Genomic DNA, 252,717 nt, shown 5'->3' with positions numbered 1-252,717 from the left:
CAACCGAACCCCGCACAGGTGGGTTATTTCCCTCTCCAGCCCCAAATACAACAGACCCTGAAGGGCTGGCTCTTTTGCAGCTCCTGGCCAGGGCACCACTTCACTGCAGCCCAGACAGGCTGTACTCACTGATGAAGATGGCAAAGTGATTGTCTCGGGAAGGCTTCACCAAGGGGCTGTCGACCACATGCAGCGTGTAGCGAGGCTTCCTGCTCTCTTTGTCACACAGATCCAAGGAAACCTGTTCCCTGCAGGGGGTTTTGCTTATCTGGCTGCAGAGCAGGGCATAATGCTGCCTGTCCTTCACTGCTGCCACCAGCTGCTCCACACACTCCATCCGCATCGGCTTGTCCTGCTCCTCAGGACAGATCTCCAGGATCTGTGGTGCTGAGCCAGGGATCTTCCTGAATTTTGTCATGACATACACAAAGACCGGTAGGACAAACTGCTGCTTGTCCCCACTGCTGGCCACCTGATGGACACGCACGACCCAGCCTTCCTGGGAGAAGTATTCCACGGCTTTCTTCAGCACGTGGGCTTGAGCCAAGGAGACACAGAGGTAGCGACCTCCTACTTGCAGGACCCGGCTGATCTCAGCAAACATCTGGTCCACCTTGGCTATAGTGGCCTCCTCTTCATCAGTGAGGAGGGCATCCAGTGTGCCTTTGTCCAGGACCACTTGGAAATGGGCGTCAGGGAAGTCCATCTGGAGCATATCCATCAGCAGGTAGCTCATCTTTGGCCTTGTGCTCCCACTGCGCTCCTGCATCTGGCGGATCACGGCATCGCTGATGTCGATGTTGATGATGTCGTCGCACATTCCCACATCGTACATCTGCTCGCTCAGCTCCGAGTTCCCACAGCCCACCACGAGGACCTGGGGAGTGGCACAAGAGCAGTGTGATGGTGAGAACACCCTGGAAACACCCCCCAAAGCATTTTATGAGTAAATACCAGACATGTCTAGGAGCCCTCTGTGAAAACTATACCCACAGGGCCTGCAAACACAGTCTCTGGGGCCCAAGACAACACCTCCATAGAGGTAAGTCCCATGGACACAGAAGTGATGTATCTGCTGCATGTCTTTTGGGGATGAACTGGGTGTTTTAACCCCCAGAGGTCCCCAACCTGTGGGTCTCTCCTGTCCTCTTGCTATGGCACACTGCTATGACTCACATTGTGTCTGCATGGTGGCAGCTTATAGTGGGACACAGCAGCACAGAATTCACACACAGAATCACACTGAATCAATTTGGTTGGAAAAGATCTCTGAGATCATTGAGTCAAACTTATGACCAAACACCTTGTGAATCACACCATGGCACTAAGTGCTACATCCAGTCTTTCCTTAAACACTTCCAGGGACGGTGCCTCCACCACCTCTCCAGGCAGTCCATTCCAATGTCTAAGCACCCTTACTGTGAAAAAATTCTTTCTACTGTGCAACCTAAACTTCCCCTAACGTAGCTTAAGACTGTGTTCTCTCATCCTGCCGCTGGTCGCCTGGGAGATGAGGCCGACCCCCACCTGGCTACAACCTCCGTTCAGGTAGCTGTAGACAGCGATAAGGTCACCCGAGAGCTCGAAGCGCAGAAGGAGCCCAGAGGCAACGCGTCCCAGGCACACAGCGCTGGCTACCAGCCGGGGCTCACCTTGTCGCGGGGTCGCACATACTTGTGCAGGACGGGGCAGAGCTCCGCGAAGGCCCCGTACCACTCGAAGGGGCGCTGCCCGCGCTGGCGGAAGAAGCGATCCCAGTAGCGGGCGGAGCCGAACTCGCCGGGGCTGCGGGGCAGCAGCTCCATGGCCGGGCGGGCCGGGCCCCGCTCCCGCTCCCGCTCCCGCCCCACGTGTCCTCCGCGCTGACCGCTTCCGGCTGCGCGGCGCGCGCGGGGCGGTGCACCCGCCTCCATTGGCTGCCGCTCCCCATTGGCTGCCTCTGCCCCGGCCGCTCCCCATTGGCTGTCTCTGCCCCGGCCACTCCCCATTGGCTGTCTCTGCCCCGGCCGCTCCCCATTGGCTGTCTCTGCCCCGGCCGCTCCCCATTGGCCGGCGGCTCCGAGCGCCCCCGCCCGGTCGCGGTGCCCCGGAGCAGCCGGCACTCGGCTCTAGGACTTCTGGCAGGAAGGGTGGCAGGGACTGCCCGGGCCGGAACCGCCCCTGAGGCACAAACGCACAGCTTCAACAGCCCAGACTGGCTGGGCTCTGCGGCACTACCGAAGCAACAAAAAGAGCGGTGAACGAGGTAGCGGTGGGTTCAAAAGGAGCAGCTTTAATGGCATCCCGCAGCGGAGCGAAGCTGTGCCGGGCCTGCGTGTGACATGGACAATGCCTGCCTTGGCAGGGGGGTTGGACTAGGTGATCTCCAGAGGTCCTTTCCAACCCCAGTAATTCGGTGGTTGTGAGAACAAGGCGTGTCCACAGCTGGGGCGCTAGCTGGGGCCGGGGCGGGGCTCTGTCGAGTCGCTCTGAAGAAAGAAGGCGGAGAGCTTGCTCAGCGCCCTGTACCGGTGTGAGATGGAGTTCTTCACTGCCTTAGGCAGTTCAGCGTAGCTGCAGGGGAGAGAAACCACAAGTCTCAGTAGCAGAGACACTACAGCACATCCCCCGAGCAGCAAGAGCTCCCGCTCTGCCCCCCCTGCTTGGCTCAGCAGGGCACCTGCAGTGACACAATGGCACAGCCAACAGCCCCCATCCCAGTCCAGGCGCTCCCTGTAACACACTCCACTCAGATCCAGGAGGATGTTTCTCCCTGATGCCCTTCCTCATAAGCAAGTTCCTCTTGACACCCTTGACCAAGGTTTGCCTTACATAAAGAGCTGTAGGTAAAACACCACTTACGTCTGGTTGTAGCCATCCGGCTGAAAGCAGGGATCCCAGCCAAAATCCCGAGGGCCTCTGGGCTCCACTATCAGCCCCTGCCATGAGAAAGTAAAAAAGACCCTTAAGCTGTGGTTTCACAGCACTTCCCTTGCAGTCACATTTCAAGCATGGACTGAGGAGACCGAGACATGCAGCCATAGCTCACACTGCAGCCACTACAGGCTCTGCATGGTGCTGTCCCCCTTCCCAGCTCCTCCCCAGGATGTGACCAAAATTAGCAGCTCCAAATTCACACTGCCCTATGTTGACAGTGCTTTGACCTCTCCAAATAACAGAGCTAACAACAGTACTTGAATACAGTCCTGTCAGAGGGAGATGGGGGCTGAAGAGACCGAGGTAACATGCAGAGTTCAGTAAGTACCACTGCGCAAGGGGCTGCACCCTCAGCACCCACCTCCCACCAGCTGCACTCTCCCTAAGCCTATTCCCAACACAGAGAAGCTCCAAGGGCATCCAGCGACCCAGAGGCCACCAAAATTGTCCTCAGCAGAGCCAGTGCTGCTATGAAATTCACATCACAGCCCTCCTCCCTCAGCACGTTGCTTCCCCAGGCACATAACACCTACATGGGTCTGGCCTTTGAAGAGCCTCACTGGCTCCTCCGGGTTCCCGCTACTGAAGGCGAAGGTGCAGAGTGCGTAGGCAGACTTGTCTTCAAAGCCAGCCAGCAGCTTGTACAGGCCTGAGGGACACAGAAGGGATCCTGGAGTTATTACTGCTCCCTGGGAATGCAACACACCCACCTAGGCACGGATGGTTGGAGAGAGCACTCCACATTGCATTCCCAACCACCACAGGAGGTGACAAAGCTCAGGCACCAGGATGTTCTTGGCAGATTCCCTGCTGTGACTGAAGCCAGAGCCTCAGATCTCATCTCACAGCGGGAGCTGTAGAGCCCTGGGAGAGGAAACAACCGAGCATGTAGCACCAGGGAAGACTAAAGCCCACAGTGATTTAATGTGATTAATGCTCATGTTAATGCGATCGGCACAGGATTTGCAGTCACACTCTGAACTGCGGGATCAAAGCAGTCACTGCACATCAGGGGAGGGGAGCATTAGTGGAGAGCAGCTAACAATGAAGCCACAGGGAGCAGGAGGTCTTCCAGGTCCCACTGAGGACAAACAAGATGCTCCCATGAGCCCTGCCAGCAGCCTGTAGAGGCAGGAGCCTGGGAATCCAGGGATGAAGCTGCTGAGTAAAACAACATCCTGGGAAGGAGGGCATAGAACAGGCTCAAGGAACCTGTTGGTTCCCCCAGCATGGGCAGGGAGCCACTTCAGGGGCAAAGGAGTGCGTTACACACAGAGCAGTAACACGAGGGCAGTACCTTCTGGCTTGAGTTTCTCCAGGAACCATTTTCTGAAAAGGAAGGAGAGAGGGAAGATTAATTTTTGCTATTATCTCTCAGAAATACAGGCATCTTTGAGACAATTTTGCCTATATTTTCATAGGTCTTTAAATCCCTCTTCAATGTGCGGTCAGATCACCTTGTTCTGAACTATGTACAAGAAAGGACAGACTTAGTTAGCTCTTAAGCTGAAGGGGACACTGGGGTATTTAACTTACTGCAGTCCTGGGGCCCATATAAATAACACAGTTCTCACTCCTGAAAACTGACTTGCCAAAATACATCTCTCAACACAAATTGTTTGCTTTTTACACTGAGTTGTGGTGCTGACTTGGTCACAGCCCCATGCCTGCCAGAGTTCAAGAAGTGTTTGGACAACACTCTCAGGCACTCTCAGGACTCTTGGGGCTGTCCTGGGCAAGGCCAGGATTTGGACTTGATGATCCCTGTGGCTGCTTCCAGCTCAGGATATTCCATGATTCTATTCTGTAATATAAAGCTTTTATGTCTGCTTAGTGCAGCAGAGATAGTTTGGAAGAATTAATCACACTTGAAGTTAATTCCAGGAGCTGAGGCAATATTTTACCAGAGGAGTTCCACTGTAATGTAATAACTTAGTTATCTTCTGGATTAAAGATGGCCCCATGAGAACCTATGGGGCACTCATCCCAGAGTCCTGCTGAAAGCCTTTTATTACACAGAGCGTGCTGTGTAGACAAGTTCCCAAGCTGCCAGAACAGGCACCATAGATTGGGAGTCAGACCCAACAATCTAGGTCTGTCTCTTCCATCCTGCTCTGTGACTTACATCAGGACTCAAGGAGTTCAGTGCAGCCGCTGGGGTGCAGGATGAAGATCAGGGCACAGACCAGCAATCACTTCCCTGAGCCTACTGCTCCTGGAGTGTGGAGCCCACCCTGCCTGCCTGTGCTCTTAACTGGCACACGAAAGGGGAAACAACTTCCCTCCTACTTACATGTAGGGTCCTGGCAGGCCTCCCAGGGCATTGAAGCACAAGCAGGTGTCCTCTACTATAACAGGTCCCTGAACCTACAGTGAAAGCCCAAGAGAAGGAAAACATTAGACCTAAAGGAAGGTACTGCCTCCAAACCCATCCCCTTGCTCTATCCTGTCCTCACGTTTCCACTTAACCTCAAGTGCAATCTTCACCTCAAAGGCAACCCACACCAGACAGACACAATAAAACCCAAGCTCTCCCCAGGCAGGCCAGAGAGGCTGAACAACAGTAGGGAAGGTTTCATATGGAGGAAAACGAGCAGCGCTGAACACTCTCTGCCCTCCTGGAGGACAGGACCGGCAGGACAAAGAGAGGGAAAGCTTGTGTCCCGGAGGCACGCCTGCATTTTTCTCGAAAAAGAACTTGGTACTTTTAGGACACCCATCCCAGAGACAGCTCTGGAACGTTCAGTAGACAGAAAATTCTTTGTCCTGCAGCCACGGGGGCTGAACTGAAGGATCTTCCACGACTTCCTATTGCTCGAGGGACACAGCAGCAGGACCACCAAAGCTCGGTGTCATCACCGAGAATTCACCATCATCCGGCATAAACCAGAACAGCCGGATGATGGAAATGCAGCGAGGCCAGGTCAGGCTGGATGTGTCCCTGGCTTTCCTCGGCTTCGGTCTGGATGCCTCAGTGTCCCTGTCTGGGTCCCTCCACACCCATCCCGCCGGGAAAAGGGAGAGAGTGAATGACCTGCCGGGCGGCTTCACGGCACTTCTGCACGGAGATCTCATCTGGCTCCCCCTGGTACTCGGGCACTGCGGACAGAGGGATCGGTGCTGAGCAGACGGCCGGGACGGGAGGAGCCGCCGCATCCCCCCGGACCCCGCCAATAACTTACGGTCAATTTTCTTCGCCACCAGCGTGTAGGGAGAGGAGTCCCCGAGGATCTGCGTGACCTGCGCAGGGAGAAGGGAGTGAAGAGTGAGGGAGAAGCAAGGGAGGGAGGGAGGCAAACCCGCTTGTCAGGTCCCGATCCCGCCGCCCTCACCTCCTCCAGCTTCTTGGCGTTGCCTGTCACGAACACGACGCTCCGCCGGGCCGGCGCCGCCATACTGTCCGCGCTCGCGGCCCCTGCCCGCCCAGTCGCCAATCAGGGCACGCGGCGACACCGCGCCCCCCACCGCTCGACCAATGGGGAGCGCGCCCGCCCCGCAGCGTCCAGCCAATGGGGAGGGCGTCCGCCTGCGCCAGAGAGGCGGGAACTGCCAGCCCTCGCCGGACGGTCTCGCGGGAGGCGAGAGGCGCGCGGAGGGAGGGTCGGGTCGCCTGCGCTCCTCATGGCCCTGGCCCTTGTTTGCAGCCCCGGCCTTTGGGTCCTGCTCTGTTTTCCCTGAAGTAGAAGCAGACGTAGTTGGGGAATCAGGCAGGTGATTATGCTCCAAGCTCTACTGCTGTTCACCCCCCGACCTCTGGCGCATCTCTGCGCTGTCATCAGGTTTCCTGTGTTGGAGCGTTCAAATTCCATCGTTGTTGGTTTGCTGCTGGTGCTCCTCTCACAGCCAGAGCTGTCCCTTGGGAAGGTCTGCGCTCAGGATAACCGCAGCACTGAATGACTCAAGCCCCAAACTGATCAACACCTAATTCTAGCACCTCAGGGGACCGCACTGATGGCTGTGGTTGTGGCAGCTTTCCCTGCCCTGAATCTCGGGTAAATGCAGGACCAGCTGGCGGCTGTAGCAAAAACTCTAGACCTCGAGTCAAGAGTTCTGTCCGCGGGGCCGGTGTGGATCCCTAGAGGAACAGGTCAGTGCAGTCCAGGGCTGGTGGGGAGCAGAACCCTCTGAAGGAGCAGCAGCAGGGTTCCAAGAGCTCTCCCACCATGGTACCTAGGCCCCTCCTTACTGCCAGACCCTGCCAAAGCTCCTGCTTTGCAAGGGGACTCCTCAGGAGGGACTTCTTTCCCTCTGGGCTGCCCAGCTGACAGAGCCAGGAGGCCTCTACCCACCTGTGCCGCATCTCTGCATCCCCCCCTCCCTCAGGCATGGGGACCACGGGGTCACACCATGGTCACACCAGCAATCCCAGGAGGAGGAATGATCCACTATAGCCAGAAGATGCCATTCCCTGTACAAAAGCAATCATGTGGAAAACAGTAGCTGATGGTCTGTCCTCTGCACAATGCAGGAATGGGTAAAACAGACCCAAAGCTTGGGTGAATGAGTTGTTTTTGTTGTAGAATCTCCTTCATAACATCTCTTAAGTGAAAACCAATCCCCAAGCATGCAGACACTGCTGGAAACAACACTCCTTTCTGCTGACTGCAGTTCTCCCTGCCACCAGTCCAGGGTGGGACAGCACAGGCTGCAATATGAAGCCACAGTATCAATGGACGAGTGCTCTCTACCATCCCAAGACCAGACACTCCTAATGGTCTTTCCAGCCTTGGGGAGAGAAAAAAAAAAATCTATAAAAGTTGCTTAGTAAATCCTTTTACTGCAAAGTTTCTGACCAGGACTGTTGGTTTGCTGCCGGTGCTGCCTCTCACAAGCCAGAGCTGTCCCTTGGGAAAGTCTGTGCTCAGGACAGCCCCAGCATTGAATGACTCGAACCTAAAACTGACAAACACCCAATTCTGGCAACTCGGGGCAGTGCACTGATGGCTGTGGTTGTGGAAGCTTTCCCTGCCCTGCATCCTGGGTACAACCATTTCCACCCCAACCTCATGGGAATGCTGCAGAATCCCTCCATCAAAGTTGAGGAATTCCAGCTTTCCCAGGGTAAGAGCTTGCTGCCTGTGCTCAGCTACCTGGGGTGGGCTTGGCCCAGACTTTGTCCTGCCAGCACCCACTTGCCAAGACCCTCAGCCCAGCATTAAAGCCTGGCTTTGCCTCCAGCAAGCAACTTCAAAACTGCTTCTCTTGCTCAGACCTGGTGCTGGCAGGGATCTGAGGTCCTCACATACTCCTGTGGCACCAAGGTCCTGCTGCGGGTGGCAGCAGCAGCAGCAAAGGCAAGACTGGGCTGGGAGAGAAAGGCAGAGGCACTGGCAGGGCTCTCCAGCACCAGGAGTGAATTAACTCACTTTCCAATTGGCAGGACACAGTACCAAACAGCTCAGTGAGACCTGCAGCCCCCGAGACAGACACAGTCCCTCTTCATCCACCTTCTTGATCCCTTGCAGGTAGAGGGTAGCCAAAGGCACAGGCAGGATGACTTTTGTCCCTTCCACTGAGTGTATGATGTTAAAAACAGCCTATACTTGAAGAGGAAAGATCCAGCTTGGCTTTCTGATTCCCACCTGGAGAGATCAGGTCTCCAGAGGCGAAAAGCCCTATTTATATTCCAGCTGGGCAAGAGAGCTTGTAATCACATCCAGCCCTCCAGCCTGCTGTGCTCACTCCTAATCCCCTTCTCTGCATGGGGCAGCACTCAGGTGGAAACAAGGTCCTGGGGACAGGGTCAGAAGAGGAAGCTGGGAATTCTCCGGGGCACCATTTCCCCTCTCCAGTATTGTTTTGAACATGTGCTTAGCAGGACAACGCTTCTCTCATCAGAAAAGACCAAGAAGAGAACCAGAAGAGCTTGGCTCAGCTAAAGCACCAGGCTCAGGGCTGGAAAGAAGAAGGGTCCCAAAAATAAAAGGCTGACAGAAATGCCACCAGCACTTGAGAGCAAGGCTGGAAACAGCCAAAACACTGCAGTCCCACTGATGGACAGAGGAGCTCAGTTCCCGTTCATGCCAGCACAGGGGTCCCTACAGCTGCCCGAGCACCCCAGCAACCGTGTCTGGGAATAATCCTCACCCCACTGCATCACAAGGTAGCAAAATTGGCTGGCACTCAGGACCACAATCACCACATCATGGTGAAGGGCTCTAAATATGAAGTGGGCTTGTTCACTGTGGATGGGTCTCAGGAGAACTGTTTTCCTGCTGTGTCTTTATATAATCATGCTACTTACTGGGTTTTATACACACTTCTTACTTTTGGTTAAGAAAACACAGAAACGGGGACTCCCAGCCTTGGAGAGCCCTGAATGTCCTGAAAACTTTATGAAGACGTGAAGAAACTCCACATGTACAGTCAAAAATAGGTTTACTGGAATGTCTTTAGTCACAGCTGTAAGCAGCAATACTGAAAACACTGAGCTTGTGCATTCCCATGGCAAGACCAGAAAGTCTTCTGGATTGTAAAAACCTAATTTCATTTTTTCTCTTTTCTTTTTTTTTTTTTTTTGAACAAGAGAAAAACAACACCCTTGCAGTTGTCCTCAAAATAATCAGTTCCCTATAATATATTGGTATGTATCCCCTCCTTTTCTCTGATTCAAGGACAGAGTCCACTCTGCCTTCCACAGCAGGCAGTAGAGAGCTGCTCAGACCATATTATTATTATTATTAATATTACAACTCAACCATATATACATATAGACTGTAGGGGCAAGTAGCCAGCTCCAAACCAAAGACCCAGAATTCCACAAAACAGGCAGTTTGGGATCTGAATCTTGTGTTATAAAAAAATATGTCTGACAGCAGGAACAGGTACTCAACTGGAAAAGGGCTGTTTGGTAGTTCTTAAAACGCTCCGTTAGAACTGGCTGCTTGCCACCACCTCCTGCTCCCAGGAAAAAAAACAACTTCAAAGCTATATACAGATATCTCACTTAAATTACACAGCAGTTTGGTTATCCCAGAGGCAGCTCCACCGAAGCCTCCAGCTGCCCCATCAGGAATGGTACTTCAGGACTATGGGGACTGGAAAACACAAAGAAAGAAGCTCTCACCACAAACCCATCCCTGCCAGGGAGTCCCCCCCATTTCTGTAGTGACAAACACCCTGCAGCTGCAAGCGTGTTCCCAGCCTCAAGCTAAAGCAATCTGTCTGCACACATGCTAGACAACATATCCTGCTACCTTAATCTCCCTTCCAGCTCCCCAAAACTAAACCAGATGAGATTTTCCATCAGTCTCTCTCTCTGAACTCTGCTGCCAGCTCTGCCTCTCCCACTGCAGGCTGTGTGTTAGAAGGACAACAGGCTACAAGGGCTTTGCTGAATGAACAAGAACAGTTACAGAACTGCCCCTGGACACTTCAGTGGGAGGAAAACCCTCCAGACCCAGTGACACAGAAGAGCTGCCCTGCCATGCTGGGCTGCCTGGATCCCTGGAGCATGTCATTCTGCAGGCAGAGGGATCAATTATTTCTGCCTGGAAGAAACATGCTCTGGTCATTATGAGCTGTTTGGTAGGAAAGGCAGTGACAACTCTGCTCTGGGGAGCTCCAGGAAATGCAGAGGGCATGGGAAGGGACCAATTGCAAAGCCACAACAGCTACTTGATGGAAATGAAGCAGCCCATCAACTTTGGGGAAGAGTATTTGTAGACCATGGGTCAATACAGGGTTGGCAGGGCACTGCTGGCTTTCTTTGGTCACAGTCCACAGGACTTGGTTTGAGCCTGCTCCTGTGTATGCACCTTTAAGCCTTGCAGAAAAGGAGCACAGAATGCTCTACAGGCACCCCTTATGATGACTTAAGGCAGAGTGGAGTCCATGGAGTGGCTCAGGTGCTCTCTCCCAGGGAGAACAGCACTACAGTGTCACTCACAGCATGGAGAGCCACAAATATGTCCATGCCAGACATGGCTGGGGTGATGTGGAGCTACTCACCGATGATCACGAGCAGGAGGATGACCACCACCATCGCTATGATCGCCTTCATCTGCAAGAGGAGCACACAGGCACATTACACAGGGTGCCAGGGATAACTGCTTTGACCTGAAAGGAGGCCTTTGCCTCCCAGCATCTTTTCAGCCAGGAAGCAGAGCTTCTCCATCTCCTCCCAGGGCAGGCGGGTAACCACCCTTCCACAAACCCAGCTCTGCCTGTTCCCCTTCTTGCTCACCTTACAGTCTCGCCACCACATCTGTCTTCGGAGATGCTTGGCTCTTTTGCTAAAAGCTGCTGCATTGTCTGATAAACTGTCTGTTAAAGGAAAGAAGAGAGTCAATTCAGTGGTGCACACACTGTCAGAGCACCCACTCACTTGTTCTAACTCCACTGAGTTTTATCCAATGAAAGACCCAACCACAGCATGATTCATCAAAGCCACAGCAGGGTCAATGTGACACCCTTTACCAGAGCACACAGACAAGTCCCACTGTGGTCCCTTTGTACTGGCTGCCCTCTGAAGACAGGAACTTGCTCTGCAAGCCAGCGGACAGTGCAAGAAGACAGACCCATCTACCTTCGCATGAAGAACCAACTAGATCCCAGAAAAGACACCTCCAAACTAATGCCTCTGCACAGAGCAGCAGGTAAAGGTGGAGAGAGAGTCAGCAGAAAGTCAGATCTGCAGCCCAAGGCTGAGCAACACTACTCCCAGGAAGGACAGAAATGTAAGCCCAGTCTGTCATTAGGTGCCTTCTGAACTGAACCAGGTTAACCTGGCCCAGCAGCCAGGAAGAGCTGAGGGGACTGGGCCAGCAGAGCTGTGTTTCACATCACACCTGATTTATCCTGCAGATCATCCAGCCGCTCGCCTCTTTCGATCACCTTGGTGATGTTCTCCTGCATAACATCGATGACTTCATCCACTTGGTTCTGGACACTGGGGCAGAGCAAAGGCAGCATGAGAGGCAGAATTGAGCACCAGAGCTGCACAGCCTGGTGGGATCTGAGAGCTCATCCACAAAAATGAAAGGGCACAACAGTGGAAAGAGGTTGATGGGGATGCAGAGAAAGCCAGAGGCATGGCATTGCATGGGTGGATCTCCAGCAATGCCAGCAAGAGCACGGGAACTCAAGGGGCTCAGAGAGAGCACCGGGAAGTCAGCAGAAGTGGGACACGCTCTCTAACACCTTTAACACACAAATGCAGTATGAAAAAGCATGAATTGCTGTTGGTGGGCACCTCTGCTACAGAAGAGCTCACAAAGGGGGAAAAAAGAAGTATAAAACCCATACTTTATCTTTCTGCATTTCAGAGAATCCCACACCACACTTTGCTCAGTAACTTGGGGTGAAATTAAATCAGTTCCCTCCTCCAGGAACTGAGTTGCTAAATTAAACCCACTCTGCCAGGGGCATAAAGAGGATAGCAAAGAAAGGACTGAGCTGAACTAAAACAAGATATAATTCATCTTCTCGTAGGTTACGCAACTCTGTGGGTAGTCTTCAGTGAACAGTAGCCTAAATCACACCCGTAGGGTTATTAAAAATGCATTTATTCACTCCAGAAAAAAAAACTACACTGGCAAGAGAGAAAAATTTTCCTGGTGGAAAAGTACTGCTCCGTTCTGGTTTGTATTTTGGAGCTAATACATGTTTATCTTCCTGGAGATAGAAGTAAGAATTTTCTTGAGGCCCAGGGGATAGCAGTATATTGTTTGAGACATACTGTTCCCAGAAAGTCAATGGCAACAGCAGGATCTTGGAGGCAACAAAACAGAAATAGCTCCAAAGAGAAACAGTGTATCCTCCCCCATGGCCCACGAAACTGGGGCCAAGACAGACTCAAGGCCAGTCAATGGGGCACTGCAGAACCAGAAATAGGGCTCTGTCCCAACCACCATGTCTCTAATTAATTGATTTATTAGAGATATAATCTCTAATAATTGATTAATTAGAGATATAATCAATCTATTTAATTGATTAAATAGAGATATCTATTTTTCCTGCCAGCTACATGCCTCTTACCCAGCAGAAACCTATCCTGATGAGGAGCAGCTGCAAGCAGCAATAGTGGTCACATCACTTGCTCACATTTACTTACTGTTCCAAATACAGGTGAGAATAGTCATTAAAAAGGCATTTTTCTCCCCAGAAAGCTCTAGGAAGAGTTCCACATCTCTAAATATGAAGGGGTTTCTCATCTTAGCCTTTCAGGTCAAGCTCTGTAGCCATGGCACTGTGGCTTCCAGAGCTGGAAGAGCCAGGCAACTCCTCTGAAACCAGCTTCTGAGTCAACAGCTGTGATATGGCACATGCTGGACTCCAGCAGCACATGTAAAAATTTGCTTTATTTAGGACATCATAAGAAAGGAACCCGCCTTCTCTGCTGCATCGCAGAGTCTGTGGGAGCAGCATCTCTCTGAACCCACCTACACCATGTGGTGGCAGTTCCTGCCTTCCACGCTGATGGGAGCCATCTGCCAGGAGCTCCCTATCTGGAGGGGAAGGGCACAGACAACCCCCAAAGACCTCTCAGCAGGAATGTGTCCCATGCCCAGGAGCCTGTTCTGATCCACTGTTTGTTTTACGAAGTATGAGGCGAGTGGCAGAGCTGCTGCTGTTGGGAAAGCTCAGAAGGTGGCACTGAGGATGCAGACAGATGCTGCCCAGGAAACACCTGGCAGTGCCCTGTGGAGCAAAGTGTCCACCCCACGCAGGACACACAGCCCCATGGCCCATCCCTGGGGCAGTGGGTGAGAAGCAGGCACGTTCTGCAAAGGGGGTTCCTTACCTTGGCACAACAAGTCCCAGCTTGGAGCTGCCAGCAGTGCAGCTACAGCTTGGGGCAAGAGGAAAAGCACAAACATCTGCTACTCCAGATGAGCCAATCTGGCAAAACTTCTGAGCCCATAAACATCAGCTTCACATGCAGAAGTCTACATTTGCAGTATGTAAATGTTTCTAAAATAATTTTCTGTGTTGCAAATAGAGAGATTTCCTCCCACAACAGATTTGTAACCAAGTTATCCTGGTACAACTAACAAGTGGGAGCATGCAAGGTTACAGTGCATCTAGGAACTTGCAGAGCAATGCAACACCACCTGTATCCCTGCCAGTGCAGGTCAGAGCCTTGAGGGGTGCTGCTGCAGTCCTGGGACACCCCAAAGTGTTGGAGGCAAAATGGGCTGGTAACTCCAAGCTGCTGCGGTGGATAACAGCATTTGGGGGAGACCTATGGAGCACAGACCCTTACTGCCCAAGCTGCTTCTCAGCATCCTTTCTCTTCTCACTTGAGCTGCTGGCAAAATGCTGAGGGCCCTTGCTACCTGCCCAAACTCTGGGCAAGCTGTCAGCTGTCCCCAAGAGAACAAAACATTTCACAGATGGAGAATGGAGGCACAAAGAAACCAAGGCTTATAAACTCCCACAGATGTTGAGGTGTTGACTCCCATGGAACACAGATGCATTTGGGTAGCACAATCAGTACCATTTGGCATCTGATGTAAAAGAGAACCCTGAGAAAGAAACCCAACAAAACAACAAAGCAAAAAACAGGAAGGAAGAGGCCAAGCCAGGGAAATTCAGACCTCCACAGAGCGCCTTAACCAGACCTTAAGCCAGCCCTTGCTTTCTGCTTTCTCCCACTCTTCATTGCTGCACCGGTGCCTCTCCAGGAGGGGGCTGAAAAACGCCCAGCCTATGTATTAGCCCACCAGCTTCAGAACAAATTCAAAAATTCCCACTAGTTTGGTATGCTCGAGGTAGGAAACTCAAGTCACATCAAGAAGAAAATATTTTCTTGTTTTATTTGGCGAGAGGGAATGAGTCCTCTAATATGAAGTATATTTCCTGTTCGGGAGCTACGGGCTTTTGACACATACACTTCATGTGCTTTACTCCTGCCAGATTTCCAAGAGAAATAAAGCGGAATAAATACCCGCCAGGAAAGGGAGCAAGGCAAAAGTATGAAATATGTCTCCCATGACCTTCTTTCTTCCTAATTACTGCAAGTCTAATGCTTTTAACAAGAACAGCAAGCGTACACCATCAAAGCAACGCGATCCAATGGCACTCAGCTTGCTTTAGACTCCTCTTTTCTTGTGCTTTGCTGTTCCAGAGCGGGAGGAATAAGCCTTTCCAGTTTGGCCACACTGGGTTAGGTACTGAAAACCTGCTTGGGCTGGTCAGGGTGCTACATTCTCCAGACACTGTAAACAGGCATGCATACACCATGGGATGTGCTGCCCAAGGCTACTGCTTGTCTCCAAAGCTGGCTGTTTATAGCCAGCATGACACACTCCAGTTTTCCACCCCAGTGATATGAATAGTGTGTATTATGGTGCAAATTACACCCAAACACCCCTCATTGTGGCAGTCACCCAGGGAAGAGGGAACAGGAAGGAGTGCCAAGGCAGATGGAGGGTACAGAGGCAGAAGGCCAGCGCTGCACAGCACTCCCCAAGGCACAGCTCTCTGCAGAGAGCCCTGCTGTTCTCAACAACGGGGTAACAGTGCTGAACCATGCCACAAATCCCTGGATTTAAGTTGCTGCTTAGTCACAGCTGTGAGGAAAACAGCAGTCTGTGCCTCCCTGAAGCCTTTCAGTCATTGAAAGGATTATATCCAACAATCATGCCTGTCAACATGGTCTTGGTATCACCCTCATATGGAAGCCTGGACTCTGGTTGGGGTTCACTGCACAACCAGCCACCTGCAATGAGCCCTGGGAAGCTGCAGTCCGCTCTTGCCTCAAGAGTTCAAACCATTCCCCAAACCTTCCCCCTGCTCAGGGCCTGCAGCCAGACAGAGCCACCAGGGCCAAGTCCCGGGGGCTGGGAATGCTGACCACCCTAAGCAGCACAATGGGGGATTCACAGCGACCAAGAGGCTCCCAGGGAACCCCAGTACTGTGCTGAGCCTCAGCAGCAGCATGAACAAGAAGCCAATGGCACAGTTCCCTGAAAGCACGAACATCAGCACTAAAGTGAGTCAAGCAGCACAGAAAAGGGGCTGATTTTAGCAGAATTTTTGAAAAGATGGTCTGTGATGAGCAGCTCTTTTTCCAAATAAAAGAAATCCAGGTGGAAGGTGAACATCTCACCTTCCCTTGAAAAGGCTCTCGTGCACACATTCAGCACTTCTTCCAAAGCCTCCATGCAAAGGCAGAGAAAGGAGATCTCTTACCTGTTCTTTGTACCTTTGGGGAAAAGGATAAAAGCCCTTTTAAGAGGTGCCTTTCAGCTCCAGCCCACCCTGCGAATGGGAGGTCTCAAAGGGAGCCAGAGGGATCCCATGTAGCCTCTCAACTACCAGAGGAGAGTCTACCCCAGCCAAGCAGCTTCCAGACACATCAGGACAAAGCACAGCTTGAAAGGGACTGACACTTCCTCCTGTCACTGTTGCTGACTGTAACTCACCTGTTTCCCCAACAAGGTTTGCAGTGTTCCCCACGGCTAAGCTGGCCTTGAGGGTCTCTGCTGCCAAACTCCACCCTGACCCAATCCATCCCACTTTCCTGCCAAGGACAACTAGGAAAACTTTCCAGTCTTGCCCCTCACGTTTAACATGTTCCACACCCTTGCTCCCATAATCCCATCATTTTTTCCTCTACCCAATCCTCCAGCCAGTTTCCTTTTACGCCTGTCTTCACACCTCGTTCCTCCAGCCCCTACTGCCATGGCCTCTCTAGCTTTGCCCAGCTATGCCTTGGCTCTCCAAATGCTCAAATTCCACCTTAAAATGTCTTTTTCTTACAGTTTTTCAGCAGCAACCCAACCCTTTCTTTGTTGATACAGAGAAAACTGACTCACTGTGAGACCAGGCATTGACCCTCCAGCACAAGGGTTGAACTGATCAGAAACTTCATAATGATCTCCATGACAAGGAGTGATGACTGCATGGTGAAAGTGCTTATTAAACAAAACAATCAACACTGATGAGAGCAGAAAATAAATTCTGTTTTGCAATAGATGCTCTAGATACTACATAGATGTAGCCACTTGGTACCCTAAGGGACATATTCCATGCCACATCTACTATACCCAGGCAATCTCTGGCAACAGGCAAGCCTCATGTGTGGGGGGCATTAGTCACATCACACCTATGGACCCACCAGCTCCTGGCTAAATGCTTGTTTCACTTTTCTTCCTTTTCAAAGATGCAGTGTCATCCTCTACCTAAGCCACTGGTACCTTCTGCCAGGCCAAGACAGAGGTAAGAGAAGAGCTCCTGTTTTCTCCCACCAACAGGGAACACAGAGGACACTGTAGTTGCTGTCCAGCAGAGGAAGACGAAGGGACAGACACTACCCTGTCTCTACCTTTTCATGGAGGTGAGACCCCACTCATAAACCCAATTCTCAGCTTTCTCATTTACTCCAGATCAGCCTGGCCATGCCCTAGAAGGAAGGCTCTATCCACACTGGCTTACTCCAAGGAGCAGTTCATCTCTACCAACAGCATCCTCACACTCTGGAGGAAACAGAGATACCCTGAAAAATCAGGGCAAAATCACCTGCCCTCTGCCTCTTGTGCAATTCAAGTGCCCTTCACTCCTCAAGATAATGTGGCAAGCACAGCCTAATGCTGATGGTGGCAATGAGTCATCCCAGACCTGTGCTGGCTTCTTCATGGCATGGAAAAAAAAACCCTAACCAAGAGCCACACTCAGGCTGCAAACAAGACCCAGTCTGGATAATGCCCAGGCATCAGTCCTCACACAGATCTCTGTCCTGGCTCCACAGAGATCAGCAAAGGAAACCAGGCAACACAGACCAGGAGTCTGTGAGTATCCCCAAACTTTTGATTAAGTACCACATTAAGTACCACCACCACCACATCCCTCACAGGAAAGGACAGGAAAAACTGGAGCCCTGAACAAGCATCATCCAGGAAATGACTCGATGGGAGAAGGATCCAGGGTGTTCACTCCTTCCTTCTTGCCCTACTCCTCCTCCAGCTGTAATGGTTTCCTGTTTTCCAGCTGCATTGACCCCACTGAGTCACTGCTCATCTTCAGGTCACCTATATCAAGTTTTTATCTGGAGGAAGCCAGAGGACCAGCTGCTGCCCAAAATTCATGGTCCTGGTGTGTTCCTGACAACTTACTTTCTTGAAACTTTAAGGAGCATATTACAGGATGAGGTTAAAAAGCCTCAAAACAATAAAAAATGGTGCTAGGAAAGGTTAAAATCCAGGGTTAATGCTCTAGAGGAAGTGCCTCACAAAAGCACGGAATAGGTCACCACCAGAACCCAGCAAGGGCTTCAGAAACTCCAATAAGCTACGGTGATGTAATCTCATCCCTTTGCCTCTGTCAAGACACAATTTCTTGATAGGCTGCATCAAAGCTGAGATTTCTTTTAGCTGGGGACACGTGGGGTAGGACATGTCAGTTAGAAGAACACAGGCACAAGGAATGTTCATATGATGAGTTACACAGAAATACTCTGATAAGACAGCAGCAGGAGCTCACAGTGCCAGAATAAATTATTATCTCTGTGAGACTAACGAACAACAACTTACTGCCTGATCTTGTCATTCCTGGGTCCAAATCTGGGTCCAGAAGGCCCCCTCCTGCAGGCAGAAAAGAGCAATCAGGACAGAAGGTACAATGAAATCATGTTTTTAAACCAGACCCAAGAGATACACAGGAGAGAACCAACGCCTCGTGCATGGAGGATTGTTTTCATACCTCCCATCAGTCCCTCCCTTAGGAGTCTTAGGATATGTGGGACATCTCACTCTTACAAAAGATCACACCTGTTAATTCACACTCAAGGCCAAGGCTCTGGAAAATCATCCCAAAGGGAATCAAAGGTTTTCATTCTCAAGTCCCCGGTCTCAGAGCTGCAGGCGGGTATGACACTGCATTCCAACTCACAAGAAAAAGTCTTCCTCTTCATCCGAGTCTTCCTCCAACAGGTTCCTCTGCAAACACAGAAAAACCACCACATCAATAAGCAACCACCATTTCACGCACACATTTCCAGCTCTTAGGATGCAATCAGCATCCTCTGACTGCAGGAAGGCCCTCTCTGCTCAAGGGAAGATCCCAGCCCTGCACCCAAAACCATCAGCATCACCCACAGCCACCTTGGGCTGTCCCATCCACCCTGGAAATCAGATCCACTCTGGATTTGGAGGACGTGGTTTCTCCACCATGTGATGGCAGCAGGTGTAAGAGGGATGACCACCTGGGCGGGAGGGCAGAGTGGTCTGGCAGCTCCTCTGCTTCATCCCAAAGGGCTTCTTGGGGCTCCCCTTTGCTGATCCACTACACTCCATGAGATGATCCAAAAACTGATTTTTAAAAGCAACCCCACTGAAGCCTGAATGTTTCGGATGAAAACATTTCTGCTTAGGGTCAAAAACAATCAAGAGGGGGAGGTGGCACACTAAAGGTGTGGGACTCAGCAGATGGTCCTTGGGGTACCAACAGTTGCTGCTTTCCTGTGTGTAGATCTGGGCTCCCACCTGCAAGCCTGATGCTCTGATGTTGAAGCTCACCTACATTTCCATCCTCTCACATTTCCTCAATCAACTCAAGCAAACCTGCCAGATCATGCAATACTTCCAGCCACTGCTTCCCTCAAAAGAGGAGCAAACTGCCTTGGCAGCACGGGCTCCTCATCTCGCTGACAGCTGTCATGAGCTGCAGCAGCATTTCTGACCACAGCCTAAACTGAGTTTTAGCACAGCCTGACCCCAGCAGGTTAAATCCACTTTGTCCAAATCAGGCAACTGCTGTGACCTGTATTCAAAACCTAAAGTGTGGGGGGACCGTGGTGACAGGAGAAAAAAATCAGCTGTAAAGCACAGGGTGACTTCATTCAAGTCCTTCAGCCAACGTGGGCAGGAGAGCCAGGATGTGTCCCTGCCAGGCTCTGCGGAAGTGCAGGAGACTGAAGCACACCGGGATCTCATGGCCATGGATGCAGGCTAAGGGAGCCACAACAGGCTCCCAAAACAGCCGTAACGAGGCTGGTTTGACACACACGGGTCAGGGCTGGCGCTCGGACAGCCCCTCACTGACTGAATGTCGCTGTCACAGCGCTCCGGGCTCCTGGGCCCCGTGGCTGAAGGCTGTGGCAGCACAAGGAGACCCGGCCAAGGGACCCCTACGGTGGGCATCGACCCGGCCACCCTACGGTCAGCACCTGCCCGCTGCGCCCCGGAGGAGAGGCACTCACCCGCTCGCTCTTCACCGAGCCCGTCACCTCGTCGTCGTTCAGGTGCCGCTTGAATTTGGGAGGCATGGCCGGTCTGTGCCGCGGGGCTCCGTGCCCGGGGGGGAGAAGCCTAGAGGGGAGAGCAGGAAGCGTCCGGCAGGCCCAGCACAGGACCCCGCAGCCCCCGCGCTCACCGGGCAGGGCAGGGCCGGGCCGGCGGGAAATGGCCGGTACCGCGGAGAGTCCGCCGTCACAGCGACCGCTCGGCGCTCCGCCCGCCGCGCCGAGCGCCGAGCTACCGATGGTGGGGCAGGCAGAGGGCGGAGACACGAACGGGGCGGGGGCGGGGCCGGCGGGTTCGGCTCCGGTCGCGGCCCCGAGCAGCCCCCGCGGGGTTCGGCCCCGAGTTCGCCCGCCCCGGCCCCCGGCATCACCCCTGGCACACGGCCCCGGCCGCCCAGCCCGGCCAGCGGCCCCGGGGAGGCAGCAGGGCAGTGCCGGTGCCCCCGCAGGCATCTGGAAGGTTCCTGCTCGCCCGCCCCCCGCCGCCCCGACCCTCTTCCCCTATAAATGCGGGCGCCGGTGCCCGGCGCGCTCAGAGGGGCGGTGCCGGCGCCATGCTGGGGGTCTGGTTGCTGATTTGGGGGTCCGTGGCCCTGGGCGGCCGGGCGGACACCGCCTTCCTCCATCGCGCCCATGACAGCTCCGGGCACTGCACCTACTCCTTCACGGTCGCCAGTCCCGTCGAGGCTGCCTGCCCCGAGGCTGCCGGCGGCGTGCCCGAGCTGCGCGCCGAGCTGGCCGCCCTCGCCGCCCGTCTGAGTCGGCTGGAAAGCCGGGAGCGAGGAATGGGGGGCTCGGGGCCTCGGGGATCCGAGCCGGGGGGATCACGGGACCCCCAGCAAGTTGCCTTGACCGCCCGCCTGGAGGCTGCGTACGGCGAGCTGCTGCGGGCCAAGTCCCGGCTGGAGGAGGAGAAGGGGCGGCTGGAGCGGGAGAAAGAGGAGCTGGGCAGGCGGCTGGAGAGCAGCGCCCAGGAGATCACCCGGCTGCGGGCCGCCCGCTGCCCCCCCGGCAGAGAGGGGCCCGGCCGGGACACGCTGCGCGCCCCCGCCAAGGGTAAGTGCCGGGGCCGGGACCCCTGTGCGTCCCCGCCACCGGCTCCCCGATAGTGCCGCCGGCTCCTCCGCTCTGGCCAAGTCCCTGTGCGGCCTCCATACTCTGCACCCACTGCTGCCCCTCACTCTTGGGGACCCTGGTGGGCTCAACCTTGCTGGGGGGTCGCAGCCCATTGCCCCATACCTGAGTTGCCGTCCCATTGCCTGCCCCGCAGCAGAGGGGGGATGAAGGGTACCGTGCAAATCTGGGGTATTAAGAGTTTCCCCCGAAGAGAATTAAACACCTGGGGGGGCAAGAGCGTCAGCGGAGCAGGGTCCCTCTCAGCAGGTCACAGATGTGCCCTGCTGCAGTGGGAGGGGGTACCGGGCTCCTGACCAAGGCATCGGCATTTTGGGGGGCAGCGGCCCGGCACGGAGCCCCCCGAAGGCGGCAGGAGCAGGCAGGGCAGTGAGGGGGGCTGGCTCAGCCCTCGCTCACGCTGTGCCTCACCTCGCTGCAGCGCCGCGCTGGGAGCCGCAGCCCCTCGCCTACCAGGAGCTGCAGTCGGAGAGGACGGAGGTTCCCGTGTCCCGGCTGCTGGAGGAGACGGCGCTCGGCCGCCCGGGGAAGGAGGACTCAGGTACGGGCACGCCGGGCCGGCCCCACGTCCCGCTGCTCTCAAGTGCCGCTGGCCCTCCCGAGGGGCTGGCCGTGACCACTCTCTCTCCCGTCCTGTCCCCGAGCAGGCTGCGGCCAGCTGGTGTGGGTGGGAGAGCCCGTGGTCTTCGGCCGGGCCGACTCCATCGCGGGCAAGTACGGCGTGTGGATGAAGGACCCCGAGCCCGTGCCCCCCTTCACGCGGGACAACACCTGGCGTGTGGACACCGTGGGCACCGAGGTGCGCCAGCTCTTCCAGTACGAGGAGGCCGAGCAGCTGGCCCGGGGCTACCCGGCCAAGGTGCACATCCTGCCGCGGCCCCTGGAAAGCACGGGGGCCGTCATCTATCGCGGCGGGCTCTTCTTCCAGCCCCGCCATTCCCGCTCCGTGGCCCGCTACGATCTGCGGGGAGAGACCATCACGGCCGAAAGGGAGATCCCCGGCGCCGGCTACCACGGGCAGTACCCCTACTCCTGGGGGGGCTACACCGACATCGACCTGGCGGTGGATGAGACGGGACTCTGGGTCATCTACAGCACTGAGAAGGCGCGGGGAGCCATCGTCCTCTCCAAGCTGGATCCCGAGACGCTGGAGATTCGTCGGACCTGGGACACCAACATTCGCAAGCGGGGGGTGGCCAACTCCTTCCTCATCTGCGGCACCCTCTACACCGTCAGCAGCTACTCGGCGCCCAACGCCACCATCAACTTTGCCTACGACACTGCCACCGGCACCAGCCGGGCCCTCAGCATCCCCTTCGAGAACCGCTTCCGCTACCTCAGCATGCTGGACTACAACCCTGCCGAGCGGCAGCTCTTTGCCTGGGACAGCTTCAACATGGTCACCTACCCCGTCCGCCTCTCCCGGGCGTGAGCCGAGGCTGGCAATGCGCTGGCTCGGCCCCCGGGACCCTTATGCGTGCCTTGGCACCCTGCTTCCCGCCCCATTTCCCCCGGCACGGCCAGGAGCGCCACCTCGGGTGATGCTGGGGGCCACACGCTGCCCAGCCACACCCCTTTGTGCTCAAGTGCAGCAGAGAGAGATGAAGCGCTGCTCCAGAGCCTGGCAGAGCCAGGGAAATGCCTCTCATCAGCCTCGGTGGGTTTCGGATGGGTCACAGCAGTACACAGGCCTGAGCTGCTCCAGCACCCTCCACGAGCACCCAGCCTGGCCACCCCGAATTTGGAGCAGGGAGGACTCAGGCATGGTGAAGGTTGGGCAGAGAAAGTAGAAGCGCTGTCCAGAAGGGCCCTGCCTTAAAATAAACATTTTTCCCTAGTTGTGAGCACTGATCCCCTCTGTGGGGTCGGGGTTTGTTGTTTCCAGGCTGTGCAGAGCTCCCTTGCAGAGATCCCACACTCCCAGTGCCCAGGGGCATCCTGGAGCTCAGCCACCTCCAAGAATCATCAAGTAGGCTCAAAAGCAGCAGGGAATACAGACACTCATTGCACAAGCCTTGTTTTATTGGGGAAAAAAATAAAGCAGCCAGGAGAACAGGGGTGAGGAGTGCTGGCAGAGCATCCTGCAGCTGGGTGGCCTCTCAGTACCCTTCCCAGCCATGTGCTTCAGCTTTACAGGCCGTTCCAGGCCAGCAACTCTCCCCCCACCAGTTCAAAATGCTGTTTTATCTATTTATTGTAGGAAGCTTGGAGGAGGAGGCTTCTTTCCCCATCTCTGGCATTCGGGTCAGCAGCAACCACATTCCCCAGGGGTTGCGTAGGGTCCTGGCCCAATAAACATTGCCCAGCACCGCTGCTGCCTTGCACCGTGTCTTTCCAAGCCTGTTTTCCAAGGAGTGTGGTGGGCTGGTGCCCCTCTTGATGCACCTACAGGCTGAAGCTGCTGGTGGGGGGAGCTGTAAAGCCTTGAGCAGGAAAATGCCACATTTGAAAGGCAGCTTCTGACAGAAATACACCATGTATTGGAGCAGTGGAAAAGGACAGAGAACACAGTGGCACACTTGTGATGATCACCTACAGCCACAGGAATTTTCAGTAAGATGCTTCACCCCACTGCTGTCCTCCTGGCACTAACACTGTTGTCTTAAGTGTAGCACCGTATATTTGCATATCATAATGAAGCATTTGGCTTATTCATCATCTCCACGCTTTATTTTGGAAAAATACGTGATGGTTGTAAAAAGCGAGATGGTATGTGTAAGACTGGGGTGTTTGGTGATCTGCAGGGCAGGCAGCAGGTGAGACCCCAGCATGTGGAGGGAGGAGGCTGAAATACCCATTCCTGCTTCCAGGCAGGCCCAGAACCAGGCTGGGATTCTCACCTGAGCCAGGGCCAGTGAAAGCGTCCCTCTGGCCAGTGAAAGCGTCCCTCTGGCCAGTGATGTCCCAGCAGCCCCAGGATGTGCATCAGGGCTCTGCCAGCCCCCACTGCTCAGCCCAAGGGGATCAAGAACACGTCACCCCTGTCATTGTCAGACACAGAGCTGGGGAGCCCTGGGGCCAGGGCAGGATCTGGGTGAGGGAAGCAGCGGGGGTCACCCAGGGGCTGTCAGGTCAGGTGCCCATCAGGGCTGGGGAGAGTGAAGCAGGCCAGAGCCAGCAATGCACAGCAAACCTGCTACCAAGGATGGGAGAAAGGTATTTCTGTCCCAAAACAGGATGGGAGGCGAGGCTGGAGCCCCTCTTCACCCCACAGCTCCCTGGGGGTGTGAGCCAAGCCCCAGGATGAAAGGCAGGGTTTGTGCAGAGCCAGCACCTCGGTGAGCCCAGACACCGAGGGCAGACAGCTCCTGCCCCTCCCCACGCTGGGGCCTGAGATGGGGCCTTCTCAGGCCGGCAAGTCCATCTCTTAATTGACTAAGAAAACAAAGGAAGACAAGCCAATGTACACAGGATTTCCAGAAAGCTGGGCTGGAGCTGAACAGCGCTGAATACACAGTTTTACTTAACAGGCTTTGGGAAAACAAGCCTTCCCTGCCCACAGCCCAGCAAGAAGCCAGCCTGAGCCCAGGGGGTTGCTGGATCTGGCCCCAGTCCCATTTAACCCCCTTCTGGCTCTTGCCCTTGAGAAAAGTTACAACCTTTTCAGAGCCTCAACATTATTAAGGAAAAAGAAATTGAATTCCCCAAACAAAATTGTTCCCTAATGTCTGGGAGGTTCAGCACAATTATTTCTGATGACCAGAAAAGAGATTACACACCCAATCCCACTCAAATTAAAAAAGCAAGAGCTACTCCAGTGTAAATAGCCAGGAGCAAGTTATCTGATTAAATGTCATAAAAATATTCAGCGAACTGGGGTCAATGACTGAAAGCTCCACTTGGCCTCAAAGGCAGCTGGGGTGGGTTGAGGTTTTGGAAAGGCACACATCAAACCTGGGTTATTTGGAAGCACACAATGCCCAAGCATTTACTTTTAATTAAACTTCTGCAGAAATACTCCCCTTGTTCTGCTCTGTGCACAATAGTCCAAAGCCTGTGGGAAATTCCTCTGACTTCCCAATAGCTTTATTACTACAGAATTTAACATTCATCCTTTCAGCAGCATTTCCTTAAAAATAGAACAGTCTGGTGAATGAGTTCCCATTTTTAGAGTGTCCTTTCAAGACAAAACAGGCCAAAGGCGACCTCAAAGCAGGGAAAACATCACCACAACTCAGTTACTTTTATAGCACATTTATAGATGGAAGCAGCATCTCCATTCACTCAGTCCTTCCATGTCCACCCTCCTTTCCAAGCATTTACTGCCGCTGTGCTCACACAAATCCTTGTGAAAAAGGTGATTTACCCACAGTGTTACCTACTCAGAGGTTCCTTCTGCCCACAGCTACATTCGTGGATTCCAGCACCTTTTATTTACTCCACACTGCTGCAGTTTTACCCTGAACAAAACCAGCCTGGGCAGGAAAGGACCCCAGCCCCTCTGGTGGCCCCAAGCTGCCATTTCCCAACCTACCATGGAGTTGTCAGCAACACCTCTGACCAAAGGTCAACCTGTCCAGCTCCTGGTGGTGCTTGCAGAGCCACCCCAACACTCCTGGCTGGATCCTCCCTTTCCTCAGAGGTGCAGAGCAGGCAGCAATTACTTCTCAGAGACCAAGACACCAAAGGTTCCTGGTGTTTGTGGGAAGCAAATTCCCTCTGGTGGCCAGCTGATCATGTACTGCCTGTCCCAAATCCCACAGCCCAGGTCAGGGCCCCAGGGAGGGGGGCAGGGAAGGCTCAGGCCAGGGCTCCCTGAACTCGGTGCTGCCCGGGTGTTGTCACTCACCAGCTGATGGGACAACCGGTGTCACCCTGGCTCCAGTTAACAACTGCCAGCTCCAACAGCTGGAGCTGGAACTCCTGGCAAACACCCCCTGGCTCCTTCCAGGGCGAGGGGTGGCAGTCACATCCTGCAAGGCCTTTGCTGGAGAAGGGCTGTGGAAATGCCAGGATACACACAAAGGAGCTTCTGGGAGCACTTTGTGTTGGGAGCCTTTCCCTGGAAACACGGCACCAGGCGCTCTGCTCGCCTCCTGCAGCACGGCACCAATCACGAGAGCAGCCGGGGGCTTTATTTAGAGAATACTTTATTAGTTTCTGTAATCAAACCCATGTAAATAAGACCGTACATATTTCATACAGTGCGTTACCCCTGTACAAATGGAAAAAAATTAAGTTTAACATTTCTAGACCAATATGGCTGTTAATTTCTGTACAATGCCAACTCACACTACAAGTGGGATACTTTTTTCCAAAGTTGACATCACAGCTAGTTTCCAAAAATTCAAATTATATATATATTTATATAAAAAGATAACCAATAGCGATTCACTAGGCATCAATAGCAGCAACAGCCTTTCCAGCTTCTGCAGTCATTTGAACAAAATTATACACATTAGACTTTCAACTCTTCCTTCCAAAAATGTAAAAAAAAAAAATCCCAGAAAAAACCAGCAAATTCTGCTACTGATGTGGTACCTGGTGCTTTTTATTAGCTTTTTCAATCATTGTCTGGAAAAAAACCTCTAGAATAACATTATTAAAAACAGCTCCAGTATAGCACAGTCACTACTACATATCATAAGCAGGTACAGGATATCTTACATTCACAGAAGTATCATACAGTACTGTCCTACAGCTAGAATACTAGAGGATACAATTAAAAAGGCATTTATTTGACTTGATTCTACTTTCCAGCACACTGTGGGCAAGGAGGTGGTGCAATGCAGCTCTGATATAAAGAATGCACCTTTGAGATAAAACTCTAGTTCATCTGATAAGGTTTCTTTTATTCTTGTGGCACAGTTTAAGTGCTCGTTGCTGTGTTACAGACAGAAACTGGAAACCGTTTAGGGACCACTCGCATCATATAAAGACAGCTGGACAGGGGTGAACAGAACAAATCTGACTATTGATGCAACGAACCTTCAACTCCAGGGGTGAGAGCCACTGAGGGGGCAGCGGGTGGAGAGGGCGCAGGTGGCCAAGTAGCTTTTTCATATGGTGATCTAAATGCAGTAAATTGTCATCCAAGCAGCAGCAGCCAGCAAAGCACTGCCTTCAGAAGGAAATCCAACACTGCCAGCATTACTCTGTGTTAGGTTAAACCTTGCATGGCAAATACATAGAGCCCTCTGTTTATACAAGATAGAAGCTTCTTAAGTCACTAAGAACTTAACACACATTACTTGGCCCAGCACCATCTTCAGATCTGCCTGTTCTCATACTCATGGGCTTGTAAAAAGATAAAATAGCAGCTGAAGATCAGAGCCTGAAGAAAATAAGAGAAGTCACCGTGTCAGCTAGGAAATGCCTCCCCACCTTCTTCTCTGCCGTTGCTACTTCTCCGTGTTGAGGCTTTGGGAAGTGGGCAGGTGCGAGCCAAACCAGGTGCACACGTGTGGGACGTGCACACCCCAAAAGCAGCCTTCATGCTGTTAGAGCAGATGCGAGCCCTGAGAGCCCAGGGGCTCACAGCTGGACACACAGCAGCTGGCACCACAACTGCTGCTGCTTCTGTGCCCCTTGGGGCTGCTCAGAGCCTGGCATGGAGAGCAGGCTGCTCTTCATCCTTCGGGCTACCAACTGACGCTGCTGACACCTCGCCCACCCCCTCCCCTCCCCTCCATGGGAACACAGCCTCTAAGATTTTGTTTCCTCGGTTTTGATTGCCTGAGGTTTGATTGGTCCAGTTCTAACAGGTTTTGGTGTGGCAGCAGGTGCAGGGGTGGGCTTTTCCTCGGCTTTGTCCTGGCAGACTCCTGAAGAGTCAGCAATTGCCTCAGTGGGTTTGCTTCCATTCTCCTCCACTTTTGGGGCTTTGCCTCCTATGGGTTTGTTCTGCTGCTGCTGCTGCTCGGAAAAGAACCTCTGGGTGGACTGAAGGACCTCTGCTCTTTGCTTTGCCTTAAGAGAGGGAAAAAATAAATTTACTGAAGAGAAGGCATAGGAATTGGAGTGACTTCACAAGTATTTCCCATATGAAAGGGGAAGGACTGACCGCAGTGGCCAGACTTTCCTAGAAGGGCAATGTCCGTCCTGCTGCTTCCCTGATGTCACCACGTCTGGGTGCTCGGATCCTCAGCAGCAGCTTAACACCATACCTAGGCTTTCCTTGCTCTTCCTAATCCTTCCCCAAAAACAAGAATCAGGGACAACAGTTTGAAGTATTACCTAACATCTTTTTACGTCACTAATACTGCAGTTATGCAGTTACCAGTATGAGCACTGCTGACAGCAGGCTCAAACTGTAGCCTCCTCCTGAGCACAGGTCAGACACCAGCAGAGGCAGGTGTGCCTGCACGACACTGCTGTGGGCCCCGAGGGCCACTCCTGCTTGTGTGCTGTCCCTCCAGAGCACACAGCCTCTCTCAGCAGCACAATCTGAGCACCCCGTTTCCGCCCCATGGCTCTTGACACAGACTGTGGAGTCTGCAGCTGGGATGTAACTGAACCAGGGTCAATACTGTGTTGTGTGTAAACTGCAAGCTCATCTGCTTCCCGCTCCAAGCAGGCTCTCATCCCAGGCAGCACAAACTACTGCCTGCCTTCCCCTTCCTTCCCTCCTCTGAATCCTACCAGTAACCCTGACTTGCACCTGTGGAATTCAGCCTCTGTAACATGTTCCAGTTACAGTTTTCATACTGTGCAGATCAGACACTTCAGAGCAAGCACTTGGCTTTCCTGCCCAGACTGCAGAGACTCCATTAAGAGTTTGATCTTTTGGAAGCTGAACAATAAAGCCTAGTGCAAACACCTTTTTATTTTACATTAAAAAGGACTATCTTAACACAAGGAACCCCACATACAGGCACTAAGCCTCCATGTACCTCTCTGAGTATTTTCTGCTTTTTTACAAAAATCTGGGTTGGGATACACACACAAAACAACAGAGGACAAAACAGCAAAAGTCTGGAACAAGAGGCCTTGGCTCTCACACTGCGTAGTTGCTCCAAGTAACTCAAGCAGCAACAGAACAGAAAACAAACCTGTGAACTCTGGTGTGCAGGACTGCAGCAACAGCCTGATTTTACTGAAACCTTTTGCCCAAATTTCAGCCATCCCCTGAGTTTAAGGCTGGATGACTTGATCACCAGTAACCAAGCATGACAGAGCAACTCTCATTCCTCTCAGCAGTGTTTGCAGGAGATTAAGGACACCAGAACTGCATGTTAGTATTTGCTCTGACTGGCTACATTCGATCCACAGTGCACACTCAGGACAATGTATTAAGCATCACCTGGTAAATCTACAGGCTGCATAAACTGGTGGTAGAAAATGGACCAACCAGCTAGAATTTATGGGGCAATTAGTTCTCCCGCAGCCATGCATAACCAGAACAACACACTCTCTTGCTCTGACACCTCAGTGGATGGGTTACAGGAATGGCAGCAGATGAAGGAGCTCCTAAGTACCATCTATTCAAACAACTTCTTTTCTGCAGCAAATGGGCTCAGTGTCCAAAGGTGTCCCACACAGATGTCCCACACTGCAGTCCTGCCTTGGAAGAAGAGTGCCTCAAACTGAAGGGTCCCAAAGTGCTGTAACAAGTTAGGTGACTGTCATCACCTGCTACTGAAATGCAGCCCTCTCTTCTGCGGAGTGCACCATGTACTTGCATTCTACCACTGAGAATTCACCACAGGCACTTCAAACCACTGGGAAATGACTCTCCAGAGTCACCAAGGAGTGAGGCTAACTGGAACAGGAGGAGCTGAGGATGAAATGACAGCTAACAGGCAGGTGTGCAGCTTCAGTGCTCATTCAAAAATAACCAGGCTCCTGACACCTCAGTTTGCCTTGGACAGCAGTGGCAGCTCCACAACTGCTGACCACAAGACCACTTGAGACAGGAAGCTCCCTACAAATATTTTAATCTAAAATTCTTATTAAAAAACATCAGGGCTTAGAGAAGGTCTGTGTTCAGCTGTTAAAGGCCTGGCTACTAGCTTGGGGCCCAGAGGCCCTTTACGAAGCCATGACTTGCAGACACATCCCTGCCCTAGGAGCTGTCAGACTGAACTGCTGCTAACAGCACTGCTGTTCACATACTGACCTTCATGTCTCGTTCAGCCTTCAGCGCAGCCTGGGCCTGAGTGCCTCTGGCTCCAGGTACTGATCCACAAGGACCTCTGGCCACACGTGGTAACTGAGGGTGGCTCATAAGGCCTGTGGTCATCTGAGACGGCATCTGACTATGCAGAACTACTGGCAGCCTCTGAACAGGCGCTGGGAAGGTGTTAGTAAATGGGGCTCTTACCAATGGAGGGAGCAGGTTAGGCTGAGAGAGGATCTAAGTGGGGGAAAAACAACAAAAAGAGACATTTCTCAATTAGAAAATTGCCAACTTGATTGCATGTTGGCATTATCTTAAAGGGGAAAAAGTTGCTACTCTGCTACGAAATGAATGTCAAGAAAACAGGCTTGAACTGCAAGAGCAAACCAGCCCTGCAGTGCTGCTGTGCCTGAAAGCAGCACTAACAACTTCAAGCCAGCTTGGAACCAGGGAGAAGACCCTCACAAGGCAGTGGAGCAGTCACTGGTGAAAGGCAGCCCCAGGAAGGTGAGGCAGTTTCTGCCAGTGACAATTCAGACATCAAATCTCAAGTCCTGCAGTCAAACACTCCAAATGCTAAAAGGAAGACAGAAATATCCTACACTTTTAGAGAGGCTACATTTCCCTAGCAGCCTGGCTCCAGTCACCTGCAACAGAGATGCATGACCCTTGTAAGCTGTACTCCCTGGAATGCCAAAGCAAATCAAACACTCTGCCATTGGCCCTGCCTTGTATGGACTGTGTGACCTCACAGATTCTTTCCAACCTGAACTGCTCCTTTGATACTTCAGAGCTGCAAATCTGCTTTGTCTTTACATATGTAAAATATGCACTGGGACCCTTGTGAGACACGAAGCTTCTCCCATTCCCCAAGCAAATGACCTGTTTTTGCAGGACAAGGTGCATTACAGCTGCCTGGGGAAGCCAGAATGCTGTCTGTTCTACATCATTCACAACTCTTATTAAATCCCTCAGCGTGCACAGAACTCAAAACAGAACACCACAAAATCAGCACCACTTGCAAGCAAGATCAGAGAGGTAATTTTTTGCTTTGACCTTGAAATCGGGTTTCTTACGCCATTTGATTTTAAGGATTCCATTTTGTATCTCCCCATAATAAAGCCTGAGGAAACACAGTTGAGTCAGAGCCACCAGGTCATACAGACGAAAAAATCTGTTTTGTAGGAAGCCACCAATCACCTACCTGTGGTGCAAATTGTGCAGGAAAGGGCTGTGTCATTCTCACAGCTGCAGCTGCTGACTGGAACTGCTTCTGGTAGACAATGCTGTTCATTTTATTGGATTGATTGTTAGGACTTGTAGAACTGGCCCTAGAGGAAAGAACTCCAGTTAAAATCAAACTGCTTTCATTCAGAGGATGTTTCTGCCCTTTTACAACTTAACTAGAAATTCAGCATTGGAGGGGGGAAGAATAAATCTCCTGGAAAAGCTGCTGTGAAACTTTTTCTATATAGAAGCTTCTTCTATCTACAAAAAAAACCTCAGAACTTCAGAATTCAAAGAGAAAGCATTATCAGAAATATTTAGGCTATGAAGAGATTCCAGGGTATGTCTGTATCAAAGAACCCTTCCCCCAAGTACTCATGACAGAAACACTGATGTTAGATGTGTATTCCACTTCCCATCCCTGCTATCTTATGTTCAGTCCTGCTCCTTTACAGTCTCTCTTTATCATGGAAGGTTCAGAGCTTGTCACAACAGGCAGTGAACATGCAGCTGCTTCTACTCTGACCTGTTGTCAGATGTTTCAAAATGCACTTGAATGGTTTTCTAGAATTCACTGTTTTATATGGCTAAGAACATGACCCTCCATTAAAACTTCCAATGTGTTGAATCACCACTAATTACATGAAGCTTGACTGATTATCTGGGGGAAGGGCAGCAAACAGGCCTCAAAGAGAAAAGAGTGAACAGCCTTCTTTAGGAAACGAAGCTGGACTTGCAGAGAGTTCTTGTTCAGAGGGTGTGGCTGATACACTCCAGGCAAAATGAGGAGAGGGGCACCAGTGGCAGGGATACCAGCTAAGCTCCACACACCAGTATTTTCTCAGCTTCAAAGAGTCTGTTTTGTTTACTAATTTCACTTGGGAGCAGCTTACAGACCTTGCAACAACACACACTCCTCTAACAGAACTGTTGCCACAACTGCTGTTTAAGCCTTTAAGTGTTTCTACTTGCGTTTCTACACAATTCAGATAAACTGTCTTAAGAGTTTTATCCCAAAGTACATCTTCCCTGCCACTTCTGTGCCTTACTGGTACAACCCCAGGTCATTTCACATGACTTGTTTAGTATTATTTACCCAAAAAAATATTTTTCACATTTTATTTCAGAGCTATTTACTTCTGTTTAACAACAGCAGATGTGATGACCTACTGGAATGCTGCTCATAAGCTCAGATGAAGCACTGTATCTTGTATCAGTGGCCTCTCACCTCATACCTTCCAGAATAGGTGGCTCATGCATGACTAGGTACATTTTCTAGCCCTGGTTTTAAGGAATTTTGAACTTAAGGGAGGTTTACCGGAAGGGACTGGAGGTTGGGGTAGTACTTCTGCCAGTAACTGGTGGTGTTCCAGGTTTAACATCAATGCCACCTCCAAAGGCCTTCAGGTCCATTTCTGATATCTGAAAAACACAACAATTGACACGTTAATTCTAATTAAAAAAATTACTTTTGCTAAGCAGCTGTTAGCTTACCTCAATGAAAAGAGGTCACTTAAGTGGAGATGAAAGCCTGACTGCAGAACAGCCTCTTATAATTAGGACAGGCCCAGCACCACAAGCACCTCTGTGTACAATTTTCCTGCCCTATCTGGCACTTGCACCAATGGTATTGGGTTTCTAACTTGGTCCTCCTGCATAATGACAGGGGGTTTGAGAGTCATTTCATCTATCTGGCCCTAAAAAAAAGAAAAAAGGTACGTTTTGGAGTTGAAATCTCCTTATCCAAGACTCCCATCTCAGGTACCACATGAAAATATTTAGAAATATTTTCATACATTTTATGAATATATTCATATATTCAGATGATATTCTGAATATTCATATATTCAGAAATATCTCAGCATCCTGAAAAATGCTGAGAAAAAGAATACCATAAAATAGTCTAGGTCTATAAAAATAAACAAGCCCAAAGCACAGCAAAAATGGAGCTGTCATTCATGCAAAACAGCCTCCAGACTAACTGGAGCAATGACTCCTGAATGCTGTTTTGCAGATACACTCAACAGAATAAATTAGTTTTTGGAACAGTGTATTTCCACACATGGCCATGAAGCTTAACAGTAACAATAAATCAGTTAAAAATGAGAGGCTGTTTTCAGTTGACTTTCTTTAGCAGCAACACGATGGGAATCTTAGAGCAGGGCAGGAAAGTCATCTAAGGCCACCATCCCACTGCAGCTCTTCCCTTATTTTTTGTTGAAATGAGTGATCATTTTCCACTGACAACTGCAGCAAGAAACATGCTGCTGCTTGCAAAGTGGGCTCATAACAACTACAAGGCTGAAAAGATTTGGCCAGATCCCATGAAGCTGGAAAATTGCATGGTGCTAAGATCACCATACACACTCTGGGGATGTGGAGATGTAAACTTCATCGAGGTGGTCTGAAATTCTGACTCCCATTACTGCCCAAGACATGGAATTAACAGCCAAGATTTTTCTTATCACAGCTGTAAATCACTGGGACTGAGGGGTGATTTTATATTCAAAAGCACCCTAAAATCTAGGCCAGAAGGTGCAGGGATTTCAGGTGCAGCTGCAGAGGTAGATCAGTCCCTGAGGTGGGAAGACCTTGCTGTTCCTGCCAGTCAGCTGAGCTGTGTCCATGTCCAGGGGTATCACCCACTGCTCACCTGGAAGCGGACTGCAACTGCCGAGTGCTGCACACTATCCGAAAATCCCCGGTGCCTGTAAAGCTGGGATTCCATCTAAGACAAGAGACCTTGTGATTGGAAGCCAGCTCCACACATCCCCTTATTAGCAATTACCTTAGCAGCTTCACATAAAGGAGAGGAGAGAATTCCCCCCTAGTTTCTTGCACTGTTTTAGTGTTATTTCCTTACTGGACCTGTCACTCAGTTTTCCTGAGCTGCAGGACCAGCCTTTTCTTTTTTCATTACAGAAAGATCCTGTATTGCATACAATGCTACATTCTTAATATGCACCATTCTGTGCTATTCAGAAAGGCAGACCCCCAGCAATAATAGTAGAGTTTAATTCTGGCTTAAGGTCATGGCTGATACAGAGTCCACTGAAGCCCCTAAAACTCCCCTTTGTTGCACTGGAAACCCTTGAACCCAAACAACTTGCTCTGGGTTTGAGTCCAGAAGCAAAGTAACAAACACAAGCAGGCCCAGAAATCTGCCACCAGCCCTGACAGAGTCATGCTGGTCCCCTGCTGCTCTAACAACAGCTCAGTACTATTTTACATATGGCTTCTATATGAAATCCCCTACTAGTCCATGATGTCACTATCAAACCAGATATTCCTGCAGTGCAAATGGACCAGCACCAAATTAGCTACTAAACCTCAGCTAAATGCACAGACCCAGTCACTAACACACTAACCTTGACTGGCTTTTTTATCTTTTAAAGCTAGGGCAGATTTTTGAGATGCAAGAAGTCAACGTGAGTTGCTGTGCTGGTTATATAAACCAGCAAACAGCTGTGCTTCAAATTAATTTCTGTCCTGTAGATGTGGCAATGTTGTTACCTTTCCAGTTGCAGCAATCATGCTGTGCTGAGTTCCTGCTGGGATCAATCCTCTGAAAGGCTGGGTCACTTGTGCAGGTCTGCTCAGGTTTTGAGCCTGAGCTTGTGGTGGGGTGTGCTGTAGTGGTGGTTGTAAGGACTGGGGTAGGGCAATCAGTGGCTGTGCTGTGGATCCAAAGTTGGGCAAAGAAATCTGGGATCCTGGCAAAGGTACCGTCACCTGGAGACAGAGTACAACATCACCAGTAACAGAGACACAAAGGCCATTATGTACCTTTCATTACAAGCTCTATTTCAGCTTTATTCCAGGCAAATGGCTTAATGAGTTATTTATTTAATCAGAGAGCTGCAAGCAAATAAGTGAATTTATTGCTCGGTTTGCCCTTATAATCAGGTCTAATGGCATTTGGGCCTGTGCTTTGCAGAAACAAAGTTGTGTGAGATCTCCTATCTCTGACATCATTAATGTGATTTCACTGTGTGACAGGTGAAGGTTAATTCAACTCAGAAAACAAAAGTAGAAGAAAATAACCATTTTGGGGGTAGGCGGACAGCACAGGACCAGACTGGATTATTTGTTCACTTCCAATAATTTTAGTCATCAAAAGACACTGGGATGAAAATTAGGTTCTACTTTCCAGGAGTTCCAACAACCATCAGTTTGAGCTTAAAAACAATGCCAAAAATACACAGCCTGTTCCTTGCTTGCGTTTACCATGAGTGCTGTGGGCTGAAAACACCAGAGTGGTAGTGATAAACATGGAATACCACAGCAGTGACCTCACTGGCAGGAGTTACTGCATGTCTTGGTCTGACAATCTACTACCTGCAAAATTATATTCTGAGTGTGACTAGGAGAATGATACGAGATTCCAAATGCTAAAGGCTTACTTGGATTCTGCTATGAAGGGTAAGAGATTAAAATTATAGAGACAGCCAGAACTGAACACATTAAAAGCGCCAGCTCTTCTAAAAGGTCCTTAAAACTCTGTGCTAGATTTCCAACAGACAACGTCCAATCTTTCTTCTAGATTTCTGTCTTGGCATTTTCCTGCATATGAGGTAGGCTATTATAATAAATCAATCCATCACAAGCTTTTTTTTGAAGCCATTTCAATAAAAAAGCCAAACCAGAAGATGGAAACCACTAGACAGTATCCCGTAAATATGACAGAATGCTTGCACAGAGCAATTTAGCAGTTCTTTCACAAAAGAATTAAAAACCCTTCAAATCAGTAGAGGTATTTTACTGACCTGGCTGTCCTGCATGATCACCTATCTGACTTCCCAGTTATTTTCTATGTACTGGCTATCACTGGCACATGGAGCACTCCTGGGTCCCAGCTCATTGAGAACTGGTGTCAACAATCAGGCTTCACTAAGCACCTGGAGTTTTCCCCCCTCTCTCTCCACCACTCCCAGTATCTGCTTCCATAAAGGCATCATGTACCTCAATCAATGAGCAACAGCACTGTGTCAATTAAATCTTTGCCCATCACTGACAAATGAACTATTCAAGAGAAGAATGCCAGGGACAAATGACCAACATGAACGTCACGTCACCTAACTTCTCAGCCATGCAGTTTGTTTAGTGCTGCTGCCGTAGCCCTCCTTCACTATTAATAGTCAATTTTTATTTTCGAAGAACTAAAGGTTGTCTCAGCCCTCCCCTCTATTCCCACCCCACAGACATCATCAACCACAACATGCTCTTAGAAAGAATACAATGTAGGAAATTTACCATGCCATAGTTTACCTGCTGGAGAGCACTGGGAGACTGTGCAGTGTTGTAGAAATTGCTCTGGCCAGGCTGCTGAACTTGTCCAGAGTAGAGATTTGAAGCCTGAGTGAGCGTAGCTCTGGCCTAGGAAGAGCAAGAGACACCATCCCATTAAGAGCATTTAGAGAACAGTTCAGTTCTGTGGTGCACTAGCCAGTGCAGGAGAAACCACAGCATGGGAAGCTGACAAACCTGAAGGTTTCACTCTGTGATAAAGCTCTCATTCACAGGTGGTGGAACAGCCCTTTACCATCATTAACAAAAACTAAACCTGAAGCTCTAATTAATGATAGAGCACAAGGAGCCCTGTAATTTGGGGAACATGCCTCAATTCAGAGATTATGCTAATGTACACTTATTAAATTAGAAGGACATTCTCTTCCAAGTGTCTTAAGTTTCCTGCCACCCAAGTTGAGCAAGACTTGATTTCCTCTATCAGTCCACTGCAGAAGTTTTGCATTTGGAGCACTTCCTACCTGCAGAATGTGTGTATCAATCAGCTGAGAGCCTCCCAGTCCTGAAGCCTGCCCAAGCTGATGCTCGTATAAGATAGGAATAGGCTGAGTATTGGAAGTCTGTTGGAATGCCAGGCTGGACTGTGCCTTAGCCAGCTCTTGGTGTTGCACTGCTGGGAAGTTGTGTAAGGCTGTGCCAGACAGAACCACTGGTGATGGCTGAGACAAACCACTCTGCATAAAAGCTTGCTGGGATCTGCAAAAGATTGAAGTGTCCTTCATAAAAATTCTGACAGAGCTCAACAATGAGCCACCAAAAATGAAGACCACGGCTTATATTCTTTAAGCAGAATTAGGATACTTAGCTCTATTGAACAAATTTTCACCTGAAAAAGTTATATTTTTTTCCAACTTACTCTGCACATAACAAAATAATAGCTGCTACTAAAGCCACTGGAAGAAACGTTGAGGCTTTTTACTAAAATCTTAGATCACAGTTACCTATTTTGATGTTCATGCTGAAATAGTTCTTGGGTAACTTAACTGCAACATAGAAAAGCTGCCAGTTCTTAGTTCCTGTGCTACAAGGTAGATAGGAAAGCACATGTGAGTAGCCCCACTTAGTCACTGAATGAACTGCTTTGTTCTCTTGACTCCACAGTACAGCTTCTAATACTTACAGCTTAAATCACTGTATGTTGACAATAGTAGCTTCCAAATTAATGTTTTGGTTTCAAAAGACCTCACACCCTTTAATTTTGACTAGATATTCAATTCTTTTGTCACCAGCATAGGGAAGTTGCAGTTTGTTTAAAGAAGACCAAAGCTAGTACAGCAAAGCACCACAAACAGGTTTGGTCTGAAGTATTTATCCAAACATTCTCATTAAGAACTCTGTGAGTAGCCACCTTCAGACTGAAGAATCAAGAGGTTTTTAAATAAATGCCCTTCTCAATGCTTTTGAGATCAGAGGATGAGTGTTTTTGATGTGAAAACACACTTTACTCTGTGCTGGATATGTCTGAGCACACCACTGGTCCTGTTAATCTACTGGTGTGGTGGGGTTTGCTTGTGACCACACCTGGGTGAGCTTTGTTCTGCACCCTTCCTTCACTGCAAAACACTCTTACAGTCATACTCTGAGCACTGGAAAAAACTTTTCCCAGACTGTATGCAGAGGATTGTCTTCAATTGAGCCAAAATATTTTTCACAAATTTTCTCTAAGTTCACTTCTAACTTTTGGTTGTATTGTTTTAAACCAACAACTTGTACATCTCCAAGCTTATCCTCCTGTGCACATTTAGTATGTGGGAGAAGTACTCATACTGTTAGAACTCCATTAATGCCATGTTTGTGAGTGATCAGATTTATTTAATCTGGACCACATGCCAGCCTGATTATGTTTCTGCAGTTAGCCAACCGTTTGCAACAGCTTTTGTCAGCTGTAGCAGGATAAGCAATATCTGGTCCCACAAACTCAGCCAAGCACAAAGTCAGGATACAAATTATTAGTTAATTAAACCTTCTGCGGCCTTAGCCTTCTACATGGTAACAAGCAAGGTTAACTACAGCCCATGCAAAACCCTAATTGAATTTCCAAAGAAGCTTTCTCAAAGTGGAACTAACAACATTTGTCAGAATTATACTGCTGTGAACCAATTTTGATAGGAAGTGCAAGGAAGCTTTGGAAAGGCTTACAGGGGAAGTTTGTCTGGCTATCAGTGCCATTTGAGAGATACTGGTCTTAGTGTTATCTTTTGTAGGAAACAGAAAACATTCCAAAGCATACCCTGCTGCCCCTCGCACATCTGAAACAAAGTTTTTACCACCTATGAGTTCAAACTGGAACTTCAAAGTGTTTCAAGACTTCAGCGTTGGTTTGATTGCTGAACTAAAGGGACAGACATTTTTTGTTCTCTTAGTATGACTGATGTTTTCAGCTCTTTAGCCTGAGTTCCTAAAGATACAACTATCATGCATAATTTTTGAACCCACAATTTCACAACTACTCTCTACAAGGCAGACAATCTGCACACACAGTTCTCAGACAAAAGAGATTTCGGGGAAGACAGAAAGATTAGGCAGCTATGGAGCACAGAACACAAGTCTGCAGGGAACAATGTTCAATAATTCTGACACTAAAACCCCAAAGAAATCTGCATATGCTACCTACCTGTAAGGTTGTAAGGAGGAATTAAATAACTCTTGGGCTTGTGAAACAGCTGGTGCTGCTCCTAAACTCAGCTGAGCTTGATGCTGTCCTTGCAGAGGTGCATAGATGGGGATGGGGATCTGCTGAACTGAAGCAGGCTGCATAAAATTGAAAAAACATTAAGTTAGAAAACTTACAGTTAAACATGTGCCACAATATGTCAAATCCCAAGGCTGCATGCAGAGCTAGTATTGCTCCCCTTAAGAAAATTACTTTCTAGTTGAATCTCATACTTCTTCTCACAAATAACCAGCAGAAACGGAGTGAAATATTCAGATCTGCATACATAACAACAACTGCATGAGATTGCATATCATTTTGTACTACAAAAGTTGAGTAAGCCTACACAAACATGGCCACAGAAACACCTCCCAGGAATATGAACTTTCATATGTATTTGTGAGTGGAAGCTTATTCTCTCAGCTTTCATGACAAATAATCAAACACTGCCTGCGTGCACCGGAACGGAACAGCAAGGGCAGCCATAACCTCATTTTTTGCAGTCTTTAATCTCACTCTCCCCTGCCCCCATCAGATCATTAGTAAAACTTTAAAGGCAATATGGATAGTGAGGGGAAAAAAAGAGAATGAGGAATCCCCAAATACCTGAGAAAGGCCTGGCTGAAAGCCTTGCTGCTGGGCCAGAGAAGGTGGTGCCAAACGCGCATGCTGGGTATTGAACAGATGACTTGTATCCATATAAAATGCTGGGATTTGAGCTGTAGTACCTCAGGAAGAGCAATACAATTAGTACATGATTCCCAACATCTCCCTGCTAGAAAGATTTTTATCAAGTTAGAGATGCAGCTACTGTCAGTACTTCCCACTGTAACAGCTGACATAGAGCCTGGGAGAATGAACAGCACTGGAGAGCTGGGTGCCTCACCAGCTTTGGTATCTTTTCCAATTCACCCCCAGAATCTACCAGTCTTGCACAGGTATCATTAACCCCACACAATTTTGGAGGGATTAACAACATATTCTTGCCAAAAAAGGCATGTGGGTGAAGGGTAAGACTTTTATACTGTCATGTAATTTAACTAGATTATTAACTAGATGTAGGATTTTCCTTGAAGAAGAAAATGTCTCAACTCTCAAATACTGAAGCATTTTAAGAAAGAAATTAAGACTAAATCATTCCTGGTCTTAAACAGCAGTTCACAATTCTGCAACGGAATTTGAGACTCAAACTTACTTTCCTCAACAAACTAACACACCTTTGTACTCCCTGCTAAAACACTGCAGATTTAGAGTAAGACAATTAGTATTTGCTTACAGAACACTCTTTATCATTCCATCTTTACTGCAGAGAAAAACCAGAACCAAATTCAACCTTCCAGCTTCAAAATTCAAAAAAAGCAGATGTGTGGCTTCTCAGCCACAAACACCATTACCTGCTGCAGACTGAGACACATAGACCTGGGGACTTTGCTGCTGCTGGGCAATGAGGGATGGCATGCAGCTCAGCTGGGAAAAGTGGCTGGCAGAAGCCAGGCTGCTTGTCTGCAACTGTTGGGGTTTCACTTTACAGATATTAGGAGGGTCTGAGGTGCTTGCAGTCTTTGTACTCAGTGAAGAGGTTGTGTATGTTCCAGCTCCTAGGAGGAGAGAAGCAAGGGATGCATCAATCAAAGACATTTCATTCTCATCATTCAGAGGTCAAAGTTTTGGGACAGCTCTGTAAGCACAGCCACAACTGGTAAAGAACTCTGAAACCTAATGCAGCTGTTTCCACCAATACAAGAAAACATGGGGACAATTCTGTTGAGTTCACTATGGGAAGTGCTGCAACCCTGATACATCTCCCTTTTCAGGCAGAGGAGCACACAGAAGTAGTGAACGAGGCAGCTTGGTTAGTTATGCAACAACACATTGCAAGACAGAGTGGTTGTGCCTCTCATGGAGATATATTTTAATATTCCAAGGCACGAAGACGTAACCAGATACAGCACCTTTTGTTTGCTGCGAAGAACCAAGGTGGCAACCGGCACTATTTGCAAAGAGCAGCTGGACATTTGCTCTGCCTTTTGCAAATAGGTTGAGGTATGAGTTCTTGAAGCTTTAACTTAAAAAGCAAGAGCACAACTGGACGTAAGACTGCAATTAGCTAGACATCAGAACTATCCTCTGCTCCAAAATCTACGTGCTTGCCTCCATTTGGCTGAACAAAATGAAACCAATAAGGTGGACAAGAGAAGTTTACCTTCTCTTTCAAGTCCATATAAGTGGCTTAGGCAGAGAGACATCTTAGGACTATTTTCAGCTGACTGAAGTGAAACAGGTGAAGTCAGTTAACAGATTATTTGGGAAGTTGCTGTTCAGATCTGACATTCTATTTCTAGTATAAACCTTTTGTTAGCTTTGCACTAAACAATTCCAAAGGGAATCCAATCCCTTGAAAAATATAAGCAAGGAACAACACAATGGGACACTACAGCTTTGACATGTGGTACCTGAGAGGGAAGTTGTGGGGGTAACTGAGGCCACAGGAATAGGAGGCATTGATGCACTTGAGAAAGAGCTGTAAGTGCCACTGCTTGGCCCAGTGTTGCTGCTGCTGCTGCTGCTGCCACCAGCAATGGGAGACGCTGCCGAGGTGACCGGCGAACTCTTCTCCCCCATATTTGGGGAATTCTCCCATGCTTTGCGTGCAGACTCCATCTATTTAAAAGAAAAGATATTTCCTCATCTATTAGGAAGTTTCAACCAGTCATCCTTCCTCTTTTAACAGTTCTTTTTAGTCAAAAGGCAATCTGGGCTTCATGCGAGCCTCTTTTTGAAGTCACTGTAATCGTGCAACTCTGTTCATGCAAAAAGCATACAGCCTGAAGTTGGAGCTGGTCATCTGTTCCAACTGCACACGTGCACAGTTCATCATCTTAGCATCCAATGCTCAAAAGAGAATTTACTCACATTAATTTGGCTTGGTTTTGTTTGACATGAAGAGCAAAGACACAGTGAGCAAAAGAAAGGTAAAACCCCCCTCTACATATTTCTACCAAGTCCTTTACTTCCAAGTTACTCGGGCTGTTTAAATGAAGCAGCCCCTTGCTTTCTTGGTAAATCATACACTATGAGTGACCAACAAACATATCTACTTCACACTTCAGTCAACTTGACAGCAGTCAAGTTTAGATTTCCAAAGCAACGGCTGCTCAAAAAGCAACCACAAGCTGACATGTGTGCGCTGCTTTATGTTAAAGCTAGAAGTGCTTCACGCTCCTCTATTTCTATAATAATTATGAGCGTATGTCTTGCACAGCAAGGGAGATGAAACTTTAAATATTATAGACACAGTTGTCTTCCACCAGAAGTGGAAACGACATCATTTTACTGCAGCCAATAAAATCCAATTATTGCTACATTAGACAGGCAATGCGAAATCTAAACTGAGACACTTCTGAGGGTCCACTGAACAGGAAATATTAATGCTCAGTCTGCACTCACTAATTTAAAAGCTCAGACATGGTCCATGAACTTCAGCACAACCTTCAGCTGTCTCCAATGGAAACACAAGTTTTGCTAGCAGAGCTGAAATTGCTCACTCTAAGTTCCTCGAGGCCAGGTGCTGTCTTTAGTGGTGGATATTAAGGGGCAAATATATACTCACCACAGTCTGCCCTCACTGCCTGCATCAAGAGAGCCGCCCTAACTGGGACCTGAAGTCTCTCAAAGCCACACTTGTCAACCTACCCTGCTTTACATGAGTTAGGCAGTCTGGACAGACTAAACATGGCTTAGGTTGCCTAGATGCTTCAGGAGTGATAAAAAAGCAGAGCAATATCAAAAGAAGTGGGTCACAGGTGATCAATACACACCCATGTGGAAAACGGAGTTCTGGATTTCCTAAGACAATAAAGGGGGAGGAGGGGAACTTAGTTACACATTAAATCCTTTGGGGGCAAGTCACCTATTTTCATTTTTGAGATCATCTTCCCCAGCAATCATTCTCTGTTTCCTCTCCACAACATTTTCTTCCAAATTGGTCCTGATTCTTACAGACAAGGCAAACTTTATTAGTCACTAACATGCTGGAAATGATTTTGTTTAGGTGTATTGCACTGGCATTAAGAGAAAGCGAGTAAGTACCTGTGATTGTCAGAACAGAGAAGGTGTAGAATGTTCTACTATGTTCACTGGATGTCCTGGAGAAACCACTGATAGCAAAAGCTACATACTGCATTTTGTCACATATAGGGCATGTAATAGAGTCCTGAAGTTATCTAACAGCTTTGCTTTTAGAGAGCTTAACAACCTCTAACTTTGATAAGCTGGAAAAAAAGATGCAAGAGAGATTGGTACTCTAGGAATGCCTGTGCAGCACCATCTACAGACAAGATATGGAGGAATAAGAGGCTCTAAAATAAATGAGACTGTGGACACTGTTGTAGTTTCACTGCTCACTTAGGGGGAAAGGAGGGCACAAGGAGGAGATCGTGGCTGCTTGAGGCTTCTCTTCATCATTGATCCATTGGGCCTTCACATTGGAATAACAGTCCTGTACGTATTACCCAAAACCTCCACTGGAGACAAACCCCAATATTCCTTTCTTTAAATACACCAAAGTCTAAATGGTTAGAAAAAGAAAGTCCAAACGCGTCAGATTCTGGACCAGATGCCAAGAAAAAATTTTAGATGAAACCTTAGACATGAAGAAGGCCAAAGCAGCTCAGTTTGAGACTGCTTTGTACTTCCTTCTGCTCAGCTCCTTACCTACCAACAGGCCTACGAGCCAAGTCCTGAAGAGGATGCCTTAGTAAAGGTGTCTTTAGCAAAGACTCCTACTCCAAGGAAATGAGATCTCAACAAGGCTTCCCATATGAGCCCCTTATACCTCCACCAAAGAATGATGCCAAGTAGTGGGAACAGTTGTGGCTAAGTTCCCCACAAGTCTCTTCACAGACAGCTTTCTGTGACAGGGGATGGAGGAAAAAGGAGGTGCAAGGATTAATCCTTTATGGAGGCAGAACCTGGACATCTTGTTCTTTTAAGAAAATTAAGGAAATGCTTTCCTCTCTCCTGCTCCGAAAGTTATCTTTTGAAAGAAGCAAGGATTCTCCTGAAGAGGATGACAAAGAGCAGAGCTGTGTCTGGACCAGAGGCCTGCTGTGAAAGTGACAGTCTCAGAGTGTGCTCCAGAACAAGACTGTTGCCTTCAGCATTTGTGAAAAGGAGGTAGAGCTCCAGTGCCTGGAATAAAGACATAAGGGACAAAGCTGCTTCCAAACAGCTTTCCACTCAGATTTTGGTCAAAAGGCTCTTCAAAGCAGCCTCAAAACATGGATCTTTGACCTATTTTGTTACCACACATCCAAAATCTATCATCCACTGAGAAATCATTGACACTACAAGAGCAGGAAAAGAAACTGCACGATGAATGACAGACACCACAGCTTGCTCTGTAACTGGGCAGTGTCCCATGCTTTGCCAGTAACACCCCTACCTGTATGACACGGGATGCAATCTCCAGCTGCAAAACAGTCAGAGACTATTTCAAAACAACACTTTCAGACGCCAGAAAGTCACATTAGGATAACTTATTACACAAGAATGTAACAGAAAACCAGGTTTTTTTTAAACTGCTTGTCCCTCCAGTGCTATCCCCATTTCTGCAGGTCTGTTGTTTTAAAGAGATGTTATACTTTTTTTAAGAAATGAAGTGTTAACAGAAGAAAAGCAAAGATTCAACAAGAGAACATGAGTATTTCTCATCTGTAGAGAACACAAGCAAGCAGCTGTCAAACCATGCCAGTGAGACAAGTCTCACTGGGATTGACAAGCAAGTTCCTCCAAAGCATTAGTTCTGCATCCAATCTCAAGTTTCATTTCTTCTAAAAATTTAAAGAAACCAAGGTCAAACGTCACTATTCCTCAATACCAAAAGCGGCAACAATACTTCTACTGGCTCAGTCACCTGCAGTCACAGTAACAAAGCAGATCTAAGACACCAAAATAAGAAAAAAAAAACCCAACAACTTCTAAAAATTCAGTAGCAAAGCTAGAGGCCAACTCTGTGTTAGTGAGTTATACAATGCACACAGTACAAAATCCAACAAAATGGGAAAACACCACTCAAAATATTCTACACACTTGCTCTGCACTGGAGAGCAGGAAACAACAGAACATTTATAATACGACAAAACACGTTCTGACTCGCCAATCTAACTGCCCTTCAGAGACACCAACACACCATCTACATGTCACTAACTGGAACTTCAGCCATCCAACTCAAGACCACACTATCACTGCACCAAAGTCTTACATCTAAGAAGAAATCAAGCTTGGCTTATCAAGCAAATCCTTAAAGTCTTTACACTAAACCAGGCAACTTATTTTAAGCTCAACACTCAAAAAAATCTCAGTCAGATTCTGACGGTTTGCCATGAGCACCATGGTCCAATGCTAAAACTCTAGGATCTTGGTTTTTCAGGGCAGTGGGAGCCAAGATTGTTTGAGATGCCAAGTGTTAATGCAAAACTGGGTTAGAAATTTATGGTTTAAATGCATCCTTCGATAGCCTCGTGTTTCAGCCATCCATTTATATGCAAAAGCAGTTCAGCAGAGGAAACAAAGGAAGGCTCTAAAAAAAGGTTCACCAGCAAGTTCTCCAATAACTTTTTTCCCCTGCATGCAAGAAAACGACCCTTAGAGGGATGTGGTACATACCTTGAGGGTGAGGTCGACGGTAGCGGGAGAAACTGGAGTTAGGCTGGAGCTCTGTTGTAAAGTCTCCCTCCTAGGGAGGGGAAGGGTGTGGGGCAGGGGCACCTGAAAGGCAGGCAACACATATCACATTCTAACTACGTCTACTAGAAAAGCCCCAGAAAGCAAAGCTCAAGCTTTATCAAGTGAGCTACAATTTCTTCAAGGCTTGAGCATTTGGCAGGGAGACTGATAAAATAAGGTGAAAATCTGGTAGGCAAGGAAAGGCCACTCAGCAGGTGCCAAGATGCTTCTTATCTCTCTAAGAGGCTGAAGATTAAGGCTTTAAGGTGTCCATGTCCTCTGCATACACCAATTGTCTGTTTGGGGATTTAATTTTAAGTACCATTTCAGTTTACTGATATGCAAAAATTCTTCCCAAGCCAAGTCTGTCCCTTTTTGTACCAATACAGTACATGGGGCTTCATGACCTTGAGTTCTGAGATGCAGTTTCTGAAAAGAGGAAGCTTTTATAGACCTGCAAAATCACAGGACCATGAAACAAACGACAACAGATTTGCCATCCAATAATTGAATTCAGTTATTTTCTCTTTCAAAAGATGAAAGATGTGATACTTGGGGAAATAAACCTGATATAATGCTATTGCTATCTTTGCCTATGAAAACTCCAATGGATTTCCTAGAAGTTTTAAAGGAAATGAATCAAAAATACTGCAGTGGCCAGTCTATTACTCCTAACCATTCCTTTCTCTACTCATAGCACAGCTAATGGACTTTCACTGGATGAGATAGGGCTAATCCAAAAGACAGATACTGAAGCTTTGAAGCAGGGGATGGCACAGATCCTTTGTGGCCAGGAACCCCTAATTCCTGTGTTAGAAATTCAACTCCAACATCCACAAGGACTGGACATCATTAACACAAAAGAATTCCGTCTTCGACACTAACCACCAAAGCAAAAACCACAACACTACCAGAAAAGCCAGCAGAAGAGTAAGAAGTTCAATCAGTACTGCTTCAAAATGACGCTGCAGTAAGCTGAAAAGCATTTTTAGATGAAATTCACAAGACATCTTCATAAAAAACCAGAGATCCTACTGTATGATTCTTCCTTCTCCCATCAACAAGTGACTCAACCCTGAGCTAATTCTGTTACCCACACAACAAGAATCACAAGATCCAAGCTCCCTGATGCCCCAACACACTCAAGACTTGATTTTTCTACAAGACACAACCCAGCTGGTTCTCTCAATCACTATGCCACGCTCACAAGTCAGGATCACTGCACTGGCTTTGAGGGCTGCCAAAATCCCAGCTCCATAGCAACTGAACACCTGGAAGCCTGTTGTCTGCTTTCACAACCATTCAGCTATTCCCTTTACACACAGTTGCTGTGATTTCAGGCTACAGTTCAAAACTCCTTTGTTTGTAAGAGCCTTTCTTCAAACTCAGCCTACAGAGCTTTGCTACTGGTACCAGGCTCAAGTCCCAACTGCTGCCAAGAACACACTCCCTCATTGTGCCTATCTTTGCTGTTTTTTAGTATTGTCCCTCTAAACATCTCCACTTTCTGTGCTCTTTAGCTCACTGTGATTGTTCAAAAGACAAGAAAATACCTGAAGAATTCCAGAGCAGATACTAATCAAACCAAATGTCCTTCAGAGTAAGATTACTGGAAAAAGCCCAGCCAGTTCACATGAAAGGAACCCTGTGGACTTGTTCACTGAAGGCACTATTTGGTGCTTTAAAGAAGTGTGAAAATACTTTCTTGTCTTCAAAGTCAAGATGATCACTGCAATAGACTTACGTTCGTCACCAAAGTCTCCTCCATTTTTGTACTGCTAGTAGCCACTGTGTTAGGATGAGAAGAAGGTGTAGTGTAGTCTGTTACAGACTCCTGTGAAGAAAAACAATTCCATTAAATTATCTCCCTTACCTAAATTCAATTTCAATTTCTTGGACAGATGTCAGCCTTTCTATAGGAGGAGTTCACCAAGCAACAGAAGATTAGAATGTCACACCATTTTTTTTCTTACAAGTCATGTCTAGCAATCCTTATTGCTGAATTGCTACTGAGGTCAGGAGGATCCTTAGAAGATTACAATTTGCCTCGTGACCTCACAGTGTACATCTGCAGAAAAGTCAAAATACAGTCTGTAAGGCAAGAACATAGAAAGCAATGTACTGCCTAGGCACTGTAAAACTGGACTGTGGTGGTGCAACCAATTATCATTTGTCACCCAAGATGCTTTAGCCACCTGAAGACACTTTCAGCCTACTTAAGAAGTAAAATATCTTGGCTGAAAGCTTTCTGTAGCTTTAAATACAGAAATTGCTTACTATGACAAGAAAGGCCCTCCAGATTAAAAAGAACACAAAAGGATGGTTACAATTTGCAAAACTATTTTCTTTCCTGTAAGTTTTGTCTCTGAAAGTCACAAGACTCAGATTCTCTGGATGCTGCAGGCTACCTCCTGATTTCTGCACTGGGTAATGACTTCAAGGAAGAAAAGGAGTGAGGTTTCCAGTCTACCCAGAGGCTTTCCTTGAAGCTAATTTGTCACAGTTAAGTGGACCTTAATGTGCTCAGCAAACAAGGTCCACTTTCACAGCCCTGGCTGTAGGCAGTGACTGCTGCAGTTGTAGATACAAATGATGTGAGCAAACTGGCTCCCTGAACACTGCCAGCCCACAGAGAACATCCTACAGTGAACAAAGAGGGCTCTGGCACTTCTGTGAGGCCTGTTCAGTGCTGCTTTTTAGTTCTCATCACTGGTTATCTACTGAGCACATTATGGGCAGGCAGAAGGGTGTTACCAGAACCTGACCCAGAGACTTTGCTGGAGAAATGGTGTGACCCTGAAACAGCCAAGAGCCGCTCTGTAGCCAGCACTGCCAGCTCCAAAGTTTTATATGTCTGAAGTCCAGGAAAGGCTCTATCATCTTTATAGAACCTAACACCACAAAGGAACTGAAGGACAAATCAGCAGCAGAACTGTTACTGAGTGTCTGGACTTGCGAACCCATAATGATTTTGAAGGCACAAACCATACAACCAGTATGATGATAAGCTATTAAATAAGTGCATACTCATTTTATTCCTCAGGCCTGTGGCAGTATCTCTAAAAAAGCAATTAAAGCACTGAGATACTAACTGACAAATGACAAAGAATCCTCCTTAAAAGGATGAGCTCATTTTGGTAGAAGACTAGAACAAGCTAAACCGTAATGGGGTGAGAGAGGACAACGTGCACAGTGATTAATTTTTATAACTTATGAAGAAAAGAGAGAACTCTTTTCTCCAATTATTTCCTTTACTTGTTAAACTGGTGAAATACAAGATATATGGTGCTTCCCTGAGTCCCAACCATCAAACTGCAAGTTGCACATCTGCACTGGATTCCAACAGGCAGACTTAATCTGGGTAAAACAAGGCAAGCACACAAGGCTGCTTTAATCACAAAGGCCTTCTAATGAAGTGATTAAATGGCTCTGTATTTTTTTAGGATGCATTACTGCATAAGAAAGAGGAAGCTTTTTTATTAAAATTCCTTTGAGGTCTGGATGCAATTTTTACAGTGTTTCAGCAATTAAATTCCGTATGAAACAAGACAGATCAAGACTACTGCTAACTTTCTCACTTTGCACACTCGCAGCAAAAAAAATTTCAAAAAATTTTCACTACAATTAAACCAAACCATTGTATCAGCTCTGGTGCCCTTAGAAGTGTATGTGCAATGCTGAAGCACAAGGGTGGTTTACATGCTGAGTATGCAGACAAGACAATGCTGTAACCACATGAACACCATCCCATAAACTGTAGGTTAATCTCCCTCCTTCATTTCCTGGCACATTAAGTCCAGGATTCTGTTAGATATGGCTTATCAGCATCAGTTTTTGCAATTCAGTTAAAGTGATTCTCTTGTACAACTGACTGAAGAAACCAACTGATTACTTTATTATGAACTAGTAACAGCTAGAGCAAAAAGCTCATGTTTATGCTTTTTTTGGAGTTCTCTACAAATTGTTTATACCTGAAGAAAAAGAACTGGCAGTCTTCTTGTAACTACCTCCTTTGCTCAAAAAGAAGAGATCACAAAATCTCAAGTGACTTGATGAACAAAGGACAAGGCAGACCTCAGAGCTGTCCTTGCTGTAAAGGATCAGGGTACTTTTCATGGGATGAATTAGCTATTTGATTTGTTCCTGATTTACATAAATCACTCAAATTAGAGACTGAAAGATACTCACAATTTTCTGAAAAATAGCCTGTGTCCTTTTAAACATGATCTGTAAGACACAGCTGTTACTACCTGCACAAATACTTCACTGGTGTCCATAACCAGGTATTGATCTTCCTGGGATTTGAGAGGTTCAAATGGAAGGGTGGGAAAGGCAAGGGGTAAGATGTTTTACCCAATTCAGAAACTTACACATCAGATTGCCTTCACTACAAAAATACTGCAAAATCCAAGATGCAATGGCTTCTGAGCATCATACTTATGTAGTAAACTTAAACATCTCACTGTATGAGTTAATTTATATTTATACAGTTTCTAAGCAGTCTTGTATGATTAAACGCACATGCTCTTATCATGATGTTTGTTTTGGAATAGATGGGGTACTCTTACAAAGCTGCTGAATGAGGACAGCTGGCTTTTACAGGCATTTAAATAATCAAATACACCACAAGTGTGCCTTCCTGGAAGCTGAGCAGTTATCTCTGAGAGGGATGTTTTCAAAAGAAAAGCCATTTAGGTTTGCCAAAACTTCAACATTTGACATTGAAACAACGGGTTAAAGATGTCAACACCTCTTCCCTCATGAATGAGTACCAAGACAAGAAAAAGCAATTGCAATATCCGTCAGGACAAGAACTCCCAAGGCTGGAGCAGTATTTGAACCCCTTTTAAAAGCCTTTTTAAAAAGTAGCAATGTTTATTGCAGGTTTATTCCTGCAAAATCTAGATGAAGCTTATCTTATCCAATAAATTTGCAGGTTGTTGGTTTAACTCCCAGAGATGTAAAATATGACCACTTCTTTCCTAGAAAGAAACAACTTACTAGTGCCTCAGAAACTATTCATAACAAAGGAATTTAAAAGCAAACCTGGGGCTGTTAAGACAGGAACATTTAGGCCTTTTATTAAAGACTTCTTTAAGCAATCACTCAATGAGGAAATTATTGGGAATTTTCATATGCAGCACAAAATGGAAAGCTTCTTTCCACTCTGGTCTTCCTTCCAGAAGACAGAATCTTGGTGCTTTAATACTGTGGTAATTCAAAGAACCTTGGCAACCATGTTAAACTAAGCCTAGACCAGCACAAAGTCCAGACTGCCCTTTTGAAAAACTCATACTTCAAAAATACAATTGCAGAGAGGAAAATCTGCTGATTTTAGCAGAGCTACTTGACTACACTGAGCCAGCCTGCAGTAATCAAAGCTATGCTTCATATTCTGTTTGTGGCTTAGAAGAAGCCTCTCCTATTTTGAGCTCTTGTCACAGGAGTTTGTAGGACCGTGGGAAAGCACAGGATACAGACAAACAGCCTTCTCACCAAATATCTGAGCAAGCTGGTGTTTACTGCTCTACACTTCTGGTTCTCATACAAGGACACTTTATCAATTTCTGGTATGAACATAAACCACTCACATCTACCCACAAGATGGAAAATGTCAGGAGGGATGAGAAATTCCTGCACTGAGTTTTCTTAAGTATTTGCCATTCCACTCAGAAACCAAGCCTGCAGCTTCCATGTTGGACACAAATATCCTCCCACACTCTGCAGCAACACTTCACTGAGACAGTTCTGCTGGCATGGCACCTTGGCAAAAAGCTGCCAAAGCTGTCCTTTGTTTTGGGCTTTTTCTTCCTAGCTGTGGGTGACAAAGATCAATTGCGAGTGATCCACATTTCATATTCTTCAACTATTAATGTAACTCTTAAAGAGGATCAGTTTTCCTAAATGGCATCAGAAGACTTCTGCTTAAGACCAGGATGGCTGAGACAGCAGGCAACCAACTTGAGTCTTAGAAAACTGCTTTTCAAACCTACAAGAAGCATTTTTCCTTTACCAAAGCAGGTGTAACTATTAAGTAGTAGCTATTCAAACTGCATGGCTTCTTTACATTTGAGAGATGACAACCAGAGTTCTTGCTCAAGACACAGCATTGCTGGACTGAGGGCAGTCCCCACACAGGCAGAAAGGAGATGCCTCTGGACATGTTTTTCAGCCACAGCTAAGAAATGAGCTGCAGAACAATGAATCCCAACACCAGGTCACCATCCCGCTGCTAAGCGGGATTAAGAAGTCAGGGGACTCATCCAGCTATCAGGAGTCCTAAATTTTGTGAAGGAGTTCTGCAAGGAATAGCTAGACAATATCCAAGCCAAGAGGATATACATGACCATTTAGGGAAATAGAACAAGCCTTATCCAAAGTTTTAGCACATTCCTAGTTTAGAGATTTTCTTTTTTCACAAAACAGCACTTAATTCACAGCTTCAGGTCATCCATACACTCAACCAGCAATCATGCACCCAACTTCACCTCTCTGCTGGAAGTCATCTTGCATACAGCACACTGATCTGAGTTTACAGACTCTGCCTACACCAGGCTCCAGTGCCACTCTCCACAGCAGTGCTCAATACTGAGTTTTCATATTCAGCAGAACAGACTTCCAAGGTGATCTGTGCTTGGGGGTGTGACAAACAGTGCAACTCTTTAGCACTTCTGCAGAACTGTTTAACTCACGCAGTACCAATGTTTCCTATCTGCTACTCAGTCGGCTCTGCACCATGTCCAAGCACCACCAGCAAGCAACTAAGTGTCAATTACCTCACTGTAATTGCATTTTACAATTAGTGCTCAGAAATCTGTTATTATTTTTCTTACCTTTGTGTTTGTTCCAAACTCTGGAGCAGACACAGATATCATCGTTCCTATCTCCGTGCTCAGTTCACTCGCTGCTTTGGTCTCCTTTGTAGTGACAGGTTCTGGGCTTCTCACAGAGGTGGGAGATGGCTTCTCCTGTCCCTCAGGCTCTCCCTGCTGTGCATCCTTCACCTTCCTGTTCTTTAAAGAACGCTCTTTCCCAATAGGACCAGGTTTATACTCTTTGTTTTCTACTGGACTCAAGTCTGGAAGCTAAGTTAGTGTTAACTTGTCAGTCATGCCTTCCCCTCTATGTCATATCCAACAAGAACACTTTAACATGCTAAAAGTCATTGTTTCAACATAACAAAGTTTTCCAAGGGTAAGCATTTTCTATCAGGTAAAGAATTTGAGACTACGTTAGTGATAGGTACATGAAACGCATTGATTTTGAACATTAGGAACCTAAACCATTGTTTTCAAGAAATATGTGAAGTGGTAGAATTCAAATAAAATACAAAATAATGTCATTTTTACTGTCCTTACAAGAAAAGCAGAAAAAAATACAGAAATCACAAGACTTTGTATACCTACAGGTTATTTTAATTTTCAGAGAATCAAGATTTTACAGGGCCCCAGGAAACTAAAACAGAAGACTCTACCTTCATTTGAAGTTATCTTGACAGACGGATGTTGGCATCATTTTTCCCTGGAAACTGATCACTAAGGATCCAGAAAAAATAGAACACCTACGCACAAGTGTTGCCTTATATTGCAGACACCATGGCTGGGATCACTGCTGCAATTCAGCAGTTTCCTTTTGTGCAGCTGAATTACAGCAGAATGAAGGGCCCTAGGGAACCTGAATGCTCTGCTGTTTCAACAGCCATGTCCTTTCTGGCTGAGACTCTCAGCCCACTCCACTACTGAGGCAGCACAAAAATCCCTTCAAAGCAGTGCTTAAAATCCTATTCCTTAAGTTTTGAGAGTGGAAAGACAGAAGTTGCTGGTAATTGTCTTTCTCAATACCAACCAGCTATTTCAGGAGTAGATGAAGACTCTACAATATGATGGTTTTGGGGAGGGTGGAGTTTCCCAAAGGCATTTGGTACCCTCAGGAGGCCAGCAGACTGGCTTTCAGAGGGAAGGAAGAAAAAAGTAGAAACAAATGCCTGAGCTCTGAAATGCTGCAATCAGGAACATCAGGCCCACCTCACACCAAATAATATTTTCCCTAATAGTTTACAGAGGCTGAAATTCCTCTAGACACTTTAAGGTCCCACTTGGAAAGGTAAATTGCTTTATTTCAAGTATGGTCCTCTTATGTTGCCCATAATAATTCAACAATACCAACCTCCAATCCTTAACATAAGCTTGTATTTAGACTTCAGAGCAAACATCACCACAGGGGTGGGTGGGTGTGTAAGGATCGTTTGTTTGTTGGAATTTTTTTTTGTCATCAAGACAGTTAAAAGGATTTACAGCCCCCTCAAAGGAGTGTAAAAAAATGTTACCCTCCAATGCATTTACTATTTAGTCACATATGTGTCTTTCAACAAAATCTGCAGGAGTCTTGATAGCTATAAACAAGCAGAAAAAAGGAACTTTCTACAGTGTCAAGTAGACTCTCTATGTATATTTAACTTTGGAGTTCAGTATATGTAAGTGATTTTATGCGGGCAGTTTTAGGCATGCTGCAGTGTATCTGAGACATGGGTTACTGCAATTCACCAGCAGATTCTTCTGTTTCAGTTTCTGCATATTTCTCTGCTGTACAGGTTTTATATTCTGCAATGAAAGCCATGAACTGAAACATATCTACTCAGTGTCTCATACAATAAAAGCTACACTCATTCTGTGTGTGGCTGCACTTTTAAGATTTCAGCTCTTTTTTTGGAGGGGGGGAAAAAACCCAACAAACAACCAAAACCAAAACAACCAATACAAAGAAACACCCAGTCTTCTAGAAAGACAAAAGGGCTTTAATTACATCAGGACTGCTGCCAAATCTCAGACATCAAGAGGGACTGGAATAGCTGATGCTCTAAGTCACCAGACAAGTTTATCTGCTGTAACCTTCTCTTTCTGAGAATCAGAAGCTGGTGCTGAGTGCTAGTGATACACAGTTTAGTGTGAACTGGAGGTGGAAATAACAAAAAATCTCTGGAAGGTGAGCAACACACTTATTTTTAAAACTGATATAAGTCTGATTACCTATTTAGAATTAGCTGTAAAAAAATTAATTATTCAGACATCTATGCATTCAAATTGGAGACCTCAAACCAATGTCTCTAACACTCCTCCCTCTCCTCAAAACACTTATTTTTCTGCAACTTCATGTATTTATCAGTTGATAACCTGGCTACAAAACTAAGCAGGACACCATTCATCACTTAGAGGGGGTAAGGCAGGCACAGTGGCTGGAGGAACCACTGCACCTGGAGACACAGCCAGGGCAGCACTGGAATGCTGCTTCCAAACAGCTCTCAAGGCCTGAGTGAAGCAAGCTCAAGAGAAAAACAGAAAACCCAAAGTACAGAATAAAAACAAAGCACTCCACCACATCCACAGTTTCCCAACAAAGCTATCACAAATCCGGACTCCTATCCCTGGCTCCAAACACAGAACCAATGTGCAGCCTCCGCTGGGCTAGGATGCTGTTTAATTACACTGCACATCTGCTCTGCAAGAACCACCTTGTAGATTGTTTAAGGAAATATAAAAAGGGAATGCAATTTTTATGGGTCTAGTCCTAACTCAATGAGTATTCTATTCTGCTATTTGTAACCTTTTTTTGCCTGAATTTCCTTAAGTTTACAAGTTTGTACTGAAATTATAACCTTTTACCTTCTGTGCTTTGATGGGTCCAGCCCGAGGCTGTTTCTGTCTCTGCTCTTTGGGTTCTGGTAATTTGTCAGTGGACTTCTCAGAAAGCACAGGGCCAACTTCATTGTCACTGCCACTGGAAGCTGGGGCTCCAAACTGAATAGTTTCTATACCAAGATCGACTCCACTTTCTTGTCCAGGCTTTGTCCCCTAGTTAAAAGGCAAACATTTAATCCATTCTGAAAAATTTCTGTACCAGTACAATGACAATGGTTCAGAAAAGAGCACAAAATAGGCTCAGCTGAAAACCACTAGAAAGGTACTTTTATCTTCTGCCAGAAGTACCATTTGTGACTGCAACAGATTTGCAAGAAAAAACAATATCTGAATGTACATTTCCTCCTCCTCAAGTTTCTGTTGTTAAACGAGCTCAAGAAAAAAGCAGTGAAGAAATATGTAAACATCATCAAGATCAAGAGGAATAAGTGTAATTCAGATTCAGGTTCACAACATTCTCTGGAAAGTTCAAAACAACGTTCAATTCAAGAGGAACAGTAAGAAATATAAAAATATTTCCAGATCTCTTATGCAGTTAAAATAGTCTCCAATGACTGCTGTCTCACATTCTTGCAGTTTAAAAGAATTAAGACCAAAAAAGTACCAAGAAAGTAAAACCACAGCACTTCAAATGTAAAATTTAGGCCTATGCAAACTCCACGGGAATATCTACAGATAATACAGTTATAAAGCACTGACTGCTTTTTGTATCTCCAATTTAAGGAATTAAAAACCCTTTAGTTCCTTGGAGACATCCTGTTTCTGTCTGTATCACTGAACCTTACATAAACAGGCAAACTGGGCAATATTTTTCCTTTAAAAATGCAGTGAATAGCAGCTATCAATGAAATCTGTGAATGGCTGAGTTATTATCAAGAGAACAGGTTTTTCATGCTGCAATTATAAAATCACCAGGCTGTATCCCATGTTTCTGTACTATCTCCCGACTTCATGGAATTTTACACATATTAGCTTAAGTATCTGCACGCCTGGATAAATGGATAATCTGTACCCAACCCAAATGAGATATAATTTGGGTAAACTTCACACACAGCTACTCTTCCTCCCTTCATTCTTACCTCTGGAGATGTAGCTGAACCAAAAGATGTCAGAGGCTTGTTCCAGGCACTGACTGAAGGTGGCTGAGGTGGGCTAATGGGTCCCACTAACAATGAAGAAAAGAGAGTTAAAAAACTCCTCTATGTTGCTAGAGGCATTCAAATCAATGTATTGACTGAGTGAGAATTAAATTACAGATGTCTTGATTAATTAAGCTTTAATTAACCTATTCAGCAGTTAAAAATATGCTACCTATTCAGCTGCTTTCAAGTGAGGCAATTATCATGTCTGGAAGAATGACCAAGTCTGACAAAACAGACTCCTCAAGGGAGTGACAGTTGCTCATTGCTTGTGAATGAAGAACATGGCAGAATGAAATACTGACTAACATTATACTGCAAAACCCTCTTTCTGGAGGTTACTATGCTGCACTTGGGTATGCTGCCCTGTGCAGAATCCTCCATCCGCAGCTAAAAAAGACAACCAGAGAGCCAGCTGGCAATTAGCTTTCTCTAATACAATGCTTGCTTGCCCCCACCTCAAATCCAAAAGCCACCACTTACATTTTTTGGAGATGTCATTCAGAACTGCTGTAGGAGGCACTTTGTTGTCCCATAGCTCAGCTCCCAGGCCATTGTGAGCCTGGGTGTTCTGCAGGACTTTGCCTGACACGGTGTAGTCAGTGCTGGCTGTCCCTCCTGCAGCCTGGCCTTGTGTTGGAACAGGAGGCTGTGGCTGAGCTGGAGACTGTGCTGGACATGGAGGCTGTGCCTGTGCCTGAGCCTGTGCCTGCTGTGCAGCTGCAGCTGCTGCCTGCTGCTGCTGCTTTTTGGCAAATCGGGGGGGCAGCTTGGAGTTCTGACCTCGGCCTTTTTCGCTGGATCCTTTTTTGGTCCAAACCTGTAAGAAGAAGCCAATTTTATTCTTCTGGTGACAGTCTGTACAGACAGCAACTGTACAGTGCAAAAAGCAAACTGATTAGCCCAGCCTTAAAAGAAATTTATTTTTTCGTGGGTATTTAACCACAGGGACAATGATTTCTCATCTGTTTTCTTCTTGGAATCAACTGATATACAAGCAATAGGATAAATCTTTATCACAGTATAAAAAATGGTGGTTTTTTCAGTTTGCCAATTCCACCTGCCTGACAGTGCCCAATTGGGAAGTACAGAATCCCAAGATGACTAAATAAAAATTAATTATATTTACTAAATATTAACAACTTTAATATAAAATATAACTGAATAGTTTTATTTAGAAGGAGAAAATACAGCCTTTTTGAAAGGAAGATTCTGCACCCTTGACAACATTCCCAGTACTGCAATCCCCACTATAAATGCTGGTCTTGTACCTGCACTGTTTGTTCTTCCTTCTTTCTGCGCTCTTCATCTTGCAAGCGTTTTTGCTGCTTCTTAGACACCACTTCTGTGAAACCATCATCATTCAAGTTAGATTGGGAGTCTTCAACTACTGTCACTTCAGGGTGATCATCAATGATCACAACACCTATAGGAAAAGGAAAGGTATAGATGCTGCTGTTTCAACAGCTTCAGGGTGCAATGCACCAAGCCAAAATTGGCTTTGGAGTGGAAGTTACTTCCCCACAGACACAGACGGGGGCCCTGATTAATGGCAAGCTTCTGCTTGCCAAGTGCTTTGCTGCTGAGCTCGAAGACAAGGAGTTAATATTTAAGAACTTTAGAACTGGAGCTTCCTGTACCAGATTCTCCAGGAAATATGAACTAAAACACAGTAATGAATAATGAGCAGCCCTCCCACGTATCAGCTCTAAGCTCATCAGTGATAACCACTGCCTTTACTTTTGAAAATTAACTGAATTATGAGAATGTGATGGAGAATGTTATGAATGAAAGTTTATGATTGTACAAAACTGTTCTCCTCTGTACATACCACACAATTAGGTTTGCCACCTTTTAGAGGCACACATACAATTAGGTATCACAAAGATAGTCATGCTCAAGTGTATAATTATTCTGGTGTTTTAAAAAAATCACCTTTGTTCAAGTTTCCAAACATCTAGCTCTATATGCAACAAAACTAGCAGAACTATCAAAAATTGTTAGGATATTATCAATACATACTTGCATAATTATTAAGATCAAATTGAGACAAGGCATCCACTTTTTCCTTAGGCTTCTTTGGACCAGCCTTTGGTTCTTCTCTCTTTTTGCCACTTGCATCCTTGGTGGTCTTCTGTCCTGCAGCAGCGACACCTCCATCCTCCTGATGTGAAGAGTTGCCGTTGGCAGGATCAACACCAGGCAGAGGTGCTGCCTGCTCTTCAAATGGCCTGTGTTAGAAAAAAACATTTGAAAATTAAGCCACAGAGAACACTCAGGAGGGAGCCAACAACCTAATTGAGATCCCACTGTAGGGCTGGAAGTTTTACTGACTTCTTAGTAGGGTCCAGACTTTTTACTTTCAGCTCCTCAATGAGAAGTTCAACAGCAAAAGCTGATTTGGGGAAGTAACAAATACCCTGCTAACCTTTCCATCAAATTAAGCATATGGAAAAATAAAGTTTAGTCTAAATGGTAAGCATTTCTCAACCTGCTTGTCTGTGTTAGGTGATTGATCTAAAATGCAATGCAGCAAAATTTATATATTAACTGCAAAACTGCTCACATGAACATTTCTGCTTGCATCCAAATCTTGAGAAACACAGCTCAACTCAGAAACAGCACTGCTTTTTTTTTAATTAGGCATTTTTAGCACTGTACATACAAGAATACTCCACTCTCAGCTTCAGGTTCCAGGTGTCTGTATACAAACAGAAAAAGTAGAACGTACAGAGCCACGGGTGCATGCATTAGTGTCTTTTCTACCACTCCACAGATCTAAACTAACTGCTTATGGTCTCAAACCAAAAGAGGACAACAGAAGACCATGATGCTGTGTGCTTCCTCACAGGTGCTGGTTACTCACCCTCTTTTTCCACTTCTGGGAGGAGGACCACTCCGCCTTTCACTCCGGGGCCCTGAGAAATTCCTCCCTGGCTTAGCTGGCCCATTGTTGCCACGTCGGTTCTGACGGTCTATTCCAGGCCGCTGACTAGAGAAGCTTCTCTTGGCTATTTCCCTTTTTGGAACTCCAGCGTTTTCTCCTGCCTTTGCAGCTACCTGTGCTGCTGCATCTGCTGTTTTCTTCTCATCCCTTTCTCGCCTCTCATTGAAGTCGCTGCTTTCCGAGGCTGTCTCCCACTCTTCATTTGCCTGGTCTGAAGAATTCTGGTTGGACAAGTCTGGTGTCTTACTTCCCGACACATCCAGAGCAGGGTTGGAGGGCTCATTAACTGCATTACTAACTGTGGCACTTGTTGTGGAGCTGGTCACCACCTCACTCATCTTGGATGCAGCCTCTCTCTCTTTTAGGCGCCTGAAGCGTGGTGGCTTATCTTGCCTTGGAGGCCGGGCAGGCCTTTGTCTTCGTGGCCTCTCTCTGTTTGGATCAAACTTTCTCTCAAATTTTGGAGGTCTTTTATCAATTGGTATAGGACCATAATGCTCATTTCTTCTTGGAGGCTCCCCATCTTCTGGTTTAATGATCTCTGTTTGCCTAGGATTCCACTGATTGTCTCTGTAGGCTGGTCTCCTTATTGTGGATGGACGTGGAGGACGTCCCCCAGGATCCCTACCACCACGTCTATACATTCCCCCTCTGCCTCGTCTAGAAGGCTCTCCTTTAGGAAGAAATCCTGGTTTGGGCTTGTTCTCATCATCTCTTATGTATGTTTTTTCTAGGGATCTGTTGTCTACTCTGATATTGTTCTCATGTTTGAATGACAGGGGCTTCGGAGGCTTCTTGCCATCAGCTCTTTCTTCTCGTTTCGGGTGCTTGCCCTTAATGATGCTGTCTTTATCTGAAAGCAGGGTGTCACTTGCGCTCTCGTGCACTTCACTGTCAGAATCTGTCTCTGAGCCATGCTGGCGCCGCCGTTTCGGGATTACTTCAAAGTCAGAACTCTCACTACGAGTTTCACTCTCTTCTCTTTGCCTAACAGGCCCTGAAGGCACATGCTCTGATCTAGGCTTAGGATCTCTGTAGTGTGGATACTCTCTATTATGGCCTCTACTGCCCCGACCACGTCCTCCATAAGAACCCCTGTAGCTACGGCCCCTTGAATAATACTCGCCACGACCTCTGCCTCTGTATCCCTGATCTGGGAACCAGTCCCTATCCCTGGCCTCTTTCCAGTATGTCCTAGGTGGTAAGCCAGGCTCTCTTTTTACTGGTCTGGTTTCTAAGCGTGGTTTCTCTACCACCTCCTTGCTCACCACCTTCTCAGCCTGCTTCTCCTCCTTGCTGGCTGGAGCTGGGGGCTGCGCGTGGGGCGGGGGCTGCACTGCCGGCTGGGTGGCTGGAGCCTGTGGGATAGCTGGGGGAAGCTGGACAGCAGCTGGCTGGGCAGCTGGGAGCTGCTGCTGGACTGCAGGGGCAGGGGGCTGCACCACAGCTTTAGCTGCAGCCTCGGGCTGACTGCTCTCCTGGCTTGCTGGTGCTGGAGCAGCATCCTGGGTTATCTTCTTAGCCAGAGGAGCGCTGCTGGAGGTGGATCTCTCAGGCTCAGCCTGAGGCAGTGGCACTTGAGGTGCTTCCTTTTTGTCAATTTTTTCAGGTTTGCCTGGTTTTTCACTAGCTGTCTTTTCTCCTTCTTTCTCCTTTCTCTGCTCACGCTCTTCTCGCTGTTCCCGCTCTTCCTTCATATCCCTAAGCACAGGTTTCTTAATAGGACCTGATCTTCTTACTGGTCTATCACCACCTTCGTCTCTCCTGCCATAACCTGGCCTAGGACCCCATCTTGTTTCAGACTTAGGTTTGAAAGTTTTTTCAGGTTTTGGTCCTTCTGATGTTCTATTAGTGATCAAAATTTCTTTTTTCGGTTTAATCTCAAGTCTCTCAATTGTCTCCTTTGTCTCAATAGGCCTGTTACTTAATTTAGGGATATTTGCTGCTGTTTCACTCCTCTGGTCTTCTGATTTTAGAGAGTGACTTGAACCATGGGAAATGCTTCTCTTTAATGAAGAGTGACTTTCCCCCACAGGCACCAGCTCTTCTGGTGAGCTACGTGAAACCTTCTCATTCACTGCTTCAAAATTAACTGCTGTGTTAGGTGTGTCAGTTTGAAGAGGCTGTACATCTTCCAAAGGCCTGCTTGGGAACTTCTGTACCTCTACCTCTCCTGATTCTCTGAAAAACTCTGTCTTTGGATGAGAGTCCAACTGGTTGTGTTCTACAGGATAAGCACTGGCAGGGACAGCAACTCGTTCTTGCTCCAAGTGTGCCTCAGACCTAAGCAGAAAGCAATTATTAGTGTGTGGGGGAAAAAATTATTCATACATAATTACTCAAATCAAATAATTTTCTATTAAGGATCCATGTCAGCTCTAGGAAGTAATTTTTAAGAACAGGAAATAATTTTTAATGGAGCCATCACCTATTACCCAGATGGCAGCAGAGCAAAAAGAGTTTCTGAATACTTTCAAGATGCAGAGGAAAAAGCCTGAGTGTTCATCATGACACAAAGGCCAAAAGGGACTGTTTTGTTTTATACCACTTGTACTTAACACACCACTTAAGAAACAAATATACACTGGACAAAAGTTCTCTAAAATGAGGAGAACAGAGAGCAAACGGAGAACAGAGAACACTGTAGGAATATTCTACAAAACTGAAAATACAGAATATTCTGGCAATCACCATTCATCTAGGCTAAGGATCCTAAACAAGGGGTAAATTGTCTTTCTACACCCTGCTACAGAATAGGCATGTTTTGTACAACAGCACCAAGCACACTGCATCCCCCAGTCACAGCTCGTCCTTTCAAGTTTTGTATGAAGAGCAGTTACAACCCAGTCAGTTGACACTGCAACCTAAGTTACATAGCTAGGTGAGCAAGTATGTGTGACTTGGAGAGGTGACAGGCACTGGCACAGCTCAGGCTTACCTCAGATCATCAGGCTCTTCTAACACCTTGGGAGGAGAACTGGACTGCTGAGATTCTGTGTGGGGGTAGGGGTCTGAGCCCCACATCATGCGTGGCTCTGACAGAGGCACAGTGTGCTCCCTTGCAGAGCGAGCCATGTGCTCAAATGAATCTGAACCAGCTGCTGAGCCCTCCAGCTGCTCCCTTCTCATCAGTGGTTTGGGAGGCATAATTCCTGTGGCAGAGGGAAGTTCAACAATTGAAACAAATTTAACATTAGCAAAGAAACCGACCTCAATACAAACAAAGCCTATCAGGAGGTACCAAGGAACATTATTCTCTCTCCTTCAATCTCCTTCCCTTTGACCCTCCATGTTGAAATTAAATGTCTATTCCCTGCCAGCTGATCTCAGAATGACTAAATCATACTCAACACTTGTATCCCATGTCCCAACAAAACGAAAAAGTTGTCTGCTTTCACTATAATGGGAAGAACCAGGCCTATAGACCTGTAAACTCATGGACAAAGTTTCTGCTGTAACATCTGAATGGCAAAAGGCAAGACGAGTGTACACACAGGTAGTTTTTTATACTCTATTATTCCAGCTTTTTTCTTTGTACCATTTCAAAGAATTTCTGTAGTTTCACTGTCTTTGCTTAGCCTGCCATTTCTTCCACTCATTCCTTGCATTCACTGAGGATACCCTTTTCCCCTGCTCATTAGCTGGGCAGGTATCTCCATTACATTACATGACAGACTTCTATTATTTATGCCCAACAGCTTTCCTAACTGCAAATCAGATGGCCACTCCGCAAATTAAGAAGGACTTTTTAGAGTAAAGAATTTGAAACCACAGATTTATTAAGACTCTGGAGTTGTTAGTATGTAATGTAAAAATAGCCAAGTTTCATGGGTTTTTTCAGGAAGCATTGTAGTGCCAAGTGCTAACACGTAATGAAACACAAATGGTAAATACACTTTTTCTCAGTTCAACCTAACTCTTGCCAGCTCTAACAAAGGCTTCTGCTGACATTCTCAATCATCTTAACTGTCACTCACATGCCTGCAGTGTGACAGCTGGGACTTTACTTCATAGTCAAAAGTATACATTCTCATAGGGCTACAATTTTTGTCACATATGACTACAATCTATTTTGTCTTAAACAATAAAATAATGTAAGCTTCTTCATAAAAACTCACCCATTCACTGAAAAGAGTGTGGTTAGGAAAAGACTTCTATTCCAAAACTAAGTAAGTTCAACAGCCGAAAAATGTTCCCAGGTTTACCTGGATGAATAGGAGGCATATCCATTGCAGGTCTTCCTGACATCATCCGTGGGTCCATGTAGGACTGCATCATGAGCCACCGGGGGTCAAAGCCCATTGAAGCCAAATGCTGGGGATGAGGCTGCATGGGCTGGTAAAGGGGTCTGTGCTGGGGTGGAGGGACAGGGCCACTCGAAGGCTGGGAGGGAGCAGACTGTGGAAGGACACCTTGCTGCTGCTGCTGCCACTGCTGCTGTTTCATTTGCTCCTGCAGGTCAAAAAACAGTATTACAGGAGTTCTTGGTAAGATGAAGACTTGAGCACAGCCCTAATAACCCTTGGAAACAACAAGTACAATTATCTCCAGGACAGCAAGCATTCTGAAAGTTACCTGCAAACATGCATCAGGATGCCAAGAGAAAAGGGAGAAAACCAGACTGCACAATTTACAATAGCTACAGCTTAACTGGTGTGCAGCTGAGACACAGAGCAACCTATACTCCATGCATGTCACTAATGCAAAGTGCACCTCTGACCACAGGGCCCAAGTTCAACTCAAATCTGTGAGTGTCACACCCTTTTAGGAAAAGCTGCAGAAATAATCAATCATGAGACTTCTGGTTCCATAGGCAAGCCCAGGGAAATGTCAGCGTGGACCAGTTTTAAAGCCTCCCTTGCCTTCTGCTCACTTATAGACCATGCAAGTGACAAGAAGTACTTTAGGCAGAGCAATTCCTGCCAATACCATTTTCTAGAAGCTGGAAACCAAAAACTCAGGATTTCTAGAACTCCTATGGTCACCTTCTCATTCAGAATGAGGCAGAATACATCATTCTTTAAATAAGCCTCCTTTTAATGAACTGGTTCATTACCTGCTGCCTCTGAAATCTTGGTGGTAATGATTTCTGGAACTGCTTAGAATAGCCCGAGGAAACAGCAGGACGAGGTTGAGATCCTGAGTCTGGCTCATTCTCATGAGTCACCTGTGAAACCTCTTTCTCATTCCGACCACTGTCTTGTCGAGTAAAGACTGCTTGATCTTCTGGAAAAAAACAACAAAAACCCCACCCATGGGAGGACAACAGTCAATCTTAAAACTGACAATTTCATCAGAATGTCACCCAAAGAATGTTCTAAAATGTCTGCCTTCTCTAACTTCACAGTCTCAGTTTTCCAAAACCATTAAAGGCAACAAAAAGTCAAGGACAACCTCTCAAAACAGAACGACTGTTGTTTATACACCTCTGTCTCTTTTAAACTCAAATACCCTGGGAAATTAACCACTGGCATTAAGGCTGCAGCCATTATGTGATTTAAGAAGTGTTGTATCAATGACACCATATTGCATTTGTATCAACTTTTTTTTTAATGAACTAAGGTTTGGTTTTACAATCAATTTTATCCATTTAAAGATAATATAACCTTAGCAAGCATAGTCTAACAATTTGCTCATGGCATTCAAGTTTCACTACAAAAAAATGCACCACATTTAAATAAGTGCCCTTTGTGTCTGCTTCTCTAGGCTTGCTGAAAGAACAGAATAGCTGAAATAATTTGCACTGCTTTTTAAGCAACATGGGTGGCTGACCCTTCTTTAGGAAGAGAAGAAAGCCTGCCTTTCTTTCCATATTCCTCAAAGTCCAGACTAAATCACAGAAGCCATTTTATTCCCTAATCTTTTGATGAGCTGGGCAAACAGGCATAGCTCAAAGGAGAGTTATCAGCTGTAACACGCCAGGAAAATAATTGGTCTAGATGCACTAGGTTAATTAGGTATGCAAATGAGACTTCTAGACAACAACTATGCTGTGTGACTCAGCTTTAAGATGGACAACTCCTACTTATGTGCAAGCATACCTTTTTCTTCCTTGTTCTTGGTTTCACTTTCTTGTTTTTCTACTACAGGTGTTGCCACAGGTTCTACAGGTTCAGGGACCTCATGTGCTGGTTTCTCCTCTTCTTTCTCCTTCTCATTCTCCTTTTCTTCTTTTTCTACCTCTTTTTCTTTCTCCACTTCTTGTTCTTTTGCCTTCTCCAGTTTTTCTTTTTCTTCTTTTTCCTTCTCCCTTTCCCTCTCTTTCTCCTTTTCCTTCTCCCTCTCTTTTTCTCGCTCCCTTTCCCGCTCCCTCTCCTTCTCCCTCTCCCGCTCCCGTTCTCTCTCCCTCTCCCTTTCTCTTTCCCTTTCCCTCTCCCTCTCTTTCAGAGGGTCTTCCCGAGAGGGTTTTGTCACACAGCCGAATTTCTCATTTAACCGTTTGAGCTTTTCAGCACAAGCTGCTTTTCGCTGCTCTTCCATTCTCCTCTCTTCCTCTTCTCGCCGCTTACGGGCTCGCTCCACTGCAGCTGATATTTCTGACTGCTGCCTTCTCCTCTGCTTCCAAATTTCATCATCATCTGGTACTGGTTTAGGGGGAAAGGGTCCCTGCCTTCCCATCTGGCGATCAGGGGGAGGAGGGTGCTGTGAGAAGAAAATCAGTCAAGTTGAACACGTGTTACATAAACAGCCAGCTGAAATACAACATTTTAACTATTTGTCAGCACATGTCTATCTGCACGGCATTTTTAAAAAGCAAAACTTGAAAGCAAAAGCCAGCCCCGACCCTTCCTGACCCAGTTCAGACTCTCAGAAAGGAGAGTAAAGTAAAGAATCACTTGGGCTCATGTCAACTCTCCATCACCATCAAGGCAAAGTGACAGCAAAGACCACAAACATATTTTAGATTTGGTTACAGGCTGCTCTGAATTTCAGAGACTCAGGGCAGATCTCAGACCTAAGTCCCTCAGGAAGCCAAGAAATTTCAAGGTAGCTCACGATAAGAGAGATTTTAGTTCACATTTCATTAGGGACTTCATCTCCACATCTGTCTTGGCAGCCAGCCCCCCAGCACTGTTCCTCTCCAGTTCCAAAGTGGAGCTGGATAACGAAAAGCTCTTGAAATTCTTGTGCATTTCACATGGCACTTACAAGATGGGTCTGTTTTACACAACTGGCAGCATGGCTGTGTTGGGGTTCCATTCCTACCAGCCCCAGGCACTACGATAATTTTACTTGTTAAAGGAAAGGTTTATTATTGTGTGAAGCATATTTTTACTTCTCTTAGTCTAAATTCCTTCACCACAGCATTAAAGAATTAAAACTCAAGGAAATAAGGACAATTCTAATCTTTCTTACCGGTGGTAGAATAGATTTTGGAGGAAGAGCAGGGCCACCTCTTTCATGTATAGAAGGCTGTGGTGGACCTCGATCCTGCTGGATCAAACACAGTACTAGGGTAAAGCAAGCTCATAACTACAGCCAAGCTGAACTATGAATTTTTGATTTACTGTTTTCTACTGCATTAAGATACTACACCTAATAAGGCATCTGCATTCAACACAAATCTGCATGCAAAACAAGGGCAAAAAACCATTTTCACTTTTATGTACTGAGAGCTGAACAATTTAAAAATTCACACATCCAAATTTCAGAGTCTATGTTACTGCACCATTTTTCTTTAGATTCAATGTAGCACCAAACCTTAAAGAACAAAGTGATCTTTAATACAGAAAGAAAGTTAAGTAAAATCAATCCCAGATCCCCCATCTTCATTATTACTGGTGTCAAGAGAAAATATTTCTGGGAAATTTTCAAAACCAACAGTAGCTTTTCCTGGGGGAGAAAAAAAAACCAAACCAAAAATAGGGCTGTATCAGGCATAAATTGAAGTGGATAGCAATATTCCTCTACTAGAAGAAACAAAAAATGGCTGAGCTGATGAATTCTACATGCTCTGTATAAAATCCATTAGAGTGAGAAGTGAACTCACATTACAGCTAAGCTGCACTGCAGAAAGTGGACCATGATACTAAAAAAATCCCCACACCCATGAAAAATGTGTGGGCTATTTATCCACTGGAAAACCTGATAAACACCAGAATGGCTTCATTCAGTTCCAGGGGTGGACAGACAACAGTACTGAGCCAGTCAGCCAAGCCACAGTGCCTGACACAAGAGCTCTCACCACTCACAAGTGTGGGGCAGAACACACTACATAAAGTCATGCTATTTTTGTGTTGCAACCAGAGGCAGCTAAGTTGCATGCGTAGCACCTGATCAGTTAGCACAGCTCAGATAATGCCTTCAGTAGCTAATGCCTTCCCTCACGTTCATAACCTTAATTGACCTGACAGTTTAGAAAGACACCTCAGTCGGAGGTCTCCTGACGAGGCTGTTGCCACAGGAGCCGAAGAGAAGAGCACACAAACCTGATCAAGCTGAGAGCTTTTGCTGTAAGACCCTTTGGCTGCTGCTGCGGAAACCTGGGTGGCTGACTTGGCATTTGTCTGTTCTTCTGTTTCCTTCTGGCCATCAGGACTCTGGGAATCTTTTGATGGTGTTTGTTCATCACTATGTGCAAAGAAATAAGAAAAACAGAATGCATACTCCACACAGGTATTTGGTGATTTATCTTCAAGCCTCAGTGTTTCTTAGCCAGGACAATTTCTACTCCACACCCAGCTGACTAGAGTCTGCAGGCAGTTATGCAACTGAATACAGTATTAAATTACTGGAATTAGTGTTATTGGAATGAGTACTTGCACTCATTTCATTCAGTCTTTCCAACATCTAGTTAAGTGACATCTCACATCTAATTGGCAACATCAACTCACCCACTTTCCTTCTCTTTTTGACTGCTTCCTTGCTCATCATCATCACTGAAATTTAACTGCTCAGTGTAATCCACTTCACTCTGAGCACCTGATGCATAAACAAATATTCAATTAATCTTTCAGAAATATTCAGCATACAAATAACAGACCATTAATCTGATGTTCTTACCTGCCCAGCCTTCATCGGCCTCAGCATCTAGATTATCAAATTTATCAAGCTCTTTGAGTTCACTAGCACTAAGAATGGATGGGCGCTCAATAGGTTCTGAGCACCACGAGGGTGGCCCTCTTCCCCTTGGGCCTCTAAAAAAATGAGAGAAACAAAAACCACTGTCTTTACTTATCCACAAATGACAGATAAAAAGTCAACTTGTATGACAATTATTTGAAATATACAGCACTGTTGTTTCAAGCACAGTATAAATGTGAGCACGCATGCACATGTGTGACTACCAGAATTTAAATAATTACTCTTGCATGTGCACAGCTATCCTCCGCTATGGAGAAATGCACAAAGTGGAAAACTAATTTTGTAATACCAGGAATTGACTTTCACTATAACAATGGAAAAGTCCTTTTATGGGTAAATACTGGTTTAAGTTTCAAAAGTGTTCCCACAAGTGACTCCTGCTCTTCACTATCAAAAGCCCTGTATTGTGCAGAATTGCCTCAAGTTTTGTAGGTGAGCTCTCAAACTTCAGACACTCCATGGCACTGCTCCACACAAGCAAAACTTGGGAGACTGACCAGTGTCAGTTCTTATGCAGTGTATAATCACCATCAAGATACTCAGTGCAAATTATTTCTTTTTTTAAATTAAGTCACAGAATTCATACCCACACAAAACACCACCACTTGTAGGTTTCTTACCTGCCTGGCTCAGAATTGGGAAATCTTGTTGGACCTTGCATGGAGGGAGGATATGCCATTCTAGGATACTGATTAAACATCTAAAAAGGGTTTAAAAACAGGAGCCATTCATTTAAAAGTATCACTGCATTAAGCATACTGAGACCATCAAGGGAAGTAACGGAAGTAAAGCAAGACTCTTCACTCAAGAAAGTTTGCTTAATATCACAAGTGTGTGACACCAAGTCCCCAGGTTAGAGTGATTAGAAGTGTTAATCAACTCCTGACAAGTTCAAACTCCACGTGGCAACAGGTAGCCAACATCCTCTGAGGTGCTGGTTTCAATCATGCCCTTCCAGGAGAACTGATAAGAATTCCATGGAGGGGAGAGGAAGAGACATAAGAAAATCACACTAGCCAAAAATCAGTCCCCGCAGCTTAAAAACCGTTCATGCAACCATCACTCACGTAAGGAGGCATCATTGCTCTGTACTGGGATGAGATGGGTGGCTGCTGCTGGCCATTCAGCTTGGGCTGAGGGACCTGGGGCAACCGCACATCCCTCTTGTCTCCTGCCTTCTGGCCATCATTTTGTTCTGCTGGTGTAGCACTGGCATCTTCTTGTCCCAGAGCCTTAGGGTCTTGATCTGTTGGAGAAGCAGGAGAGTTGTTCTTTTTACCCCCACCCCTCCAACCAGTACATCTGCATGGACAGAATCAGCACAAGAAAAGCCAGGAATAGACTTTATACTGGAGATTTACAGCCAGGGATGGTGAAGAACACACTGCTCCCACACAGCCCTCGGTGACACAGCAATCTGTGCACACACGTTTTTATCTGCTGAAACAAGCAGTAACCACTTGAGAATCAACAGAAGGTGCTTCCTGATCCTCTTCAGTCCTAGGTCCAGCTGTGTTCCTGAAGGGCCAGAGATAAATTTATGGACTGCTCTAGCTGTCCCATTCTACCTTCCAAAACACAGTGCAATTTAGGAAGGATACTGATTATAGCACAAGAAAGAAAACAGATTTAGCTGTGCTAACTGGGCCACTGCTGACTCATTGTGAAGATGCTGTCAAGGCAAAGATCAAGCTTCCTAAGTAGCAAAGGCCTACCAGGTAACTCTCAAGCAGCTCAAAAAGAAGGGTAATGCACAGGTATGTGTCAAAGTGAAAACAGGTATGCAGAGTCTGGTTTGCATCTCTGCCTGGTAAGGATGGAATAGAAGTGATAAGGGCTGGACTTCGGGGTGTGAATGTCTAGCAAATCATCCAGGAAAAGTCAGGGATTTTAATGACTTGTTATTTGTGCTAGGCAGTCCATTCTTTTAGGAGTTTCTGCCTGCAGAGCATGGGTTACGACAAAAAAAAAAAACCCAGAGTAAACTTAGCAGCAGTGCTCAGATCAATGGAGACCAACAATATCACAAACACGCACTGTAAATAATGTTCCTTTAGGGGCACAAACCCTTTAAGCAGTGTTAAAACTGTGCTCCTAAGTATCCATTACAGTTCTTGCTCTTATCTTTGCTGGGAAGCACAGCTGCTAAACAGGGAGTACTTGCCAAGTTCATTTAGCTTTCTGCTGTCAGACATGAAAGAAGGGCTTAATATAGCATGTACAGTGCTGACCAAAACTGTAACTGCCTGCAGGAGGCTGAACAGACACATAGCTGCTCTCATTTGGTGTTGAACATCTCTCCCATTTCCTGACAATTTCTTCTTTAGATCAAAATCAAGAGAGGACATGAACAGGCACATGGCCTTGGTCTGCAGGACCTGACAAACAAATCAAGGAAAACCAAGGCCTGTAACAAGGAAAGGAGTTAAGGATTCCCTGAGAGCCTAAGCCCTCTAAAGTGCCTATCACTGGCACAAGACAGTGCCAGCCACAGCGCAGGACAGGCCCATCAAACCTCATCAAAACCAAACTTTTGAGGGAGAAAGGAATCTTGTTTTCCACTGGTAACAAGCACAATCCCAAATACCTTCCCATTAAAGGGATTTGGGGAAGAAATACACATTTCTTTCCTGAGAGATGTAAACCCGGCACTGTTATGGTTGCTTTCACTAGATCTGCTGAAACAGATCCAGCTGGTCAGAACACTGCATCCAGGAGCTAAAGATGCCAAGGCACAATCCAGTCTTTCGGCATCCTGTAGAGTGAACTTCCTCTTCAGGAATTTTCAGGCTCCACTCTTATGAGTACTAACCACTTGAGGCCTGCCCTGATCATGATTTGTGTAATTAGCTAATATTAGAAGAATTCTTTAAAGATGTATCTTACCTGCTGTGACATCAGCAGCTGGAAGTAACAAAATGCCAGTATTGTGCAACTAACAAATGTTCCTCAGAGCACAACTACAGTCCTAACTAGGCTGGGAAAATGGGAAGTGATAGGATTAAACACGCTATTTTCCACACACCAGGAACACAGTGAAGCAGAATAAAGCCCCAAATATCCATTTCTTCAGTGTAGGAGTATTCTGATTAAAACAACATATTCATCAATTTATTTTGTACAGGGTACAAAAATAAGTTCCACACAAGCCAATGCAATTTCACAATAATCTGTAGCACACACTTACTCTGCGGTCGCAGGTTGGGTCCTGAGCCATCTTCAGGTGCATCCTTATCTTTGCCTGACTTTTCCTGATCCCCAGCTGCTGGCAGACTAGGGAATTCTTGCTGGAAATAACTATTGATTGGAATAGGTGGACCTACACAGGAAGATATTCACAGTCACAACTTTCTGTAAGCAAAAAGTTCAGGAAGTAATAGAAGCCTGATCATCCTTTAGAATTGAACATTAAAGCTTTAAAAGAAAAAAGTTAAACATTTCAATGTTAAAGGCACAGTAATTTACTGGTAATATAAAGGGTTCACATTCATACCAAAGTTGTTAAATTTACTAGACCAACTATCCCAGCTGTTGAGGCTGAGAAAAATTCAGAAGCATTAGAGAGCAACAGCAGAACAATACTTAACCCAGGGAGTACCTGGAGTTCCTCAGCTCTGTAAACACTTTTCCCCACTCCTTCCAGACAAAGATTTCCTTCTTTTCACTTTTAAACTATAGTCCACCCAAGAATGGGAAACTTTGTAATTGCAAACACATTTATGATTAATTACTGTTCTAATAATAAATCTCCAGAACTTTAAAATGCCACAGCTTTTACATTATGAGAAAAGTATCAGAACAACTGTAACATTCTTTGATATCTAAAACCCTTGACATCCTAATTCAAGACTAGAATTTAAGACTTCTGTTGTACATGGTATGGAAGCCAAACACATAGGTTGTCTTCCTCATCAGAAGGTTTTGTTGGCATCTGCTTTGCATCAATTTCCTCCCCTCCCCATATGCATAATGTATAGTGACCTATTAGATCAGCAGCATTCTAGTGCCAAATCACCAATAATCTTACTGAGTAGGGATTTCTATTCCAACAGCCTGAAAAACACACTGTTCCTGTACCTGTCTTTATTACTGACTATTGTAAGGGACATTGTATTAGGCTACATGGATTATGTGAGAGGGCAAACTCACAAAAAAGGCTCTGAATATATGGTGTCCAAAACCCCCAATCCCAACGATGGATGGGCTTTTTTAACAACAAGGAAAACTTCTGTTCTCTCCAATCTCTGAAAGAATCATTCATAAAGAAAAAATGCAGGGATCCCAGTGGGATTTTATTTGGTTGGGTTTTTTTTAAAGAGTTAAACACAGAATCAAGTCCTCACTCTGTGCTTTGTAAGGGCATGACAGCAAATACCAGTACTCAATCCCTGTGTCTATAAATTTCCTTGAAATCTTTCAACTCTCGTTCTGACTTCACATACTACAGATCACATTATTATTTTTTCTTAATGGACACCGGACTGTTGTTGCTGTTCCCTACATCCAGTGACTTGCTCAATGGGACAGAAAACCAGTCCCACTAACCAGATGACCTGTCAGGCAAGGGAGCCCCTTCTGAAATCCTGTGGCATGCAACACTCATGAGTTTTATGAATCTTGAAAAATGCTGTCTGCTCAGGGCTACACAGTGAACAACATTTTAACTGCAAAGTAATAGCATCAGTGATCTGCTTGTGTTTAAGCTACAAACCCAAAACAGCCAGACTGGCAGCCAGCAGGTCAGAAAGAAGTTAAAAAAATTCTAAGATATTTTGGTAGTAATCTACTCCAACTTTTAGCTGAAGCATGAGCTGAAAAATACACATTTTTACATGTTACATTTCCTAAGCTTTTCCTTTCTCCATGGCCACCAAGAGGATCAGAGAAAGGTTTAGCCTTGTCTCACTCAAGTTTTACAAGAGCACGAGGCAGCCACTGAGTGACTGCTGGAACGCTCACAAAGCAGCTGGAAAAAGTACAAGTTCTAAGAGCCAACTGCAGCTCAGGAAAGCACAACAGGTGTACCCTGAGTTTCAAACCCAGGACAGCAAGCAGCTGGTGCCAATTCACATTCAATGCTTCTTCTTGAAACAGCAAACCCAGTGCTGCATTAATTGAATTAAATGAGGGTGCCATCTGGGCTTGGCACACGAGCTGCCATGGTAACTATGAAATAATTAGCTAAATGCATATGGAAGCCACTGAGCCGAATCACTATTTCCTGTGTCATGGAGATGATCTTATCAGCTTCTGCAGGAAGGCTGCTATGCAGATCACTTTGCATCAGTGTTAATTCATTTTTTTTATTCTACAGAAATCCTGTAAAAGCTTAAAGGAGAAAAGTTTCTACACTTAACAATGAAGCACTGAACATTATTGAGGAGAGCAAGGAATGGAGAATCTAGGATTGCAATTTCTAATATTCAGCGCAAAAAAAGCCAAAATCATTAGATATGTGATTTAACAAACTCCGTATAATGCCTAAGAAATTACCTCTGTGCAATTAATATTTTAAGATGCCTATTCAGAAGAGAACGCAATTCTTCACCTGGAAAGGCTAAACTCCATTTTATGCCAGGGAAAGCTTGCAAGTCTCAAAACTCAAGGACTACAACATGCTGCAGGTTATTTATCATAATGGAGACAGGAATTTTAACTAACCTCTCACTAAATCTGCTGAAGATTTAGTTCTGATCTTACCTCTGTAATGAAAACACTCAAGCTAAGATTCACACTGATGGGAAACAATTTTCCATCTTTTCATCTAATTATGTTAAATAACCCTCAAAACACACCTTTAATGTTTTTCCCAGAAAGAATACTACTTAAACACTGTCACTTTGATACTAAAATAACCAAGGAATCTATAAAATTAAGGGAAAAGTACTGCTGTTTCACATGTTTAAACAGAAGCAAATCTACACACACTTTGCACAAAATGATCCAAAATTATGATCAGAACGACCACCAACTGTTTATAGCTCTCCTTCCCATGCCAAAATTGTTTGTACTGTAAGTACTGTGATTTTCCCTTTTCACCACAGCTGTGTTCAAGATTTTACATTGCCACCACCACTTCCCTGTCAATTCACAAGAGGTGACTACACCAACCTTCTACAAGTCAGTCAGACCTGCTGATAAATCCAGCTGCAGCTAATCTGAGTGACTGGGGACAGGCTCACTTTCCAGCCTGGAATGTTGCTTCCACAACTTTCCACAGTCCCAGCTGGCCTGGCCAAGCCTCAAGGGATTGCTGAGTGTGGGGGTCTCTCCCAGCACAGTCTCAGCCTGATATCCAGCGTAGAACCCCTCCACCCTGAGCAGCACTCACCTTCTTGTCCCCCTGGTTTGGTGTTGGCCCAGGATTTGGCAACAGGAGCTGCTTCTGGAGGAGCAGGAACAGCAGGTTTTGGCTGTGTCTGCGGCACGTCTGGCTGTCTGGAATTAGAGGAAAAGCACTTGTGAATACAAGAGGGTGAGCACAGAATAAGATTGTCAGGATGGCTATTGCAAACAAGGGAATAAAATAAGGGAGTTGTGCAGCTGAAGAACCAAAAATTACTTTTCCTCAGAAAAAGTATTTTCTTACATAAAAGGAGTTGTTATAGTAACAGTTAAAAAATTGGAATAAATTAGCTAATTATTTCAAGATTCCATTTCCCAAAGAGGAGAGGAATGAATGAAAATGGCTGGGCAGAAAATGCAGCCAGGCACGAATTTAATTACAGTTTTTAAAGAAGTATATTGCACAACCAAAAAAACAATCCATCTACAACCATCGAAGGGAGTAACTTGGATTAATGTTCTCCTGCCTCGGGAGTTAATAGAGGAAAGCACTTCAAGACCACCATGAACGGAGAGTAAGAAGGCAAATACATGTCAGAAATTACTAAGTAAAAGGAACTGATAACAAAAAATTGTATGGGTACCATGAACTCGAGCCCAGAACCTAGTCTTAAGAAATGGTCTCAGTCTCACCATCTTAACAATGAAGAGACGTAAGTGCTCTTTTAGTCCAGTGTAAAAAACCCCAGACATAAGACCTTTCTGGTCTGCAGATTCAGTCATATTGTTTAACTTCTTTCAATAAAGGCTATTTCTGAAATCTGCATATTCAGATAACTTAAGACCCAAAGCATTAGTGTCTAAAATCAACTAAGCCTAACCCTCCAGCTCTTCAGTAGGAACTTTTGATAAAACAGGAACTATGGAGCAAGTTCTGTATTCCAGAATCACTTTATTATACCAGTGAAGAGAGAAGTAGTGCAGTATCATACCAGTTAACTTACAAGAAACAACTGTAAATGCTTGAAGTAGATCCTAAAGTGATCCTAAAATTCTGAAGACTACCACTGAGAAATCAGTTCGATTTGGGTTATGCTGCAATCAACCCAAAGCACTACAGAGGACTCTCAGAACTGACAGAGAAGTAAACATCAGTAAAAAGATCATTTCTGGGGAGAAACACACAGGCTTGTCATAAGAATAACTAAATGGAATTTTCATGTTTCCAGAGAGAATTGCAATCTAAAAAAATAAAAACCAGTTCTCATTTTTTTCTGTTTTTCACTTGCATTTTCTTACAGCTGCACATTTTCTAAGCATGCTTTGGGGAATTTGTGACTTACATGACACACAAGTGAAACAAGGAACAAGACTGTTAAAGAAACTATTCCTTGCATTTCTCCTGTTCCAAAGACAAACCCATTTAGAATTTTAGTTATCCAAGCACTGCCCTGCAAGTATGGATGAGGTAAAGAACTCAGCTGCATTAATCAAATCAATACACAACAGCCTGCACTATCCAGGAAAGAGACTGAAGCAATACCCACAAAATGAGTGACAACTCAAGAAAGTAGTAGAGTAATTAATTTTCCTAATTACAGGGAACAACACATTCATGTGAACTCCAATGCAATGATACAAGAGAAAAGCCATTAAACTAAAGCAAGCTGTTATCAAGATGTAACCTTTATCTGCAACACTTTTGAGAGGAACAATAAAACACTTCACATGTAAACTGCAGCATTTCAAGCACATTGAAATATCACAGAAACACCTCAGTAGTCAAACAAACGGTCTTAATATTTGAGCAAACACATCAGATGGTCGAAATTTAGGAGAATTTACTCATGGCCTGGGCATACATACCAATTCCTGGGAACTTATCTCTCCCCCACTAGTTTTACTTGCATGCGAACTCCAAGGCCTTTATCAGAGTAAAATATATGAAAATACAAAGGCAAACAACCTCCAATTGAAGATAAGGGACAGCTTCTTACTTGTTTTTAAACATAAAATCAACTACTGGTATGTTCTTCTAACCCATGGCCATGGAGGGCTTGTTTTAGTCAAACAAGCTACCACAGCTAACACAGATTTAACAGGGCAAAGTGTAAGTGACCTTGACGTACAGGGAGATGTTGTTAAAGTACCAAACAAAACACAGGGCAGAAAACTGTAAATCTGTAGCTTCAAAAGCTTAAAATAAAAGGCTAAACACAACACTTTATTCCTGAAGTCTAACAGCTTTTTAGAGATGTCAAAACTTGATATTTAAATGCAGGAATGTATACAAAGAGAAATAAAGGGATAGAAAGATGGCAAAGGAAACTCTTAGACCTCATCTTTTGCTTTCACAAGCACTAGCAAACATACAACCACTGGCTGTACATTCCAGTGTTTTTCAGAACAAGTTGTATGGAAAGAATTAACACTTAAACCTTGCTTCTACTTATGCAGTGAGAATCACATCCAATTTTAAGCTTACATGGCAAAAAAACCTGCTTTAAAATACTTCCCAATTAGAAACTGAAAAGTTTCAGTTTTTATTTAGTTTCTTTCGCTGCAGGGCCATGAGTTGGACTCGATGATCCTGATGGGTCTCTTCCAACTCAGCATATTCTATGATCCTTTCATTCTACTTTCTTTAGCTGTACAAATGTGAAACAAATCTAGCACATGAAACTGCACTGAGCATGGGAAAAGTTATATCATACAAGGTATACAGCAATGCATCAACACTGCCACCACTTCTGTCTTGTTCACAGCACATACTGAAGGAGAGTGAAATAACTGTGTAGAGTCTAAGATAAAAAAATTTTGAAAGTCTGTAGAATTTATGGCATTCTAGCCAAAAAAAATAAAGTGCAAATATTAAGAACCATTAGGAAAACAAAGCAGAGATTTAAACAGATGTTTACAAACCAAGAATTTTTGAGTTTTCTCTGCTACACATCACAACAATTACAATTAAGTAGATTTTTGCATACTCTCACAAACTTGCAAGCCATTATCTAATTTTCCTGCTGTGTTCCTTGGGGTTTCAAGAGAATTTCCATGTACCTAGAATTTCAAGAGCATTTTATTTAAGGTGATGACACTGATCTTACAAAAACATGTTGCAGTATTTCCCTTCAACAGACATCAAAACTTACATGTCCACAGGAATATTCTTCCCCTCATATAGAATTTATAAGCAGAACATTTTCAACTTAAATGTGAGGGGCTTTTTTCTGCAAGGTTTTTTTTTTTACTAGCCCTCTACTGGCAAGATTCTTCCTCACGGAACTTAACAGTGGTGCTATTTCCTCTCTGGTAACTACCCTGAGGATAGTCCAGTGTAGCCAATTTCTTCCCAGGCCCTGCCAACCCCTAGTGTAGGCAAACCTGAGAGAAATGGCACAGCAAATCAAGCTACAGCTCAGTGGTCACTTACTTCTCTTCTTCATGCTGTTCTTGTTTTGAAGCCCATCCTGTGCCGTCTTTAGGCACAATGTTCACATTGGGGTCGTTGCCTTTGTTCTCTGCTTTGAGGCTGGGCAGATTAGCTGGGGGAGGCATCCTCCTGGAAATAGCAACTTTTCCAAGACTCTGCAATCCATGGCGTGCGGCAACTGCGTACCAGAACAGGAAGTGCAAGTTAACAGTGCTATTTAGCAGACAGTGTTTAAGCAGAGCTACATAACATTTTGTAAGTCAGAAAAATTTAAGAGTGTAAGAATTAAGAATTTAAAATGCTTCAGAATATGATTTTTAAAAAAGGGAATTGCAAGCACTTGGTTTGGGAAAACTGGAGTACTTTTTGAACAGTGAGTCATTATGGTTAGCCTGTTCGAGAGATTAAAAAGGATATATGGCCCCACCTTTATACACAACATTCAGCGACAGAAAGCTAAAGAAGCCATTTAAAATGTGGTGTTATTGTCTTAATACCCTCCAAGATTTTGTCAAGCATTATTCTCTTGCTCTTCTGTGAGCTTAATGTACATTGATGAGTACAGGAATACCCCTATGGATCCAGCACATTTCTTTTTTGCTGCAAATTTAGCTGGCAGATGCTGACCTTGCAAAAACACTCCTACAAATTTTATTTACTCCAGACCACAAGTACGAAGCTAATGCACCCCACAGGATATTCAACCTACCAAGTAACCAACTGAGGGAACAAGTACAAGATACTGCCCTGGGTAAGCTGTATCACAACAAACAGCCCAGTTTCAACCTTTAAAAAGAATAGTGTGGCAAACTTTAACAAGCTTGGGCACTTTTTCTCTTTTACACATGATTTAGACAGTTATGTCAAGTCAAGTTCAAAACCTTCAGAACATCATTTCCCACTCCTTCTCCATTCAATGACTCATGAAAAAGCAGGCTCACTATCACCTTGAGATAGTGCTGTAATTTTTACCCAGTGTTTGTCCAAAAATCAAAGCCCCTGAGCTGAAGTGAGCCTTGCCTTCTCCTTAATCAAACACTTCCAGTATGGCAAATGTTAATGCAGTAAAATGCACAGCTGGGGAATGGCATGTCTTTATTTATCCACATTCTACTTCCTACTAGACTGCAAACACTGTCTCTCTGAACTGATACGCTTGTTTACAGCTAACCAGAAACTACAAGGAATGCTGCCTTCAACAATCCTTCCACTTCACTGCTATACCAAGCAGTTATGAAAAACCATGCTGTGGTTAAGTGCTCATATACTCTGCACTCTTAGTTAGCACTGCAGGAATGATGAAACTGAAAGAACGCTACTCTAAAGAGAGCTTACTCACCTGTGGTTTTCTGAGTTTCCAGTGACTTTCCCTTGTAAGTATTAAACAGACTGAGTGTTGCATACTTTGTTTTTCCATCCTTTGCTTTTGTACTCTGGCCTGACTTTTCCGACATTTCGCTGGAAACTCATCGAGTCTGGTACCTCCCGTTCACTCCTCAAAATCTGCCTGTAACGAAAAACAACAGAAAAGTAAAGCAATTTGAATATGAGCCAACACTTAAGTCAAGAGTTCACAGGGCAGAAGTGGACAGCATATTTAACACCATTAGCACTGTTTCATTTAAACATACTGCAGGATGCCAAGGAATGCATTAACTCCAGAAACCTTATCCTTACGTAACACCAGGAATTTTCAAGTATTTCTATCTCTTTAATTTGAATGTGACAAAATCAGGAGGGTCAGCACTTAATTAACATCACTGTTAAAGTAGTAAATACCATCCATGACTTCACTAGAAAATGAATAATAAAAACCCAGTCCCAAACCCCACAAACACACAGAATTTCCACCAGCAGCTCTTTCCCCACTGGGGAAGCTCAATGACTTCACCTACTGCTGAAGCCAAGTACTGAGACCCAATTAACAGTTACTGCAGTACAGTATTTCTGGAATTTGCTCCCCCCCCCCCCCCCCAAATCATCACGAACACAGCAGCCAGAGAAACTAAATAACAGAGTGAGAATTTTTTGTTTGTCAAAACCAGAACACAGTATGCTTAGAGAGGGAGAGTGACAATTCCTTAAACCAATTCTTCCTGCAGCAGCAAATTACAGGGCTGTTAGAGCAGGTCATCCATCTCCTCCCTCCTTCCCCCAGAATAACAGGCCTTGAGAAAAAGAATCCAGTAATTAACAGTGATACTTCGCTAGAAGTTCTTGGAAGGAACTTGCAGCACTGCTGCTCATCACCAGGCAGGAACACAAGTGAGCATTCACTCAAACAGAACATTATTATACAGTTGATTTATCTTAACAGTCAAAAATCCTGCTACCCTCTTTACAACAACAATTTTTTTATATATTTCCATTTGAATTCCAGAATAGTTATATATGCTCAAAACTTGCGTTTCATTCTAAAAGCAGGCAGCCAAGAATCAAGACATCCTGCTCAAACTCTTCAGTGATCAAACTCCCATGTCAAACTCAGAGCTGCAGATCTTCAAAGGGAACCTGATTCACATGTGAGGTGCTCATGGATTAAAGAAGAGTCTGCAATGACAAGCAGTCTAAAGAACAAAGCACTTACTTGGTCATGATAGAGATTAAGCAATGTCAAAAGACCATGGAAATTTCATTTATATAGGTATGATAACGTTCTCATCCTCCTCTGCCTTCTACTTCAATTTACAAACCATGATTGAAAAGAAATTAAGATGGCAAATAACCTTGGGATGGTTCAGCTTCAGCGTAACTTGGGCCAGAAGCTATTCTATTACAATCCATGCAGACTGCTGCAAAGGGGACAATCTCCAGCCTTGTATGGGGCCACCACATACATAGCTAAGAAAATACATTCTCCCCTCACATAAAGACAGCAACTCCCAGATTCTTCTTCCAGATTAGTCAGCATTTGGCTATTTCAACAGCAAGTGTTACACCAACAGTTACTCTTCGTATCATCCAAAAATATGAAATATGGGATGGGAGCAGGGTGAACCCAGCCCACCAAGCAGATCACAGACTTGGGCTGAAAATTAAAACTCTGTATGAGTTGTTTGCACTTGAAAGAACATGTGAGCATAGTGATTGTAGTGTATGACTTGGTACAGTTATACGCTCACCTGAAACCTGGTTTGCCACCCTGTGCTCCTGGCAGTTATCTAGACTCAGCTTGATAAACGTGTCTGCCTGGATTCAGGTCTCCAGACAGGCTGAAAGCAGTAGTCTGGCCATGAATAATACCGATGGCCAAAGCTTGCCATGTTGAATTGCAAATAAGTATCACGGCAGCTTGGAAAGTGAATGGTTGTTTCAAATCTGCTCAGCTGATAACTCCAAAGATAAGCTTGCCTAAATTCATGCATTAGACTGGGTGGGTTTTTTCCTGTAAAGATACTTGAGTAGTGAGCTTTGGTTCCCAGTGAAACCTCGCAGCCTCAGTGTAGTTTTTTTTTGGATAGATGAGGCATGGCCTAACAGCCACATCTGTGGCTAGAGTCTAGATCAGACATGAGGGTCTGCATCAGCCTTTTCTTCTATAAGGAGACTCAGTTTACCATAAGGTGTTCAGTAAAATGCCTGTGAAAGAACCTGGCAGACTCTGTCCCTTTGACTCCTGTTACTCTCTGCTCCCAGCCTCAGTATTTATCATAAAGAGTCCACCACAATCATTCAGGAGCATCGAAGAAGGCGCTGGGCAGATAACTGCCAGGAGCACAGGGAGGCAAACCAAGTTTCAGGTGAGCGTATAACTGTACCAAGTCATACACTACAATCACTATGCTCACACGTTCTTTCAAGTGCAAACAACTCATATAGAGTTCTAATTTTCAGCCCAAGACTCATCCCAGCCAAAAAGTTTGTAAACAAGAAGTAGCTTCACAATGGTGAAAAGTCTAAAAGCTGGCAAACAAAACAAAAAAAAAAAAAGACAACTTGGGTCATTTTTTTAACCAAAAAATTCTTAACAGCAGCAAAGCCCTAACAATGCAGACAGAGCAGAAAGCAATTTGAGGTGGTTTAAGATAATCTTTGATCATATTTTCCAAAGCCTGCCCCTCTGGTAGAGATGAAACACGGAAAATCTTAATCATAACACTCTTCTTTACAGAGCAAGACAGACGTCATACTTGGGCAGATCTTAACTGTAACAACCGTTCTTTCTAAAACGTTTGACCGCTTCAAGAACAGAAGACAGCGAACACATTCCCCAAAATACCTTTTTATGTTAAATTTACAAAAATTACTCTGCTCATTACTATTGAGCTCTATGCTTTTTATACTATTAAAACTCATAGTTTGACAAGTTTTTCCAAACTTGTACTACACAGAAAAATAAACTGAGTATTTTACAATGATTAAAACTGCACGTTCCTTGGTAATCTGATTTGCACAAAATAAATAATTTCAATTAGGCAGGTCAATATATTCAATAATATAATATATATATATTTAACTACATTTACACCTGATACTGGTTGCCAAAGAAGATATTCTTGCAAAATTGGACTTTAGACCAGGTACTCAAGCCAGGGATGACAAATCCTCCCTATGAAAAGCCCATGTGGCCTTCTACGAACACCTGCCAAGTCACACATTAAACAAGCACTCAGTGCCATCTAACAACACACATGAAGAGACAGTTGCATGATTTTGAGCCATGTAAAACTATCCAGCTCCAAACCTCTGCCTTTTCATTCAAGCTTTAGTTGTATATGCTGCATTCCCATACCTGAGCATTGCAATCACTCCCTCAGTAGAACCACCTACAAGGTGTTTCAACACAGGACACATTTAACTTGTGCATACAATACACTGGCAAGTACTTTCCTCCCCAAGTGATTCTCAATTTGCCCAACATTTATACATTTTGTTATTATTAGTCAATTTTTTAGAAGTGAAGTGCTGCTGTGGACTAGGTTTAGGCTCTGTGCTGTGAATAACACAGGCAGCTGTGTGCACCTCTGAAAACACACAAAAGATGTCAGAAGCACTTACCCAAACTAAGTAAGCACAGTGACAGCCAACAGAAGGACAGGGAACAGTACAAGCCATAATGGCACTCGGGAGGGTTCACTGCACTATTAAGAAATTTAAGCAAGTCAGCTGCTCATTCTGACTGAGTACAGTTACTATTACGCACCATTACAGAAAGCATAATGCTCCCAGAATTCTGGAGCAAACATTTACCTTTTAGCTGCCCTGCAATGTTATCAAATAAGTTAACTGACCTTCACCATGGCCTTAAGATTTTAGGGTTAAAATTATTACTGTAATTTCTGTACCAGACTATTTTTTCAGACTCCAACTGGTTAACTTATTTAGATTCTGCAAGGAATTCAAAAGCTTGTGTACAGAAAATAGCACACAAAGTAGCTGCCACAAATTCTAGATATCCTGGTCTCCCTTTGTACCCTCTTGGACATTTAGAGCTGGCACAAGAACAAACTGAATGCAGTATATCCCAGACTGCAAAAACATGTTTTTAAAGTAATAGTAAAACCCCCACACACCTCACACAGGCCTTTTCCATTAAGTTCCTAGCTCTCCTGATAATTTCAGAACTCATCTAAATGACTTGTTTAGAATTCAATGATACAATTTATTATGTCTGTAAACTTTGCACAGTGTTCCATTAGAGCCAATTACAGACTCAAAAAGGTGTCACCTCTGCTTCAGAAAAAAGTCTTACATGATTAAACAAGGTAAAATATTACATGTTTTGAGGTCACTTTTGAGGACTGAAGGGTAAGAAGAATAAAACATTTAACAACTTAACTCAGAAACTCTTGTCTGACCAGATGACAAACTCTCTCAATCCATATTTTTACACACTGCATTTTTAAACCCCTACCTAGACAAAAAAGTCTGAGTTTTTTTACACAAGTCTAACATGTCAAGAGACTTCACCAGCAGTGTTACAGTTAGCTTTAATACAGTCCTTTCATCTTAAACCCCCACCCCTATTTAGCCTACAAGCACACAATCAGAACAGGTAGCCTGTACAGGAGTTTCCCAGGGCTTTGAAGTCTTAAAAGCACTAAGCAAATACTGGAATAATTCTCACAATTCCTATTCAATGCAGCAAGGATATCTAGTCCCTGTCACCTCTATCCCAAGGACTGTACTTTGGCCAAACATGGAGAAAAATGAACTGGAATGACTTAAGGCAAAGAGCACCACCACTCAAGACTCAAACCAGCTGAAGATATCCTAGAACCCTGAACTCTCAGTGCCTCGAATGCCCATCTGTGAAGTGGGAAACATCACAAAAAATACTACATGGAAGTTTACTCATAACTGGGACACATTAGCACCTCTCTTAAACAGAGACCAAGAGACCAATCCACAATGAATTTTTGTACACTATTTTAAGCACACTGAAAGTGGTAAAAGGATAAAAACCATCACATACAAATCTGTTATTTGTATCCAGCCATAACTTCACTTTTCTAAGAATAGCTTTGTTTCTGGGATACTGAACAATGTGGTTCTGGTAAATCCTGGAACCAAATACAACTAAAAAAAACCCCAAATCAACAACCCCCCACCCCCGCCCCCCCAAACAAACACAAAACCAAAAAAACTCCAAACAACAAAATTAAACGGTTTTTACCACTTATTCAATTGGTGTTGGAGGCAGATGCTCCCAAATCAATGTTAGTAATTTCAAAAAAATTTCACTGCATGCAAAAACGTGGCATTAAAAATTTCAGACAGAAAGATTTAATTTCAACTGTAAGTCTAGCAGATTTAGATTCTAGAACTGAAGTTGCCTGCTACTGAAAAACCTGGGCATAATCTCCAGCTAGATACTAATTTTTGAAAAACAACAGTGTGATCTTCAGAAAAGATACCAGTTTAAATCAATTACAGAAATATAATGCAAATTTAAAACAAAAAAACCAGAAGATACTGTAGTCAAAGTACTTGGAACCCAGGAAAGCCTTCTTCATGCTTTTTGTAACCCATTATCAAGGAACTCTATTATTTTAAAATCACATTCCACAATACTGTGCAATTACTGAATATATGGGTTTTGGATGTGGTTTTGCATGGAGAAGGCTGCACACAAATAAATAATGGAGTTACAATTAAACATACTGACTTCACTTCTCTGACATGGATGTTTATAGACAATACACATCAACAACCTCTTATTGATGACCTTACACTTTCAACTTTGTGTGCCCAAAGTACCACTCTGGGACCAACACTTTCAGCCAAATTTTTATTTACAAAAATGTAACAACAAAACAAATGAACATTTTGGCCACTTAGCCCACTATTAAGAATTCTTAAGAACTTCAGCACTAGTCAAGTTAATATGACGTGAAAATAAGCTTGGAGAACCTCAAGGAATGCTTGGGTAGCAAAGAAGTCTCTGTCAAATCTAAGAATCTAATAAAGCCTCTCAAGTCAGGATTTCCCTTCCCTCCAAGTGCCATTCGTAGCAAGGTTCATTATCAAGCAGATTCCTGCTAAGCAGGCTGAAAATTGCAGGAAAACTTTGGGAACTTCAAGCTTGTTTCTCATGTACCTCCATCACGGCTCTTCAAATCTTGAAAGAGTTCTGGATAGATCTCACTACAATTCATTCTTGAACAAAATCTACACCAAGTTTTGTTTCCTTAGAAAGCATCACTAACACACTTTTCCATCTCCAGATTTTGGGCTCACTGGTTTCTCAGCGGAGCTTGAAAGAGGGTACACAATGCACTGATTGCACTGACTCTATAGAATCCATGGAGACTGGAAGCAGAGTAGGAAAACTCTTTAATCACTACCTTCTTTGCACCCATCACCTCAGTGGGAGAAATGTAGGACGGGCACAATCTACAGAGGAGTTAATAGCCCCCAAATGGTAAAAAAAATCAAAATTAGTTCTGCTCAATAGAACCAAGACAATCCACCCTGAGACAAAGCTGTGGCAAAGCAGGCTTTGCTAGTTCAATCATTCTTCAAATAACTCCTCTTTAAAGCCTAAGAAAGTAATTCCAAAACAGTACTAAGACTAAGTATGTCAGGTAGAAAACAGACCATGTCACAAGACAGCCATTTTAGGGCATTATCCCACGGATGCATCTTTTAAAAATGGAGTTTGTGGATGCCAGAAATGAGCATCCACAAATATGTCTGCATCCATTCTAACAGACATCCAACAACAGTCTAAATAGAGCTACTAAGCTAAGCAATGAAAAACAACCCAAATTAGCCACCCACGAAAAAAGTCTACACAGAAACTAACTTCACCACAAAGCATGTATTACTTTCAACCAGCAATCTATGGAGCAAGCTAATCTGCTGCCTTAGAAAGCCTGCAAGGCAACTTGCTGAACTGATTTTTTTGGGAGAAATACTGATCACCTAAAACCTGGCTTGCCAACAGGAAAACCAGCAATGAACCACAACAGCTCAGGGGATTTTTGTTAGGAGCATTTTAAGACTAACATGGCACTAATCAAACTTTTAGGACACATACTGCAGGGAAAAAAAAATCTCTCAGTTCTATTCATTTTTTTCCCAGTGCTTTCTTGAGAAGAAAAAATAATTAAAAACCCCACAGATCCAACTACAGCAAACCTCAAATTTGTCTCTCCATAGATTTTAATATATATTTAACTATATGTGCATGAATATTTCACTGGACATGCACAGAAACCATAATCCTGTGTAACAGCCCTGCCAGAAGAAGCCTGGTCAGTAGAATCAATCAGAATCAGCATGACTTAAATGTGTCCATATAACAAGGGATTAAAAAGCCACAGACAGGTTAAACTCACACTGGCAATAAAACTGTCAAAAAGGCACGGAATATTTTCATGTGTCACACAGCTGCTTTCTTTCAGCTAAGATCATTTCTGATACTTGTACTGCTTATGAAATCTTCTCCTTTTTAAGCAGCCTCAGGTAACTGAGAGATTACAGTTCCCTCCCCTCACAGGCAGGATGATGCCAGTGCAGCTATTTAAGAACTCTGGGGGGATACAGGGCAGTTTTCATTTAATTTAGTCTAATATTTCTGCATATTTATATTCAGAGCATCAAATAAAGGTGTTCAATATTCTGACAGGTACTATCTAAATATCACCTACAACAATGCAGTTACCCAGGAATTCAATGCTTTCAATGTTTGTCACTTTCTTCCATGTTTTACACCAATGGCCCACATTTTGGTCTCCAGCTTTCTAGTGGATAAGGGAAGCTGTTCACCAACACAGCTAACATTTACTTCTGCCTTTTACAAGGAAGTAAGGAGATAATGCAGAGATGCACTCAAGCATAAATACAGCTATTCTTAAAACCTTGAAATTAGTAAGCTCCTCCCTAAAAATATTCAGTTCTCAACTACTGCACATGCAGAAGATGTAATACCTCTGTCTGCTTTAGCTGTATAATTACTTTACTTTATAATTACTGTTATTTGTATTTTAATGATAACTACAATTAAAATAAAAATTGATTTTAAAAAGTATCAATTATCAAAGTGGAGTATCAAACTAGGTCAAATAAAGTCCCTTCAGTGAATTTTGTGTCTGGTAATTCTTTGAATTTGCAGAGGTTAGATAATAAATAAAAATGGTACAAGTATCACCAGAGAGTTTTAACAAAAGCTCTTCTACTATTCTGAACTGAAAACCCAACACCTGCCACCTCAAGCAGCAGCACTTTTAAGCAACTAAGACTCCTACAGAAATCCTCTCCCATACTTACTCTGGTAGTCAAGTACCTTGAAGAAGTGAAACACATGATGTCCACACACAGCCTTGAGGATCAAATCCTTAGCCAAAAAAAAATTGATGACTGGCTTAAAACAGTAGATAGAAGTGATTTGAATTTGGCTTCTGAGTAAAGAAAACGTACTTTGGTAATTTTTCTCAAACTTCTTTGTAACATGAGGAGTAGCTCTTTAGGCTAACAGACGGATGGAACTGGCATACAATCAAATACTAAAGAGAATGGACTTAAAGGTTGAAGCTGTGAACCTGATTGCACAGGCATCACAAAATCAGGAGAATCAGAAATCCTGGATGTGCCACTAGACCAAATGCACACTTGGGTTCAGCATTCCTGTCTACTGGAATGGTCCACCGATCCTGGTAGAAGCACACCAGCCTCAACACTCATCCAACATATCTTATTCTGTATTTACAGTCACCGTTTTGTAAGGCTGCCTTTGTCCCAGAGAGCTTCCCATTGATGATGATGTGGAACCATGCTTAATGAAATAGTTCTCCACATGTCTGCTTACAGACTCCAAGAGAAACGACCATCAGACTTGTCCAACAAGTTTCCAGTTCTTTTCAGAGCAATTCCCAGTTTGGGTTGAGGCACAGCAAGGCAGCAATGCAAAACAAATCTTATTTCTCACTGACACATGAATAAAAAGCTCCCAGAGGCCGAAAAGACTACAAACTGTAAGCTATGAGAACACCACACCGTGGAATATACTGACCAGGTAAATACAGCACAGCCTCCACTGGTACTGCAAGTGTCCAGTTCATTTACTCGTTCATTCTATATTAACCAGACCAGTGGAGAGAAACTTAATACCACAACCACAGCTCAAGTGCAAATGAGGAGTAACTACCAGCAACTGTATTAGAAGCATTCCTTCAAGTGCCAGGCCATTTTCAAATTATCCAACTTTCTTTGCCAGAAAGGATTTTTCAAGACATTCCAGTAAAGAGACTGACAGTGAATGTCCCATCTAAGTCAGAACCAGCACTGCACAAAGCTGATGCACTAACCTAACACAGCTATTCTGGCCATGTGCTGATAATCCTTAGACACAGATTACAGTTTAGATGTTTCACTAGATTATCAAACATTTCAACTAAAAATGTATTCTTTTCTGAAAACCTAACATCCCAGATTTCTTTGCAGGTCACTCCTAGAGCAGGCTATTTTATTTCTTCTTAGCCTGACAATGTCTTTACAAGTCTTTTCTGACTTCTTTGTCACTAAGCGTTAAGCAAATTTTTTGCAAGACAGATTTCTGATTTTCTGGTTTCATGCAGTTGGTTAAGAAACTTCTACAAATTGTGAATTTTTAATTGAGGCAGGAATTTTGAAGCTCTGGAAGGAAGCCAGGACCAGAAAAAACCCCAAAACCAGTTTCTCTAGAATTAAAGAGAGCATCGTAATGATATGCGTTCTCATTATTTCTGGGAACAGAACAATGTAAGTGCTTTCGCCCAATTAGCTTTTCAACTTGCAGATGCCAAATGAGACTTATTTTTAAGATTTGCAAAACCATTTATTAAAGAAATTTCCATTATTTGGAAGAATGAGAAAACTTCAAAGCTCACAAAATTGAATCGCTGCCTATTTGAGCACAAGATAAGGGAATAAATTAGAGCAAAATCTTGCAGAAACAAGCTGTGTACCTGCTATCAAAGTACAGGATTCAAACAGCAGGTTGGTAGGTAGCACGCTTCTCTGAATACAGAAGGTTAACATGACCTGTCTTACCTGTCAGAAGTCTTTTTAACCAAAAAAATTATAGCTATTCACCAGGCTTCTTAACAGCTAATTTAGATCAGCTTATCCAGACCAGAGCAGCTCTCTGTAAAGGCATCTATTAATGGTTAGGAACACAAACAGTCCCTTAAAGAATTACAAACACACTTAGCATACTGTCACAAGCACCACTGTTTCTTGCTCAACTGAACCACACTATCCAGCAGAAGCCTGAAAAGACAAAAATATCAGCAAACCCCTTCTTCCCACACCCAGACAAAGTGACATGGGGAGTGGCCTCCTTGGTGGCATCCTGAGTAGGGGCTGCTGTGTCAGGCTGAGAAAAGGAGGGCAAAAGACAAATCCACGGTGGGGCTACAGAAGCAGCCTGACAACTGCTGACACATCTGACTCCAGTGCAGGCTGAGCAGGGCTCAGAATCTGCTCCTCTGCAGGTGCTGTCTGGGGGAAGCTACCAGAAACAGCTGAGGTGAACTGGAGCTGACTCCTGAAGTCAGTCCCAGTGATAAGTTGGTGCAAAATGCTTCCTCTTTTAGGAAGCTGATGAAAGAAAATCAATAAGTACATGAAAACAGACCAGATTCCCGACAGATGAGCAGAAGTTGCAGCTATTTACAGCCAATACCCATCTTTTCACTATCTAATTTTTCCCTTTCACTTTAATACTTACTCCAAAAGCCCCTGCACTTTATTACAAAACCTCATTGAACTGGTGGCATATTTTCAACCCTTCCCACCCACCCCATGCACACTTGGACAGTGGAAGAGAGCAGGACAGATTAAGAAAAAAAAGTTAAACCACTCCTTGCTGTGAATAATTCAAGGAATCTCAAAACTTCCATTTCCTGCTCCTTTACCACAATTTCCAAGCCCTACTGAAATAATTAATATTTCTTCACAGAGGAAGTAACACTTTTTTTCAGCATTCTTCCCAAGGAACCACAACTTTGAGCAGTGGATTTCCCTCCACCTCATACTTTTTTGCATCTTTAAACTGCAAATAAGTAAAAATTCTTATACATAACTTGTTTTTCCAAAGCCTTATTCCTAAGTTAATCCTTAAATAACAATAATTACATCTAAGGTGTTTTATTTTGGAAATTTGTTAGAAGTTGCTTTGAAATAATGTTCAGGCAAGCTCCTCTGTTCATGAGCTGCTTGAGAATATTTTGACAGTGCACAAGACCCACTCTAGGGCTACATCCTTAACAATTTCCACTCTTCTTTAGAACACGTGTGCCAAAACTAATCCCCTCATTCCTAGCTTTTTTTCCCCAATTCTTTTCTGTTCATCTTCTCAACATTTTTTTGTTGTTGAAGGGTCCAACCTGAAGATGGAAGCACTCAACAGCAGAAACCTGCAGAATAAACAGTTTTGTACAGTCTTGTACAACTCCACCATTATTAAAAAAAAAGTTCAGAACAGTTACTCTAATCAGTTATGTAATGAATTGTACGTAAGTTATTTGTCACCATGTTCAAAACTTCCCACCTTGCCTGAATTCTCTGCTGCCTGTTACTCCTACCATATTCCTAACCTGACTCAAGTGCATCAAAAATAAACATAATTTCTTCTCTGTATTAAAGAGATGTTACAGCATATTTTGAAGGCTTTTAAGATACTCCCACCATGATAGTGAGAGCCAGGGCTGCCAAATGCACCAGCTTGTAACACACTGACAGCACCAGTAAAAAAATTTCACTCCATGCATACAAAGGTGGTGGAATTTCCTCCTCGGTCAGCTTGGAGAGAGCTCAGAGCTGCTCACAGTCTCTTCTACCTGCTGCCCATTATCCTCTGGATCTCTGGCTACATGCTTTTCTCTGTGACTCACTAATTTCTTGGAACAGACACATCTCCTTGTTCACTAAAGAATGCTCAGCATGTAAGAGATGCAGCTGCCAACACCACACCGACAACAGCTCTGGACCACAGTGGTTTATTATAGTAAGGGTTGACTTCAGCCCTCTGCTTTAGACTGGATTTGACCACGCCTTGTTACAAAAAAGGGAAAAAAAAAAGATGAGAAGCTAAATTAGAAAAGCCTTATCAGCATACTGAGATTTATGCATCTGTCTTTCAGCACTACAGAATCCATTTTCCATGGAAGTTAACTTGCATCTGCCAAATGGCTGCAGACGAAGTTTAACATCTTCACTTGCTCTTGATTCTCTGTTTATTCTGCTTAGGAAAAAAAAAATCCCACACATCCCTTGACACTTTGCTTTCAAGATGCAGTAAATAACTCAGGCTCAATACATTATCAAAATACTTATCAAGGAACTGTTTGTTATCCAAAGCTATGTGTCCTACAAAGCTCTGTCCATGCTGATAGCTTCATCTGTGGCATGAAAAATATCTCCTAACCAAGGTGACTCCAGCAAAGTAACCACTCAGAAATGCCACAAGCCAAAGGCAAGCTTTTTTTCACGAAAATACATCTTTCTTATTTACAAACACTGGCAAGAGAAAATGTTCTTGTTCCTTTTCATTAGAGGACTTCTGCTGTGCACCTATATACAAAGCACAGACTATCCTAAACACAACTAAAAACAAGCCCTGTAAACACAATATATATTCTTTTTCAAAATGAAAGCACCAATTCATTGATATTAAGACAGAGGTCCTCCAGAGGAATATCTAGTGAGTCTGAAACAGAAGTCCTGAAGGAATATCAAGTCTTTAACTGGAGGAAATTGCTGGCTTCTCAAACAAAAAAATGTTGCTGCACTTCCACCTTAGCTGAAGGTTCAAATCAGTTAAAGTACATCCTAAATCATTACTCCTGCAAACATTCCTTAAAATTATGACCGTAGATATAAACTGTAAGTTAAAATTTATAAACAATAAAATCTAGGAACAGTCACATGCTTAAGAAATATGAATTTTAAACCAAGGTATAGTCTTTTACATTATTTCATCAGGACAGCCTGAAAAGGGCTGCTTTTCTAAGCAGAGGAAGTTTGATTTGCTAACTTAAGCAAGACGTTCAGCAAAACATGGGCAGCCTAGTCATTGCTAAACTACAATTTTATAGCCAAACTAAGTAAAATCGAGTAAGGCTGCCATTTCACTTAGGAATCAGCTGTACATTGATTTAAATTGGTATTTAAGAGACCCCTCTTCTCTCAGTTACCCAGGACTGGGTGATGCCCCAGTTCTTCAGGCAATACTTGTGCCTTTGTTGTACCTGAATATAAAGTGCAGTCATTCCTGTCTCTGATGCTGGAAGACCCTGAAAATTAAGCCCATGTTATTTTCAAATACATATCAGTTAAAATTTATCACTATCATACTTCAGACTGAAGACATGTGATGTTGATTCTGCACTCCAATTTTACTGTTAATCAAGACAGTGTCAGATAATTTAAACCATAAACAATGCGAATGTTAAACAGTTTCTCCCTTTAGTATGTGTTTGCAATCTGTAACAGACGAGCTCGTTAGCATTTACTTAGAATGTTATGTAATGGCTGAGGTATTTGTAATAAAAACAGTCTATTTCTGTTAGCCTGTTCTTCATAGACATAAAAGCTGTCTTCATCTGATTTTTATTAGGACTTCATCTTCCTCTGCTCTTGATGCATTTTTTTAGACTTCTGTGCACTCCATTTTCATTTCACTGATACTCAGAGTATTATTTTCTCCCACCTCCTCACACTAATTTCAGCTTTTATTTTTACACTGCTTTCATCCGTAAGCTTCTACTAGGTTTTGTAAAACCCAGACCCAAAAACCAATGAGAGCATGAAGCTGAGCAAAGGAAAAATTTCCTACAGAAGATGAACTGGTTCTACCAGTAAATCACCACTGGCAGTCCCGTCATTACAAGCCCAACATCCATCCTCAACTAGTGGGAAGGTGGTGCCTTTTCAGGGCGGAGTTTCTCCCCCTCAAACCCTCTACTACTCTATGAGCCTTTGAAGATGTCCAACTCCTCCTGCAGCAGAGGGAAGAGGAGCATTTTTCCTTCTCTCACATCCCCAATCCACTACACAAGGGTTTGTTCCTCTGCAAGAGCACACTGTGCAAGGCTTTAATTCTTCTGCAAGATTTTTATCTCATCATTTTATCCACACCACCCCTTATATGGTATTTAGTCGACACTTTCTACCCTCTCTCCACTCTCACATCCCTTCCATTCCTTAGCCTGGAAAACAATCTGGAACAGAGGGCTTGTACTCCCAGTACCGTAGGACACATGGCTGAAGCAAACCCCATACAACAATCGCTGCTTTGACTTGCATTCTTTCTCTTAATTGCCACCCAGCATTCATTCAGACAGCCCCAAACTCACACAGGAGTTCCCTTCTGAATTGCATCATCTTTCCCTTGCTCACTGGGGCCTGTTTCACTTTCCCTAGCACACTCCAGGATGTGGGGAAACAGGACCTATGGAAGATGCATCCCATAAATCTGTAGCTTTGGACCAGGAGTCCAAGCTAAAACTGGAAACTGATGTAACTGTTCTGCTCTACAAAAAACTAGGGTTCCGATTATGGAAAGTCTAAATGAGAGCAAAGTTATTATAAATTACTACTAAACTACAAAGACAGAGAATATTTATATTAGCAAGACTCACAGAAGCAACTGTATATTGATTTATACATATTTCATGGGCTATTATTTACAAAAGCCAAGAACTTCATACAAGGAACATATCCACACACCAAGGCAGAGTTTTAGGTGGCAGAAAGCCTCAATCCTGGTCTCCAAGCAGTGGCCTAGGAGAGAACCAAGCTTTCACTTCAGTTTAAAGAGCCACCTCTCAAGCACACATCACCAAACCACCTTTCCACGGAACATTGATCCAGTTCAAGTAACTCCCAAATCTTTGAGATTCTTTAGTCCCAAGAAAACGGCTGCAGAATTACATCGAAACACCACAAAATTAATGAAGAAAAATTCTTTAGACTACATAATTAAAAAAAAACTTGACAGCCACATACAGCTCCTGGCAGCCAGTATTTAAGGTCAATCCTTTTGTTTCTCATACATGGACAAATGAGATCATGTCCTGTTTCCTGCCCCTTCGAAAGCAGTTTCTTGTCTGAGCAGAGCTCTTTAAGATGAGACACCAAGCAGGCCTGGTGCCTTATTGCACAATAAATAAAACTATTAAAAATGATAGCCCTGTTCCTTCAGTTTGAAATACCGCTAATTTCCAGTAATGTAGCTATCTAACCCCAGCAATCAGGGCAACAAGGAAAAACGGTCCTTCCTCGAACATACAGACTTCAAGACCTTCCACCAAAGAACATATTTATAGAACACCCACGTGAAACACAAAAAGGAAAGAAAAATTGCAATGTTCATTCAATGCCCAGCACTATGCTCTCATGCATGGGCCCAGAAAGAAGGCCCGAACTGGAAATTAAATGGGCCTCTTTTAGCCTCAAAATTTTCAATCCCTGCATCCCTGGGTGAGGGCTCCCATCACCCACTGCATTGTGCCCACTGCAGACCAAGTGCCTGAATTTCAGCCGTGTCATCTCACCATCCTTTAAGCGCTATTAATGAGAACACCCCTGGCTCTGACCACCCCACCCTTACAAATCCTGGGCCTGGGAGCACAAACAATGCCTTCCTTTACTCAGTCCTACATCAAACCACCCAAGAACCGCCTTTTACCGTAGGCCAAGAGTGAAAGAGCCGCGGATGCGTATTCCAGACTTGGAAACCAAGGCGCCTTGCTTCCAGCACCCCGCAAGAAAAGGCTGCTCTTCCCCCGCGTTTCTGCAGGCAGAATCACAGCCACAAAGTAAGCGCAAATGCACGCAGGAGTCGGCGGGTTTGTCGAGGAATCTCCACAGGAGCAAAAAAGGGAGGGAGAGAAAAAGAGATGAAAAAAGGAGAGGAAGACCGCGAGCCCTTAGATAAAGGGGGAAAACGGGGGGCAAAAAGGAGGGAGGAAGACGGAAGCAGCACCCCCGCAGGAGCAGTCCCAGCACAGCCGCCCCTCCCGCCGCCCCCGGGCGCGGCCCGGGCTGTGCCTGGCGGGGCGCGGCCGGCGCCGGGCACCGATGCGGGGCGGCCCAACGCACCCCAGCCCAGCCGCCCAGGAGCCGCTGCCCGCCCAGCTCCGGAGTGCCGGCCCGGGGCGCCCCTCACCCGCCGGCCGCGGGCCCGCCCGGACGGAAGCCGCCCCCGCCCGGGGCCATGCGGCGCAGGCCGCCCGCCCGCTTCTGCCGGCGCCGTATCGCGACGCGGGCCCGCACTCCGCCGAGGTGAAGCGGAGGAGCCCCGCCGCTTACCGGGCGCGCAGCGCGGCGCTCGGCTGCCCGCGGGTCCCGGTGCCAGCGGGGCCGCTGCCTCTCCCGGCGCCGCCGCCTCGGCCGCTTCCACACAGGGGCCAAGATGGCGGGCGGCCAAGCCGGGCGCCAACGACGTATGACGTCACCACGCACATCGCGCGCCGCCGGCCCCGCCCCCACGCCTCCGGTCACGTGCCCAGGCCGTGCCGCAGTCGCGCGGGCGCATGGGGGCAGGTGCGCCCCCTGGCGGCGCGGGGCGAAGGGCGGGGCGCGCGGGCCCCGTTCCCATCCCGGCCCCGTCCGGCTTCCTGTCCCGGTTCCCATCCCGATCCCCGCTTGGGTCCACTCCCCCATGCCCTTCCGCGTCTCCATCCCCTTTTGGATCCCCATCCCCGTCCCCACGGCTCTTGCGGTGGGATGAGGGACGGACGGCTCGGAAGGAATTGGCTGTCCCGCAGGGAATCGGCTGCAGCTCGTCCGCCGGATTTGTAGCGAAATCCCTCGATGAAGGCAGACAAGGAGGGGTGGAGAGGCTTTGAATCGGTGGGATTCAGGGTTTCCTGTAAGCCTGAGGCTGCTCGGGCAATGGCAGGGATACTTGCTTGCTTGCATTTGTCACTGTACGTATAATTTATTATATATCTGTATATTAGCCTATATAGCATTTCGTCCATACATTATATAGATTATATATAAAATATGTATTTTATATATACATAAGGGCAAGACTCTCCCCTCTGCCACAACTTGGGGTCCACTTCACACAACCTGATAATAAGCTATTAATAAAACCATTAGCAAAGACCAAGTCTGTGAGGTTTATTTGTGGCTCCCTCCTTCATGTCCCAAAAGTTACCAGACACATAAATAGCTCTCAACAGTTCATGTTTCATAGAATCTCAAGCTACTGTGGGTCTTGCCAAAATTTTAGGGAGGAAGGTCTGGCTGAGCAGAGGGGAGGGAGGCTGGCCTCATGTTCACTAGTTCATCCCCAAACGGTTTGGAGTGAACATTCCGTATCACCCTTGGTGAAACAGAAGCAGGAGGTGCATGGGCACCAGACAGCCCCAGGGTCCGGGCTCCTGCTGGTGCTGGGCCAGCTCCAGCCCTCTGACAGCACCTGGTGGTGGCACAGCTTTGCAGTCCCCAGCTCACCTGGCACTGGGGCTCTCCAGGTTTCTTCTACAGCTGGGGACCTGCCGAGGGGCTCCAGCCTGGCTGGGGGTATTTAGAAAAGAGAAAACCTGCTGTGAGAGCTGCTGGCAGAGCCAGGAGGCACATCCAGTGCCAGCCAGATGAGCTGTCGGAATTGTCATCCACCACCCGACTTCTCAAGGGCTTCAGTGTGCGCTGCCACTGAGTCAGGATGGCAGCTCTGGCCCCACTCCATTTGCCCCGTCCCACCAGCCGGAACTGGTAGGGTGAGCAGGGCCCAAAAAAGACGGCCAGGGCCAGCTGGGGGTCTGTCAGGAGCAGCCTCAACATGCTGGGCTTTACACCAGCACATGCAGCGATTTCATCTGTGTAGCTGATAAAACTCATCTTCAGGTTTTCCCTCTCGGATGGATTCCTTTGATGGGACATAAGAAATGAAAGTCAGATAGCATCATCCTGTCTCAGTCCCCAGCTCCATGGAAAGCAAAAGCATCAGGCTCAGACATCAGGTGAGCCCCAGTCTCTGGGGTAGAGCTCTTTCAGCCCCAAATAAAGCTAAAGGCACTGAAAGAGCCTCTGTGGGTTGGTCCCAGCAGTTACCCAGGGCAGGGGATAAGGAGTAGCTTGTTTTGTCTCTGCAGCATAGTTGTGGCTCCAAAACCAATTCTAACTTAACAGTACCGTCCTTGTAATGCCCCAAGTACCCCTGCTATGTCCTTCCCTGAGGTTCAGGGATTTGGCTGATTTTGAGAAGTAGAGCTGTAGACTTTCAGAGATAGGAATGCCAAGGGGACTGGGAAAATCTGGGAGATGCAGAAAGCTTCCCATGCTGGGAGGGACCTCCAGGATTTTTTTGCTTGAAGCCTTATCTCCCTCACAGGAGGGAGGACATGCTGAATCTGCTTCAGGAAACTTGAAACAGGCTCAAGATTGTTTCCCTTGCACCTCAGGCTTCCATATTTCTGCATAACAGTATTGTGGTGCGGTCACTGGGGCTCCTGGTCATCATCCCCGTGACTCTGTTATGTCCCAGTTTTGCACCAGTGTCCCATGAGCCAGCTCTGCTCTGCTGGCAGACCTAACCCAGCCTGCAACCCGAGGTCCCTTCCTTGCTCCTGCAAGGCAGCACATCCAGCATCACCCACCCCACGTCCTCACGGACACATCTTGACCTCCTGTAAAATCCCAGTGCCGACGAGGCAGGCTGTTAGCTCCCACACACACAGCGGCCTTGTGGAATACTGCCAAAAACTGACGCAAACTGTCCCCCACCCACACTGCCCGGCTCCAAGGGGGGTTCTGGATGGGGCTTGGCCCTGAACCCAGCGGTCTCCGACTGCCTGGATTTGGGAGGGAGAAGCCACGAGATGGCACCCTTAGTCTGGAGGAAACCAAACCTCCATCTTGACATACTGGGGATAAGGACATGGCTTGGAGGCCTGCCAGAGGGGGATCTCCAGAGAAGGAGAGAGAAAGGGAGGGAGAAAAGGAGATGGGAAGAGAGGGAAGGTGAGCTGCAGGTCCTGGGTCTTGTCATAAACCGCTCCAGAGCAACTTACGGTGTCTTGTTCCATAAAGGAGCCACAAGAGCATTTCCCCACCTTACTACAGGTGGTGAGGTAATAAATGCAGTTGGGGTGTCCTAAGCATGACTGCCATCGGGCCCCCCTTCTCTGAAGATATCCTGACACACAGCACCCATTTCATCCCGAGTGCAGGAGCATCACACACCTTTTGACTGGTGGCTTCCTCTTCAAAACATCAGCCATCATCCTGCTGGGGGGAGGCAGCTTATTCCAGCCTGAGAACAGAGAAACCAGCAACCTCCAGCAGCACCTTAAGAGGAAATGTTCAGTCCCTTCCCAAGGTCCCAGCACCTTTACTGAGGTGTGGTGAGCAGGTGTGGAGCAGCAGGGATACAGGGATGCAGCTGGTGTACAGAGTCTGCCATGCTACTGGTTCCCATGGCCACCATGGAGCTGAAATATGCCCTAAGCTCTGTGGGCAGCAGGTCAGGCTGCCCCAAACCTCCCACCCCAGCAGATCCCCCCATCTCCTACCTGCAAAGACCCCCGTCACCCAGCGAGCCTGCATTTCTGATCCCACCATAATTGAGCCGGTCAGCTGGATCAAGCCAATGATGGCCAGCGTGGGCTTTTCCAGCTGGGGAGGGAAGACGCACTTGTAGAGGGAACGGTTATCGTCGATGATGCTGCGAACAGACTCTTCGAGGAAGGGAAATGAAAAGTTGTAACCCGTGGCAAAGAGCACCACGTCGATGTTTTCTTCGGTTGTCCCATCTTCAAAAACAGCAGAGTTTTCAGTGAACTCCTTCACGTTTGGCTTCAACACCACAGTCCCAGAGAGGAGACAGAATGGCAGCTCTTCATTGATAATTATCTTAAATTTGGAGCTTGGAGGGGGAAAAGAGGGCAGCAGTGTTAGCATCTGGGAGGGACCCAAAATGACTTTCGTGGTGAGAGTTCCCCTTCTATAGTTTGCTATTCCACAAATATTCCCCAGAACTGAAAATTGAGCACTTCATGCCGTAAAGACTGCCTGATCACTCAAAAAACAATCAGAAAAAATACCTTTTGCTGGAAGCCAAGCCATAGTTTGTGTGGTTGAACCATGAATTGAACTTTCGAAACCTGATCCTCCTTGTGAGGGCTGATGGAAGAAGCCAGTCCAGGAAGTGGTTGAAGCGGGTGGTGCCGACCATGTCACAGGGGAAGCCATGGTCCGAGACCCGGCTGATGACCCACGTGTTGCTCCTGGTGCTGAGGAACACCTGGGGAGGAAGTCAGGTCTCAGCCAGTTGGTTTTTCCCTGAATGGCAAATCCCATCTCCTGCACTTGAGCCAACACAGAGTTATCCCAAGGGAAGGAGATGGCATCCAGATGAACAAAACAGCTCATAGTGGCTTCTATAAAGTTTCCACAGCTGCTCAATTGCCAGTCCTCAGGTGGCCCAAACTTCAGGAGTTGCAAAGCTTCTTCAATTGGCCTCAATTGGAAGTGGAATTTATTGAAAAACCTGAGGGCAAAGCTCCCTGTGGTACCCTGAAGCCCTGTCTCTTATGGTCCCTGTCTGGACCACCATGGAGCTGTACCTTGGCAGCCACACGGCTCAGCTCCACAGAGAGGTCACCACCAGTGTTGCCAATGCCGACCACGAGGACCCTTTTTCCTCGGAAAGCCTCCACATCTCTGTATTCCCGGCTGTGGAGGTGCTGGCCTTTGAAGCGACTTTCAATGCCTAGGCAGAGAGCAGGGTGCATCTCCTACTGCCAGATACATTCCCTTGCCCCAGCCTTGTGCCCAGATCCTCTGCAACCCCCAACTCTCCCCCTCCCACCTCTGCTTGCAGCTGAGAAGCCCATGGAAGTCTTGGCTTCCTGGGTGATGCCACCCTCCTGTACTTCCTCAGCTCAGTCTTGCTCTGCAAATCCTAATGGAAAAGCCTGGATGCATCTTTACAAGGTGTTTTTCCCATTTCCCATTCCCATTTCCATGGGGTCAGGGTCCTGCCTGCTCCAGTGGGGGGCTTCATGGAACAGGCAGGCTTGTAGAGGAAAATACAACCAGGGGACCCATGGGTGCTGGGGGAAACCGTGTGGGGCAATCCCAGCACACCCCACTGCTGGGACAAGGCTTACCTGGGAAAGAAGCCAATGGCAAGTAGGGCTCCTGGTAATGGCCGGTGCAAACCATGATGGCATCGAAGATGTGGGACTGACGGACACAGCCGGTCTCGGTGACCACCTCCCACTGGCCTGAGGTGGTGAAATCTGGGCACTTGCTCACACTGAGAACCGTTGTCTTGCACCAAAGCCCAACAAAACACCATGTGTCAGTGATCACACCATGTTTCGGAGATGTGCCTGTGAAAGGCTGGGGCTGCCGGGGGCAGGCTGTGTCCCTGGGAAGCTGCATGTCACCTTTGAAGCTGTTAAATCCCACCCTGTACCTTTTTCCCAGTGATGGCATTGGGGGGCAAGCCCATGTTCAAGCAGCCTTATTTAAAACACGGGGCCTAAAGGCTGTGTGCAGGATGCAAAAGGCACATGGTCCTTGTGGCCTGGCAGCTGACATTGTCCTGTCCCACCTGGAATCTGCAGCTACTGATGGCTCCTCTCCCCATGGGGTTTGGGATCCCTGCTCACCTGGAAGCGTATGTGCCGCAGGAGGTTGAAGTGCTGGGCATACATCCTGAAGTATTCCAGGACGAGGCTGTGAGGCAGGTAACTGGGAAAATCCTCCGGGTAGGGGAAGTCGCTGAAGCAGGACATCTCCTTAGAGGTGTTGGTGATGATTGAGCGGTACACACTGACTCTGCTATCATCCGTGGAGTCCTGTGTGAAGCCAGTGGTGTTGTTTCCAGGTGTATAGGGAAGGACTTTCTCCCCATAAAGTATATGAGTATTTTTCTTCCTTATATTTTGGTACAAATAATAAACCAGGACTAGCACCTAGTGACAATCATTTCTGCTCCCTCAATTTCCTTCTCCATCTTGGAGTCAGGAGGAGCCCCATAAGTGGGATCAGGAAAGCCCCTGAGGGCATGGCCACCCTTTCGTCTTTGCTGTAGTCGAAGGGAATCCAAGGGAGGGGACAAACCTGGGGGCAAACCCAGAACACACTGACCGTGTAGCGCCAGATGCCGCCGATGTCCTGGCTGCTCTCGAAGCAGATGGGCTCCAGCCCCTCATCCAGGCAGCACTTGACAGAAACCAAGCCCCCGACCCCGGCCCCAATCACGGCCACACGCTGGACCATGCTGGCCTGCAGCAGGCAGTGGGCTGGTGTGAGAGCAACTGGAAACACAACAGCCCAGGGATCAGTAGAAATTCCAGTCCCTTCTTCCCATCCCCAGCAAAAAACCCCTGGTCTTCTCTGGCTGCAGGTGAAGGAGAAGTTTTTCATGAAGGCAAACTGTTCTTGGAGAAAGGCATGGCCAGCTCCTGATTCAAGTGCTGTGGACAGATCCTGCTCATTTTCCTTCCTGCTGTGCTAAGCCCACAGTGGGGGTCCAGGAATTCTCCTCCTTCATGGGGGAAAAAAGGAGGCACTTTTAAACCTCACTGTTTCACTGCTTAAATTTATTCCCTTTTCCAGTCCAAACCAGGGCATGCAAAGAAGTTGCAGCTATCTTCTGCCTGCACAAGGTGATCCTCCTGAAACCTTTGTAAGAAACAACTCCAGCTAAGCTAGCTCGTTTTCACGCTTTCCTTTTTAATTTCCCATTAAAAAGCAATCTCTTGAAAACAAAAAGGGTTTAAAAACAGAAAAAAAGCAAAGCAATGCCTGACTGAGCAGGAGCACAGCACAGCCATTCAGAAGTTAGACAGCTCTGTAAAAGTACGGCTGGGATTACAGGATATACAAAAGGTAAGAAACCCGGGAAACACTGGGTATAAATGGGAGGAACTCAAAGCTGGGGAGTGTAAACTGAGCTGCACAGAGCTTGACTGGAAAGCAAAGAAACTAGGAAAAAATGAACCCACGTGAACTTTGATTAGATAATAAACACTCCTACTACAGAGTCTGCAGAAAGAGTAATTCCTAACTTTTTTCTATCAGTTTTTTGTCAAAAAGTAAGTTAACATAAATAGGAACTGGCGGAAACTGAAGAAAGTCAGGGAAAAATGAGGGAGGTGCAAAAAACCCTTTGGCATCTTAAAGCCTAGCCTGGGCCACTCCTTGATCTGCAGGAACAGGGCACGACATGCCCAGAGTCGCCTGCCTCATTTCTGAAGCCTTCTTTGGCTTCAGGAGAGGGTAGACAAGCTCAGGGTGCTCAAGTCACCCCCCTTTTCCAGCACCGCCTGCAGGTAGTTTTACTCCAGAGGGTCCTTGCAACACCCCTCCCCCCCCCCCCCCACCAGCAGTGAATGCCAAAACCCTGGAGAGCTGTCTGCCCACTTTTAAACCCTGCAAAACCCATCCAAGAGAAGCGAGGAGCAAACCTTGCAGGGCAGTGCTGTGCCTTCGCTGCTCAGATCTCGGCCGAATTTCCCTTGAGTTTCTCTTGCTGTGGATTGGAAGGGAAGGCTGAAGTCCAGGCAGCTCGCCACGGCTCTTGCACCACTGACCTTTACACCTGCATTCCCCCGCCCTGTGTGCCTAAATGCACTGGAAGAAAGTTCTCAACCTCCCTGCGGCAATGCCAAGTGAAAATTCAGATGATAATCCCAAAGGGAACATGCTTGCAAGGACTCCCATGCTGTAACTCGTCATTGCTCCAGCCCAGGCAGCAGCATGGGGTTGTCCTGATCAATCCCCTTTTGTGGCGCCTGTGCTGGGCATGTGTTCACTTGTCATCCCCAGGAAATCAGCAAAACATACTCCTTTTGCCAGCAGACAGCATGGAGCACCATGCAGCCTAATTTGGGCGGGGTCAATTAAAGTCCTTTAACCCCAGTCTTGTGAGTTGCCCACAGCAATTGGTGGCACAGCCCCAACTCAGACAGGGGTTCCCCCCTCCCAGCTCTTCCCATGCACACAACAAGAGGACGGGGAGGCACCTGTAGCACACTCCTGCCATAACCACTGAGATTTTATTCATTTACAGTCTCTCCGCGCACAAAACAAAGCCTCAGGATTATCCAGTGGTAGGGCATGCAGGGAAGCAAAGCCAGGAGTGCTCAGCCCCACACGGTACCCACCCCAGACTCAGGTGTGACAAACCACCACAACCAACTAGTGCCCTTTCACTGGAAAGATGCACCAATTCAACCCAAACTGGGGTTTTGGGGTCACAGTGTTTAGGTTTGGAGAAAGGGACAGCCTGACCCGTATACACAGCCCAGATAATTCCTGGGCACCTTTGCTCCTTTCCACCTGTGACACACAAGGCCACTTTTGCTAGTCCTGTCCTCACTGTATCCTGTCTTGTGTGATTCAGGCACAATTATGCCACAAATCCCTGCTCTGCTCCTGGCAGCAGGCAAGGGAGCAGAGGGGCAACAGACACTTGGGCGAGGCTGCCATCCCTGGCTAATGGGGTCTGCAAAGCTGTGCTTGGGGTTAAGCTGGAGCAGAGAGAGGTTTGTGCTGCAGGTTGCAGGTTAAAGTTTGTTGCCATCTACTGAAATCCTTTTCCCCAGTCCCGTGGCACACCTGAGATAACATCCCCCAGGACAAAAAAACCTCAAACAACAATGAACAAACAGGCTCTAAAAGCTACTGGAAAGCAAAAATCACAGCAGCCAGGAGCAGGAGGAATCCCACCACAGTCAGAAGAGAAGGGAAAGAGCTGGAGGAGGCAGCAGGGACTCTCGTTCTTGTGGGCTTCAGGACGCGGTCCCACTGGGTGAGGATGGCCTGCCGTGCCCCCTCCCAGCGCCCAGGACCCCCCAGTCGGTACTGGTAGGGGGAGCAGGGGCCAAAGAAAATGGTGAGGGCCAGCCGAGGGTCTGTGCAGAGCAGCCCCAGCACACTGGGCTTGGCACCGATGAAGGAGGCGAGCGTGTCCAGATAGACCAGCCACTCGGTTTTGAGGACTTCATCAAAGGTCAGACCAAACCTTAATGAATGAGAGAAGAAAAAGAGGCAGGAGAAAGATTGGTGTCAGCAGGGCTTAGAGGAACTGGAGTGCAGGTCCTCTGCATCCTTGTTGTTATTGTATCTGGGTTCCTTTTAGGAAAGGAGTGGATGCACATGCAGTGGGAACCAGATCCTGTCCATGACACAGCACCTGTAAAGTGATGCTGGCTCATGTCAAGCACTCAGTCTTTCACTTCGTTATTCGCAAGTTCCACCTCTTTCCCCCCTTCACCTTGGAGTCTTTGTTAACAGACTTCGGCAAACCAGTTTTGAGTTTTTTTTCAAAACAAACAAACAAAAAGCCTAAATCCAACCCCCTTTGCTTTCTGCAGAGAAGTAATGTGCAGCATGAGAAAGGTGGCACACTTTGATATTCCTCATATACATTTCCACCAAGTATTGCACAAATACACAGTGACCTGGAGAATTGCTTCCAGTTCACCTTTTCTGCAGAATTCACAGCTTCATGTCCCACCTTCAGTGGGCTGAAAAAAGCCCACATCCATTTAGCCTTGTATTGTACAGCCTCTGTTCTGTGCGATTCTGTATTTCACTCTTCTATACATTGTCTCCTTTAGCTATTTAAGTGAAGCATCCAGTTTCCTGGGATTATCTCATTCATTCCCTAATCCTTCTTAGCCTTTTGCCAGCCTGTGAACCATGCAGCAGTGTGCTCAGATACCTGTTCACACTGAGTCAGGTCTCCCTGCTGAGAGATGAGACAATCTGTGTTATCCTCATTGGTTGTGGGTTGGCTTTTTTCCCCCCCCAGCTGAATTACTTTGCATCTATTACCATTAATTTCTCTGCTATCTTGTCTCTCAGTCCCTGGGGATCCTGGCACTCTTCCCCAACTCCCAAGCAAGCTTTAGCCTTGGGTACCCTGAACTCATTTCTTCCTGTCACCAATACGCAAAATATCAGTGTAAAATCAAAGGTTACATTGGCTCGATGCAAGTGAGTAAAGGGGAAGCTGGATCTGGGAATCCTCCTCTCTCCTCTGTCATATGTACAGGGAACAGGCACGGAGGGAGAGCCTGCGTGTTGCTGCCCCAAAAACTCCAGGGATTTTTTAACCCACCAAGAATCCTTTGGGGCTCTGGGGAATGACGTACCATCGGACTTGGTTTTTCTTCTGCTCATTTACTTCCTTCTCCATGACAGACTGGGAAGGCAACTGACACAAGCCTGGAAGAGAGAGGAGAGCGTCCTGATGAGTTTACCTCCTGAGGGGGAACTGTGAACTCTTTCAGTGATGCAAAATGTGGGAATCCCTTGCCTGGGAGGGCAGGAAAGTCTCGTTGCTTGCAATTTGTTCAGCAGTGTCAATCCTGCCAGAAGCCAGCCCTCCATAATGTTCCAAATTCACCCACACCTTTTCCTGCTCTCACAGATGTGTGAGGGCACAGGCAGCTGATGTGGGTTCAGATGGGCTGTGCAAGCCCCAGAGAGGATCATCCCAAAGAGAAACCCCAGAGCTTCTCATCTCTGTGGAGTAGTCCTGACCCAGCCCTCCATGAGGTTATTCTTATTATTTTTATTAAAAAACCCCAAACAAAATACCAGCAGGTTTCTTTCCTCACTTATGTTGCTGTAGCTTAGCTGAAGTGAAATAACTTGGGAAGTCTGAGCCTTGAAAATGCTCCCTTGTCTGCTCTGAAGTGAACTTCTTAGCTGTGGGATCTCCCTTGTGGGAGGGACCATACATGTCCAGTCTGAGCTGCATTTTGGGACGCAGGAGGGCTCACATTTGCTCCCCTACCTTTGAAGACACGGCTCACCCAGCGTGCCTGCATCTCTGCCACGGGCATGATGCCTCCTAAGGGCTTAATCAGCCCAAGGACAGCCAGGGTGGGCTTCTGCAGGTGGGTTGGGAACACGTATTTGTAGAGGGATGCGTGCTTGTTTTCCACCCTGACGACGGATTCCTCTAGGAATGGGAAGGAGACATTGTAGCCCGTGCAGAAGACAACAATGTCAACGGGCTCCTCCTCAGGACAGTTGTGGAAAACAACGGAGTTGTCCTTGATCTCCTTCACGCCCGGCTTGATGGTGATCCTGCCTGTCAGGATGAAGCTTGGGAGGTCGTCGTTCAGCACGGGCTCACGCACCAGGCAGCTGTGGAGAGCCAGGGGAATGGGAGTCTCTGAGAATGGGAGACCACAGACAAGCCCTGCCAGGGCCCCTGCTCCTCTCCCCCCCGGGGCCCACCAGCTCACACTTCCTGGTGTCATTTACTCTGAGCAAACAGCCCTGCCCCCACCTCCAAACAATAACATGTTTCCCCAATGTCACCCTGCCCCACAGCATGAGTGATTCGTGGACATCTCCTGCCGCCTTCTTCCCTTCACCCAGTTACTCCTTGAATCATCTCTTTTCAGAACTGAACCGTGCTTTAAGCCTTCCTTCTCTTTTCCCAGGGACCCTCACGAGGAAAACTCCTCTGGGCCTTCCTGGGCTTTTCCAGCATGCCCAAACTCTCACCACTTAAGGGAGCTACAGCTTATCTTCTCCTGCTGGGCTACAAACTCCCCATTGGAGATCACTCCAGTCTGGGCATTGGTGGATGTTAGTTGCTGAATATCTTCTCCTGCCCACACCACAAGCCCATCTGCATGGGATAGGAGCCACCAAGAAGTACCTCTTCTCTGGTTGAAGGCCATAGTTTTCATGGTTGAACCTTTGGTTCAGCTTGTAATTAAGCAACCACCATGGAAGGGGTCTGGGGAGGTTGGTTTTGATCAGGCTCATAAGGCGAGTGTTTAAAACCATATCCCATGGGTAGCCATGCTCAAACACACGGCTGAGCAGCCAGGATCCTCGAGTGGTGCTGATGGTCACCTGGAAGAGAAGAGTCAATGGTTCAGGTGATGAATTTGCTGCTTTTCCTTTATAAGGTAACTCAGAGGGGCACGGGGCAGACAGCTGTGCAACAGAAAAACAGCAACAGCATCTTTAAGACCTCCTGGCTGCTGGTGGTGGTGATGAAACAAGAGACAAGAAAAAAACCAGCTTGCTTTCAAGGTAAGTTTTTGACCAAGAAATTCAGGCTCAGAAAGGCTATTCGTACACCATGTCCTTGCGGTGACAGTACACTGAGCCGTTGTCTCCAGTGTCCCCCTCCCCACACCCCGGGGGTAGCTGGGTGGTGGCACCTTTGCAGCTACACGACTGGCCTCCACTGCGATGTCCACTCCTGAATTGCCCATGCCCACCACGAGGACACGCTTGCCCTGGAACACGTCAGGATGCTTGTACTGCCGGCTGTGGAAGTACTGCCCTCGAAACCTCTCGATGCCTTGGGAAAGAAGAAATGAACTTTTAAGTACTTGAGCATTTGTGGGGTTTGTTGGGAGAACTGGTATAAAAACCCAGTCCAGATGGCAAGAGCAAGGAAGTGCAATCACTGGCCACCAGGGACTTGGGGAGGTCCAGCCCTCTGTCCCATGCAGATAGAATTGATGCTTCCTCTCAAAAATGGGTTCTCAGAGACAAAGCCTCTGAAGCATGAGAATGTATTCATGCCAGCAGGTTTGGAAAGCAGAAGCAAGAAAAGGAAGGGAGGATTTTCCCCAAGGAACCCCTAAAACTTCTCTCCCCAGCCCCTGGAAGCAGGTAACTACAGGCAGCCTTATACTGTACCAGGAAAACAGTGCAGGGGGAGGGATGGCTCGGAGAAATTGCCACTGCAAACCATAACAGCATCAAAGACATGCAATGTCTGCTTTCCACCCGCCTCTGTGACGACATTCCACTGGCCCGTGGTGGCAAAGTCAGCGTGTTTACGGATACTGACAACGGTGGTCTAAAACATGGAAGTGAAGCAAAGTCACCACCGGCACCCAGCACGGGTGGGGAGCAGGGCCGTGCAGGGCACCCATCACTCACCCCTAATTTGATGTGCTCCCGGAGGCTGAAGTGCTCAGCGTAGCGCTGGAGGTAGTCCAGGAGCAGGGCATTGGGCAGGAACACGGGGAAGTCCTCAGGGAAGGGGAAGTCGGAGAAGGCAGACATCTCCTTGGAGCTGTTGCTGATGACTGATGGATAAAGGCTTGGCCGGCCGGCCTCAATGTGCTCCTGCCATGGCACCCTGGGGTGCATCAGCCCAGGCTCCCCTGGACTCAGGGAGTGCAGCTGGGACAGGTCAGCACCCAGCAAACTCTCATAGCCCTTCCACACCCACTGGAGCCCAACTCAACCCTCTCCCCAGCCTGCAAAGCTGCAGCTCCCGAAGGGAGGAGGACAGGAACCGCTGGCTCACCGTGTAGCGCCAGAGCCCCCCGATATCCTGGCTCTGCTCAAAGCAGGTGGGCTCCAGCCCCTCATCCAGGCAGCACTTGGTGGCTGTCAGCCCGCTGACACCTGCACCCACCACGGCCACTCTCATCCCTCTGGTCTCTACTGGGATCCTGGGCTGCGAACAGGGTTTAACCTGGGAGAAACCTCACAGACGATCATCACACTCTCAGGGGGCAGCTCCTGGCATGCCCTCTGTATTTTTTTTGATTTCTCTATATGCTACCCCCAAACTTCATTCTATTTACCAGCACTCTGGGCTCTTCATTTACAAGTTAGATTGAATGTCTAAAATACTTTTTTTCTTTATTTTAAAAATCTATCCCCTTTTACAGTGCACCCCCATGGCTGCTTCCAAACCCCTGCAGCTGCCCTGGAAGCTGGCTTTGAAAGAATGTAGTTGAGCCACAATTCACCGCCAGTTTTTGTTTACAAGCTGTGTTTAAACTATCCTGCCTTATAAGACTTGCAAATATTTGTATTTTATCTTTGGGTATCTGCCTCTCTCAGAAAAAAAAAAAAAATGCACTGGGACTGTTCAGTCTCTGCATCACTGACAGGGTCCCATCACCCATCCCCAGGGAAGACGATGCTGACTTTGACGTGGCTATTGAGGCTGATAGAGGGGCTACAGGTGTGGCACACCTTTGATTTAGGATACTTTTGTTTCCCTTGCAGGGCTGAAAGTTGGAAAGGCAACAGCCCCTGGATTGACGTCCAGCCCTACAAAGCTCCCAGGGCTGCAGTCAGGATGATGGATCCAAATCCTTCTTGGTAGCACCAGGCAATAAAACAAGGGGTGATGGCCAGGCTCCGTGGCTTGGCTGGACAATGCCAGAGCAGGGACCCCCACACAGGTGCCCTGGGGGTGCTGCTGCAATCTGTGGTTTAACCCCAGGGCTGGAGGGAGCACCCTGCTCAGCTGAGTTACTAATTCAGCATATCAGGATGTCACTACGGGTGGTACTGGTTCCTCTGCCCTGAGAAGTGCTTTCAGCTTCCACCAGACACCACCAGAGGAAGGTGTATTCACCAGGAAAAAGAAAAAAGGTCTTCAGTAAAAAAATGGGATTGGACACAGTATTTTCTAAAACCCACCTAATTCTCCAGAACTATTTCAACTTTCAGTCATAAAGCAACACCTAATGAATACTCTGTTTTCCCATGTTGGAATAAAACCTGGGCTTTTTCCTTTGTAAATGAAGAAAGCACTAGCTAAACTAGCTCACTGTTTATGGTCTTGGGGGAGGCCTTTTTTTACATGGTGGGAGCTAACTTAAATCACAGACACCTCCCAGCTACATATGCTATTTGATTCCCTACCCTCTTGCAGAGAAGCTACAACTAATATACAAAAAATATTGATTCTGCCACCCTGTGCCTGTTTGTGCCACACTTTCCACACTATCCCTGCAAGTATCCAACCTCAGAAGTGCCAAGGTGTGGGGTAGGAAGAGAAGGAAAGGCTTCTCAGCCCCCCCAGGAGCACTTACCTCCAGCTCCAGCCACCTGTGCTCTGTGTCACCTCTGCTGTGGGCAGAGAGCCCCTCTCGCTCCAGATTTATAGGCGAGATGTGGTGCTTTGGCAGAGGCAGGGAGGGCAGGCAGCCACCCCCCTCCCACAGCCGTTGCACAACCCATGTTGTGGGAGGAGTGGCTGGAGTCTTCTGCTGTCCTGCAGAGCTGGATAGCCCAGCTTGTGATCCCTGAAAGGGTGGCAGAGAATGGAGTGCTCCAACTGTGTCCTGCAGTCATGCCAGGGGACCCATGGGTTAGAGGGCAGCTCCAGCTGTGGGATCTTTTCACTTGCCCCATGGCCACTTTCCAAAAGGGGGCTGAAGCTGCAGACAAACAGCAGGTGTTTGTCAGGACTTTGCACCCAGGGCATCTTTGAGGAAAGAGAGCTGCTTTTGTGGTCACTGCTCATGGGGCACAGAGGCTGCATCGTACCATCAGCCACACAAACAGTGCCAGTGCCTGGCCGGAGGCAGCCCATGCAAACTGGGAGAGTGTGAAACGGCCACAAACACCAGTGTACCAAGGTCCCAGGCACAAAGAAAGGGGAACTGTTGGCTGAAACATCAGTGTAGGACATAGAGCCTACCCAGGTATCTCCCAGGAGTGAATGATCATGGAAATGAAGGGGATAAGGGTGGCTTTGGATGGGGCTTTGCCCTCAGATACTTGATATATTTAGGGATGACTGGTGAGGAAGTATGAAATCCCTGCAAATGAATACAGCTGGGCATGGAGATTGTAGAAACCGTGGAGAGACAGTTGATAGAGGACTGGGGCTTTAGGAAAACCAGTGTTTAGAAAAAGATAAAGGTATTTGTGCCATGGGGATGACAGCAAAAGTCACTGGGCTCTGCAGAATGAGTGCAGGGGACACAGTCAAAGCTGCCAGCCCGCCAAGACCTCACCTTGTCACTGATAAAGACAGTCCCAGGGCAATGGCCCCAGATTTGATATCAGCTCTTTCAGCAGTTTGAATAACCAAGGAGTCCACAAGGGAGGGGGAGAAAAACCCATCCAAGCTCTGCAGAACAGAGAGTGATAAATAAAGTGTCCTACACAGATGTCTGCTCTGGCCCTGTATTTTGATTTGCAGAGGCCAGTGGGACATGTTTACCAAGGCAAATGGGCAACAAGGCTTGCACATCTTTGACATTGTTGGGATTTGCACAAGCTCTGTCTCCCAGCTCTCCCTCACACTGGACCCTTCTCCAGACACACAAAACCTTGCTCCTGCAAAGATGCTTGCCAGCACTCAGTGAAAAAGAGTAGGGAATCCACTAAGGCAAATATTTTATTCTTTATTTGCTTCTGCTTTTTTTGAGTTTCCCAGCAGGCATTCAAGAGACTTGCCCTTAAAGGGATGCTGTGGCAGCATTCCAGGAGTGGTGTTAGTGCTTTTAGGAGGGCAGTTCAGGGAAGCTTTCTAAAAGAACAAGTTGTTTTTGGCAAAGATGAGCTGCTGGTATAGAAATTGGATGAGATGCCTTTTCTGCAGCAGCTGCCAGTAAGGCTAGCCCCAATTCTGGTGAGGAATCCAGTTCAGAGGTACAGAACTAGATGCAGTGAGTGATACCACATGAGTATAGGGTAAAAACACCTCCAAAGCCTCACTGCCTTAGGGCTGTAGTGTTCCCCTCCACAAACAGCCCTGGCAAGGGTCTGGGCCAGGTGTGCAGAACAAAGTATTAGTGGAGAGATGAATGTGAGATAGCAGGGAGGCAATTACTGTAATTATGCACATGCATGCCAAGGGTGCTGAAAAGCCCTTTTCAGGAAAACACAGAAAAATTCTTGTTGCTGTACTCACCTCTGCTGCTGGCATGGCAGGGGATGCACCCTGCCATGCCTTAGGACCCTTTTCTCCAGGGACAGCCTGTGCAAAGCAGAGTAGAGAACAGAACAGACAACGCATTATTGGGGTTTAGGTGTGGTCTCAGGGCTTGGAAAGCCTTCATGGCCTGGTGTTCAAGCACAGCCTCCCTTGGTATCCTTGGGCCAGTCCCCCTGAATTTCTGTTGCTGCAAAGACAAGAGCAGACAGAGCCACAGAGATCCCTGTTTCTGATGGGGGGGGGGACAGGCTGTCACCCCATCGAGTGGGACCCTGCCACTACCATTACACAGAGAAACTTCTGGGGAAAATGGACTTTCCCCAAGGAATAGAGTGAGGGCAAGTGAGAGCACAAGATTTGAGGAACTGTTTTTCCACTTTCCCTCTACCCAGGCTGGGTCACCAAACAGTTCCATTTGTCCATGTCCTCACATGCTGGGGGCACAAGCCCCATTAGATGCCAGGGGTGTATCTGTCATAGAAGATCATAGGAAGATCCAGGACCAGTGAATACCCAGTGGTGGCTGAGGATGAGAACCAGGAATGGCATTCTCATGTGCCTGTCCGTTGGTAAGCTCCTTGTCCCCTTGAGAAGCAAAGCTCCCCAGCACTGTGGCGCAAGCCTGGGCTCTGCAACAGACTATTTAATCCTTAAAGCAGAAGGAAGGAGGAACTAAATATATCCATTTAGTCTTAATCAGATGGGAATTCACCTTCTCTCTTATGCAGAATTCAGTTTCTGCAAAACTCTTGCACCAGTTTTACAATTGCTGTTTAAAATAACACTTTAGGCCAAGGAGGGGCAAATCTCTGCACAAACAAGTCTCAGCACAGCCCACTTTGCTGTTTTCTAGGTTTGTGTCAGCAGCTTTTGGCATGTGCCATGGTGAAGGGGGAAAAGAAAAAGGGAAACGAAAGTGGAGTTTCTTGTTCAGCCAGTCTCCAAGCAAAGCAGGGAACTCAGCACACCCAGCAGCTGCTGCTGCCACACACACTCAGGACTAGATGGGATGTAAGGTTTGGGCTCATCAGTGAAACACACAATTTTCCCCTCTACAGTATTATCACTGCCTCCCCTTGCTGTCCAGAGGCTTTAATTGACTTTTCTTTACTGTCCCAAAGGTAGCTGCTGCCTCCCGCTGCTTCCTGCAGAGCTGCAGGATAGGGCCATCCATGGAGTGAGTGAAGGCTGCAAGCAGCTGCTGGTGGAAAACTGTATTTCCCCCCCCCCCCATTTCTTAGAGCCTGGATTTTGGTCTTAAAAACAAAAACAAAAAAAAAAAAAAGCTTTTTGCTTCCAAGTCCAAAAAGGCATTTTCCTGCTCAAAACCAAAGACAAAACCCCTCCCCAAGCAGGCTGTTGTCCTGTTTCCTTTACTACTCCCAGCACATAGAGGGTAATCCCAGTGACAAACACTGGCAGAGTACTTCTGTTTCTGCTTAAACTGAGCTAGATATGTTCAATATCCTGAACTCTTCCTGAAACATCTTAAAAAAAAACACTATTAAGGAGACCCAGAGGATGTACTGGAGCAGACATGGGCTGTAGAGTGGCTGTGAGAGACGGATTTACTTGTTAAGCAAGGAGGTCTCTGCATGGAGAGGAAAAGTGTTTACTCCAACATTTTGGGCAAAATTTAACCTGGTTTAATAAGTCACTGTGTTTTCCAGGCATGTAACCTGGGGAATTTGTCAAGAGAAGACTGGTGCTGTTGTTAAACCTGTTGTGTTAATAAATCCTGGAGAGCTGCAGTTTTTAACTCCTTGGGTTTGGAGGTTTTCAAATGTACATTTTACAGCTTCCCAATCCTGATGGACATTTACACAGTCCCCTTTATCACCACATCCTTGTGCCAGGACTCAAAGTGAATAAACACACACGTTCCCTGGGAGATGCACCCAAATGTAACACAGCACTAAGGAAGGATTTCAGACCCTCCTCTCTTCTGAGCCATTCCTCAGTGTTAAGAGGTCTGTGCCTGTCATGTCACAGGCAATAAAACACAACTACTGGAGAGACTGTCAGAACAAATAGGACTTATGGTTAAGGTAACGTGTAAGCAAAATAACCCCAAGGAGGAGCTGTCTGGAGAGCACGTGGTGAAGGCATGACCAGCCTGACCAGGAGGTGCCCTCCCACCACCAGCAGGTGAAGTTATCCATCAGCCTTTGAGTGCTTTCAAAAATTTGCTCAGTGCAGCTGACCCTTTCCATAAATATTGACCAAGCTCTCAGGCCAGGCACTTTGAATGCTCCAATTCCTGCTGCCTTTCTGAGAGCATCTCCAGCTGAGGTGCTGCCTGTGGCTGGGCATTCCCATCCCCCAGCACAGGGGCACTGCAGAACTGCTACTTCAGGCAGAGATGTGCCCCTGTACCACCCCAGCATTGTTGGGGTCTCCTCCCCCTGCCATGTAGCCCTGGGAGAGGGGCCCTGAGGGAGGCACGGGGTTTCCCTGCCCCTGCTCAGCCTCGTTCCCCATGGGTTGGTTTGTGTTCCCCTGCGCGGGCAAGGACCCTCGGTCCTGTGACTGTGGGAGTTCCTCGGCAGAGCCCCGGCCACGCGGCTGGGAAATAAACATCTCTGAAACCTCTACCAAGAATCTGTCCACATATATATTTCTTTTCCACGGGACTCCTGGTTTGATATAGGCATGTTGCAGTATCTCCGCTGTAACAAGATGGTGGAGAATTGAGAGCAGAACGATCCCCGATCCCTAAGCGACTGATTTGTGTGAGTAAACCCTGGAAACTTTGGATTCCTCTTCTTGGTTTTGTTTTGCTATTCTATATCTAAACTATGGAGGAACCGTGGGAAGACTCTTGGCTTTCAGAGCCGCATATGGACATTTATCTTAAACTTAAAGATTCTTGAACAACGATTTGTAAATTTTAGCTTGATTCAAGCTCAAAAAGAACTGAAACACTTCCTGGCATGGTTGTTTAAGAACTTTTTCTATGTTTCTTGGGATTTAATTCTTACCAAGGAATTTTGGAACACCGCTTGGACGCAGTCAATTTTTGAGTCAAAATACATGCCGATGGAAGGATATTTTCGTGAATATTATTTAATTACTGAGACTGTTGAGCAATGTCAGCTGTGTCCTGGTGAAGGGAAGCCTGGCTCAGGGACCATGCGGCCTCGGCCACGTGCACCGAGCGCTCTGCGAGCAGCAGCGAGGCAGTTCCCACGCGCGGGCGGAGCCACGCGGGCCGCAGTGTCGGTGACGGAGTGAGGCGCGGCAGGAGCGGCGCGGCCCGGCAGTGCCCGCCCGGCCCCGCGCAGCGCGTGGTGGAGCGAGCCCCGTGAGCGCCCGAACGAGAGGGGCAGCACACGGGCAGCGGCTGGCGGCGGTGGAGCGGAGCCGTGCCCAGCCGAGACGCGCACTGGAGCAGGGCGTGGGGGAGTCATCTCTCAGGGGCCCAGCCGAGATGCAGCGCCTGGCAGTGGCAGCGAAGCTGAGACCAGAGGAGGCAACGCACGGAGGACTGAGTAGCACGGCCTGGCCCACGCAGCCCCGAACGTGATCCCGGGAAGAGCACGCAGGCACCAGCAGCCCCGACAATTCCAACATGGGAGCGACTGAAAGAGAGAGCAAAGACACAGCGAGACAGAAAACAGCAGCCACTCGGAAAAAGGAAAAGACCATAGTAGCTATGATCTTAGGGATAGTAAAATGGTATAATGTTAAGCAAAATTATGGTTTTATAACAAGGTGTGACAACCAGCAAGACATATTCGTGCATAGAACTGCTATTAAAACGAATAACCCTGAAAAATGCATCCCAAGCTTGGGAGATGGAGAGGTGGTGGAATTCAAAATTATACAAGGTAGAAAAGGGTTACAAGCATCGCAGGTCACTGGGCCTGATGGTGTTCCTGTAAAAGGCAGTATATATGCAAAAAATCGTAGTCATGTTAGACAATATCTCCATTGTAAGTCCCCCCTACAGTCTCCCTTTCCTAATCCCACCTTTCCCTTTTACCCTATGTCCTATTACCCCCAGTGTATTTCCAATTTCCATCCATGGTTTCCCTCACAAAACCATACCTTTGCCAAATGTTTCCCCAAAAATCCCTTTCCAATGCCGAGTGGGGGATGAAAAGGGGGAGGGAAGAAATTAAACCCTCTCCTGCCTCAGTTTCCCCACAAAGCATGCTCAGAGAGTTCTGTCTCCCTTCTGTCAGCCCTAAGATGTTCCAGAGAATCTGTTTGGATATTTAAAGACTCAGGAGGGTGGCTTATTTTGTTTTGAAACTGTTCTTGTTATGTTTATCCAGTTGTTTTCAATGTTAAGTTTTGCATCTCTTTTGTTAAAAATAAACGGGTGAAATGTCGGAGTCTCCTCCCCCCCCCATGTAGCCCTGGGAGAGGGGCCCTGAGGGCACAGACACACGGGGCTTCCCTGCCCCTGGTCAGCCTCATTCCCCATTGGTTGGTTTGCGTTTCCCCGCGCGGGCAAGGAGCCTGAGTCCAGACTGTGAGGGCTCCTCGGCAGAGCCCCGGCCATGCGGCTGGGAAAATAAACATCTCTGAAACATCTACCAAGCATCTGTCCATATATATTTCTTTTCCACGGGCCTCCTGGTTTGATATATGCGTGTTACAGTAATCCCTGCTGTAACACAGCATCCCACCTAGGAGCACTTTTGTGTGTTTATTCCCCAAAATTAGGGGTTTTAAGAGAACAGTCCCCCAACACTAAGCAAGGCACTGCTCTCAGACCCCTCAGGGGTACCTGGCTGAGAGCCAGCACAGGCACTGTGGAGCTGCATTAGCTCACATCAGCTGGCAGACCTTTCACATCCAATAGCTTCACCAGTCCCTGGGAGACAGGATGGGAAGGGACCTTAGGAATGTTGGACCCATCTCCTCCAAAAGCAGCTCTAACTGACCTGGACCACCTTGCTTCCTTCACCTGTTTTAAACACTTCCGGTTGTGGAGACTCCAGCACCTCCCATACAACTCCAGGCTTGCTTTTGGTGTGGCCATCGAGTCTTCTTTTCTCTCCACATCCAAGCCAGGCTGACATTTGGGATAATTGAGAACATTTTGCAGTGTCACCCCTCCATCAATTTCAATGAGAACTTGATTAATGGGATAGAGGAGCTCTAACTGGCTCATGCCTTGTTAATTGATATGTGAAGCTGCTGAGCATTCACAGGTGATCCTGGGTTCTTGGGGATGCTCAGCACTACTGAAGATGACCTCCACTGGCTGATGTTTCCTATTTCTAACCTGGAGGAGGACTTCTACGAAATAGAAGATTTGTCAGAAAACAATACTCAGGAGTGATGCCCAGCACTTGAGAGCATGCCTGCTCCTGGCCCTGGCGTGGGGATAGGAAAGGTCATCCCAGGGCAGAAGGAGGGGAGTAAAGGTTCAGGAAGAGTTAATAATTTACTTGGATTGACACAGATATCAAGCAACTGAAACACGAAAAGGCCATGGACCTCTTGCCTCATCATTTCCCAGCTGCAGTTTTCCTCAAAAGAGAAAAAAACCTGTATTTTGGATATTCTTCTCTCCTCTCTAAGAAGGAGAAACAAAGGAAAGAAGAACTGCAGGTGTGGGAAGGCAGAGAAAAGAAGAAAAGTTCAGGTGGTCAAAAATTCCCAGAGGGAGAGAAAAAAATCAAAGGCTTCAACATTTCTAATGGCAGTAAAAGTAGCTCTGCTCAACATCTGCACACTTTTGATGGAATTTTTGTCATATGCTAAAAGAAAACAAGAAGAGAGGGCTCCCAGAATCCAAAAGAGCATGAACCGTTGGGAAAAAGCACTGAAAGTCTCACCTACAAAATCCTGCCATCTTCCAGCCCGAAGCTGACTCGGCACGGCTGAGGCTGGAGGTGGCTCCCTGAGATGCTCAGAGAGCGTCTCAACAGGACAGTGGGAATCCTGCTGGGGACAACCTGCAGCGGCAGGAGCTATAGGAGGTCAATGGCACAGTCTGCCTTGGCGTGTGCCATGACCCCGGCGCCACGCACAGCTAGCGTGATTGCCCCTCTGTGTGTCCTGGCTGCCAGCAAGGCTGATGGCTGCCGCACCGGGACACGTCATTCCTGAACAGAGGGCAGATGGGGGATAAGGCTGGCCACCACAGCCAGTCCCGGTGCAGCCATTCCCAACCTTTCCACTGGGAGCAGCAGCAAAGCAGAGAGGAAAAATCCTCCAGTTTTGATCCCTTTGCTGCCTGCAAAGGCTCTCTGAGGCAGGAGCTGGAGGGATGCTCAGCCCACCGCCTGGCTGCAGGGCTGGGCAGCAGCTTGCCCACGTGCTGTGCTGCTCATGCCTCGGCTGGATGTGGCACAACACCCACAGCAAGAGCCAGATGCTTCCCCAAGGAGCATTCCAGCTGAAACAGCTGGAAACAGGATTCCTCACTGCGCCAAAAAGGAATAAACCTCAGCACAGCGCTTTGACCGTAGAGCTGCAGCTGGGCTCCCGACTGCTGGCAGCCAGGGATGAACCAAACTCGCCAGAGACGCCGCTGGCCCAGCTGGGAGCACTGGGACCCCGCGCCCCACAGACGCCCACAGCTCCCGTGGGGCCAGGGATCGTCCTCTCCTCCCACATCCCTCCGGCTCCACTCGGCCCTTTGATGTGCAGCTGCATTGTTCCACCATCTCTGAAGTCTGAAATGAGAAACACCCTGTGCGGAGGCTGGGCAGAGCCCTTGGGAGCTGCCAGCAGTGCCATGGCAGCCAAGGCTGCTTGGGGGACAATAAATCTGCAGCTGGAGCAACACAAAGCGAGGCACAAGAACATTCCCCTCGCGTTGGTTCTGCTCTAATTGCATCCCCAGCCAGCTCTTGTTTTTCTTGAACGCAGCTTAAGATCCATTTTTCATTTGCTTTTCCACACCCTTCTCCCCCATTTTTGTTTGTGAGCAAAAATCCTTCCAAGAAAGGGCTGCAGGACTGTTCCAAATAGGTTTAGGGTTGATGAATGGAGCATCCTAAGGGGAAGCTAACACCTTGTGATAGGGAAGAAAATGTAAAGGTGTCTCTTCACCCTCCTTAAGCTTCCATCTGCCCTGAAGGTTGGTTTTGCCATTCCCTAGGGAGCTGTTCTGATCCACACCCTTTCAGTGGAGACAGGAGTTCTGAGGGCATCATTCACCCTCAGCTTCACAGCTCACCAGTCACCTTCCCAGACAAGGACAAATCAAACAAAAAACCCACCTTGCCTCTCATGAAATCACTTTTAGGCACAGCAGTTGCAACAGAATAACACATCTCACTGCATCTATCTCAAAGACATCTCTCCTCTTAAGCCTTTCCCCCTACACTGCCACCCAGCCTTGGAGCTTGGTGGCCTGCAGACCTCCAGTCCATTTCCACACCTTCTCTGGGATCTGTCCTTAGGCAGATCCTCTATCCTCTTTTTTTCTTGTTCCTGCCTATGTGTTGTTTTCTAGAGGTGCTACCTGGATTCAGGCAGGACTACTCTTAGAGCACCAGAAACTGCTGAGAGCATTGGGTGAAACCTCACAGGAAGCCACAACCACCCTGTCACAGCATAAGCTGCTTTAGGGTACCTGGCTTTCAGGACACCACACAAAATAATCCTTTCCTTGGACAGTCACCAGGCACGAAGGTGCCCAGTGTTCACCTGGCTTTGGCTCTGCTCCAAGCCTTACATAACCCAGCTGGGAGGAGCAGAGACCACAAGGACTCGTGTCTGGAATGCCTTTGCTGTAGCCCTGGTGAAGCACAGCTCTGTCCAGCAATACATGTGCCATGCAGGGGGCTGCTTGCAGCTATTGCTGTTGAATTTCTACTGGAGCCAGAGGGGCTGCAGACATGGAGAACCCATGGGATCTGCTCCTAAATACAGGAAATCATCCCAAGGGTTATTCTTCCTTCAATAAAACACTTTTCCCCTGGTTGCCTCTCCTACCCATGTCCTGCCAGGATTTTGTCAGTGACCTCCCTAGGGAAAGGGCTGTCCTCTGTCACCAGTGTGCAAGCCTTGCTTTGAGCCCCAAGTCTTGGTGAGGTCCCAGGCTGGGATTTCAAGGTTTGACCTGTTTTTCTGCATAAGGAACAAACATAGCCTTTGTTCAGCAAAAGGACACCAGCAGCTCAAGTTTTAGCACAAAACTGCTCCAGGATACTTTGTGACCGCACCTGCCTGAACAGGCTTTGTGGGTTTAACAATCACATATTTCCTGATAACTATCCATGCTTTCTCTTTGGTCCTTGGGAGAGGGGTACCCAGCAGAAGGTATCTGGTTCAACCCCCCTGGAACAGGAAGGCTTCAGTGAATAACCCCTGTGAATAACCCCAGAGCAAACCTCTCACCCTCACCTCCTGCCTTCCAGCCCCAGTGGCACAGACGAGTTGCAAGTTGCCGTCCGTGGGCTGAACCACTGCATTTTACTCGTGTACCTTGCAGAAAGGCAAGGATCCCCTCCTTGCTTCAGCAGAGGAATTTTCCAGAGGTTTAGGCCATTCAGTGGGATAAGGGCTGCAAAAGAAGGCAGGCTGATCAAGCCCAGCACCTCCAGGGCTGTGTTTCCATGTGGGCAGCTCTTGTCCCATCTCCTTCAGTGGAGCTGAGAGCCAGAGTGCAGGCTGGTGCACACCCAGAATGTCCAAGCCCTCCCCATTATGCCATAATCACTGAAGGCTGGCAGGGTGATGTGCTCCTCAGGAGCCAGAGATGGGCTCTTGCAAGCTGGATATCTTCAATGCTTTCCTGGCTGCTTCCTCCAAGGCAGAGCAGGAGCACGATGTCCAGCCAGGTCCTCACAGTCTGGGGGAAAAGCTGTTACTTTACCCTGGAGATTTCTGGCCTATTTGCCCGCTGTAAAGGGGAAAAAAGTTAGACTTTAAAAAAAAGCCTGACGTTCATCTCGAGCTCCCTCTTGTGACTTCTGTGTCAAGGCTCCTCTAATCCGTACTTGGATAAAGCTATCCTACAGTCACTCTGGGAATATTTATAGCTCCCAGTCATCTATTAGAATTACTTAACACACAATTACAGCAAAATGTGTCCAGATGCTTAAACAGGCATTGACATCACACACATGATCCAGTTCATCCTACTCCTGTGCCAGGGAACCTGGGAGAAATGCTGAATCAACAGGTGAAATACTACTGCCTTTTCCATTCAAAGCCTGGATCTTATCATACAAAGGTACACCTTGCATTCGGGTTTTCATATCCACACTCTCATTCCAGCTGAGTCTGTCCTTTCAGGATGCTAAATCATTGCTGCCCTAGGGAAGGCAGCCCAAAGGAGCTTCCCTAGCACCCTACATTTTATTTGCCCTGTAGATTGCTTTCTCCAAGTTGTATTTGGTCATGTACCCCATAACTCTGTGAGCTGGTTTATGTATTTATATATTTTATCATCTCCCTTTATCACATACTCAAAAGCAATATCCCTACTGCTAGGATGTTTTTATGTTGTATTATTTATTCTACTACCTCTACACCCACAGCCTGTTTATACTTCCCATTTCCAGACAGTCCTAATGATCAGATAGGTACTGAGACAAAAGCACCAAATTCCTGATGGTACAAAGCCAAACACTTTGACCAGCAGTGGGTGCAACACAGGTCTCTTGAGTTTGGGACTTGCACTTCCACACACCTACATAATTCTGCCCTTTTTTGTGTCCACTGCACATCTACTGAATAGAAGCTGGCAGCTTTTGGGTGGGGAGGACTCGTGGCTGTCACTTCTCCTTCAGTGCCTTCTCACAAGCAGATCCCTGCTCCATGAACGTATCAGCCCCTTGCAGCCCAGGAAGCTGGAGAGAACTATCTCTGCATGGCAAACCACTGCTGGGGCTGTTCCCCTGTGGTTTGTTGCCCCAAGAGCTCTCCTGTGCTGGGATGGATGAGCAATTCTGTTAGCTGAGCCCATCCCAAGCAACAGATGATCAGGACTGATTTCTTTCCATGCCAGTGCCCTTTCCCATTGTCTTCTTGCCGTTGCTCTGCCTGTTGTGCAAAGCTTGCAGAAATAACCTCAGAACAGTTCCTGGCCTTTTTGCTGTAGGGATATTGCTAAATCATATTATTCTTGCTGTCATGCTAGGAAAAAAAATTATCCACTTCAGTACAACCATTAACCATAATTAGTGCTCAGTTGCACACACAATCTGGAATGAAGGGATCTGATCTTCTGCTACCAGTCAATAAATCTCTCCTAGTGTGCAGGGAGCAGACAGCAAAGTGAGCAATCACTCATTTTTGCTCCTGTAACTACTTTTAAATGCCCTGCCAACAAGCTCACAAAAATATTTTTCCCCGTTTTCTGTACCAGCAGTTTCTCTTCACAGCCAGTGTCTCCTGCTGTTGGATTTCCCTGGGTCACCAGCCTGGGAGACTAAGAGCCAGGCACTTCAGGAGCCTTGACAGATGAAGCCTTGAAATACTTGGGTATCTAAAGTAGAAAATCCCCCCGTCTCATGGCAGAATGCTCCTGACCCATGCCCTGCTTACTTGGTGTGTCTGGGAGCCACTTTGTGCTGGGACTCACAGGGCTGCTACAGCATCTTCTGCTGCTGAGGCTGCTGCCTTCCAGCAGATCCTTTACATCTCTCGCTGCTCAACAGCCACTGAAATAAAAACAAAAAAAATAAAACCAAAAAATTACACGCACACACACCTCTAAGACCTCCCATGGAATTATGAGACATTTTTCAAGCTGTTTGCACTTGGCTAAGTGACACCACTATCTGGCCCACACAGTGCTGGGTTTTTCCTCTGCTGGGGTTTTAAGGAGCTGATGGAAGATGTTGCCTCAAGGTTTGAGTTCATTTGCATTAAAATACCAATTCACTCACCTTTTGAATTTTTAAGTCTGCCTCTGTCCTCAGAAAGAGCCTGGAGCCCTCCATGAGCGGTGCAGAAGTTGCTCTTCTCACACTGCCTCTGCATGGGGCAGTCCAGGGACATGTAAAAGGACAGCAGAGTCTGCTGGTGGCTTTCCAGGTTAGCACAGCTCTGTGCTGAGTCTGCAGGCACTCAGACTTGGCCAGGACAGCCATGGAGCACACACTCCACTCCAAGCAGGAGCCTTAGAGGAGCCATCCAGTTGGAAATTGCTCAAAATCCCAGTTCACTTACCCTGGCTTGGGGAGGCCCCCTATCCTTGAGAAAAAATCAAAACCCCAAGCAGTAGAAAGTTTGTCAAATAGAACCCTTCTACTCAAAATTAAGTGCAGAATTGAATCTGGGCTTGAGAAAATGCTCAGGAAAGGGATCAATGTCTGAGCCTCAACTCAAATAGGGCTCCCAGCCCCAGCAGTGAATGTAATTTGGGGGGTCCCAGGTGAATCTGCTTGGGGCAATTAAAGCCCAGCAGTCCCTCAGGACTGCAACACTGGGCTGATTTCAGCAGCCCTTCCCTTAGGCTTAATCACAGTGCAGGTTGAAGAGCAGGTGAGAAGCATTTTGGTGAAATAACCTGGCTCCTGTCCAAAATGGTCCAGATGCAGCAAGGGATGGATGTGGCACAAGGTTAACAGCCCCAGACTCATTTCAGCCTGGATGCAGCCACCTCTCTTTCCCCAGCTCCAGGCTCATGGGGCACAGGGATCCAGGGCATGTCCACAGTGCCCACAGCTGTGATGCTGAGTCAACCCAGAGCTATGGGATTTGGACTATGGGGAAACCTGCTAGTTCTGCCCCAAATCCCACCCCATGCACAGCCCAGGCACCAAACATGGGGAAGTGGAAAGCACATGGAGCAGACACCCACCATTCATTCCTTCCTTCAGCTGCAGGCTCCATGCACCAGGCACTGTTTGTGTACCAGCTATTCCAACAGCACCCACAACTAGACCCACACCTCAGCACCCCCACAACCCATGTGGGGAGATGTGATGGCACCTAGTTCACTTCAGTTTGCTCTCCTGCCCCTTGCTCCAAACCCCGCCTGGGTCTGAGGTTTTTAATGAGCTGATTGTGGTCCAGCATGGAGCTGATGTGCCTGGTCTTGTGCCAAGGTGGGAGGAATGGGATGAGACACTGTCTCACTCCCACACTGGCTGAGCACCTGAACCCACCACCCCATAAACTGTGGGACAACCCCACGTCTCCCTGGGTGACAGCATCACCCCTATCCCACCATTTCTGGGAAGTCAAGGCTCATCACCCTCAGGGCTGCTTGGAAGTGCCCCAGCACTAAGGTGGGGGAAGAAATCTCAAAGAGATGTTTCTGGGCTGATTAAAGTTAATTAGCTCAAATGATGCCTCTAAAGGGAAATGTTTTTTATTTTGTGTTCCTGCCGACTTGGGCCCAAGCCTGGTTTTCATAAGGCCGGTAAGTGCAAACAGATAGGGCCCTTTCATTGGAAACAGGCAGTGCAGGATATAATTAAAGAAGTATGCACTGGCATGGCAGAGACCCGTTTTCAATTACTGCTATTTCAAGGGAATTAAGGGGAAATATTTTAAACAAGACTGCTGCAAAAATAGATTTTGTTTGTCATTAGCTTCCAAATAATATTTGACTTTAGGGCTGAAATTTCCATGTGCCAGGCCTGCCCCTGGTGGCACATTCCCCCCAAGGACTGGGAAGAGGGTGATTCATAGCAGCATGGAACCTGGGAGCAGGGCTCCCTGTGTATGGCCCTATTTCCATATGGGAAGTACCCTCCTTTTCTCCTGGCCAATTTTCTCTCTGTACCAGCCTAGAAGTGCACAGGGCAGCCTCAGAAGTAAGGAACACACTGCAAGGGACTTGTTTGGTTACGGACTGCGCTTGGGGTGCTCTGGGAGCACATTACCACTGCCTTTGGAAGGGAATGAATGCCCTCCTGCAGAGGGAGTGATGGCTCCATCGGTCCCTGTGCTTTCCTTGGCCAGGCCAACTGTACCTCTGACCCTGATCTGCTGCTGTATCTCTGCACAGCACAAGCTCATGGGTGTGAATTTGGGATGGTCTGTTCTGCCAGTGGCCACACAGGTGGCCTGGAAGATGTTGTCACTGTCACAACAGTAGTGCAGCCCAGCCTCCGTCCATCTCTGCCTCTCCCAGATTGGGCTGTACCTTCAGAAAAGGGATGAAACTGGAGCTAATCACAGGAGTGAGGCAGCATCCGTGATCCTTGCTGGGAGCCCTTCTTGGGGTGCATGTGTAGAGCTCTGTAGAAATGGGCACAGAAAGGGTAAGATGGGCTTGCTCTGCTTTCCTTCCCCACCTTTCCCAGCCCGTGGACAGGACATGTGCCTGGGGTGTGTGGAACCCATGGCCACATGGAGCTGCAGAGAGGCAGCCACACTCCAAGTGCTGTCATGTCCCCAGGTGGGACAGGGACCACCTCACCCTACCACAGAGATCAGTGGCAGCACTTGTTGAACACCTCCTGAGACACCTGTCGTGGGACAGACAGTCAGTTACTAGCCATGTAAAAGAATCCCAGAGTCATTCCTGCAAATTCACCACCTAATTATCCAGCAGCTTGAGTTTAATGAGGGCTCCAAGATTCATCTAGCATGTACAAAACGGGCACATTCATCCTCCCTCTGCCTTCCCAGAGGAAAGGGCTGTTTCTCACAGCACCTGGGCCAGTCAGGCTCCTGGCTCCCCAGGGGCTCCTAAAGGCCTGTGTGAAGCCAGCAGCATGGGAAGGGCCTGGCCGTAGAGTGGTGAGAAGGGCTCTCTGCTGACATTTGCCCAGGGAGCTTATGAGGCTCAAGCAGCAGAAACACTGGCCCTAGCAGGATCATGAGAAACCATTCCTCTGTGCTATTTACAGCACCCAAGGACATATTTTTCATTTTGGAAACACCGCAAGGAGGATGTTTCTCATGGCTGTTGAGAAAGAGGGGTCCCACCTCAGGGAATAGCATGGGTTGGGGTGCGTAGGCTTGGGGCAGTGAGGCAGCACATCAAAGGGAGCCAGGGACACCAAAAACGGAGTTTGGCCACTTCCATGTCAGAGGGCAGAGCTGCTGGCACCAGCTCAGGCTCTTGGATGTGAGAGAAGCATCAACAGCCTGCAGAGATGTCGAACAAGCAGAGGCACCAAAAGACAGCTCCTCTCCAGAGGCATTTCCAAACACATGGCCCAGAGCACACCACAGCTGCACTGTCACATAAGGCAGCTGATGGGCAGTGAAAGGCTGGAAGGGGTGGGCTTCCTGCCATGCCAGTGGAGCTAAATAACCCAAAGGGGAACCCAAACTGCTTCACATCTCCAGAGCTGCAGGCTTCCCACAGCACAAGAGGCTCAGAGGGCTCCATCTGATCCACAAAGCCTTCAAGCACGCTGCAAGAATGGGTGGAAGTGAGAAAAGTCCACACCACTCCAGACTGGGTCAAATAAGCCTGGACACATGGGGATTTCACACTCTTGGGCTAAAAGCACCTGGGATGAAAACACGGAGTCCTGGGAAGCAGGGACCAGGAGATGCACCTTCTGCTGTGAGGTCAGAGCTACAGAGACCTGCAAAAATAATGTCAGCCAGGAGCTGACAGACAGCAGGGACAGGAGGGCAGAGTTAGGAGGCCACGCCTACAAAAATGGGGAAAGGAAATAGATAGCTCAAGCATAGGCTGAGGGCTGAGAAAGGACTCCTTTCCACATGCAGCATCCCACTCCCTGTAAAGTCCAAGGGGATTTCATCAATAGTGCAATCAATTCTCCTGTAGGTAATTCAGCATCTTTTCATGGAGACCCTGGTGACACTGCCAGGGACTTCAGGTGAGCCCTGTCCTCATGCCAGCAAGCAGCAGAGCCCAGAGAGGGGGACACAGCTGACATCCTCCCACACACATGTTCCCCCGCGCTGCTGGGTGCCACCCCACACCATCAATCCCTCCTGATCACCAGTTTCCAGCACAGCAACCAGCTTCAAGTGACAGTTTCATGGTTCCCACTTCTGCTGCCCCCTCCCAGACAGGCAGCCTCATCCCTGTCCCCATTTCCTCATTCCCATCCTCAACCCATTCCCCATATTCTCTCCAAAGAGCTGTTGTTTGATCCCTCTCCTTCCAGCCCTCACATGCATCTCCAGCCATCCCCACTGCCCCTGTCCAGTCCTTCACCACCCTTCTTGGGGCAAGGCAGAGCTAGGACTGCAACAGCTAGGACCAACCTTGAGCACCCCAGGTCCAGGCATTGACCCATGATTCTGCATCAAATCTCAGGGGGTCAACCACTGGCAAGGGAGAGGATGACACAGCTGGGCAGGAGACACATTGTTCTCCCTCACCCCTCTTGCACCACAGCTCCTCTGGTCCTTTTGCATCACTGTGAGGCATCAGCCAAGGGATGTGCTATCCCTGGCAAGGGCTCTGTCAGTTCTAGTGCTTGCCAACCACTTACAGGACAACAAAGCATCACCACAACCCCTGCCAGCATCAATTTCTCCTGCCGCAGGGTCAGGCGGCCTCTCTCAAGACTCCTATGAGCCCTCCAGGAAATATCCCGTGGAGAACAAAATTAGATGTCAAAGAGCAGAAGGATTTGAGCTCTGGCAGGTCCCCAAATCTGGGAAGGAGAAAAGCATTATGAAAACACTCATCAGAAGGTGGTGAGAAATTAGATATAGGTCACTTGAACCCCGGCCCTGAGGAAAGGGGTCAAGCCCACAGGGTAAAGCCCAGCTGGATGGGAGGAAGCCAGCAGAGTTTTTTGGAGGAGGAACCACTCAGTTTGTTAATTTGATTACATCCTCCAGGCTGGGCTTTTCCTTTGCTTGGGATAACAGATCTGGACCTAGTGCTTGATCCCGCTCAGTGGGTGCTGCTGTACCTCTCCTTCCAACCCCACAGAAGAGCTCAGGCCTGGATGTGATGCTCATATTTTGGGTACAGACCACCCAGCTGGCAGCACTGTCAGGGGCTTTTACCAGACAGAGCACAAGAGCTGCTTGCCCAGAGGATGCAAACAGGTTGGGCACTAAGGACATGGTGCAGTCCTGGCACTGTGGGTCTGCTCTGAGCAAGGGGCAGTATGACGTGAGCCTCCTTTCAACACATATTCTCAGGATTGGGGGGCGGCTTTCTGCCTGTTACTTGACAGCCTGTTGCACACACCCAACTTCCACTTTCAAAACCAATTTGTCTCAAAGGGACCTTGTCTCCCAAGAGAAACTTCCTTTTGAAATCGGTCTCCTGGAGCTCTTGGGCATTTGCAAGATGTTTCACTTTTATACCACAATCTTTAAAGAGCCTTTAGAAAAGGATGTGAGGCAATGGATAGGACCCCATGTGCAAATTAAGTTATCAGCATTCCTTATGTTTAACTGTGGAATAAAAGTCCTTTTTTGCTTTCAGGATTTGGGAGTGGCTGCATGCACCGAGCTCACAAAATGTTTTGATTACCTGGTCCTGTGTATTTTGGACATGCTGCTGAGCAGGTTAACTGATGGGTTGACCTCTTGAGATCTTCCAATAATGTTGCAAACGTTTTTTGAAAGAAGCACATCATCTCTGAAGATGAAAAAGAAGCATTTATTCGTTTTGATGGCTTACATGTGTGAGTGTTCACTTTGAAAGTATGGGATGGGATAGGTTGACTCCTAATAGGATTCTGCTTTCTACCCTGAGATATCCTGAGTGGGTTATTGTACCAGTCCCGAATCCAGCCCTGGAGACTCTCCAAAGACAGCATCTCCTTGTACATCCCCCTGGAGGTCGCTCCATCCAGGTCCGTACAGCACAGACTAGCAGGTGACTTTATTCTCCCCCTATTTCCAGCTCCAGCTTACTTTGGACAGATCAGCATCCTCGGGAGAGCTGCTTGGGACATTTACAGCCTGGCTGGGCGGCAGCTTACAGTTCAGAGTTTACACAAACCCGGGCACGGTCCCAGCACTGGGTGCTGATTCAGGCGCCCGCCCATGCGGTGCTCCCGCGTCACCGGATCACACGGACCCTGCAGAGCAACTGTGCTGACATTTCACACTGTCACACAGAGCAGCAGCCGCTGCAGCAGCCAAATCGTGGGGCCTCGAGTCCTGAAGGGAAGGGGGTTTAAACCTTCTCCTCTCCTGACCCCAAGCAAACACAACGCAGTAAGGTTGTCCCAGCTGGCGACGGGTTTGATTCATTTTCCTGAAGGGAGACCTCTCCGGATCGCTGCACAAAGAGGCTCTGCAGCCCTGGCTCAGCTTCCAGTGCCTGCAGAAGGATCAGCTCCCAGGAGTCCCCCACGACAGCCTGTAAGCACCCGCCAGGCACCACCAGCACCCAAGACTCTGGTGGGTCAAAGAGCTGATGTGGAATAACAATGCCTCCTGTGCTTCTGCAGAGAAAAAGCCATCCTCCACTGCAAGCAAAAGCAAAGTGTGAGAAGCAAGGGAGACTCCCAAGGGGAAAAGGCACCCTGCTGCAGCTGCTGAAGGAGAGAGTAACAGGAAGGAGATGCTGTAAATCCTTGCCCTTGGCTCTGTGGGTAGATTAATGACTGTTCCAGCTCAAGACAAGGATTCATTTGCAGCCCGGGATGGTAAAACATTGGCACAGAAAGGCTTTTATTTCTTTTTTTCCTACCCAGGCTGTCAAAAAGCTCCATTATTTGTTACTTCACCATATCACTACATGGTTTTTCATCCTGTACCTCACTGGGTTTTCAGAGCTGCTGGCTTCTCACCATCCCAGCCCCCTTCCCAAGCATATGTATCTGTACTCCCCTCCTGGGAAGCCCTCTCTTCCCTGAGAAGTGGAAGCTGCAAATGCCACAGCACCACCTGCCTGCAGCAGAAAAATGGTCCTTTCTGCTGCAATTAGGCTGATGCCCCAACTCCTCCCCCAGCACCTGAACAGATGCTCCTATGTCTGCTCTTCCTGGCCGTGTGTCCATTTCTGGGAATTAAAAGGCACAGCCAAAAGCCATAGACCTGTTTATGACTTGTACAAATGTGATAAATGACTGCTGAGAAAATATCTCTGAGCTGCTCCTCGCCTGCATCTTAATAGGCTGATGCTTGGGAACAGTTAAGTAGCTGTCTTGACTTGTTTAGCTTGATAGTCCCAGACATTTCCCTAAGGTGATGGGGGATTTATGGCTCCATAATGCAATAATGTTTGGTAAGTATCACAGTTTGGGGTAGATTTATGTCCCCTCAGCAGTCAGACAGGGATTTATAGGGCCTGCCAGAGGTAGAGTTACAGGAGGTGCCATCAGGGACACAGAGATCACTGCTCCTTCCTGCTCAAGGACAATCCCTTGGAGAGGCCAAGTCCTGGAGTGTTGTAGCCTGCTGCCATATTGCCCTGCTAATGTTTTTCATTAATAAACCTAAACATGAGGGCTAAGGGAGCTGCCTGATGATGGAAAGCATTTTGGAATGTGCTTCCCTCCTTCCTGCTCTGTGACAGGCAAGGAAGGGCGGTGTGGGACCCACCATGGCTCAGCCCCAGGAAAGAGCCCATCCCCATCACCCACCTCATGCACTCTCTGGGAAGATGCCAGTGGGGACTGTGCTGCTTCCTTGCAAAGGATCCCAACCAGCCATCAGTGAGAGCCTGAAAGTAACAGCAGGATGCCTGGAGCAAGGATGAAACCCAGGAAGTAGCAGTACATGGGTACAGGACATCCACTTCCAAGAGATGGAGAAGGACGATATATCCCAAAAGCACTCCAAACATTTCACAGCTCTGCTGTTTAAGTGCAAACTATAGGAGTTTGGGACAAGCTGCATCACAAACAAACATAAAGTCAGTGTTGGAGGTGGCTTTTCAGAGCAGTCCTGGTCTGACAGGTCTGCTGTATCTGGCCTTTCCCAGGGGAGGCTGGCTACGAACAAATCTCCATGTCCAGCAAGTTCAGGAGAACTTTCTCGCCACTGGGAGAGCTCTGGAGCATTGCTTTTCTTTGAACTTCAACAGAAAATGTCCTAAGACAAACCTCTTTGGGTTGAAATTGTTCCCTCCTGGATCTCAGCCTAGACATACATCACAAAGAAGATTCATGTGATTAAAATAACTGTATTAAAGTGATTCATATTCCAAGAAGCAGGTGCTGGAGGGAGAAACAAGGCTCCAGAGCACAGCATTGGAACTGCTGACCTGAAGAACCAGTGCTGGGAGCTGCATCACCTTTGCTTTCCAGCTGTCATAGAGACTGAATAAAATGGGGCAAGTTTGATGAGAATCAAATTAGCTTTAGATGTTTCACTCCTGGCAGTTATCTGGATGAGTTTGGTCTTTATTTGTGCTAACAATAGCACAGGTTTTTCTGTAAGGAAGAAGCACCATGATCAATTCAGCCTCATCAAGAGGAGACCAGGACATGCTCTGGCTAATCTATTCAAAAACCCTTTGCCTTGAGAGTAGCATTCACTAGTTACAGAATTTTTCAGATACTCAGATACCCTTCGCTCAGATGTCAGAGCTCACCTGGGAGGAAAAAACTCTGTTGTGTGACTGAGTACATCCACACCACATCAGGATGGATGCACGCATTCCTGAAATGATGAGAGATGGAATAGAGCAATGCTCATCTCCTATGAATGACCAAAAAAACCAGTGATAGGGTATAAAAAAGTTAAAAATCTCTCTCCCTGCTGCCCAGTTCTTGGATCAGCTGCTCTGAGCAGGCTCTAGCAGCAGGAGGAGCAGGTGCTCTCTGGGATCACAAGTGACACACTCTGACACTCAGCTCCATCCAGCTCATCATTTACATGGGAATTGCTATTAATAACCAAGGGTGTACTCCTGTGCTACTCATTCATAACAAGACACAGACAACCCTGCTGCCATCCTGGCCAGTACACCAGCATGTTCAAGCTTTGCTTTTTTAATGACCCATACCTTGACAATATCCCAGGAAAAACAAGCACAGGCAGCATCACACAGCATCAAATAAACTGTGAGTGTTAGAACTCACTGAAATAGTAACATCTGAGTGCATAAGAGTTTTGGAGGGGTTTTCACATGCTCAGTCTTCCCTTGAAAGATGTTGGATGTATTTATTCAGTGTATTTTTTGGCCAGGAAAAACAATTTTTTTTCTTCTCTTAACAATTCACTCCAGTTCATTTTTTTAATGAAGAAAGGTGGACAAAAAACAGAGAGAAAGCAGCATTATTGTTCAGCACCTTCTCCCTGTTAGTTTCAATAAATCCAGCACATGCAACAAAATTCACTTTAGGTTGCACACATGCAGCAATGCCACCTCCTGGAAGGAAGAGCTGTTCTGTGGGACTCACCTTTGCATGAACAGCTTCCTCGGGTTGTGTGCAGGGGTATCCACACCCTCCCTGTGCCACCTCAGTCCCTGCACTGGGACATCAGGGGCTGAAGATTGACCACAGCATGAAGGCTGTGCCAGGGTTCCCATGCAGGGCAAGGAGAGCACCCCTCCTGCCACCATTAGTGGCCTACAATGTGTTTTTTTTAATTAGGAAAGTAATAACTTTGCTGATTTTTCTATTCTAATGCTCTTTCATTCTTGATAACCACTCTTACTCTAATAAACAGCATCGCAGCCCAGGCTCCAAGGCTAATAACTGTTGATGGGAAATGTTTTATTTCATAACAGCAGCTGCAGCCAGCAGAGCACATGAGAACACTTTTTTTTTTCCAGGAACATTGGAAGATGCTATTTTTAACTGTTCTCCCCCATATTCCTGGTGCTTGGATACAAGATGCACCAGTTGGAACACATTGCAACAACATGGAATGTTTAACTCCATCTATGCCACGGGAGGATGAGCAGGAGCCCCAGTATGGTGGGGGGTAGTGGGATGACCATGCCCATTGTAGACCAACTTCTTTGCTGTCCATCCATCTACAGCTTCACTGCACCAAGACCATCATCATCATCAGGACATGACATGACACTCTCTGTGCCCCAAAATACACTTTTTGGTGCTGGTGTGGGCCAGCAGTGGGAGAAGAGCAGGATTTTGTTGTGCTGAGCACTGCAGACATCCAGAAAAGGACATGAGAGCTTGGGCACAGAAAGAGGTGTCCAGTTAGGATGGCCACCAGGTGGATGCGAGTTGCCCAGGTGTCACCCAATGCATCCCCCCCATTTGCTGCTGTCCTTCTGCCCCACTGGGAGGGTCCTTCCCCTGGAACAAGGAGCAGACCTCATATCCACCATCTTTTCTACCTTGTCCCCTTTGGGATGGTAAAGCCCTGTTCAGTGTCATGGCTTCTATTCCTTAGTGCAGCACAGATCTACCAAAAAACCATACCTGGCAAGGCTGGAGGGGCTCTAACAGAAGGGTTGGGTTAAGAGCTCCCAACACAGGCACCAGAGACACTGCAAACTCAACAGCATTAACACAGACAGAAAGTGGCATTTAAGTGCATAATTGGTTGAAATCGTGTTCTTCAGTGTCCAACAAAAATAAGTTCTTAATAGGCGGGGAGCTAAGTGGAGTCACCCAGAGTTATGATTTCCTTTCAGCAGATACTTCGTCTTCAGGCTGTCACTTTCACTCAGGCCATGATTAAAACAATAAACCCTGGAGAAACCACCCTGCCCCCCGTCAGCAGCTGCTTCTCCTCCATGTGCTGTGATGGAAGCCATTCATCACTAAAAAAAGGGAGGTGAAATCAAAGACAGATTATTACTATTTATTATTCCAAGATGACATGTTTGGCCAGCAAGCTGTCCTTGGTAAAGTGAGGCTGGCCACAGCTGCCCCACACCAGATGCAGACTGAGGAGGGAGAAGTCACCCTGTGGTGTTGGAGATGCATCAGTGCTGCATCAGGACCTTCACCTCTGGCCTCTTGTGACAGGCAAGCCATTGTATTGGAAGGATTCTCCCATTTACCTCTGAAAATCTTCTTGGACATTTGCATTCAATCCATGAAACCCAACCTTGACAAACGGTTTGCAAAGGGAAAGAAAAAAATACTATTATGCATTGCCAAAATAAGCAGTTAGCACATCACCATGACTCCCAGCCCAGGTTCCTCTGCTATTGGGCAGCCCAGTCTCCTGGGTTTCTGCTCTTCCTGCCCTGAGTCTCAGTCTGGATAGCACTGTGAGGTCATCATGGCCTTAAAAGAGCTGGGTGATGGGCATGGAGCAGGGACATGGGTTGTCCTTGAATTTGCAAAGCTGTTTTGTCTGTGCACACAATCCCTGTGAAGATCCACCTTCTGGGCTGACCCCAGTCTGCAGTCAGAGGAGACACCTAGAACTGGCCCAAAACACAGAAAACAGCCTAGGTCCTGCCAAGCTCAGGATGTGGAGCATCCCACTTGGACACTTCACTTGGGGCACAAAGACAGACATTGCTGAAATGCAACAGTCTTCTTGGAGTGTGTTTTCCCAAAGCTCAACATGTTCCACTTCAGCAAGGCTGGAAAATCTATCGTGTCAGCTCTCCTACCATGCCTGCACATATTTGCATTTTCCTTGCAGTATTTTTAGAGATTTCCACTCCTTGGCCTGATTTGGGACAAAGTCAAATATGTAAATCTTGGAAGCTGCCACAGGAAAAGAAACTCCATTTTTCAACAAGCTTTAGATACAGCCTTCAGCCATGGCAACAAATCTTCGGCCAGCCTGGAAAGCTGTACTTGCCTCTCAGATAAGGACTTAAGATGGTCCAGAAGGTCTTTGTCCTGCAGCCAGTTCAGGGAGGTGCTGCTGTCCCACCCCTCCAAGGATGGGCTGGAGATTCCCACAAGATACTGGTTTGCTGGTGGGAGGCAACAGTAAGAGGGGACACATGGCAGAGTTCCCTGGCTTCTTGTCCCATCCAGTCCTCATGAGCCAGATGAGCAAAGAGCTCAGCTCTCCTCCAAGATATCCCAGTTCCCTGAGGGTCCTGTATCTACATGACTCCCATCTTTTTGCTGAGGCAAGGGAGGAAATGATGGGGCTGACTTGAAAATAGTTCAGTTCCCAGGTCAGAAGTAGGACCAGCCTCAGCTCAGCCACGTCAACCCACATGTCTGCTGAAGACTCCCCAGAACAGCCGCTCCAGAAACCATTTCTGCCTGCACTGCTACAACAGTTGGGCAGTTCTGTGGGGTGCAGTCACACCAGCTGTGGGAGTCACCTCCTTCCAGTGTGGAATGGACCTGGCTCATCCCCTGGTTGAACATGCTGGTCTGTGCTGAGCCTTCCCAGGCAGGACAGCTCTCACCTGAGCTCCTCCTCTGGGGAGTGAGAAACCCGCCTGGTCCCATTCTCACCTTGAGGAAAGCTCACCACCTCCTCTGCTCCTTGGGGGTGGCCATGGAGAACGCTCATCTCCTTCACACAGCAGCTTTTTGGGCAAGTGGGACCAAGCCCACCACTTGGCCACTGAAATGTGGTGCTTGGTGGGGTCCCAAGACAGGTTTATAGCCTGGCTAGTTTTAGTACCTCCCATTCGAAAGGAGGGCTCCACCTGGCCCTGCTCTGAACCCACCTCTGGGCTGGAAAACAGTGGCTGTGAGACAACCTCTGGCATCGCTTGGACAGGCAGAGACAGCAAGAATAGGAAAACAGTGTCTGTCCAAGCCTGCTGAGGGACTCCAGCTAGACAGAGAGCAAAATTTGGCTAAGACGCTGGAAAGAGTAACTGATCTTAAAAAAGTTATTAAAAAAAAAAAGGATGAGACATTGTAAGGTGCCGGCTGCCATTTGTCATCCTTCAGCCTGCTGTTAACTCCCACAGCACTTTTCCCTGCCATGACATGGAGCTGTCAATCCCCCTGCCCCACCAAAGTCACTTGAGCTTTATTTTCACAGCTAGAGACCTTGGGGCCCCATCCCAGTACTGCCCTCAGGACTCCCAATGTGTGGACTAGGAGACTACAGGGAAGGACAAGGCACAACCCAGCCCCACCTTGGAAGGAGACACTCCCTTACCTTTCAATGTTATTTCAGGATCAACACCTGGCTCTTGGATGACACCACAGCCTTCCAGAGTTCCCCCATGCAGGGTGATCTGATCCCAGCAGCCCCAGAGATGCCCTCCTACCCCACAACAGCCATCAGGGGCATGGAAGGAGGTTTGGACACAGCATATGATCCTCTCCAGCACCCCAAAAGTGACTGCTGGCCTGCCTGCCTTCCCTCCCAGAGACTTTTTTTGCAAGACCTGATTTCTGAACCCCCTTGAGTGCACACTGCATATGTTGACCATCTGCTGGTAGAAGACACAGGTCCTCCTGGCTTGTGAAAGGAGATGGGGTGTCTCCATTCCTTCTGTTCTCCTGAATTTTGCTGCTTCATGTGATTTCATCACATCTGCTGAACAGGCAGAGACACAGAATAACCCACTTGAGCCACAGCTGGCTGAAAGGCATTGTTAGGATAAGAAGATGACAAAGTAAGAGGTGTTTTAGGCAGCTGAAGGGCAGAAAAACAACTGGTGGGAAAGCTGCAAAGGACAAGAAGGTGAATCCAGAAGCAGTGCTGAGCCCCAAATCCAGGCTGCAGAGACCCAACCAAGCTGCTCGGCATCTGCCCCTGCTCACCTGGGATCTCACTGGAGGGGCACAAGGGGGAAGGGTGAGCAGTAAAGCCCCCATGGGCAAACCCTCAGGCATGGAGATACCCAGGGGCTTTCCTGTCACTGAGACATGAGCAGGAGATGTGGCTTTCCTATAAAGCAGAAGCCCCAGTCCATTAGGTGTCTGCTCCCAAGGTGAGAACACTACAGGTGCTCAGTGTATGGTCAGGAGATACCTGCAGAAGCTGGGTGAGGGGGAGGCTGCCACACCCTGCTTGTGCCCTAGTTTTTTAGTGATCCTGCTGGACAATCCAAGCCAAACTGAGAGCTGGAGCCATCAGGTGAGGAGTTACAGCACAGCAGTGCCAGGCCAGGAGATGGACACCTGCCCAAATGTAGCTCAGAGGAGCTGGCTGCAGGTCTGGATGGACATCCAAGGCTTTTCTGAACTCACTCTAAACCACTCTAGTCTCAAAATCAACTTGAAAGTGATGCTATTTACAAGCCTACTTCTTTTGGCAACCAAGAAATAATAAGCAAGAGGGTGATATTATTATTATTTCAGCTTCAGAGGAGTGAATAATCAGCTTTGCAAGGAATGCAAGCTTGGCTAACTGCTGAGGGCCTTGCAGATATACCCATCTCCCCTTAGCAGGGTCTTTCTAGGGACTGCCCTGCTGAAATTTAACTGCCCATGGAGGGTCAGAAGCCAGATCAGCAGGGAAACAGGATGCCAACTCAGACACACTCCAGATTCCCAACAGTTGGCTCTAATCTGAATTAATGACTTAGTGACAAAGAAAGGAAGTTGCAGAAGCCCACCAGCCCCAGACCCCCAGCATCTCCCCCCACCCAGCTGCAGCTCTGAGCAGAGACCCAAGCACTGAGCACAACTCACCAATTCCAGCCCAGCTCCATATCGCCAGGAGGCAAAAACAGCCCCGCAGCATTACTGCCACCCCTACTTTAACAGCCTTCACTAATTAGTCCTGAAGACCCTCTGAGCTCCTTCAGACCTTGCTTTGCAGTGGAGGGATTTTCCTGCTGAGCCCAGCTCTGTTCACTCCTGCACAGGTGATGGGACTCAACCCTTTACCTCTTGTCATTCCTTGCTTTCCCTCCTTACCTGCTGGTCACCCACCCCCAGCACCCACATGGGGATGTCTATCCCTCCCTCACCTTCCTTCTCTGAAGGGAGACCCCTCTGCTCCCCTTCTGCCCCACATTCAGGCCCACCTGGTGTCTCACCAGCCTGGTGGGGTATAGGGAGCTTCAGACAAAGCCATGGGTGTGCCTTGATTCTTCCTGAACATCATCTCTTCTAGGAGAAGGCTTTGTGGATGTTTCCTGCCTTACATTGCTGTTGAACTTGCAGCTGCATCTGCTGGCAGAAGGATCCTGTGGTTCAGGCAGGGGTCTGGACCATCTTTGACTCTATGGCTTGTACATGCTGCAGAGGGGTCCCCATCTCTGCAAGGGTCTCTCTGTGGTCCCCCTGATCAGCTGCACGGCAGCCCCAAGCCCTGCTCCACTGGCTCCAGTCCCCCTATTTTCCCCCTACTCTCCAGAGAGTTCCCAGCCCCAGCCAACAGTGTAGGACACCTCAGGGCAGCAACACGTGACACAGGTGTGGCAGCTTATAGAAAGGATTGGGGAGTCTCTTCCCCCTTTTATTGAAAATGATCATTTCTATTCTAGTGCAAACACTGTACATTTTACATCACAAAGCAAGAGATAATTTATAGGATACACTTCCATCTGGAAATCCCGTGGCTTCACGCGTCAAGCTCTAACAGCCTCGTCAATCATCCATCCCTGTCATGCTCAAAATTCCCACTTTGAGGGAACCAGTCACCTACTTCTCTATTGAAAAAGGGGGAGCCTGAGAAAACAGTGTTTGTACAGAGCAGGCAAGAGGAAAATGCCTTAAGATACATCTTCTGCCCTGAATGGTACCCAAACTTAATGATAACTGTGGTAACCATGGCAACTCCCTAGCACTTCAACTGAAAATAAACTGAAACCCTGGAGAACTCCATGCTTTGAGGATAAGGCCCTTGATTTGCACATATATTTACATGGTTTAATAAAATACAGACTAAACATACACAATCATAAAATTTCACTTTGGCTTGATCGACAACAAGTTGCTATCTTTTGGCTGAGGTCATCAGCAATTAAGAAACAAACACCAAAAGCTGTTGGTTCATCCAGCTGGACTCTGTTAAGTAAATCCATGTAAACAAAGCAACATTGGGTGACCCATCACCCAGCTCAAAGGGGATGTAAAGGTCTTCTCTGAACTGACTGAAGGCAGCAGTCAGCTGTGGTGGCATCCCTAACCAAGCAGCCCGACCCAAGGCAAGACCCAACTCAAACTGGAAGTGCAAAAGCTTCCACATTCTTCCTGCAGGAGCAGCCCTGTGCCAGACAATTCAATTCCTCACACAAATAAAGTGAGGAGGCTGAACAGGGGCTTGCACAGGTGTTTATGTGAGCCCCTTCCTGTAAACCTCATCGTGTGGGGATGGAGATCTTGGTCCACAGATGGATAGCGGGGCACCAGGAGCTCCATGCTCCCCAAACTGCCTCCTTGCTAACCTCAGAAAGAGGTGTCCCTACACAGACAACAAAAAATGCTGCTCAAGGTGCTTCTTCTACTGCAGAAAAGGTGAGCAAAGACTGGGGGAAAGCCACAGGCCAGCAAGACACTGAAGGAAAGAGCTGAAACTCCAGGGTGAGCACTCAGGCCACCACAGGGGAATTCGTCCAGGCTGCTGTCACTGCTGGAATGTTGGTGGATTGTGGAGGAGGACAGCAGGGCAAGGAGAGTGGAGAGCACCAGCTTTAGGTACTCAACAACCAGTTCAACCTTTGAGTAATGTTACATGGCACCGGGTCCTTTCTGACCACATTCTTCAATAGTTTGTGTGTTTGTGTAGGCACAGGAAGCAGGAGTGAGTTTCTAAGTGCAGGCTGAGATTTCCAACATGATCACTTGGCTCTAGGAGCTGGACCCATGCTACTCATGATATATTTTGATTTATACACGTTAGGTTCTCTAGACTGCAGGTGGCCAAGAAAAGGGATCGAACAGAACATGATGTATTTCTTAAAACACAATGCTTGCCCAGCTTCCCTTTCCCTGGTGTTCTGCCTGTGACTTTCAGCTTTTTGTCCTGATCACAATTAGGGCTTTTTCCCTCCAAAATACCAATGCAGGGAGGAAAAAAATCCAGCAGCAATGCATACAATCACAGGCACAACTTACTCCAGTTTGGGTTTGGGGCTTTTTTCCTAGTGCTAGCTCAAATATTTTGGCTGGATTTCCATTCACCCTCTGCCAGTTTAATTTTCACCTACATTTTGAAGAGGTTTAATTCTCATTTCCCGCAACATGCTGTTTTAGACTATCAAAGCCCACTGTCAGACTTCAACATATGCCCAGTGTGTCTGCGGCAAACACCAGGATGAAGATCTAAGCCACTCTACCAGAAGTATTTCTCATGACTGAGCTTCATTTTCCTTCCCCTATGGTCCAACCTGGACCATGGACTAGTTCTGCTGCCTTCAGTGCGACTGTTCCATGCCAAAGTCCATCTCAGTTTGGACACAAGTGCTATTTGTCATAAATAAACCCCTTCCTCCCACAAATGTGAGAGGCAGGTATCACCAGCAACAAGAAAAATCCTTATTTCCTCAGGATGTTTGTGTGGAAGAAATTCCTTTTGGGCTGCATCTCCTCTACTCTTCATGGACGTAAATAAATTAGGGCCTAATTAGGTCTCCAGAGCCCAAAGGGAGGACAGCAGGTAGGGAAAATGGTTAAGGTTATAGGGCAAGCCTTACTGAGCAGTGTTATGGGAACTAGGATCTTTGGTGGGATGCTCTTGCATGTTCCCAAGAGCCACTTGAACCTGTCTGACTGGAGAGGAGATCTTTGTTGTATTCTGTGAAGCTGCCCATGGGGAAAATCTGCAAAGGAGTATGGCTCCCTCCCGCACCACTTCTTTGGGGTTTCTCATGGGAGGACATGAGCTGCCTTTTCAGTGCTGCCCAAGGCTGCAGGGAGGAGCTCTGACAAGGGTGAGAGAGGCTGTGGCTGGAATTTCAATGCACAGCTCCACCTGGATGCAGCACAAACATCCTGAACGTTTTCAATGGATTTTATTTTGTTTAATAAAAAAACACCAACCAAGCTTGCATGTATTATCTTATATATATAAATATATACAGTATATATAAAACAAATGCATCTGGACAACGCCTTTCCCTGTGGCACAAACTGTAAGGCATAGAAAGGAGTGTCCTGACAGTCCTATTCTTGGCACTACAGAGAGATCCCCCTGCTACACTCTCCCTGCTCACACACCCACATAGGCTTTTCTCTCTTCTTTGGCTTTTCGAGGCAGCGGTGCTGGGAATACTCAACAAAATAATGGAGCTCTGTGGAGCCCAAGGAGGTTTTCCAGGCAACTCAAACAGAATGAATCCATCTCGTTGCATTAATGGACTTCTCACAGACTAATAGGAATGTGCTGGCTCTGTGGCACAAGGGACTGGAGGGATGAGGGTTGGGTGGATATAATGCAAAGTGGTGACCAAACATATTCTTCTTCTAGGGTGAGCTGGGGCAGCGGGCAGAGGAGCAAGCTTTGCATCTCAGCATGGTGGTGGTGGGACTTGTTCATGGGCTGAGACTGGTAGACGTTTCTTTTTGCAGTCCCGTACAAAAATGGACACCAGCAAGGGTGAGACTGTCCTTTACTGAAGAAGCTCGTAGTATATTGAGCAGAAGCAATAAACCCGACAATAACAAAAAAAAAAATGGTGGCATTATCCCAAAAGGAAGGAGGAACCTTGTCACTCACAGGTTCGGTTTGCTCCCTATGTTCAGTTCTAGATGAGGGTTGGCTTTTTTGGCTTTTTTTTCTTCTTTTTTTTTTTTGTTTTTTTTTTTTTTTTTTTTTTCTTTTCTTTTTATGTTTTTTTTTCTCTTTTCCTTTTTTTTCTTTCAGCACAGACGAGTTGCGAAGCAGGACGGGTGCTGTTGTGTTTTCTCCTTCTGCAAGGCAGCTGCCTCCAGTCGTTAATTGACTGTGGGCACCTGATTCCTCTGTAAACTATATTCCTTTGCCTTCAGTCTCAGGTTGGCAATACTGTTGGCCATGTTCATGCCCTGCGCCGGGCTGGTGTTGGTACACGTGGCAGAGTAGGTCGCCATGGCACTGAGGGGTGGAAAGAGAAACATCACATCAGATGTGGCCTCCACACCACAGCAGACACTCACCACCAGAGCCTAAACCCTGGCTTTTCCATACCTGTGGGATGCATTCCTGGTGTCAGCAGGGAATTACCACTCCCCTTTATTTAACACCCTGGTAAATCTTTCCGCTGCAGTTCACACTCACGCAGCGCCAAAGCTGGTTGAAGTCAACAGGAAAATTTCTACTTCCTATTTTCTAACCCAAAAAAGTTTACAATGAAGTCAGCCTGTCAGTTAGACCATTGTCCTTAGAAGTATTCCCACTGAAAGCAATGTTTTTTTGATGAGACCAATTGCTGGTTTTACAGCCTGTGAAATCACGTCACTTCTGAAACACGTTACATTAAAGAAACATTCTGGGAAAAACCCGTTTCAACAATTGTGATGTTTTTTGGTTTCAGCCTTTGGAATGAAAATTTCCACATTTTTTTCCCCTCAAAACTTCAGCTCATTATAAAGAGCATGTCCTAAAGGCTGAAGGAAAAAACCCAAAACATAAACCACTTTTTCTCCCTTCAAACCACGACTTTATTCATGAAAAACATCACTTCTGAGAGCAGAGGCTGAACAAAGATCTCCAGCTCCTTTCTTATCCTACCAAAAAATCTGCAAATCTGCTTCCCAGACCACTAGTAAACTTGTTTAATCCATGTGTCCCATGGGTTTCTGTGAAAAGCAACTCCCCCTGTAACTCCCTAAAACTCAGCAAAGTGTTTGACCTGCTGCATTTCCTGTACATGGGTCCACAGATCAAAACCAGTTGAAAAGCACCACATGATCTAGAGGTGACCATTTAACACAGAGTGTTCAGAAGGAACCCCCAAATGCTCTGCTGGAGGTGAGCTTGGCTCTGGTGCTAACCTTTTCCATCTGCCTACCCAGGTGGCTCACAGCTGAGGCTCTGGGAAATGCTCTGCTCCATGCACAGCCCAAAAAACCAAGATGGGTTGGGTTGTTTTCCTTTTTGTCTTTTCCTTTTTCTGTCTTAAAAAAAAAATCTTCCAGCACTGACCTCCACAACTGGACGAGCCTTTGCAACAGCAAATCTCCCTGGAGGGACATGGGCACCTGCTGCACAGATCCAGGCTGGAGCTGTGCCTGCTCACCCTAGAGTACTGGTGGCATCTCTGACCTCCCAGGAGTTTATTTGCCACCCAGTGCTGTGTGAATCCTCAGCCTCCAGAAGATCTACACCAGGGAATATCTGCGTTTCACCAGCATCCAGGACACATAGATGTGTGTTTCTGGAGCTCTTCTCAGCCAGCTGCATCCCCTCAGTTCGCTCTCCATGGCTGGGCTGGTCACCCTCCTCACACCTAAGTCAGCAGCAATGGGAGAAGCTCAGTGCTGCCTGCAGGAGTGTGCAAAGTCTCACAAGGTGTAAAGCTGGTGGCTACTTAAGCCCCCATTCCCACCTGCTTCCACAAGGTGCATCTCTCCCATGTTTTTGAGCTGGAAGAAATTTGGAGAGCTTCAGGGGTACTCTAAACTAGGTAAAATAGGAGTTTTCAGTCAGGGGTGTAAACCGTCCCCATTCAAAACCAGGTTGCCGGCCAAATATGGGCTGAAACTGCAGGTCCCCAGAGGTGTGGGGAAGATGATCTCACTGATGCCAAGTGAAATCCCTGCTAAACCAAAAATCTCCAGAAGTGCTCTCTTTCAACAAGTTATTCCATCAGGAGCAGTGCACAAGAAGGCTGTCTCCAAACATCAGAATAGCTTGAGGGTTGCTCCAGACACTCTCCAGGGTCTAATAAGGGTTGAAGTCACCCTGTTGCCCCCTCCCTCCCACCCCATTCAGGCAGAGAAAAATCTACTTCCTCCACTCAGCTGTCTGCTTTCATGAAACACAGAGGAGCATCATGTTTCTGAGGCCTAAAATCCTTCTTTCAAATAAGGCTTTCAATGGCCCATGGAGTCAAAGGTTGCTGGAGTGGGAAGTGCAGGCTGACAGCACGACTGCCAGTCTTGTTTTCTTAGGAATCTATGCTAAAAAATGCCTAAGCAAAACAGTTCTCAACTTCAAAAAAATAATAGTATCTACTTGGCTGTCTATGTGACACAGATCTGCAAATAGCTTTGGTTGACCTGTGGCTGAATGTGTTTGGAGAATAAACACACAGATTGAAAACTTTTCCCAGATCTAAGAGTAAAAACAGCCCTGGCCACGCAGCTTTGGGCCCTGCTCTCAGCCCTCTCCAGGAGTGGCTGTTAATCAATCAGGGACTGGTACAGCACTGCTGGGAAGATGGGGAGGGGGCAGAGGGCCATGCAAACACTCCACATGGCTGGAGTGTTCCAGTATTATTTCACCAAGGGTCCAATATTTTAATAACCTTACTCACTGCAAAGCTTTAATGAGGCTGCAACAACCCGGCCCTTTAAGGTGAATGGGATTGGCAAGAGATGATCAGCAGGATTAGAAAACCTGGGGAGCATGGGGTGTCTGAGGGTCCTGAGCATCCCACATGGATGTGGAAACCAGCTGCTGTGTTCCTCTGCCAGTGCAGGGCAGTGGGAGGGTGGCAGTCCAGCCTGCTTTGATGTGTAAGCTGCAAATGTCTTTGCTGAAACATCGTGGCTTCAGACAAGGGCAAGATGTGTCTTTGCATCATGGATAGGCACAGCCTGGACCTGAGGGGCTGAAAAACCATCCCTTCTCCCTTGTTCTCCTCATTAGCACATCCCAGGCACTCCAAGTGACCTCAGACAGCCCTTCCCAGTGTGCCCTTGTAAGTTACCTTTGCAGGATCTTCTGGAAGTGATTATGAAGCTCCCTGTGTAAACAATATCTCGGGAGGGACAATCTATTTTTAGAAGTGTGAGAGGTAGAAATAAGCCATGAGCATTCAATAGGGATCTGGTACTGAGACCAGTGCAGTCTCACTGGGGTGGGGAAGGAACTTGCTTCCCTTCCCTGATCATCTCCCTAGGATGCTACACCAAGGAACACTTCACAGGGAGAAAACCTTAACCCTAAAAAGAAGGATTTTGATAGACAGCAGTCCTCAGATAAAATCCAAAGGATAAGGGCCATCTCTAAGACCAAGCTGGTGGCCATCAAAAGCATCCTTTTCCATATCTGGAGTGGGTGGATCTATGACTTGCTCTTCTGGAGATACAGGGTGGATGAGGAGGACCCCATGGAACTGAAGCAACAAACAGGAAGACCATGTGTTTGCAGATCTTACTGTGCAAACAATGCTTGGAGCAAAAAGAGGGTCAAAGCGACCAAGCAAGAGAGGTCCTGTGTGTGGTGTGGCTCCTGGAAGGCAGTGGGAAGCTGGCTGTGTCCAGGCCAGATGAACAGGAAGAAATCCAGCCAAAGGCTTCACGGTCCTGACCAACAATGAAGCCACTGTGCTAAAAAACACCCGCCAACCTCATTTTTAACTGCCTGTGAGCCAACTGGCTCCCCACAAACCAACACATCCTGTGGATCTTGCGTCCACACCCAGTTCCTGCAGAGCCGGGAATCGCACAGAAAGGACAGGGAGGCCTGTGATGTGCACGGACATCCCAGATCCTTTGAGACTGGGGTTGCCACATCCACGCTCCTTTCCTGTCATCCCTTAAGCAGCACTGACCACAGGAGGTGGGCACTGAACACCAGCCCGTCACCTGGCCCGTAACGCAGGCAAACCACAGCACAACATTCACACACACACTTGTGCTCAGGCAGTAGAAAGAAACTGCTCACCAGCTCAGTGCTGAGCGCTGCTCCACATGGATGAAGTAAGTTCCCAGCCCTTCCTTGCATCCCAAGCAGTGACTGCCATGGGACAGCCACAGAACTCCCTCTTCTGGCCATTGTGTGGTGGCTGAGCCTCCCCAAGTGCTCTGACCTCCCCTCCCCTGCATCTGTGTCCTGTGGAAAGGTTTCTTCCTTGCTATAAACCAGATGCTCTAGGGCAATCCTTCCGTTTCCATGTATTTCTACCTGAGTCTCTTTCAAAACTTCCTGAATTGCAGAGAGAGACCACCAGAAAAGAAGCTGCCAGAAAGTCACAATGATACCGAGCCAGGACCACATTGCAAAACTGGCAATGAGATGGGGTGGGGTGGGAACAGGTAAGGAAAACCAGTGGGATGGTCAGACTGCTGTATCCTCCAGATGTCCCATGTGAGTACACCAGAGCTGTCTGAGGGCCACTTTTGGGACGATCCAGTGGAGTTATTCACTCACCTGTAGGGTGAGGTGGTCCCCCAGGAGAGATAGTCAGTGGGTCTCGGAGCGGGGCGAGGTACTATGGGCTGCTCCACGGCTGTCACATCCCCTGAGTAGGATTTGAGCAGAGAGGCGTTCTTGCTGGCCAGCATGGCCCTCTCATTCCGGCGGAACTTGGCTCTCCGGTTCTGGAACCACACCTGGAGGGGGAAGAGCAGAGACTCACCAACCATCACAACCAGCTCTGCTGTGACACTTGCCCCATCCCCACACCACTGTGTCCCGCAGGCTCTGCAAAAGCTGGCTGCTTGGGCAGCCTGTCCCTGGGAACCCTAAGGACAAGACAATCCTCATGCCTGCTCTGATAAAGCCCTCATGTGAGGGACTGGCTGAGAGGCACGGGTCTGTCCTGTGCTGATGGCAGCAAGGCCTGGGAGTGCTGTACAACTCATGTTCCATGATCTGCTTTGACCTTCAGAAGATGCAGGCTTGCAAGCTAAGAGCTCAAGATAACATGAGCAGCCTGAGCATCCAGCATCTTGGCCTTGAACGAGCCATATGGACACATCTGACTGGGCAGGTGGCAAATGGTGGGGGCAGATCAGGCCTGGCAGTCTTCCTCAAGGCATGGTGCACTTGGGGCTGCAGTACAGCATGACCCAGGAGCTTGGTGACCCTAGTGTGCCACACAGCCCTCAAGGACTCCTGCTGCCATACTGGAGTGGCCTGATGATCCTCCAGGTGAGGTGTGCCTCGGTATAAACTGTGGGATTACCTGAACTCTGGCTTCAGTGAGGTTGACTCTGCGTGCAAGGTCTTCCCGTACAAAGGCATCGGGGTAGTGTGTCCTCTCAAAGACCCTCTCTAGTGCCTGGAGCTGGCTGCTGTTGAAGGTAGTCCTGTTCCTCCTCTGCTTTCTTTTCTTCTTCTCTTCTGAGTTCAGCTGATCATCTGGAGAGACAATTGGAGATGTGAAAAGTGAGAAAGCTATGAGCCCAGAGCCACGGGGTGAACAACCTCAATGGCTGCAGGACAGAAAGGGCTTGGGAAGGGGCTTGTACAATTTCAACACGACACATTAACCACACTGTGTTAGTCCCCATGTAAAGAGGAGGGGGAAAGTGCACTCATCCCAAGCATTTATTTTCCAACTCAACTGTGTAAGACTTGTACCAGCTCTCTCACATTACCCCAGGTCTCAGCTTCCTTATCTCTGAAAAGCAACAAAAAAAGCCCAAAATGCATCTCCCCATTCTCAATAATCCTGGAAATCTTTTCTCACACCAAAGAATCACAAAGCCCTGTTCTCTTGGCTTCAAGTTTCCAAGGATTGCTCTTACTGTGATGTAATACAGATCTCTGGGGTAACAGCATGTTGGATACCATTACTGAGGAACAGTTGTGCCCTCTGCAGCATCCTCCTTGCCTCACCCAGCCCAGCAAGGTGTTAAACAACCACCTGCGCATCCCATAAGAGCATGTATTGTTTTGTACCTGGTTTGCATTTACTCAGCAATAAATCAATACATCTGGATCACACCACTACTGTCTGTGCTTACAGTCACTGGAGCAACATAGTGCTGAGCTAACCATGAAATGGCTTTTCTGAACAAGTGTGTGCTCTGCACCAGCTCTCCTTTTCCCAGTGCTGTTGCAGAGCAACATCTCCTATTCCAGAGTATGCTCACCCACCACACCAATCCCAGCCCAGCAAACCCTTCAGTTACCATGGGATGCCACACCAAAGAAAGGGGAGAGCAAGGCACCAGCCTGCAGAGGCAGGAGGCCACTGCTGGCACTGTGAAAGAGCCCCACACAGGCTGCAGGATGGGCATGTCACTGCCTTGCACTCATCCCTCTTCAGCTGCTCCATGTGTGTAGGGTGCCACCAAAACCACCCAGATTAACCCGGGGGGATCTGAGCCAATATTCGTGTCAGCATTAAAGTATTCTGATCCCTGAATCTATAAAAATGCACATGCTAGTGAATCATATTCTAAGTTCACCACCACATACCTTGGCTCAGGCAACAGTCTCACCTGGAGAGTCCTAGGGCTTGACCTACTATGTACAGTTGGAGAACCCCCCCTCAACAGTCACTCCTTTTGCCATGTACAAATATGACAGCTCCCCCTATCCTCCTCCTCTCCAGAGGGTATGTAAGGCACAGGGAGGGGCTGACAAGGAAATTAAAGTCTACAGTTGTTGTCCTCACCACCTGTTTGTGCTGCTTTTCACAGACCATATGGTACCAGTTACTGCACCTGAAGGCCTTTGGAGCAAGGCCCATCCATTTGGGAACAAAAAAGGACATTCCTCTTAAATTAAAGTAGGGTTTTCAAATTCCTGCAGGTTTACAGTGCCTCCATCCCTAATCCTTATCCAACAGCCTGATGATCCCCAGAAGACTTCTTCCCAGCCTGGGGATTCCTGGGTGCAAAAATACGCCCTTGGTTTTCCCATATCCAAGAGGAAATATTTGGAGACCAGTTTTTAACAGGCACACTGAGTCGTAAAGCTGAGCTGGGAAGGGACTGGCAGAGGCAGGAATGTGCAAGAAAAACAAACGCACGTAGGAATGCCAGGGAATTAAAGCAAGACTTCAGGTGAATCTATCAGCTTGGGTGGTGGGAAGTAAAGCAGTGGAGCAGAGGGATGGGATTTAACTGCTGCTTGTGCAGAACCCCCTGCACACATTTCTCCCTGCTGGGGGGTTTAATGCTGTCACAGGGTCACTGCCCTATAAAGAAGGAGAAAAATCCTGCATGTCCTTCCCTTGACTCATCATCAAACCCTTCTCAACAAGGGTCAGTTATTTCCCCCTGGCTCAGCTGGTGAGTTTCGACACAGCTGTGCTGCTGTGCACCACACAACATAGCAAATGAGCCTCAGGGCACAAACGTCCCTCCGAACGCCACAAACATTGCAAGACCAGCTGCTGAAGAGGCCAATGTCAACATGGCCTCCTTCAGAGTTATTCATTTCATGCTATTTTCCAATCTAAACTCTGCCTATGCAGAGTGTATGAACAAATCAATAAAAGCCTTTGGAACCCCTTCAGAATCCCATCCAGGCCTCTGAAGCATCAGTTTCTGCACAGAAGACAACACCCGGCTGGAGGGAACACGAGCCTGAGGCCGTCTGGCCGTTGCTCAATCCTGCGTGACAGCTACACATGAGGAAGGGTGAGCACATCCCTCTGGGGAGCGAGAAGAAGGGCCAAATCTGTAAAACACTGGAGAAAAAAGAATTCTCCCTGCCAAGCACGTTAGCACAATTTGCCTGGTTTCCTCCCAGCGTAAAGCGAGACGCCGGTGATTCACAGCTCACCTCGTAATTACTGCGCCCAAAAATAGCCGGGCGGAGGAACGGAAAGTGTCCGCGCTGAGTGACTCACGGCCGGGTCACCGCTGGCTGAAGCACCCCCAGCCTCGGCTGGCACGGAGCAGGGCTGTGAGTCACCCCCCTTTTCCAGGGACAGAGCTGGATGGAGGTGACAGCAAAGCACAACCTGTGACAGGGAGGTTCAGAACTTTGGGGCCTCCTTTCACCGCACCTCTGGAACAGCGCAAGATCCAAAGGTCTACAGGAGCGACTCGGGTAGCGGGGAAAAGAATAATAACAGAATAACCCAGTCCAGAGCAGCACTGGGTTGATTGCTCCTTGTGTCTTGCCATGCAGGCATCTGCCACACGCTGGTTACAAACTGCTAACGAGAGACTGCACACACCTAAACCCCAGCTGCCTGCACACGTCACCTTGGTCACAGCACTCCCCCGGCTGCCTTCAGCATGTCAGCAGGGTACTTCTTTTTCTCTGCCATTATTTCTTTATCAGGAAACAACGCTGAACACTGAAAAATGGTATTCCTGAACAGTGTTGACAGCACTAGTGACTGGAGTCAGCAGAAATGGAGAGGAGAGGAAAACAGCTCTAAAGCTTTTTAGATAGGTCAGAAGTGTTTCATCAACATTCTTTTAATCAGAAAAATTTTATTACAAGCAGTGTTCTCAAAAGCTGAGCAGCTTGCAAATGTGCCTCGCAGAGAAATCGAAATGCGCGCTCTCCTCTCAGGAGCCCAACGCTGGAACATCTGGGAATTTCATTTCCAAATCCCAACCTTTCATGCTGGGCTGGGGGACTTTGTTTCCTGTTTCCACATTTGCATTTTCCTGCGTTATTTCTACATTCTCCCATAACGTGCAAGTCCTGGTGTCATACACAAGTGCACCAAAGCATTTTAAAGTGTTCCTAAATGATACAGCATGAAAAATCCCATTCTTTTTTCCTCTTGCAGCGAGGCAGATTCACACTTGAAGACACTCCAGTCTATTCTCCTCACTGCACAGTGTCTGTCCCAGTGTCTGTAACTATCACTGGGGCACCATCAGGCAGCTCCTCTTGGGCTGCCACATTGAAAATGCAGTGCATTAAAAAAACAAAACAGAGCTGAGAACTAAATGCCTATGTAGAAGTTTCAAGATTGGTATTTTTTCCATCAATACTTACAACCGCAACATATTTTAGATTTCCAGTTTGCAGGAATGCTTGTGCATACTTGCATTCATTCCAGGTCAGAAGAAAAGCTAATTTCCAGATGGGATTTACATTCTGTGGGCAGTTTGGAAAAGTTTTGACCAGTCCTATTAAGTCCAGAACCAGCTATTATAGTACATTAATTGGATCCAAATCGAAAGTAAACAATTTGATTTAATTAAGGGAGGGATGGAGACACTCAACCACAGTATAATGTACGGTAAGACAGGAAAGAATTGTCACATCAGTTACAGAAACTCTAAACCGAGAAAGGATTCCAGAAAGAAAATAAGGAATCTCACTCTCATCACAGCCTTCAAAATAAGAAGCTAACGTTTGAGCAGAGATTTAAGAACAAGCAAGAAAAATTATTTCACAGTGAAAAAAATAATAAACTATAAACTAATAAGGCAGCAACTAAAAACTCTTAAAATACAAAAAATACTGCAATCCAGAGAAAATTTTATTCAGATTGGCGGAGAAAGAAAGGAAAAGGGAGAATAGAAAGGAAAGGAACAGGGCTTTTTATTGGGTTTAAACTTAAATTTAATGAAGCTTGAATAGAAATATTTCTGTGTGCTCTCCCAGCCCTCGGCAGACTCCTCTCCCCAACATCAGCCATCCAGTTTAAAGCCTGTCACAGACTCCCAGTCCAGTTTTACTCACGCTCTGCTTTGCTTTCGATTCAGTACATCCCTCCAAAATATTGCAACGCTGTGGGTGCAGGCAGTTTTGTCAAGTGCGGGAATGGGAAGCAGGGATGGGGACATACAAAATCCACACGGTGACAAAGCCCTGCCCCACTGATTTGAGACAAGTCTCACATGATTTTCCAGCCCGCTCCTCTGGGCACTGGGAGCCCATCATCCAGCAGCAGCATCCGGTGTCTTTGCCAGATGTGAGCAGGGACAGAAGACGGGCAGGGGGACATACATGGGTAAGATTTCATGCTCAGAGTTGCCTGAAGTAGCTTTCTAAGACCTCCCAGGAGAGAACGAACTCCAGCTCACACATATTTCTGTGCACAAGAGAAGTATTTTCAAATGGAAATAAGGTTTAACTTCAGGGCACACAAATGCTACACGGATAAGGTGTAAGTACCCCACAGCAGCCATCACAAATGTAGGCAATATGGAATGAAAGATAACATTTAAAAGCAAAGTAAATATGTTAAGGTAGGAGATGCCTATTAAGTCATGTACTGAAGCTAGCCCTGACGAGCCCAGCTGTACAACAGTGATAACAGCAGATTTTTATTTGTGATTACAGGTCAGACTACAGAGATTTTTGAACTATCATTTTCCTCTCATAACACAACACCAGCTGAGCTTTTTTCCTAACCTCTGCTGTTTATTTGGTTTTTTCTGCACTATCTTAATGTTTAAATTATTTCAATTACACAGAAAATTCAAGTATCCAAAGTTCAAATCTAGTTAAGAGCACCAGGAACACAGAAAAAACTAACAAAGAAACAGATGCTCTATTTCCTTTAAAAGCCATCTCTTGTGATTATCTCACAGTCCGGTTCAAGTTTTGCACATAAATAATAAGTTGTTCTGTGCATGAGCATGAAGCTTCAGAAAGGCAATACTGAATTTTTCATACCAAACCTGAGTTTTAATATTAAATGGAAAAATGTGCATATTTTCAGTGTTACCCGTGGGGCTATGGCAGTTCCTCTCCAAAGTGTCTCCAATGTGGAACCTATCAGGGTGATTTTCAGCTGACTGCATACAAACAATTACAGATCATTATGGAGCTGTGAATGGCTGCTGCATGGGTAGCAAGGAGAGAGCACTGCCCTCCCTCTACTGTTGCACTTGGCTCTGCCTGCCAGACCTGCTGAGGTCCTGTATAGCCACAGCCTCACCAACATCAAGGATGAAACCCTCGCTGTCCTCCCTCAGGACAGGTGCTCAAGCAGAGGGACCTCCTGCCTGCACCGTGGCCAAAAGAGACATTCTCATGTGGGATCCGAGGCACAGTACAGTCAATGACGCTCGCCACCAGGAATGAGGTCTTGGGGTTGTCACCTTCCAGGTGGAGAGTCTGTAGACACCTCCAAGCTCCTGAAAATAGTTTCCAGCATGCAAACAAATCTTCACCCAAACTTACCAGGCACTGGAGACTTGAGTGCAGAGGCTTTCCGCTCTGCTCTGCACTTTTGTGGGTGTGCAGGGATCAGGTCCCATTAAAATCCCAACCTGCCCTGTTCTTGACCCACAGACAGGGCAGCACCAGAAGCCAAGAGCCCTATTCTAAGGCAAATGTAAGCCAGAGCTTCTTTTCAGGGTGGTTTCAGCTCTGGTGCTCTGCCTCTCATCTGGTGGCAACCTGCAGAGCACATGGGCAGTTACAACAGCTAAGATGTGAGCCCTCCCTAACCATGTCGGTGTTCCCACTTGCTGGAGCTGACAGAAGAAATTATATTTGGGGAAAAAAATAGTAATCATGATCCCACAGAAATCCAGAGAGTCTCCCTGGGAAACGTAATGTTAAGTGTTAATTATTGGGAGAACAACATTTGCAGGGGCAGACATATACATCCTCCTCCAGGAATTGGTACAAAGCCATGGAAAGTCCCCCTACATCCCACAGATCGGTCTGAGTTCTGCTGTAACAGCTCTGCTTTTATATTCACTAGGGTTTTCCTTCTGTGCATCCTACAGCTCACAAGGCACATGGCTTAGTCCTGCTCTTCTAACAAGCCTTTCCGACGGGTCTTGGGGTCAGAGTGTTCCCATAATACAATAAGCGCTGTATGGATCTCATAAGCTCCAAGGCACAGTATGTTATGTGTTTGGAATTCCTTGTATGCTTTTATACTTTGTTTTACATATTGTAATTTTTACATGCATTACCACATTGATCCTTGGAAAATTAATTTTAAAAAAACCCCACATAATCAAAAGCAAACACATATTTTAAAAGCCTGCCAGCGGCAAATCATGTTCTGTGAGACTGCACTTTGTAACTGACAAAGAGACCAAACCACCAGACCGTGGCAGAGATCCAGCAGCATGGATTCACCAGGCTTGGGAGGGGACAGGATCCAAGGGGGCTGTGTTCCCCCGAGTCCCTCATTAGATCAACCCAATGCTGCAGAGACACTGGACCCATGACAGAGGAGAAGGAACGCAATTGCAGAGCTGCGCCAGCCAAACCCCACCATCACACCCGGAGGTGTCACACCCCAAATGTCCCAGCACAGCACTCGGCTGCCAGCGTGACCTCCAGACCTTCCTGGAGAGCTGGAGCCCCTCAGCCTCTACAGCCCCTCCCTCAGTCCTGGTTAAGACCCTCGATCAGTGTTTGGCAGAGTGGAACATGTGTGAGCTCACGGCTTTGCAAGGTCAGGGGTTTGACTTCCAACACCCACGTCCTCTTCCCATCAGCTCCCCTTCTCGTGCCATGTGTCCTGATGTTTCATCCTAGGAATGGCATTTACTCAGCACAGACCAAACTTCCCAACCTCCACCCTGCTCTATCAGTTTCTTCGCACTTCCAAAGATGCCTCTCTACGTTCTTGATCCCCTCCCTGCCCTGGTTCATTCCAGAAGACAAAAAAAAAAAAAAATTCTCGTCTCCTGTCCAGCACCCTTTTCCTTCCTTTCTCTGCAGACTTGAAAAGCCAAGCTGTGGGACACTGCCCCCTTTAATGCACACATGGTGTATTCCAAACCAGCACATCAGCTCCAAGTGTCCTTCAGAGCCACCACTGCTCTTAACTTGACTGTGCAATTAAAACTTTCCATGCAGGAGCAGACTGAAGTGTCAGGACAGCCAATATCAATATCCACGTCCACCTGGATATACACCATGAGCTGCCTCCAAGACAGAGGCAGCAAGCACCACTGCAATTAGGACAGGACAGGTTACTAATCTATTTTCCATACTCATATCCCCCTGGAGTGAGCTCCATAGGGTTATAGGTTATGCAAAAGGCACACGGTATTATTTCTACCCGCTTCCCTGCTGGATTTTCCTAGTGTCCCCTTCTCTTTATGTACAGAGGTGACCCCCTCCCCAGACCTATCGCTTGCCATGAATCATGAAGAGATGGAAGCCATGAAGTGGAGACCTGGCACTGCATGCCCACCTGGACTCTGGGCAACACTGCTTTTAATACACGTCCTCTTGCATTTAGAAAAAGTGGCAAAAAATTCTCATGAACTTCAGCTAGAAAAACTTTCAAATAAGGAAAATTAGATATTTTTGCAACAAGCTGACAAGTGCAAAAATAAAAAGGGGGGTGGGGAAAGAAAAACAAAAGGGTTTTTGTCAAGACAGAAAAGAGCTGCCTTGGGGGGGATTTTTTTTCTGTCCATATATACACTGCAGACGAACCAATTGGCATTTCAACTGGCTCATTTCCAAACACTGTGGCAGCCACGAGAGTCTGCAAATGTTCCCCAGCAAGCTCCTGCCCGCACGGGGAACGACTGACTCAAGCTGACTGGCTCCATTAATGTCTCTTCTTGTCCAGGTCCCCATTGTGCTGCTGAGAAGTACCATTATTCAGCAGCCATCCCAACTGGATCTGGAAATTCACTTGGATGGGTTTTTTTGGTACGTGGGACCTGCACAAACAGACTGACAATGACCAGTGGGATGCACACGCCAGCTGGCTCCTCTGGTAGGCAGGAAAACTGCTCTCAATGGGTATTTCATCTGTGTATTCCTGGAATATCCAGGACTGCAAACTGCATGGCATGGAACAGCCATGCCAGGACCACAGGGCGCCATGGGCCAGGAGAATGGGAGGTGCAAACGGCGACGAGAACATGGGAATGAGCTCTCCAAGGGCTGTGCTCCCTTTCATTAGCATCCAAGAACAAATGTGTTTCAAGGAAATTGGACCACCACCACCCCTTCCCAAGCAAACTGGACTGGAGCTGCTGCAAAGCTTCACTTAGAAACCCATTTTTTTTACCGCTAATGGATTTTATGGGTCCCTCTTGATCACAACTGGAAAAACTATATCATCCAAGGTCCAGAAATAACATAACTTGAGCCTGGCACTCAGCATCCAGCCCACCTGCCTTTTCCAAGGGCTGAGCATCCCGACTGGGATCACACTCCTTGGGTGGGGGATAAAGGCCCTTAACAGTTGCTACAGGAGGCAAAGGGATCAGAGCGTGTAGGGCCATTTAAAAACAACTTTCTCCTTCCCATGTCCACAGTTAAAACATACTCTTCCAAGGAGAAAGGACAAGGAGATAGGACAAGGCTGCTGCTGGTGTCTGGGAGATTTCTGTTGGACAGAGGGACATCCAGCAAAACAGGAAGGCAGATGGGACAGATCATGGGCTCCAGGATGCTCCACACCCCAGCTCTGCAGGATGCAAAAAGAAATCAGGCTCAGACCCACCTCCATCATTTGCCTCTTCTGGACAGTGAATGCATTTCACATTAGCTAATAAATTGCTACATCTTATGTTTCTTAGTCTGCTGGAATGATGAATATTTTGGAATGTATTTTGAATGGTTCCTTGCCAGAGTTGAACAATCATCCAGAAATCTGAAATCAAAAAGCTGAAGAATGGAAACCCCTGTCTTTCCAGAGTTCACCGCAGTTTGAAAAGCGCAACTCCCAGCAGCGGAGGCAAAATAATGAGAGTGCCTGTGAATTGAGGCACACAAGGGATATGCTGGAAATGACAATCCTTAATATGGAGTAATAAGTTTTGCCTCCAGGTGATGAATATATTATAGGATATCTGTTTATTCCTGCCCTTGATCTGTCTGAAATGTCAGATACTCTAACCTGGAGGATCAGACAATTTAAGGGACCTGTGCAGGAAGGTGGGACATCTCAGCCACAAAACACTGCTTTTGGTCTGGTGCAGGGTTAGCAGACAAATGCTGCGGTTCTAGCAAAATTTAACAGAATTTAAACCTTTTAAAGGGCTCTAGCTAATGAATCACATCCACTGCCAGACCAGCCATATCCTCACCTAGCACAGGAGTATCTCAAAACCAGCATAAGACTGGATGGCTTGCCTGAATCAGTTCATGTGGATCACCAGCCACCAGGCAGCGAGGGCTGAGCCAGCTCAGCATAAACCCCAAGCCTGGATGGAAAGTCTCCATGGATAAAGGAGACCATAAGTGGTCTGGTCTCATTGGAACAGCTCCAAGGAATAAGCTTTTCTCTCCCCCATAGAGATGGGCTGTCTAGACACATTGGCAAGGCTGTGCTGCCGAATTTGCAGTGCTGCATCCTTCTCATATCCACCCTGTCAAATACAGCAAATTCCTGTCCCTCAGCCTCTTAGCCTGGGCATTTTTTCAAACTTCCTAGTGTCACTCATGTCCAGAAATGTCAATTATGTTTAATGAGACATTTTTAAACAGCCTTCTCCACACACGCAGGAAAACATCTTATTTTCTCTATCAACCCTCTGGCAAAATAATTTATTATTTCATTATTTCATTAAATATTTTTTGCTAACAATTAAAGTAAAAATAAAGTAAATCAAGTACAAGGTATTTTTAAGCCAAGAAACACTGATATATGAATATTAATTGCAATGGAAATGCAGGAAAAAATTTTCTCCAAATAATAACAATACTACTCAGCAAACCCTCTGGGAGTTAGGTGATGTTTTTCACTGGAAAAACAATGTTTGAGAATATTTAGAGAGAACATGCCTAGCCTCAGGACCACATTCAATACAGTACGGAAGTGCAGATTTAAACCCATCCACATCAAAGCTGTCCTGAAAGAAGCAAATTACCTTCCACCAGATTAAAGATTGCAGGGGTGATTAGTGTGTATTAGACAGATTTCTCCATCATCAGAGGTCCTCAAAGCAGGCTAGAGGAATGTGTGCCAGGGCTAGCATAGATCAAACAGCACGTGAAAATTCCATCTGGCCCTGGAGTAGAGGTGGACTGTGGACACAGCTTCATCAGTTCACTGCCAGACTCACATCCCTGGAGCCCACACCACTCTCCCAGCTCTCAGTGAAGCTCTATTTGGGGAAGAGCTTTAGTAGATGGCAACAAAACCAGCAAAAATCAAAACTGGGGACACCAGACAGCAAAGCAGGGTTGGATTTGGCAGCCTGGGACACTCCCTGCCTTTCTGAAGGACTGTGGGCAGGACAGGCTGCTCCTCTGAGCCTCTGCTCCCTTCCCTGCTTTGCCTCACCCATCTGCTCAGACCTCCCCCTCTCTGAGGATGTGCTGTGCCACTCTCTTTGCTCATAATACATCCAGCAGCCCCATGCTTAGAAAGGTGCAGACAAAAAGCAAATCACTTCCAAATAAATCAGAAGTGGGATACACTGGCATTACAACATTCACGCTGTTGATCTTCACAGCACAGAAAATAAAATAACAGCAAGTAACAAAAACACTTTCAGTGTGTGGTATAAAGGTACATAGCAGCTATTTCATTTCAGGTGCATACACAAATGATGGCTGGTGTATTTGTGAGTCCTGCAGTCCCATTTCCCAGCCATTGTCAGTGCTAGCAGGGCACAGAGCCCCAGATCATCCCACTGCTGCACTGCAGGCCCTCCCTCAGCGTTGCTGACCTACTGAACCACAAATCCAGACCTGGATGTCTGGGTCGATTGAGACAGAAAGATCCATGGGATGGGCTCTCTCTCTGCTTCCCTCAAGGGGACTTCTGAAATCACCTCATCCCTAGGAAAGGAAGCTCACCTGCTCCTGGCTGCTCACAGAAACCTCAAGAGCCTTCATCTTCACTTAGGAGATCTCTGCCAACCTCTCTGGTCACGTGAGCAAGTATGCAAGTGGTTCTCTGTCAGAGGTGGCCTCCTCCCTCTCCCTCTTCCTCATGCAGCTCTCCACACATCTTCCAGAAAGGGGTACCAGGGATGGCCAGCACAGCTCAGGTTGAACACCCTCTCTGGCCAGCCCCAGGGCCCAGCCAGGTGCTGGACATGCTGAGCTGGAAGCAGTGAGCACCTGTGAGCAACCAGACACAACCAGAGGCTCCTGGCCATGGGCCACCACCAGCCTGGATGCCTGTGGGCACGTCCTCCAACTGGCCCCACATCCCGGCCCACTCACACCAACTCTCCAGGCTCCCCTGTAGTCACACAAATTGAATTCAATTCATGCATGGGAATCCAGTGTCCTGATATGCCAACAACTGTACCTGCAACCTGGACAGGGCCTGGATTTTCTGGTACAGGTCAGCTGCAATTATGCTTCCATCCTGGGCACAAGGGACACTAGAGTGGTGCTGGGTGGACTGAAATATCCCCCATGCAGGTCCTGGAACACGCAAATGGCTACACAAAGACCACTGCCACGCAGCGAGGTGTAACAAAGAACCCCAAACCAGCTGGGAGAGAACTAAAGCACAACGGTCTGGTCCTGAAATAGGCCCTCTTTTTCTTTTAAGCACAGCTCATTATATGTTTGCTGGAAAAACAGAAAAGCATTTTCCACAGAGAGGAGGACATCCAAGAAAAGCCCTTTTGGACATAAATTGGCAGGAGACTCCCAAGCATTTATCTTCAGCATAGAATGTGCTCTGTCAGGAGGGCTGTAACTAACAATACACTGAAAAACATGCCACAGACTTCCACTGTATTTTATTTGGCACTAAGGGGTTATTCCTCAACACAAAGTATTTGCAACTGGCATCGGTTAAATGAGAAATTACAACCTTCAAAAGACCTATTTAGCGTCAGCTGCAGAAAGTACGGAATTTGCCATGGGCCTTGATGACAACAGATTATGCCCCATAAAATGCTGCAAACATGCTCGGCTACAATGCTCAGCACGAGCTGCTAGTTCAGTGGGGAGATTGGGAATTCAGTCCTTCCTGACCCTTCTCAGGAGGCTGCTGCCTGGTTTAGGACTGGTGATATCCCTCTCCCCAGCTCTCCAGCTCACTACCACAGGGCCTGGGACTCAGCAGGCTGGCTTCTGCAAGGGCCTTGCTAAGCACTAACCAGGCTACAAAGGTACCCCGAGCTCATTAGCCCCACAGCTCATTAGCGCTAAGGAGGAGTATGACGGAAGCATCCCATTCCTCCAGGCTGGATGGTCAGCTGGGATAGACTGTGGTCAACAGCGTGGAAAGTGGGTTACCTGGCTCGGCTTCCACCATGGAGGTCTGGGAGCTGCATCACCTCCTGACTTGGCACAACTCAGCCACAAGCCAGGACAAAAGGCAGCCTCCCTTCCCTGTCCCTGGATTATTCCCACCTCCCCAGGAGGAGGAAAGAGCTCTGCCACCAAACTCCCCAGGCCCTCAAACTTTTTTCCACTCTGGCTCTGAGTGCTCCAGAAAAGGAAAGCTCAGAACTGGGGATCCTTGCTGGTGTTTGCTCGGGATGAATGCCACGTCCATACGGGAGAGCGTGCACGCTTGGAGAAGGGAAAGGCCAGCACTTGGCTGCCTGCACTGCACCAGGGCTATTTGTAGTTAACCTGTACAAAGTGACAGGGATTCTCACAGTCCAGAAATGATCTCCGCCCCAGCTCTGAAAGGGGGCTCCACGGAGGTCAGCCTGAGCCACGTTTTCCTGCCACAAACCTGGAGCCTGCTCGATGAGCTGTAAAATGTTCCCGTCCCTCTGCTCAGCGAGAGCTTTGCTGTTTCCTTCCCCAGCACAAGTTAGGGACACGCAGCACCAGCAGACCTACAGAGACAGGGGTTTGTTGGGCAGAGACCCTTTGTCTACCTTGTCCTGGAAGGATATTTAACCATTCACAGGACTTGTGCAGCACCAACAGAGGAGAAAGGGGAAAACGAGCCCCCTTGCAGGCAGCTGCAGCCCGTGGCATGCAGCCTGCCCGCGTGGGCATTGCTGCTCAGCACTTGTAAAACCCAGACTGCACAAGTTGACCCCTGCTCCTGCAAGCCCAGGAATTGTCACCTGGCTTGAAATTAAGTGTGTCTGTGAGTCTTTACTGGGCTGGGGAGAGGAGAGAGCTTTGCCACGGTTACGACACTCAGCATTGTTCTGCACAGCAGGAGCAGCCAAAGCAGGACCAACCTAAATATTCATGGGTCCTAAGCTGGATCCTCTGAGAACTGTGCTACTGCCCCCGCTGGAGATCAGCATTGACACAGCCTCCATCCAGACTGGCTGTGCCTTCTCTCGGTTCATTCTCTGCTCTTTTTTAACCTTAAAGCTGGCTGAGTCTCATCCTTCTGCTGTACACACATTGACAAAGTTGTGCTTTTTTCATCCCAGGTTTTAACATGACTCCAGAATCTGAAGCCTAAAATAAAAATAAAATAGATAATTAAAAGCCGCAGTCCTTCAAGGAGTCACAGCAACGCTGAGACTGGGCTTTGGTCTTGCTGTGCTGGCATGGCACCTTCAGGCAGTAAGTGACAGTCTTCCCATAAAGGCTCTGGGCACTCTTGGCATCCTGGTAGGAATGGCCTGTCGTTAGTCAGTTTTTCTGTTTTAAAAGCTGAAGTGTGACTGCTAAACCCACCTGCAGAGCCTTTGTTGCTCTAGCCACTTGCAGTCAGGTACCAAACTAGAGGCTGAAATGCCCAGCTTGAGGCAACGCACAGGAAAATTTCAGCCATTTCCCAGTCCACAAGTCAGATGGCAATTTCTACAGGGCACAGCCTGGAAGGCAGACCCTGGAGTCCTCTAGGGCAAAAAAAGCCTCTTAAATTTACTCTCCTTACACGGAGACTCACAGGGAGACCAAGCCAACATCGTCAAATGAGTGTCCCGGAATCCTGTTTTATTTCCCAACATCTGACGGGAAGGAGTGCATCAAACTGCTGTCATCCACTGCCATGGGCTCGTTCCTGCCCAATTCACAGCGGATGCACGGACCACTCCCAGCTTAGACACTGCTTTTACTCAGCAGAGAGTTTAAGTGCCCCTTGATGAATAGAGACACTTTCCTGAATCAAAACCAACAGGAAGAAAACCCCAGATCTCCACACAAAGTAAACCCAAGTAATATTTCAACCAAATCAGTTCCCAGCATTAGAAGCATTACAGGAGCTGGAGATGAAAATCTCCTTTTAAGCTGGAAAACTCATCCCCAATGAAGGATGGATGAGTTACTAAAACAAATATTACATTTCGTTCTGGCCAACAGGACTCTGCTCAGGGGAGCTAAAGTACTCCCAAAGATTATTATTTATGCACAGCTGACTTCAAGTCCTCTTGCCTGCTGAGCCCAGGCTGTGATACAACATGCAGATTTTGCCCGCAAACCTCTTCTGTTGGTCAGGCATTTGTTTCACAGTTGCTCTGGAAGTTTTATAGAATCTATTACATGGTCACAGAGGTGATAAAACACTAAAACTCTCAGTCCTGGGCATGGATTATACCCCTTCCTGCTTACCTGCCAGCCTATGGCCAAAATCAGGAGTCCCATCCTCACTGCCAGCCTTGGGAGACCTGCTGCTGCACTCATCCAGAGCCATGCCCAGAGAGAAGGGTGCCCATGTCCACCCTAATCACACATCTGCCCCATAGCTCCACCAGCAGCTCCCACCAGCACTGGCTGAAACAGGCCAGGCTGTCCCAAAACAACACCAAAACCCTGCAACTGCCCAGATGGCTTTGGGGTATCCTCTCCCACCTGGCAGCCCTCGGTTACTGAGGACCAGCCTTTTTCACTTTCACCTACTCCCCATGCTTCCAGTTTTCACACAGAAAGGGCTTAAACTTTTCTCAAATCATTTGAGGAAATAAGCCTGGGAAATGTCAAAGGCTTGAAACCCAAACACTTCAAAAGTTACTATGGATAGTAACCAAAGGGGTTACAGGAGGGGAAATACCTCCTGTTTGCTAGAGCAGAGATGCTGCTCCTGAGCCATTAGGTCTCCCACTGTGTGTCTTGCCTTTAAACTGCAAAATAAAAAAAGAGGGAAAAGCTGTTGGAAAACCCCATCAAAGATCTCTTCCTCTCTCCCAGCTTCCCATCCTCCTTGCTCCCCGTGCTGGCTAATCAAGGCTGGCTGTGCCTTGCTCAAAGCCTGGCTTGCCATGTTAGAGCAAAGCGAGTTGAGGATGGGCCTCGGCCCTTTGAAGCAGCCACAACAGAGAGGACATCCTCTCCTCAGGGACATGCCACACGGGCCTGGCCCAGCCACCAGGAGGGCAAAGCCAGCATGGAATGTGTGGCAGGCAGGAGAGAGGCAGTGATGGAGAAGAAGCCATGGGACAGAGCTCACAGCAGCCTCCCACAGGAGCTGGACGTTCAGAGGGGAGACTGTGTCCTCAGACGGGTTGCTCTGGGCACCAAATCCCTGCAGGTGCCTTCCAGAAGGGCAGCCCAGCTTTCCCAGCTGGCTTCAAGTGGCTTACCACAGGAAATGCTTACAATGCAACGTGCTCTTTGCCTCTGATCTCCTGGCAGTTTTTGAGCAACTGGCCAATTTCAGCCACATTTTGACCATTTGAACAGAAATTGTGAAGGTAATTCAGCTCCTATTAGTTTTTTGAAAACCTGGTGGCTTGGTAAAAGGAAAGAGGATTATTAACGCCAGCAGCAAAGACCAAGCAGCTGGGTGAGCCCAAGCTTTTACAAGACATAAGAACCCAGAGTATCACATTGCTGCTCTAACAAAACAGAGGAAAATCCCAGCAGAGCTCAGCCCAGACTGCCCCACAGACATCCCTGCAGGTGCACAGTGGCAGGAGCAGCATTGCCACCCGCTGCCACCTTCACATAACCCCACCTCACCTTCATGGTAAGACCAGAGCTGGAAGAGCCCAGGGCTCTGACTGAGCAGACCAAGCTCCAGATTTTGGTCTTTTTAACTATTAATCGTGGAGAAAGCAGAGATGAAGACGATGGGGAGTGCAGCACCAACTGCATCTGTGTGCCCTGCAGGGAGGGAGCACAGCCCCCGCTCCTTCGGGGACACTGGCCATCAATGTTCCACTCCCATTCCCCGCTTCCACAGACCTTCCTGTGGGCTCGGACCAGTAGATGGCAGCAGAATAACAGAAAAGCCCCTTTGCATCTCCCCAAATCGTCCCGCAGCACTATCCCCCTCCTCCCCCCCAAACAGACAAGGCACAGGGCACTGGCACCAAGCGATGGCTTTTAGCTCTATTTTAAAAGCCTGAGCTGACCTCTTCGGGGCTTCTACCACACAAACTCGGGGAGAAAAAAAGACATGTCAAACTAAGAGATACCCTTCCTTTTTGAGGCTTATAAATGTCTTTTGTTTTTTTTCTCCTGCAACAGAGATGCTGCTTTTAAATGAAACACAGAAGCAAAGTATTTACCCAAAGCATCTGCCTTCTCCATAATTGCTTTAATTTGGAGAAGGTTTTCCCTGTCCAGCCAGAACTGACAGAAGTTCTCTGCCTGCTGAATTTGAACAGGATCTGCATTTCTTGATGTAGAAGCAATTCACTTGAGAAGTGCCAGGCTACATTTCTAGGTAGGAAGGTGCCCTTCTCTTTGGCTGTTGTGACTGTCAACACTGTTAGAGTAAAAACCAGTGCTGCTTCTCCAGCAGCTTCTGCTGTTAGCTAATGACAACATCCCTGACTCCAGCGGGTTGAGCATTTGTCTCAACTCTCTCAAGCAACAGACTGGCTCAGCTCAGGGTGGGCATTTTCCCCAGGGGGTACCCACCTCTCTCTTGCACACCAGATGTGCAAGAATTTTTCTCCTTACAAAGAAGCTGCCCTAAAACAGAATTAACAGCCAGTGCACATCCTACAGCAAAATCCATCCACATCAGAGAGTTAAGGATGATCCTATTCCCACTCCTGCCTTGTGGTAGGATTCCCATTCCTAATCATCAAGGTGAATAACCATGTTTTCAGAAGGACCTGGGCAGAGGTGATGGTGATCTCCAGGGATGGTGTCTGCAGCACAGACAAGATCCTCCCAGTCCCTGTCTCAGCTGTGACACATAACAAGATGGATGTGAGCACAATGCAGTGACACCAAACACCCCGGAGACACGGCCATGGCTCTGCCTGGGGCAGGTTTAATGTGCTCAGGGAGGCACCAGGATTGACTCAGAAGCTTGAATCCTGCCTGGAGTCAATCTGGGACAAATTCACAGACCTTCTGACTTTCACACCCAGACTGAGTTCTGAACATGGCTCAGCCCAGCAAAGTTTTAAAAGCAGTTTGATTATTTTGATCTTTTCCCCACATCCCCATTATTAATCATACTGAAGGAAAGCATAATTTCTCCAAACCAAACCGCTTACCAAACCATTTCTCGGCAAATTTTTTATTCAATGTCCCTTCTAGGAACAGAGCACATTTGGAAACCTCCAGGACTCCATACGCCTTGGCCAGCAGCACATCCATGACCACATGTCTGCAAACACTGAGCATCGGTGCTGGAAAAGGATCACACCAGTGAGGTGGAGAAAGGCTCCCATTGCCATGGGCTCAGTGGTGGAGCAGAGAACCAGCCATAAGGGCTTTGTTTTACAAACCTTCCTGGAAGAGCTGCCCTTCTCCAGCTCTTTCCTCGCTGGCAACAACTGAATGCACAGCAGAGTGCGCACACAGGGGATGGATGGTGGCTCTGATCATCCCAACCCTGCAAACCGTTCTGCTCCCTTCCCTTGGTACCAGCCCTGCACAGCCACCTCTGACTTCCCTAGGGAGCTCACCCTACCAGTTCAGAGATGCTCTGTCCCACAAGGATGCTGAGCACATTTATCCCTCTTCCCACCACTGATTAGATTTGCAGCTCTCCCTGTTTTCCTCATTTTACCTGACGCTGGCAGGGCTGCAGTTACAGGAGACACTGCTCACACAGAGCCTCAACCCGGCCAGAAATACCAGAAATCACATGCAACAGCCTGTTGTCTTCAGAGCTGCAGTAAACTCCGAAGAGGTCCTGAAATACAAGAGAAGGTTGGGCTATTCCCATGGCTGATGTTTGCCCTTCACAGCTCTGCAGAGGCTTTCCTATCTCTGTTATTCCTAACAGTGGGATTTTGAAGAGGGGATTGTCCTATAAATGTGTGGCAGCTGGTTCACATAAGGGCCTGAGTTATGATCCGATATGAGGACATTGCTTTCCTTTTGTGTTTCTCGCTATGTTTTGGTTCAAACCTGTAAACAGACTTATACCAAGTGGATCTGTGTTCTCCATCTGGTCCTGTGTTCTGATTTCCTGGCAGGAATATCCATGACATCGGATTGCGCAGGAATGCTGCAGCACATCTCCGTCCCTCGGCCAGAGCCGAGCTCTTCAGTTTCTGTGTGAGACTCAGCCACAGCATTTCACCCAGCTATCCCACTAGTGAGACCAATAATTCACAGCTGACAAAAGCTACTCTTCCAAAAGGGCTTCCAGACATTCATGGATGGAGCAGCCAGCACTCTCCTTTGGAGTTATTTCTAGTGATTACACAGCATCTCACAGTTAAAAAATGCGTTTCCTACCTCCTTTGAATGCATGTCTGGCTTTTGCTCCCAGCCACTGGCTCTCATTCCACCTTTCTCTGATGGATTAAAGGCACGGGGAGAAAGACTTCTACCTAGAAAGTCACAGAAATGTGGATTCAAATCCATCACCACAAGTGTCTGGAAGAACCCTTGCCACTGCGTGGCCCAAAAGAGACAGCGATACATCACAGAATTTAAAGTGCTCCCACTCAGCGTGGAGATCAGGGAAGCAGAGCGGAGAGCAAAGTCCTTCTGAGGATTCCTGGAGAGAAGCACCATGGGTATAGCAAGACAGGCAGGGAGAATGGGGAGCCTGGCATCAAAAAGCAAGAAAACCAGGATTCAGCACCCAGCTCCACACAGAGTGCTTCAACCCTCCCAGAACAAGGCATCCCCTTCACTTGCTGGCTGTAACCTCCTCCAGACGTTGACTCTCTCTGGTCAGAGGAACACACAAAATACATAAAGGCAAACATGAACCTGCCCAGAGTGATGAAAGGCAGCTTTCTGGGGTGACTTTCCTGCTAATCACATCCTAGTTTTTCTTTTCCATCATTCCGTCTAGTGACTATGACCCTTCCCCATCCACACGCTTTCCGTCAGCTAGATGGGTGCCTCTTGCCCCACAGGCATCCCAGTCAAAGACACAGAGCAACTTGCCTGGAATGTGGGGGAAAATCGGAGACAGAACCATTGTGCTGGCCAGAATAGATGAAACTCAGGATTAAACAAGTTCCCACTAAAGTCACGCAGCCACTGAAACTTGGGAGAAGGATTCCCTTCCCAAGGTAGGATGAGCTCTACACTGTTTATTCCTTCACATGTTTGTCTCCATCAGATCTGTGAAGTCTCCACAAATTTTTGCACCACCTCTTCCAAGGTTTCCTTATCCTCTCTAGACCTGGGAGCATTTCCCTACTGCCTCACATCTGCAACGGCAGTAGGTGGGCTTGGAAATCAATTTATACTTGAGCCTGAGCACCCTCTTCTTTCCTTCTAAACTGGAGCTGGAGCTCTCTTTTCCTCTTCTCTGGACTCTTTTTGACTTAGTTTACACCTTCCTTGACACAGGTTGCCCAAACAGAGCCCAGCTGGAGCCCTCCCCACGGCTGAGCAGCACAGGGAGAGGATGCCCCACAAACAAGGCAAAACTGTAGGACACGCTGGGGGTGAAAAACATCTGCCTCTCAAAGCATCAAAAAGATGTGGTGTTTTGCACTGAGCAGGAGAGTTGGTCCAAGGCCAGGCAAGCAGATTTGCAAAAGGCATGGAGCCACAGTGCTCCAACAGAGGCTCTTTGCTCCCAGTTCAGCCCCCTCAGCACTTGAAACCAGCAGATCCCGTGCTGCCCTCCTTTACAGGGCACCACACAAAAACACTGCACTGTGATGTGGGGAAATCTCTGTCATCTCACCAGAGGAGCAAGGGCAGCCTCTTCCCTCAGCAAGCCAAATTTCTCTACTGGGAATCACTGGTGGAGACGAGACGGGTCCATCCCGCCAGGCCCCTGTGATCAGGGCTCCCATGGGGGAGCAGCTCTCCTGCAGCTGGAGGGCTTGGCTGGTGGCAGGGCATTGAGCAGGAGGGTTAGCACCAAAATAGGTCATTAGTGAGCGACGTGGGGTTCTGCATTCTTCTCCGGGCCCCGCATTTTCCTAACGGGAATGCCTCAGAAAACCCAGTGGGGGGGAAAAAGGAATTTACAGTTCTCTTCCAAAAACCAGTCTTTGTTTGTTTGATCATTTTTTTAAATGATCGAGTAACTTGTGAATACATTTTCTGATGATTCCCACATCCTCCCAGCTGGAGAACGGTTCATGAACAGACTCCAAGCTCTGTAAATGAGCTTGTTAGTCATAAGTCTTCAAACAGGCTTGATAAACAACTTTCAGCCTGCAGGATATTCATCAACCATTCTGTCTGCCTGGTCTCCTGACACTAATTTATTATTTACAATGAGAGATCCCTCTCCTAAATCACAGGTGATTGTTTCTTTTTACTGATTAGTTGATTCTTTAAAAAAATTTTAAGGAGAAACAATGAAAAACAAATCACAAACAAGCATAGTGCTGCAAGCATTTATTCCTGAGCAGTCCTCCTAGTTTCCATGACACGTATCAGAAGTTTTCCAAATGAAACAAACTGTAAGTAACGATCTTTTTTGGCCAAACATTTAAGACCAGGCTATAGCCAAGAAAAAGAGTGTGACCATCCCAACCAGCCTCTGGGAATTTCACTGCCTGCCGCCAAACGCTCCACAGACCTTCCAGCTGATCGGCACGTGCTGCTCCTTGCATCCTTTGGGCTTGTGGAGAGCCCAGCATCTCAAGATGTTCAGGAGATTCACATCCACATGCAAAAATATATCCCTGAAAACTGTTTCAGCTCACAGATGGGTTCACACAGCAAACAACTCTCGCCCCAAGGGCATGGGGTACACTCAGGAGCACACGAGCATTAGGTGGGTTCCCTGCAGGAACACTCCTTGCTGAAGTTGCTCCAGATCATGGAAGGGGATTTCTCAATGCTAACTCCACAGACAAGCAGATGGAGTAGCAGTTTGCTAGGGATGGTGCACAAGGAGTACAATCTTCCTAAACTGCTCTTTAAGCCAAGCTTTTACATAACACATACACCCATAAAATTCCAAAGCCCCTAATTAGGGCCCAGGGTTGTACCCAGTTATATGAGCAGGAAAACTGAGGCATGGCAAGGTGATCCTGGTCAAGTCATAGCAGTGAAGATACAGAAAAACAGACCTCAAGATTCTTGTTGAGCAACAAAAGAGGCTGGGTCATCTGGTCTGATGTTTGGAGGAAGAAAAGCCCTACTGTTCCAACTGAGATTTTGGGTGCAAGCCTTTTCTGGGTAGGCTGCTCCCAGCACCAGCACATACCTTACCCTAAAAACCTGCCCTGCAGTTCTCCCAGGTGGAGTGACCCTCATTGCTGAGGAACACACAGAGCAAATGCCCTCCTCAATGGGCTGCCTTGTGCGTGTGCATAAAATCCACACTGTGATTCCACCACCACCTCAGCTCCCCATCCCTGACCCGTGGAGAGACACGGACAGAGTCCCATCAGCATTTGCAGTAAAGGCAGCAGGATGCAGAGCTTGGCTCTGGGCTGGTCTTGAGAGCTTTCTACCTCTCATTCAGTGTGAAATCAACACATTTGCTCTGAGAAACTCAGGTACTCATGACTGGACAGGCAGCGCTACCAGCTTGTGCCTACAGCCAGCCTTCCCAGTGCCTAATGGGAGCACACGTGCTCAGGGAGGGGACACAGCCCCGTCTCCAGCTCTCTCAAGCACTGTCAGCACAGGAACCATCCACCCCAAGCAGGAACTCTGTGCTGGGTTCACAAACCTCTGCTCTGTGCCTTCCATCCAGGGGTAAATGCAAGGCTGCGGCAGGATAATCAGCATGAAGTGCTACCGGCATTTCAGGCCACAAGGTAGGGAGAGTGCTGTAAAGCTTTATGGGAAACCAGCCCAGACTTCGTGGGGACAGGAGCTGCCTGCAGAGCCACCGACAAGGGCGGCCCTTTGCAGCACCAGGCCCAGAGCATTAACACTTTGTTTTCACTGTTACAGCTCGGGCACTTTTCCCTTTTAAGTCAAATCCATCCCCACAGAGCCCTGACGTGGCTAAGCTGACACAGGGAGAAGTGACAGCTCTTTGAAAGCAGCAAACTTTTTTTTTTTTTTTTTTTAAACAAATGTGGATTGTATTAGTGACACTTCCAAAAAAGAATATGATTTCCAGAGGCACTGAGCAGGTCTCGAGGGCCTCGCTGGCACACTGGCTGCAGCTCAGCCCAGCTCTCCCACCAGTCATTCAGCCACCACAAACAACAAACCCCAGAGCAAACAGCAGACTACTCAAGGTCCTCATGGGTTCAAAACCTACTCCATCTTCACTGGTCCAGCACCTACACTGAGAGGGCTGGAAGCTACTTAGATGCTGCTTTCTGCAGCCACCCACCCTGCTCCATCACCGCCAGGCACCCTGCTTTGATCCCAGTGCTCTGCGACTGCTCGTCCCTTCGGAGCCGGATGCCATTTGCCTTTTCCAAGCCTGCCCACTCTGCAGCTGCTGTTGGCAATTTTGTCTTACCCCAGACAGGCAGGACCAAGGGTAACTTTGATTTTACTTTGGTCAAGGAGGCCACAGGAGAAGCTCATCCACTGGTGGGCTCGGAGCAGGAAGCAGTGTCCCCAAGCTCCTGATGAGTTCCAGCTCTCGGTGCAAAAGCAGTTTTGCTGCCTGAGCAGCTCATCAAGACATGGAGAGGGTCCCAGCCAGATTCTGAGTGTCTTCTTTGGACGTTTGCCCTGCCCAGCGGTCTTGCTGACTGGCTGGAGTTTCTCCTGTAGGAAAATTTCTCAAGCCAGAATGGGGGAAAATTTGGGTGGAATATGAACTGGATGCTGCAACAGGATGTAGTGACTTGCTAAGAGCACAGCTGGCTCCCTTTGCCTCTCACCTAACCTTCCCTTCCAGGAACACAAGGCACCAGGATGTCCTGGGCTGCCACCCCAAGGCAAACGTTCACTTCATAAGGGCATGTATGAAATCCAGACTGTCTGGGACAGTGCTTTAAACAGTGGTGCAACCTTTTCTCGGCCTCTGGAGGTGAGAGAGGAGCCCAGAATGCTCTGTAAGCTGAAATAGATGCTCCCTGGCTTGCTCATCAGGCCTCTCTTCTCTCTTGGCCTTCAGAGACTCATTCCTGTAGATGCCAGGCTTTCCACTGCAGGAGGTGGCCCTCAGCTTTGGCACCACTGCTCCCTTCCCTTCACAACCAGAATCCTCCAGACATTCTCACTTGAAAGAAACTTCTCTTTAAATGATGCCCCCACAGACCCAGTAGACAGGCAGTGCAGCTCTGCTGAGCTCCCATCCCCACCTCACAGCATCTTCCAGGGCTACACACAGAGACCAGCTGGGTCCAGCAGGAAGAGCGCAGGAAAGGAAACACAGGTTAGGAACATTTACAGTGCAAACGTACATTTATAATGCAAAGGTGAACAGGGCCAGCAAATGAACTGCTGGACTACCCTGAGGGACCCTTGGACCCCTGGCTCTAAGGGTGCTGCTGTCACAATACAAGGTGACAAAGGACAAATCCTTACATGCCTGCATTGTAGGGCTGGTGGCACCTACATCTACATGTGTGAGTTTCCACTGACGCAGCCTGTAATACAGAGCCTCTGTAGAGATTTCCAGCGGGCAGTGAGAGGTTGGATTTGTGCTGCATCTCCCCCTCAGGAGGCGGCACTGCTACCATCCTTCTCCATACCCTGCCAGACTGCCATAAAACATACTGGGATTTCACCCCTCCTTTGAGCTGTCTGCTCTCCCACCAGAGCAGCCAGTGGGTTCTGAAGATATTTCCCACATGTGGCAACCAAACAACAGGTTTTTCTTGGGGGAACCAGACTAAAAACCTGCTCCACCACCCAAGCACAAGCTGAAACCTTTCTGTACCCTGCACGTAAAGCCATGAGGACAGTTCAAACATCAGAGCCCTGGACAATGGCTCCTCCAGCCAGACTGTGATGATTCTCACTTTAAATCTTCATAATCCACCCCAAAATCCAAGCCTCCTTTAAGAAAGGCGAGCAGGGTGGGGAACCAGCAGTGCAGTGATTCATCCTCCCCAGAAACAGTCTGGAATACTGTGACACTTGGTAAATATTCGTGATGTACTTCATTATGCAAGAGAGGCCCAGCAGGAACACAGCTCCCTCAGGGCTACTTAATATGGGTTTCAAAAACGATTAAATATATCATAAACAACTTGCAACCAAGAATAAACACCTATAATCCCATCAAGTCATTCCTGTGATGTCAAAAACCATGGGAGTCAACTCAGTTACCAGGGGGAAAAATAGAATATATCCTTGAAGGAATTACAGTCCTGTAATTCTGTATCATCTGTCTTGTCAAATTCTCCAACCCTCCCAGCCCCTCCTGCTTATGCCCTGTCCGTGCTCTTGCTCTTTTCCTTTCACATCATAGATTTAGATGCATTCTGCACTTCTGCCGAGAGGCAAAAGGATCATGCTCCTGACTGCAGACAGCAAAACCATTCCATGCCCGCACAAAAATACTCCACTGGCCGAAAAAAAGACGTTTTTTGTATGACTCAAGGCTGCTGGTCAAGTCTCCAAACACTAATACTCATCAACTGGCACACACATAAGTGGCCCATTGAATTGCATGCAATGACTCGTGTGAGCAAGGCCTGCACAAATTAACCCTGAGATAATATTTTCCCATGCAATCACTGCTTTATACATCATCAAAAAGATGGAAAATAGACCGGCTAGCAGTGGAAACTCGGTGCAGATGACAGAAAGCTGATGTTCATTAAAAGCGTTCGAGCAGTTTAGACCAAACCTTTAAGTTTTATGAGAGATTTCAAAATCTAATTTTCATGGAAATGTTTTCATTACATTAAGGGGGGAAGGAGGGAAAGTAAAAACCTTCAGCAAAATCTTTTTCAAATTAAAAAGCTGGAAGCTCTGTGTGGATGGATTGAAAACACAAATACCACCAGCAAATTATGAGACCATGAGAACCAGGAAGCAAAGCTGATTATGATAAAAAAAAAGTGAAATTCACAAACAAATAGAAGTTTCTTTTCACCCATCAAAAGGAAAAGCACTCACAAACAGAGCCAGCTCCCTCCTCCAAATTCACATGGCTCTTTTTAGTTTGTTAATAACAGTACCTTGACCACTTTTGTTTATTTCTTTGTGCCTTTATTTTTTTTTTCTAAGACTCCAAGTATGTGGCAGAGCCACATTTCCATCTTCTTTGTCCAGGAGCTGTAGAAATTTACATAAAAAACACAAAAGTTTTTCCACTTCAAACTGTAGGATCAGGGACATAAGAAAAATATCTGACACTGCGATACTTGCCGCGATAACCACGCACCAGCCACCCTGAGACCAAAATTAAATAGATATGCCCAAGGAACATAAATGGAAAGAAATTAATCCAACTTCCAACAACGGCTTAGTGTTAGGTATCTGTTACTCAACCTTTGCTCAAGTGAACGCTCCTCAAAGCCTTGAGGACACGCGCAGTACAACTGGCACACGCAAAGATTATTCCAACAAAGAGCTGCATTTTTCATGCAGATAATATACAGCGAGCGCCTTAAAAATAATAATGATCTGATCCTCGCTTTTCCTACATCGGTCTGGAAGAGGAGAATTCTGGAGAGTCTACCTTGGCTGCATCCTGTGAGGAGGATTTGCCGCTGTCCGCGGGGATCGAGGCACCGGCCGGTTTCCCTGGCTCACCCGGGTGTGACCTGTGGCCACCAGCACGAGTTGCTGCCTGCAGACTCTTTGCCAATCAGCAAAGAAAGAAGACAGACAGGAAGAAAACTCCTAGGTTTAACCGATTTACCCTACACTTTTCCCTCCTCTATCTGTTGGTTGTACATCCCTTGCCTACAGACTCAGCATCTTCTGGGAATAAGGGCTGTGATTTACTAACAAAACAGAGACTTAATACTCCAAGATAAAGCAGAAGTTTGCAAAGATAACCCTGCAGTTGTCCCAGGCACTTCTTCTCACATTCATCCTCAGCAACTCAGCAGCCCAAGGAATTGCTTTTCACATTTCCAAGCAGTGGCAGAGCTTTTTCACCTCTTTTTACAAAGGCGCATTTTTTTTGTGAAGGATGGGGAGGCACAGGAGCACAGACAGTTCAGTACTTACACACACTCTTTTACTCCTGCAGCAACTTCACTTGTTCTGATTAAAAAGAGGCAATTAAGGCAAAATGAACAGCCATGTGGGAGCAGACCCAAAGTCCTCCAGCTCAGGATCCTGTTTCAGACCACCAGTAACAGCAGTCAGAGGGTTTAAGCCCAGGCAGCAAGAGAGACATCTCTGCCCCAGATCATCCTTCCAGTCTGTGACTCGCGGCTCCTTGAGCCGGACACTGCCTCCAAACCCTGCTGCAGTGAGCAGCCATCCTCAGCTCTCCCTGAATTTGTCAGACCTTTCCAGAAATAACGCCTATTTCTGATCTGTGCAAAATCCTGGACTGACAAGCCCCATCACCAAACAATGTGCAGGCTGAAAAAGCCCTTCCTTGTGCTCTTAACCCGCTGCCAGAGAAGAGGGGCTGAAGCCACACAGATGCTCTGCTTGACCTGCCTGAGCAGAGGAACTCACCTCGTCCCGGCTGTCCCAGTAGGGTTTCTGGGATTTCCTTGGGAAGAAGCAGCAGTGTTGAGGGGTCACGATGCTCGCCGAGACAGAAAAAAAACTCATGGGGGGACGCAGGCAGCCTGTGCCCAGCTTTAATTGTGAACCAGCTCGATATAATCTGTCAGCCCCCTGAGTGCCATCACTTTTATACTGAAGAAAGATTAAAGGACAGCAATAACCCCAAAACACAGAACTTGAGCATGTAATGGACTGAAGCATGGTTTACTCACTCTTTACAAAAGAAATCCCAGCATAACAATTTTTCTTTTGCTGTTCATGCTTTCTCCACACCATTTTATGAGCCATCAACAGTGAGACTCAAACAAACCAACCAAAAAAAAAAAAAAAAAAAAGCAGTAGAAGTCAAAAATGCCATCTGAAAAAAACAAACAACAATTGGAGAATTATCCCTGCCCAGAGCCACAAGCTCTGGGAACCCACAGGCAACTGACAGGTTTTTGTCACCCTCAAAGGGCACAAAAGCAATAGGAGCTCATTGCCTTTTCTAGGAAGCTTGGAGGATCCCCTTAGCTGAGCTGGGACCTGCGTTTTCATCCCAGTTTTTAGCCGGCGTTAGCGAAAGCTCTGCTACCAGAACAACAGTTGGTTGTACCTTAACAGGTTATTTTGTGACAAAGTGGAACTTGGATTGCAAAGCCTTCCCAGCTAAGCAGCAGAGGCAGGGAGGTTTGCCCTGATGTGTATCAGCTTTTAGGGTAAGGTGTTCAGAGCTACAAGTTGGACTGAAGTTGGTAAGAGTGACAGCTCCACAGCACGGCTGAAAACTCAGCTCCTTAAGACACTGACAGCTCTCCCTGTAAATGTTACAATCACAGCTACTCCTTTCTTTTTAATAAGAGAAACATTTTATCCTGAACCTCTTTCAAATAAAATAGTGGCAAAATATTTCCTTCAGTCTCAAATGTCCAAATAAAACCTTCTGTCATTTCTGCATCAGACTTCTCTTAATTTTTGTTCACAAAAAAAGCAGCAAAAATTTGGTTTTTCACTTCCGTTTGGGACAGAAATCAGTAGCAGACCAGCTAATTTTCCTTCAGGTTCGAAGACCATTTTTAGTAGTCTTGAGAAATCTGACTCAAACGGCTTATACCGTTTCTCCAAACGGCTTATACCTTTTCTCACTTAGAAACATGGAGAATAACTGAGCCCTGTGTTTGCTTTTCCACTGAACCAGTTCTCATTTTTCACCGAGAAAAGCTCATACCTCTGTTGCACTTCCTAGCTCCAGCACAGTTCTTTTCCTGCACGGATTGCATAACATTTCACAGAACACATGCAATAGGTAGGGAAACTGAGGCACAGAGACTCACAGGATGTGCTAAATGCATCCATGAGAGAGCCAGAAAGCCCAGATGACAGCTCTGCCCAATAAACCTGGGAGAATTTATTCCTCCCCCTCTTTTTTTGTTGCTTACTTTAGAATACTTCTAAAACTTTCTAATTCACCGCAACAGCATTAAAACTTTTACAGCATTCAGAGAATTTATAAATTATTTGAAGCTGTAGTTTGGTCCCTGCTCAACAATTCTGGCTAAAAAACAAGCCCTTGGACTGTTTTTTGGGGTTCTTTTCACGTTCTAAGAGCAAGGTGAGTATTGGTGAAACACAGTCCCCCTTTTCCACACTGACTGAGCTTGCTCCAGAGAGCGCAGCAGTTGGCAAGGGGCAAAATCAGGAATAAACTGGAGTAAATCAGGAGTAAATCCAAATAAAATATGATAAACTAAATTGGGTACAAAGTAGAAGTAAAAAAAACGTTGCCTACGTAACTTGTTGGTTGGTATCTCAGGGATTCTCCAGCGGCACAAGGAGCTGAATTGGGGGCAGCCGCAATCACTGTTTTCCCCACTAAAATACACACCTTTAGAGACAGAAATTGCAGATTTTCGGGTGCTGGGAAGTGAAATATTTTTAAGGCATCTCCCAGCGGCGGTCGGTCCGATTCTCGGGGGGAGAGGAGCCGCTCCGGCCGCCGCGTAGCACTCGCTCCGCTCCTGACTGCGCTCCCGGGAGGATGCTCCCCGCCGGGAACGCGTCCGGCCGGGACGAGCTCGGGGATGCCACGAGCGCTGCTGCAAGAAGCGGCTGCTTTTGGGAAGGCTTTCTGCTCCCCCAGCTCGGTTTTCTTCGGAATACCGAGAAAACCACGTCGGATCCACGGGGAAAAAGAGGGTCGGAGGCAGCTCCCGAGGAAAAAAATAAAAACAAAAACAAATCAAAAAATCGAAAAGCGAACAAAAATTGCAATTGATATTTTCGTCCACTTTCCGTTTCGTTTTGTTGTTTTTTTTCCCCAATTTTTCGCCGGGAGGCTCCCTCGGAAGCGAGCCCGTGCCCGCAGCCGCGGCCCCTGCCCACCCCACGGGAGGCACGGCAGAGGCGGCCGCGGCCAGCCCGGACCCCCACGGAACTCCCGGCCAGTCCCTGCGGCCGGGGACGTAATTATTGTAACAGAGTAGAGGGAGGGTAAAGGGGGTTACTGACCCTGCACACCCCCCTCAGCCTTTCTGACAGCGCTGCCCCTGGAAAACAACACGCGGCGCTTGGAAAACGCCGCGCCAGCCGGCGCCCATGCCGCTGCCCCCCGGTTAACGACTACTTGAGTTCCTGAGCCCGGACACTTTAGGACGGGCAGTTCAGAGACAGGTCTGCTACCCTGTCCTGCCCTGCTCGCCGGGCCTGGATCAGGGAGAACCGGGGCTCACGGGAGAGGGAATCTGCGGCTCCATTTCGGAGCCGCGCACGCACCCTCGGGCTGTTTGCGAGCCGCGACGCTCCTGGCAGGGCATCGGACAATCGTCCGGATCCCATCCAGATCCCCGAGCAGCATCGCGGTGTCCGCAAACCAGGGCGCCGGTGCCCGCTCCGACGGGCCGAAGGGACGGGCGGATGGATGGGATGGATGGTGGGATGGATGGAGGGCGGCTCAGAGCCTACCGCGCCTCGCCCCGTCCAGCCAAGCGCAGTTCTCAGCCCACCCCAGCAAGGAATGGACGAGGGGGATGAGCCCGCGGGCCCGATCCTGCCTGCTTCTGCTCCCCGGGATGTTCTCCGGTTCCCCAGTGAGTGCAGGAGCCACGGCGCGGGACCCGACGGGCGCGGCGGCGAAAGGGAGGTCGTCCTTTCCCGTGACGCGGCTGGGAGAAAACAAGGGTTTTCGCACGCGGACGGGTGCCGACCCCGCCGGGTCTCCCTGCACGGCAGGGAAGGGCGGATCGGGAAGCGGGGGAAGCCGGGCTAAGCACCGGCCGGCGGCCGCTTCCCCAGGGGAGCCCCCTCGGAGCCGGCACCGACCGCCGCGGCTGCCCCAGTGAGAGATGGAAGGGGGGGATGTCCCCGCACTTACTGTCCTGCTGCGGGGTGTCGCTGCCGCTGGTCAGCCCGGGGGACTCCAACAAGCTCCGGCCGGGCTCGCCGCCGCCCTCCTCCGCCTGGGCGGCCACCATGTCGCCCGCCTCCTCCAGGTCCAGCAGGTGACTCACGGAGAAGTTCTTCTTGGCTTGTAAATTGTCCAGGCCGGCGGGGCCGTCGAGGCGGGCGGGCAGCAGGGCCTGCCTCTCCATGGCGTGGGCATAGCTGGACGCCATGGTGCCGAGCGGGGCTTTTCTGCCCTCGCCCCCCGCGGGCGCCCACCGGCCCCGCGCCCCCCCAGCCGCCGGCCCTTCGAGGGGGAGATGCGCAAGGACCGAAGCGGGGGGAACGGAACGGGACCCGACGGCGGCGGGTAGGGAAGCCCGAAGGGGAGCGGGCAGGGCCGGGCTTAAAACATGCCGGAGGGGAGAGGCGGCGGCCGGCTCGGGGCGCCGGGGCGGCGGCGCGGGGAGCTGCCGCCGGCCGAGAGGCGCAGGGTGGCTGTGGGGCCGCTGGGGCGGGTGCGCCCCGTCCCTCCGCCCCCGCTGCCGGCGGCTCCGCTCCCTCCGCCCCTGCGCTGCCCTCCCCTCCCCTGCGCTGCCCTCCCCTCCCCTCCGCCCCACACTTCAAACGGCGGGGGCGGCTCCGCGCCGCTTCGGGCACCTGGGGGAGGGCGGCCCGCGGGGCTCCGCCGGGACGTGGCACCGGGACGGGGGTGGCAGCGCCGGCCCCGCCGCGCTCATTAGGGACCCGTGGGGGGCGGCCAGGGGCGAAAGGGGGGTGCTGGGCAGTCCCCCCTTGTCAGCCGGCGCTGCACCTGGAGAGGAGGGTGGACGCGCCCCTGGAGTTGAGGAGAGAAATATCGAAAATGAGAAATGCAGATGAAAATATGACCAAGGGTAATGGAAGAGAAAGTGTGAACAGGAGAGAGGAAAGGAAGAGGAAAAACAGCAAAAGAGGAAGAAAAAGTGCAGTAGAGAACTGAGAGAAACAGACCTATAGGGGAGTAAAATGAAAAGAACAGAAGGGAAGGCAAAAAAAAAAAAAAAAAAGAGGACGCAGTCGGAGCTCCTCAGGCCAGCAAGCAAAGAGGTCCCCGCAGTGTGTCCTGGCCTGGGTGGCCCCCGTGGCCAGGGACAGGTAAAGGCGCTGGGAGGTGCCCCCGGCCCCTGCCGCAGAAGGGCCCCAGGACAGCGGGGCTGGCGGCGAGGGGCTGGAGCCGCGGGCCAGGAAAGGCCGCTGCTTCCCGGTGGCTGGAGCCGGGGCTCCAAGCTGCCACAGCCAGCCCAGAATTTCCATCCCCCCTGATCTGGGGAAAGAACATTTGATGCCATCAAAGGGCTCCAGATTGAAAACAGATGTGCTTCCCCGAGCCTCTCCATGCATTTAATTAAGGCACAGGCATGGAGGAGACATTTTCATCATTAGTTTGCTTTCAGGCCGCCCCCCCCCCCCCCCCCTCTGGTCCCAGTTTACCCTTTCCAGTCTCAAAGACCCAAATGAGCAGAGCAGGGCTGCCGGGCTCTGCTGTCCCCAATTTGGGGGGGAAGAAGGGTGGTAAACAAAGCTGGTGGGCACTGGGTGGAAAGGCCAAAAAAAACTTTGGGGCAAGTTGTGCATGTGCACAGAAATGTGTCGGTGTACATACACCCAAAAATGCTGTGTGTGCATCTATGTATGCAGCATGGAGTGCCTTAGAGCATGCTTTTCCTGCTTCTGAAGGAGGATTTGTGTGTTATGTCCTGGGGTACACATCCACACATTGGATGGGGAAGGAATTGTGTCTTCACATGGGTGTGTGAGGCTGTCTCTGGCTGGCTTTTGTATACTGGCATCTTGTACCCTGGATCTCCAGGTTCAGGCAAGGCAGGGTGGGTGGTTACCTGTACACACCCTGATCATGAAATGCGCTTTTCTCTGCCTTTTCCAGATATCTGGCTGCTGCCTCCTTTCTTGGTGAGCTGGCCTTTACCCTCTTTCTCCTTGATCTCTTCAAATGGATGTAGCAACTGGCTTTCCTGCATGGGTGCTGCAGAGGCCCAGCCATAAACATCCCTTTCCACTGGCAGCAGGGTCTGCTCTTAGCCCCAGGCAACCCCTGCCATAGAGGGTAACAGCAGAAACCACAGAAACCATACCGAGAGGTCTCTGTGCCACCTTTAGCAATGCCCTCACTGACATCCCTGATAAGATCTCCCCATGTCTAAGTGCATCCTTCAGACAACACTCCTTCCCAGCCCTGGGTTTGGGAATGCAGCCCAAATTTCCCCTGGAAAGAGAATGGGTGAAAGAATGATGGTGCTGTGGGTGACCAAATCAACATGAGTGCATCTGCTACAAGGGGAGAGTGTCACCTTCAAGGCAATAAAGGGGCCCAGCTCCAAGACTGAGGCTTTACCCTGAAGTGAGTCCTGGGCGCTCCCTACACATGCAGCACCCACAGGCTTAATTCCAAGGTCACATTCTGAACGTGACCTAAACCCCTCCTATCCCAGGTGCCTCCTGCAACACAACTGGCTTTCTGTCACTGGGTGGGAGGGACAAGCTGAATCCAAGGGAAAGTCTGACAACTCTGTCTCAGAAGGAAGGAGACCGGAAGCAGTGGGAGGCCTTCAAGACTGCACAGAGCACTACAGGGCTGCAGTTCATCTCTCAGCTTGTTATGACCAGACAGGCCCTATGCCAAGGCACACCTATGATGTGGAAATGAATGTAATAGGAACCTCCTGGGCTCTGACAGGGATAGGGCCTATGCTGCCACCTCAAATTATGATGCTTGTCCTTACCATCAAACCCCAAGCAGAGGTGATAGGATACCCCAGTTCTCACAATCCTGAGGCTGGGAAGGACTCCCATGCCACAGATAGCCCATGGCAGCAAAGGCAGGTACCCATTTAACATCCCACAGGCCGTCAAGTAGTTGATTAGACATTTATTTCCCACCTCACCACTGCTCTGGTGTCAAGCTGAACAGGTAGCTCCCCTTTCCCCCATCCCACTTTTCCTCTCCAGTGTGCACCTGCCTGGAGGCTGCTAACAGCCCCATTCCTCCTTTTCCCAGCTGTCCAGCAAATGGTTGCCTTCTGCTCACACTCCCAGCAGGACAGGAGCCTCTGAGTCACTTCTACCAAGGGAGAAGAAGAAAAAGCCCAAAAATCCCAAAACAGTCAGAAATCTGCCAGGTAAAGCACCCACAGCTGAAAGGCCCAGCCTCACACCACAGCCAGACACTAGTGTGGCACTTCCTGCTCCCCAGAGTGGTTATCATTTTGAAGGACATCAGTGAGGCTCACCAGCTGGAGCCTTGCCTCAAAACCTATCTCTCCTATGCTGTGATCATGTCCAACGCTCAGAGAAAGTGAAGCAGAAACCACAAACTCCCCCATTTTCCCTTCCCTAGGTGCATATCAAGGAGGGGAAAACCAAATATCTGCATCTCTGCAGATGAGCAGCAGATTTTGCTTCCGTTTTCTTTTCTCATAGAAAATTACAAGCACCACACAGTGTCAATGAGAAAGTCCCTAACTTGAGTATATTTTTGATTCTTCAAGTTTCCCATGAAACCCAGCACTGGCAGCTGCTGTGACTCCCAGCTCCAATATATGGGCTGCCCAAGTATGATATAAGCCCTCAGAAACATTCCCCTCACCTTCACATCTGCCTGAACAGCAGCTTCATAGCACCACAGCCTTGGTGACAGTTTTCAGGTACAACAAACAGGACCTGACAAGCCTCCCAAGGGTCTGGGAACCAACAAGAAACACCCAGAGCAGATAAGCAGCTGTAACATCCCCAAGGCATCTCACACTCCTTGGGGTTGGCAGTAGTGGGATGCAGGAGAAAGCCAAGCCTTCCCCTGCTCTGCCCTCATATCAAACTCATCTGCACTAACCACCACACAATGTGCCTTTACCAGTGTGGATTGCCCCCTTCTTTCAGGTGCCCTAAATATATTTTCATCCACCTGGATTTAAATAAAAGCAATCAGGCAGAAGAAGCTGTGATACCCAGGTGTGTGTGTTCAGCTGAGTGATCATATCACGGCTCTCAGGTGAAGCATTTTTCTCAGTGAGGGAAAGTACTTTGGGTCTCCCCTACTTCATTTTCATGAAACTTATCAGCTTGTAAAGTCTTAGAGCCCTTTTTCAATCTGCCAAATTTGTTTCCTCCTAGAAATAAAAGAAAAAACAATGCAGGAGGGCAGTGAGGAGCAGGAGCTGACAGCCAGAACCACTGCACAAGCTTGTGCCTGTAGGAAACCTGACCAAAATGCACACACCATCTATTCCTGCTCTGTGCAAGGCACTCGGCTATTTGAAGACATGCTGAATGCCCTTCAGCTTTGCTCTCTTGAGGGCCTGGATGGGGTGCAAGTAGTTTAAATTGGCAATTCAGAGGGCAGAAGGGCACAAATTATGTTTATTCCTCTCCTAGACCCATAGCAGCTTTGGAGAGGGAGTGCTCCAACAAAGACCTCCACCCCTTTGCACTCCAAAACATCAGCCACAGCTGCTTAGGGGAAACTGATGAGAAGCATTGATTCAGAGCATCTTTGTCTCTGGCTCTCCTCAACCTGCATCCATAATGCCCCATGGCCTGCCCAGCCCAGTGATACCCCACTGCCGAACTCCTTGATGCTGTAGTGCTGTCGAGCCAAACCAGAATTCTTTTACCCTGGAAAGTTTTCCCCCGGAAAGTTTTCCCCCAGTCATCCCATCATGCTGGTTCACTTTAATGCCTGGCCTCAAGCCCTTCTGCTCCAGTCAGGGCTGGATAAGATCTGTGTGGAGCTGGAGACAGGGAGCACCTGCAGGAACACGGGTGTGCCTCTCACATCCCTTTACAGGTGTGGGTGACAGTTTGGGTATGTGTGCACATATCGGGGTCTGCAGCCAGACCTCTCCCCCCCAGACTCCTGCTCCACACTTGGACCAAACCTCCCTTTTTTCTTTCCTCCCCACATAGAGGTGCATTATTAGATCTGTGGGGATCAGGTAGTCTACAGTCATTCCAAGCTGTAAACTCAACATCAGGGTTTCTTTTAATCCCAAACATCTTGATATCATCTGGAAATGCCATGAGCAGTTTATAATTAGGGTTTAGCATTCAGATTAATACCAGCAGCTCCAGGGTGAACAGACCATCAGAGTCTAATCAAAGCTTAAATGGGGCAGCAATTTAGTACTGAGATTTATTACTCCTCTGCACAATATTTTGAACCAGAGGCTGAGTTCACATCACACACAATCATTCCTGGAAGTGCTATCACATCTCCAGTCAGAGCAAGGTGGCTTGTTACTGGTTCATGGGGGTGATAAATACTTGGCTTCGGGAACTTATTTAGGAATATCGCAGCATTGACACCGTACAAGATTTAGAACCTGAGGCAGGAGAGCACTTGCACATGTGCTCCAGCCCCATGTGGATGGTGGGGCAAGGCCATGCACTTAAATTTTTTTTTGCTGTGCACCAGGTGTAATAAGGGAGGTGCCCTGGATAGCAGCTGAGGAGTTCTGTTTGCCATCTCCCCTGGCCATGTGTACGGGAGGAAGGATGGAAAGTTTTGTGTTACCCAAGGTGGGGATGAAGCCACCTCACAGCAACAGAACCATCAGGGGAACTGGCACCATGTAGCAGGTTCAGCTAAGGGCTGGGGAGGGAGTTCTGGGCCAAATGCAACCAGGGACAACTCCTCCTGAATGGTATTTCTGCCAAGTCCCATCTGGATGGCTCCTGGGAGTACCCCCAAGTCTCAGAGGTTTGATTTTCATGGCAGGGGCGGTTGGGCTGGCTGTGCAGCACCCGGGTTGGCGTTTTCACCAACAGGGCTCCAACCTGCCTTGCCCAGACCTCCTCTGGCCCAGTCTGGGCTGGAGTCTTTCCCTTGCCTTGTCATTTGTAAAACACAAGTGGAGGAGGGGGCTGAGAGAGTGGAAATTTGTTTATCAATTTGTCTGCACAAGTCCCAGTTTTTAGATTCCAAGACAGCTTCCACAGCTGTCACCTAGCTTTCAACAGAGATGACAAGCACATTCGCCAGCTGCCAGTGGCAAGAACTACTTTTCTGTTTCCTTTTTCCATAATCTTCCCACCAAGTGGAAGAGGGGCTATGAGCAATGTCCTAATCTCTTGCCTGGCTGGTTGTGGCTGGTTGTGGATCTGAGCTAGAATTCAGCTCTTCCCTCGCCTGGCTTTGCTCTTGCTAGGGATGCCATGGGGCTGTCAGCCCTGCCTCAGACCATGTCGGGGGTGGAGGGAGCAGATGACACACACTGTGGCCTCTCAAGACAATCCATAACCATGGGTTCCACCAGGAAACCACAGAAATATCAGCACAAACACCTCCTCACCACGGTTTTGTTCCAGTGGCTGTGAGCTGTGTGAGCACAGGGTGACAGGGCATGGTCCTGCAGGTGGATGATGCCTGTGTTCATTGCTCTGAGCCTGCTCCATCACCTTTGAGGATTTCAGTGGAGTTACCTGCCTGGTAAGAAAGCAGGCTGTGGCACTTTCAGGTTGCCTATTCCCCTATGACAGCTACCTGGTGGCACTGAGATGGCCACCAGGACTCCACCCACTCCCCCCTGCCCCAGGCCAGCTGAACAGGGCTGGCCAAGGTAAATGAGGGCTAAGCCGCATGTTCCCAAGGGCTCAGACTTGAGCTGGCTCCAGAGCTGGCTGTGTAAGGAGCCGTGGGTTTGGATAAGCCAGCCGTTTAACCGGGGTTTTATTACCAGGCAGGGTAACAAAAGCACTCAGAGGTCACCCAGGCACTTTAATCAGCACCAAGGGTCACTGGATAGCAGGATAGAAGGGAGGAGGGCAGGGCCCAGGGCATGCAAATAAATAAATACATGTATTGAAACCACCTCCTTCCTTCAAGTGATCTCCCCTCTCTCTCTCCCCTTCTCCATGTACATATTCTGCTCCTTACCATCAGATGTTCAAGTGGCCCTAAGTTGCCCAAGAGAAACTCTTAAGATCTCCTGCAAATTTAACTAAGAAGTTTAACCACAAGGTTTGGTTGGATTTTTTATTTTAAATCCCTCACTGCTGGAGATGAAAGTTCAGTCTGCTGGACTGCTCTTGGGCTGGGTATCAGATATCCCTAACCCCAGAGAGAGAAAGTGTCCCACCAGCTTCTCTCCCCTGCAGGAAAGGAAAAAAACCCCACCACCTCCCATAATCAGAGTCTGGGCAGACAAATTGGCACCACTCTTTTTTTCCCTCCACCCCCCCCTTTCTGGAAGAGGACTAACCCTTTGGAGCACAGTCACAACTCACAAATATTTGTGGGTATTATATTGCAAGAGGGAAAAAAAATCCAAAGGAAGGTAACTGTTAAAAGCTTAGTCCCTCTCCCATGGAAAGCAGCTTTATGCACGTCCATAAATCTCCTTTGTAAGTGGCCATTAAAATTGCGTCTTGTTTAATTTTTTTTTTAATCTCATTTAAACACTTTTTCTCATCTTGCAAACGAATGATGTCATTGGCAGGCCCAGTAATGAACTGGAAAAAAAAAAAAAATCAGCTTTCTCATGTTTTGGGGGCTCTCTCTAAATGCAAACCCTTCAAAACCAGTTTGCTAATCTGGCCAAACACTTAAGCACATGCTTAACAACCAACTTGTGTTTAAGTGCCTTGCTCCCGCATCTGTCCACACTCATCTCTGTGCACAAATGTCGTGCTTAAAGGGAGGAGAGGGTTTAAACTGTGGCATGGTGAGAGTCCCCTGGCTGCTGAACTATTGGACTACTCCAACAAGACAGAGACCCCACAGCAGCTGCACAGGACAAGATCCTCACTAACCCGCATGGCCCTTTGCCTCACAGATATGCCCTTGACAACCAAAACATCATTTGGTTGAAAGGCTCCTTGCTAGCTACTTCTGTTGCTTGGGTTTGGTGTGTGGCTGGAGGTTTTAGGTTTGTTTTTATTTTTAAATTTTTTTTGGAAGCTGTTTTAATGAAGTGGGAGCAAAACCAAATAGCAGGCTGAGCAAATGGGGAAAAATAAATGCAAAACTTGCAAATGATTAATTGGTGTGGTTTTAATTAAAAAGTGGTTAACTGTTTCGGGGTGAAGAGCATGGGTTTGGGTTGACATCATCTGAACCCTGGAAAGAGCACGTTAAACTGTTCACCATACTGCGGGTTAAGAAAATGGGAAATAAATACATCCCAGCCCCTTGGAAAACTAAACCATCTTTAGGGCTCAGCTGTAAACTTTCTTCAGCAATTTATTAGAGTTCCAGAAAACACTTGTTGAGTAGCCTTGGCCTGTAATAAATATCAGTCCTTGTTTGTTTGTTTTTGTAATGGGAACAAAACCACATCTTTTTCTTTCTCAAGTGGATAATTTAATTACATGGCAAGAAACACATTCATTGTCCCAAATACCCAGAGAAGATTGTCACGAAACTTGCAGTTCAGTGGTGAGGAGAGCAGAGCCAGTTGATACCAGAATTGGTTTCAGGGAAGGTTTCTGTGATAGCACACCTACTTTTGCTGGCGCTAACAGTGGCACTGGGATTGTCATTACAAACAGGAGACAGGCATCTCTGTGCAAGGCAATTCTCACCCCACATGGAGCATCAGAAGGGAAAGGCAGAGGGAACGAAAGGGAATGAGGGACAGTGAAGGGAATGTCTGGGCCCCACAGAGGGTCTGAGGTGGCAGTTGGGGGCTGAATGGATCCATCTGTTCTCATGCTCTCCCTCAAGCCTAGCTCCAGTCTGAAAATATCAATGTTTTCTTCTACAGGCTGAAATACTTCAACATTTCTTGCTCTGCAGGTTGTCACCCCTTCCCTGGGGACTTGTCCTGGCCTCGGTGGTAGGAGGCAGATAACGGCAATGATCCCAAGAATGTCTGGAAGTGACACCCAGTGAGAACAGGGAGTGTTTGGAGGCATCCATCCCCTTCTGTGCCCACATTTCCGGGAGCCTGCCTTGCAGAAAGAGAAACAGGAGTCGATCCTTTAAGATCAGTTCTTGGTGGGCTTGGTTCACTCATTCCCTGCAGGCAGCTTTGGGTTTAACACTAGAGAAGCCTCTGAGCTGAAATAGCAGAAGGGGGGAACTATCCGGATAAGCAATTACCCAGTGCTCTTTTCCAGGGATAGCCTGGCAATTATGGTCAGAACCCAGGAATCAGATGGTCGTGGAAAGACAGACCCTGATTCCTCTGAGCTCTTCTTGAGGGGCACAATTAATGTGCTGATATGATTAAAGCCACATTTGGCTCTGGGATACGAGAGCCAGGTGCACCCAGGTGACTCCTCCGAAGGCAGTTGTTCCAAACCCAGGCGCTGGTTACCTGATTTGTAGCAAATCAAGTAGAAATCACCCATTCCTGTCCACACAGCTCCATTGTGCTGTTAAACAGCCAAACCCTCTTCTCTTACATGTCTTTGAGGGAGATGAAATCCATATGGCCCAGAGAGTGAGCACAGGCTAGGGATGGAAGGAAGGACAGAAACAGCATTTCTTCAGGACAGAAGACAATGGAAACGCTTCCACTGATTCCAATAGGTTCTGAGTCAGCGGCTGCAACCAATTTTCCTCCTAAATGGACTACCATATGTCTAAAAGAGTCTCACAAGTGCTGGAATTTGTTACAGAACAAACCTGTACTTTATTACTCTGCTCCCTGATTTTGAGTGTTTCTCCCTTTAAATTCCTTGGTCAGCCATTTCTGGGCTTTGGGGTTCGCTTCTGAGAAATGCATTCATTTCTAAAGCAAACATTTTCCATGGAACAGACAGAGCAAAGCCCCCCCCCCCCCCGCCCCCAGACTTCACTTGGCTTTGCTGGGAACTTGTGCCTTCAGGTTCATCAGAAAAATAGGTGGTTCTCTGTGCAGAGGGAAGCATGCTGAGGAAATCAAGTTCATCAGACCTGAAACCTTCCATACTTTACAGATAGCCTCTGAAACATAGATACTTGGACAAAAGTTGAGCAAAGCTGGTTTTTACCAGAAATTTTCCATTTGCCACATCTCTAAAAACAGAAGAGGTTTTGCCCTCTTTGAGGCAGGAATCTTTAAAGATTTTTGTATTTCCGTCTTTCATTAAATCGAAACAAAAATTGGCAACATGGACTTTTTCATTTTTGTCAAAAGCTGTTTTTTATGGAAAGAGAGTCACTTTCCTGCCCATGATACCTGCTTTCTACAGTATCTTGAAAATATGGCTTAATTTTGATTAAGTTCCTAAAACCTAACAGAATTTGCATACTTACACCTAATGCTACACTGAAACAGCCGTAAACATTACAGTTTTCAAATTCATCTGTTTAAGCAAAAATATTTTCTATTTCCTTGCAAGAACAAAAACACAGGAACAAACTTTCATATCAACTTCCCTAAGGAACATCCCTAAGGCCCCATTTAATTCAGAATTTTAAGAAGTTTCTCAGCTTCCCAAGTTTTTTTTAGTTCATGTTAACTTTAGTTTAAGGGTGTTGGTTCAAAATGAAATCTCAAAACTTTTCATTAGAAAACAAAGCCAAAATGCTTGGACTTCTTTTTCTTCCTTTGCCAAAACAGTTCGTCAAGCTGATGTGAATTCCCAAACATTTTCAGCCAACCTAAAGCACAATCTTTGGCAAATACATAATTTGCCTAAAAAATGAAGTAATTGTCCCGTTCTAAGAATAAGGATAAAATGCACCCATGATTTTAAGTGCTCAGACTGAACAATGATGGAGTATTTGCCCTGATGATAGAAAAAAAAGAAATAAATTTTGCTTATTACTTTACGTATGTATTTATATGTATCTGAAATTTATATACACACATGGCCCTTTCCGTCCAACATGAATGTTTTCAACACAGAAAAAGTAAAGAGAAGAGATTTAGTGCTGATTAGAACAAAAGTCGCACTGTACCTTACAGATTTCAGCATGTCTCATTAAAACTGGGCTTGAAATATACATATCCTTTAATAAATAAAGCTTAAGGTACATAAACACTGCAGCGGATATAAATTATTTTAACCAAAGTATGTAGGGGGAAAAAAAAAATTACTGGAACACCATGATCCAGGGCATTTTACAGTAAATTGGACTTCATCAGCGGTTTTGCATTTTTATTTGATTTTGGAGTTCCTCCACTAAAGCTGTAAGTTTTGTAGAGTTTATTTCACACCTTGTAATTTAAAACGTTACACTCCATCGAAATTCCTCTCAAAAAAAGGACCCGAGTAATTAATGTCTTTGGGCTCAACGTTCATTATATCCCACTAGTGTGAAAATTCATAAAAATAAGACATGGGATTAGGAGCTTAACAGCCTCACACATTTGCAGAGCTGCTGCATTGGCAAATATTTCTCTGCCCTTTCGGAGCAGAGCACTCTCCTGGCTGCTTTCATTTGTTGCACTGGATCATCCAAGTCATTAGAAAGTGCCTGAAAAGAAACTTCATGTCTCATGCTCATATTTTTTCCTTGGAAGCAGATAAATAAAATGGGTCAGGGCCATTTCTTCCCCTGCTCTTCTCCTTTCTTCATTTGGTGGCAGCGTGTTTTAACTCCTCGTGGAGACAATGGGAATTTTGGCCACTTGGAGCTAGGGGACTCCAGATGCCCTTGGAAAGGAAGCAAGACCTGGGGTTTGATTACTGAGAGCTGAATAGTTTCCTTTGTGCAAACACCCTGGGTTCTCCTCCCTGGTTCCAACAACTCCATTTTGCCCTCAGCAGATCCATAGATACAGTGGGTGAATTTGAGCAGTGAACAGTAATTTTGACTAGAGTTTAATTTTGGAGGGACATAAACCACTCACAAAGTTGGGCTGAATTTGACAAGCACCTTTTTCCAAAAAACCAAACAAAACCAACAAGCCTAATACAGGAGGCTCTTTTAAAAACTTCAAAACATTTCATTCCAAAGTGTTTTCAAAGCAAAAGGGTTGACTTCATGTAGGTGTTTCTGAAATGAGCCTTTTGGAGGTTTTATTGAAAAACCTGACTTTAGAAAAAAATTAAATTAAACTCTAAAATGGAACGTTGTGTTTCGGATCAAACACCATGTCCTAAGTTGACTCAATATTTCTAGTTTATCTTTCTTTTTCTTTTCCTCTTTTTTGATTTGGTTCAAAACAATCAGAATTGCTTCATTCCCTGCTCCCCTCCCCCAGGTATCTCAATCTGACCACAGTACAAAGCATCCCTTATCCACCCAGGTCGCCGTCATTCACCCCAGAACACGCTGGCCAGAAACCCTAAGAAGCAGATCAGCTCGGCTCTCCCTGCAGCAATGGCTGCACAATTCCCTTCAAAACCGGGCAATTCCTATTGTGCTTAAAGTTCCTTTCATATCCGAGTCTCTCATCACGGCTCCCTCTATAGCTGACCGTGAGCAATTCCAGCCCAGGATGCTTAGGACCAGCCACACTTGCTGTTAGAGGGAACCAAGCTGTCCAGTTAGGACTCGGAGATACTTTAAGCAAGGGGATATGAAGTCTGCAACAGATTTATTCTTGGGCAGAAAATATCAGTGGAAATTGCTGTTTTCATTACTGCCCGTGGCTGTGGAAAGGAAAGCCTTTGTCCAGGATAGATCAGCTATTGCATCTGTCCTGGAAATTAATTTGTCAGCAGCAGCTGGGAGAACTGCAGCAGCATTCAAGTACTTCGCTGCCAGCTGATATTTAAGGTTGCATTTGGATTTACCTTTCTGCCAAATGCGTTTTGGCTGCAAGACAGTGCACAGTCCCCAACCCAAGGAAGGGTTTTTCAGGAAGTTCTCTGAAGAAGAAAGAGCATGACAAAGAAAAGGTCCCTTAGATTTTACTCTGCACATTTTTAAGCAATGCAATTACAATAACTTCTAGCATCCTAAATCAGGTTTGCACATTTTGCCCCATGAGTAGTTCTTCTGACTGCATGTAGTTATCACACACTTTCAAAAAAATTAAAAATTACATCAATTCTTTGAGCTTAAGGAAAGAAGCTCCTACCTTCAAGCTTGATCTAGAGGCTGTCCTGAAGCCTCCCTGCCTCCCTTTGCTCTCCATCCCTAGAGAGGTGTTTTGCCCTCAGAGCAACCCATCTTTGCAGCAAAAGAGCAAAGGGATTCTAAGGAAACATCAGGGCTCCTCAGATGGGTGAAAACTGGGAGATCTCTCAGCAAAGTTATTCTCTGGTTCAATCAAAAAAATCTGTCATCATATACTGAGGCTGGTGAAGAGGTGATAAAATCATTCAGTTTTGGGACACGAGCAGTTCTCTCAAATTTAAATCAGATGGAAATGGAGTCAATTTGTTTGGAAAAGTAGCTCAGCTCTCAGCAAGGATTATGACTCTTATAATTCTCCTGTAGCTGAAAATGGAGCGTGTTTCAGAGCAGTAAACAACCACCATACTTTTCTTATGAACTTACCTTGCATCATAGCCCTGTCCCCTCATGAGGACAAACCACCAGGAACCTGGTGCTGTGTTCTGTGTGAGCATGCAGGGAATCGGTGCCTTGCTTGCTCTGAGGATCTGTCCATGAGTTGACGCACAAGCACAAAGATGAGTCACAGATGGCTCAATTGCTGCTGGAATCTCAGCGCAGATCTGAGCAAGTTTGGGATGCTTCCCACCACGAATACTTCACTCCCTGCCTCACTGCAGCGCCTGCTGTGCAAGTGCTTTAAAGGGCAACAGAGAAAGGGCTGTGCCTTGGGAAGAGGAAAAACCATTCTCCTTAAACACAGTTAATGGGGCTAGAAGACCCAGGTTCAAGTGTAGTAGTGGAGTTTCCAGTTAGACCTTGGGTTCTACTCAGCTTCCACTGCTGAGAGACAGATTCTCCATCACTGCAGGATGCAGGAACTATCAGACAATTACCAGTCAGGACACACAGGGTGGACTTGGTTGTGGCTATATGTTAGAGGACGTGCTGAGATTCTTTCCAGTTCTGTCACTCCAGAACAGGAGATCACCCCTGCTGCACCTTAATCTTGCTTGGAAGGCGCACCCTGAAAAGACACAGGCTACAAGTCAAGTCCAAGCACAGCAGCTGCTGAAGTAGCAATGTATGAAATAACAGTAATGCAACCTTTCAGCAGAAGCAGAGTCACATTTTTCAAGGAAACATCATAAGCATCACACACTACTGCACAGTTAAGCAGTACTGAGACAGAAAGTTTTGTTTGAGGGTACCTAGGACGTGACTATCACTGTTGTGATCCCCTGCAGCAAAACACTGATGCAGTGCATACCTCTCTGCCTAGTCCAGTTTGTCCTCTGAATTGTCACAGACTAACTGTGGTCCAACGGGATTTACATCAGATGGGGTAAAATATGTCTTCCTGCAGCCAGTGTAAAATGTGAAGCCAATATAAACACTATATACCATGTTCTAGCAAATTCAACACAAAGCAACAGTGTGCACACACCTGACATGGAGCAGATTTGTCCTGCCAGGTGATTTTGCAATAAACAGCCTTAGTGTTATCGAAGGGGAATCCTAGCCCCATCTATTGTCCCGACAAGCCCTCACCTCGTGTTTCCTGCTTAAAGAACCCTCCTGTCAGCTCAAGCTCACATCCAGCATTCAGAGACACTAATACTGCTCTGACAGGTTATTCATCATGAGTTTCCAAATCTCAAGCAATCACAGCTGTAAGTGCAGCCTGAAGGGAAATTTATGCCTCTTAGCAGAGGTGCAAGAAGGAATATTGATGTTTGTTTTATTAAGCTTTGGGCTTAACACTAGAGATTCTCCTCATGCCTCTTGGCCTTGAGATAAAGGAAAGGTCTAGAGCTGCCACGGCCCCATCTCCTCAAGGCAGTGCAATTATCAGCTGAAGGCTTGATTAAGCTTGACTAAATTTCCACAGCAGGAGAGTGGCAGTGGCATGCTAGCCCTTCCTTACACAGAAACACATCCCAAATGCACAGTAACTTGCACAAAAAATGAGTGGCCACTCATTTTAGGGTCAGCTGGTCATTTCTACCACAGAAACTACTATGTCAGCATCTGCAAGTATTTAAAACTCTCAGGCTTTCTTGTATTTGTTGTATCTGCCTTCTGGGTTTTTTGAGGCTTTATGTCAGATGGTGCTGAGTTTTCAAGCTTTTCTCCACAGGGATGAGGCCATCGGGTGACCCACAGTGTGCAGAGCCAGACAAAACTGTGGAGTTGTGATTGGGAGCAGATATGGTGTGGGGAGAAAGTTGCAGAAGGGAGTGGGAAGATCTGTCTGTGAGGGGTTTAAAATGACTGAGAAAATCTCTATGTTGAGAGTTTGTAATATTGAAGAGATGGAGAGGAAGGAAAATTTTAGACAAGAGGAGAACTTCCCAGCCTTACTGTGTGTTACTGGTAGCAAGGCTGGGTCTGAAGACACTGCCTGAGCAGGGAGTGATGTGGAGGTGATGCCTGAGCAGACACACTGGGGGATTGTGCAGCAGGTTTCCATTCTGGGCTGTACCTGATCACAAACAGCAACCCTATTATCATGAAAACAAGAAGGCACAAATTTAGCAGAGGAGCCTGGGGAAGTATTGTCAGTGCAACTCTTTTAAGGACATGGACCTGACAGAAAGTTTAGCATCTTTTCTTTCTGACGCAGCTGGGAAAAGCAAACAGAAGAAACCCAAAGAAATGTCAGCTGTTCTTCAGGTCCAAAGCAGAAGCCGGAATCTTCGAGGCCAAGCAGGACTGGGAAACAAAAGCTCTGAGCTGAATTAGCTCTCTAACAGTTGGTGCTGTAAGAGAAGCCAAGTTTCTACCTTGCATGGATCCCCTGTGCTCTGGTGTGCAGCTGAGCCCCAGCCATCCACAGGGTGGATGTTTTAGTGCCTGGCTCTTTTTAACTGGCACATGTTAAGAGCTTTGAATTAACAGGTGCATAAAAACTGTCAAAAAACACTTAGCTCTCAAGACAGTCTGTCGGTTGTATTAAAAATATGGTTTTATGTAACCACATTCTCTCAACACTTGCTGGGTATTACGGCATGGGAAAGTCACTCGCCCTTTCCAAATGAAAGCAGTGATGTTTAAACTCTCCTGCAGGAAAAAAAAAAAAAAGAAAGAAAGAAAGAAAATGAGAAAGGCTACAGTTCCTCTGATCTTGCCAAGGATTTGCTCCTGTTTCAAACACTAAAGGTCGATTTCTTCCAGCAGAACAGGACCAGCCTAAAGCTCCAGACTAGGGGCAAGCACCCCAGCAGGTCAAAAGGCCAGTGTCTTGCAGTCTTAGTGAGGTGGAAATGAGCAGTTTTTGACAACTGAATGGGAAGATGTCCCACTTGCTGACTGAGGAGGTGGTATTTAGTGTAAGCATGGTCTGGGTTTTAACCCCCCTCCCCCCAAGTCTAATAGAGATTTAGAGCTAGGAAAAAAATCCCAAACTATTTGTGCCCATATTTCAGAAGAGGTTTAGAAATAGTTTTAGTTCTCAATCTTCCCTCAGTCATGAATCCAGAACATCTGGGATCCCAGAAACAAAAGCATCAGGTTTCCAGAGTGGAAAGAGCTCTAAGACACAGGTCCAGAAGAATTTTTAAAACTCTCGAAAGCATTTCTGAAATCAGTTCCCTTTCAAATATGTGGCAAATACATTAAAGTGGGCTTTGGATTAGTTTTACTGCCTCTTGATAAAAGCCATTCGCACCTTTGATGTGTTTGAGGATGGCAGCCATCCCAAATGCCTTCCCCAGGCCTCGCCTCCACCAGGAAGTCTCCTTCTGGCTCTCCCCAGGAATACCCAGATGGATTATCATTTGTCACCTTCCCAGAGGTGACCTACTCAAAACAGCCACCTCTGGGGTTACAGACACAGTAGGTGACAACAAAGATTTCTGAGTGCAAGTGTTTAGGGTGTAATGGTGAACATAGATAACCCCAAAGCCTGTGAGAAGTGGAAAGAACAGCAGGGATGTGGGCTTCTAAAACTGGCTGTGAGTTTAATACTACTGAGTTTTAATTCTGTGAATCAAAGCACTTCCAATACCACCCTGGGCTCACCCACATTCTGCTAAGCCTGGTGGCTCTGAGGAGCGCTGGTTATTTGCCTGGCCTGGAGGACAGATGGGTCCATGAAGTTTCTCGGCAGCTGCTGGAAGTAGGAAGGGAAACTTTGAAAGACAGACGAGAAAAGAAAACTGGTGGCTTGGAAGGGTTTGAATAATGAAAGGCTCCAGTGTGGCAGGCAGCTGGGGCAGAAGAGACTGACTAGTCCTTGAGAAGCAAATGGTGATTCCCCTCTATGAAAAGTAGATAGAGCTTTGTGAATGCTGAGGCCAGAAGGAGCACCATGAGGGTCCAAGTGCAACTTGCCAGGCCAAAGAAAGTATTTTCAAACAGCTTCTCAAGTTCTGCCAGCAAAAGCATCATCCCTGAGAGACTCACAGGGGGACTGTCACTGACAGTACCAGATACACTGAGCAAGTCCAGGAGTGGAGCCTGCCTGCTTGGCAGTGCTGTTTTCCTGCAGAACTGGTTAATGTCAGTGAGACTGATGAACACTCCACAGTAGTTAGGGGATGCAGTGGGATGTCATGGAGAAAGTCCACTGCTAAATATTTTGATTTGAGGAATGAAGAAAAGAAAACAACTGGTATTTTAGCAGATGGGGGAAAAAAAGATCTGGAAGCAAAAAGAAAATCCTGCAGAGAATGAGGCATGACTTTTTAAAACAGCTGCAAGATGTTCTTCTTGGAGGATCAGTGAAGCACGTTAGGAAAATGCTGGAATGGACCTGGTTCTTCATGAGCACATCCTCACGCCAAAGAGTATCATCTTCTCCATGAAGCAAACCACCAAAACGTGGGAGCAGCTGCAGCTCACACAACAGCCAAGCCAGAGACACAGCCACTAGGAGACCATCAGCACTACAGACAATGAAATATGCACCATCAGCGACCAGAGTCATCACCTAAACAGCTACAGAACTATTTAAGATGTGATGTGAGGTTTGGGGTGATGCTCAGAAACCTACTCCAGATGCAAACTGGGAAACTTTGAAGAAAATGATGTCTGAATTGGATTAACCCCTCCTTGGGACAGTCTATCTACACTGGAATGGGGAAAGTGACTTAAGCCTGCAAAGGCAGAACTGCACCTGGTTCATGTGCCCAAGGCAGTGAGTATACTCAAGGAGAGATTTTGGCAGAGGCTCACAGCACAACTCTCCCATGAGTTTGTTGCCCAAGCTAACAATCCAAAGGACAGCCAGTTTCTGACTCTTAAATGCAGTCAACAAACACTTCTAGGGGGGTATCGTTGATGGGCTGATGGCTCATGACCTCCGAAGGCAGTGGTAGTGCAAAGAGCTTCCCTCCCCCATGGAAAAAGGAAGGAAGCAAGATAACAAGGTTTGCTGAGACACCATCTGCAGCATAGCTCCTGCCTGTGAAGGAGTCACACCAGCGGGGAGGTGCTGTTACCTGCTGCCTAGGAATGACTCCCAGAGCTCTCCATCCCTTCAGTTCTCCTGGGGATACAGTGGTCCACGTGGAGGCAATGGTCAAGAAGGTCAGCTGCCCTTTAGCTACATGGTAGGCAGCTGAAGGGCTCCTATTTATGTTGCTGCAGGACTTAGGACTGCAGAGCAGCCACAGCCTCACTCGGTATCAATCACCAGCCAGACACCATTGCTAATGTTGTAGTTCATGGAGTGACTCTGTCCTTTGCTCTACTACCTCCTTTACTGGCTTGTTGAAGGAGGAAGCTGTGCATGTGAAATAACTCACTGGGGTCTCCTTCAGGACAGTTAGGGACTAATGCAGGAGCAACACAAGGTCAGCAATTGTGCATTTAGAGCTGCTCCTGCTGTGTGTCCTTGTCTGCAGCTGTTCCATTACAAACCCATCACAGTATTTGAGGGCTCCCAAGCCACAGCAAGTTCAGAGCAATGCCCTCCCAGGCTGAGATTTGGGGCTCAATTTGGCCCTGCATAATCAGGAAACACCAGGAAAACAGAACAAAGACCAATTACTGCAGAGAAAAATGTCAGAGAGACGTTTGAAGGGTGAGCTTCAGCCCCAATAACCTGAACATGAGAGGATCACACCAGTTGATAATGTTCAGATACATCACCAGCACTCCCAACTGCTAGAGAAAAGTAACCTTGCATGGGGAAGTTAAAAAGGCCCATCGTTCAGGGATTTATTTATGATTCATATTTCACTTTTATTACCCACAAAGCATTTTTTTGGTGTTTGGGTGTTTTTTGGTGTTTCATTACTCAGCTCCAGCCCTTGAAAGCTGACTGAAGGAGGGCCACAGCTTCAGCCCATGCATAGTCTGGGTGAAGTGACTCTGTTCCTTCATTCTGCCATCTTGCCACATCCTCCCACATTCTAAACAACATAAGAGACTGAAGGGATATCCCCAACACTGCAGCTTTCCCTTGGAATGATTTATATCCATTTCAATGGCATCACAAGTCATAAAATGGGTTCTTTCATCTCTCAGGGTTTCATTCTTTGCTATGAGGAATCTCCAAGCTTTTCTCTTGCTGCCTGCAGAAAATGGATCCCAAGCCTCCACCAGAGCCCTGGGCTGAACTGGGTATGGGGCAACCCATCCCATCCCAAATTTCCATCAGTCTCCAGAAAACAGCACCGTCCTTACACAGTGGAACCAAGGAAGAGGCTCCTGGAAAAGGAGTCACATGTTCCATTACTCATCTCTAGAGCTGCAGCCCCAGCATGTGCTTTCCAGTCCCAGATATCCCATCCCTGCTGCCGCTGGACTTCCTGCACTCGTGTCACCACCCATCACTGCCTATTCAATAGGACACCGTTCCCAGCCCCTGAAGGATGGTGTGGCTTGGAGTGCTGAATCTCTGCCACATGTGAGAGCTGTTTTACCTACTTGACCAAGAGCAATTTTCCCAGTTCTCCCCTCTTGCACTGATGTGCCAGGTGTGAAAACCAGTTCAGACATCAAAACCCACTGCTCAGCACTGGCAGCGTGGAAAAATAAAATCACTGGCTGATCAGCCAAACAAGCAGGTGGGAGCGGTAAGGACAGAGGCAGGAGAGACAAGGTACTAAACCTGCCCAGTGCTCCCAAGTGCCTCGTTAGACTGATTTATGTTTAGCTAATTGAGAAAATGACTCTAACTACACAATCCAGGCCCTAATTCAGAAAGGGCCATGCTTTTTAGTGTCTCTACCTGAGCCTTAAAAGGCATAATTTAAACCCTGTAACTAACTGGCTACCAAAGGCAAGGATTTGAAGGATCTGATGTCCTATCATGCCCAGGGGGTGAGGCTTGGCTCACTTCTCTCATTACTTGGTCTTTCCCCACTGATGTACAAGTTCTCTGCCAGGACATAAATCAGGGAAACCATGAAGGAAACCAGTCTCATGCCCCATCAAAAGAGCCAACGCTCGCTTTAATGGGACCACGCCGACCAGCCTAAATAGGGCACTTAACAAGCATGTGGTTTTTATACTACCAGCCCACATCTCTACACCCTGTTTGCACTGCCACTGGCAAAACCCTTTGTCCATTACATGCCACACCTGCTTATATCCATAGAATTAGAAAAGGGATCATGATATAACACCAAAGTGCTGAGTATAGGATTTCTGGGATGGATCAGGCCTGCAGAAAAATTTTAGCTATCTCTCAGCAACTGCATGAACCCTTATACACAGCTATGGCATGTGTAAGAGCAGAGTACAGGGACCCAAGACACTGTTACACAGAACCCCACTAAAGTACCAAACTCAGTCTGGTACACACAGAAACTCAAAGATCCCACATAAGGTGCACCTGGTAAAGTTCCAGGCCTCAGGCTGGGACAAGCCATATCACAGGGTGTTTAATCCAAACCTGAACCTTGACAGAAGGGTGTTAGGAACAGTTAATCTTTAGGTCCTACTGTCCTAAACAGAAAATACAGATTAGACAGAATCCCAGCAAAGGAGGGAATTCGATATTGCTCTGCCTCTTTCTTGGGCTCCAGAACTTCCCCAGAGGTTATCTTCCCATGAGCAATCCTCTCTAGCAGGTTCTTAATGCAGCTGACCAGGAAACACAGTACCTCCAACCACTAGGCCATCTCTACATTTTTCTCTTACTAGTTTTTCCTCATTCGGTTTACACGGGATCCAGGCCCAAAGGAAAGACTCCACTGCATCACAGAAGGTATTAGGAAGAAAAATGGCTGATGGAGAACCTGCGTCCCTCCCCAGAAAGCTCCCCTCAACTCAAACCTCTTGAGAGCCCAGCTTCATCTGGCTGGATATACAATCAGATTGGGGATTATCCAAGTGTTTTACACCATGCACTACACATCCATGGGAACTCTAGGCTGAGTCATGACCATCTGCGCTCATTTAAACATTTCTTGAAAGAGGAAGGAGTGCTAATCCTGACATCCTGGCCAAAATGCAACATGGACAATTACACTGTGCTTTGTGACATTCTCAGTGGTGTACATTGGTGTTTTCCCAGTTCTTCCCATAATGGTAATGTGGTGATCCAACATAGAAATGGCCACGTTGCCAGAGGAGAGTCCCCTGTGCCAAGCCCTGCAGTGTTACTGTCAGACATCACATGCCTCTATTTTCCCTGCCGTGGGTGTTCAACCCCAGCATGCTTCACACTCAAGACTTTTACCTCTACCTGTGCGAGAGGTCCTCACTAAAAATCTGCCCACTCATTCCTGACCTGTGCTGAGCTTTCCATTTTTCCATTCTTCTGAAGAGATACAACACACCAGTGGAGTGGACAGCACACCTGCGCTCAGTGCACACCTGGGACAGCCAAGCCAAATGTAACATCAGCTACTACAAAGATAGAAACTTTTGCTTGAAGAGCCTCAATTCCAACAGTTCTCGTTCCTTCAAGGAGAAACGAGAAAAAACCCCCAAGGCTTTTGTTGCACCAAAATCATCTCCTGGCATTTCTGACCAGCGCACATGTTGTTACAATTAGGACTGGACTCCCTGGCTCCGGCACAAGGGGAATGTTAAACCGGCACACTGGCACCCATCAAAACATTCGCGAACTTCCAAAGTGGAACTGACACCATGGTAGTGGTTTATATCACACGTCAGAGAAAGGCTTCATAACTGAGATCAAACAAGTTAACTCATGAGCTCCCTGGCTAGCAAGAGCAGCCTAATGCTGGGCTGCTATTGTTATTCCATACGGCTGTTTCACATGGCTTCCAGCCAGTCCACTTCACTTTGCAAGCTCATAAGTTAGACAGAGAGAACTGGCCAGAACTTCAACAAGGGACTTGTAAGAGAACATAAACTGCTGATTGTATCAGCATCTTCCCGCTCAGGCAGAAACAGCACCAGCACTATGAGAATGGTACACAAGAATTTTTCAGCCTTTTAGCAAATTTTGTTGTATATAAACTGACTCCCTTCTAGGAAACCTATATTCTTAAGCAGTTGTCAAAAAGATCTTTGGACTTGGAATTTTTTGCCATTTTCAGAGTTCAAACAATTATCTTACCTGTGACAACAAGGTGTAGAAATACTCTAACCACATTTTAGCCTACCACAGAAGCACAAATGACATGCAACATGGTGTCTGTTTGATTTCTGTGTGATACCATTTGCAATTCAGCTCTTCTGTCACAAGTTCTTCTGCGTGTCTCCAACGAGCTGAACACAGCTGTAATGAGGAACAGACCTACCCTCTAGGACTTTGAATCTCTTGAGGAACAACTGGGGACAGCTGCAGAGAATGGAAACAACAATGGTACCATTAAATTATTACTGCACTTACTGGTATCCTGTTCTGAAAACCATCTGCAGGTTGCTACATGGTGTCCTGCAACTGCAGACACAGCAAAGGAAGTCAGTCACAATTTTGCTCACAATACCATCCTACCTGCTTTTAGGTCAGGTCTTCCAGCAAATTAACAGGGAATGCAGTGTACCAGCAACAACAGAGCAATGCTTCATACGTATTTCTAGTACTACTATGGAGTCAGATTTTAACTCCAATTAGCCCAAATTATGAGCGGCTGCTCTAGGAAATATATTTATCCCACTCTCTCCCGTGTATGGAAGGCACCAGGAGAGATTTTCCACCATTGCCTGAGGTAGTTAGTTGAAAAGATTCCTGCCAAGCTGTATCCTGCCATGTCTTTACTTCATACATTTCCATATTTTGGAACAGCCTTTTCTGAGGTTTTATTTTCACACAGCGGAAAGTTGCCAAAGGACATATCTGATTCTACCATTTATCATCTCCTGTGGAAAAACAGTGTTGGATCCCTGTGTTAGTCTCAGATATCACAACTGAAAGTAAACACACTGCGTACAAGATGCACTGATTTATTAATAGAATAAAACTGAAATGTAGTGACATGTTTTTCCACTGTTAAAGCCATAGAGACAATCAGTGTCCCATTTACAGACTCAGTGGCGTCATTCAGCAACTCATTCATACACTCAGACCAACACATCCAGGTCAGGTATTCCAGGAAGCATTTCCACACTTCCCTGTTACAAAGAGGTTAACAGTGAGTGCAGTCTCCATGGTTTGCAGCTGCAATCAGTCTATGGGAGATTTTCCTATGTTCTCTTTTAATTCCTGAGGCTTTCTCCACCTGGAATAGCTTTTTAAAGCCTTTCAACAGCAATAGAGCAAATCAGCTGAACTTTCGTGGGGTACTAACCTGCTCTTCAGGCAAGAAAATGCATTGAATGTTCTACAAAAATAGGCTCATTTCCAATATACTGTGGGGATTATTCATTACAAGATGTCTTATTGGCTAATTATGGCTAATTATTGGCACTTTGAGGCAACTATAACAGAGAAAATCTCTGCAATGGAACAGCTGTAAATGTAACACACTCTCTTTTGTATGTTTCTACTTCTACATTCTGCAATGTCTTAAACTGTAACCCATCATTTTTGTTAAACCGTAACAGCTGTGATTTCATAGCTAATAGTGTTATCACTGTACAGCTTCATGATTCAGCATCATCTGAAAGGAACAGGCGAAGTGATAAATATGAGGTATTACAACTGACTTTGCAGTTTGCCTCAATGTGCAAATTTCCTTTAAATCAGGAAAGAGCAACCTCTACGAAGGCAATTAAAGTAAGCACTTGGGTTTCACAGCAGGAGAAACCGTTGGAAACTAATCCCTTATGGATACAAAGGAAGACAAACATCCTATTGCAATTGTCAGAATGTGTTCTGAAGCAGACCAAGGTGTGATGTTTCCTCCTGTAGAAATCTTTCTCTTGCACACTGCTCATAACAGGAACCTGTGATATCAAAAAGCCGAAAATCTTTGGACAAACCCTACTGTTCACTTCCAAGTGTTTCAGGAAGGTACAAAAGCTCAGGCACAGCTGGGCAGTAGAACATGAATGCACACCGGAATGATGATAGATGATGAACCCCAAATGAGTCTTGTGGAAAGAAAAGATCCTTTAAAATTTGAAAACAACATAAAAGGAAAAGAGAAATTAAGTGCATATTACTGGCACTGCTGAAGCCCAGATACAGCATACAGCCACAAGCCTGCAGAGAGTACCTCATCCATAACCACTGGCTTATCTGCATCCAGCAGTCAGGTAGCAGAACAAGCTGGGGAGCTTCCTGAAGTCACATTTACTGCCTGAGTTTGGCTGTCCATGTCGGAGAGGGATTTGGTCCTGGGGTTCTGAGACTGTTCAGAAACTGCAGGAGAAGCAGCAGCACGGTTGGCATGCTGGCTCTCCTGTCCCACAACACTGGGAGCAGGGCTCTCCTTGGCTGTCCCAGCATGGCTGTGGGACTGGTTGGATTGTCTCCCTGCTTCTGCCTCCTGCTGCTGCAGCATCCTCTCCACCTCAATCTCGAGCTCCAGATTTTCCTCATCTGCCTCCACGTCCAGCTGCTGCATTAACTCCTCCAGCTTCCGGGCCTTGCGGAGCTCATTCTGCTGGATGATGGTGCACAGGTGCTCTGTGAGGTGCTCCTTGATCTCCGTCTTGTGCTGCAGGTCCAGCTTGGCTGCCACGTACTCGGACTCAGCCTTGTCATAGCGCTTCCTGCAAAACCGGCAGCATTTCTGGAGGGTTAATTCTCACAGCACCTCACAACCTGACACAGGGACTTTAGAATCCTTGGAATGCAACGTACTCTGCAATGCATTGTGCCAGCTGTTCATGACACCATGCCACATTAGCAAGAGGGAACAAAATAAGAGTGAATTGATCAAAACTTCTCCGGACACTTGGGGTTCTGCTATTGTGCATTCCAAGAGTTAACTTGCTCAAATTGAATCACAAACACCCATTTTTACTGCCTGTTTGAAGAGATGCATCATTAGCAGCAGAAAGAACCCATTAGAAATTGCAGTGTTTTCACACTTCTAATGAACACCCACTTAGTGAACTGAAACACCACAGAGCAGTTTGGTGTTTCTCTAACCCAACCTTCCCCCCACAGATACAGATGCTCGATGGAGCACGTTGACATTTGGATCATGTACTTCTCTGGCTACCCATATACATGTTCAGAAAATCAGGGGCAGCACAGACTGACACAGCACATGACCTCAATACAGATGTAGAATTTTATTGCAAGCATCCCTCCTGACACTCACCTCCTGCCAATTTGCACTTCCTGTGATGATAAATACAGCAAAAAGGGAATATTCTAAGTATTTACTGAGTTAACACACAGAGAATATCTAGCACTTTAATGGCTGGTGTCCACATTAATGATGCATCTTTCACTACATCAGTAAACCTCTGTATTCTAATGAAAAGAAAGATAGATGCAGTCTTGCTCATCAGGAAAGGGAACACATAAAGGCTTATGAAACACGACTACAGAGCACTCATAAAACTAGTATTAGTAAGGTGATTGAATAAAGAAACCAGCACTTTTATAAAACCAGATTCCAATATCTGCTTAAACAAAGCAACAGAAAGATAGGAGAGGTCCTTTGCTTAGTGAAACACAAGGAAATTAGCCATAGAAAAGCATTCCCAAATATGTTATTTTATATAGTAACCACATGACTTTTACCCAGCTGAAAAGGCTATGTCTGCAGTGGGCAGAAGACGCCCACTTATGTTTCCCTGTCAAGAAAATCAGGATTTCTCTGGGTCAGATACCTGAAGCAGCAAAACTAATGCTACGCTGGAAACATCTGCACAGCTAAACCTTTGGGCTGAATTCACACCTATCAGTCACATCATATTAACAAAAATTCTATTCCACAGCAATTGTCAAATGTTGCTAACTAGGTGTCTGCTCAGGACTATTTAATATTGCACTTTTTGACCGACTGAAATGCTTTGTGTTTTAGCCCTAGAACAAAGGCAAGTACTAAGAAATTGCTTAAAAAGACTCCACTTAAAAGTAAATTTGCTTTGGCTCATAATGCATAAAATCTACAACACTGGAAGTTATCTACCTCACATTTCCAAATCCCTCCTACAAGAAAACACTTACTAAATTCGTGAAAGTCATTAAGATTTTGGTGAAGTTTACCCACTTGTCCTAACAGCATCTCCTTTTGCTATTGTCATTAAATACTGCTTTTCTAATGTCAAGAGCTGCTTGTGCTCTTTAGCCAGTAAGCATGTCAAATAGATACATCATTACAAAACTTGGGTAAGAAGATTTCAGGAGAATTTAATGGCTTTAAAAACCAGATGAAACCTAAAATCCACTGAAGTGTTTTTTTCTCTTGAGGACATGAAATTTTGTATTCATATGCAATCAGCTATGCTAACTACAGTTAATCTTAGACATTTCAAATGATAATTACACCAAAGAAATCTTAATTTTTTTTAGCTACCGGTCCTATTTCTTTCAAGACTAATTACGATGTTTATTGGCCTGTGGTCATGGTATGGCAGAAGTCAGAAGGAGAAATGAACATTTAACACATTGAATGGTGAACCAAAAACCGCGAGTGAACATTTCTGCTTTATGAACCGGCTGCACAAACATGCTGCTGTTTATCTACTGATGTTGTGGTTTACCCACAGCTAATGCGGTGCTTCCATTAATTTCTTGCCTTTAAGGAACTCATCACAACTAGAGTGATTAAAGGCACATTGTGAATGGTAAAAGCTTCCCTGTTCCTTCAATTTTTGGTCCTAGTTGCAAAAATACTTCAGCAGGATTATATGTTTTAAGCTTAATTGGTCCCATTGATTCCAGCAGGACCAGAGCCATCCTGAACAAGAAAATTTCCCTGAACAGGATTTTCATTTCAGGACTTTTCAAGAAAAACCTCTTTCCCCCTGAGAAGAAATAAACAACCTTGAAACAATAAAGCAGGTCTTATGGACAACTGCACACTTAAAGCAGGATCTATGTCTTGTGACAGCAGTCTCCAGTCAGAAAACCTGCTTCAGTTCCCAGATTCCGAAGGAAAAATTAGGAAATAAAAAGCATACTTTTACTTCCAGATCTGAAAGCCCCCCAGACTGTGACTGCTTTAACTGCACGTTATTATAGTGACATGACTTCATTAGTGCTTCAGTGCGAGGAAACAGCATTTTCCCTCCTCTCAGGCAGAGCTATTCCCATTCCCTCCTCCCTGTGTGTCTCTTACCGGGCATAGGAGTAGTCCAGGCTGGCCTGGTCGATGCGGTTCCTCAGGATTCCGATGTCAGCAGACACCATGTCATCCAGAGCCTGCAGCTCCTTCTGAATCCTTTTCAGTTTCACTGTTTCAGCTTGAGTTCTTTTGGATCTGCAAAAGGAAGATGATTTTTTTTTTTTATTTCCTTTTCAAGCCTCTCTTCTTGACATACTGGGCCCCATTTCATTTGCAGAGCAAGTGACTTCTTTAGTACCTATTCAGAAGGTTTCTCCTTTACGGTGTAGGGCTTTTGATCTTTTTTAGCATCCACAGGGATCTAAAATGCCTACTATTAAAGGACTATGGCAAAATTACATAATGACTATAATCAAAGTGCCTAAAATGGATTGTGTTTCTTCACTGTGGAAACACACAAGAAGCTGCTGTATCTAAGCAGTTCTCAGTGTAAGGAAACAGGAAATGGCTTGGGGGGAAAGCGAGAGGGGGAAGGGTTTTTAGCCCTGCAAATATCCCCTTTCTAAGAAGCTCAGTTAGTAGGGGCCAAAAAGTCACCTAACCTAAGCTTGATTTCCATTTTGTAAAATTATTCCCAAAAGGCCCAGCCAAATCCCAATGAAGTGAATGGAAAGTTTTACATCAAATACAAAGGATTTCAATCAAGCCTTATGTAACCTTTTTCAACTAGGTCTGTTCATTCCTAAGTCCTGAAAATGAAATGTTACTAAGGGCAACAAGCTTTGATGGATTTAATTGCCAAGCAAGCTAAGTGACTTTCAACAAGCTTTTACACTGCATCACTTTGCCATCATCCATCGCCACCAGCAAAATGATGCTTCTCAGCCACTGCTTTACACCCAAGGCAGGTACCTGAAAGCAAGACAAGCGTGCAGGCAGTGCCACCATCTCCCATTTAACCAGCTGATGCAAGTGGAGGGAAACAGACATCCCGTGGTATTGCTGTGAGCCTGAGTAAGGGCTTTGAGTGACAGAAGTAACTCCTTAGCTATCACCTTCAGTGTCTTTTCTCTCCTCAGGCTTTGCTTCCAGGAGGAAGAACCAAGCCTGGTGGCCACACCCATGTTTGATGTCCTACAGTGACTCAGAATAAAGATGCTTGTGTTTTATCTCTGCCTGGCAAATGAAATTTTCAGGACTTTAGCAGAGTACAGGCTGTGTTCACCTGTGCTATCCAAGGGCTTTGATTGGCAGAACATAACACAAGCCTGGGAGAGCACTGCAAGCCTGAAAACTTCACATGACTGTCCTTGATCCACTGTTATCAGCTGTTCCAACATCCTTCCCTACAAACTTTGCCTTCCCTGTAGTCTTAAACTACCTTGGTGGACAACACCGTACAATGCCTTAAAGCCTGGTCTCCTGAAGAGCAAGAGCTAACAACTGTGAGAGTATGTACATTTCTATAATTTCTAGCCATCCAGTGGTAAAACAGTACCTTCTTAAAGCTGATCATCTTCTCTTTTCAACATTTTTCACACGCTAGTGAGCCGAAAGTCTAAACAAAAATAGCTGTAGTTTCTTCTCATAGGTTATGAATCACATAAACTTCCCTTGCATCCAGCAAAACCAAATCAGGACCAGAATAGGGACGAGCATCTGAGCACCTCAACTTCCAAATATGACCTCACTAACAAATTCAAGTACTTCAGCTAATCCTCAAGTTGTATATTAACTTTTCCATCTGTACACAGAGCTGCAGCTTTGGAAGTGTGAAAAGCTTAGTCACAACTTCCTAGCCAGCACTTATCAAATGGAAATGTCCATCACAGCTGCTCACAGAGCACAGAGAAGAAGAAAAAGTGAAATTTAAATCAAGATATGTAACTGGTTGCAGATGAAGAGTAACCCCTTTGCCAGGCTCAGCCCCCACCTCTCAGCAATAGCTCTGGCCAGGAGTGCCTTCTTGCGTTTATTCTTCTCTTCTATCAGCCGCTGCTCTTGCTGGAGGATTTCCCATCGGGATTTTTCCTGCCTGCTCATAGACAAGAACATAAAAATTAATAGAAAGTTAATTTCTCTCCCTGCTCCCCATATTCTAATACAAATATTCACTGTCATATATTCTGGAGCAAACTCTTAAAAACGTCGAAGGAAAAACAAACACGTTTTGGTTCTGAGGAAAGAAGAATCATCTGCAAGAAGCCATTCAGACCAATAAAACACTTCCAGATGAAACCCGCTGATCAGAACTAAAATCTGCATAACCAAATAAGCTGCATGGAGCACTTTTTCAGAAATGGATGGAATTTTTCATTTAAAGGATGTGCTTCCCTATCAGGTAGAAGCAGTTTCAAGTTTCTTACTGGCTGCTACAAGTCACCATCTGTTCAGTCTGACAACACAGCCTCTTTTTTGGAAATGTTTTTTCCATAAAACAGATTGTTTCACAGGTCTGCTTTACAATACAGCTCCCAAATAATTAAATGGATACAAATGAAAGGCTAGTAAGAGTTAAAATGAAAATGAGAAACAAGGAAGAACAAGAATTCGCTTTTGCCACCAGGGAGGGACTGATATTGATTCCATTTCCTAGGCTACATCTCCTAAGAGATATAACCATCCCAAAAGATGGAAGGCCAGGCCTCAGGTGAGGGGGCACAACCTGTGTCAACACAACCAGGCAGGATTTAGGAGAAACAAGGAACTGCTTTGCTGCTTTCACCACACTCTGTTCTTCATGCCCTCTTTCAGGGAGCCCGAACTGAAAAATACCCAAATAACTCAGCTATTAACAAACATTTCTGCACATCTCTTCAGATTTGTCCTCATCACCCTATTCCTAAAACCTCACACACAGAAATATTTTTAGTAAGATTTAAATTCAAGCATCCAGGCTGAGATGAATCCAGCAGAATCAGGAGGTGACTGTTGCAGCTAAATGTCATTTGCTTTCCACGGTGAGAAAAAATTCTCTGCAAAGCTCCCGAATCAAAGAGAGTCTGTGCTTTTCTCACCACAGAAATGAGATGAACAGCCAGTACTACTGCTGAGCTGCACCCACTGGAGGAATTTGACTTCTCAAAGTGCTGCTATCCTGGTGCAGGGACTGCAGGCAGGTGATCCCAGCCCTCAGCTGGGCAGGGAAATTACAGGCAGCACAACCATCAGCCACAGCCTCTCAAGGCTCATCCCTGTAAAACAGAACCTCCTGGATCCTTTTGAGTCTAGAATTTGAGAGGAGCCACGAGCTGCTTCTCCATACAGATGCTGCCACATAGAAAAGGGAATGATTTTATCTCTCAAAGCTTCTTATCAGACACAGAAAAGTTTACTTCACAATGAAACAATGAATCAATACAGAATAACAAACCCCACCCCTTGATTTTATCGACTTACTAACAATTCCACTTTCTTTCTCTCCACTTGGGTGTTGGGCTTTGCAGGGCGGGGCTGGGCACTGTCCCTGACATTACAAGACTCTCCCGGTGTCATTCCCTCCTGCTGCTCCTGGCTGTCACTTTGCCTTTGATCCCCAGTGGCAGGAGGACAAGGTGTTGGCCCAGGCTGCTGCGGGTGACAGGTCTTGGGTTGTGGTGCAGAAAGCAACTGCTCTGGAGTGACAGGGGCTGCTTCTCCCTGCAGTCCCAGCTTCTGGCATTGCTGCCTGAGGGCTTTTTCCCGTTGCAACTGCTTCCGAGTCTTGGTCACAGCCTGGGGGCGAGGCTGCTGCTGCTGCAGCGGCTCCGAGGGCTCGTACAAATCTGTCAGTGGAGAAACACGATTTTAAAAAAATCTCAGTATCAAAGACAGACTCTGACAAAGCTGTGCTGGGCAAGCAAAAACCAAAATAAGGAAAACCCAAGCCAGGGTGTCACGGGAAGGCAATGTGGGGGAAACCTCAGGAGCCTGGAAACATTTTGTTAGCCTAAGAATCAGGAATTTTCAAGGATATCAGTATCCCTAAATGAGGAGAGGGAGGAATAAGAGGCCTGGACTGCAGGCATAAAAGAGAAACCATAGGCGGGAATGAGGTGACTCTTGGGATAATCATGGAGAGGCAGATCAAGGGCTAAGGAAGGGTCCCTGCCAGCCTGGTGGGCAAACTGAGGTAATAAAGTGAAGAATGGGGAAGAACGAGGTAACATGCGGACAAAGAGGAAGCTGGAAGCATGAGTGGGGTATCGGGTAGAGATGTGGGTGCAGGACAAGGGGTTGGAGAGTCTGGGATTTTTGTGGGAGAAGTTGCAGGTGGACAGAGGGGGTGGATGAGGAGAGCAGGGGGAGATGCGGCTGGATGGGAGGGACCGAGGGGCTGCCTAGGAAAGGGCAAGCGTCTGACGCGGGGATGGACCGGCAGAGCTGAGGGGATGGACAGAGGGGTGTAGGGGCTGGGGAGAGGGATAGAGGTGTGAATGGAGGGGCTGAGGGAAGGGTTAGAAATGTGGATAGAACAGCTGAGAGGAGTGACAGAGCTATGGATGGAGGGGCTGAGGAGCAGGACAGAGCTGTGGGTGGAGCGGCTGCGGAAATGGGGTGCTGAGGAGGGATGGGAGGCAGGTGCAGCTGCGGAGGCTGACGGGGTGCCGAGGCCCAGGGTCTTCCTCCGCGCCGCTCCCGGCCCCGCTGTCCCCACTCCCCGGGCGCTCCCGGCGCGGCGCGGTCCGTACCTGGGCGCTGTCCCCGCAGCCGCCGCAGCTCCTCCTGCGAGAAGCCGGCCCAGGCCTCGGCCATGGCGCTCCCTCCTCCCGCCGCGCAGGTCCCGCGGCTGCCCCGCCACCGCCACGCCACCGCCGCAGGCGAACGCCGCGGACGGCCCGGCTGGGGGCCTTGAGCCGCGGCGGCGGCGGGGCGGGGCGGGCAAGATGGCGGCCTGAGGGGGCAAGAGGGAGAGGGCTCGGCCCGTGTGGGGCCTGAGGGGGCAAGAGAGAGAGGGTTCGGTCCGTGTGGGGCCGCGGGGTCCCGAGATCGCCCTGGGGTAAGCTGCCCTAGTGGGCACATCCCCGGGACTCCTGAGAACCTCGTGCCGTAAAGAATCACAGAGACAGGTTGGAAAAGACTTCTGAGCTCATCGAGTCCATCCTGTGACCGTACAGGGCTCAGTGGGTCCCGGCTAATGGGGCTTAAATGGAGAGGGGAAGCCGCTCCCGAAAAAAGCATACAAACTTCAAGGAACACCACACATATCCCCATGTAATTTATAATTCGTAATTAATTAGTTGTAAGAGTAGGTGAGATCCTGCTCCAGCATGTCTAGTAAGTTACAGTGACAACACTGTGAGGAAATCAGGGAATCCCTGAATGGTTTGGGCTGGAAGGGACCTTAAAGTTCAACCAGTTGCAAACCCCTGTGATGGGCAGGGATATCTTCCACTAGACGAGGTTGCTCCAAGCCCTGTCCAACCTGGCCTTGAACATTTCCAGGGCTGGAGCATCCACAGCTTCTCTGGGCAATCTGTGTCATGATGCCTCACCATCCCCACAGGGAAGAACTTCTTCCGAATACCTAAACTCAATCTCTCCTCCTTTAGTTTAAAACCATTCCCTCTTGCTCCGTCACAATATGCCCATGTAAAAAGTCACTCTCTTTTTTTTTTCTATAAGCTCCCTTTAAGCACTGAAGGCCATCAGGGAAAAGTATTATTTTGTCCATACTGATGTTTTTTAAGATCTGCTTTGACCATTGTGCACAAGAGTACACACACTCACTCTCACCCTTCGGTATAAACTGAAAAGACCCCACAGCCTACAGCATTATCCCTCAGTATCCACAAAAATAAACATTTTTTGTGTCCATCCTAATCTCTTGTGGCTGCTGTAAGCCTGTCAGAGGCCCTAAGGACAAGTTCACCTCCCACTGGGAAAGAGCCGGTGGGAGCACAAAGGCACGAGCCCCAGGCTTAGCTGCAGCAGCCCAGGGGAGGCTTAAATAATACATCACGGGCAGTAAACAGGAATGTTTTCAGTGCTTCTCCATGTCCCTGCCCGGCTCCAGTCTGTAAGGGATTAGTCAAGCTCCGAAGCACTGCTGCCTCCCTGAGCAACCCCTTAACTCCATGGCTCTGCCGGACTCTGCGACTCAGGCGGCCGCACTTCCAGCAGCTCCCGTGACTAACGCGTCCCATAAATACCACTTGGAGGGGAAGCGGCCCTGAGCTGGCAGGCGTTAAGCATTTCTGATCCGATTTGAGTGCCTTGGGGGAACAGGAGTGTCACCATTTTTCACCTGCAGCTTAGCTGTAGGACTTGGTGCCAAGCAGAGATGCTGATCCAGCAGAGGAGAAGGGGAGCATGGTCATCTCATCCAGGAAGTCCTTCCTGGGTAAGTCTGGGGCAGAGGGATGATGAGCAGCCCTTCACACAGGATTTTAGCTTCTCTGGGAAACCTGACTGAGCACAGAAGGGATCTGAATGGGAACCATAATCCAACCTTGACTCAAACGCTCTCAAACTCCGGGGAGTCCAGATGGCAGAACCAGGTGTCAGCTTGAATTTTACAATGGAACAGTGTTGGCCACCCCTACAAGGGTTGGCTTACAACAATGTGTAGGCACCTAATTCCCTTTTGGATGATTATATAAGAATCGTTAATCTAAATCTGATGTCTAAATCACAGTAATGGGCTGTACCAAACCCACAGATATTGACTGAATGTGCTTTGCCAAGTACAAACACCAGATCTCATCTTGAACCTCAGTTCTTTATTCTTGCAAGTTTTAGCACTACATACAAAAGTGAAGCACCATCGTCACTTTATTGCTGCAGATATCCTAGGCACAAAGCTCCCGCACATTTTATAGAAAAAGTAGAAAGAGTTTGGAGTTGTTAACTCCAACGGTATGGGCAAAGCAGCAATCCCTGTTAACAGTTTCCATCAGCCCAAGGTTTAATTGCCAGCCGTTGGGCCAGCTTGCTCCAGGAACAATTACGGCACAGTGAAGTCATTTCATGGAGCATTTACCAACAGCAGGTTTAGAAAACAGAGGCTGGCCGTGTTCTCTGGCTGATAAAGTCCTGTGAGCGGAACATGGCACTGAATGTTTGCCACCTAGGAAGGGTTTTCCAGGCAAATGCTGCTACAGCGCAGGCTGGACAAGGCAAAATGAGGAGAAAATAGGAATCTTTTCCACCTCTTGGACTGATATCCCCAGGAATAACACAAACCTTCCTTTAACATCTGGGGCTGGATTTGAGTCCCGTATCTTTTTGTGCTTCAAGAGCTGCTCTCTCATGAGCAGACCTGGAGACCTCCGTGACTGCTGCATCCGTTTTCTCTTGCCCTAAGTGCCCTGGAGTCTGGTGAGTAGAAGCAGCCAGCACTAACAGATCACAAAAACATCTTTTCTTGTTCACTTCCCAAATCAGTGTGGAAATGTCATCATGGGCCGGCAAATTGGGCTGCCCAGGTCAGACCTCAGGGTCAGACCTCAGATGACATTTCAACCCAGGACAGAAGCAATTTGTACCAGGGCATAACTTCAATTTGCATCGGTTTCATACTGAAAACTTCTAGGAATTTTAGGAGCCAAATAAGATCTTCCATGGAGGGTCTCCCTGACTTAGAAGTATATTTTGAACTTGATTCTTGCACTGCTCTGCACTCTGCCACAGTAATACACAAAGCAACATTTTCCCAGTAAAGGACTGAGCCCTAATGCGAGACAGAGAAAGGCTTGCATAGGGAAGGAGAGTTTCCTTTCTGCTTCTGTTTCAGACTCTGTCATGACCTTCTAAGGACTCCAGCATATAATTCAAGAGACCTGGGGAAAAAAACTTCCTAAAAATAGCAGAGCCAAAAATTCCTAGATCTGTTTAGCCCTCTTTCTAATGTAAAATAATCTATCAAAGTGTACCCCTGTCAATACTACCCCATCTTTTACCAGATATAACACAGGCTGCCTTAGGAAGAGCCATTGTGTCCAGATAAGCCGTATCACTGTGAGAGAAAGGAGCAAGCCTTTCCTTTAGATAAAAACTCATGATTTAATTTGTCCTTTAAAATCACTTTTGAGATCCGTGAAAATTTATTTTGTTGATTTTCTGCTGAACTGTCTCAGGCTTCAAAGCCTGAGATGAATAATTTAATTTCTTAGCACATCTCTGAACGTAAGAGGGCACTTCAGGTGTGGAGGCTGCAAACACGTGTGCACAGAGCTGTAACTCCTCTGCAGCCGGCTGAAGGCAACCAAGTATTGCCCATTTTCCAGGGGCTGTGGATTAGATTCTGCCCAGAGCTTTGTATCAGTACTGCTCTCTGCATGCAGTGGGTTTTTTCACTGGTTAAACACCCCAAAGGCTCAGTCAGGAAGTTCCAGACACAGAAACCAAGGTGGGAATTAGCCTGGCTGCCAGGCCCAGATCCAAAACAGCCTGAGCGTGTCTTTAACTTCAGCCATGTGCTGACGCGCAATTCTTTAACTGGGCCTTCCTGGGCGGGTCCAGGGAAGTGCCAGGCTCTGCACCAGCCTCCTCCTGACCACGGGCTGGAGCTCCAAGTGCAATGATAGGAGGCTGTTACAGCCCCTCAGCTCTGGGGGAGGTTAGCAGTGGGTGCTGGGTGTTTTACTCTGCCTTAGTCTGCATTTAAAACTGTAGCGATTCAAACCCCTGCAACACTTCAAACATGCAACTCCAGTGTTACCCTGCAGTTAACCATCACTACTGCAATGGGCTGGCTTGGGGATTGATGCAAAAATGCCAGTGTATCTATGGAAGTAGTGTTTGTGTCATGAAATCAATTATTTGCATTCTGGAGCAAGGTGAGAAAAACGTATTAGAAAGTGCAGCATTATTCCTTCTCCTCAGTTTCTGTTCCCTTAACTGCCTGGGAAGTGCGATAAGTCAACACTGTCATTTCTGGGACCAAGGCAGTCTTGGTTTGTAAGAATTTCATAGGGAAACCAAAATCCACTTATCTAAAAGAGCTACTGAGTGAAAAAAAGTGTCTTAAGACTTACTGTTTTTTAAACAAGATAAACCAAAGGTTTTCAACATAATTTGATTTGTGGACCTGTACACGTTTTCTAGGGAAGACGCAGATGTCCCAAGGGTACTCTGGGCTGTCAGCAGCCAAACTGGGGGGAGATGGTCCCACAGGGACTCCACATAATTGCAGGGCTAAACCTGCTTCTCTCTGCATCCTGTGCAGAGCTGGTGACCAGCAGAGCTGGGTGGGGAGAGCAGGCTGTTTTTGCAGGACACTTCTCATTACAGTGATGTGTTTGCTTTGAAACTGAGCCTCAACACTCTCAGCTTTTAAGGCCTCCACCCCATGTTTTCATGTTTCAACTTCTGAGCTTTTACCTTAAGATAAGTTTGGCTTTCAAAACCAAAATCTGAAATGGAAGGAAGCTCAGCATGCAATATAAATGTTTTCTTAAAAAAAAAATTCCTACTGACATTTTTTGAGTCTTTCTTTCTTTGCTGTGAGTATTTAAGATAAATTTTCCATACAGACAAACATATTGTGTAGTAATTCCTCATCTTAAAGTATTTAAAAAATCTAAACAGGATTAGAAGCTGGTGTATTAAAAGCACCATTAAAAAAAAAAAGCTGGTAAAATAAAATAAAGATCATTACTACCAGAAATATCCTGAAGATTATAAATTTACCATTTTGGCTGGCAAAACCAGAGCTGAGCAGTAAAACAAGTGGAAATGAGCAATTATTGATATGTATTTTTATATAGTTTAAGGAATATTGTTGCAACTAATTCCTTTTAAAAGATACTACATATCATTAAAAGAATACTTTTTATAACCCCAAGGTTAATATTGATGACAGTTCTAGAATGCTTTTAATTGCACTGCTTAATGTAAAAGTCGTAATTCAAATGTTTGTACAGAAAAACTAGAAAGCAATTGCTTTCATTCTAACCCTTTGTGTAAAAATTATAATCTAGCTGTCAAAACAGTTGATAGAACTAAAGATCTGAAGAGAAATTTGCTAAATGTTTGTTATCTTTGGCATAACTTGAGTGATTAGAACCACTGCACTAAACAAATCGAGTATTCATCAAGCAAACTTATTGTTGTTCTACACTCGAGAGAATGAACTGTGCTTGTTTAGTCTGGATGGGAGAGAAGTGTGGGGAAGAAGACATGATAATAGTCTTTAAATATGTAAAGCACAGCTGTAAAGAGACAGGATAATGTATTTTCAGGGCCTGGGGAGGATAGGTGAAGAAGACAGCGAGACTCAAGCTAGAGATGAGGAGTCAGGGCAGCAAAATGTGGAGAGAATTTACTGAAGACCATCACAGAGTCTCCAGATATTTTTAACAATAAACATCTGCTGGGCAAGGTCAGTGCAGCCCTGGGACAGAAGATGCAGGTTTTGGAGATTTCAGGTGTGTGAATCCCCATACAGGTTCTGGAGATTTCAGGTGTGTGAATCCCCATACAATACAGGTTCTGGAAATGGGGACCCACAGATCCCCCATGGGTTCAGGCTGCTCTGCAACCTTGCTTTCTGCTTTTGTTGTCCCATTGGAGACAACCCACATCCCATCGGGGGGGTGCTGGCTGCCAGCTGAGGGCTTGCCAGCTCCTGACACCTCTCCTGGCCTTGTTCCTGTGACTGTGGTGCTTCCCACACCATTCCCACCTCTTCCCACTGCTGTCACAGCCCCATCTCCCTCCCCATGGGTACACACGTCTGCACCACCAGCTGTACCACCTTTGGGTGCCAGCCAGCCATGCAGCTCCTGCCACCTCTGCAAGAGTCTGTGTGGGAAATTCTTGTCTTTTCAGGGCAAGACAGAAGGACAGATGGCTGCCAAACCCAAGAGCCAGCAGTGCTTGTAATATGTATTTGCAGTAGAGTATTATATGATGTGAAAATCTCTTCATTACCATAAAGTGCCAGTTAGCCCCACTGTGACAGTCGAGCCCGGGATGGGTTGGTCCGTTCATGTCTCTCCTTCCAGCTATATAAGGAGGATGTTGTCCTCTCACCTCTCCCAGCTCTGCAACCCAACACATTGGTGGGCTGAGACAATTCCCTTCTGCAAGTGAAATGCTGCTGACCCTCAGGGAGTGGCGAGGGATTCTGCTCCCATCCTGCTGCATTCCCACAAAGTGCCCCAGAAGTGCTGCTGTTTGTGTGCTGGAGGCCTGCCACTGAATCAGTGCAGGCTGCTTTGGCTCCACAGGTTCAGTGCCAAAGGAGGATGTGTGACAACACCTACCTGTTTGCAAAACACTCACTTTTCCAGCAACACTCTCCATGAAGCCTTGTCCAGAGCACAGCCACCTTGTTCGAGGTCTCTGGAGATGTCTGCAGCACAAAGAAGAAATACACAGCAGACCGACCAAGGAGCCAATGTGGAGACCAGCAAGCTGCAGGCACTTCAGGACATGCACTAGTTTGCGTCCCCTCCCCGTCCTGCAAGCACTTAAGCTGCAACAGGCAGATGTGCAGGGTTAGGACCTTGCCATCCCTCAGCTGCCTGATACTGCCCTGCAGCCACGATGAGAGGTGAAAGGAGCCCAGGTCAGCCAGGATATCATCAGCACTGTAAACAGCTGCTCAGAGGTAGCACGGCAAATTGTGTGTGCAGCACTCCAGAGTCACCCTGAACAAACTGTACCCATGTCTGGAGGGGCTGTGGCCCCCCAGCTCCTGAGCACTCACTGAGCTCCGGGGGATGATCTGCCTCCACCTGCAGCCTTGGCCACTGGCCACCCCACAGATAACGCCTGCTACAGTTTGGAAGTCTTTAAGATGAAACGTTGTGTCTTTCCTGCAATAAAGTTCACAAAATGTCGATGCTTTGTCTCTGTAACAAGCACACAAAAAGAAGATATAAAACCCCACGTGTTTATGGATGCTCTTAGTGAAATGCTTTTTGCTAAGGCTGGATCTGTGAGGAGGTTTTCAAAGGATTGCAGTGCTTGGATTTCACCAAGGCTTTAGCGGGTAACTTCTTTCCATGGCTTTGGAAAGTTCCCCCCATCAGTTGGTTGCTGCCTTTCGCAATGTTTGTGTAGAGAGGTTTTTTGCAGCACTTTCTATGGGAAGAGAGTGTTTACTTTAGTTTTTGAACAATGCCATGACTGCACACCAGCTGACACCCACAGGCTTACCAGGGCCAGGTACTAATGAGGATTTCCAGGTGCAGGTGTCACTGGCAGAGTTTGAACCGGAGCTATAAAGCCTACAGACAAGAAGGCTGCTGGCCAGGGAGGCTTAGCAGCTCTTTGGTGAGCTATCCGAGATAGCTGGAGAGAGATCTGTACCACACCCTGCAAACTCTGATATCACAGACCTCGGCCTGCAGTACCTCGAGGGGGTAGTAAAGTGAGCTCTGATTGAAACAGGAGCAACCAAAATTAGACCCTTGACTGCTGCAGCAAGAAGGTGAAAACAAGGATGACTGGTTTCTTCTAGTGGTGGAATATTCTGGTTTTGGAGCTGAACTGAAGAGGAAAGACTTAATATAATGAGGAAAGCTCGATTCATTTTGGGTCAACCAAAAACATTTTGCTTGACCAGTAACAAAATCTGCTTGGAGACTATTCCATCCTTTTAAAAAGTCAAGCTAAAAAACCACAACCCTTTTCCTTTAAAATTTAGATCTATTGAAAAGGCAAATAAAAAAGAAAGCTTCAAATTAAATAATGTTCAATAAAGCAAACTGCTTCAGCCTGAAAATGCTGAAGTGAAACATTTCAATATTTAAGGAAGGAAAGGAAGACTTCTGTTGTTTTGTTTTGTCATTGACTGACTTCAGCCTAGATTTGTGAGTTATTTTGGTTGCCTTCATTTAGACAGGGGACTTAATTCTTTATTTTTCAACTCATTTAGTACTCTCTTCTTGTTCAGTTCAAGGTACAAATGGTCAGGTTCATAAGAACATGACTGAGCTGACAAGTTGCACAAATGTCAGGCAAACTTCAGGGTTTTTTTTCCCCTGTTGCATTTTAGTTTTCCTTTGAAATTGTACCTGAATTTCAAGAAGCTGTGGGGTACTCAAGAGCCCCAAAACATGCATAGAACAAAACCACCAAAGTCTGTGTGCTCTGCTGGTTAACCTGCGCACTGCAAAAATTCAGATGCCATCTTCAGTCCTGCAAAATATTAAGACAGGCATTTAAGATTTATCCGAGTGATTAAGCATGAGCAGCTTGTAATTGTTTCCAGACCCCTCTCCTAGCAGGAGAAAAGGCTCTGCAGTCCCTGTCCACGTGCTCAGTGTAGCAATGCGCTCACAAACAGAGAAACTGAAGATGAGCTGGGGAGGACAAACAGATATCCTGAGTTTTGAGAACAAGCCAGCATTAACTTTGAATCCAGTATGGACTGTCCAGCTCAGAAAAGCAGGATTATTTAGCAGCGTACATCAGGGCATGTCTGCATCCTGCCTGGAGCAACACCTGTGCACCAGCAACTGGCAAACCCTCCTAGGTACACATGGTCACATTCAGTCTGCAATTTTTCATCTGGCTTGGGAGTGTTAAATGAAGATCAACTGCTGAAATCAGCCTCATTTGGGGAATCTGACTCTGTCTGTGCTTACAGAGAAGACCTCTGTCCTCCAGGTTTTATATGAAGCCTCAAAGATTGCAGACTTTCTGTGTAAGCCACAAAACAATTCAGCAAGCATCTGGAGAGAGACTTGCTTCACATCACAACTGTCCCTCCGTGCAAATCTACTGATGGATTTTTCCCACAGACTCTTTGGTCATGAAAAGAGATCTTCCCCAACTTGCTCAGGGCTTCAGAAAACCTCAGAGAAAACCGCAGCAGCCCCAGCCCAAGTGTGAAAGCAAATGCAAGGGTTCGCCCTTGCCTTTGAACACAGCAGGGCTCTACTCCAACAGGTTGGGTCTCAGGGGCCACCTTGCTCCCAGGATTTAAACCAGACCACATGTGAAATTGCAACTACCTCTTGATTTTATATTTTATTTTTAAATAGGATAATTTAGGTGTATAATTTATGGTTCTTCTTATTATTATTCTTACTACTATTTTAATGGCAAATTTAGTGTGCTGCCTTCCCTCCTTAATGAAGGAAATCAGAGACTGGAGCTCAATTTCTCCTACTTTCTAGAAATAGTACCTACAAATCCTTTATAGAAAAATAACCACCATCTTTTTCCCCTTCTCTCTCCCCCCTGAGAGGGGGCTTTCATCAGCTTGGACCATTTTTCTTACACCACCTCTTTATCTTAACGTTTTCTCAAAGGTTACATTTATTTTCTGAGGTCCACAGCCACGACAAGGATACAGAGGGTGCAGCTGACACTGCCTTTTGAGGATCACTGTCACCAGTGCAAGAGGCACAAGCCTAGGGGGAAGGATGTCTCTGGAAATGGCCCCTGCCCTCACTCAGCCCAGTTCACCCAGTCAGGCCCCTCCACAGCAGCTGTTGCTGCTATCAGAGCACATCCTTGTAGCCAGAGCTGACTCCTGCTCTTGGACTGTGCAAACTCCTTTTCTCCCCCTTCCCCAGCCCTGGCTATTGCGTGCACATCTGGTGGTTCCTCTGAACCTCTCTGCAATCATTGCTTCATCTCTCTTCAACTCCAGGCTGGAATGGAGCTGTTCTCCCTCCCCTGGGACCTCGAGTGCCTCCTCCTTCATTAACCAAATTCACTGTTCGATGGATCCTTCCATCCCTTCTTATGCGAAACCCTACGAGAAGGGTCTTTTTCCAGTATGGAAATCTTGGCACACTCCTCAAGATGATCTCAGATAAGCCCACTGCTGGGGAGAGAGGTTCACCACCCTCCATGGAAACTTTGCAAGCTCTGGTCTTCATCCAGATAAGATTTTTTTTTTCATTTAAATTTGAGCAAAAATGCTTCAGTATTTACAGCGTGAAAGAAGAGTGAAAAAATACATTGCTGCCATTATAGTGGAGGGGTAAAAAAGGTAGTTCAAGCTGTCTTTGAAGAGCCCTGCTGCTGAAACAAATGGACTTCTCTTGTTTAGGTTAGATGAGAATCGTTCTTCTGCCAAAAATGGCCTTTGCTGGCTTCAGTGAGTGAGGGGCAGCATTTTCTGTCTCCTGCCCAAGCCCATCTCTCCATGGTTGGGGTGGTTGGCACCAAATGTGGCACTGACCCCGTGGAGTTCAGTGGTGGAGCCAGAGAGGTGGGACATGGCTCTGCCATTTGAGGTGGGAGGAGAAATATCTGCAGTGAGGGGCAGAGCTGAGCCTGCACAGGAGCAGAGAGGGGTGGCAGCTGCTGCCTGAAGCAACTTTTAACCACATTTACACATCAGGGCTCAACAGGGAGCTCTTCCATCAAAGCACATCTGTGCTCAGATTCAAGATTGTGTTTTACTCAGAATAAGTAGTTCTCTATCTTATGGACACAGGAAGGTTTTCATTTGTGCACTTATCCATCTGCTCATGGCCAAAGCTAGGTCAATTCTGGTTTGTAGAGCTGAGTCCTGGCCATGCTGTCCTTCAGCTCCTGATCCTCCAGGTCACCTCTGGCAGCCTGTGGTGCTAACAGTGCTCCTGGAAGTGCTGTGGCCCCATCTGCACCATGACCCAGGGCTCACAGATGAATGGCAGCAGCAGGAATTGCCTGCAGGGAAGATATTGAGAAAGAGATGAGGAAAAACTGCATCTCTGCTCAGCCAAAAACCCAACTCACTTCCACACGCCTACCAAGCACTGGAATTGTGGTAAAGCCAAGCCTAAAGGGGCCACTCAGCCCCCACAGCATCTTTAATTATGCTTTTCTAGGTCGTCACAAGCCAGTCCTGACAGTGCTGGGAGAAAACAGATTCACAGCAAATTCCCCCAAAGCATTGCCTGTGTTCCCCACTGCCGGCTGCGCTGCGGGTCACTGCCTCCAAACAACATCGCCCACGGGAACACAGCCCCGGCTCGGCCCCGTCCTTGGAGAGCCATCGGGGAAAACACAGGGCAGGGGCTCAAGGTTAGCACAGCCCCGCCGAGGCACCGGAGATACCTGTAGCACTAATTTGCCAGACACCCCCGGAGCCCGGCCCGGCAGGCCCCCGCCGGCTGTCGCAGCGTGGAAGCCATTAGTGTTTAAAAAATACTTACAGGAATGGAAGGGTGGAGGAAAAAAAGAAATGGTATTTGCGGAGGCCCATTCCTCAGCACACTTTCATGTGTGCCAAAGTTTGTTGGCATGGCTCTGAGTTTGATAGGGAACATCTGGGCTGCTGTTGCTGCCTGTGTATTGGCTGAGGGCAGCGAACAAAAGGGGTTTGTGCAGGAATGCGCGGGGAGGGGCGTGGGGTGCGCGCGTCCAGGGACAGCTGCGAGAGGCGAAACGCAGGAATACTCCCTGAAGAAGAAAGCCTAATGCACATCCCATGTTCCTGCTTTTTAAAAGGGGATAAAAGCCTTCCCCCCACCCCCACTTCTTCTCTTCCCTCCCGGGGTACTGAAGGCAAGAGGGGCTCAGACACAGATCCGTGTCCCGCTAACTCTGCACATTCGATTATTGGTGCAGTCTGGAAAAACACTTGGGGTGCAGGGAGCAGGTTAGTGGGAGAGCACGGGAGTCTGGACCCAACCACGAGGTGCAGCACCAGCACAGACTCAAGGCACAACCAGTCCAATGCCACAGGGGAAGCACCCAGTGACAAACCCTCTCGGAGTCCACCAAGACTAGGTGACATGGACCCACCAAGAACAGCACTGATTCAAGTTTCTTCCACTCTTGTTGGAAGTGTGGGGTCAGAAGCTGAAAATTAGCACCGGGCTACTGCCAGCAGCTCAAAAGCCACAGACTGCTTCCTACAAGATCCCGTTGCGTCTGACACCAGAAGATGGCATAGAGGGATGAAGGAGAAGATGATTCACACTTGAAGAAAGCTGGTCTGTTGGGAACTAGCTGAAAACTACACGCCAGGTGCAATCCTTGGCTCTAAAGGCCACAGCATCCATGCTCCATCCCCAAGGAGTCACTGCTGCCTGTGCATGGACACCAGAAACTCCTGACTGAATCATCATGACATATGACCTTCTTCCTTTTGACCTTCTTCTTTCCTTTTTTCCTTTCCACCATCCCACACCTGCAGTGTTGTTCACCCAAAGGCATTTATAGTGTTCACAAATCTTTTGAAAATTTCACTCTATGGAGTAAACCTCTCCCTCAACAGGAGCAGCATTGGTGCAGTTTCCTACCTTCTGACCCCTCTCTCCTCCTTCCATTTTTTGTCCAACTCAACACCACAAGCAACAGTTTTGAGTGTTTAAGGTTTTTTTTTTCTCCAAGCAATGGAGAATTTTTCTCTTTTGTTTCTGGTATGCACATTTGGCCTGAATCCCACCTAGCAGCCTACATTCCTACTTGGCTCCAGCCTTTAGCAAGGACACACATTGGGTCTGCTACCTAAACCAAGATTTCCATTGCCTGTGCCTTTGGGTCGCCTTGGAGTTGCTCCAGAGAGGGTATTTGGGTAGCACTTGAGGCACACATCCCTCTTGCTACCTCCTATCTAGACAGGAAAACCCTCTGGGAAAGCTCCAGGGAGCAAAACCCAAAGACAAAGGGTCCAGGTCAGCAAAGACCCTTGGGTCTGACAGTCAAGGCAGCTTTTTCCAGCTCTAATCTCCTCCCCAGGTCTCAGCTGCGTGCCTACACACCATCATTTTGAGCTGACTTCACACCAGCCACGGAACCCTGCTGGCGCTGCCTCAGGCAGCGTGATTGGGCTGGGGGTGCTGGCTCCAGGGCTGGGCACGTTTGCAGATAAGCTTCCCTCAGCGATATTTGGATTTCGATTACATCAGTGTCAAGACAGTTTTTCGCCAGAGCCAAGCGAGCTTCCACCACGCCAAAGAAAGCAGCCAGGCCAGCCAGGGGCTGTGCACAGCACACCGAGGAGGCAGTGCTCCCTCCACAGCCGCAGGCAGGGGCACGCTGCAGGGGAAAGCCAGCACAGTCTGCAGAGCCACCTCTGCCACGCACACATCCCGACCAGTCCTCTCTTCTGTGGGTTGGGAGAGGAGCTGCGGGAATCCCAGCCAGCCTTTGGAAACTCCCCGCAGCCGTCACTGGGGAATGTGAAGCCATACATAAATATGCAACCAAGTTTAGCAGTCAGGGCCCTGTTTTAGAGAGGAGGAAAAGAGTGTAACTGCTGTGTTTAGTGCTAGATGTCCCCTTGAGCCACTTTTGTAGACCAGGAGGGTTGGGGGCAGACAATCTACTCCTGCTTTATCACTCATTCACATTGCTAAAGCATATTTGCCAGCTCTCAGGGGCAGGTCTGTGCCTCCTTTCATCCTCTACATCCTCCTCCAGGACACCTTTTCTCTTGGCTCTGCCTGAAAAATTGCACATCAGTGCATCAAGGGACATGATGCTGGAAAGGCATTGCTTTCCAGCCATACTCCCACCTGATCTCACTCCCAGGTGTCCTTCCTTGACGGGCAACTAAGAACCACCAGTCCCAAAAAAAGCAAATTTCAAAAGCAGAGAAACAGTTTAAGAGCCTAAATCCCACTCTCCATGTGGTTAAAGGCCCCATCAGGAGGCAGACTTTTAATCATCCTAAATGCTTTTGAAGGCTGAAAGCTAGAAGCTCATCTGTATCTTCAGTGTCTCAAGGGACTCTTGCGCCTTTGAAGTCCCTGCTGAGGGACCACAATGGTGGTGGCTGGGAAGGAGGACAAAATCCTGGAGTCACAATTAAAATCAAGAGTCCAGTGAAGTCTCACAGTGGTTCACGCTGCTCCAATGTGGCTCCATCCCATTTGCCCCATCCCTGCATCTGTCTGCCATTCAGTAGGCCAGCTGGAAAACTCTCTGTGCCATGGGCCTGGGCAGGGGAATGGTGGGAAAATGCCCATTTTAGTTTTTGCCGGCAAGGGTGGTTTGGACAGTTGTTTCAACTGGGAAAAAAACTCAAACCCTTGTCCAAATTGTCCAAATGTTTGGCTTTTGCACTTCCTTCACATCCCAGGGCTTTAGTTGAAAAGGTCTTCTCTCTTCAGAATTAAGCTGCTTACAGGAAAAAAATCCTATTAAAACAGGAAACTTGAAATTATCAAAGAAAAATATTTTCATTGACCTTAAAAGATCTTACCCTTTGGTTTTCTAGTTCACAAAATTTTTCAGAAATGACTCCTCATCCCCACGAGAGATGAGAAATACTGTCAGTACCTCAAAAATGTTGCCAGAAGGGAAGAGTTATTAATTACCAATCTCTATTTTTAACCTGCAACCAAAAGTCACTTCTCATGGGTGAGAAGTGGATTCCCTCGGGGCTCTGCCATTGGCTTCACAAAGGCCTTTAAGTCAGAGATACGATATTTTTTTTTTTGATGGGAAATGCCCCAGGCACTCTGCAAAGCCCAGCCTGTCCCTTTCCAAAGCAAGCGTGAGGTATCACAGGCTTTTGCTATCCATCTCTTTAGAAAAGTGATGTCATTACCTTTTCTATCTCACCTATATTCCAGTTGAAAAACCCTCATATTTCCTCTCCCATAACTCAAAAATGAGTACATGGATTTTTTTCTCAGAGTTAAAAAAAACCAAAAAAACAACCCACCTGGTTAAGGCCAGGCATGCAAAAATTTAAACGTGAAAAGTGAATGTTTTCAGGAGTTATGAGCTTACGAAAAGAAGGACTATAATGGAAACTGTTTTACTGCCATAATTATAACACCACTAACAGAGCCTGCTGCAACGCATAACACTATCAAGCTCCTGTCAGCATTTAATAGAAGTCTTAATTAACTACTGGGGAGGAACATGGCAAAAATTTATTTTCAGGCACACTTTTGGGAGCTGTGTAATTCTGGGCTTTTTTCATATTTCAGGTCCGTTTCAGCTGGAGCCTTGGTAGAGTATGGAGGACAGACTAAATTCAAGACCCAATTGTGTATCTTGCTGGCATTACTTAGTGATAGGATTTTCTTTTCTCATAAACATATAATCCAGAAACAACGTTTATGTTGGGTCAGAGCCAGACACTTCAGAGCTAGATTTTAACCGTCCCCAAATTTGGGGTTATTCAGAGCCAGGGGACTGATTCAGCTTTTTGGGAAGTGGGGGCACATGTGCAACCTGTGGAACTGACCTGCCTCTGCCATTTGCTTTCCTCCCCACCTTCCACCATCCCAAAGATGCTCACACTCAGGATTTGGGGGAGGATCCCGTGTTTCCCTGCATGGCAATGGCTGAGCTCCTGGGCTAGAGACCCAGGCAGAGAGGAGAGGTGTGGGGAGGGCCAAGCACAACAGTTGTAGGACCATTATAAATAATTTCCTGACGATGGTTTCACAGGAGAGATAACCAGCTCAAAACCAGCCTGACCATTGCATGTTTCCTCTCCCTTGCAAATTTGGGGAAATACTGCAGAGGAACGCTCCTCCTGCTGCAGCCTGATCTCCACATGCATCTCCAGGAACCTCTTCCATCTCCCCAGCACACTCTTGGGGTCTGGCCCCTGCACCCTTTTGGAGTCACCAGGCTGGGCTGCAGAGGGAAGTGGGGTGGCAAGGGAGGGCAAGCACAACCCTGGGATGGGCAAGCTGCAGTCAGGAGCAGGTTTTGGGGTGCCTGAGGTACAGAGCAATCCTTGCAGGGGACACGTTAAGAGGAAGCTCTGCAAACCTGCTGCTAAACTATACACGGAGCACAGAGGAGACACCAGGCAGATGGTGATGAGGGATCTGCCAGGGCTAAACCTGGCTCTCCCCACTCCCACAGCTGATCTGCCAGACCATGTCTCACAAACACTCTGGCAAGCAAAGAGCTTCTCGGCAAATGCCACGACAAACACTCCTTCAGTCTCGCCTGGCAGCCCAAGCTTACTTTCCTTTCTGCCCCCTCCATCCCCTGGCTGGCCCCTGCTCCAGCGGAGCAGCGCTGCGAGCTGGCAGGCCACATCCATTTCCCTGATAGCACCGATAGCCCAAACAGCTGCTCTCTGTCCCTTCGGAGATTAGTTTGTTTTCCTAACACAATTACTGCCACGTGGCCCCGCTTTCTGCCGGGATCAAGGCTGGATAGAGATAAAGCAGCGATAAGATCACACGCCATTCCAGACCCTTTACAGCCGCTCTTTGCTCTTTTGCTCTCGTCGGCACGCGAACACCCTGGCTTCGAGGTACCTGCTCCCAACAGTGCCAGCCCAGGGAGCCCGGGCAGCTTTCTGGCCCTAAACCCCCAGGATTTGGCTTCCAGCTTTTCGTGCAACCCCGAGGAGTTGCTTTATGATGTAGCTGTGCAGTGCAGCCACACGATGCGATACGAAGCTGCTTATCAGTTGTAGCACCCTGCTTTGGGTGAGCACAGCTGGCCAGCATCTGGCTCCAAGCTGGCCTGCCTGCACCCAGGCCAGCTGGCTCTGCCCAGCCTCTCCTCCCTGCCCGGGGTTAGCCCAAGCTCAGCTCTGCCTGCACATCCCACTGGTGAATGAGGCAGCTTTACCCCGGTGCATCCACCCTGCTGAGCAGGAGCATCCCAGCAGGATTCACACCGGTACTTGCAGCAGCAGCAGCAAGGGGCTGCTCGGCTCCAGAAACATCACTGGAGCCACCACAGGGGCAGGTCTGGCTCAGCTGCTCTCCATCACATCCAGCAAAGGCACTCTGTGTCTCCAGAGCCTCCTGTGGGAATCCTTGTGTGGGGAACAGCTCCTGAAAGCCTCTGCTGGGCCTGACGTGGTGCATGCCGGGAGAGGACACTCAGGGAGCCTTCAGAGAGACAAGCAGCCTTGCCAGATGTCTCCCATAAAGCTGCAAGTACTTTATTTTAATAATAAGCCTTAATGTATTCATTAAAGGCTCCCAGTGACCTGGGATGAATTTCCCCACTATTGTAAAGGGCTGTGGGAATCTGGAAACCGCTGCATTACAGTTAATAACTTTAATTTTACAAGGCCCAAAATAGACAACTGAAAAAATACACAGACTCACTGTTTCCAATTAAGAAGGGATTTCTTCTAATTCCTCTGCCACTGGCGCTCTTGTTTAGCAAACAACATCTACAGATATTCAACCATAGACAGGGGGAAAAGCAAACTGAGGGAGTGGCCTTTTGTGTCCCTGTTACAAGAGCTGAGGAAGAAGCCGGGAACCTTCCTCCTCACTGGGTGATCAGAGCATGGAAGGGCCACAGCCTGGTGAGCAACAACAAACCCACACTGGGGCAGCCAGAGATAAAACTTTCACGCCTGCTTCTTAAGCTTCAAATGGCTTTGATCCAAGGGAGATGATTTCCAATCCATCTTCTCCCCATTCTCTCCCAGCTAAGATGGTTAAAGGGGTTTGGTAGGAGTCCTGGGGTGCTGGAAAACCACCCCAGGGGCTGGGTGGCCATCCTGCTAGTATTTGGGGGCTACTGGAGCTCTGATTTTAAGGTCAGAAAGGAATATTTACCCCCCAAATCAGCTTGGCAGAGATTGCCATGGATTTATTTTGCCTGTCTCTTTCTTCCTCTGTCAAATAAAGGGTAGATAGTTTCCCAAGGGCAGAAAAAAAACAAACCTGGGAACCAAAACCAAAACAATTCAGCCTGATATTTATTTTTAATTTTTTAATTTTTTTTTTTAATTTTAAATTTTTATTTTTTTTTTAAATTTCTGGGAACCCAGTGTTTAACAATCTAAATATTTTAATTTCCGGTTTGGTTCTTTCGGTTTTTCAGTTAAAACTGGGGCATTTTTTGAAAAGAGGTCTGATATTTTATGTGGAAACATCCATTTTGTGGCAAGTCAGGCCTTCTTGGGTGGAAAAAGGAGTTTCAAAGGCTAACATATCAGTCTGGCTGTGTTGGCAACCAACACCTGCCCCTCATGCACCTCGAGATGCTCCCTCCACTTGAGGGAGGGACACACACTCTCCTTACCATCACCCCAGCATCAATCCATTCTAATAATCACCTCTCCTCCTTAAGAACAGCTCCATGTTTCAAAGCAGATCCCAAAATCTTCCTCTGCAGATTTAGCCTGACACAGGGAAACATATTAAAAACGCACAGGTGATCTCAGGTCATGCAGATCCCAAAACTCTCTCCAGATCACCTGACAAACACAGCAGATCCCACCCAGCAGGATGGAGCACCGTGGTTTTGGGCAGTTCTGTGAGAAGCAGGGAGTAGAACTTGATGATCCTTATGGGAGCCTTCCAACACAGGATATTCTGTGATTCTCTGCAGCAATCCAGCCTCAAGACCCTCACTTCACCGCTGTCCTCTTGACCAAGAGCTGCCTTCGAGCAGCACTGACTTCGCACTGGAGCAGATTGAGTTTTCCAGCCAAACTGATAAAAAAGCAAAATGATTTTCATATGCCTGAACTCTATTTCCCCATAAATAAGGCAGAGATGGAAACTGGGGGAAGGGGGTTGTCAGAGCAGTAGGTCATCCATCAGAGCCACACTGAGAACGCTGATCCAGCCCTTGTGCAGGAAAGCATCTCTATTTAGGAAAGCTGGCAGGCACATCCCTGCTCTCCTTTGAAGCCCCTGAGAACTGAGAGCCAGGCAGTTTAAGGGTATCTAAATGCCTAAAGGAACAGATAAGACCTAGATACCAGCTGGCAAACCCAGAGCCTCAGAAGGTATTTGGGCAAACAATGTTTTTCATGGAAATTAAGAGCTTACTTTTGTGGGCAGGGTCTTGAAGTGCACATGTGCCTTAAAAAAAAAAAAAAACAACAAAAAAAACCAAAAACATTCCTAGTGGCTTTCCTGAAGAGATTCAGACACACAGGTTATGTATCAGTGCTTGTAAGCCTTCATGTTATCACAGAAAACTCAACATCCAGCCTGGTTGTGCTGTCTCCATTCTAGGACATTCCCAAAATCCCTAAAAACATGGAAAAGCTAAAGTGCTGTGCCTCACATACAATACCAACAAACCCACAAGCAGCACAGACCTTCCCCAACTCTCTGAGCACGTATTTCCTACTCCTACCTGCAGCTCTACTACTGCCTTTCTCACATCAATGCCCTGACTATGTCTGCTTGAAAAATTTCCATAGAGACAGTTCATAGCAGGTCATTTTTCTGTCAAAGGCAGATTTTTTTTTTAAAGCACAGAAATTTTTTTTGTGGAAATTTGCCTGACTTGTCTGAAATGTCAAAAAAACTAGAAAAAAAAAAAGATTGAGTTTTGATCTCAAGCTGCAAAAATTGTGGGTTTTAAACAAAAAATGCAATTTAAGTGTCTTTTTAATTAAACTTCCAGAGAGAATAAATTCTCTTGCTTTCATTAAAAAAATGTTCCTGTTGTGATGGGTACAGTCAGATTTTCAGAAAATACTACCTGCAGGGATTATTAAGGAAATTAGTTGTTGTGCAAAAGGGAAGGAACTGGTTAGGGCCTGGCAAAGGAGCAGAGCAAGGATAAATGCTTTGTTTTCTGCCCGATGTTAGGTTAACAGCCAGGCATCCCACAGCTCTGCTCCAGGATTTCGTGTATTTATTGGTGATCTGGGTGCAAAACAAGGTGGTGATGCTCGCAGAAGACACAAGCCCATGGGGGCTCAGGGTCCCATCACCCCAGCATGGTCCTGTGTGATGGCACTGGGTGCTGTCAGGAGACACAACCCCAGCCCTGCCACTGGCTCCCAGGAGTGGTTTGTGCATTACCCAGTGGAGATGCCCAACCTGGCCCTTGCTTTGGCCCCCTAGGGGTGTTTGGCTGTGGCTCCATCACTGCATGGTGCTGAGAAGCCTTTGGCACAAGCTTTTAGGCAGTGGGGAGACATCCCCCTCTCTGGAGGGGCACTGGGATACAACCCTGCCATGCCAAGCCCATTTTGGGAGGTTCAGTACTCTCACCCAGCATGGGAGCAGGGGATCCACACGCTGTGGAGGCTCCAGTCAGAGCCACCAGCACCCATCTGGGTTACAAGTGAACATGAACTCTCCTTCCCCATCTGGAGCCCATGTACAGCAAGTGGCAAGATTTATATTGTGCTGAAGCATTCCACAGTTTTGAGCACAGAAATGATTGAACTCCAGATGTTAACAAGATGCAGGACCCTTTTTTTATTATTAAAAACGTGATTTCTTGTTTTGCTCATGACAAAACCCATCAGATTAACTTATTAGGAGCGGAACTGCCATCAGGCCGGTGGAAGCAAAGCCGGCGCTGGCTGCCTGAGAGCTCGCTGGAGCAGATGGGAAGACCAGGGCTCCCTTGGAGCAGAGCTGTGTCCAGCCGCTCCTCTGCACTGGACCAAGAGCAGGACATAGGTGACCTTGCTCTACATCCATTGGCAATGCAGGGACATTGTTGTCCCTGTGCCTCGGTTTCCCCATTCCTTAGGGAGAATGTCACTCAGATCTGAAAGGGAAGGCCCTGAGCAAGCACACACTCTGCAGCCTCATCCAAACCAAGTCTTCTTGCTGAGGTAGCAGAGCCTTTGCTAACAAGCACCATAGCCCCGGCCAGGAATGGAAACCTGCTCACACTCCTCAGACTCCTCTCTCCACTCCCTGGAAGGACAAGGGGGACTCAGCATGTGGGGCTGCCATGCTCATGCTGGCATGACTCAGCAAGCAGCTCTCATACCCTGATTCCCCTCAGGGAGAGCCATACAGCACCTTACAGCACCACAAACTTCACTTCCCATCAGAAAGGAAACACATTTCCAAATACCTCTGCAAGTCCTAAATATTCTTCTTGGTGAAGTTTTGCCAGGACTGTCCACCAGCAGTGCATGGAGTGGCACGGCCAACATCTGTATCCCAGAGCCCAGGCTGGGGCAGGGGCTTGTCTGGAGCTGTCACATCTTTGCTGCTTTATCACAGGAACTTTATCACAAGCTCATAACACACACGTCTTTGCACCACGAGATCAAATAGGTACGGGATGGCAGTGCAGCCTGCTGTCACAGCACAGCCCCCAGCAGCTAGTGCTGCTCCCTGCTGTGAAGGGAAAACATGTTGAGGCTGCATGATGGAGAGGACCACATATGCTCACCCTGATGTTGTACAGCCAGACCAGCTCAGGAAACTCACCAGCACAAAGGCAGCCTCTCCTGCTAATCCCTTGGAGGCACAAGCATCCTTTGAGATCTGCACTTACTCATAGCACATGACACCTCTAAGGACAGTCAGGTCTGTCTGTTCAGGGGCAGAAAAACATTTCTGGGGAATCCCAATGTCCTGCTTGGCCAGGGTGAGCTGGGGACAAGCCAGAGCAATGCGGCTTCCCTGCACCCAGCACAACCATCCTCCCCACTCAGCATGACCTAGAAAAGGCACTGCCCTGTCCCTCTCCCACACAGGGACCCCATTTCCCTCTTGGGTACAGGGGACACAGCCACTCTTCTGCCAGTGACTCTTCTGATCATGCCCAGGACAGCAGGCACCAAGCACACACCTGCCAGCAGGAGGATGCTGCGTTCCTAGGACAGTTTTCCCAGGACACCTGCTTTGAGGTCAGCACCACCCAGGTGTGCTGCAGCCCTCCACCAGCATCTCAGGGGCAAACCCACCGGCCCAGCACCAAGAGCCACCTTCCTCCACAGTCAGGGCTCAAGAAAAGTTTCTGCAGATCAAAGCAGTGTTTATTCACCCAAAGGGGCCCCTTAAACAGAGCTGAGAGCCTTGTCACTCTGCCTGACCTTGTTTTATTCCTTCTTGCATGCTTTGAACCTACACCTCTCCCTGCTAACTGTACACACCTAGCTGTGCCCTCAGTGCCCAGTGGAGATGAGGCTCCCCTGCTCTGAGCCTGGCTTGGTGCTTGGTGTCCCCCAGGCCTGCACAGCCACCCTGGTAGGAGCTGGGCAATGGGGTGCTTCCCCAGTTGAAGAGCTTTCTGTCCATTCCATTAGAGGTGCTGGATGCTTGCAACCTGCCTCCATCAACATTTCCTTCACCTCTTCCTCACAGCCTCCTCTTTAATGCCACATCCTCAGGCAGAGCCCTGGGGGTGCCACACTCCCTCTTGAACTTCCCCTAAATTGACTGAATATGGAATTTTTCATTCCGAGAACAAGAGAATCAGGTGAAAGGAAAAATTGTACTCTTCCACTTTTTGGAGAAAAATCCCATAAACCTTTAATCTTCCTCCCTTCCCCAAAATCATTTATCATCTGGGAGAAAAAAGTCTAAGTGCAAATGTAGTCAGGCAGTGCTGTGAGCGAACACAAGACATTAGCACCACTCTCGGGCAGTAACAGCTCTGGAAAACCCCATATTCACCATGTCACCTGAGCACAGCTGCTGGATTTGTCTGCAGTGGACAGACCCTCATCGCCTCCCTGGCAAGGGTGAGGGGTCCAGTGAGCTGGGGCTCTGCAGCATCTGAGACACCCGAACTCCCAGCTCTGCTGACACAAATAACTTTTCCCCTGCTCTTGGCACGGTGTGTTCTGCTCAAACACACTTCAAAGAGGTGGCTCTGCAGCAAGAATGTTTCAAAAAATATAATATTTCCATCTGTTATTTCAATAGTTTATGCTGTGGGACTCCTCATGAGCTATTTGCCTTTCTTTGCTCCTGTTAGACGTAAAAAATATTAAATCAGCAAGCCCTTGGGGCTGGCAGGCAATGCCTAACACTGTAGCCCAGCCAGCAGGTCCTGTTCCCCTGCAGCTCTGCACCTTAATGCTTCTTCAGAGAGGAAGGTGCAGGCAGGGAAGCAGCTTTTCCTTAAAGGCAGTAAAGTCCCCTTGATCCACCAACTTTAAGTCTGCCTTGAGAGCAAACAGAACCTGCCTGTGCTTGTGGGGATACCCCAGACTGTGCTTTGCAGAAGGCAGAGCAGCCCAGGATCCCTTCCCTGCCCCAGCAGCACCCAGGGATTGAAACCCCAATCAGAAGAAGGCACAGGCTCCTGGGCATTGGATGCTGAGATCCCACATCAGCCTGTCCTCCCTGGGGACATCCCCAGCATCACTCAGCTCATCAGCTCCTGTTCCTCACAAATCTGAACATCTGCCTTACTGCTGGGTTAGTCAAATCTGGAAGTGAGTTATTGGGTGGAAAAGGGAAAAACAGGTAGAGAGCTCTTTTGCAGGACTCATTTTCCTGGGAAAGCAGACCAGAAGCACAACGAGCACAGTGAACTATGACTTTACAGCACTACCAGGCACGAAACAAGCTGTGGTTTTAATGCATTTTGGGGATACCTTAGGGGTAGCAGGAGCTGGGTGCTCCTTCCCTGGGCTCCAATAAGGACATTGTAAGGACACTGCTGTGCTGGACCTTTCCCCTTTGTGGTTCATTTGTTCTGAGAGGGTTTCCCAAGCCATATGAAGAAGCAATGCCTTCCCATGGTAGCAAGGGCTGCTCCATTACCCCCTCCCTGCTCTGAGCTGCCTCTCCATGCAGCCCTTTCCCCTCTGGGTGACCAAGGACACTCAAAGCCAGTTGTCCTTGCCACCTGAAGAAGCCAGACCCACAGGGAAGGTGTGCATGAGACCAGCAAAGCCTTACCCTCCACATCACTTGTGGTCAAGGTGACATATTGGATGGTGCTTGTCTCAGTCACCTGCTCTATCCCACAAGCAGAAAAACCATGGGAAAAAGCAGCTTTCCTAAGCTTCCCAGCAGAGCAGCCCCACACAGCTGCCATAGCCACAGCTGAGGTACCTGCAATGGCTGTCCCATCACGGGTTCCTGATGAACAACTTCAGCAGAGTGTTTAGGAGACTTCCTCAAGATCCATCTTCCCCCTTCAGAGAGCCACTAAGGGAGTGTCTCGGTTTGAAAGACAGGTGTCTGCTAAGGAAGGCAGAAGCCTCCCTTGGAGTGGCAGATGTAACCCCTTTCCCTCTGAGTTATGATTTTGGAATCAAGGGTCTTTAGGCAAAGATGTGGGAAATAGGAATAACAGTTCTTTACTATATATATATATATATATATATAACTAGTCAAACAAAACAACAACAACTATGGCAGTAACAGCAAACACAAACCCAGTCCCAGCCTTCTCGGCTGTCAGGCCCTTTCCCCTCGGGTGCAGTTCCGCTCGCAGCCGGCAGGGATCGCTGGCGGCTCCCGGTGAGCAGGGCAGGTGCGATGGTTCTCCCGCGGCTGCTTTGGTGCCCTGGGATCCCGGGGAAGGATGGAACAAAAAAACTTCACAAATCCCGGCTGGTCAGCCGGTCCCGGACTCCCAGAACCGCAGGCTGGAATGGCAGGCTGGAGCGGCAGGCACAAACACAAATCCCGGGTGGCAGACGAGATGTATCCAAAAGGGGAACCCCCCGGGGCTCCAGGCAGGCAGGGTGAGCACGGCTACAGCGTAGCGAAGGCTCGAAACAGCAGCGATGCAGGGCGGCCCCAGCCCCAGCCTCCAGCAGGGCAGGGAAAACAGCCTTGGGATCCCGGTGTTGTTTCCAGCAGAAAGGAAAGACGCCGAAAACGGGAACCAGCAGCTCTTCTCTCCGCGGCCTCTCTCTCCAGACGCTGAGAGCGAACTCCCAACACGCCCAGGTGAAACAAAGAGTAGCCAGGCCCACCCCCCCCCCAAAACGGGCTGCTCTGCTGCTTTTGTCCTTCTTAAGTATAGTCATTTGTCCCCTAGCAACATGCATATGGGAGAAAATTCCTCTAACAGAAGAAAAACTAGGACAAAACTAAAACCCCAACAGGGAGAAAGTTTTTAAAAACAGAGATTCAAGGCTTCACAGCACCAGCATACAAGACCTGAGTCCCCATCTCATTTCCCATCCTGCAGCCCAAGGCTTTACGCTAAGACAGCAAAGGATTCCCAGCCCCTTCAGAGAGCTGGAGAGATGGAGAACTTCCACTCATGAGCCACAGCCAGAACAAAATGAGTCTTTATTTTTATCTGGTCCATTATAAGTAATTATTTAGTGCTCCCAGGTGTCCTGTATCATCAAAGGCACATTCCTTGATAAGCAGCCACCAGAGACTGCACTGTGCCATCCTGCATGCAAATGGAGCAGAAGAGATCCTGAGACCAGCTCCAACCCCCAGATCTCATCTCCCCCCAAGGCCTCCTGAGCCCAGGAGAAGGTCATGCCCCATCTCTGCACACACACCCAAATGAGAGGCACAGCATTATTTTCCCCCGAATTCCACAATCCAAAGTGTAACCCAATCTACTCAGCTGGAAATGGAGCTTTTATTGCATCCTGAGTAATTTAGAGCTCCTTTTTATAAAATCAATATTCTTCCCCCCTCTCCCAACTTAACAAGCTCCCAAATGTCTGCTCTCCTGACATACCAAACCTTTCCAGCTTCCCTGTCCCCCCTCCCCATCAGATCCAATGGAAAGCAGGATCTCATCGAAGCTGCTCCAAGGGTACCAATACAGAGAAAGTGATACAGCAACCCCACTTCCATACATTTCACATCAAGGATGATCCCAACATTACAATAGTCCCATGGTGATGGCAGAATGAGGCCATCACACCCTGTGGCAATGTCCCCTCCGTCTGCAGCACATGTCTCTGTGCCCTTGCAGTAGAAAGCTGTCATGAGAACTGCAAACCCTTGAGATAGTATCTGCAGACTTGGGCAAAACAAAAAAACCCCAAACCACAAAATAAAGGTTGAATTCAGAGTCTGTGAAAGGTGTGTTGGCCATTGGGGATTTCCTGTTGATCAAGGTAAGGGGGAATGAAGGCACAGAGCAGGGCTGGCAACCTGGAGAGCCCAGTTATTATTTTTAAATGAAAGCTCAGGTTTTGAAACATATGAAATCCGTCATGCCTTTAGCCACATAAATACATCAAGGGGTCTGGATACTTGAAGTCCCTTTTCTCAGTTCAGTAATACAAAGAAGTATTGCACAGTGGCACATATAGGGAGCCTGCAATTTAAAATGGCTCTTGTTCAATAATTATGTCAGCATTTGTGCAATAGTCATCACTAACAGTTAATATAACTCACAGTAAATACCAGATTGATGTTTAACAGTGCTAAGATGCAACCTATAAAACATATGCTTGCGTAATTATACTGATAAGTTTCCAATCAGCAACAAACAAAATCTGTTCACAGATCCTTACACAGAATTGAAAAGATCCCAGCAGTCAAAAGGAAGATTTGCAGACGGTGTTTAGGAGCAAAACACAGTGGGGGTCAGAAGGGAATATAGTCACTGGCTGCAGGTCAGCAATAGGACTCTGTCTCCATCCTTCTGGACCATCCTGTGCCAGCCCTTCCCTCTGCTTGACCTTATGCTAGCCTCTTGAATCCACTCACCTGCATGAGCAAAGGCAGACACGATGCTGGGATGAGAACATCCCAGATATTCCCTTCATTCTGAAAACTGATACATAGAGGGATCAAGACGGATTTCCCATGGGGCTGGGAAATTTCCCAATATAAGGATGTAGAAAGCTGTGTTATACCGAGACACGTTTCACCCAACATAGTATTTAAATAAAATCACTGAAGCACTGAAAATGCCCCAGCAGAACTATTTGCAAATATTTTCCTCAAGGAATTTTTTTTTAAATGCTATATTTTAAAGAATAAGCATCCCTCAGAAGGGCCAGCTGTCTTCCTGGCAAGAACTGGGGTTGCCTCACTTCACTGCTACTTCGCTGACCTATGGCAGCTGTGCCCAGAGAGCAGCAGATCCTGGGCTCTCCCATCCTGGGGCAAAGAGGAGCAAACACCAAAGGCGTCCTGCAGGATCATTGCACAGGTAAGGCACCTCTCAGCTTCTTCCCTCCTTCCCAAATAAACTCTGACTCTCCAACCATGGCAGACTTTCATGGAGTAGCCAGTAAACCAATGGCACAGAAAGCAGCCAGCACTTACTGTCCAATATCCAGCTACACACTGGCATCATCTGCAAGTAATTAGAAAATATAAACACTCACAATGAAACTTGGGTTCCTATACTTAGCAAGACTTTAATGGGCTTTTCTTTGGCCAGAAAAACCCTATTAGAGTGATAAATTATTAGCCTTTTTTCCTAAACCAGCATGAAACCTTACAATGGAAAAATGACAAAAGGACAAACATGGCCATTTTCGGCAGCCCTGACAGGGAAGAGGAGGGGGTGAAGAAGCAAGAACCAACCCAGCAAGCAGAGTGGCTTTTCCCCAGTGTGCCCTCACCCGTGGGTTCTCAGCCTCAGGCAGCTCATGTCACCCATGGGCACAGCAGCCAGCACATGCCGGTATGTCCCTGAGCCTGTCACCAGCTCCAGCACAGCCCAGCACAGCCACGTGGCTTTCTCCACTGGCTAATGCAGCTGAGCTGGGCTCAGGAGCCCCCTGCCCTACATCAAGGCAGTCCCCACCACCCCAGAAGCTTGCTGGCTCCCTCATCTCTGCCAACTGCAGCCTGTGCTGTGCTCATCTGAAGTAAGCCTCAAGGAGCAGCAGTCCACACAGTCCTTGGGGAACTGGGTTAACAAACCCAAAGCCTGTTCTAGGATGAAATGGCCTCACTTTGTCATGGAACAGAGAGGGAGAGACTGCAGGTGAGTCCTCCAAGCTGTCACAGCCCAGAGAGATGGGGCCAGGAGCTGTTGATGCCTCCACACACATCCCTGCCTGGGCAAAGTGGTGCCCCTGCCTGGCATTGCCCCGTGCATTTGTGTAAGATTGCACATGCATGAGATCGATGGAAACTAGGAAGGAGCTGCTGTGGTTTGGCTCCAAGAGGCATTGAGAAAAGTGTGATCTTCCCTTGCCCCAAAACAAGTCAGGGAAATTCATGAGAACAGCCTTTCTTGTGGGTTATTCTGGCAGCAGTGGGGCTGGACAGGACCAGGAGTAAGATGACACAAGGCCATAAAACATGTCAGAGCGGCAGCCACACGATGAGAGTCTCTGTGCTGGGTGCTCAAGCCTGACCACAGCCTGAGTCAGCCCATCCACTGACCTGCCTCCGGCACACTCCCAGCTCTGGCCCAGGCAGTCCAGTGCCATTAACCCTCTCCAGCCCGAGGGAGGGCTCACCATCTTCCACATGAAGTGCTGGTTTGGGGGGGCACCCCCTGCTTGCCACTTTCTGCTTTCAGGTACACGCACCAACTACCCAACAAAGCCACCCCCGGGAGCAGCTGGCCCAGAGCCCACCCAACACCACCAAGATCCCAGAAATCCCATGCAGACCAGCCAAACACCAGCCATCCCCAAAAAAGCACTCAGCAAGCCAAACCCACCCTTTCCCACATCCCATTCCTTCCAGCCTGACCCATCCTACAAACACGAGTCTCACCGGGGTCCCCCATTATCACTGCCCCCCCATGCCCCTTGACAGAGCGTTTAATGCCTTGTCCTCAGGGCTCCACGCAAATGAGGAGAACAAATGAGTGCCAGGGGAGAGAGAGATGGTTTGCATCACTTAATCACCATCCCCAATAAACCGGCCCCACAGCTCTGCGGAGGGTAAGACAGCAGAGTTCAGCAGATTTTATCAATAACATCACGGAGCCCCGCTGCGTGCCTAAGAGAGTTGCCATGGTTATTGTGACAGATTTACTGTCATTGTAACTTAATGCACCATAATAAGGATCTGCATAGTTATTATTGTTTTACAATGATAACTATAATTCAACCGCAGCTTTATGACTAAATTTGTAACATTACTACGATGTTCTGGGAAGAATTGGAAGCAGGGAAATTCACATGCTTTCTTAGAATATAGAAAGAAAAAGATCTTGGTTGGTGCCCTTTTCTTTCCTTTTAATTGCTTCTTTGAGAACAATTTTTGTGGTCTGGTTACTGTTGGTTTGGGAGAGGGTGCTCTGTCAGAGGCCATGAGGAGAGGTAGCTGAAAAATGGGATTTTTCCACTGCAAAATTGATCCTGGGGGGAAAAAAAATTCCCAAAGTCTTTCAACAGAAAGTTGAAAAAAAATTCCCAAGTGTTGCCAACTGGGAAGCAGACACAAAGCACTGGCAAGATGAACAAAAATGGTCAGATTTTGTTCAAAAAGAATGACTCCAGCAGCATGGAGAGGGCTCTGCACCACCTTAGAGCTGGCCTGGGCAAAGACCATGGAGCAAAGCCAAACACCTTCTCCCAGCTCTGGGGCTGCAACCCCATAACCTGCCCCAGCCCACCCCAGGCTCCCTGGCAGCCCCATGGGTTCCTCTTGGAACAACTCAGCCAGCACAAATTACTGCCCTAAAACTTTAAACAGCACTTACTGATGGATTAACCTACTCAGACATGGAGTGATTTGAGAAATCAAAGCTTCAGACAATTCCCAGGACATAGGACCCACATCAGAGGTCCCCACTCCTGCATCCCCAGCTGCAACTCTCCAGGATGGGGAACAAGTCCCACCTGGGCTGGACCCATACAAGCAGCTGGTCCCCAGCAGAAAGCAAAAGAGAACCCAAGCCTGAAATACAGCCAGGGTTTCCATCAGGCTCCCTTGCACCCTCCTCCCAAAGCTCTCCCTTGTTTGAGGGCTTAGCTCCTTCTTGGATTTCATCACAAGTGCAATGCAGCCAATTACCTCACAAATTTATAGGGACTCTGATGGTTTACATCCCTCTTTCATTCTGCCCCAGCAGCCCATTGCCCCCAGGGGCTCTGGGGATAACCCTCCCTGCATGCCAGAGGCACCTACCCTGCCTTCACTGGGCAAATTAAAGCAGAAAAGGGGCATTTTCCCAGCCCCTTCTTGTTACTCACTGGGGAAGGGTCTCAAGGTTTTCTAGGGAATGTAAACCAGTCTGTACCACCCATTTGGCTTCCATGGCGAGTTCCCAGTTCAACGCCTCCAGCAGACACTCCGGACTCAGTACCTCATCCCAGCTTCCCGTGATATCTCAGTCTTTCTAAAGATACACGGACAACATGCACAAGTCACATCCCTTCAGCTGAGCAAAAGCTGGCCCTGCTCAGAGGGGGCTTAGGTCAGCAATCCATGCTCTGGGACTTGGAGCCTTTTGGGTTCCCAACTGTATTGCCTTCCTGAGTGATTTATGGTCTTTTCCCATTCCTTATGCTGACTGGATCAGGGATGGAGTTTTCTATAGTCCCTCACCCAACAGCACCAAGGGCCCCTTCCCGGTGCTCCTCAGGCAGCAAGCTGCTCTTCCTCCACAGGAGCTTCAGAAATGTTCCTTTCTGCATGAAGAGGCCCAAAGCTTCCCTGGAGCTGTGGGAAAAGGTGGGAAGACTGGCAGAGGCAGGAGCGATGCTCACCCCGGGGCCGGGCGCTCACACACCCTCCCTCCCAGCAGTGATGTGTGTCAAAGCAGGTTACATCACACTCCCCTGCCGCCACCACCACCTCCTGCTCCCAGGGCTGATATATGAGAGGAGATATAGGAAAATCTACTCATAAAATTAATGGAGGCTGCATGAACTCACAGATCATAAACTCAGAGGGGTTTGCAGCTTGCTTTTTTGGAGAGGGGGAGGGAGTGGGCTCAGAAGCAATTTAGCAGAGAGGACTAATTGACAGCAGCTGCCCCATCACATCCCACATCCCCCTCCCCACTCTTGGGAAGATTTAGGGGAACACAGCACTGAAGTCTCAAACACAGTGCTGGAGCTGGCACCTATCAACTTGAAGTCAGACATGGCATGAGACACTCGGTGTGCTGGCTGGGTAGCCAAGGGACTGTGGCCAAGCTGTGCTCTCGGTGACAGACTCCCTGCCTGGAGCATAAATCTCAGATGCTGAAGGCCAAAGCACGAGCAGATCCATCCCATGCTCTGGGGCTTGCAGACAGCACAGCACTTCTCTTGGCAGGGGGGCTGCAGGGTGGTAGGCAGAGGGGTGATGAAGAGGACTGAGCCACAGTCAGGCAAGATGGACCCAAGCTCCCTAATACCCCAAGCAGTGGGTGCCACACAGGGGACAAGGCTGATGGTGCTCCTCTCCAGCTTAGCCTAGGAGTTTCCCTGAAACGCTCTTGATATCATTAGGGATATTCTGAGACCAACCCTGCACCACTGGTTTCCCAACACTGGTTTCCCTTAAAAGCCATCCAAGGACCCCAGTGTTGATGGCCACCAGCTCTGCCAGAGCAAACACCATTTCCAGGGCCTGGCTTCTGCCTTCACCCCATCCACAACCCAAGTCCAGCACAGAAGACCTTTGCTCACTGCTTGGCCCTGGACCCCCTCCACAGCATCAGCAAGGCCAGTCCCTGCTTTCAGCCACCCTTACTGTGTGCTGGGTTATTCAGTGCATCTCATGTCTTGGGGAATTACACAGCCAAGAGTCTCATGCAAAGGGAAGAAAACAACCATTACCGCTAGAAAATCTTCCCCCACATCCCTGCCTAGTTAAGGGCCAGCCCCATGGATGCAGAAGGCCCCATGCATCCACCTGCCCAAGGAAACCCTTCGCCACACCAACACCAAGGCAGCTCAGGACTGTCCAGGTACCAAGACCTCCCTTGGCCACCAGCTTTCAGGGGGAAACCCAACTGTCCCATTTCCTAAGTAGCCTCTTGGTCTGGCCCTGGTCAGGTTTACTCTCAATGCCAAATGCAGTTTTTTGCTCTTTTCTGTCAAAAATGATCTTGGCCTCTGGCTGCTGCCCCAGTGGCTCCAGCAGCTGTGACTCACAGACTCTGCCCTAACCTCAGGCTCCCGCCTGCCTCCTCCTCTGACTCAGGCACCAGCCTCGGTGCCTTTCAAGTGGTTTGGGGATCCAGCCAAGGCACCAAAGCAAAGGGATTTAGGCACCATGCTCCCTGGAGCATCCAGCCTGGCTACCAGCCTCAGGCTCACCCCAGGGGGCTCAGCTGGCTCAGCTCTGGGGCATCATCTGGTCACCAGGTTGTGCCAGCAATGCTGGCACAGGGAGCAATCACCAAACAGTAATGGGGTCCAGGTACATCACCCCATACATTTTCTGCCTCCAACACAGCCAGCTGGCCCCATTGGTGCACCCCCACTTCACATACCTGCATCCTCAAGGCATCACTGGATGCCCCCTGCCATGGGGTGCCCCTTCTGCATCCTCCCAGGCTGGTGGAGGGAGCTTACAAACAAGACCATCTCTAAATAAGGTCTCCCCTTCCAGAGAGGCAAAGCCCACAAAATGACACTGGAAATAAAGCCATATGCTGCCCTCTCCAGTGATGCTGGCTGTAGCCCTCCTCACTCCATCCTCCCTCAGCTCCCTCTATTGCTGGAGCTAAAAGAGAGTAAAAGCTCCCCCCTTCCCTTTTATAGCATCCCTCAGGTGGCTCCATCAGCCTCTACCTCCTGCTTGGCTCAGGGACCATCCAGCTGCTAACCCCGCCTGCTTCATGGGGAGTTGATTTACTCCCCAGGTGGACTTGAAACCCCTGGGACAAAGGCCTGCAGTGTTGCCGATGGGCTCCAGTCCCAAAACAACATAGGTGAAAAGGAGGAGGATGGCAGGGCTAGCACTGAACCAAAGCTGGGGCTTGAACAGACAGAAAAAGACTTGCTCCCTCCACAGACAGGATCCATAAATCTCTGAGAGATGTTCCCCAAACCCCCTCCATCCCTGCTTGCAGGCACCCATAGAAAAGGGAGCCATGTTGCTTCCCAGCTCTGGACAGCGGTGAAGCCAGCAGGGAGACATCTGTTCTCCATCCAGCAAGCTGTGTCTTCCTGATCTGCCTCTTAAAAATTACAAGGCAATTTGGAGTTTCTATTTTGTACTTTTGATTTGCCCAAACACCTGAAACATGAGCTCTCAATCCACGATCAAAGGCTCTCTCTGGAGCAACACAGACGGCTGTATCCACTGCCGTATTTATGTGTGATTAGGAACGCCTGCATTGGAGAGGGGAGTTGGCAAGGGTGGATGTGCTGCAAAGCCTGAAACTCCATCCCTTGGAGAGGGAGGGGACTGGGGGGTGATGTCCTGGCAGGTCAGGTTTGGTGCCAGCCCCTTGGGCACAGGGCACTGACAGGGTGATGCCTTGCAGAGGGAGTGTCTCGCCTGTGTCACTTTGTCCCCTGTCGCTCCTGCCCAGATCCCGTGTCTGCCTGTAGGACTGAGACCCACCCAGTGGAAGGTGGGATCTCTCATCCTTGCTTTGCTCTGTCTCTGGGGGTGACAGGATAGGTGGACACAAAGGATGCAATCCTGGATGCAGAGGGACGCTGCAGTGTGGACACAATCCAGGTGCTGTGGGATGAAAGGCACTGGGAATGATGCCAGGCCATGCAAGGGGTTAATGGTAATCGACACAGTCATTAATGAGCTGGAGGGGACGGGTCTTCCCAAGCTCTTCTGGTCCAACTTCTCCTATTTTGAAAAATCCCAGACCCTGGACCCCTGTGGGCTGGGATTTTGCATCATCTAAATAAACTGGGAGAGGTTCAGGCCTGTGAAAAGATGTGGCCAAGCCCTCTCTCCCATGGATGAGCATGGCTGCATTGCTGTAAATAATCGATTTTAATGGCAGAGGATCTGCCCCCTTGTCCAGTGCCACTGGGATGAGGGCAGACTTGATCCTTGGAGAGACCCTGGCTCTGGATCTGTGTCTCAGATGGATTCCTGCTTCCTGCCACTGTAACTGCTTCAGAAGAGCCAGATGGCATTCCCAGGATAAGAGAATAGTAGCAAGGTACATTGTTTATGGGAAAGCCAGTAGTAAAATCAGGAGGCTGTAAAGAAACCTGCCCTTACACAGGTAGTGGACCAGAAAACATCCTGGTTGTGCTGAGGTGTAAATCAGTGCCAATGATGGGTGCATTAGGTGGGTAACACGTCAGGATCATCACAGAACCATCTGCCTGAATATCATCCCCCATGGGGATCCGCTCCCTGCTGCCATGGGAGAGTGCAGGACGTCACCCCATCACCCTTAAACATGAGCACCAGGGTGGGCAGGAACACTCAAGACAGCAAAACCTCCACAAAGTCTTTAACTTTTAAGAAAGCCAGGCTGATGGAGACAAGTCCCACCTTCCCTTGGGATCACATATCTATTTATAATCAATAAATTTCCATTAAAAAGTCTGAAAGTACATGTGATGCAACCCCGGTGCTCCTTTACTGGAAAATTCGTTGTTTGTTGGTTTTTGGTTGGGGTTTTTTTGCCACAGTTTCTTCACACATTGAGGCACCTTCAGAGAAGTGCTGGGAAAAGCTGCCCAGGAGCTCTGCAAATCAGGGTGTGCTCATGCCCTGCCAGTTCACAGGCATTTAGCACTGGGAATGAGCTGGGAAGAAAATTTGTCACAAATATTTTCAGCAAATTATGAAGTCTTGGAAAAAGCAGATTTCGGTTCTACTGAGAAGTTGCTGTTTTGACAGATGTTTTAAATATTTTTTTAAGAATTTTATTTTTTACTGAAACTGAAGGAGGTCCTGAAACCAAAGACTGGGCCAAGAAAGGAAACCTCAGAAACATTCTGCTTTGAAAACATCTCAGTAAAACATTTCCTTTTCCCCCTCTTCCCCAACTCAACAATTTGAGGAATGGAGATGAATTCACAGAATTTCATCTTCTCTGAATACAACCCTTTTTGCCTGGAAAATGTTTTGACAGAGAAATGCCTTTCCTGCCCCATTGAGTCTAAGTCCTCTGAAGGCCTAAGAGCGAAGGGGTTTTCTACCTCTAGCATCCTGGTGTGGTTTCCATGTAAACTGTCTGAAACCAGAGATTTCTAGAAGGTCAGAGATTTTATAAAACCTGTGGACTACCCACTTACCACCTGCAGAGCAGCACACAGGGCAGTGGGAGCACCCACGCCCACCGTTCCTGGGGGGAAGGACCAATGCCACTATCCCTGCAGGGACCATCTCAGCCTGGGTTGTGGCTGGGCTGCTCGCCAGCTGTACCCTGCACTCCCAGCTTGTCACAGCAAGCTGGGGGTTTTGGGGAGCCCAATAAAAATTCTGAGGTGTCAAGGCAAACCTGCCAGCTCCTGAGCACCTCCCGCGCTTGCTGCTCACTCGACAGCACAGCACACACGCTCCCGAAAGGAAGCCTTTACAGCCTGCCACTGGAAACGGTGCAGCGTGATCCAGTGGGGAGCTGCTTTCCTTCAATGGGCCATAAAAATCCCATTTGGGATTGCAGTTGCCTTGCTCCCCTCCTGCATCACATTGCTTTTTAAAGAGGGCGCGTCTGACACAGTCAAACACACGCGCACATGCAGAAAGCACCAGGAGCTGCTGAACCCTAAAACAACTGTTATTCTTCGGGATAATGCGCCTTCCAACATTAACATTATTCTAAGATGCAGGTAACGTGACACATTTTCTTTTGCTCTCCAAAGTACAACACCCTTCCCTTCTTCTATCCTTCCTTACCAAATATCAATCATCAGCAAAGACAAGGCAAATGAACTTTTAATCAATAACAGCTACTGTTTCTTGTACCAGGACTGTTTATGATTTAAAAAGGGGAAAAAAAATTAAATCAATCCTGATGTGAACATTTTCCCACTTGGAAAAGCAGCCCAATCCCATATCAAAAGGTTGGGGGGTTTATATGTTTTTAAAAGGTTTAAAAGCTAAATTAATTTTAAATTGTTTTTACATATCTTGCCTATAGACAGAACCACATCATATGATCAGGAAGGGTGGTCCATGGTGTACTACTGTTCCCAGTAAGTGCTTTAGCACCAGTCTGTCTGCTTTACACACATTTAATACCACTGCCATCTAAAAATCAAGACTACTTTAACCACAGCATGTCTGTCCAGGCGCTGTAGCTGGCAGCCTGTCCCCCTTCAGTCCAGACCAGGTACAACAGACAGCTTCTGGTATGTCTGCACTCAGATTCCACTGTCTTCATCCCAGTGGCCAGCAGCCAGGAGGTACCTGAGACTAAATGATGGTTTTGTCAAAAAAGCACCAAGAATTGGCCCAGTCCTCCTGGCTGGTCAGGACAATGCTGAATAAATGTCCTAAGCAAACAAAAAAAAGAAGCAGGAACTCATTCCTGGATCTAGGGAGTCCATAAAGGCTCTCCAGTAGATGGACTTTTAACCTGTTGGTGGAGTTGAACACTGGAACCTAAAAAAGGTGAGACTGCAAGTAAAGCTCCTAAGTTTATTCTTAAAAAGCTTTCTATTCCCAGGGCCTAAACAGCCAGGAGACTGATAATTGATTTTCATCTTCATATGCTGCAGCATTTGGAGTAGCTCAAATAGCAATGTGCTGGCTTCAATCCAGGTTTACCTGAACATGACACACAAACCCAAATGCTCTGTGAAAAGGCATCCACCAAGTCTTATATGGGCCTCAACTGGGTTCATTCTGGCACTCTGCAATTACAGGTTGCCCTGTTTACCAGTTCTTCTGACCTATTTGTGCATCCATCCACAGAAGCCATGCCTTCTCTGCTGTCTCGCCTTCCCCAGTCCAGACAGTTTTGGGGGTCCCCCATATTCTTCTCTCTAAGGGTTGAGATGTCCCGTGGCCACATGTGGCTTGCTGTTTCTTTCCAGTCTCTTCCTGTTACTGACTCCCCCAGGCCCAGATTTGGGACAACAAGAGAGTTGTCCCTTTTTATCAGGGTGATGGAGCAGTCCAGCCATGATTGAATCCATGCAGGACAAGCCAGGAGCTCTGGACACAGCTGTGGAGGCAGAAGGCAGAGGGATACCATGTGTGGATGTGCCTGAAGCAGACCTGCCAAGGTCCATGACGGCAAAGGATGCAGCAGGTTTCGGCCTCATGAGGATGACTTGTGGGGAGAGGATGCTCCCCAGATGGCTGAGGGGAAGTGGCTCAGACCCACATCCCTGAGGGCCTGAGTCAGTGGCCAGGGATGTCCCAGCTGGAGAAAGCAGGACATGGCCAGCCTGGCCTGGGGCACAGTTTCAGTACTGCAGCACTCACAGCCCTTCCTGCTCACTATGAGCACATGGCACTGCCCAGACATCCCAGCAGGGAAAATTATTTGGTCCTTCTACCTCCCTATAGTTATAAACTACATTTCCTCCTGGATTTACTAAGTAGATCCTCTCTGCCACAACACTTACACAGTTTTTGCCCCCACCGTTCCTTCTTGACGTGCTGGGGGAGGGGGTGTGTAGTTTGCATGGTGGCACAGATGCTCACAGGGCTGTGGCCATGCCTGAAGTCCTCTCCTGCCCCACCTGCACACCAGTTCTGCAAACCAGCCCCAGGAAGACAGGAAGGTCCTTTCCATAGTTCATGTCCAAAGGAGAGTCAGGAGGGAAGACAGAAAGGTGAATTCTGATGTTTTCCTTGGTACCATGGGATCAGTGGCTGAACCAGAGCTGGGCCTTTGTGTTTCTTCATTTTCTGCTACCTCCATAATGCCTCCGACCCCTGGGAACATCTCACACTCTTCTGTTCTCCAGTCCTCTTTTATCATCATCCCAATGATGAATGCTAACACATTCCAGTTGTATTCTGAGGTGAGTACCCACCATTCCCCTACTCTCTCCTCCCAGCTGAGAAGAGACATCAGGCAGCTTTTTAGGATCAGGATAGAAGAGAATAGAAGTTTCTCCACTTACAGTTTTGCCAGACTTTAAACGGGCTCCAATTTTCCATGCTGGGTTTCTGCCTCAGGCTGTGTTTTGTTTTGTATTTGTCAAAAAAATTCCATGACTCCATTTCCACCAGCCCTTTGAACGAGTTTTAGGGAGGTCCTTTCTTTCTTTATATTTTCTCTTGCCCATGCTAAAACATTATTACAACCATTTTACTGGGAAGCAGCACTGCCTCCAGGCCTGGCAAGATGTGTCCCTTGAGTGAGAAGACGAGCCTTTCTCCATCTCTGTGACAGTGCCCAGAGTCGGTCAGATCACGAGTCTGTGAAACAGCAGAGGCTGGTTGGTGTTTGGCAGATGGATGAAGCACAAAATCCGTCTGTGACAAGCACTCCCCATCTTCCAACAGGCCTCAATCAACGGTTTCACAACAACACATCGGCCAACTGTGTAAACACAGGGTACAGCTTAAATATAGTCCTTGCCTTAATGAACAATCGGCGCTGAAAGAGAAGAGCATCTTATGCGAATAAACAAAGGTCCTGCCGAGCTCAAGTATTTGGACCAAGGTCAAAGGAGAGAATTCATGATGGGGGAAATTATTGAACTTAAAAGCACACGCAAGTTTTCAGATATGGATTTTGTCTGCAGGGAAGTACTAACTCAAGTGGACTGGACCCCTCTGTGGCTTTGGGTTGAATCCAGCAGATCCTAGATCTAAACAGTTGCAATGGGAGAAGAGAGGAGGAGACGGGGAAGTGAGGAAGGCCAAACCAAAACGCTTTGTTTGAGACAGATCGATTAACCTGAAACTGGTTTTTGTTTGCTTCACTGGGAAGGTGGATGTGTTCTGCTGGCTTGGCAGGGCCTTTTCTTCTTCAAGGCTTTGGCTGCACTGGCAAAACTAAAAAACCCAATCATTATTCCAGTGGCTGCAGCTGGAGAATGATCCAGGTAATCTTCATGCCTGCAAAACCTGTGGGGCCCTATGGTACCACCAGCCAGGTCTTGTGCTTTCAGGTCCCTGAGCATTGTACAGACCTCCAGAAATAACGCCCTGGGATCATGGGGGTCAGACCACCTTGCACAGCTCCGAGTGGATTGAGAGTCCAGGTTTGGTTGCAGAAACCAAGGTCTGAAACTAAAATTGCCTGAAGATGTGTAACAAAGAGGAAGAAAAAGGCAAAAGCAGCAACAGCAGACAAACCAACCCCAAAAATCCCAGCTTGGGGCTCCAGGAAAATGAAAAGGGAAGAAACGTGCCTACTTCAAGGAAGGCTGAGGGAGGGCTCTGAAAAAGTCCAGCTCATCAAGACCGGAGTGTTTTTGCTGTACCTCCTTTGGGCAATGGAGGCAAGAAAACCACGGTGCTTGGAGACAGGCTCCTGTGCAGCAGAAAGCAGCCAGGTCCTAGAAGGGATGGCATCCTCTGGCAACAGCCCCCTCCCTGGGGCTGACTTTCAGATCAGAAGGTCCTAGCTGAAGCCCACATTTGACAGTGCACAGGCAGGAATATTTCTCCACTCTGCTGGAGAGGTTGTGAGGTGGCCAGAGAGCAGGAAAAGCCAATGGGTAGAACAGCTGCAGCCTTACAGTGCACAGGAACACAGGGACACATCTTGCCTTTAGAGCAGATTAAATTTAAGACTTGTCAATCTCAACAGCATCTAGGTCAGTTTTCTTCCTCTGCATTGACAGGGAACAAATTTGAAGCCCTGAGGTGTCATTTCTGCACATCATGCTTTGAGTTGTACCCTTCCGTTACCATGATAGACCCGTTCCCTTCCTGAGAATGATCATTTTTCAGCCAAATATGTCGTGGTTCACATTCCTGAGCTATGGAGCACACAGCTCACCAAAGGAAAGGGAATTTGGTTTCCTGTTCTGCTGACCCCAGAAAGGCGCCACAGAGCCAGATGGTCATGGCCACCATCCCCCAGAAATGACACTGCTCTGGGCCAGGCCATTCCTTGAGGGAAGGAGGTCACCCTAAGGGAGGTGCTGTGCTGGGTTAGCCACCTTCTTCTGACCCAACTTTCCCCTTGCATTTGCTTCCCAACATGGGCAGATGTGCCCCAGCCATGCATAGAGAGGTATCTCTAAAATGTCAAACTGCCAAAAGCCCCAGGCTCAAAGGCACTGTGTAAAACCCGAGCTGCTTCCCAGCCTGACCATCTCCATGCCCTGCAGGGTCAGCAATTCCCTTTTTTAAACCAGGGCCTATGACCTGTGCCCCACGACCTAGTCAAGGCACTGCAAGCCACTCCTACAGTGAATAAGGAATGAGAGTTCATAAATGCTTGGCAATTACATGCAGATTAGAAATGTCTAGGGGGGTCTTTAACGCTCAAGAAAAAGATTCAGAACACAAAAAAACATAGTAGGTTGAAAACAACAGAGCTGGAATTACTAATCTCAGGTTCCACGAGCGTTTGTCTCCGCATTTCAACCAGTGTCTCTGGGTGTGAGCACTTGATTGTAAATACCGCTGTTGTGGAAACTTGGCTGAAGGGAACAGACAGACTGTCACACACTCTGCAACGGAGACGATCCTTATCACCACTTGAAAGGATAAGCGGCTCTGACTGGGAACAGCTGGTTTGAAGCTGTGGGGCGGCCCCAGGAAGGATGCACAGCCCTTGCTGTCACACGCACCTTTGCTCTGGCTGATGGATCCTGTAGCTCATGAGCCCAAGAGGCTGCTCCAAGGATCTGGGCTGACTTGCCATGATTCCAGCTGGTCAAACCTTCCAGCTGCAGAAGACCCTGCATGCAGCTGGGTTAAGACACACACTGTTGAGGGGAGTCCTCCTGGCCAAGGGACCCAAGCTGTGCCTAGATGAAGTTATCCCAGAATGCTTCCCAAATATCAGATCTAGAGGCATGCTTTGGCTGCATCCCAGCTCCAGATTGGGTATGTACAGCAACCCCAGAGTCTTAGAGAGAGGAAATCCAGATGGGAATGCTGGCACATTGCAAGAGCTCCCTCCCCTGCAGGGGCTGGGGACCATGACACAAGGACTAGTGAGCATAGACAGAGCTCGGGGATCTGCCTGCCCATGCAAAGCTTCAGCCCTTTCCTAACTGCCGGCCTGCTTCTCCAGCAATGATCAGCCCTCTCATTAATCAGAGTCCTGCAAGCTCTCATACGAAACAAGTCCACCAGACAACATCTCCAGATTTCCAACCAACTCCGTTATAGGGCAGTAAAACCAATCCCAATGGCACTGGTTTCATACAGGGATGATTTTCTTCCCTTTTTTCCTTGAGATGCGATGCTGATGCAAGCCAAGCATCGCATAAAAACCTACATGGATGATGCCACCTTGTAAATTAAGGTCATTACCCCATCACAGACAGTAAAAAGTCTTTATTTTCTGCAAGCCGTAGCTGATTGATGTTAATTATGCAACATACTGTGAGTCCATATGGACTGTGTTCCGTAAAGGTTTTTCTTATGATCAGTCTTTCTGGATCCACGTCCTGCCAAACACCGCTTGTTTTCATAGCCCATCTTATTTATTGCCTTATTAGCCTGGTGTTAGATTTTCCCCCAGTCCTCTGGAACTTCCCCAGAGTTCCCAGATTTGTTTAAAAATCGACACTAATGGTTCAGAGAGCTCTCAGGCCAATTTGTTTATCCTTTGATGCAAGTTATCTGATCCTGCAGAATGTCTAACTTTAATCACTGCTCTTTAACATTCAGCTTCATCACTTCTAGAACACAAAATATTTCATTATCTCCATGAAGTATGGATGTGTCATTCCATTTCTTTCCAAAGAGAAAAATAAATGTTGAACAAATAACTTTGTCTCTTCTACACACAGGATGAATATTTTCCCATTATTGTCTGGGATCTCATTACAGGATTTGGCTTTTTTGATACATTAAAATAATTATCATTAACTCTAGTGGCAAGAGGCTTTTCACTCCTACCTTTAACTTCTCTTCCCACATTCTCATGGATTTCTACTCATCACTATCAGATTCCTCCTTTTGTATTTGTCATTAGCATCAATATGCACTTCACTGCCACATATTTATGCCCATAATGCTATTTATCTATGTATACATAGATATATATGTTAAACATACAATACTCCTGCTTCCACATTCCCTCCTAGTGGGGCTGGCTTCTGCAAAACAGTGTTCAGCTTTCCAGGATAGCACTGATCTTAGCATCTCACCAAACAGCCTCAAACACTCCCTGATTATCATCCATTCAATTTTGTTTAAATAATTCCTTCCACTCCTTAATTGTACTCCTAACTATTTTCAGCCCAAGAGAAGCTGTTCTTTTTCTAGAACCAGGAGCTAGAGTTGGGCACCTCTGTGCTTTTAAAAATCTGGTCCCTCATCATGTATAAATAGCTCTGGTCAGGGCTTTTCTGTGTTTGCCCACAGTGTCATGCTCTCTGGCAGGGAGACAGCCTGGGAATAGGTTATGGAGTCCCTGCCCATCACAGGACTAGAGAGCTGCATACCTAAAACGCAGAGGAAGCTGGTTTAGGGTTATTTGTGGGGGGATGTATCCCCTCTCTGCTCCCAGGCTAACAAGAGGGGGAAAAGCCACTGGGGACCAAAGACAGCTTTCATCAATTGTGATGTTTTATTTTGTGTTGGCTTTTTTTCCTTAAACATCCTTTGTTTTCTAACAATAAATCATATCCTGAAGCAAAAAGCCTTTAAAGAGACTGGGCATGGAGTCTGCTTCCGTTCCATGGCAGGCAAGGCAGGCCACCAGCTGACAGCAGTCATCAATCCACAACTCAGCGATCAATCCATCTTTCTCCGTCACTGCGGGGACAGTGCGGGAGGCCCCTGGCTGTGCCAGCCCACTGTCCCCTGCCATCCCTGCCAGCCCTGGTGGCACCCAGGAGGGTCACCAGTGCTGGACCCAATCTCCCT

General features: G+C 47.4%; 9 protein-coding genes and 2 long non-coding RNA genes across 36 annotated transcripts in view; 1 reads left to right on the top strand and 10 right to left on the bottom strand.

The window, feature by feature from the left end:
* Nucleotides 1–1,857, bottom strand: part of METTL13 (methyltransferase 13, eEF1A N-terminus and K55) — a 5,806-nt gene extending 3,949 nt beyond the window's left edge. For all 3 annotated transcript variants that reach the window (XR_011152467.1, XM_069023116.1, XM_069023114.1), the window contains exons 1-2: nucleotides 1,653–1,857; nucleotides 130–877 (exon numbers count right to left, since the gene is read on the bottom strand). Coding sequence is in view for 2 of the 3 variants with exons in the window: in XM_069023116.1 (XP_068879217.1) it covers nucleotides 130–877; nucleotides 1,653–1,805 (901 nt within the window). In the remaining variant the exon portion in view is untranslated. The remainder of the gene's footprint in view (nucleotides 1–129; nucleotides 878–1,652) is intronic.
* Nucleotides 1,858–2,224: 367 nt separating this feature from the next.
* ITPA (inosine triphosphatase) lies at nucleotides 2,225–6,837 on the bottom strand. Its single transcript, XM_069022493.1, has 8 exons — nucleotides 6,249–6,837; nucleotides 6,099–6,156; nucleotides 5,951–6,015; nucleotides 5,210–5,283; nucleotides 4,214–4,245; nucleotides 3,450–3,565; nucleotides 2,842–2,918; nucleotides 2,225–2,553 (listed from the first exon to the last, which is right to left on the bottom strand). The coding sequence occupies exons 1-8, from the start codon at nucleotides 6,309–6,311 to the stop codon at nucleotides 2,433–2,435; spliced, it is 606 nt and encodes a 201-aa protein (XP_068878594.1). The 5' UTR covers nucleotides 6,312–6,837; the 3' UTR covers nucleotides 2,225–2,432.
* A 2,440-nt stretch (nucleotides 6,838–9,277) lies between these two features.
* VAMP4 (vesicle associated membrane protein 4) lies at nucleotides 9,278–20,348 on the bottom strand. Its single transcript, XM_069022494.1, has 8 exons — nucleotides 20,273–20,348; nucleotides 20,060–20,168; nucleotides 18,751–18,797; nucleotides 18,393–18,443; nucleotides 11,706–11,806; nucleotides 11,102–11,181; nucleotides 10,867–10,918; nucleotides 9,278–9,953 (listed from the first exon to the last, which is right to left on the bottom strand). Exons 2-8 carry the CDS (start codon nucleotides 20,123–20,125, stop codon nucleotides 9,925–9,927), a joined length of 426 nt encoding a protein of 141 aa, XP_068878595.1. The 5' UTR covers nucleotides 20,126–20,168; nucleotides 20,273–20,348; the 3' UTR covers nucleotides 9,278–9,924.
* A 218-nt stretch (nucleotides 20,349–20,566) lies between these two features.
* MYOC (myocilin) lies at nucleotides 20,567–22,757 on the top strand. The gene is made up of 3 exons (XM_069022492.1): nucleotides 20,567–21,157; nucleotides 21,657–21,776; nucleotides 21,883–22,757. Exons 1-3 carry the CDS (start codon nucleotides 20,656–20,658, stop codon nucleotides 22,665–22,667), a joined length of 1,407 nt encoding a protein of 468 aa, XP_068878593.1. The 5' UTR covers nucleotides 20,567–20,655; the 3' UTR covers nucleotides 22,668–22,757.
* Nucleotides 22,758–26,308: 3,551 nt separating this feature from the next.
* Nucleotides 26,309–96,646, bottom strand: PRRC2C (proline rich coiled-coil 2C). Of its 17 annotated transcripts, XM_069023582.1 has the most exons (36): nucleotides 96,529–96,646; nucleotides 95,906–96,010; nucleotides 80,129–80,296; nucleotides 78,790–78,967; nucleotides 75,403–75,509; nucleotides 72,259–72,390; nucleotides 70,139–70,317; nucleotides 69,692–69,771; nucleotides 68,991–69,124; nucleotides 68,822–68,909; nucleotides 68,417–68,558; nucleotides 67,344–67,421; nucleotides 66,029–66,629; nucleotides 65,044–65,213; nucleotides 64,193–64,439; nucleotides 62,926–63,139; nucleotides 59,907–62,270; nucleotides 59,063–59,271; nucleotides 58,312–58,466; nucleotides 57,524–57,860; nucleotides 56,981–57,066; nucleotides 55,866–56,054; nucleotides 53,040–53,291; nucleotides 47,951–48,040; nucleotides 46,147–46,248; nucleotides 41,934–42,141; nucleotides 40,875–41,078; nucleotides 40,087–40,208; nucleotides 39,442–39,578; nucleotides 37,289–37,523; nucleotides 36,774–36,896; nucleotides 35,034–35,252; nucleotides 34,174–34,248; nucleotides 32,839–32,942; nucleotides 31,498–31,624; nucleotides 26,309–28,144 (listed from the first exon to the last, which is right to left on the bottom strand). In XM_069023582.1, the coding sequence occupies exons 3-36, from the start codon at nucleotides 80,241–80,243 to the stop codon at nucleotides 27,881–27,883; spliced, it is 8,067 nt and encodes a 2,688-aa protein (XP_068879683.1). In that variant the 5' UTR covers nucleotides 80,244–80,296; nucleotides 95,906–96,010; nucleotides 96,529–96,646; the 3' UTR covers nucleotides 26,309–27,880. The 17 variants fall into 17 exon arrangements, with proteins under 17 accessions (XP_068879683.1, XP_068879682.1, XP_068879687.1 ...); XM_069023581.1 differs by lacking the exon at nucleotides 95,906–96,010; XM_069023586.1 differs by lacking the exon at nucleotides 95,906–96,010 and having other exon boundaries at nucleotides 36,789–36,896.
* A 503-nt stretch (nucleotides 96,647–97,149) lies between these two features.
* LOC138114312 (dimethylaniline monooxygenase [N-oxide-forming] 4-like) lies at nucleotides 97,150–104,130 on the bottom strand. The gene is made up of 9 exons (XM_069023599.1): nucleotides 103,653–104,130; nucleotides 102,331–102,500; nucleotides 101,850–102,038; nucleotides 101,343–101,505; nucleotides 100,797–100,942; nucleotides 100,275–100,474; nucleotides 99,744–100,096; nucleotides 99,415–99,484; nucleotides 97,150–98,098 (listed from the first exon to the last, which is right to left on the bottom strand). The coding sequence occupies exons 2-9, from the start codon at nucleotides 102,460–102,462 to the stop codon at nucleotides 97,711–97,713; spliced, it is 1,641 nt and encodes a 546-aa protein (XP_068879700.1). The 5' UTR covers nucleotides 102,463–102,500; nucleotides 103,653–104,130; the 3' UTR covers nucleotides 97,150–97,710.
* An 83-nt stretch (nucleotides 104,131–104,213) lies between these two features.
* On the bottom strand, nucleotides 104,214–111,101 carry FMO1 (flavin containing dimethylaniline monoxygenase 1). Of its 6 annotated transcripts, none has more exons than XM_069023600.1 (9): nucleotides 111,021–111,101; nucleotides 109,493–109,674; nucleotides 109,120–109,308; nucleotides 108,874–109,036; nucleotides 108,387–108,529; nucleotides 107,873–108,072; nucleotides 106,994–107,349; nucleotides 106,347–106,419; nucleotides 104,214–105,211 (listed from the first exon to the last, which is right to left on the bottom strand). In XM_069023600.1, exons 2-9 carry the CDS (start codon nucleotides 109,616–109,618, stop codon nucleotides 104,869–104,871), a joined length of 1,593 nt encoding a protein of 530 aa, XP_068879701.1. In that variant the 5' UTR covers nucleotides 109,619–109,674; nucleotides 111,021–111,101; the 3' UTR covers nucleotides 104,214–104,868. The 6 variants fall into 6 exon arrangements, with proteins under 6 accessions (XP_068879701.1, XP_068879704.1, XP_068879702.1 ...); XM_069023603.1 differs by having other exon boundaries at nucleotides 109,493–109,645; nucleotides 111,021–111,094; XM_069023601.1 differs by having other exon boundaries at nucleotides 109,493–109,663; nucleotides 111,021–111,093.
* Nucleotides 111,102–116,731: 5,630 nt separating this feature from the next.
* Nucleotides 116,732–124,213, bottom strand: LOC138114215 (uncharacterized). Its single transcript, XR_011152533.1, has 4 exons — nucleotides 123,968–124,213; nucleotides 123,685–123,772; nucleotides 123,341–123,456; nucleotides 116,732–121,691 (listed from the first exon to the last, which is right to left on the bottom strand). It is a non-coding gene; the product is annotated as an uncharacterized lncRNA (long non-coding RNA).
* Nucleotides 124,214–133,316: 9,103 nt separating this feature from the next.
* On the bottom strand, nucleotides 133,317–138,715 carry LOC138114066 (uncharacterized). 3 transcript variants are annotated; one of them, XR_011152470.1, is made up of 3 exons: nucleotides 138,444–138,715; nucleotides 134,586–134,632; nucleotides 133,317–134,342 (listed from the first exon to the last, which is right to left on the bottom strand). It is a non-coding gene; the product is annotated as an uncharacterized lncRNA (long non-coding RNA). The 3 variants fall into 3 exon arrangements; XR_011152471.1 differs by lacking the exon at nucleotides 138,444–138,715 and adding an exon at nucleotides 138,106–138,208; XR_011152472.1 differs by lacking the exon at nucleotides 138,444–138,715 and adding an exon at nucleotides 136,622–136,687.
* A 129-nt stretch (nucleotides 138,716–138,844) lies between these two features.
* PRRX1 (paired related homeobox 1) lies at nucleotides 138,845–178,554 on the bottom strand. Its single transcript, XM_069023453.1, has 4 exons — nucleotides 178,140–178,554; nucleotides 147,417–147,592; nucleotides 146,660–146,841; nucleotides 138,845–142,435 (listed from the first exon to the last, which is right to left on the bottom strand). Exons 1-4 carry the CDS (start codon nucleotides 178,378–178,380, stop codon nucleotides 142,297–142,299), a joined length of 738 nt encoding a protein of 245 aa, XP_068879554.1. The 5' UTR covers nucleotides 178,381–178,554; the 3' UTR covers nucleotides 138,845–142,296.
* Nucleotides 178,555–201,379: 22,825 nt separating this feature from the next.
* Nucleotides 201,380–210,350, bottom strand: GORAB (golgin, RAB6 interacting). The gene is made up of 5 exons (XM_069023294.1): nucleotides 210,253–210,350; nucleotides 208,986–209,346; nucleotides 207,516–207,617; nucleotides 205,637–205,777; nucleotides 201,380–203,108 (listed from the first exon to the last, which is right to left on the bottom strand). Exons 1-5 carry the CDS (start codon nucleotides 210,314–210,316, stop codon nucleotides 202,646–202,648), a joined length of 1,131 nt encoding a protein of 376 aa, XP_068879395.1. The 5' UTR covers nucleotides 210,317–210,350; the 3' UTR covers nucleotides 201,380–202,645.
* Nucleotides 210,351–252,717: the final 42,367 nt, after the last annotated feature.

This window comes from Aphelocoma coerulescens, chromosome 8, assembly GCF_041296385.1.
Source record: "Aphelocoma coerulescens isolate FSJ_1873_10779 chromosome 8, UR_Acoe_1.0, whole genome shotgun sequence".
NCBI lineage: Eukaryota > Metazoa > Chordata > Aves > Passeriformes > Corvidae > Aphelocoma > Aphelocoma coerulescens.
The sequence above is the reverse complement of the archived record's forward strand: the minus strand, read 5'-3'. Positions and strand labels throughout refer to the sequence as shown.

Excerpts from the sequence above, each read along its gene's own strand:
- PRRC2C (XM_069023582.1), bottom strand. The coding sequence starts at position 80,243 with ATGTCGGAAAAGTCAGGCCAGAGTACAAAAGCAAAGGATGGAAAAACA. Across the intron at positions 70,318-72,258 it reads ACCCAACCTGCGACCGCAGA|ATCAAGACCCTAAGGCTCTG; the intron begins GTAAGTGTGTGC and ends CTTCTCCAACAG. Across the intron at positions 69,125-69,691 it reads CCCAATTCTGAGCCAGGCAG|AGGCCCAAGGGGAAGAGGGC; the intron begins GTAAGAAACCTA and ends TCATTTTTTTAG.
- GORAB (XM_069023294.1), bottom strand. The coding sequence starts at position 210,316 with ATGGCCGAGGCCTGGGCCGGCTTCTCGCAGGAGGAGCTGCGGCGGCTG. Across the intron at positions 209,347-210,252 it reads GCTGCGGGGACAGCGCCCAG|ATTTGTACGAGCCCTCGGAG; the intron begins GTACGGACCGCG and ends CTCCACTGACAG. Across the intron at positions 207,618-208,985 it reads GAGAGAAAGAAAGTGGAATT|GCAGGAAAAATCCCGATGGG; the intron begins GTTAGTAAGTCG and ends GTCTATGAGCAG.
- LOC138114312 (XM_069023599.1), bottom strand. The coding sequence starts at position 102,462 with ATGGTCCAGCGTGTGGCCGTGATTGGGGCCGGGGTCGGGGGCTTGGTT. Across the intron at positions 102,039-102,330 it reads GCGGCATCTGGCGCTACACG|GACTCCACGGATGATAGCAG; the intron begins GTCAGTGTGTTC and ends GGCTTCACACAG. Across the intron at positions 101,506-101,849 it reads TGCGGCACATACGCTTCCAG|ACAACGGTTCTCAGTGTGAG; the intron begins GTGAGCAGGGAT and ends CTTTGGTGCAAG.
- PRRX1 (XM_069023453.1), bottom strand. The coding sequence starts at position 178,380 with ATGGCGTCCAGCTATGCCCACGCCATGGAGAGGCAGGCCCTGCTGCCC. Across the intron at positions 146,842-147,416 it reads TCACTGAAGCCAGAGTTCAG|GTGTGGTTCCAGAACCGGAG; the intron begins GTAATCCCACAG and ends TTCCCCCTCCAG. Across the intron at positions 142,436-146,659 it reads GGGACCACCTCACCCTACAG|TGCCATGGCGACCTACTCTG; the intron begins GTGAGTGAATAA and ends TCCACCCCTCAG.
- FMO1 (XM_069023600.1), bottom strand. The coding sequence starts at position 109,618 with ATGAGAGTGGCCGTGGTGGGTGCAGGTGTCAGCGGGCTGACAGCCACC. Across the intron at positions 108,530-108,873 it reads CCCCCTGCACTGTTTTCCTG|GCATCGAGAGGTTTCGAGGG; the intron begins GTACAGTATAAG and ends TTCTTTCCCAAG. Across the intron at positions 107,350-107,872 it reads GGCCTTCAACCAGAGAAGAG|CTGCCTGGTGCGTGAGCCCG; the intron begins GTACTTCTTGGT and ends GGCTCTCCACAG.
- VAMP4 (XM_069022494.1), bottom strand. The coding sequence starts at position 20,125 with ATGCCTCCCAAATTCAAGCGGCACCTGAACGACGACGAGGTGACGGGC. Across the intron at positions 18,798-20,059 it reads GCTCGGTGAAGAGCGAGCGG|AGGAACCTGTTGGAGGAAGA; the intron begins GTGAGTGCCTCT and ends CTGTGTTTGCAG. Across the intron at positions 9,954-10,866 it reads CCTCCTGCTCGTGATCATCG|TCCCCATAGTCCTGAAGTAC; the intron begins GTGAGTAGCTCC and ends TGTGTTTTCCAG.
- ITPA (XM_069022493.1), bottom strand. The coding sequence starts at position 6,311 with ATGGCGGCGCCGGCCCGGCGGAGCGTCGTGTTCGTGACAGGCAACGCC. Across the intron at positions 4,246-5,209 it reads GGCCTGCCAGGACCCTACAT|AAAATGGTTCCTGGAGAAAC; the intron begins GTAAGTAGGAGG and ends CTTCCTTTTCAG. Across the intron at positions 3,566-4,213 it reads GGAGAAACTCAAGCCAGAAG|GCCTGTACAAGCTGCTGGCT; the intron begins GTACTGCCCTCG and ends TGTGTCCCTCAG.
- MYOC (XM_069022492.1), top strand. The coding sequence starts at position 20,656 with ATGCTGGGGGTCTGGTTGCTGATTTGGGGGTCCGTGGCCCTGGGCGGC. Across the intron at positions 21,158-21,656 it reads GCTGCGCGCCCCCGCCAAGG|CGCCGCGCTGGGAGCCGCAG; the intron begins GTAAGTGCCGGG and ends ACCTCGCTGCAG. Across the intron at positions 21,777-21,882 it reads CCCGGGGAAGGAGGACTCAG|GCTGCGGCCAGCTGGTGTGG; the intron begins GTACGGGCACGC and ends GTCCCCGAGCAG.